Source organism: Bubalus kerabau, chromosome 2 (assembly GCF_029407905.1).
Source record: "Bubalus kerabau isolate K-KA32 ecotype Philippines breed swamp buffalo chromosome 2, PCC_UOA_SB_1v2, whole genome shotgun sequence".
NCBI lineage: Eukaryota > Metazoa > Chordata > Mammalia > Artiodactyla > Bovidae > Bubalus > Bubalus kerabau.
This window is the reverse complement of record NC_073625.1, coordinates 190774102-191004542: the sequence shown is the minus strand read 5'-3', so window position 1 is coordinate 191004542 and position 230441 is coordinate 190774102. Positions and strand designations below refer to the sequence as shown.

Here is a 230441-nt window from a genome sequence, read left to right as displayed (position 1 = left end):
CATTTAATAAAATCACTGAGGTGCTTGGATCTGTCTACAGCTTTATCTGCTTTCTGTCTGCTCCTCTGGCTGGGGTATTTGTTTCTGTTTTCCTGCCCTGTTTGGGGTTATTTGAATTTTTTTCAGTATTCCATTTAGTTTATTAGCTTTTGAAATATATGTATTGTGTGATTTGTGTAAAGATTTATGTTATCTTTTAGTGATTGCTCTAGGGGTTGTAATAGATACACCTGACTTTGTGAATCTTCATTGGAAGGACTGTTGCTGAAGCTGAAGTGTCAATACTTTGATCACCAGATATGAAAGACCCTGATGCTGGGAAAGGTTGGGGACAAGAGGAGAAGGGGATGACAGAGGATGAGATGGTTGGATGGCATCACAGATTCAATGGACATGAGTTTGAGCAAGCTCCGGGAGATAGTGAAGGACAGGGGAGCCTGGTATGCTAAAGCCCTTGGGGTCGCAAAGAGTTGGACTCGACTTGGTGACAGAACAACAACAACAAAAGTTAATATTTAAGGGACACCCAGAATCCTATAGCCATTCAAGACACCCCATTTGTCACTGAGTAACATGCCCACGGGGATCACCCAGATGATGTTCTAGCTTTCGCTTTCAGGAGTCAGTTATTTAAAGGCTTTGAAGGAGGTAGTTCAGTTCAGTTGCTCAGTTGTGTCCGACGGGGGTTTGTGTTCAAACCCCATGGACTGCGGTACGCCAGGCTTCCCTGTCCATCACCAACTCCTGGAGCTTACTCACTTCCATCCAGTCGGTGATGCCATCCAACCATCTCATCCTCTGTTGTCCCCTTCTCCTGCCTTCAATCTTTCCCAGCATCAGGGTGTTTTCCAAGAAGTCAGTTCTTCACATCAAGTGGCCAAAGTATTGGAGTTTCAGCTTCAGCATCAGTCCTTCCAATGAATATTCAGGACTGATCTCCTTTAGGATGAACTGGTTGGATCTCCGTGCAGTCCAAGGGACTCTCAAGAGTCTTCTCCAACACCACAGTTCAAAAGCATCAATTCTTCAGCGCTCAGCTTTCTTTATAGTCCAACTCTAACATCCATACGAGACTACTGAAAAAACCATAGCTTTGACTAGATGGACTTTGTTGACAAAATAATGTCTCTGCTTTTTAATATGCTGTCTAGGTTGGTCATAGCTTTTCTTCCAAGGAGCAAGCGTTTTTTTTTTTTCCCCCAATTTTTTTTTTTTATTGAAGGATAATTGCTTTACAGAATTTTGTTGTTTTCTGTCAAACTTCAACACGAACCAGCCATAGGTATACATATATCCCCTCCCTTTTGAACCGCCCTCCCATCTCCTGCCCCATCCCACCCCTCTAGGTTGATACAGAGCCCCTGTTTGAGTTTCCTGAGCCATACAGCAAATTCCTGTTGGTTATCTATTTTACATATGGTAATGTAAATTTCCATGTTACTCTTTCCACACATCTCACCCTCTCCTCCCCTCTCCCCATGTCCATAAGTCTATTCTCTATGGCTTGTTTCTCCACTGCTGCCCTGTAAATAAGTTCTTCGGTACATTCTTCTAGATTCTGTATATATGTTAGAATACGATATTTATCTTTCTCTTCTGACTGTACTCTGTATAAGAGGTTCTAGGTTCATCCACCTCAGAACTGACTCAAATGCGTACCTTTTTATGGCTGAGTAATCTTATATTGTGTGTATGTACCACAACTTCTTTATCCATTCATCTGTTGACGGACAGCTAGGTTGCTTCCATGTTCTAGCTATTGTAAATAGTGCTGCAATGAACAATGGGATACATGTGTCTTTCTAAATTTTGGTTTCCTCAGGGTATATGCCTAGGAGTGGGATTGCTGGGTCATATGGTGGTTTTATTCCTAGTTTTTTAAGGACTCTCCATACCGTCTTCATAGTGGCTGTATCAATTTACATTTCCATCAACACTGCAAGAGCATTCCCTTTTCTTCACACGCTCTCCAGCATTTACTGTTTGAAGACATTTTGATGATGGCCATTCTGACCGGTGTGAGGTGATATCTCATTATAGTTCTGATTTGCATTTCTCTAATAATGAGCGATGTTGAGCATCTTTTCATGAGTTTGTTAGCCATCTGTGTGTCTTTTTTGGAGAAATGTCTGTTTAGCTCTTTTCCCCACTTTTTGATTGGGTTGTTTGTTTTTCTGGCATTGAGTTGTATAAGCTGCTTGTATATTTTGAAAAGTAATCCTTTGTCAGTTGTTTCATTTGCTATTATTTTCTCCCATTCTAAGGGTTGTCTTTTCACCTTGCTCATAGTTTCCTTTGATGTGAAAAAGCTTTTAAGATTAATCCAGTCCCACTTGTTTACTTGTGTTTTTATTTCTGTTACTCTAGGAGGTGGGTCATAGAGGATCTTGCTTTGATTTATGTCATCGAGTGTTCTGCCTATGTTTTTCTCTAAGAGTTTTATAGTTTCTGGTCTTCCATTTAGGTCTTTAATCCATTTTGAGTTTATCTTTGTATATGGTGTTAGGAAGTGTTCTAATTTCATTCTTTTACATGTAGCTGTCCAGTTTTCCCAACACCATTTATTGAAGAGGCTGCCTTTGCCCCATTGTATATTCTTGCCTCCTTTATAGAAAATAAGGTACCCATAGTTGCATGGGTTTATTTCTGAGTATCTATCTTGTTCCATTGGTCTATATTTCTGTTTTTGTGCCAGTACCATCCTGTCTTGATGACTGTAGCTTTGTAGTATAATCTGAAGTCAGGAAGGTTGATTCCTCCAGCTCCATTCTTCTTTCTCAAGACTGCTTTGGCTATTCAGTATATTTTGTCTTTCCATATGAAATGTGAAATTTTTTGTTCTAGATCTGTGAAAAATGCCATTGGTAATTTGATAGGGATCATCTAGAATCTACAGATTGCATTTGGTAGTATAGTCATTTGGAACATGGGATATCTCTCCATATGTTTGTGTCATCTTTGATTTCTTTCATTAGTGTCTTATAATTTTCTGTATACAGTTCTTTTGTCTCCTTATGTAAGTTTATTCCTATATATTTAATTATTTTTGTTGCAATGGTGAATAGGATTGATTCCTTAATTTCTCTTTCTGATTTTTCAGTTAATATATAGAAATACAAGTGATTTCTGTGTATTGATTTTGTATCCTGCAACTTTGCTAAATTCACTGATTAGCTCTAGTAATTTTCTGATACTATCTTTAGGGTTTTCTATGTACAGTATCATGTCATCTGCAAACAGTGAGAGCTTTACTTCTTTTCTGATTTGGATTCCTTTTATTTCTTTTTCTTCTCTGATTGCTCTAGCTAGGACTTCCAAAACTATGTTGAATAATAGTGGTGAAAGTGGACACTCTTGTCTTGTTCCTGATCTTAGGGGGAATGCTTTCAGTTTTTCACCATTGAGAATGTTTGCTATAGGCTTATCATATATGACCTTTACTATGTTGAGGTAGGTTCTTTCTATGCCCATTTTTTGAAGAGTTTTAATCATAAATGGGTGCTGAATTTTGTCAAAGGCTCTTTCTGCATCTATTGCGATTATGATATGGTTTTTATCTTTCAATTTGTTAACATGGTATATCACATTGATTGATTTGCATATATTGAAGAATCCTTGCATTCCTGGAATAAACCCAACTTGATCATGGTGTATGAGCTTTTTGAAGTGTTGCTGAATTCTGTTTGCTAAAATTTTGTTGAGGAATTTTGTGTCTGTGTTCATCAGTGATATTAACCTGTAGTTTTCTTTTTTTGTGTTATCTTTGTCTAGTTTTGGTATCAGGGTGATGGTGGCCTCGTAGAATGAGTTTGGAAGTGTTCCTTCCTTTGCAATTTTTTTGAAAGAGTTTTAGAAGGATAGGCATTAACTCTTCTCTAAATGTTTGATAAAATTCTCTTGTGAAGCCATCTGGTCCTGGGCTTTTGTTTTTTGGGAGATGTTTGATCACAGCTTCAATTTTAGTGCTTGTAATTGGGTTGTTCATAATTTCTGTTTCTTTCTGGTTCAGTCTTGGAAGATTGAACTTTTCTAAGAATCTATCCATTTATTCCAGGTTATCCATTTTATTGCCATATAGTTGCTCATAATAGTCTCTTACAATCCTTTGTATTTCTGCATTATCTGTTGTAACCTCTTTTTCATTTCTAATTTTGTTGATTCGATTCTTCTCTCTTTTTTTCTTGATGAGTCTGGCTAAAGGTTTGTCAATTTTGTTTATCTTCTGAAAGAATTAGCTTTTAGTTTTATTAATCTTTACTATTGTTTCTTTTTCATTTATTTCTGCTTGGATCTTTATGATTTAATTCCTTCTACTAATTTTGTTTTTGTTTTTTTTTTTTGTTCTCCTTTTTCCAGTTGTTTTAGGTGTAAAGTTAGGTTGTCTATTCAATGCTTTTCTTGTTTCTTGAGGCAGGATTGTATTGCTATAAACTTCCCTCTTAGAACTGCTTTTGCTGTATCCCATAGGTTTTGAGTTGTTGTGTTTTCATTGTCATTTGTTTCTAGAAATTTTTTGATTTCCCTTTCGATTTCTTCAGTAACCTGTTGGTTATTTAGAAATGTGTCGTTTAATCTCCATGTGTTTGTGTTTCTTACAGTTTTTTTCTTGTAATTGGTATCTTGTCTCATAGCTTTGTGGTTGGAGAAATGCTTGATATGATTTCAATTTTCTTAAATTTACTGAGGTTTGATTTGTGACCCAAGATGTGGTCTACATCCTGGAGAATGTTCCATGTGCACTTGAGAAGAAGTTGTATTCTTCTGCATTTGGATGGAATGTCCTGAAGATATCAATGAAATCCATCTATCTAATGTATCATTTAAGACTTCTGTTTCCTTATTAATTTTCTGTTTTGATGATCTGTCCGTTGGTGTGAGTGGGGTGTTAAAGTCTCCTACTATTATTGTGTTACTGTCAATTTCTCCTTTTATGTCTGTTATTGTTTGTCTTATGTATTGAGATGCTCCTGCGTTGGGTGCATAGATATTTACAATTGTTATGTCTTCCTCTTGGCTTTATCCCTTGATCATTATGTAGTGTCCTTCCTTAGCCCTTGTAATCTTCTTTATTTTAAGGTCTGTTTTGTCTGATACGAGGATTGCTATTCCAGCTTTCTTTTGCTTCCCATTTGCATGGAGTATATTTTTCCATCCTCTCACTTTCAGTCTATATAAATCTTTAGGTCTGAAGTGGGTTTCTTGTAGACAGCATATATATGGCTCTTGTTTTTGTATCCATTCAGTCTTTTGGTTGGAGCATTTAATCCATTTACATTTAAAGTAATTATTGATATATATGTTCCTGTTACCATTTTCTTAATTGTTTGGGGTTGATTTTGTAGATCTTTTTTATTCTGTTGTATTTCTTGACTATATAAGTCCCTTTAACATTTGTTGTAAAGCTGGTTTGGTGGTACTGAATTCTCTTAACTTTTGCTTGTCTGAAAAGCTTTTTATTTCTCCATCAATTTTGAATGAGATCCTTGCCGAGTATAGTAATCTTGGTTGTAGATTTTTCCTCTTCAGTACTTTAAATATATCCTGCCATTCCCTTCTGGCCTGCAGAGTTTCTGCTGAAAGATCAACTGTTAAGGGTATGGGGTTTCCCTTGTATCTTGTTGCTTCTCCCTTGCTGCTTTTAATATTCTTTCTTTGTGATTAGTCTTTGTTAGTTTGATTAGTGTGTGTCTAGTATGTTTCTTCTGGGACTATCCTCAGTTCTTTTCATTCTTCTTACTGTATTCTACTCTTCAGAAGTTATTTCCACCATTTCATCTTCCAGCTCACTGATTCCTTCTTCTGCTTCAGATATTCTATTGATTCCTTCTAGAGTATTTTTAATTTCAGTAATTATGGTGTTTGTCTCTGTATGTTTATTCTGTAATTCTTCTATGTCTTTGTTAATTGATTCTTGCATTTTCTCCATTTTGTTTTCAAGGATTTTGATCATCTTTATTATCATTATGCTGAATTCTTTTTCAGGTAGTTTGCCTATTTCCTCTTCATTTATTTGAACTTCTGTGTTTATAGTTTTTTCCTTCATTTGTGTAGTGTTTCTCTGCCTTTTCATTATTTTTTTTTAAACTTAACGTGTTTGAGGTCTCCTTTTCCTAGGTTTCAAGGTTGAATTCTTTCTTCCTTTTGGTTTCTGTCCTCTAAGGTTGGTCCAGTGGTTTGTGTAAGCTTCTTATAGGGTGAGATCTGTGCTGAGTTTTTGTTTGTTTGTTAGTTTCTGTGTTTTTCCTCTGGGCAAGGCTGAGTGAGGTGGTAATCCTGTCTGCTGATGATTGGGTTTGTATTTTTTTTGTTTGTTTGTTGTTTAGATGAGGTGTCCCGCACAGGGTGCTACTGGTGGTTGGATGATGCCAGGTCTTGTATTCAAGTGATTTCCTTTGTGTGAGTTCTCACTATTTGATACTTTCTAGGGTTAGTTCCACCATGACCCACCTGTCTTGGGTGGCCCCACAGGGCATGGCTTAGTTTCACTGAGTTAGACAAGGCTGTGGTCCTAGTGTGATTAGATTGACTAGTTTTCTGTGAGTATGGTTTCAGTGTGCCTGCCCTCTGATGCCCTCTCGCAACACCTACCATCTTACTTGGGTTTCTCTTACCTTGGACGTGGGGTATCTCTTCACGGCTGCTCCAGTAAAGCGCAGCCGCTGCTCCTTAACTTGGACGAGGGGTATCTCCTCACTGCCGCCCTTCCTGACCTTGAACCTGGAGTAGCTCCTCTAGGCCCTCCTGCGCCCGCTCCTTGGACAGAATGTGGTCCACTGGAGAAGGGAATGGCAAACCACTTCAGTATTCTTGCCTTGAGAACCCCATGAACAGTATGATAAGGCAAAATGATAGGATACTGAAAGAGGAACTCCCCAGGTCAGTAGGTGCCCAATTTGCTACTGGAGATCAGTGGAGAAATAACTCCAGAAAGAATGAAGAGATGGAGCCAAAGCAAAAAGAATACCCAGCTGTGGATGTGACTGGTGATAGAAGCAAGGTCCAATGCTGTAAAGAGCAATATTGCATAGGAACCTGGAATGTCAGGTCCATGAATCAAGGCAAATTGGAAGTGGTCAAACAGGAGATGGCAAGAGTGAACGTCAACATTCTAGGAATCAGTGAACTGAAATGGACTGGAATGGGTGAATTTAACTCAGATGACCATTATATCTACTACTGTGGGCAGGAATCCCTTAGAAGCAATGAAGTAGCCATCATGGTCAACAAAAGAGTCCAAAATGCAGTAGTTGGATGCAATCTCAAAAACGACAGAATGATCTCTGTTCATTTCCAAGGCAAACCATTCAATATCACAGTAATCCAAGTCTATGCCCCAACCAGTAACGCTGAAGAAGCTGAAGTTGAATGGTTCTATGAAGACCTACAAGATCTTTTAGAACTAACACCCAAAAAAGATGTTCTTTTCATTATAGGGGACTGGAATGCAAAAGTAGGAAGTCAAGAAACACCTGGAGTAACAGGCAAATTTGGCCTTGGAATACAGAATGAAGCAGGGCAAAGGCTAATAGAGTTTTGCCAAGAGAACGCACTGGTCATAGCAAACACCCTTTTCCAACAACACAAGAGAAGACTCTACACATGGACATCACCAGATGGTCAACACCGAAATCAGACTGATTATATTCTTTGCAGCCAAAGATGGAGAAGCTCTATACAGTCAGTAAAAACAAGACCAGGAGATGACTGTGGCTCAGATCATGAGCTCCTTATTGCCAAATTCAGACTTAAATTGAAGAAAGAAGGGAAAACCACTAGACCATTCAGGTATGATCTAAATCAAATCCCTTATGATTATATAGTGGAAGTGAGAAATAGATTTAAGGGCCTAGATCTGATAGATAGAGTGCCTGATGAACTATGGACTGAGGTTCGTGACATTGTACAGGAGACAGGGATCAAGACCATCCCCATGGAAAAGAAATGCAAAAAAGCAAAATGGCTGTCTGGGGAGGCCTTACAAATAGCTGTGAAAAGAAGAGAAGCCAAAAGCAAAGGGGAAAAGGAAAGATATAAGTATCTGGATGCAGAGTTCCAAAGAATAGCAAGAAGAGATAAGAAAGGCTTCCTCAGCAATCAATGCAAAGAAATAGAGGAAAACAACAGAATGGGAAAGACTAGAGATCTCCTCAAGAAAATTAGAGATACCAAGGGAACATTTCATGCAAAGATGGGCTCGATAAAGGACAGAAATGGTATGGACCTAACAGCAGAAGATATTAAGAAGAGGTGGCAAGAATACACAGAAGAACTGTACAAAAAAGATCTTCATGACCCAGATAATCACGATGGTGTGATCACTCACCTAGAGCCAGATATCCTGGAATGTGAAGTCAAGTGGGCCTTGGGAAGCATCACTATGAACAAAGCTAGTGGAGGTGATGGAATTCCAGTTGAGCTCTTTCAAATCCTGAAAGATGATGCTGTGAAAGTGCTGCACTCAATATGCCAGCAAATTTGGAAAACTCAGCAGTGGCCACAGGACTGGAAAAGGTCAGTTTTCATTCCAATCCCCCCAAAAAGGCAATGCCAAAGAATGCTCAAACTACTGCACAATTGCACTCATCTCACATGCTAGTAAAGTAATGCTCAAAATTCTCCAAGCCAGGCTTTAGCAATACGTGAACCATGAACTTCCAGATGTTCAAGCTGGTTTTAGAAAAGGCAGAGGAACCAGAGATCAAATTGCCAACATCCGCTGGATCATTGAAAAAGCAAGAGAGTTCCAGAAAAACATCTATTTCTGCTTTATTGACTATACCAAAGCCTTTGACTGTGTGGATCACAATAAACTGTGGAAAATTCTGAAAGAAATGGGAATACCAGACCACCTGACCTGCCTCTTGAGAAATTTGTATGCAGGTCAGGAAGCAACAGTTAGAACTGGACATGGAACAACAGACTGGTTCCAAATAGGAAAAGGAGTACGTCAAGGCTGTATATTGTCACCCTGCTTATTTAACTTCTATGCAGAGTACATCATGAGAAACGCTGGGCTGGAAGAAGTACAAGCTGGAATCAAGATTGCTGGGAGAAATATCAATAACCTCAGATATGCAGATGACACCACCCTTATGGCAGAAAGTAAAGAGGAACTAAAAAAATCTCTTGATGAAAGTGAAAGAGGAGAGTGAAAAAGTTGGCTTAAAGCTCAACATTCAGAAAACTAAGATCATGGCATCTGGTCCCATCGCCTCATGGGAAATAGATGGGGCAACAGTGGAAACAGTGTCAGACTTTATTTTGGGGGGCTCCAAAATCACTGCAGATGGTGATTGCAGCCATGAAATTAAAAGACACTTACTCCTTGGAAGAAAAGTTATGAACAACCTAGATAGCATATTCAAAAGCAGAGACATTACTTTGCCAACAAAGGTCCGTCTAGTCAAGGCTATGGTTTTTCCAGTGGTCATGTATGGATGTGAGAGTTGGACTGTGAAGAAAACTGAGCGCCAAAGAATTGATGCTTTTGAACTGTGGTGTTGGAGAAGACTCTTGAGAGTCCCTTGGACTGCAAGGAGATCCAGCCAGTCCATTCTGAAGGCGATCAGCCCTGGGATTTCTTTGGAAGGAATGATGCTAAAGCTGAAACTCCAGTGCTTTGGCCACCTCATGTGAAGAGCTGACTCATTGGAAAAGACTCTGATGCTGGGAGGGATTGGGGGCAGGAGGAGAAGGGGACGACAGAGGATGAGATGGCTGGATGGCATCACCGACTTGATGGATGTGAGTTTGAGTGAACTCCGGGAGTTGGTGATGGACAGGGAGGCCTGGCGTGCTGTGATTCATGGGGTCGCAAAGAGTCGGACACGACTGAGCGACTGAACTGAACTGAACTGAGGGTTAGTTCTCTGGTAGTCTAAGGTCTTGGAGTCAGTGCTCCCACTCCAAAGGCTCAGGGCTTGATCTCTGGTCAGGAACAAAGATTCCATAAGTGGTTTGTTATGGCATTAAGTGAGATTAAAACAAATATCCCCAAAGTGAAAGTGAAGTCGCTCAGTCGTGTCCGACTCTTTGTGACTCCGTGGACTGTAGCCTACCAGGCTCCTCCGTCCATGAGATTCTCCAGGCAAGAATACTGGAGTGGTTGCCATTTCCTTCTTCAGGGGATCTTTCCGACCCAGGGATCAAACCCGCATCTCCCGCATTAGAGGCAGAGGTTAAAGAGGTTAAAATATCCCCAAACGAGAAACCAAAGATGAACCCTAGACAAATGACAGTTACAAAATCAGGCAAATAATAATTAAAGGAATATACACATATACATATACACCCATGAGCAAAGTCAAAACAGTCCAACAGAAATAAAGTACAGTAGATTGACCTGGAAAACAAAAGAAATCAAAGATTATATTTACCAGTTAAGAACAAAACTAACTAAAGCACAAACTGGAAAGCAAAACTAAAGCAAGGTGCCAATTGGGGAATAAAGCAATGGAAACAAAACTAACAAATATGTGCAGAGGAAAAAAAGAAAGAATAGACATGGAAAGTTAAATAGAGGTAGATGAAGAAGATTTATATACATTAAAGATTAACTGCAAGGGGAAAAGAACAGTAGGAAAGGGAAACAAAGGAATACATATAGGGAAAATATAATAGGTTTAAAAAATTAAAAATTAAAATGATAAAAACACATCTTTCAATTTCATAGCTGCAGTCACCATCTGCAGTGATTTTGAAGCCCCCCAAAATACAGTCTGTCACTGTTTCCATTGTTCCTCCATCTATTTGCCATGAAGTGATGGGACCAGATGCCATGATCTTGGTTTTCTGAATGCTGAGCTTTAAGCCAACTTTTGAAGGAGGCAAGCGGTATATTATGTGGAGTTGCTCACTGTTCGTTTTCTTCCCCCGCCTGTGGGCCTCGTCCCCCTGTTGACAATTGCCTTGAGAACTTCCTGTGGGCGCTACATCCTCTTTTCTTTCGTCCAAGCCTGTTGGTTTTGCCCGTGTCCCTGGAGACATTGCACTCCACGTGGGTACACACTAGATGCATTGTCCCACTAGCTGTTGGCCTCTGTGTCCAGTGAGGAACCCTCAAGGCTGGAATTGCTGTCCCCCGAGCTCTCCTCCTCCTGATGGCTTCCAGGCTCCAACCGCCGTCTTTGGTTCTCACACCAGGGTGTGTCCGACCTGGGCCCCCTTTGGGTTTGTCCTGTTGGGTGTCACAGTTTGTGAGTGTGTATATTAGAGCGTTTTCCTGAGCGGAGTGGTTGGCTGCCATCCTTGCTCCTGTCACTTTTCTGTGCTAACTTCTCTCTCCCCTGGACACCAGGGGGTTATTTTAATATTTAAATATTTCACATTATTTGTGGCTTTAGCATCCTCTGTGTAACCCACACTCTGTGTGGGGGCCCCGCATGGACCTTGGTGTCAGGTCCATCTGAAGATGCAGAGCAGCAAGAACGAGAACCCCAGACCCGGCAAGGCTGTCGTGCTGTGTGCAGGCCTTTGGGGCGTCGGCGTGGTGGGCCACAGACTCTGGACATGAGGGTGTCCGCTGTCTGTGGGCAGCCCCACCAGGAGTTGTGGCCGTGGGAGCAGGGCAGGGTTTCCTGCCACAATGAGGAGGGCGTGGAGAGCAAGGTGGGTGGCTATGGGGCAGCGGGGGCACCTCAGCTGCTGGAGGTTTGAGTTGATGGCGGAAAGAGCCAGCTGAAGCTGGTGCTGTCTGTGTTCCACCCGCTCCTCTGCAGCGGGAGCCCACTTCCCCCGCCCCCGCCCCCACCCCCACTTCTGGTCAGCTGGAGGGGCCAGAAATTCCAGAGTGATGGCTGAGCCAGTAGGTGGCCCAGAGTGGGGCTCTGGCCCGGGGTGAAGGTCAGGGGAGGCTGAAGTCTCAAGGGAGGGAGCCAGGAGAAGGGGCTGGATGAGGTGAGAGAAGCGTCAGCATGTTCTAAACCGGGGCTTGAAGTCCCACTGTGGGGGATACTGGGAGACTGCAGGGCTCTGCACCCCAGGGTTTTTTAGGTTGACCTTCTGGAAAGTTCTGTTGTGGGGCTAAGTGGAAAAGGGTGGTGAGATGAGGGGCCAGGACGGAGGAGCAGGGGTGGGAGCCCCACTATATGGAGATGGCTTCCAGGCTTATCATGGGAGAGGCCGCACGGCTGGACAGGCAGACAGTGCTGGAGCACACATTCACGTCTAAGTGCCTGGGCGCCCCAAGAGGGGCCCCCAGTCCCTTCATGGCAGGGCAGAGGCCCGCCCCACTCCGAGTCCCCGCCGGCTGGCATCCTCTCCATCAGATAGCGCCCGTACCCGGCAGCGCTCTGCGCTTGTGGGTTGGCTTCAAGTATTTTCATGTACCCTCGAGAGAATGATTAAAAAGTAATTAACCTAAATTTAGCCTGATTGTCATAAATAAATTAGCCACATGAATCACCTGTGATTTGCCAGCCTGCACACGCCTGTCTCCAGGTGATCGTCACCGCGGGGCAGACAGCTGCCCGATGCAGGGGAGGGGCCCCAGCCTCATCGGAGGACTTGGACCCCCCACCCCCACCCCACATCACCCACCTGCTGCCACCTTGACAACCATAGGTAGCAAAGGAAGTCCCTGAGCGCTGGCGTCATCATATCCCAGGCAGCCTCAGTGATCGAGACCAGCTCCTGCCCGCAGTCCATGGGCACTGGCTGGCCCCTCTCTCCAGCACTCCAGCCAGGGTCATCCTCTGGTGGGGACCCAGTGGGGTTGGCAGATCTGGCCTTGGTGGCCGCTCATGCTGTGCTCAGATGGCCGTGGGGCTCCAGGACGGCCAGGAGGAGTGTGCCTGCTCCTTGAGCTCTGTCCCTGTCCCCATCCATCGGCCGTGGGCTCCTCACCTGCAGGGGCCCCTCCAGGAGGGGAGGGGGCTCAGAGCCACTATGTTGTGGAGGGAGGTCTGTACCTGGAAAGAACAAAGACACAACAGCAAACTGAAATGACAGGTCTATCCCCATCTCGGTGAAGGTATCTCTGGCGGGTCCACAGCCAACAGCAAAGTATGAAAACTCGGTTGTGCCCACTTGGGTCTGGGCCTCTGTTGATGAGCCGGTGGCATCAGACATGTAACAAGGACGGATGTGTTAGTCACTCATTGTTTTACATTTATCTCGTAAAATTTATATTCCTTACCCTCATTTGAAGGAATCACTAATTACATTATATTCAATTTTCATTAAATTGGTGTCTGTTAACAGTGCTGCTCTACGATATTTTTAAAAGCTGTAATTGTATTCAAAGTTTACAAAACGTGAATACATTTCCATAAAAAAAATAAAGTTAAATAAAAAACAAGGGACTTCCCTGGTGGTCCAGTGATTAAGAATCTCCCTTGGAATACTGGAGACACAAGTCCAATCCCTGGTCAGGGAATTAAGACCCCACATGCCTTGGAGTAACTAAGCCCACACGCAGCTCCAGGAGTTGGTGATGGACAGGGAAGCCTGGCGTGCTGCAGTCCAGGGGGACTGAGTGACAGCACTGATTGAACCTGAACCACAGCGCGAGTCCGTGCACCACGATGGAAGATCCTACATGCTCCACTGAAGACCCGATGTAGCCAAATAAATAAATAAATATTTTTTAAAGTATGAGAAACAAACAAAATACTTTACTGTGTTTTCAAGAAGTGTTGTTCTAAGATACTCAAAGGTATATATTACAAGTAAAATGGCAAATTATGACTGATAATTTACAAAAAACAAAATATAATTAATGAGTATAACATGGAAACAAAAATTATTAAAATTAAGCTTTTAAAACTAATTCTTCTGGAAATACAGTTAGATCTTACTGACGGTGCTTTGAAGGAGTGGCTTGCCATCTGAGTGCTGAGTAGAAGGGGGCGCCGGGGGTTCTGCTGGACCCACATCGCTGGATTCTAGCCACGAGGCTGCAAACCCGTGCCCCCCAAGGACTCTGAGACCACCCGTCCATCAGAAGGGGAGCCGGCCTGCTCTGCTCTGCAGCCAGGACTGAACAGGTGAGCTCACCTGGTCTCCTCTTCCTCCCGTCCAACGAGGGCCCAGGCCCAGATCTGGAGCCGCGCTAGCTGCAGGTCCAGCCCTTCCCGGGTAGTGGTCCTGAGCCTGGGGCCTGGGTGGGCAGGCTGCTCTGTGCAGGGCCTGTTTCCTCTTGGGTGTCACCTCCCTGTCTTCAGTCTTCAGCAAGTGCGTTGTTCTGTGTGTGACCTGCAGGCACCTGACGTGTGGGATGCGGCCGCCCAGGGCCACCCCCGCCACCCACCTTTCTGGGATGTGGTCACCTTGCTCACCACCTGTGGGGCTGCCCCCGCCACCCACCTTTCTGGGGTGTGGTCACCTTGCTCACCACCTGCTGGCCAGAAGCAATCACACACGTGGGGCAGGACAAGGTCAGGGCCTCCCAGTCCTGGACATACTTGGGGGTGGCCGTGTCCACACAGCTTCCCAGCACAGGTCTCAGGTCAGGTCTCCCTTCTCACCTCCCTCACCTGGTGCCACTCCCTGCCCCCAAGGACTCACCTGGGGCCTGTGATATCTCCTGGGGAAGAGCCCGCCTGCCAAGATTTCCCTCAGCTATATGTTTTTAAAAAAAAAACAAAATACTTTTTACCTTTTAAGTTTTGTAAATGCACGAGTAAGTATGACTGCTCCAGCCACCTCTACGTCTGCCCAGGAAGCTGGAATGCACGCCAGGCGGACTCTCCCTGGAAGGGTGTCCATGTCTGGGGTGGAAGGGCCAGGAGCCCTCGCTGGGACCTACTGGCCCTCTGTGTCTGGTGGCATCAGGAGGTGACAGTGGCCTCCCACCTGCCAGCGCAGTTCTAACACAGCCCGCAGCTGTTCACTCCTAGGGTCTCCGGCCCCCCACCTCTGCTCTGCCGGCCTGGCCCTAGCTCACAGTGCTCCCGGCACTATAGCCCAGCATCTGCCCAGGGGAGGGTCTGCCTTTCTCCTCTAAATGCCTGCACCGCCTGGGTTTGGGTTCAGATCGCCCAGCAGCCGTTGAGATGAGGCTGCACACCGGCCATGTCTCCGCCCCTCCAGGATGGGGATCCCCGGCTCAGCTCTGTCGAGACCCACTTTCCTGGACTCCCGCAGTCAGGACTGAGGTCTCGCAGAGAGTGTATCCCCTGGGGGTGCTTCCACCTCATTTCAGGAGCCCGGATGCCACTATCTGATGTGAGGGCTCAGCCAGGCTGAAAGCCGAGGTTCACTGGCCCAGGAGGACTCGTCTAGAGGTCAGGCCCCGTGTCCTTGTCCAGGAGCCGACTGATGAGACAGCAGCCAGACCTGAGTTCGGGCCTGGATCCTACTCACTGGAGCTACAGCCTGGTGCTCAGGGGCTCATGGTAAACAGGACCAGTGACTGTTGTGTCACTTATCACCGTCGCCGCCCCCTGACCTCCTGGGGTCCTCCAGGGCGGAGCCTGGAGTAACAGGCACCTTCTACTAGGTTGCCTCCCAGCGTCCCCCTCTGCCCCCCGCTGCCCCCCGCTGCAGACAGAGCATCACCCGCACGAGAACCTCACCCTCCTTGTCTGCATGTGCACCACGTGTCCAGACGAGTTGCCAGCCCCTCATTAGCGATGGCAGCGGGCGACAGTCCCGCTCGGAACCTGTCCAGTCTCCTCCCTTCAGCCACCTGGAGATACAGTCACTCACCTGGTCGGCCCAGATCCTACTGAAGCCGCAGGCCTGCCCCCGGCATACATCACCTGCAGCAGCAGGTGACGCACAAACCTCGGAATCTCGTGAGGCCGTTGTCCCTACTGGTTAGACGGCCACACACGCGTGTGCACATGCACACACGGGCAGTTGCATACACACATGCACACACGCAGACATGCACAGAGACAGTTGGGAACAGACTTCCTCATGAGGCTGGATGGAGCAGCCCAGATGTGGCCCTGTGAGTGGTGTGTCCAGCGTGACTGTCCCTCCACAGGCAGTGGACATCGAGATTCCAGGAGCTGCCCGTGTGGAGTGGCATCTTCACAGACCTCTCCTGCTGGTGGGGAGCAGGTAGGGGACAGATAAGGAGGCCGGTCAGCTGGAAGCCGTGCTGGGGGCAGCCCTGAAGATGGTGACTGGATGCACTCAAGGTTGATTTCAGAGAAGAACCAACGGGATTTGCTGTGGGTCTGAGGAGGAGCAGAGGCGAGGGACTAAGGCCACTGGCTGAAGTCGGGCGGCCAAGAGATGGGGGTGCTGGGGCAGTGTGAGCTGAGAGATGTTTTTTTGGGACCTGGCCCCTTCTCCTCTAATTTGGCAATACCCCCACCCCAGTTCCCGGTGGCTCAGCAGAAAAGAACTGGACTGTGATGCAGGAGAAATAGGATACCCAGGTTCCATCTCTGGGTCTCATCCCTGGAGGAGGGCAAGGCAACCCAGCCCAGTGTTCTTCCCTGGAGAATCCCATGGATAGCGGAGCCTGGTGGGCTACAGTCCATGGGGTCACAGAGTCAGACATGACTTAACAACTGAGCACACACACGCCCCAGTTACCTTTGGGATTTGCTTCCCTCCATTGAGTGCAATGGGTGGGACCGGGAGCCCGTGACCCTCTCTTCAGCCACTGGGACTGTGCCTCGGGGGTGGGAGCCTGAACCAAGAGTCCTGGGACAGACACAGGACGTCCTGTGGTCTTGTGACTCCAGAACCCCCACCCACTTCCGTCCCCAAGGAGCCCACCACCAGGGCCTCTGAAACATTCACCCTGAGACACACATGTCCTATCCCAAGCTCTGGGGTCGACAGCAGGTTGGAGGCACAAACCCCAGGAATGAAATGACTGAGGTCGGAAAGGGCCAGGCTTCCAAGGGGACGTTCCTGCCTGTGCTACTTACCTGTGATTGGTCTGTGTGTTCTGCTGAATTCTGTGGGGGCACCATACCCCCTTACCCATGCCCTCACCCCTCCTGCTTGGTGGACGCAGCTTGACTGTCTGGCACACACATGTCTGGTGTTTAATTCTGCATGTTGCACACACACACCAGCCCCGAGGAGGAGGGTTAACCCTTCCAAACCCCACTCCTTCGCAGCAGGAAAGCAGCCGCTTATGTTGGTTTGTGAGCAAGAGCAGACGCTCTCCACCTGAATGGGTAGGGTGCAGAGCACGGAGAGGGCACAGCTCAGCGCCCGTGTCCACACCTGGAAATGTCAGAGTGCTGATGGGGCCCCTCTGCTGCTCAGAGGTGGTGAGAGCTGGCTAGTGCCCCGGTCTGGGGCCTGAGTCCTGGATGGGGGGTGGTGCAGGGCTGCAGCAGGCTGCAGCCAGGTCTTGTGGGGCTTAGGGGAGGCCAACCCCGCAGCAGGCGGCAGTCCACCCCGGGCACCTGCCAGGGCCTCAGTGAGCTGTCAGTGGGGCAGGGACTCGGTTCAGTTATCCATGCACTTGGTACGAACCTGTGTGCTGCTCAGTCTGGTGGTGCTGGCAATAACTAACTGTAAGGTCCCTGTGGTGTTGGAGAAGACTCTTGAGAGTCCCTTGGACTGCAAGGAGATCCAGCCAGTCCATTCTAAAGGAGATCAACCCTGGGATTTCTTTGGAAGGAATGATGCTAAAGCTGAAACTCCAGTACTTTGGCCACCTGATATGAAGAGTTGACTCATTGGAAAAGACTCTGATGCTGGGAGGGATTGGGGGCAGGAGGAGAAGGGGACGACAGAGGACGAGATGGCTGGACGGCATCACTGACTCGATGGTCGTGAGTCTGAGTGAACTCCGGGAGTTGGTGATGGACAGGGAGGCCTGGCGTGCTGCGATTCATGGGGTCGCAAAGGGTCGGACACGACTGAGCGACTGAACTGAACTGAACTGAAGGTCACCACACACATCTTGGAACGATGTGGCCAAGTGTTTCACACCATGGGCAGGGGCTGGACTGCCCATGTTATCCCTGGACACAGGCTCCGAAGGCCCAGACCCCACACCTTGGGACTGTTTCACCCGAGGATCACATGGGCTCTGATTGGTGAAGAGCCAGGTAAGCATGGACCCTGCAGGATGGAGCTGGCGGGGCCATCACGTGGAAACTGGGTGGGCAGCCATGCTACTTGTGGGGGCTCCTGGGATCCGCCAGTGAGGAGTCAGGGGTAGGCTGGGTCAGCGGTGAGTGTCCTGTGTCTGGAGACCCCTGGCCAGGTTCACCCAACTTGAAGGGGACCCAGGCACCCTGATCCCCCAAACCTGGCTAAGAACTGAGTGCTGGCGCTTGCCTTTCCTGCTCCCCATTGAGGGTGGCAGGCGGTGGCCTATACGAGACATGGGTGATAACGTTCAGTGGGTGAGGGCACCCGACGCCAGGCTTCCAAGCTAAGTGCACACCGAGTGCCCCTGGCCTCAGGGCAACCTGATGGGGACTCTGCACGCATGCCCTGTCCCAGGAGCAGGCAGCCCTCACCCCACCCAAAGCCTCAAGAGGGTCTCTGTGTCCAGCCCAGCAGCAGCACACTGCTGTGTCGGCGCTCGGCTCTGGGGCTGGCCCGGGCTCTCGGCCCGCTCACCAGCGAGGTCTTTGGTCACTCGCATGGGACAGCTATGCTGACTGAGAAGGACCTCGAACAGCTCATGACCTAAGTGACAGGAAAGGGTGGGCGGGAGACAGACAGATGGAATCAGGCTGTGGTCCCGAGTGGGTTTTTTGGGTTTTTTTAGATAAAACTCGCGACATAAAATCACTGGTTGTAAAGTGACCATCCAGCAGCATTTAGAACGTTCACATCATCATGCTGCCACCCCCTCTGCCCAGTTCCAGAACACGCCCATGACCCCACAGATGACCCCACACCCATCAGCTGTCACCGCCTTCCCTCCCTCTGCTAGCACCCAGGGATCCGCTCTTTGCCGTTCTGGGGTCTGGCTGCCTCCACGGAGCATGGGGCTTTGAGGTCTGGCCACAGTGCAGCTGCCTGGGGGGGAAGTCAGTGCCCAGCAGGGCCTCTGGGCGGGGCCGTCGGGGAACCAGGGGCTCTGCCTCATTTCTGTCCTCCGCGCCAACGTTCTGGCACCCTGATCCCTACTGCCACGCATCCCCCCGGGTCCACATCTCCCGCACTGAGGGTCTGAGGGTCCTCGGCCTTCCTGCTGCAGGTCTCAGGCCCCAGCCTTCCTCCTCCAGCCTCAGGCCCCTCCTTCCCCCTCCCCACAGCTGCTCCCAGCATCAGCACCACCCAGAGGGCTTGTTGAATCAGGACTGGGCCCTGGAGCCTGGGTGAGGCCCGAGAATTTGCCTTTCTAACGAGTACCCAGGTGATGCCCCTGGGGCTGCTCTCCCGCCCTGGGCACCAGGAGCCTCACCTGCAGGTGCTGCCCGCCTCTAACTCAGGTCTGGCCAGGCCCTGGCAGAGCGGGGCCTGTGTGAGGCACAGCCGAGAGCAGGCTTGTCTGCCCGACACCCAGAGGACAGCACAGGGCGGGGACCCGGTTTCTCGAAGGCAGGCTCCGCTGCCCATGCTTATGATGAACTGAGGTCCCATAGATTTATTGTGAAAGGCTCCTGTGGGCCATCCTATCACACTTCTCTGCAACAAATGCCAATCGAAACTAACATCTAGGGAGTTCTGTGAACATCAGGCCCTCAGTGTTCAATAGTTTCTTTTAGATTTTCCTGGATTTTCCCTTAAGTTAATCTTAGTACAAAATGCACATATTATAATTATATTTTTGAAAAATATGTAAAACCACAGTAGGCTTTTTTTTTTTTAAAAAATGCATCTCTTGCTCAGATGGATGTCTGGGATTTTCTGTGCTTCACTTATTGCTTCTCTGGTAGCTCAGTTGGTAAAGAATCCTCCTGCAATGCAGGAGACCCCAGTTAGATTCCTAGGTTGGGAAGATCCCCTGGAGGAGGGTATGGCAACCCACTCCAGTATGCTTGCCTGGAGAATCCCCATGGACAGAGTAGCCTGGCAGGCTATAGTCCACAGGGTCGCAAAGAGTTGGACATGACTGAGTGACTAACCACAGCGGCAGGATCAAACAAGGCTTGATGGGCATTAACACTGAATTGATGACATTGCCTCAGGCCTCTCAGAAGCCCAGGTAGTGTCTCATGAGAATTGGAGTTGACACTTCATTGCTGTCAGTTTGGTCGGAATCAGATCAGTACACAGTGGGGCTGGATGGATACGTGCGGTGGCGGCAGGTGACGGCAGGGGAAGCTGTGTCTGAGCAGCAAAGGACTGGCTGAGGGCCTGCTCTGTGACCCGTCACCCAAACTTAGAGGCTCTAAGACCTGTCTGTCTCTGAGGGTCAGGATCCTGCGGCCGCTCGGCCGGGTGATCCCGCTTGGTCGGGCCCTCCATGGGGCTGGTGTCAAGGTGTCCTCTGGGTTCCACCATTGGAGGGTCCATGCCCATAAGGGCTGGCCTCATCCTGCTGATCATCAGCTGGGTGCCCTGCCGTGTGGCCTCTTCAACGGGGTGGCCTGGATTATTTTACCTGGCAGCTGGGCTCTGAGAGGGAGTAGGGATAGGAAGAGAGAGGGAGAGAATGGGTCTACCCCCTGAACCTCCAGGCCTGTACCCCAGGGCCACCTGCACTGATTTGGGGATCTTGGCTGCCTCCTCCAAGGGGCCCTGCATGGCCTTGGCACACTCCTCACCTTTGCCCCGCAGACAGCTGCCCACTGGCCCCGGGGCCCACACCATGCAGGGGTTGGGCTGGGCTCTGTGAGAGGGGACAGCTTGGGTACAGGAAGGTCCTTCTTAGGGGCTGGGGGGAAGGGAGACTGGCCGGGCCTCTGGGGTCACAGGCTGGGACCTGTGGAGGGACAGGAGGCAGTGGCCAGAGGCGGCTCTGGGGCCTGGGTGACGGTGCGCTCCCTTGCCTGGTGTGCAGCTGCCAGCCTGGTGTGTGGTCCCCCGGGTGGCCTGGCACTCACCATCCTCGATCTGTCCTGGCTCCTGGGTGGCGGGCAGCTGGGGGAGACATGAAGACATGTCCTCCGTGCTCTTCCCACCGTGAGCCCCTGCCACGCTCCTGCCCACCCCACTCAAGGCTCCCCTCCGACTGATAGTCAGGACACTTCCCCACTCCACCGGGCGCTACCAAGAGCCTTGTTCTCTTTCCTTGTGCTGATGGGGAGCAAGTCTGTGAAGTGTCCCTGACGGAACTCGCTGGGTCAGAGGGGTGGCTGTTCCCATGGAAGGCAGGGGTTCCCTGGGCCAGGACGGCAGCACCGGCTGGCCCACCTTCCTGGCTGGAGCAGGTGGGCCCTACCCACCAGTGGGCATCTTTGAATGGAGCTGAGAGAAGACAGATTCAAGGAGGAGCCCGGGACGAGGGGCAGAGATGCGACCAAGAGCTTGTACTCCGCAGGACCCTGGGGGTGGAGACCCTGAACTTGATCGTGTCCTCTCCCCTCCCAGCCCACACCCCAAACTAGCAAGTACCCTGGTGATAGGATGTGGGGAGGCATCTCAAGGCGGGGTCCTCTGCAGGCCCCACCATGCTAGCTGTCCTGGGTCAGCAGAGCCAGAGCCAGGCTCAGTCCCCTGCCTTCCAGGTTACAGTGCGATCAGAGGCAGGGCCTCAGTCCAGTCAACCCTGGGAAGGGCGCTTGCCCAGCACGGACTGGATGTGGAGGGCCAGGCTGGGAGCGTGGCACTGCTGCCTGACTCCCCTTGGATGCAGCCCAATGCCTCCGGCCTCTCACACAGAGCTCCTGGGCGCCCAGGACAGGAGCACCCCACACCCCCACCCCACCCCCAGTGCACCTCTGCTCCATGGCCCGCATAGCCCTTCAGCTCTGGAGGGGCTCCTTTGCCCTTTGGTACCCGGGTCGGGGGACCCAAGGCAGGTCCTGGGCCCCTACTACTCGGAAGGGCCTGGAGAGCCGGGACCATGTGCCCACTCGGCCCAGCCAGGTCTGGGAACAGGAAGTCCGTCTGCAGGGGAGGGCCTGTCTGAGCTTAGAGAGAGGAGGCCGGGGGCTGGCCCTGGGTTGAGGAGGCAGGGACAGGACAGGGCAGGAATCCATGGGTGGCGTGGCTGCCCTTCACGTGTGGGCCATGTTTTCCGGCAAATCTCCCAGTGCGGGGAAGCACAAGGATGAAACGTGTGGGTTCTGAGGACCTGGGTCGCGCCCTACACCTGACGTGTGGGCCAGAAGCCCTCTGTTTAGACAGCAAGTCTTAAAAGATGCTTACTCCTTGGAAGGAAAGTTATGACCAACCTAGATAGCATATTAAAAAGCAGAGACATTACTTTGCTAACAAAGGCCCGTCTAGTCAAGGCTATGGTTTATCCAGTGGTCATGTGTGGATGTCAGAGTTGGACTATAAAGAAAGCTGAGTGCCGAAGAATTGATGCTTTTGAACTGTGGTGTTGGAGAAGACTCTTGAGAGTCCCTTGGACTGCAAGGAGATCCAACCAGTCCATCCTAAACGAGATCAGTCCTGGGTGTTCATTGGAAGGACTGATGTTGAAGCTGAAACTCCAATACTTTGGCCACCTGATGCAAAGAGCTGACTCATTGGAAAAGACCCTGATGCTGGGAAAGATTGAGGGCAGGAGGAGAAGGGGATGACAGAGGATGAGATGGTTGGATGGAATCACCAACTCAATGGACATGGGTTTGGGTGGACTCTGGGAGTTGGTGATGGACAAGGAGGCCTGGCGTGCTGCGGTTCATGGGGTCGCAAAGAGATGGACACAACTGAGCGACTGAACTGAACTGAACCACACAGAGAGAATCCTGGGGGGCAGAGCCGCTCCACCCTGAGGAAGGACATTGAGGTCTACCTTTTGCTAGGGAGCCAGAATGGCAGCTGGGAGGCCCCAGGCCAAGGCCTCAGAGAATTCCCTGAAGTTCAATCTCCCAGATCCATCTGTTTGTTCCTGGTAATTGCATGTCTCTGGCCCAGGGTAGGGGCTGGGCACAGACCCCCAGTTCATCTGCTTTGCACCAACTCCGGGAGGCAGGGCCGCAGCCCTGCTGGGGTACAGGCCAAGAAATGGAGCTCAGTGAAGTCAGGGGTGTGTCCCCAGCCCTCGCCCGGGAGTGCACGTCCAGAGCCCTGAAGGAGGAAGTGTCAGACAGCCTCACCCTGGGGGAGGCAGCCTTCAAGGGAGCACCCTGACCCTCTACCTCTCTGCCCTAGAGGGGGGCCGCCTGGGGCCCCGGCTCATGCAGACCCGCTGCCCCAGCATCCCAGTCACCTGAGGGGGCCCGGCCCTGGGCACGAGGGAGGCTCCTATCCTGGTCTCCTTAGGGAAGGGGTACGGGGATGGCCTCAACGATCTGGCGGCTCACGTGTCAGCTCGTTGCCCGCTGAGAGCAGACAGCAGAGAGGCTTCAGTTCACACCAGGGGTCCCAGCTGCCGTGCACAAGGTGGTCCTTGGAAAGCAGGACCGTGGAAGATGTTCGCTTCCTTCTCTTTGTCAGCAGAACGTGATGAAGCTTCAACAGTGAGCCAATCTTTACTTGTGTGATACACACAGCAGAGTTACTTTTAAAGGCTTGCGTCCAAGAGCCGTAACGTATTTACTGGGAGTGATGGACCACAACCGTCCAGACGGCTGCGGGAGGTCCCCACCAACGGCACCCTCGAAGCTGTCAGCAGGAATAAACTTGTAAAAGCTCCTCGGCCTCTGTCACTGCTATCCTAACAAATCACACAAGTAAGACGTGAGCACGTGCTTTCAAACAAGGAGGGGCTGCGTCTGCGGCACGGGAAGTACCTGTGCTTTGAACTTGGCTGTAACTTCAGAATTCCACCTGAGAAAAAGCAGCTACTCAAGTCACAATTTGACCAACATCTTTCTCGTGATGAGTTAACACGTCTGGGTGTGTGAGGACGATTAACACGGAGCCAGCATCCCCCACAGAAAGCATCGCTCCGTGGAGACAAACATCAGTTATCATGCTGCTGATTTGGTTCCTGGAACTGAGGAAAGGACTAAGGCCATCCATGCGTTTTATTTTAAATAAGGATGTAACGTGTCTCTTCTGTAATGATGGTTTTGTGGGCCGAGTTGTGTCCCTGAGACTCATCGGTTGGAGCCCTAACCCCTGGAGTATCAGAGCTTGTGGTTGTTTTGGGAGGTGGTTCTGGTTATATGTGTTAGTCGCTTCAGTCATGTCCGACTCTTTGCGACCCCATGGACTGTAGCTCACCAGGCTCCTTTGCCCATGGAATTTCCCAGGCAAGAATACTTGAGTAGGTTGCCATTTCCTCCTCCAGGGGATCTTCCTGACCCAGGGATCAAACTCAGGTCTCCTGCATTGCAGGGGAAGATTCTTTACCATCTGAGCCACCAGGGTTACAGGTCTCATCGGCCCTGATCCGATGAGACTTAGGATAAGAGATTAAGACCCAGACATACTCAAAGGAAACCCCAGGAGGACCATAGGAGGACAGCCGGGGCCCTCAGCGTTGCCATAGCCCAGCGCCTGGATGGTGGCTGAAGTGGGGTGGTCCTCCATCAGCGTTTACAGAGCACGTGAATGATGGGTGATTCAGGGGGTCATCAGGGGCTCTGCTGGAAAGCACCCCATGCTGAGGCATTTCAGGGGAAACCCAGGGGGTCTTGTGACAGGAAGTCCTCTGCCAGCCGCCAACCTCTGTGACCTCCATCACAGAGGTGCACATTCCACTTGCTGAGCCCCTCCTGGGCGCTGGGGGTGGGAGCCAAGGAGCCAGAACTTGGGGAGAAAAAGCTCAAGGTCTGTGCTGAGAGGCGGGAGCAGAAAGGGGAGAGTGAGGGGAGGGAGGGGAGAGGAAGAAGCCCATGGTGAACTCTCCAGCGGGGAGGAGGAGCCTTGCAGGAACCTGCACCCCAGATCGAGGGTTCCCAGGCACCAGCTTTGAGAACTGCTTTCCTGGAGCCTCCCTTGGCAGATAGAGTGAATGGCCCTTAGAGGGGGAGGTGGTGGGGCTAGGAGGAAGGGGACCCTTAAGAACGTGGGTGGAGGAGAGAAGGAGGGGCTGGACACCCAGGGGCTGCAGTGACCATGAATGTGACCCCAGGTGCAGTGCAAAGGGGCAGGCATGGGGTGGGGTGGACTGAGGTCGCTCAGCTGAGGGAGAAGGGGGTTGCAGAGAGCCCCTGGGAGAGCACATGATCTCTGAGCACGGGGCCCCCCACCCAGGAAAGAGGCTGAAGACAGGGTGGCGTTGGTGGTAGTAATGGTGAGACCACATGCACTCTGACGCCCCCACTGAAGCAGGCTGGGTCATGACCCTGACCATCTCGCGGACCAGGCAGAGGACATCCATGCCCATCTAGCCAAGAGGACTGAGAAAATCTTGCCAAAAAATTGCCAAAGAAAATCTCGATGCAGGGTTAAGAATCCACAAACACCACTAACTCCATTTCTACTGAAGCCAAAAAAACTGCCTTCACTGCTCATAGAACCTCACTGTCACTGCCCTAAGCCCGTTTAACCTTGAGCACACAGTGCCCCAGGGCTAGCGTCCGCACAGCCCGCTTCCTGGAGGCATGGCTTTAAAACTGTCACCAGCGGTAACACTTACATCTTCCCGAGGCCTGGGCGAGGGCAGAACCGGGCAGTCCTGCACCTCAGGACCCTCGAGGTTTCTTCTTTCTTGAAGAAACAAAACCCTCGAGATTTATGTACTGCAAGATGGAGAGGAAAGGTGGCCAACAAAGACGGTGCATTTTGTGCCTTATCAAGTGTCATCAAAATGGAGGAAAAACAAAAAAATATCATCAGGTAGCAGGGACAGGACACCAACACAGAGGCCGAAAACCCTGATCTGGGGCCAGTCTGGGGCCAACTGCCCATCAGGCAAGTGGTCAGTGGATGGTTGCCCAGAACCCCAAGCTTTCTTCTCCCTGGATAGGTCCTTCTGGAGGCCTCCCCCAAATGACTTCCCTCCCCGGGTGCCCAGATACCCCCATCCCCAGGTGCCCAGATACCCAGGTGCTCAGATCCCCAGATGGCCAGGCCCCATGGCAGGGAGGGTGGGACTCCTGCTCTTCAGGTGCCCGGGACACCCAGCCCAGGGAGGCTCTGAGCTGTACCTCTGAGGGTGGCTGGGGCCCCGACAGGCTGCAGGCTGGGGCCCAGATTGGCCCTGTCCCTGAAGATGCCCCTCCACGTGTGGGTGGCAGATCATGCCCAACTCCATCCAGCTTTGGGGTGCCCTGGCTAACGTTGATAGGGAGCAAATGAGTCTTGCTGGTCTCCCCAGAGCCTGGCCTGTTGCACCCACCCCTGAGTTTGTGTGGACCAAGCAGAGGGAGGAGGCCTGCGGGGTCCCCGGGTGCAGGGCAGGAGGTGGAGGTGCTGCCTCCCTCCAGTACTGGGGTGACTCACATCAAACAGTCGGGCCTTTGTTCCAGCCGCTCTGCGTGTGCGCGCGCGGGGCTTTCTTGCTCCTCATCGGCCGCTAATTACAGCTCTGCCTGCTCCCGCCCCCACCCTGGCCTTTGAAGTGGGCGCCGCTGCCCCCCCAAGGCCTCGCACCCCTAATTGCAGCCCCCCTCCAGGCCCTGCTGCTGGCTGCTAAGTTTTTCTTGGTCTTTTCAGCAGGTTGTTGGGAGAAATTACAGTGCAGCTCCAACCAGAAGGTAAAACCTATGCTTTTATCGGGTTTAGATTAATGTGGGTTAATCTGTAAAGAATTTTAAAAACATGCTTTGTGTGGCAAGGATGGGCTCAGCCTGGAGGTGGGGACTGATGCCCCTCGCCAGCTGGAAATGACAGACCTGGTGAACCGGGGAGAGGAAGAAGCCTGGTGCCGCGGGTCCTATATGGGCAGACATGCCGAGGTTCCCTGTGTCCCTGTCCTGTCTGGAGCACAGCAGCCCTGGAAGTGGCACAAAGCAGAAGCCCTGACTGCTTGGCCACTTTTCTGTCTGCTTCCTTTTTATATATGGTTAATAAGACTAACTCGAATGATTAAACTAATGCAGCTTGTGGTATTTGAAATGAGCCAAGAGCATGCTGGCGCGGGGAGAGGTAGGCTCATTCTCCCTTCTTACCCATCCCCAATCCCCTCCCCACATTTGGTCCCAACATAGCGAGTGGAGCCTTCAGAGATGGCTGTGTGCGTGCCGAGTCGCTTCATTCATGTCTGACTCTTTGTGACCCCATGGACTGTGACCCACCAGGCTCCTCTGCCCACCAGATTCTCCAGGCAAGACTACTGGAGTGGGCTGCCGTGCCCTTCTGCAGGGGATCTTCCCAACCCAGGGATCGAACGCAGGTCTCTCACGTCTCCCGCATTGGCAGGCAGGTTCTTTGCCACTGAGCCGCCTGGGAAGCCCCAAAGATGGCTGCTCCAGCAGGAAATATGCTGCTAGAAAAAAATTACTCGGGATTGGGGCAGCGGGTTGTGGTGTCAGAAACTCAGCAGCTGCTCTGGGCGGCCTCCTGGCGACAGCCTCCTGCCTGCCCTTCTCCTGGAAGGGTCCTCCCTTGGTTGGGCCCACATTTCCAGCAAACTTGGCCCAGAACCTTCAAAGGAAAACTGCCAGGGCCTCCTTGAACCACAGATGTGACACTGAGTGGCACTGAGCCCTTGGACAGGGTTTGTCTGGGCGGGGTCTGTACCAGAGTCTCTTAGAGGCTCATGGGGTGCTGTTAGAGCGCAGGACGGTATATGGAACAGTAAGCAGGTGCCTAAAGTGTGCTGTAACCACCTTGGGGAATAGAGGTGCCCACTGAAAAAAGACCCCACCATCTGGACACACATTAATACATCACATTGAAATTCCCTGCAATGGTGGTTTCTAGACTTAAACTGTAATGTAGGAGACTCTTCCCCCACTAAAGTGACATGACCCAGAATTCCAGGTTATAAGCATAATAAAATCAGTCCATATGCACAGAAGTCAGCATACAGTATCCTCACCTCTCAGCTCCTCTTCTTCCCTTTCCTCTCCTTCTGCTCTGCTCTCCACCCTCGGATGTGTCTTGAAGATAAGTTTAGAAGTACTCCTTTAGATGAGGTAGTCAGAGTCCTTCAGAGAAATTGAACCATGGTGGAGGACAGGCTCAAATATCTCCTTTTTGTGACTCTGACCCCAAGTCCCCAGAGGGAGAGCCCTCCTGCAGGCTCTCCTGGCACTTCTGTCGTCAGGCGGGAATCTGCGTGGGGCCGTCTGGTGTGTGGAAGAAGGGACCAGCCAGGGGGGCATCAAACTCTGTGAGCGTTGGTGGAGTGAGCTGCCGGGAGGGCTTCAGGGAACCTGGAGCGGTTGGGTTTTTTCTGTAATTTATTTATTTGTTTGGCTGTGTCTGGTCTTAGTTGTGGCACACGGGATCTTTCATTGCGGTGTGTGGCTTCTCTCTAGTTGTGGTGTGCAGGCTCTAGAGCGCAGGCTCAGCAGTTGTTTCATGGAGCTTAGTTGCTCCACCTCACGTGGGATCTTAGTTCCCAGACCAGGGACCAAACCGAGTCCTCTGCATTGGAAGGCAGATTCTTGACCACTGGACCATCAGGGCAGTCCCTGATTACGCATTTTTGAATGCTAAGATGCAAGGCTGAGCCCTACAAGGCGTGGTCTGGGTGCTGGAACTTGAGACGTCATTCAAAGGGTCGCCTGAACGAGTGACTGAACCCCAAAAAGTGGCTCCTGCAGGGGCGCTTCCCCAGAGGGGTCAGTCAGGCCAGGGAGACACAGGGGGCAAGCAGGAGTGCTGGGGAGCAGCCCACCTGGAACAGCCCCTGGGAGGAGGAGGCACCCCCTGGACATGGCATGTGTGCGGACAGGTGAAACTGCAGCTGGGTGCTGGGCAGGGCTGGACCCCTGGCCTGAAGGGCACACCCTGGATGTTCTCTTTATCCCAGGAGCCATGGAGGGAGAGCAGCCAGGCCAGGGCTGGGTTCCGCAGCGGCCATTATGGGCGGGTGCGGGGGGTCCTGAGGGGGCAGGAGACAGCTGGGCAGTGGCACTGTGGGACAAGGGTGGCTGGCCAGGAAGGCGGGGGGCGGGGGGCAGCAGTGTTTGTGGGTAAACTCAGTGGGGCTTCCTGAGGGAGGTGCCAAGGAAGAATTCCGGGGTACTGGCCTACACCCAGGATGGAGCCGGCTCTGAGTGGGCAGCATTGGAACAGTGCCTTTGAGATGCTGGTTGGGGGTGTTGGGTGGGTAAGGATTTCAGGTGAGCTACTGCAAATACAGCCTGATGCTCAGCACAGAGGTACAGGCTGTGCCTTCTGTGTCCAGGGGCTGCCTGAGAGGAGAGGGATGTGAGGAAGAAAGCAAGTGCTCCAAGTGAGCCTCTGGGTGGAACTTCCAGTGAATTAGGGGAAAACGTAGCACAAGTGTGCTTTACCCCAGGAATGCAAGGATCATTCAGCGTTAGGAGGAGATCTTGTGATTAATTCCACTGAAAATGTAAGATAGAAAATACATGAAATCACATCAATTGAGGTGCAACAGCATTTGAGAAAATGCAGCAGCCCTTCCTCCTCTAAGTAAAAGAAAAGAAAAATTCTTTAATATGATGATGTTTGCAAGCCCCGCTGAGATTCCCACTGAACTCAGGGACAAGAAAAGCCTGCTATTGTCATGGTTGCCAACATTTTCTGAAGGTTCTAGCTCATACCATAAAATAAGAAGACACGGTGCACATATTAAAACAGAAGGGCCAGCATTACTTTCATCTGGAGACAGTGTTTGTCTGAAAAACAAGAGATGCTGGAATCACTTAGTAGGGACTTCTGGGCAGTCCAGTGGTAAAGACTTTATGCCTCTAGTACACTCTCGTGCTTCTGATGCAGAGGGTGTGAGTTCAATTGCTGGCTGGGCGACAAGAATCCGCATGCCTTAGTGCACAGCCAAAAAATAAATAAAAATAAAAAATAAAACAACCTCCCCAAGTTTTCTACTTTCATAAGGAAAAAAAAAGACTTAGTTAATTTAAGGTTGCTAGATAACTGTACAAAAATGAATAAATCTTCCTAATACTAGCAATAACCAATGACAAATGATGATAAAATCATGAATAAATATAGAATATTTACAGAAATAACTTTACAGAATAAATGCAGGACCTCTACAGTCAAAACTATACTTTTAATTCAAGGTTGGAATAAACAGAGAGACATACATATCCCTGGGTGGGAAGACTTCATGTCATAAAAATGCCCTGTATTCTAAGATTAATCTATAAACTTACTGCCATTCTAATAGGTATTCCTGTAATGCTTTTTGCTCATTTGTTCAAATTTCATTTGGAAGGCAGAGGTAAGAACCAATCATTTTTAAGTTCATGGGGGAAAATACGTAAGAACTGCTAATGCATTCCTGGAAAGGGAAAACTAGTGTGTATATCCTTTTATCTGTATGTATGAACACTTACTATAAATGCTGTTGTCAAAATAATACTCTGGTAAAGGAAAGAGAGAAAGAGATTAATACAGCAGAGATCAGGGGAATGGATCCGAGTGCACAGAGAAGCCTCTGTGTGTGTGTCTATGTATGAGTTGCTCAGTTGTGTCTGACTCTTTGCAACCCCATGGACTGTAGCCCACCAGGCTCCTCTGTTAATGGAATTCTCCAGGCCAAAATACTGCAGTGGGTTGCCATTCCCTTCTCCAGGGGATCTTCCACACCCAGTGATCAAATCTGAGTCTCCTGTGTTGCAGGTGGATTCTTTACCACCTGAGTCACCAGGGAAGCCCCATAGAGAAGCCTGATCCATCATAAATGCAATGTTTCAAAATGGTGGGAAAGGAGAGGGGTTTAATACTGATGCATGTAGAACAGCTTCTTGGGAGCAGAGTTCAACTTGTAGCAGTCCAAATATTCTGGACCACAGACCAGACGGAAAAGAGAGCTACACATACACAAATCGAAAAGTCCTGTAAGACCCAAACGTCTTGAGGAAAATGTTACTAAATAAAAAATTTAAATACCTGGCAAAAGACAAAGCATCAAAAAGTATTCCCCCCAACAGCATCAAAAAAGAAGTGATAGGGAGAAAATATACGTAGTAAGCCTTTAGCAGGCCTTTAGAAGTCCTACTTTCCAAAGAATGCTTCTTGGGATGAGAAAAGCAAACTCATGGGTTTCCCTGGTGGCTCAGTGGTTAAGAGTCCACCTGCCAGTAGAGGGGACATGAGTTCGATTCCTAGTCCGGGATGATCCCACATGCTGGGCAGGGTGACTAAGTGCGTGCACCACAACTACCGAGCCTGGGCTCTGCAGCCCGTGAGCCACAGCTGCTGAAGCCCTTGTGCATTAGCGTCTGTGGTCCGCAAGAGAAGCTGCTGCAGTGAGAAGCCTGTGCACTGCAACTAGAGAAAAGCCTGGACAGCAATGGAGACCCAACACAGCCCAAAGTAAATACATAAATAAAATTACATAAAAGAACAAAAGCAAACTCTAGGACGCCCCTGGCAGTCCAGTCGTTGAGAGTCCGCCTGCCAATGCCGGGGACACAGGTTCCATCCCTGCTCTGGGAAGATCCCACATGCTGAAGAGCGGCTAAGCCCGGGTGCTACAGCCACGGAGCCTGTACTCCACATCAGCAGAAGCCATCACCGCAGTGAGAAGCTTGAGTCCCGCAACTAGGCAGTTACCCACCCACTCACCACAACTAAGGGAAAGCCCTCCCAGCAATGAAGATCCCACGCAGTCAAAAGTAAATACAATTTTAAAAATTGAAAAAAATAATAAAAGCAAACTCCTATTCAATAACCTAAAGAGACCTCTTATCAAACCACTTTTTAAATGGAATCCTACCTTGCATTTGCTGGAAACGGTGGCCTCATGTGCTTCTTTCCAGCTGAGTCCAAGATTGACGGGCGCACGGCTGGGTGTCAGGGGGGAGCCCAGCCCTGGCAGGGGGCCTGGCCCAGGAGCAGATAGTGTAGGGTCGGCTCTGCTCCCTGTGCAAGCGTACCAGATCCTCCCAAGTCCATTTAGACTCGCCATCACATGCTGAGTGTTCTCTTATGTTCTCAGAGATCTTTGCAAACATCCTTAGAACAGTGGTCATTAAATACCAAAACATGGTATATTCCTGAGGTGTGTGTGTGTCTTTAAATTATTAAAAGCCATCAAGGTTAAACAGTCTGCATAATGGACAGGTGAGTTTAATAGAAAAACCGGGGGATTTGGTGATATGCTCTTGTAACACGAAGTTGTCATTTCAAATCCCCCTTTATCTGTCACCACTCCCAGCTTTTCCTGGAGAAAGCATCAGCCATGGTTGGGATACAAGCCTCTCTTCCAAGCTGAACAGCCCCAAAGAGAAGTGGACAAGGGAGAGGGGAGGTCAGCTGGGATTAGAGTTAGGCTGGATGTGTTTGGGGACACTCTTGGGAGGTTTTATATGCTTTCACTTGGAGGCAGTTAGGCAACCCGAGTGGGCAGGCATTTCCAGGAGGGAAATTCCAATCGTGAACCATTCTGGCAGGTTTTGAACAACCGCAAAGCAGGGTCCTGCTGTTTTTTGCACATGCTTGTGTCTAGTGGGTTCTTGGGACACGTCCCTGTGACTTTAGTGCCTGTGATGTGAGAAAAAGTGATTGCCACGGCACAAGAGGCTGGGGAAACCTGGGATAGAAGACTGCGAGGCTTTTTGTGTTGCCGAAGCCTCAGAGGCTTCCACTCATGGGTGCCTGCATGTCCCCAGGGAGGGCGCTGGTCCCTCTGCACTCGCTGCGCCCCTCAAAGCTCGCGTGCTTGATACACGTTGCAGAAATGCTGCTTCCTGTGAACTAAGCCCACCACGTATCTTGGGTCCCTGCTGTGCAGGGCTGACTAGGCACCTTGGACAGAAGGAGACAATTCATTGCATCCATGTGAATTTGCTCAGGATCTCATAGGACCCAATATGGAGAAGGACCTGCTGAGCTTTCTCTGGGTTTGGGGCTCCCGGTCCTGTGACAGGGCAGGTGTAAGAGGGGGCTTGTGGGATTTCCTTAGGAGACAGGAATTCCTGTGATTAGGACGTAAACCACCTGTACGTGGACAGACAGACGGAGAAACAGACGGAGGGACAGTCTCTGGAGTCACAGGGGCTATGTTGTGGGAAGCGCCTTTGGCATGGGCTTCCCAGGTGGCACTAGTGGTAAAGAGCCCGTCTGCCAATGCAGGAGACGCAAGAGACGTGGGTTCGATCCCTGGGTTGGGAAGATCCCCTGGAGGAGTACATGGCAACACACTCCAGTATTCTTGCCTGGAGAATCCCATGAACAGATGAGCCTGGCAGGCGATAGTCCATGGGGTTGCAAAGAGTCGGACATGACTGAAGCGACTTAGCATGCCTTTGGCATATTCTTTCTCCGCTTTCCTCTTCCTCTCTCTCTTTCCCTCCCTCTCTCTGACTCTGTTTCTCTCTCTATGCCTATGTCTCTCTCTCTCTCTGTCCTTCCCGCCCCTCCCTCCAAGCCCTGAACCCAGGCTCTGTTTGCCCCCACAAGTACCTTCTGTGTCAGACTGGCAGCTGCCCACACCTCGGAGCTGGGGCTTCCCAGGGAGAGCTTGGGGTTCACAACCAGAACGCTGCCTCCTAAACAAGGAAAAGGTGCCTTTGGGGGCCTGGGAACTCTCTCCCCTCCCCAGTCTGTCCTTGCACACTCTCGGAGGGATTTCAGAAAGTATAATCACGCTTAGATCACGCTTAGTAACTGTCCCGCCTGGAGCAGGTTCGCAGGTCGACTGCGGTTCGGGGAGGTCAGAGCCCAGAGACCATGAGGAGAGGAACCACCGCCTTGCCCCTCCCCCAGGACGCTCCTGTCTCCTCATTAGCTGTTCCCTTGAATGACTGACTTCCCTCCGGAGGGAAATTCCTGAAACCCAGCAGTTGACAAACCCACACACCCTCGGAAGGCTGGGCACCAGATAAAAGCCCTCGCGGGAGCCGGCCTCCTGGACGGCCACTGCAGGCACGGGGACCGCCCGCCGGCTGCTGCCTCCTTCCAGCGGTGGCCGACCTCAGTCCTGGGCTCGGAGTCCGCACCAGGGGACACAGGTCCCGGGAGTTTTCTGGTTCGCTCTCAGCCCTCCCGGATGATCTATTTCTGTCTTTCCTTTGGGAAAAACGCGCTTTGCCAATGACTAATCGTAGGCCCACCGAGATGCTGTCGGCAGGGCAGGACCCCCGCCCGGGGCGGAAATGAGGAGATAGAGCTGTCTGCAGCCCGACGTGCCAGCAGCACCTGCGCCGGCCCCAGGGATGCGGCCGCCACAGTGACTGCCGGGCCGAGGTCGCTGCGAGGGCCGAGCCAGGTGCTCACGGAGCCAGTGGCTGCCTCCCCGACGCGGGCGTGTGCGGAGCCGCTGGATGGAGCTTGGGACCCGGGCCCCTCATGTCTGCCCTGCTGACTCTGTGTGTCGTGCTCCTGCCCCTGGCGACCCCAGGCCGCGGGGCCCGGCAATGGGAGCCCTGCACTGGTAGGTGGGGGGCGCGGGTGGGGGTGGGGCGGGCTGGGGGTCAGGAGGGGAGCGGGCAGGCCGAGTTCAGGTCACCGTGCGGAGATGGCTGTGGGAACTGCACCACTGGGACGGGAGGAGGCAGAGATTAAAGGGAGCAGCAAGCCGGCGCTCACAATAGCAACGCCAGCAGGGTGGGGACTCCTTTCAAAGACCTCGCCGCCCCCACCCGAGGCCCTTCACAGGTACCTACCTGCTGGGCTTCCCGAGAAGGCCTTACACCTGCCAGAGGAATGAAGCCCGGCAGCTGGCAGGTCCGTCACCTGCCCCGGACAGAGAACCCAAGGCTGCACTCTTAGCTCAGTGCAGTCTTGGTGGCCGCGTCCCTAGAGATGCAGAATGCGTGATGACAGCCCCTAGCGCACCGACCGCCCACCCCCACCAAGCGAGAGCGGAGTTGCAGGGGGAGATTCCACCCCTCCTCCTTAGAAAGGGCGCCTTGACCTGTCAGTGACCATGACCTCATCATGCCTTTCTGGAGTTTCTACCGAGAGACTATTGATCAAACCTAACACTGTAAAACAGAGTAACAGGGAGACGAGACCTGGAAGCCAGAAGCCAGGCTTCGGGAAGGGGAGTGAGTGATGGTGGGGGGCATTATGGAGGGTGGTGGTTTGGCCGGCTGTCGTCGAGGGCAGGATGGCACTGGGATGGCTTGTGTGAGGCTCTGGGTTTACTTTCAAGTATCTGGTCTTGGGCTCCTGGAACCCTCCCTAGTCCCTGAATGTTGTGGCACTTTGCTCTGATGGCACTTGGCTCCCAGTGATGGCACCATGGCCCATGATGTCCCCCCCCCCCAACCCCCGCAGCATCCCAGTGTTTGGAACGCTGACCGTATGGGGGGGTCCATAACGGTTCTCAGGCCCCCATTCCTCCAGGGAACAGCCAGATCGTGCAGGTGAAGAGGAGCAGCCGTGGAGTTGGGGTGTCAGGAAGGACTGAAGCCTGGGCCTCCGAGGCCCCAGGCCCCTGCACCTGCCACAGTCAAAGCCTCAGGATGCGTGATTTGCAAACCACATACAGGCCAAGCCCACCTGCAACCCTGAATCCCCGGCTTAGAGCATGGGGGACAGACTTGCATGCAGGTCTAGGGTGCAGGGATGAAGCATCCGAGCCTGTTGTCCTGAGCACTCCGTATCTCCCTGGTGGGTGAGTCACAGACGTGTGTCTTCATGTTCCCTTCAGCGCTGGGAACAGAATCAACCTGCATAGTAATAATAAAGGTTATTTATAAAGCCCGCCCCCTCTCCCCTGAAGGCATGTTGCAGATAGTTAAAAGATGACCCAGTTATAAATACCTCGAACCAGGGAGGAAAGATAAAAGTCAGGTAAATAATACTGAGCTGAATTTGGAACGCTCCCAGGACAGTCGATAATGGCCAGTCAGGACTCAAATAGTCACTTTGATGGAGTTTGGTTTGGAAAAGCACAGGAGTTTACACCGCAGGGTTTGTGTGGGGTTTGGGTTTCACTTTCCCTTGGCCTTTGTTCCTGGGTCTGTGCCTGGGAAGTGCTGGGGCCTTGACTGCAACCCTGTGACCCTGGGTTTTGAAGTCCTCTGCCCCTCCACCCCATCCAAGCCTGTGACTCGGAAAGAGCAGCCTCTTACGGGAGGTGGGGTGGCCAGATTTGCCGATGGGGAAATTGAGGTCACATCTCTGCCTAGATCCTAGTGGGCAGACCCTCTGATAAGCGCAGGGGCCTGGGGCTGGTCCTGCTGCACAGGGGCATCCGAGGACAAGTGAAGTCTTATAGAGCCTCAGTCAAGATGGAAAAAAAGACCTTAGCAGGTGGTCAGCATGACCAAGGCTGTGGAGGGCAGGGAGTAGGGGCAGGCTGGGAGACCGGCTGCAGCTGCTGGAGCAGCTTCAGGGTGGGAGGATGAGGCGGGTCTGCAGGGGCTCTGGGCGCACATGGGGTGTGTGGGACGAGCTCCCCTGGGATGAGTGGGTCAGGCAGGATTCGGGGCCTCCCTGACCCCAGAGTCAGCCTGGGTTTTCTGATGCCTAGACCCCTCCCCTGCTCCCCCAGTGGGGCCAGCTGCCCTTGGACAGAGGGTGAACCATGACTGTAAGACTCTACCAGCTCCCACACCAAGTCCACAATTCTGGGGGGCGTGATGAGTGTAGTGCCAGGAAAGTGGCTGGGTGTGTCCTGCAGGGTTAGTGGCTTGGTGGCCTGAATTCTAGACCAGTGCTCTCGGTCAAGGAGTGACCGGCAGCTGTGGCCAAAGAGCCTGCTGTCCACCTGTAACTCAGCCCATCCCCACCCAGTGTCGTCTCCACGTGGACAGGAAAGGTGGAGGGGTTCAGTGGGAGCCATAATGGGGACAGCTGGACCCCAAGGCTGGGTCACTGGTGGGTGTAGGGGGCGGAGCAGAGAGAAGGGGGTGGGAGTTGTCTAGGGGCTGTGGGATGTCAGAACAGCATCCCCTGTAATCCCGGGAGTAGTCAGAGGTGGCTCCTCGCCTAGGACTCAGGGCGGTGCTGAGGTGTGGGTACCTGGTGGATCTGGCATCCGCAGCACCCCCTCCCTCCTTCACTTGCTCGACACCCCTGCCAGGAAGATGCTGTGCCCCAGGCTGGGAGCTGGCACACCGGCACACCGCAGCCCTGCCCGGCACATGGACAAGGGTGTCGGCAGACGTGGGGGACCCCAGGGCAGGCTGTGGGTGGGATCAGACCTGGTATCTGGGGTGGGCCGCATCCCTGGGGCTAGAGGCAGTGCCCAGGAGAGGTGGGGCACAGGTTTGCGTTATAAAAGCTAGCTGGGGTGTGGAAGCTGCAGGGCAGCGGGCAGGCAGACAGCTCAGTGAAGGGCATCTGGGGGTAGCAGGAAGCCCTCCCTACCCCACCTCTGGCAGCTCCCAGGAACTCTCCCACCCTGACTTTTGAGCTCCTTTAATGAAAACGCTGCAGAAGTGAGCTGGGGAATCCTGGCACCGGGTGAGGCCCGCAGGCAGGTTCCTGGGAGTCAGTGTGGGCACAACACCCCCTGCTGGGCTCATGCGGCAAGGCCGGCTTATCAGTTGGCAGTCTGGGAGCTGCAGCTTGCTTCAGGTCAGGGGACCTCTGTCCATGTGGGTGTGGCCCCCACCCCACCCCACCCCACCCCACCCCACCCTCTGGTCCTGTGGCCACCAGGCTGCTTGGGAATAGCCCCAGCCCCAGGCCGGCGCCCGGCTCAGGAGCAGCCTTCTGAGCCCCACAGTCCAGGTGACCCCGGGAGCCGGCACGTGGGGCCACTCTGCACGTGCCACAGGGAGGGGAAGCCCCCTGGCGCAGTTGTGAGGGGACCCAGGCTGAAAGATCCACCTCACCTGCTTGACAGTGTTGCAGGGCTGTGGGGTGGCTTGCAGGTGGGGACAGACTGTCAGCCTGACACCCATTTCCTTTTAAAACATTCTCAACCATTAAGCTAGGACACTGCACAGAAATTAGAAAACAAAGCTTACTCATTTTTGCAATGGAACCTCATACACAAAGGGGCTCCCCTGATGGCTGAGTGGGTAAAGAATCTGCTTGCAATGCAGGAGACACAGGAGACACAGGTTGGCTTCCGTGGAGGAGGGCATGGCAACCCATTCCAGTATTCTTGCCTGAAAAATCCCATGGACAAGAGCCCGGTGGGCTACAGTCCATGAGGTCACAAAGAATCGGACACGGCTGAGCCACTAAGTATGAACATAGCAACAACATACACTATATGCTGCTTCTACGGTTTTGATTTTTAAGAGTAAATAACGGATTTCCAGGAGGCCTTTTTCCAGGGCAAAATCTAAGAAGCCACCATTCTGAGTTTTGGGGTCTGGGTTTTGTTTCCAGCTGGAGCCTGCCCTCCCCACCTGCCTCATCTCCCCCTCCCCCCCTGCCCTGTGCTCCTGGGTGTTCTCTGAGCTCCAGGCTTAGAGAGGACCTCTGTGTGGGTGTCGGGTAGGGTGCTCTCCCTGTCCTGAGAGTCTGGGGAGTGCCAGGCCCTCTGCGTCCTAACCCCACATTTCCGCCTGAAGGGGGCGGGGCGGAACGCGGCTCCGCCAGAGCACTCTCAGCCATGCCCACGTGCTCCTACTCCCCCAGCTCTGCTCACAAAGCCTGCAAACCGGTCCTTCCGGTGGGTCTCGGTCCTGGGAGCGGCTGGGACACGGGGTAGGGGACCCCTGTGTTAGCCGCTCACTTTTCATGCTGCCCCCAGGTCGGGGTACTGCACTTTAGGGAATTTGTGGGGGTCTCCGGCAAATCCAATATAATGAGCGTCTCTAGCAAAGTCAGGGGTACTTACTCGCCGCTGGGAGGAGTGAGAGGGAAAGGAGAATGCCCCCGCAACTCCCTCGACGGTTACCGCGGGATGGGTTTGCAGCCCAGCCAGCGAGCCCCTCCGCAGCAGCCTCGGGTAATGGAAGGGGGAGGGGAGGCGACCTCAAAGGCCAGAGCTGCCCACCTTTGGGCCCTGCGGGGCAGGGTGGGGGCCCCCGCGCCGGCCTTGGCGTCGCACCTGCAGGCCTGCCTGGACCTTAGGACATGAGTGGACCAAGGGGGTCATCCGATGTCGAGGGGAAGGCGGGTGCGCGCCTGCATGTGAGTGTGCGTAAGTGTGTGAATACATATGGGCATTAGTGTGTGAGTGTGTGTGCACCTCCGCACTGCTGGGAAGAACCCAGAGCACAGCCACCTGGAGGTGAAGTTTGGTTATGGTTTTGGCTCGCGCAGTTCCTGTGGTTTCTGCAGTGGCCTGGCAGTGCGCGAAACCAAGGGAGACTAGATGCGCTTCCAGGCCACCAACGCTGCAGCTCCACAGCCCCACCTGGCACAGGTGGGCTGGACGGGGGCGCTGGGCTGGGGCTCAGTGTCAGTGGTGTCCAGACTCAGGTGCAGACTCCTGGGGACCCGGCTCCGGGAACCCCACACTGGGCAATGATCCTCCCTGGAACAACGCGCTCTGCGTGTTGTGTCTGGGGTGTCGCACACTGAACTTGGGGTGCCCCAGGGAAAGGTCCTTGGTGACTGGCTGCTGCTGCTGTACACAGATGCTCTGTCCCTTAGGCGGGTGGCTCCATCCAGAGTTGGGGGTTGGAATTCAGCTGCCGTGAACTTGGGTGAAACTGGCTGCACTTTCCCCTTCAAAACTAACCCAGAAGCAACAGCTCCCAGTGAGGGACGTGCCCGGTGTTGGCAACACCTGGGACTGTCTCCAGCTGAGGCGCCAACTGAGGCGCCAGCATCCCTGTGCTCCGTCCAAATACGCACGAAGTTTCTGTCCCCTATCCAAATGAGGCTTGCGCTCCCTCTTCTTAATGTCTTAGTGAGAAAGCCCACATCTTAGTTTTGTTGTTGTTTAGTACCTAAGTCGTGTCCAACTCTTTTGCAACCCCATGGGCCGTAGCCTCGCCAGGCTCCTTTGAGCTTGGGATTTCCTAGGCAAGAATACTGGAGCAGGTTGTCATTTCCTTCTTCAGAGGGTCTTCCCAATCCAGGGATGGAACCCACATCTCCTGCATTGGCAGGTGGCATCTTTACCACTGAGCCACCAGGGAAGCCCCACATCTTACTGGTCAGTAGAAAAAAAAATTTTTTTTTTGGATAATTGGTAGTGATCATGGTCTCTTCTTGCAATCTGGAAGATTACATTATATGCATTTAAATGTATGTTTTTGAGAAGGGGCCTGTGGGTTTCAGTAGCTGGTCAGAGGAGTTAAGGCATACAGGAAGCTGGAGCCCCCAGTTCCCTGGTCCCTGGGCGGTTGGTAAAGCTGGCCAGGGGGAGGCTGGTGAAGGCATAGGGAGGCCCAGGTGGGCAAAGCCCCAGGGGATTTCCTATCACCGTAACAGCTGGGGAAGTTGATGTCTCACACCTTCTCCATAAGAGGGTCCTAAGAGATATGGGCAGGTCCTGTGGGGCAGGGGGTAGGGGAGGCAGGATCAGGACCCTGCAGCCCCAGAGTGCAGGCAGAGGGCATAGGGTGAGTCTGTCTGCACCCATTTCCACTACCCAGTTCTAGTTGCTGCTGCTACTGCTGCTAAGTCGCTTCAGTCGTGTCCGACTCTGTGTGACCCCATAGACGGCGGCCCACCAGGCTCCCCCGTCCCTGGGATTCTCCAGTCAAGAACACTGGAGTGGGTTGCCATTTCCTTCTCCAATGCATGAAAGGGAAAAGTGAAAGTGAAGCCGCTAAGTCATGTCCGACTCTTCGCAACCCCATGGTCTGCAGCCTACCAGGCTCCTCCGTTCATGGGATTTTCCAGGCAAGAGTACTGGAGTGGGGTGCCATTGCCTTCTAGTTGCAAGAGGGCCCTACTCCCACTGACAGGTTCCCAGAGGACTTGTTTTTTTGCGGGACAGTGGCACTAGAAAAGCCATCCCAGCCCTGGGAGTCTGGACCAGGGTCTCCAGGGGAGACCATCAGAGGTCAGGTGACCTCTCTGACCCCCTCCTCCTGTGGGATTTCATGGCCTCCTGAGGGGAGCAGTGTCATGTCACTAGCAGGGTCAGGTCAAGAGCTAGGAGGTGGCACTGGGGAAGGGGTGAGGCAGGGCAAGGCAGGTTAGAAGCGAGTGTCGGCTCTGGCAAACATGAGGGGCACTCCAGAGCGCCCCCAGAGGTAGACCTCATTCAGCAAGCCTGGGCCTCAGGACCTAGAGTGTGGGCCCTGGAAGTCACCTACCCTCTGGCTTCCTCCCTTGAGCCCCATCACACCCAGCCCAAACCAGGGGCTGGGGAGGGGGTGGGTCAGTGGTCTGTGGCACAGACAAGGCAGGCCGGGGTATTTGAAGACTGAATAAAGCACCAAGTTTGAGGGCAGGTGGAGGGGCAGGTGAGCTGGAGGTCAGCAGGAGTGCTCCACTTCAGCTGTGTCCCAGGAGGCCCCACCCCTGTGAGTCTCAGGCTGACCAGGGAGAGCCAGATGGGGGCCAGGGGGCCCTCCTGCCAAGAGGCCCGCTGCTCAGTGGTTTGCCACCACAGTCTTGGTCACGTAGCACATCCCTCCAGAGCTGCCCAGAGAGTCAGACACAGGAGTCGAGGGCTGGGGGAACGACTGCAGCGAGCCTTAGAGCTCAACCCCCTTGGAAATGCTCCAAAGACACGGCTGCTGAGGATGGGGTTACTTACGTCAGCCCGGAGGCTGGAGACAGTGACGCATATGGCTACTGGGAGAGACGACCAGCCAAGGCAAGGATGGTGAGTTTATTCACTCAGCTCAAGACCCTTGTGGGAGGAAGGTACACAGCACAGGATGGGCAGAGATAGGGCAGAGCAAGGCCCCCAAAGGCTGGGGGGAAGAGCAGTGTCCATGGCTATCAGGAGAAGCCTGTGGACCCTCGGTAACATGGGGCTGTCTCGGGTTCATCTGGGCCTGACCCAGAGGCTGCAGGTGGGCTAAGGCTTGCTTGTTGAGGTTTCAGGCCAGTGCATGTTCGTGTAGGTCTGGGTCAAATCCTGAAGGGATTTGTTGCCAGAGGCTGGCAACAGAGGGGGACGGAGTGGCCCATAGCACCTGGGTGGCCCTGAGAGGACGTGCCAAGTCAGCAGCAGGGCTCCGGGGCTGAGGCGGGGATGCAGCAGGCTGGGCGGGAGCACGTGGGCCGGCAGAGGAGGGACACGGAGGACGCTGGGCGGCAACAGCTGGGCTGGCAGGAGGAGGTGGGCACGCAACAGGCAGGGCGGCACACGGGGCGGCAGAGGAGGGACACGGAGGAGGAGGGTCTGCAGCAGGGGGAGGGGGCTGAGCAGGGGGAGGCCTCACAGCAGACAGGCCTGCAGCAGACAGGGGTGCAGCAGACAGGGGTGCAGCAGACAGGGGTGCAGTAGACGGGCTCACAGCAGGCCTGCTGGCAGGGGGAGGAGGTGCAGCAGGAGGGCTGGCAGCTAGACTGCTGGCAACATGAGGAGGTAGAACAGAGGGAGGCCTCACAGCAGACAGGTGTGCAGCAGACGGGCCTGCAGCAGACAAGTGTGCAGCAGACGGGCTCACAGCAGGCCTGCTGGCAGGGGGAGGAGGTGCAGCAGGAGGGCTGGCAGCTAGACTGCTGGCAGGACGAGGCCAGGCAGGAGCTGCTGCAGGCTGGCTGGCAGCAGGGGCGGGACTCGCAGCTCACTGGGGCGCAGAGGAGGGTCAGGCGGGGGGCCGGGGCGCAGCAGCTGGGGGCACAGCAGGGGGGCTCGCAGCAGCTCTCTGGACAGTCGTCCACCTGCCAGGAGGAGCCGGTGCGGGAGTCACAGGACCCGGGCAGGCAGACCCGGCTGCTGTAGCTCAGGTCACTGGAGCAGACAGACAGGGCAGAGGAAGCCATGGTGGAGGCGGTGGGGCTGGAGGAGGGTGAGGATGTGACTGTGTGAGTGAGTGTGAATGTGTGAGGTGCTCAGGCTGCCGGCTTTATACCCCTCTTCTGTGTGTGTGTTGTCCCTACAGAGGCTCACAACGCGCTCCTTTCCTGGTTGGTGTTTGGATCTGGCTCCAGGGAACCCTCATTAGGGCTGGGTTATTTTCCTGGTAGATGGAGGCCCAGCTCGTAAATGTCCTACCTGTATGTCGGGCCATGCTGCTCCTGACCACGTGCTGAGTGGGTGTGGGAGTACAAGGTTGGGGTGGACCCAGTGTGGGCAGTGGGGGCTCTTGGCCACTGGGCACTCATTCTGGGCACCAGGGGATTAGGGAATGTGACTTGCATTCTGGGCCCTGGAAGGGGCTCTTTACTGGGGCATGTGGCCCCTTTTCTTGTGCGTTTTTCACAAACGCCTGCAGATGGAGGGAGGGGCGTTACCTGGGTGGGTTCTGGCTGGGTGTGTCCAGCTGCCCTGTTTTGGGCAAAACTTGCGGGAAGGGCGTGGCCGAGACCAACAGACTTTGTGTCTCCAGGGGTGGGCTCATGTTTATGGGCAGTGGTCCCCTTGCTCAGCATATCTCCTTTCCACCTGCTAGGCTCCAGGCATCCCTGTGGCTCGGGCCACGGCAGGTGGCCCAGCAGAGGCTCAGCCAGGTGGGGCTGGGAGTGGCTGTCCCCTCCTCCCAAAACTGGGCACCTGCTCAGGCTCCCATGGATGGGTCACCCCTCCTTCTGCTGGACAGATTGCTGGGGCTCCTTCTGCCTCTCCTCCTGCCTCCTTCCAGACGTCCACTCAGACTCTGCCCCACCCCGCTCCTGCTGCATCTTTCCTGGGAGCTGAGCCTGGACCTCTGTCTGTGGGCTCCTGGGACACCCTGGTGGGATACTTGGTGGTCTAGGGAAGAGTCACCAAAAGCTGTTTGAGCCTGACGCTGCCAGGTGCAGCGGTCAGGGCAGCTCTGCAGGTGAAGGGTGGGGGAGGAGAGAGACAGGTGGCAGGGGTTAACGAGGCCAGCATGCAGAGCAGCTGGGATGTGACAGCCACCATGGAGGGGTGGGAGCTGGGGGTAGGGAGGCCCTGCCGAGGAACCTGGGGCTGGTCAGGAAGGCAGGCCGACCCTCGATGGTGTGTACGGGGAGCAGTTGGCTGGACAGGAAGGTTTATTTCATTATTAATTGTTTTTATATTGTCTCAATGACATCTTAAGCCACAACACTTAAAATTATGAATCTGTTTATCATGTACGTTTACACCAGTTTCCTGTGGCTGCTGTAACAAATGGTCAACATGGGATCATATGAAATATCCAGACAACAGAATTGTATTCTCTCACAGTTTTGAGGCCAGAAGTCTGAGAAGAGTTATAATGAGCTGAGATCAGGGCATCCTATGTCCAGAGAGGATGGCCCTTCCTGCCTCCTCCAGCTTCTCTGTCTCCAGGCATCCTGGGCTTGTGGCCACTTCCCTTCAGCCTCCGCCTGTCTTCACGTCCCCTCCTCCTGGTCAAGAGCGTTAATCAGCAAGTTGCAGTCAGTCTGCAAAGTTCTTTTTCCTCCCAAGGTCATGTGCACAGGTGTGGGCTGATCCAGAAAAAGCTTCCGGGCTGTGGTTGCTGGGAGGCTCTGGGTCAGAAAGGGAGCTCCAGGGGTCTGCTCTCCTCTCTTCCTGCCTCCATTCACCTCCTCTCCATCTTCCCGCACATGCTCCGGGAGCACCCAGGGCTCAGGTAAAGGCTCAGCCCTCCCCAGGCAGCCCAGGCGTCGCTCTCCTCTGCTGCCTGAAACTCTTCTGCCTGCGCTCTGGCCTTTATAATGTTTATTTACTTACTTATTTTTGCTTTTTGGCTGCCCCCTGCAGCATATAAGATGTTAGTTCCCCAACCAGGGATTGAACCCAAGCCTCCTGCTTTGGAAGCACAAGGTCTTAGTCACTGTGAAACCTATTGGTGTCATTTCAGGGGCCTCTGAAGAGCTCCAGTATCATAGTCCTTTATGTGTCAGGGCAGAGAAGCATTCAGTGAGAGCCAAGTGGTAGATAAGAAGTGGTTTATTAGAATAGGCTTCTCTGGTGGCTCAGATGGTAAAGGATCCACCTGCAGTACAGGAGACCTGGGTTTGATTCCTGGGTCAGGAAGATCCCCTGGAGAAGCGAACTGCAACTCACTCCAGTATTCTTGCCTGGAGAATCCCATGGACAGAGTAGCCTGGTGGCTACAGTCCACGGGGTCACAAAGACACACGCCTGAGCAACTAACACTTTCACTTTCACTTATTAGAATAGGACACCGTGAGGCTTACAAGCGGGTGGGTGAGAAATGCCACGCCCTGAGAACTCAGTGGACAGTTTTCTCATCAAAGGAAGAGTGGGGAAGAGAGAACTTCTGTTTCTCGAGAAGACGTCGTGTTTCCATCATCAGTTCCTCCGGGGCAGGGGAGTTTACCTGTCCCTCCCTAGACGGTCAGGCCAGGACTGTCATAACAATTCAGGAAATTCTCAGGTCTCAGTCCAATGAATGTCTTTCATTTTGCAGAGTCACCTTCCCATAAGTGATTGTTTTCTGTGTGCGCAGAGCTGTTTGGGGGTCATTGACTCGATGACACCACTGGGCAGGGTGGAAGCCCTATTTTCTACTATTGTTTTTATCGTTTTGGGGATATTGTGCAAAGAGTGTGTCTTAAAGGCCAAAGAACATGTTTTGGGGGTTACCAATTGATGGTGCTCATGGTTTTGATCCCTGGGTCGGGAAGATCTCCTGAAGGAGGAAACGGCAACCCACTCCAATATTCTTGCCTAGAGAAATCCCATGGACAGAGAAAACTGGTGGGCTATGGTCTATAGGGTCACAAAGAACTGGACACAACTGAAGTGACTCAGCACAGGGAACAGCTAACTGAACTCATTGGGCAGGATGTGGGTCTCACGTCACCACTGTTTTGTTGGTTTGGGACATGTCTTGTACTCCTGTTGCATAGTTTTGTTGCTAAGCAAGCCTTTTTGGTTTTATGGTTAAGTAAACCTGCTTTCTCGAGTAATCATTAACTAACAGGGGTCTCTCATATTTTTCACTTACAATCCCCTAGTGGGATTTACTATTTAATCACCTATTTTGTCCCTTCATTCTGTCCCTATCAACTAGACTGCCAGGGAAGTCCCTTTTTTTTTTTAAATTAAAACAATTTTTATTGATTCTTAAAAATTCAAAAACGTTTTGAAAGTTTGATTTATTTTTAGCACCTGGGTGGAGCTTTGTGCTGATATCTTGAGGGACCCTGGAAGGCAGAGTTTCCCCCAGACCTGTAAACTTTTCTCCTTTCTCCAAAATTGGCATGTTTTACTGGACAATGAAGTTTCTTCCCAGAATAAATTCTGTAGAGGAATGTGCATCACTGGGAGTCCTCCAAGCACAGCCCCTCATGCTGAGGATGGGCTGTTGGCAGCCTCAGGGGCCCTGAAGCTGGGACCCTGGCCCTGTCCACTGCCCAGGGCCATTTAGCAAACACAGGGCGTGTCAACCTGAGCTGGGGAAACAGTGGTCGTGAGAGGCAGGGACAGACCTCAAACATGTGGCCGGAGAGCCTCAGGCTCAGGCCCAGGACAGTGGGTGGGGGTGGGGGCGGAGTCCAGTTGGCCCAGCAGGGGACCGGCACCCTTGGGACGGTAGAGGCTAGTTGGGGAAAGTGCTAATTCAGCTTCGGATGGTCCACGCAGGGCTTCCACAGGTCCTGGGGTGGGGTTGTGTCTGGAGGTGCTATGAGTGGCCTGGAGGCCAGGAGAGGCCCCGAGATGCATCAGAAGGTCCAGATGCAGGAGCGAGGAGATGGACGGAGGTCAGGGTGAAGGCCCAGGAAGACAGAGGGGTAAGGAGGAGCAGAGGGACCTGTCCCCAAGTCGAGGGCTAAATTCTGCAGGGATAGGTCCACAGGACAAGGTCTAGGGGGACACTGACCTTTGCCAAGGGACCTTTGGTGACCAGGCCGGGAGTAGGGTCAGCAACATGGGGGTGGGAGTGTAGAGGGGAGGGTGTCAAGGTGGAGAAGGGACTGGGAGAACTGTGCAGAAGCTCTGGGGGTGGGGTGCAGCTGCACTGAGCTGGGAGGGATGGGGGCTGAGTCTCACTCATTGTTTATATTAGAAAAAACCTCGGGGCGTGTGGTCAGAGCAAGGACTCTGGACAGAGGGGTTGTAGGTGCCGAAGAAGGAAGGTGGGGCAGGAAAGCTCAGGTGACTGAGAGGGGCCGCTTGTCCAGGCTCCGAGTCCTCCCGCTGCAGGCAGAGGCCTCGTCCTCTCCACCTGGTGGCCTGAATCCTGTGTCCTGCCAGCACCCCAGTGCAGGGGGCCAGGAGATGCCCAGGGCAGTGAAGTTCCTGTGCCTGCGACTGGCTGCTGCTGAGGACCTGCCTGCTCGGCTGGCTTCTAGGACAGAACCTGGGTGCTAGGCCTGCGTGAGGCACGGCCCCCAGGAGTGTGGCCAGGGACAGGAGGGCAGCGAGGACCTGGGCAGTGCACGTGCCCTGGCCTCTGTGGAGACTGGCTGGCAATGCTACCAGAAATGATCGGAAGAGAGTAAAGCACCACTAAATGCAGTCAAGTTTATCATGTTTTCAAGCAGCTTCCGAGGTGAGACCACTGGGGCCTGGATTGTGAAACCTGGTCCCCAGGCCTGAGCACTGGGTCTCAGAAGGAGTGGGCAGTGGGCACGGGCATGGTCATCTGGAGTTTGAGGGGACCCCACTCCTGGGCAGAAAGGACGAGGGGGTGTCCAAGTAGCTCAGAGCAGCTCCTGGAGAAACCCTGAAGGCGGTCATGAGGCTGGTGGTGGGGGGTTGCCCTATGGTGCCTGGCTGGCCCTGGGGGGATGTGCCTGGTCAGCAGCAGGGCTCTGGGGCTGAGGCGGGGATGCAGCAGGTGGGGCGGGGGCACGCGGGCCGGCAGAGCAGGGACACAGAGGAGGCAGGGAGGCAGCAGCTGGACTGGCAGGAAGAGGTGGGCACGCAGCAGGCGGGGCGGCACACGGGCCTGCAGAGGAGGGACACGGAGGACGCTGGGCGGCAGCGGCTGGGCTGGCAGGAGGAGGCAGGGATGCACACGGGGCGGCAGAGGAGGGACACAGAGAAGGAGGAGGGTCTGCAGCAGGGGGAGGCCTCACAGCAGACAGGTGTGCAGCAGACAGGTGTGCAGCAGATGGGCTCACAGCAGGCCTGCTGGCAGGGGGAGGAGGTGCAGCAGGAGGGCTGGCAGCTGGACTGCTGGCAACATGAGGAGGTAGAACAGGGGGAGGCTTCATAGCACACAGGTGTGCAACAGACAGGTGTGCAGCAGACAGGTGTACAGCAGACAGGCCTGCAGCAGACGGGCTCATAGCAGGCCTGCTGGCAAGGGGAGGAGGTGCAGCAGGCGGGCTGGCAGCTAGACTGCTGGCAGCACGAGGCTGGGCAGGAGCTGCTGCAGGCTGGCTGGCAGCAGGGGCTGCACTCGCAGCTCACTGGGGCACAGAGGAGGGTCAGGCGGGGGGCCGGGGCGCAGCAGCTGGGGGCACAGCAGGGGGGCTCGCAGTAGCTCTCTGGACAGTCATAGCTCAAGTCGTTGGAGCAGACGGACAGGGTGGAGGCAGCCATGGTGGAGGCGATGGGGCTGGAAGAGGTGTGAGTGTGTGAGGGAGTGGATGGGTGAGGCTGTGTGATGTTCTTAGGTGGTTGGAGCTTATATACAGCTCTGGGGTGTATGTTGTTGCATCACGGGGGCTCAGCAGAGTCTGCTTCCTTGTTGGAGCAGGTCCTGAGGACGCGCGTCATAATCCCATGACAGGTCACTCAACTCGTTAAACTCCTGAGGGGTTGGAGCCCAGGGGATCCATGGAGCAGGGGTCCAGCCCCAGGGGCAGTGTCCAGTATCCTGGAGTCCATCCTGTGGGTAGACTCTAGACGGCCAGCACTCCTCACAGCCCCACCACCAAGCATCTTTCCGGGGCTTCTCGCTATTATTCCCTTACTTCTCAACACTCAGTTGAATTACTAGCATGTTTTGTTCTTTTTAAATACTCTCTTGATTGGCATGTTATTTTCTCCTGAATTCATACACCAATGAAGGGTGCGTTGAGCGTCATGTTAGCTGTGGCTTTCTCATATATTCCTTTTATGACGTTGAAGAATTTCTCTTCTATGCCTAATTTTCTGAGTAATTTTTTAAATTATGAAATTGTGTTGGCTTTCGTCAAAATCCTTTTCTGCACCAATTGAGATCATGTCTTCTAAAGATTATTTATTTTATTTGTTTTTAAATTTTTGGTTGCCCTGGCTCTTTGTTTCTGTGGGAAGACTTTCTCTTATTGTGGAGCAAGGGCTCTAGGAGCATGGGCCTCATTAGTTTTGGCACAAGAGCTCAGTAGTTGGCTCTACAGCATGGGCTCTAGAGCAAGGGCTCAGGAGCTGTGGTGCGTGGGCTTCGTTGCTGTGTGGCCCATGGGATCTTCCTGCACCAGGGATTGAACCTGTGTCCCCTGCACTGGCACGTAGGTTCTTCTTCACTGTACCACCAGGGTAGTCTGAGAACTTGTATCTTTTCTTCCTTCATTCTGTTAATGCAGTATTTTACATTGGTTGATTTTTTTAAAACAATGTTGAGCCAACCTTGCATTCCTGGTTTAAACGGCACGTGGTCATGGTATATAATCAGTTTGGTATGTTCTTGGAGTCAGGTTCCTAGTGTTTTGTTGAGCATTTTTGCATCTATGTTCATAAAGTATATTGGTGAATATTTTTCCTTACTTCTGGGAAATGCTGGCATCACAGAATGAGTTAGGAAGTGTTCTCTCGTCTGGCTTTTGGAAAAGCCTGAGAAGGTTTGGTGTTAGTTTATTATACGCTGGTAGAATTCACCAGTGAAGCCATCTGGTCCTGGGCTTTTTTCCCTGTGAGATTATCAATTAATAATTCAATATTTTGTTATAGGTCTGTTGAGATTTTTGGTTTCATTTTTAGTCAGTTTTGTTAATTTGTATATTTATAGAAAATTTTCTATTTCATCTAGGTTATAATTTGTTGGCATACAAAATTGTCCTTGGTATTCTTTTATAATGCTTTTTATTTCTCTGAGGTTCATGGTAATATCCGTACTTTCAATTCTGAATTTAGTTACTGTACCTTCTCTCTTTTTTCTTTGCTAGTCTATCTGTATATCTTTCCAAGGAGTCAAACTTGGTTTTGTTAATTCTCTGCTGTTTTTCTGTCTGTTATGCCATTTATTTTCACTCTAATTTCAGTATTTCCTTCCATCTTTAAATTTAGTTTGCTCTTTTCTAGTTCCTCAAGGTATAAAGTTAGTTTATGGATTTGTGGTCATTCTTTTTAATATTTATTTAATATTTGGCTGCATTGGGTCTTAGTTGTGGCGTGTGGGGTCTTCTTTGCAGCGTACGGGTTTCTTTCTAGTTGAGGTGTGCAGGCTCAGTAGCTGTGGCTCTCTTAGTTTCCTGACCATGAATCGAACCCACATACCCCGTATTGGAAGGCAGATTTTCAACCACTGGACCACCAGTGAAGTCCCTATTCTTTAAAGTAGGCATTTAGAGGCTTAAATTCCCCTCTGCCCAGCCTTCACTGCATCCCATAGGTTTGATACATTGTGTTTTCATTTTAATTCATTATCAGTATTTTCTAATTTCCTAACTTTTGTCTTTGACCCCCATTTAAAAAAATAATCTGTTGTTTAATTTCCACATATTGTGAATTTTCTAGTTTCTTTCTGTTATTGATGTTTAATTTCATTCCATTGTGATTGGAAAAGACCCTTTGTATGATTTCAGTTTTTTTTTTTTTTTTTTTTTTAATTCACTGAGGCTTGTTTTGTGTCCTATATTTGGCTTGTCCTGGAGAGCATTGAATGTGCTGTTGATGGGTGGTGTGTTCTGTGTGTTTGTTTTGACTAGTTGATTTGCAGTGTTGTTCAAGTCCTCTGTTTCCTTATTGATCTCCCTAGATGTTTTGTCCATTATTGAACATGGGGTTTCCAAAGCCTCAACTATTATCACAGAACTGTCTGGTTCTCACTTCAATTCTGCCAGCATTTGCTTCATATATTTTTGGGTCTCAGTTGTGTGGTGCATATATATTTTTAATCCTTATATCATCTTGATGAATTCAGTCTTTTATTAATACATAGTGTCCTTCTCTTGTGCATTTCTGTGGTTGGTATAATGTGGATGAGTAGGTCCTTGGTAAGTGTTATGTGTCAGTCTTTCAATTCTTAGTGTGTTGATGGGGACTTAAGAATTCTTGAAAATAATAAGTTTATTATAGAGGAAGACAGCTATAAGTCATGGCTAGTTCTCTGCAGCCAAAGATGGAGAGGCTCTATACAGTCACAAAAACAAGACCGGGAGCTGACTGTGGCTCAGATCATGAACTCCTCATTGCCAAATTCAGACTGAAATTGAAGAAAGTAGGGAAAACCACTAGACCATTCAGGTATGACCTAAGTCAAATCCATAACAATTATACAATGGAAGTGAGAAATAGATTAAAGGGACTAGATCTGATAGACAGAGTGCCTCATGAACTATGGATGAAGATTTGTGACACTGTATAGGAGACAGGGAACAAGACCATCCCCAAGAAAAAGAAATGCAAAAAAGCAATATGGCTGTCTGAGGAGGCCTTACAAATAGCTGTGAAAAGAAGAGAAGCAAAAAGCAAAGGAGAAAAGGAAAGATATACCCATTTGAATGCAGAGTTCCAAAGAATAGCAAGGAGAGATAAGAAACCCTTCCTCAGTGATCAGTGCAAAGAAATAGAGGAAAACAACAGAATGGGAAAGACTAGAGATCTCATCAAGAAAATTAGAGATACCAAGAGAACATTTCATGCAAAGATGGGCTCAATAAAGGGCAGAAATGGTATGGACCTAACAGAAGCAGAAGATATTAAGAAGAGGTGGCAAGAATGCACAGAAGAACGGTACAGAAAAGATCTTCACGACCCCGATAATCACGATGGTGTGATCACTTACCTAGAGCCAGACATCATGGAATGTGAAGTCAAGTGGGCCTTGGGAAGCATCACTATGAACAAAGCTAGTGGAGGTGATGGAATTCCAGCTGAGCTATTTCAAATCCTAAGAGATGATGCTGTGAAAATGCTGCATTCAATATGCCAGCAAATCTGGAAAACTCAGCAGTGGCCACAGGACTGGAAAAGGTCAGTTTTCATTCCAATCCCTAAGAAAGGTAATGCCAAAAAATGCTCAAACTACCACACAGTTGCACTCATCTCACATTAGTAAAGTAATGCTCAAAATTCTCCAAGCCAGGCACAATATGTGAACCCTGAACTTCCAGATGTTCAAGCTGGATTTAGAAAAGGCAGAGGAAACAGAGATCAAATTGCCAACATCCACTGGATCATCGAAAAAGCAAGAGAGTTCCAGAAAAACATCTATTTCTGCTTTATTGACTATGCCAAAGCCTTTGACTGTGTGGATCACAATAAACTGTGGAAAATTCTTCAAGAGATGGGAATACCAGACCACCTGACCTGCCTCTTGAGAAATCTGTCTGCAGGTCAGGAAGCAACAGTTAGAACTGGACATGGAACAACAGACTGGTTCCAAATAGGAAAAGGAGTACGTCAAGGCTGTATATTGTCACCATGCTTATTTAACTTATAGGCGGAGTACATCATGAGAAACTCTGGGCTGGCTGAAGCACAAGCTGGAATCAAGATTGCTGGGAGAAATATCAATAACCTCAGATATGCAGATGACACCACCCTTATGGCAGAAAGTGAAGAAGAACTAAAGGGCCTCTTGATGAAAGTGAAAGAGGAGAGTGAAAAAGTTGCCTTAAAGCTCAACATTCAGAAAACTAGATCATGGCATCCAGTCCCATCACTTCATGGCAAACAGATGGAGAAACAGTGGAAACAGTGACAGACTTTATTTTGGGGGACTCCAAAATCACTGCAGATGGTGACTGCAGCCATGAAATTAAAAGACGCTTACTCCTTGGAAGAAAAGTTATGACCAACCTAGATAGCATATTAAAAAGCAGAGACATTACTTTGCCAGCAAAGGTCCATCTAGCCAAGGCTATGGTTTTTCCAGTAGTCATTTATGGATGTGAGAGTTGGACTGTGAAGAAAGCTGAAGGCCGAAGAATTGATGCTTTTGAACTGTGGTGTTGGAGAAGACTCTTTCGAGTCCCTTGGACTGCAAGGAGATCCAACCAGTCCATCCTAAAGGAAATCAGTCCTGAGTATTCATTGGAAGGACTGATGTTGAAGCTGTAACTCCAATACTCTGGCCACCTGATGCGAAGAGCTGACTCATTTGAAAAGACCCTGATGCTGGGAAAGATTGAAGGCAGGAGGAGAAGGGGACGACAGAGGATGAGATGGTTGGATGGCATCACCGACTCAATGGACATGAGTTTGAGTAAACTCCGGGAGTTGGTGATGGACAGGGAGGCCTGGCGTGCTGCAGTCCATGGGGCCGCAAATAGTAGGACATGACTGAGTGACTGAACTCAACTGAATTGAGTTCATCATACTGTGTTAACAATATAAGACATTGGAGACATACAGGTGAAGGTCATTTTTTGCTGTCAGTTCTCCACCTTTATATCCAATGGTGATGTGCATGCCAACTCCATGATTCCTTAAAACTTGTAGAGAGAGAGAGAGGGACTCAAAGTGACAAGGTTTTAATACCAAGTCCTGGGGAGACACTTCAGAGGAGAGGACATGTGTCAGAGAGAGAGAAAGAGAGGAGGGGAAGAAGAAGACATAGAGGGGGATGAGGGATGGGCTGGGGGGAGGGGAGGGAAGGAAGACAAACTGACAGGTCTCTGGATTCCCCATCCCACTTCTAACTAAAGAAGCTATTTAAAAATCTGAACCATTTTGTGAAGTTTTCTAATTTTTTTCCTTTCCAAAGCTTCTTATCATTGTTTTCTTGTTGTAGCATCTTATCGAATGTCTTTGAGTTACATTTAGGGATTTTTTAAAATGTCTCTCCTCCTTCTTATATTTTCTGCCTCCCGGTCTGGTCTTTCTTTTTCATGCCACAACTTCTCCTTGTTTGCTGAGGTGAGGATGGGGGTGGTCCTCAGTGGTCCAGGTCCCTTTCCCACTGTGCGTGTCACACTGTGCTGTATTAGAGGACCCTCGTCTACATGGGGAAGGTGACACCTGGGATTGGGGTGGGGGACTGTCAGGCAGTGGACTTCATTTTGGAGTAGGAGATGGGAACCCAGATGCAGGAACAAGAGAGCTATGTGCTGAGGTTGCCAGAAGCTCCCTAGTAGCCTTACCCTGACTCCTACCATGAGGTATCCATGCTGCTGCTGGAGATACACACATCCTGGGTGGATGTGGGACAGCTGGGCACTCTTCCTGGGTCCATGTGGCCATGTTCCACCCTCCTTCCCCCAGGCCTGCCCGCAGGGAGCAGAGTGCCATGGGGCTCCCAGGCCAGGTTGGTCCCCACCTCTGCTGCCCCGCCTTGTGGTCAGCACACTCTCCTCTGCCTCCATCTCAGGTGTTCAGTCTCTCATCTGTCTGTAAGCTGATCCCCTGGGCCCCACAGTGGGTCTTGGGAAGTTTGGATGGGACGGTGGGTGGGCTGAGCCCCCACCTTGAACTGGAAGACTGGCTTTCTCACAGCCACCTGCACTTTGGACATCTGGCTGGCCTGGAGTCCACTGTTACGCCACTTGGGGGTCGGGACCTGGTTTCCTTGGGCCGCACCCCAGTTCACTTGGCTGTGACATGGAAGCTCTCGGTTTAATTCCCATCCAGAGCAGGAACCCCATATGTGGCTCCTGTTCTTTTCATGAATATTTTAATTATGATATTTTAACTATATTTTCAATTATTTATTTTCATTTTGTGGAAAATCTCAAACATACGGGAAGTTGAAAGGCTTAAACAGAGAGTATCCACACGTCCACTCTGAGAGTCCACCACGGCCCCTGTGCTTCGTCTGCTTCCCCAGGTACCTGCCCAGGAAACCCTCGTCCATGTGTCTTATTTTCTGAAGGATTCCTAGGTTACCAACAGCAGTACACACCACTTGAACATTCTAGGAGGTGGAGCATTAAGTAATGTTCAGTGGTCATGACCCAGAACCTCCCTCCCGCTCCGCCCAGCCAACTTTACCCCAGCCTCCAGAAACAGCTACTCTTCGTGTATTTTCAAGTCACACATTAGTTCAACTCATCTCAGGGCTTCACCTAAATGGAGTCACACAGCAGGCGCCCTTGTGCCTGGCTCCCTCCACCAGCATGGTGTTTCTGAGGTTCATCCCTGCTGTTGTGCTGATTTTCTTCTGTTGCCGAGTTGGGCTTCATGACCAGCTCCCCTGCTGACCTGGTGGCTCAGATGGTAAAGAATCTGCCTGTGATGCAGGAGACTTGGGTTCAGTATGGGTCAGGAAGATCCCCTGGAGGAGGGCATGGTAATTCACTCCAGTATTCTTGCCTGGAGAATCCCATGGACAGAGGAGGCTGGTGGGCTATGGTCCGTAGGGTCGCAAAGTGTCGGCCACGACTGGGCGACTAACACTTCCCCTGCTGACGGGCACATGGCTGGTGCCCGCTTCTGCCTGCTGCCTTCCAGCCTTTCAGTGCTTGAAGCCAGGACAGTAGCCAGGTAGCTTCTGTTCAGGGTGGCTCTGACTTGTAGGAAACTCTTTTCTTGAGCTTACATCCGCTCCTCTGCCACCCTGGCTCCCAGTCCAGCCTTCAGTGAACCTCGCAGTGAACCTTATTCCTGGAAAGCCCTCTGGGAAATTGCAGGCAGCTGCAAGCTGGGCTCTGCCTACCCCCGCCCCATTACTCTTTCCTTAAAGAGCCCAGGATCAAGCTTCTCAATGGAGATGCTGGGAGAACGGCCCTTTGGATTCAGCAGCCTGGGCCACCCCTCCCCACAGAGTGCCCCCACTTCAATGTCCCAGGGGGGTGGCTTTCTCAGAAGAACCCCCACCCCAGGACAGGAGTTCCATGCTGGCCTCGGCTTGTCCAGGACAGCAAATGGCAAGGAGACAGGGATTAGGGGAAAATCACAAAAAGCCAGCATTGAGGCTCAGAGATTTATTTTTTCTAGATTGCTAAGCTTTCATGGATAAAAAAGGTAAGGTGGATGTCCCACCTCTATGGGATGTGGGTCTGTCACTGATTCAGCACTGAGATGTGTGGACAGAATCCTGTTAATTAGACAAGGAGAGGCCTTTCAAGATCAACAGCAGAGAATTGATTTTCTGGATGATTTGTCAGTAACAGGAAGGGGTTCCACAGGGGAGGGGCCTGCAGATGAGGGCAGGGCAGGAGGGCTGGCAGGCGGGGGCCACACACACGGTGGGCTGGCAGCTCACGAGGACACACACGGGCCTGCAGCTCACAGGGACACACACTGCTGGCTGGCAGCTCCCGGGCACACAGCAGGATGCCTGGCAGGGGCTGGGCTTCCAGTAGAAGGCCACTGGGCAGCATGGGGATGGGCACCTGCCGGCAGGTTGGCATAGAAGAGACACACGGCGGGCACTGCAGGAGCTCCCGCAGCCCTGGGCAGGACAGGCCGGCTGGCAAGAGCTGGGCACACAGCGAATCTCCTGGCAGGAGCTGGGCACACAATAGGCTGGCTGGCAGCTCGCAGGGCAGCTGGTATCACACATGGTGGTTTGGGGCTGGGTGGGGTCGGGACGGAGGACAAGTCTGGTCTGGAAGCTCCCTCCCTAGGGTGCCCCTTATACCCAGGCCGTGGCGTCCTGGCAATGAGGCACTGGGTGTCTTCTTAGTGGCCGCCTGCTGTTTTTCCTCCTCCTCCCCCCGAGGGTCTCTTCCTGGAGCTTCTGGTTGCTGTGACTCAGTTCAGGAAGCTCCCTCAGCTGGAGGCTGACGGTGACCCAGTGGCCCTGGGATTTCTGGAATCAGAGCCTGGGTTGGATGGGGAAGGGCCGTCAGGCCAGGACTGGGTCCCCTCATGATTTTCAAGGTCCTCTCCAGTTTAACCACCCTGTCCTCTGTCCACACAAACACAGTCACACTCACTGCACCAGTGCCCCTGTTTGATTTGTCATCCAGAAGGTTCTCCCTCAGGGTCAGGCTCCTCACTGGGGGGCTGTGGCCACATTTTTGCCATAATTATAGCAACAGGGCTCCAGCTTTGTGCTAAGTCTGAGCTAAGCATTTTACATGGAGTGTCTCATAACTGATCAGTTATCAACCCTGCCACCATTCAAGGGGCTGACAACACAGATATCCAGTCATCAAGACCTGGAAGGTCCTGTAATGCATGCAGGTTCCACCCTGCGAATGGAGAAGCTCTGAAGCTGCTCAGTCTCACTGTGGAATCTGTGGTCCTTACTTGGCGTCTCAGGAAGCTGGGACTTAGGGGTTCACTGGTGACATAACCCACAGGCCAGAATCAGTTGGCACAGACAAGAGCGAGGGGCAGGCAGATGAAAATATTCATCTTGTTTGGCCCTGAAGAGCAAGGCTTAAGGGTGTGGCCCCCCCCATGAGCATCCAACTCAGGATTGCCCAACCAGGTCAGGCAGCCCCAGGTAGGTCCCAGGAGGACTGGGGTGGAGAGAGGGCTGAACCACCTCCGATTCCTCTCCCCACCCAAGGGTCTGGTCAGCCAGGCCCTGTGAGGCAGGTTGGAGCCAGTGTGGAAGCCTGGGGTCCTCCTCCAGGGCACAGGGCAGCTGCCGGAGTGTGGATTACGAGTTCCTCCCACCCCACCCCCCGCCGTGTGCTCTGTCTACACATCAGCCTTAGCACGTATTCTATGGTGGGCACTGTTCATTGGGGTGGCCATCTCTCAGGGCAGTGCTGCTCCCTCCTTGGAGGCTGTGTCCCGGAAACCCTCTGCCCCTGTGCAGCCCCCATGTGACTGCCGGTGTGGACAGAGGGGACGCCCCTGGGAAGTCCTGTGAAGAGTCAAACACCCCAGTAATGAAGGCTGAAGACCACTGTGGTCTCAGGGGCTAAAGCATGGTCAGAACTTGCAAAACTAGTGGACTGAGCTGACCGGAGACCACATAGCAAATGACCTCGTGGCCCCTAGACAAGCCCCTTGTGGCCCATGATTTCAGCCCTTCACACACTCCTCCCTGGGCTCTAACCACAAGTCAAAACCATAGCTAAAGAAAATCCAGGTGACCACATGTCCATGTGTGACCTTGTTACTGAATAGTGTCAATCCATTTGAAATTGTCAGTTGTCTTACAGGCCAGTCTCTAGAAGAGTGAAAAGCTAACCTTCTGTACTTGCCTGCTCTCTACCTCCCCTCTGTTCCTTATTCTTATCAGTACAGCCAGCGCCTACCTGAGCCCATTTCTATTCCACCTCAAGGAATATTCCACCTCGTATTTCTTCTAATGCAAGTCTGCTGGTGAGGAACGCTCTTGCTTTTGTTTTTCTGAAATTGTTTCACTTCACCCTCAGCTTTGAAGCTTTCCTTTTCTTTTCTTCTTCGCTAGATGTAGAATTCTTGACTGGCAGTTTTGGTCTTTAAGGCAATGGCACCCTACTCCAGTACTCTTGCCTGGAAAATCCATGAACAGAGGAGCCTGGTGGGCTGCAGTCCATAGGGTCGCTAAGAGTCAGACACGACTGAGCGACTTCCCTTTCACTTTTCACTTTCATGCATTGGAGAAGGAAATGGCAACCCACTCCAGTGTTCTTGCCTGGAGAATCCCAGGGACGGGGGAGCCTGGTGGGCTGCCGTCTATGGGGTCGCACAGAGTCGGACACGACTGACACGACTTAGCAGCAGCAGATGTCATCCTACTATCTTCTGTCTGTCACTCTGTTTGATGAAAAGTCAGCCGTGTTCTTTTTCTTGTACGTAGAGTGTTTTTGCTCTCATTGCTTTGAAGATACTTCTTTTATTTGGGGTTTTCATCTCTAATGATTAAGTGCCCAGATCTGGTTTTCTTTATATTTATCCTGCTTTTGGGTTTTCTAAGATTCCTGGATCTGTAAATTGTTTCAAATCAGCTTCTGAGGTTGAACGTACATTTATTTTATACTGTTTGATATAGTCTCACAGTTCTTCTCAGTTTTCTTAATTCTCCTTTCTCCTTCAGATCGGATAACTTTTATTCATATATCTTCACATCCACTCTTTCTTCTCCCACCTTCAGTTTGCTGTAAGGCCCACCCAACAGACATTTTATTTCAGCTATTGTGCTTTTCAGTTCTGGAATACCCCCTCCCTCAGCTGAGATGTCCTATTAAAAATTGCCATTCCTCAACTGAGGTTCTCTATCTGTTAACTCATGGATATAATATTTTCATTTGATTCTTTGAACACATCTTCCTTTGATTCTTTAAACATACAGCTGCTCTATGTCATCACCTGCCAGACCAATATCTGGACCATCTCAGGCTGCATCACTGTGGTTTTTTCCTTTAACCATGAATTGTATTTTCCTATCTCTTTCTTACAATTTATATTTATTATTTACTTTTGGCTGTGCTGGGTCTTCATTGCTGTGAGGGTTTCAGTAGTTGTGGCTCCTGGGCTCTAGAGCACAGGCTTAATAGTTGTGACAGGTGGGTTTAGTTGCTCCATGGCATGTGGGATCTTCCTGGATCAGGGATTGAACCCATGTCTCCTGCATTGGCAGGCAGATTCTTTACCACTGAGCCACCAGGGAAGCCCTTTCCTATATCTTTTATGTCTAGTGATTTTTTATTATAATATTAGAAATTATGAACATTCAGAGAGCCTGCATTCTCTTATCTTTTACTGATGATTCACTTTTTTGTCTAGTGAACAGTCACTTACTAACTGGTCACCTTGAGCTTGTTTATGTGGGTTTGGTTTTACACTTCGTTAGGGTGTAACAAAGTGTAAATTTGTGGAAAGTCCAAAGTGCTTCCCGAGCTCTCCATTTTGGTAAGACTTCATTTCCAGACTGTCTTCCCTGGAAATCTTGTCGTGGGTGGGCCAGGCTGTCAGGATGGATCTGGAGCAGGTCCCACTTCAGGGTGAGGGAGGGACCCCTGCTCCATAGGTACAGGCTGTGGGGTCTCAGTGGGAAGCCAGCAGAGGTCTACTCCTAATCCTGCAGCAGCTTCTCCATAGCGTCCAGTGGTCTTGTACTGAGTGTGGACAGCCCCTCCTTCTTCTGATTTCCTGGGGGTCCTTTCTGATACTCCCCTGCTCAGATGCCAGGTGCTTCCAGTGCTGACCCCTGACCCCTTCTGGCTTTGTCTCTTGCTTCTCTAACTATGAGGCTATCTCAAGATAAAGGGCCAAGGTCACCACCCACCAGAAGTTCTCCGAGACTCAGCCCTTTGTCCTCTGGACCCTCTGGGTGAGGAGTCCCCATCCTTCCCATGTCCTCTGGTGCCTCACCTTCAGCTTGATACCCTGGACACTCGGGTGTCAGACAGATGCACTCTGCTCTCCTTGCTCCACGGTAGAGCTGACATGGGAGAAGGGTGGTTTCCGTGGCTGTTTGAGGACCAGTATCACACAGGGAGGGACATCTGGAGATTCGTACAAAAGTGGGTCAAGTAAAATTTTGAGAAATGAAGCAGAATCCAGACAGAGCCAGTAAGGCACGCAGGCAGAATGCCAAGTGAACAAGAGCTTGAAGAGGGGCAATTAGTCATGAAGGTAAGTAAAAGCCAAACAAGCAACTAAAAAATCTACAACAGAAAACAATGTCCTGGGAGACAGCCTGGAAGAGGCAAAACAAGGAAGACAACAGTTGCGTCTGTGTCCAGACGCCCACGGCCTGGGTATAAAGGCTGCCCAGGGAGGCAACCTGCAGACATCACCCGCCTTCCTCCCGACACCAGCCAGCCCCACGCCACCATGTGCCACACCAGCTGCTCCTCAGGCTGCCAGGCTGCCTGTGTGCCCAGCCCCTGCCAGCCGTCCTGTCTGCCCGTGAGCTGCAGGCCAGCCGTGTGTGTGACTCCCTCCTGCCGGTCCACTGTGTGCCTGCCCGTGAGCTGCAGGCCGGCTGTGTATGTGCCTGTGAGTTTTAAGCCGGCTGTGTGTCTGCCTGTGAGCTGCAGGCCGGCAGTGTTGGTGGCCCCCTCCTGCCAGTCCTCCGGGTGCTACCAGCCCTCCCGCCCTACCCTGGTCTGCAGACCCATCTCCTGTAGCACCCCTTCCTGCTTGTGATCACGAGCCTCTTCCCAGCTGCTCCCAGTGCAGATGGGGTCACTCCTGCACCCCTCCTAGTACAAGTCCTCAGTGGGCCTCCAGCTTCTGCACGTGGCAGATGAAAAAAGCACACTAAACCGACCTCTGAACCCAGGCAAGAACATGGCAGGATGATCTGGACCCTTCTGTGAACTGCTGCATTCCCCCCAGGAAGCCCTGGTTCCCAGGGTCCTTCTCTGTCTCCAGCAGGAAACCACACCCTATGTGAGCCAAATAAACTGTGCTTTCCCCATGCAACAGTCTCTTCCTAGCTGTCTTTCATTTCTGTTTTCTGGCTAGCGAGGCTATTACCAGGGCTTCCCTGGTGGCTCTAGTGGTAGAGAATTTGCCTGCAAGGCAGGAGACCCAGGTTTGATCCCTGGGTTGGGAAGATCCCCTGGAGAAGGAAATGGCAACCCACTCCAGTATTCTTGCCTGCGAAATCCTATGGACAGAGGAGTCTGGTGGGCTTCAGTCCATGGGGTCGCAAAGAGTTGGACACAACTGAGCAACTACAGCCACCACCAGGCTGTTACCAAGAATTTAAGGCTGATCACCTCTTCATTGATCCCCGTCCCCAGCGGCTCATGGGAAGGTGGGAGGTTTTGGGTGGAGGGAGTGGCCAATGAGGCCTGGGGGCAGGAGGCTCGGGCAGTGACTTGCCTTGTTTCCCGCATCTATCACGCCCTGCCTCAGGGAGAGAGGCCGGCTTCTCATCTTGTTGGAAGACATCCCGCTTCCTGCGTCACAGAGTCAAGTCCATTGGGGCAGTTTGACTCATTTGGAGTCAGGTTCACAGAATTAGGATTGCTCTAGTTTGCGGCTTATGTCTCACTTCATATATCATCCATTTTAAATTGATCAATTAATGATCAAGTGTTGGTTCTTATAATAAACCTCATGAATGCCTTACCTAACATGGAAAGTAGAACATCAGTAATTTACCCCTAACTTCTTGGGTACGTTTCAGCTAGAAACGTACGTTTATTATTCCATTACCTTTAACATCATAGAATGGATCCACATCTCTGTATTCTTGAAAGGTAGAATTTCTGATTTGCTGGTTTCCCAAGATGTTAGAAGGGCGCTGTCCCAGATGTAATCTTCTGGAACTTACTTTTTTCACTCTGTACCATACTAGTTTTCCTCCACACAGCTGTGCCATGTGGTTTATCGGTCTAGACCCCTCCCCGCTGTCTACTCATGGGACTATTTCAGGTTAGACCTACTCCAGAGGAGGGCTGGTGTGCAGGGGCCGAGTGGGCAGTGGGCTGGAGGACGCGGCTGCGGACTATCCTTGCTCCTCCTCCTCTTGTTGGCATCTGTGACCTTTCTGTTTAGGCCAAGCCAAGCTCTACCCTGAGAAAGGTGCTCAGCAGAGAGAATTACAGCAAGGGGTAGAGGCCAGCCCTGCAGGATAGTGCCAGGCAGGGAACTGGTGTGCACGGCAGGACCAGCTTCACCTAGCTGGAGATGTAGGAAAATTGACTCCCTGCCACATGCTCTGAAGCAACCTCAAATTCCATGCCTTTTGTTTCTGGGGGTTTATTTTGTAATGGATTTTCCTGGGAGCTTTTCTAAGATGGTGAGATGGGTGTGGTTTGAGACACACAAGCACCATGGTGATTGGCTGTGGTCTGTGCTGAGCTTCCTTCCTTCACTGTTAAGGGTGGTGGCCGTCCCCGCCCACAGGCAAGAGGACACAGTCCCTCCTGGGACTTTCTCACTGCTGACAACCCGATTTCCAACCTTTTACTTTATGTCCTGGAGGCAGATGATAGAGCTGATCTGTCCAGGTGATCTGGAACGTACTCCTATTGTTTACATTTCAAGGACTTTGGGTAAAACGGAGCCAGAAATGGAACCAGTCAGCTTGGACGTATACTCTCACATGCGTGTGCACGCCCACAGGCTACACTATGCGTCACACACACAGACACACATGTAAGTGCTCCCACTCGACATACACCGACGCACGTGCCCACACGCAGCGCAAACACGTATAGGGCACGCACACACGTGCACACGCACACTCACGCACGCACCCGCAGGCAGCACAGGGCGCACGCCTCCTCCCCCCACGGTGCAGGCTTGCTGCGCGCCGCGCACCGCGGGTCTGACGGCCATCGCGGCTCCGCAGCCCGCCTTGCCTGCGGAAGCAGAACTGGTTCTCTGCTTTCAGGTTAGTCTGGGCTCTACTCTCCAGGCCGCTGGTGGAGCTCACAGCACCGCTGAGCTCTTGTGGCCTGTGGAGGTAGGCAAGTGTGGGCTTCAGTCTCAGCTGGGGCAAGTTCTTTATCGGTTCTGAACTGCCTTTCCCTCATCTCAAGAAGGGAGATCCCTTGCAGAGTTGTAGAAGAGATTAAAAATAACATATGTGAGCTTTGGGCATAATGCTTGCCACATCAGAGTCTTAGAAAATGTTAGCAAACAGGCCACATGGTAAGAACCTCATATAATGAAAAGCCAAGGTAAAGAGCTGTGAGAACATAAGAGGGATTATGATAAGGGATTCAGAACCTGTGTGACAAAGAGGGAGACTCAGAACTATGGCCCCCCGGGTTTCCTGTCTCAGGGGTGCACGCGGGGATGGAGATGTGAGCCCCAGCTTCCCCGCGAAGCCCCGTCTCGGCGCCTTCGTCTGCCGCCCTCTCCTGGCTCCAGGCTGTTACTGCAGGCAGTTCCTCGGGCCTGTCTCCATCTGGACCGCATGTGTGTGCTCCTACCACAAATGCTGTAAATTTTCACTCTTTTAATGTCTTCCTTGTGTCAGTGTCTCTTGAGCATGTCTGTCTAGAAGTGCCCTGCTCGTGTGTGCGTGCCTTCACCAACTCCAGGCACACACACGTGCACACACACACAGGTAGGCACACACACGTGCTGGACTGGCTCTGCGGTTGGTTAAGCTAGCCTATGGTAATTCCTGTGAAGCTCACGGAGAGGGTGAGGATGGTGTGGGGGGTACGGCAGGGGCCGTAGCTTTGTTGTTGGGTGGGCTGTGGGCGAGATGAAGATGCCAGCAGAGCCACAACCGGGAAATGGGTTTTACTGCCTTTGAAGCACCTTCCCTGGCTCTCCCCTCAAGAACCCCCATTTGAACTTGGGGTTTCTCTCCCCAGTGCATTTCTTCATCCAGGTTCTGAGAAAATACATTAGATCCTCCAGTTCAGTTCAGTCGCTCAGTCGTGTCCGACTCTTTGCGACCCCATGAATTGCAGCATGCCAGGCCTCCCTGTCCATCACCATCTCCTGGAGTTCACTTAAACTCGCGTCCATTGAGTCGGTGATGCCATCCAGCCATCTCATTCTCTGTTGTCCCCTTCTCCTCCTGCCCCCAATCCCTCCCAGCATCAGAGTCTTTTCTAATGAGTCAACTCTTCACATGAGGTGGCCAAAGTACTGGAGTTTCAGCTTTAGCATCATTCCTTCCAAAGAAATCTCAGGGCTGATCTCCTTCAGAATGGACTGGTTGGATCTCCTTGCAGTCTAAGGGACTCTCAAGAGTCTTCTCCAACACCACAGTTCAAAAGCATCAATTCTTAGGCGCTCAGCCTTCTTCACAGTCCAACTCTCACATCCATACATGACCACTGGAAAAACCATAGCCTTGACTAGACGGACCTTTGTTGGCAAAGTAATGTCTCTGCTTTTCAATATGCTATCTAGGTTGGTCATAACTTTTAGTATGTTTTAAAGTTCAGATGTTGTCATACACTGTGTATCTTTTTGTAACTTGCTTTCCTCCTCCACGTTACATTGGGGTAACTCATCCTTGCAGATACACCAGCTCTTGGCATCTGTTCAGGGCTATATGATATTCCACCGTCTAAATATACTGGGATCCATCGATTAAGTGTCCAGTCACAGACACTTAGGTTATTCTGACTCTGTAGTTCCTACCACAAATGCTGCAATTTTTCACTCTTAACTTCTTCCTTGTGTCAGTGTCTCTTGAGCATCTTTGTTGAGAAGTGCCCTGCTCGTGTGTCACTGTGCATGCCTTCACCAACTCCAGAGGGTGCGAATTTCACCACAAAGGGGTTGTTCCCAAACTATGCTGACAGCAGGTGTGGGACTGGCTGTTCCATATATTAAACCAAAGCCACCATCGTCGGATGTTCCAAGTGTGGACAGCCTGGTCATTGTGAAATGTCTTAGGAACTTTATTTTCTATTTTATATATTTTTTACAGGGTGATGCTCACGTAGAAAAGGACACAAAATAAGGTCAAAACTTGACGGCTTTTCGCAGAGTGGGCACTGCTGGTAACTGGCTCTAGGTCCAGGAAGTGGGGATACCCACCCCTGACACCATCTAAGGCTTCTTCCAGGGCCCCCCAGCCTCACCATCCCTGAGTAACCAGTGCCCCATCCTCTAGCAGGAATGATGTGCTCTGAGCAGTTTGAATTGCACCCGACATGGTTCCATTTGTTGACAGTCTTCACCTTTACCTTTAGGCGCTCCGGTGGGTCTCACCTCATACAGTGAGGGAGCTATCTCATCTTTGTATTCTCTGGGAGACTTTGTGTCACTTTGGAGACATTTATTCCTAGACCATCTCTGGTATGGTCTTGGCAGGTAGATTCTAAATCCTGATTCCGTTTCTTTAGGGCCTAAAGGTTATTTACGTTTCTAATAAATTCACCATCAGATCAGATCAGTCACTCAGTCGTGTCCGACTCTTTGCGACCCCATGAATCGCAGCACGCCAGGCCTCCCTGTCCATCACCAGCTCCCGGAGTTCACTCAGACTCACGTCCATCGAGTCAGTGATGCCATCCAGCCATCTCATCCTCTGTCGTCCCCTTCTCCTCCTGCCCCCAATGCCTCCCAGCATCAGAGTCTTTTCCAATGAGTCAACTCTTCACATGAGGTGGCCAAAGTACTGGAGTTTCAGCTTTAGCATCATTCTTTCCAAAGAAACCCCAGGGCTGAAAATTTTAATATCTTCAGAAAATTTATTGGGAAAAAATTGTTGAAATAGCCAATGATTATTTTAAACATCTCCCTTATTCCTGTAGTTCTGGCATAATTTTCAGTCCCAGTTTCCTCAGGGCCTTTATTGGGCCTTCCGTTTTATTCTGCCAGCCAGTTCCACAAGCCAAAGACTTGTCTTTTCAGAGAACCATCTTTTGACCTTGTCGGTCTCTGTGGATAACTGTTTCTGTTTAATTTCTGCCCCTGATTTTGCTGTGCATATATTGAAGGCTTTTAACTACTTTTCCATGATGCTTTTCATAGACAAGCTTCAGAAAACAGCACAGATATTTTCAACATGTCATACAGAGGAACAAAGTCAAAAGGGAAAGGTCAGTCCCTTGTTTCAAAGGGACAGTAAAGTCAGTTTCTGGCCTGTTGTAACGGGGTATCATCTTGTGGTAAATACCATTTTAGGGAGTATCTAGCTGAAATTCTTCTTTGATGAATGCAAAAGATTCACATGTATTTATACACTGCGTGCAATTTTTTTTTAGGCCACTGTGACATCTCCTCATGAAATTGGAAATTCTTTGAGACAAAATGTATCCCAACTATTAGTTAACAAAGTCTCATTTCAGCAAGATTCATCTAAAGCTAGAGAAAAGTAATTGAAAAATTTCAGATTTTGAATACATTACCCTTGAATGCTGTTGGTCTGCTTGCTCCACCGTGTTCTGAGAAGGGCGTGTGTCTTTTCTGTGTCGGAGCTTTGTCTTTCTTCCTTGGAATCCGCCAGGTTTTGTCACTGCTGAGAAGTCCCCTCTTCGTTGTCCTTTGTGGCCAACCTGCTCCTTTTGTGGCCAACCAGGTGCTAGGCCATCTCCGTCAGTAGGAATTGATGAGAGGTCAGGTGAGAAATTCAGGCAGGGCTTTACTGGGGCTCATGCTGCAGTGGAGCAGGGGAGAACAAGTAACACATGCCCTGCTCGCCCTCCAAGGAGGCGCGTGAGCTGGTTCCTGGGTGAGGGCGGTGACAGGTCCAGGGGTCAGGCCAGAGAGGTGTCCTGGGTGGTCTGCCCACCCTCTTCGTGGTGGTGTGTGCAGGGGGTGTGAGCAGGACCCTGCCTTTGCCCTGACACCTTGGAAGTGGCAGTTGAGTTTTTGGTCTTTTTGAATCTTTTGTCCACACTCTGTCCCAACTGCACACGCATGCAGTTATTTTTAGTCCCTCTCGTTTCTTGGTACCTGTAGCTGGAGATGACGTTTGTCCAGGTGCAGGCCCTGCAGCGAAGGCCCCAGGCCCAGCGCATCTCCCTGGTGCTGTGGATGCTCACTGACCTGAGTGTTCTCTGTTTTCACCACATGGATTTCTTTGTAATTGTGTGCTTTCTTTTCTGAAATCTGGTCTCTGTCCCTGAGTGTCACCTCTCCCCACTTCTCTCTGGAGAACCATGTGACATGTGCTGACCCTTCTCTGTCTCCCAAGTCTGCTGGCTGCTTGTCATTTTTTAAATAAATGTCTTAGTTTCTGTGTAATTTTTTTCAGGTCAGTGTCTGGTTCGTGTGCACTGGTCTCCCCAACTTGCCATCCCACCCAGGCTGTGGACTTTTATTGCAATGATTTTTATATGTTTTGGCTTTAGCAGTTGTCTTTGATTCTCTCAGGTATATCTGTTTTAAAAAATAGTATCTTATTCCTTTCTCATGTTTTTCATCCCATTTTTTAGTTCCTTGGATGTTAAAGCACGCTTGCTTACAAGTCTGTGGAAAAGAACCCACAGCATGAAGTTCTGGGGACATCTGTTGTGTCTGCCGCCCTTGGTGTGTGGACATGTGTCCACACGCACTGTGTTGGGGGTTGTGAGCTCACGCTCAGGTTCTCAGTTGTGTTGACGCTGCCCAGTAGCCTGGGGGCCTCAGGGAAGTGCGTGCTGGGGCCAGGTGCAGCTCATTGTAAGCCATGTCTCACGGAGCACTCCTGAGTCAGTAAAGACCCACCTTACAGACGGGAACACTGATGTGATAGGCATGTGGCTACCCAGGTGACAGTGTCTTGTAGATGTGGTATAACCCCTGCCAGGCACGTGATGATGGGGTGCTGAGCCCCCTAGGTATTAGGGGAATTAAATGGAAGTGGTCTTGTCCGGGCTCCAGAGACAAGAAAGGAGAGCAGGCAGGCCTCCAACCTTGCTCCTGACCTGTCTGGACACTGCCCTGACTGTGCCTGCTCACAAGTGAAAGCTGAAAGGCACTGCAGATAACTTAGCGAGCAGGTCTTGGAATTCTTGAGCCTGTGGAGGAGGTCTGGCCAACCACACTTGGGGTTTATAACATCCTAAGACTCACAAGATGAAACAAACAGCATTGTAAAAAAGATTAACATACAACCAGAGCTGCAATTTGCTCACAAACTGACGATGGTATCAGTCCGTGGCCTGGAATTATAAGCGGGAATCCCCCAAACTGCAATTTTGAAGTCTCACCCATGGAGCAGACACGCTGCCCAGGACCTTTTCCCCAGCGGGACTCCAGATTGCTGTTACATGGGACTTCCCAGCACTGTTTGAGGCTGGATGTTGGTTGGCCCAATTAGGTGATGTGTGTGGGTTGCCTTCCTCTACTGTTTCGATTGCTCTGTTCTTTTAATGTCTGTGTATTGAAAGTAAGTTAGATAATGCTCTATTAAATATTGGTAATTCTCTGCTAAATATTGTTTGTGTATAACGAGTGATTTCTTTTGTTAATGAATCCTTTGAACCTGAAACCAAAGTTAAAAGTTTAGGCGAAACATTGAATTGGTACCGTGAGCAGGATTCATGAAACAAAATGCCAGTCTTTACGAAGAAAAAGTTTAAAGTGGATGAAGCTTTTATTCCTGGATGGGACGATCCACCGTATTGCTTATTAGCTAATGAATGGGGCATATTCACTGGATTGTGTGAGAATTGGAACCTTACATTAAAGTGGACTGAACCTTTAGAAGTTATTGAATGTTCGTGGCTAGCGCCAGTTTAGAAAGGATTAGAATGTGCCGTGCTGGGTGGCGGGCTGGATCCCCCTCTCTGCCTACTGTAAGGTACATGAAGCTAAATTAAAATTGTCTGAAGAGAAGTTACAAGTGGAAAAAGGATTATGCGGTTTGTGAGGACGATTGTCCATGCCATTAAATGCAATGCCAGAATTATATTTTAGCTGACCAAGTCTTCACTTTCGAAGTCGGCTCTCTGCTGAGCTGGCCCCCCGTTTTAGCTGCGTCTCCCACTCTAATAAACTCTATTCTCCTCTCATTCTGTCTCATATCTGGGAATTCTTTTCCAGCCTGCGCACAGACCACCACACCAGGCTACACACATCAGGTGAGGGAGGGGAGGACGGCAGATTGCAGGGCCCAGCAGGTGCGCGGGCATTGCTGCGTGTTCACCCTGACCCGCGTGGTCATCTGAGGGTCACTCACTCACCATGGCCAGGACTTTACTGCAGTGACCCAAGGCTGTCTGCCTGGGCCCCCTCAGCGGGTGTGGAGGTGGACGTGAGGGGAGGGCCTACAACCCCACTCCTCTCCATCCCCGAGCATCCACGACCAGGAGCTGCCTTGGCTAGGCGTCATGGCGGCCAGCACACTGGCCGGTACCCCAGGTGCTCAGAAGACAGGTGCTGCTTCTCCCTGCTGAGGGCCAGGCAGTGGCTGGAATGGGTGGCTGGGGGAGCAGCCTGGCTGGGCTGTCACCACACCCTCTTCTGTCCTGGTGCTAGACCACCTGGTCAGGGCTCTTCACGGGAGTGGCCGAGCATCCCCTGGCTCATGACAAAGGGCAGTGTGGCACTTGGCCGGCCTTGCAGGCTGCAGGCAGGACCACGAGGGCAGGGAGGACAGAGGTGGGCACCAAGCTTGGGCTCCCCTCGAGACATTCTCACGAGGATGGGCCAGTCCCCAGCCCTGCCCCCCAGCCCCTTTGCACACACAAACTGCCCTCCTGGCCCCGGGGTGTGGGCTCCTGACCATTTCTGAGGAGAGAGCTAGGTGGATGTGTTTATTAACCAGCCAGTGGGGTGGGCTCCTGGTTCAGCAACCCAGCAGGAGTGGGTAGGGTCTTTGGTGATCAGCCAGTTGTGGGGCTTGGAGAGCTTGTTCACGCGAAGGGCAGAACCAGAGGGTGAAGACCTTTGACGGACAGCTCAGCTTCCAGGATCAGGAGCCATGGCTTCACCCACTGTAGCGTCAGCAGCAGGCGGGGATGCAGAGTGAGGCAGGCACGCAGAAGCAGATGGGGCAGAAGTGGGCCTTGCATGCCATGGTCTGGCAGGTCACAGGAATGCAACAGGCAGGGCTATACGCACAATGAGGGTTGCAGAGCGGCTGGCAGGTTGTGACCATGCAGTCACTGGGACAGCACAGCAGAGACCCGCTGGGGTCGGGGGGATCGCAGGCGCCCCCACACACCAGGGGCGGGCAGCAGATGGGGGCGCAGCCCAGGGCACCACAGCCGGCAGGCGAGCCGACACAGCACATGGTGGTGGGGCTGCAGGTCTGGTCTGCGGGTCCCTCCCCAGCAGCCTTTATTACCCGGGATGTGTGTCCTGGCAACGTGGCCCCTCCTTGTGCTCTTGATCCTGTTTGCACTTTCCTGTCCCTGTGCTGGGTGCCCCATGAAGCCCGTCAACAAGCACAGCCTGCAGTCTCTGGGGTGGGAGTGGCCATGCTCGTGCTGGGCAGGGCTCGTGCTGGGCAGGCACTGTGCCATGCTGGCCACTGGGCCCTACTGGTGGTTTGAGGTGGGCAAACTGCCCAAGGAGTCAGGGTCCCGGTGTACCTGTCCTGCCAGTCCCTGGGTGTCCCTGGTGGGCACCGACACTCACATGCCCTGGGGTGTCGGTGCATGCTGTGCATGGGGCTGGGGCATGTTGCTCGGCCCTTCCGCTCAAGTCCCCACTGGGCCTCTTGCTGTGGGGACATTTGGGTGTCCTGCCTGCCAATGTGGGGACCTGGTGTCGGGAAGGAGGGGAGAACCCTGGGGTGATGTGCCCAGACTCCTACCTGCATGGCTCTGTAGCCCCTGGGGAGGACAGACCAGCTGGACACCACTGAGAGGGAGGAAACTGAGCCCTGTGTGGGATTTCTGATAGACAGCTTAATGGTTGGGTACTGCTTTTTGATCCAATTGGAAAATCTCTGTCTTTTGATTTTGACGTTTAGACATTTTGCATTTAATGTAATTGTTACTGTTTTTAAGGGTAGAATACCATCTTGCGAGTTGTGTTCGATTTGTCCCATCTGTTCTTTTCCCTCATTTCCTTCTTTTTAATTATTCCATTTCATCTCTACTTTTAGCTCATCACTCACACATCTTTTGGAAGCTGCTTGGCCTAGAGTTTATACTATACACCTTTAACATAACACAGTCTGCTTCCAGACAGCATTCTACCATTGCATCTGTACTGTCAGGATTCCACAGCCCAGCACTTCCATCTCCTTTCATAACCTTTGTGTTATTGTCATATTTTACTTTTCCATTTATTAAGAATCCCACAGTGCACTATCACTACATTTGCTCTAGACAACTGTCTAATAATGATTGTTATATTTATCTTCTCTTTAAAATCATTTCTAGAGCCATTCTTTTCCTTGTGTAGGCCCACGTTTCTCTATGCTATCATGCTCCTTGACCTGAAGACATTTTCTTAATATTTCCGGCAGCACATATCATCTGCTGATCTCTCTCATTTTTTGTTTACCTAAGAGAGTGTTTATTTCACTTTCAATTTTGAAAGATATTTCCCAGTTTTGTGGGCTGACAGATTTTTCTTTTAGTATTTTATAGATGTCATTCCATTGTCTTTTGGATTGTAGAATGTCTAATCAGAACTCTGATGTAATTCTTATTTTTACTCTTCTGTACATGGCATGTATTTCCCAAATGAGTGCTTTCAAGATTTCCTCTTTAATTTTTTTTTGAAAGCCACTATTTTAATATGATGTGTCCAGGTCATTTTTTTGGTCAGGGGTGGGGTATGGAGAAGGTCCTTATCCCATGTGAGGTGCTCTGGTGTTTTTAGGCTTATGTCTTTCATCACTTTTGGAAAATTTCTCAGATATGATTGCTTCAAATATTTCTTCTGTGAAGAGATACGTTCTATGCCTTTTCTCTCTTTGGACTCTAGTTACGTGCATCAGTGATGGTTTGATATTGTCCCAGAGTCTGTGATGTTCTGTTCTTATGCCCACCCCCACCATCTTGCTCTTTGCTTTTGAATATGGTAGTTTCTATTTCCCCGTCTTCAAGTTCATCGATTCCGCACTTGACTGTGTCACGTCTACTCAAGAGCCCACGGACGGAATTCATCTTTGATGCTGTATTTTTATTTCTATACTTTGCATTTGACCCTTTCCTCTATTTTCCATCTCTCTGCAGCAATTCTCCATCTGTGTGGTCCCCACATGTGTGGCCCATGTTTTACACTCAACCCTTTAACATATTAGTCACGTTTATTTTTAAATTTCAGTTTCACGACTGCAGCATCTGGGTCACTTTGAGTCTAGTTGTATTGACTAGTTTGTCTCTTGACAATGAATTGATTTTTCACTGCTTTTTTGAATGTCTTCTAAGTTTTGTCAACCTCAGATGTGTTAATTTAAATGGACGTAAACTGTGTTTCTTCCTGGGAATAGGTGTCAGGTCATCAGTGTGGGGAACACTTGAATCAACCTGCTCAGATGTTGACCTTGGTTTGGGTTTTGGTGTTTCCTGGGGACCTTCCAGGTCCCAGTGGCTTCAGAGTCCTTGTGTGGCTATCAGCATCTTGTGCTTAGGACGGGGCTGTGAACACAGTGTTTTTGCTCTGTCCTGCATTCTTTAGCTGCCCCTGCATGCTTGTCACACAGAAGTGACCTCTACATCTGTCTGCCTTTCCCTGCTGGAGACTGATGCTGCTCAGGCAGCTGTGCTGGCCAGGCTGGAGCCAGGAGGAAAGTGGGGCTCTCTGGTCTTGGCCCAAGGTCAACCCTGGCAGGCCCTGTGTGCCTGGGCCTGAGGGGTGAGGCTTTCTCAGATCTGTCTCCTCTCCCTGGGATGGCCAGACTCCCCTTTGTGTGTGTGGTGGCTTTGTATGAGCCTTCTGGTCTCCCTGTGTGGTCATCCTTTAGGCACCAGATTGGACCTGGGTCTGGGCCTGTTTCCCACCTGCTGCTCAGAGGTAGGGGAAGTCCTTCCCCACCCACAATGTGAGTCTTGAGTGGCTGATGTGGGGACATACCTTCCCCACCCTCCACCCACCAAGGACCCTCCACCTTCAGCTGAGCTGTCAAGAGGGCTCTTTGAGGAGAGTCTTCTGTACTTATGATTTGTATACACTTTCAAGAAGAAAACTTCAAAATATGTGAAGATAAAACAGGGGGACAGGCTGCATTGAGTAGCATGGTTTATTTGTATTTGGCTCACATAGGGTCTGGTTTCCTGCTGGAGACAGAGAAGGACCCTGGGAACCAGGGCTTCCTCTGGGTAGGGGTGGATGCACCAGTTCACAGAAGGGTCAGATCATCCTGCCACGTTCTCACGCAGGTTCAGAGGTTGGTCGATCATGCTTTTTATCTGCCACATTCAGAACCTGGAGGCCCACTGAGGACTTGTGCTAGGAGGGGTATAGGAGTGATCTGGTCTGCACTGGGAGCATCTGCGAGGAGGCTCATGATCAAAAGCAGGAAGAGGTGCTACAGGAGATGGGTCTATAGACCAGGGTGGGGCAGGAGGGCTGGTAGCACCCAGAGGGCTGGCAGGAGGGGGCCACATACACGGCTGGCCTGTAGCTCACGGGCAGGAACAGAGAGGACTGGCAGGAAGGAGTCACACACAGGGTGGGCTTGTAGGTCACTGGCAGACGTATGACTGGCCTGTAACTCACGGGCACGCAGGTCGCCTGGAAGGTGCTGGATGTGCTGCAGGTTGGTTGGCAGGGGCTGGACGTGAAACAGGACGTGTGGCAGGGACTGGACGTGCTGCAGGATGGCTGGCAGGAGCTGGGCACGCAGGCAGCCTGGCAGCCTGAGGAGCAGCTGGTGTGGCACATGGTGGCGTGGGGCTGGGTGGTGGTGGGCGGAGAGCTGGAGATGTCTGCAGGCTGCCTCCCTCAGCAGCTTTTATACCCAGGCTGTGGGCGTCCCAGCAACATAGACACACATTGTTGACTTCCTTGTGGTTGTTGTCACTGTGTTTCCCCAACGTCTTATTATCCTGGGGCACGCTTTTCTGGGCTCTTCGCCTCCATAAATTAGTTTGGCTTTGAGGCCAGTTCCTCCCTCTAAACAGGATATTCTAGTTTGCCTTTCCATGGGGTTCATGGTGTTTCTCCAGGTTATCATTGTGCACGGGGCACCCCCAGATAGACTAAAAGTACTCTATCTTTTTACTCCTTTTAGTCTCATGCTGTCAGTGAAGACTTTGAGGCCATTGTATATGTTGAGCTTTTACTTTGCTTGTGAAAGTGAAAGTGAAGTCGCTCAGTCATGTCCAACTCTTTGTGACCCCATGGACTGTAGCCTACCAGGCTCCTCAGTCCATGGAAGTTTTCAGGCAAGAGTACTGGAGTACTCCAGTACTCTTTCCTTCTCCAGGGGATCTTCCCAACCCACGGATCGAACCCGGGTCTCCCTCATTGCAGGTAGATGCTTTACCATCTGAGCCACCAGGGAAGCCCTCAAGCTTTTTTACTTTGCATAGGAAAACATTGAAGCAGGAGCCTGCAAATTTTAGTCTCTGGGGAAAATCTGTTTTGTTGCCTGTGTGTGAATGAAGTTCTTTGGGGCACAGCCACGCACATGCATTTAGTGTATCTAAGGCTGCTTTTCCCTACAATGTTGAGTTGTTGTGAGTGAAACCACATAGCTATAAAGCCTGAGATGCTTACTCTCGGCCCTCTACAGAAAGTTTGTCAGCTCCTGCCTTATTGTAATCATGCAAGAACTGATTTGCTCAGGCAGCAGATTTTTCTGTGTGCTGGGGTAGAAACGTCCAGCTTCATGAGCCCTCCAGGGCAATGGATAAATGAGTGAATGAAAAATCAATGCATGGAATCATTCTGAGGGGCGGGGGCTGAGGCCCAGAAAAGAAAGCAGGTTCAGTGGAGAAGTGATCTGGGGGCCTCTGGGAGGACGTGATGCTGAGCTGACAGTGGGTGCAGTGTAAGGTCAGGGGTGGTGGGTGCTCAAGGCAGAGGCAGCAAGGACGGGGTGTGAGGACCTTGCTGCAGAAACAGAAATATTCCAGGAGCAGTGGGAAATCCCACTGCGTGGGGTGCCAGAGAACCAGTGTAGGGGGACAGACTCAGATCATAGAGCCTGAGGACCAGTCAGCACAACCTGGGCTATGGAAGAAGAAAGAGTCAGTGAACTTGAAGACATGTCAGTAGAAAGTATCCAATCTGAAGAAGAGGGACAAAGAGATAAGAAAAACAAAGAGGGTTTTTGAGACCATATCAGAAAGGCTAACATGCAAGTAATTTCAACCCCAGAAGGAGAAAAGAATGACACTGAAGCCTAAGGATATTCTGAAGAAATAAGGGACAAAACCCCCAAATCTGATTAGGAAAATTCCAATTTACAGATCCAAGAATCATACACCACACCTAAATCCCACTCTGTTAGGAGCAATGTAAAGACCACAGATTGCAGAGTGAGACCGAGCAGCTTCAGTGCATTACAGGACCCTCCAGGTCTTCCTGACTGGATATCTGTGTTGCCGGCCCCTTGAATGGTGGCAGGGTTGATCACTGATTGGTTATGAGACAGTCCATGTAAAATGCTTAGCTCAGCCCTGGCACGAACTGGAACCCGGTTGTTATGATTACGGCAATAACCTGGCCACAGCCCCCAGTGAGGAGCCCCACGCCGAGGGAGAACCTTCTGGATCACAAATCAAATGGAGGTACTGGTGCAACAAGTGTGATTGTGCTCATGTGGACAGAGGACAGGGTGCTTAACTTGGGGGAAGACCTTGAAAATCACCATGTGGGAGCCCAGTCCTGGCTGACGGCCCTTCCCCATCCCATCCAGGCTCCGATTCCAGAAATCCCAGGGCCACTGGGCCACCGTCAGCCTCCAGCTGAGGGAGCTTCCTGAACTGAGTCACAGCAACCAGAAGCTCCAGGAAGAGACCCTCGGGGGGAGGAGGAGGAAAAACAGCAGGCGGCCACCAGGAAGACACCCGGTGCCTCATTGCCAGGACGCCACAGCCCGGGTATAAAAGGCACCCTGGGGAGGGAGCCTCCAGACCAGACCTGTCCTCTGTCCCAACCCCTCCCAGCCCCAAACCACCATGTGTGATACCAGCTGCCCTGCGAGCTGCCAGTCAGCCTGCTGTGTGCCCAGCTCCTGCCAGGAGATTTGCTGTGTGTCCAGCTCCTGCCAGCCGGCCTGCCCTGCTGTCTGTTGCCCCACTTTGGGCTGTGGGAGCCACGTGGCTCTGCTGTGCCAGCCGACCTGCTGTGCACCCAGCCCCTGCCAGGACGTTTGCTGTGTGCCCAGCCCCTGCCAGGCACCCTGCTATGCACCCAGCCCCTGCCAGGATGTTTGCTCTGTGCTCAGCCCCTGCCAGGCATCCTGCTGTGCACCCAGCCCCTGCCAGGACATTTGCTGTGTGCCCAGCCCCTGCCAGGCATCCTGTGTGCACCCAGCCCCTGCCAGGACATTTGCTCTGTGCCCAGACCCTGCCAGGCATCCTGCTGTGTGCCTTTGAGCTGCAAGCCTGTCCTGTATGTCCCTGTGCATGGCAAGCACATCATGTATGTGGGACCCTCCTGCCAGCCTTCTGGGTGCTGCCAGCTCTCCTGCCCTGCTCTGGTCTGCAGACCCGACCCCTGCAGCTTCCCTTCCTGCTTCTGAGCCCATGACCTTCAGGACCCCTCCCCCGTGTGTGGGGTCAGAAGCAGCGGGCTCTCTAACTCCCACAAGGCAGCCCAGACATCATCCTCCTCACGCCCCCCAGACCCAATTAGATTGTGTGGCAGCAAGGCCACCTGGTCCCAACCAGCTAGGCTGAGGGACTCACCCATCAGTGTCCCCCAGCCCCTGCCCGGGTCATCCCCATGGTGCCCGTGCTGGCTGGTCCAGGCTCTGAAGCCTCCAGCATCACAGGTCTAATAAACATCAGAGTGCGATGTTCACCGAGTCATCCAGGTGGGGCTCAGCCAGGATTGTGCTTGATTAGTTTGTCTTCCATACTCACACCTCGGGGATATGTGGGGTGGCCGGACATTGGGTTGGAGCCATCCCAGAGGGCAGATGGGCCATCTCTGGAATTAGGAAGGCAGCCAGGACCGCCGCCTCTGCTGGCACACCACATGGGGAGGGGTGTTCGGCTCCATGTTCTGGAACAGCACTGAGAAGGAAGGAAGGTTCCCAGAGGTCTCAGTGATTATATGGCTGCAGTAGCTCCCTGGTTTAGGGTGAGGAGAAGGTGCTGGGTGGTCAAAGGCCACAGTGTCCCCCTTGGTGGCCCACCAGAGGGTGGACGCTGGGCCTCTTGGATGCACTGGTGTTTTGTGTCACACCGACAAAAGTTCACCAGTGAAGCTGTCCAGGCCTTTTTTTTGGTGGAATTGTTTTTTTAATATTCAATTTTGAAATAATTACAGATTTCCATGACGTTGCCAGAAAGAAAGTACAGGGAGTTCCTGTATACTTTGACCCAGTTTCCCTCAATGATAGCATCTTGGATAACAAGCACAGAGCGCGACCGGGAAGTTAACAGTCCACAGATCTCATCCAGAGCACGTCGATTTTATGTGTGTGTGTGTAGCTCCATGCAGCATCTTCATGTTTGTCATTCACACAAACACCACCACAGTGAGAGGCAGGATTGTACCATCACCACAAGGCTCCTTCCTCTACCCCATTATAGCCACACCCACCCACACTCGCGTCCCTAACCTTTGGCTGCCACTTATCTCTTCTGTATCTCTACTCTTTTGTTAAATTGAGAATGTTATTAAAGGGTATCATTTACTGCTGTTATTTAGTCACTAAGTCATGTCCAGCTCTTTGTCACCCCATGGACTGCAGCATGCCAGGCTCCTCTGTCCTCTACTATCTCCAGGAGTTTGCTCAAATTCATATGCATTGAGTCAGTGATGCTACCTAACCATCTCATCCTCTGCCACCACCTTCTCTTCTTGCTGTCAGTCTTTCCCAGCATCAGGGTCTTTTCCAGTGAGTCAGCTCTTTGCATCAGGTGGCCAAAGTATTAGAGTTTCAGCTTCAACATCAGTCCTTCCAATGAATATTCAGGACTGATTTCCTTTAGGACTGACTGGTTTGATCTCTTTGCTGTCCAAGGGACTCTCAAGAGTCTTCTCCAGCACCACAATTCAAAAGCATCAATTCTTTGGCACTCTGCCTTCTGTATGGTCCAGTTCTCACGTAGTACTTGACTACTGGGAAGATCATAGCTTTGACCATATGGACTTTTGTGGGCAAAGTGATGTCTTTGCTTTTTAATACGCTGTCTAGGTTTGTCATAGCTTTTCTCCCAAGGACCAAGTGTCTTTTAATTTTGTGTCTTCAGTCACTGTCCACAGTGATTTTGGAGCCCAAGAAAGTAAAATCTGTCACTGCTTCTACTTTTCCCCTATCTATTTGCATGGAAGTGACAGGACCAAATGCCATGATCTTCATTTTTTGAATGTTGAGTTTTAAGCCAGCTTTTCACTCTCCTTTTTCACCTTCATCAAGAGATTCTTTAGTTCCTCTTCACTTTCTGCAATTAGACTGGTATTGTATGCATATCTGAGGTTGTTGATATTTCTCCTGGCAGTCTTGATTCCAGCTTGTGATTCATCCAGCCAGGCATTTCACATGATGTACTCTGCGTATAAGTTAAATAAGCAGGGTGACAATATACAGCCTTGTGGTATTTCTTGCCCAATTTTGAACCAGTCAGGTGTTCCATGTTGGGTTCTAACTATTACTTCTTAACCTGAATACAGGTTTCTCAGGAGGCAGATAAGGTTGTCTGGTCATCTCTAAGAATTTTCTACAGTTTGTTGTGAACTACACAATCAAAGGCTTTAGCATAGTCAGTGAAGCAGAAGTAGATGTTTTTCTGGAATTTCCTTGCTTTCTCTATGATCCAATGAATGTTAGAAATTTGGTCTCTGGTTCCTCTGCCTTTTCTAAATCTACCTTGTACATCTGGAAGTTCTTGTTCAAGTACTGCTGAAGCCTAGCTTGAAGGATTTTGAGCATAACCTTACTAGCATGTGAAATGAGTGCCATTGTACGTAGTTTGAACATTTTTTGGCATCCTACAATATGTCAGTTTTTGAGACTGACTTTATTCACTCCACACAACTCCCTTGAGATCCACTCAGGCTGTGGTGTCAATAATTTGCTCCTTTTTACTGCAGAGTAAGACTCCAAGGTGTATATTTTTCTCAGTTTGCTAACTATTCACCTATCAATCGGCAGGTGGGTTATGGAAAGGCTTTTAACTATGAATCCAATTTCTCTGATTGATATAGGGCTATTCAGTTTATATATTTCTTCTTGAGTGATTTTTGATAGTTCGTGTCTTCTAAGAAATTAATCCGTTTCACTTACTTTGTCAAATTTGTGGGCATAAAGTGACTCATAATGTTCCCTTATTATACTTCCAATGTCTGTAGGCTCTGTAGTGATGTCACATCTCTCATTGTTTCCTTATTATACTTCGAATGTCTGTAGGAGCTCTGGTGATGTTGCATCTCTCATTCTGCTCCCTTATTACACTTCCAATGTCTGTAGGAGCTCCAGTGATATCACATCTCTCATTCTTGATATTGGTGATTAGGATCTTCTCTGTTTGGCTTGCTAGTCAGTATGGATAAAGATTATTCAATTTTATCCATTTTCACAAGGAAACAGCTTTTGGCCTATTTGATTTTCTCTTTTATTTTTCTGTTTTCCATTCCATTGATTTTCTACTCTGATCTTTGGTTTTGTTTTTCTCTTTTGAATTTAATTTGCTTCTAGTTTCTTAAGGTGGAAGCCAAGGTCATTTATTTGAGAGTTTTCTTCTTTTCTAATAAGGACATTCAGTGCTACAAATGTCCCACTCAGCATCACTTTAGCAACATCCCACGAATTTTGATATGTTGTATTTTCACTTTTATACACATCAAAATATTTCCCGATTTCCTTTTTTCTTCATTTCCTGATTTATGTTTTATTTAGAAGTCTATTTCATTTCTAAGTAGTTGTTGATTTTACAAGGTCTTTCTGTTCCTGGGTTTCTAATTTAATCCCAATGTGGTCAGAAAATACCTGTTTTGTGATTCAAATCTTTTCAGATTTACAGAGACTGGCTTTATAGCCCCCATATGGTCTATCTTAACAAATGTGAACTTTCTTGATACATGTTTTGCTTTGATTGAAAATGAAAGGCTTTTGTTTTGGGGTGGAGTGTTTTTTCAGTGTCAAATAGTTCACTGGTTAATATGTTCATGTTCAGTCACTAAGTCATGTCTGACTCTCTGCAATCCCATGGACTGTAGACCACCAGTCTCCTCTGTCCATGGGATTTCCCAGGCAAGAATACTGGAGTGTTTTGCCATTTCTTTCTCCAGGGGATCTTCCTAACCCAGGGATTGAACCCATGTCTACCTGTGTCTCCTGCTTTGCAGGCAGATTCTTCACCACTGAGCCACTCAATAGTCTATATCCTTCCTGACCTTCTGTCTCCATGTTTTATAAGTTATTGAGAGAGGATTATTGAAATCTCAAGCTGTAAGAGTAGATTTGTCTGTTTCTCATTGCAGGTCGATCAGTATTTGCTTCATAATTTTGAAGGTCTACTATTAGGTGCATCAATATTTAGGATTGAGTGACTATTTTATCTTCATGAAAGGATCCACTCCATCCCTGGCAATAGTCTTTGATCTGGAAACTATACTTTATGGTATTGATAAAACTGCCCCAGCTTTCTTTTGATTCTCCAGTACTCTTGCCCAGGAAATTCCATGGACGGAGAAGCCTGGTAGGCTGCAGTCCATGGGGTCGCTAGGAGTTGGAGATGACTGAGTGACTTCACTTTCACTTTTCACTTTCATGCATTGGAGAAGGAAATAGCAACCCACTCCAGTATTCTTGACTGGAGAATCCCAGGGATGGGGGAGCCTGGTGGGCTGCCATCTATGGGGTCGCAAAGAGTCGGACATGACTGAAGCAACTTAGCAGCAGCAGCAGCAACATGATATACCTCTTTCCAACTTTTTACTTTTAACACATTTTTGTTTTGTATTTAAAGTGCATTTCTCATAGTCAGCGTAAAGTTAGGTCAACCTCAGTCAACCAGTCTCCATCTTAATTGGAGCATGCAGACGACCTATGTTTAGTGTGATAATGCTATTTGTCCCATACTCTTCCTCCCCTTTTCCCATGATTTCATATTATTTCCTTTGTTGGCTTATTAGCACAAGTCTTTCTTTTGTATCTTAGTGCACTAAGATCTTTCCAGGAGCCAGGAAAAGGTGATGTCCACAAGAAATGAGTATGAATGAATTCATTATGGATTTAGACTGAGATACATGCAAATTGAGGTGAAATTTTTGCCAAAATTCCTCAGAATAGATTGAAGTAATTTAAAGGCAAACAGAGACTGGTGTGGGGCTTCAGTGGTGACTCAGTGGTAAAGACTTCATCTGCAATGCAGGAGACACAAGACATGGGTTCGATCCCTGGGTCAGAAACAAAGAGTTGGACATGACTGAAGTGACTGAGCACACATGCATGCTGAGGCTGGTGTGAATTTTTCATGTAAGGTGCAGCTCTGGTGCTGGGCCATAGCTTAATCACTCATTCCTCCATCCCTCCCTCCCCCTCCTCTTGTCTCCCTCCCTCCCTCCCCTCTTTCTGCACTGAAATGAGGCTGCAGGAGTCATTTTGGATTCTCCAAGAAGCCAATGCCAGCATGTGATAGACTTGCTATAAGTTTATTTTGGGGGAAGAGTAAGAGGGGGAGCGGAATGGGGAAGGGCTTTGACATGCCTAGGTTGACCAGACTCCCCTGCATGGGGAGCAGGAAGGAAGGAGGGCCTGGCGGGCAGCACCTTGGCCCTCCACACAGCTCTGAGAATGCCTCAGCAGGTGGTTGTATAGTTGGAGCAGGCTTCTGTCCTGCTGTCCCAATCATGTGCTGGGAGCAGCCTGGCATGGATGCTGGGGTCAAAGCAACAGTGGCAGATGGGACCCCATGGTGGGTTCTTGTGAGGGGATCTGCGTGGAGCCTTCAGGATGGACACAGTGCACCTTTGATAAGCAGCATTCAGAGCTGAGGAAACACTATTCACTGTCCTCGGGACCTCACCGGGGAGGGAGGGCTGCAAGTGCCACGGAAGAAAGGCAGAATGTGGCTGGGTTGCAGAGCGGCAGGCCTCCAAGGCCTCGTGATTGACCTCGGGGTGCGCAGCCACCCCTCGGCTTTGTGGGGGAGGCCTGGACAGCACAACCTCGGCCTGAAGCACAGGGTGGCTGCGCCCTGTCTTGCCAGGTCCTGACTCCGAGGCCTTCCTGGTTCTCTTCTCCCAGGAAGGGTCATAGGAGGTTCTGTTTGGAGTTCTGAGGGCGGTGTGTGCCCCTCCCCGGAGCCCCTGCCACCACCACACTCACATCAGGAGAGGACATGGGATGAGGAAGCATGTAGAGTGAAGAAGCCGAGTTTATCAGGCTAGGCTGGCAGGTCCTGCGGAGGAGAGTCTGGGAGCCGAGGGGGCGGGGCCTGGAGGAGGGGCGGGGCCTGGAGGAGGGGCGGGGCCCAGAGAACCGGACCCGCTGTGATGACTCAGCCTGGGTTTAGGCTCTAGGATAACCTTGGCAGCAACTGCTGAGAAGACCCTGGAGGATGAGGAGTCCCTGTCATTCCTGGTGACACAGAGGAGACGGCCTGTGGGTGTCCTTTCTGGGGTTAAAGTCCTGGGGGAGGTTAAGGGCTGATAGCTCTGAGCTGAGCCTCTCTGTTGAGGGACCCTGGAGCCTGGCTGGCCCTGAGGGGCCAAGTCAGCAGCAGGGCTCCGGGGCCGAGGCAGGGACGCAGCAGACTGGGCGGGAGCATGCGGGCCGGCAGAGCAGGGACACGGAGGAGGCCGGGCGGCAGCAGCTGGGCTGGCAGGAGGAGGTGGGCACACAGCAGGCAGGGTGGCACACGGGGCGGCAGAGGAGGGACACGGAGGAGGCTGGGCGGCAGCAGCTGGACTGGCAGGAGGAGGTGGGCACACAGCAGGTGGGGCGGCACACAGGACGGCAGAGGAGGGACACAGAGGAGCAGGAGGGTCTGCAGCAGGATGAGGGGGCTGAGCAGGGGGAGGCCTCACAGCACACTGGCCTGCAGCAAACAGGGGTGCAGCAGACAGGGGTGCAGTAGACGGGCTCACAGCAGGCCTGCTGGCAGGGGGAGGAGGTGCAGCAGGAGGGCTGGCAGCTAGACTGCTGGCAACATGAGGAGGTTGAGCAGGGGGAGGCCTTACAACAGACAGGCCTGCAGCAGACAGGTGTACAGCAGACAGATGTGCAACAGACAGGCTTGCAGCAGACGGGCTCACAGCAGGCCTGCTGGCAAAGGGAGGAGGTGCAGCAGGAGGGCTGGCAGCTAGACTGCTGGCAGCACAAGGCTGGGCAAGAGCTGCTGCAGGCTGGCTGGCAGCAGGGGCGGGACTCGCAGCTCACTGGGGCGCAGAGGAGGGTCAGGCGGGGGGCCGGGGCGCAGCAGCTGGGGGCACAGCAGGGGGGCTCGCAGCAGCTCTCTGGACAGTCGTCCACCTGCCAGGAGGAGCCTGTGCAGGAGTCACAGGACCCGGGCAGGCAGACCCGGCTGCTGTAGCTCAGGTCGCTGGAGCAGACAGACAGGGCAGAGGAAGCCATGGTGGAGCTGGAGGAGGTATGTGTGTGTGAGTGAGTATGTGTGTGTGTGAGGTGCTCAGACTCCTGGCTTATATACCCCTCCTGGGTGTGTGTGTTGTCCCAACAGAGGCTTCCACACCTGCTCTTCCTGGTTGGTATGGTGCCCTGTGAGGACTCTCATTTGGGTCAGCTCCACTGTCATGAGATGTCCTTGCTCAGCTCATAAAACTTGGGGTCACCTCTGGCAGGGTGCCAGATTCTGGCCTGAGACTGGCTCTACAGGACACCTGGAGGAAACATGCAGGCTTCCCATGGCTGACCCCTTGGCCTCTCCTAGGCAGGTCATATGCGCGGGCACCTTGTGACAGGTCCAGGCCCATGAGGACGTGCACTGTGTGGGCCCAGTCTGTGTGTAGGGCCTCACCTGGCTTAGCTGGCCTGGCCTGTGATTGGAGAGAAGCGGACAGAGGTATCCGTTTGGGGGAAAAGGCAACAGGAGAGGGCAGGGCCTTACTGGCGGGCTCTGTGAACTTCTGTGGTCCCCATGTCAGCAAGGAGGATGGCGCCCTAGAACAGGAGAGGATCCTCTCTCCTCTAAGCAGGAGATGGACTGTTCCAGTGATGCTGGGGCTCCCTGGCACATTAGGATGACCAGATCCAAGGACTGAACTTTGAGTGCTAAACCATGTCCCCCAGAGCCCATGGTCAGTTGTCCTGAGAGGCAGGTCTTGGATCAGGATTTAATCCTGAGACAGGCATGGGTGAAGGTGGTGTGGAGAACCTGGAGAACAATCTGTCACAATTTCAATAAAAATCCAAAGGGAATCTTTTTTTGTGTACAAATCGAGAATATTGAACTGCCAGAAAATACTTGCAATTTGCATGATAGGTGAAAAGTTAATATGAAAATTTTAAAGTGATTAAACTAAAACAGTATAAGATAAAATAATCGAACAAAATTAAAAACATTTGTTTTCAATAATCATATGAAAAACTACTTGATATCAATAATGAAAGTTTCCCAAATTAAAACATAAATGTCCCACCTGTAAGATGAACCAAGATTACAAAGCTGATCATTTCCAGGGCTGCTGTGCATGGGGGCTCACTCTTAGGCATGCTTTTTTTTCACATAATATGAAATTTATTATTTCCTCCATTTTGAAGTGTACAATTCAGTGACGTTTAGTACAGTCACATGTGCAGCCATGACCACCACCAAGTTCTAGAACATTTTCCATCACTCCAAAAGGATATCCTGCGTTATTAAGCAGTCCCTTCCAGCCCCGGTCAATCACTAATCTGCTTTCTGTCTCTACAACTTTGCCTATTCTGCACATTTCACGTAAGTGGAATCATACAATATGTACCTTTTGTGTTGACTTTTTTCACTCAGCATGTTTTCAAGGTTCATCCACATTGTAGCATGTGTCGGTGCTTCATTTCTTTTAGGGATAATATTCCATTATATGGATAGACCACATTTTATTTATCCATTCATCAGTTGATGGACATTTCGGTCATTTCCACCTTTTGGTTAATGTGACTAATGCTGCTTTGAACATTTTGTATAAGTTTTTGTTTGAACACTGCTTTTTAATTTCTTGGATGTATACCTAGGAGTGAAATTTCTGGGTCATGTGGTGGCTCTGTGTTTAACATTTAGAGGTACTGCCTGGCAGTTTTTCACTCAGATGCAACATATATCTTATTTGGAGAGATGTCTATTAAAATGCTTTGAAAGAAAGAAAGAAAAGAAAGTGAAGTCGCTCAGTCGTGTCTGACTCTTTGTGACCCCATGGACTGTAGCCCACCAGGCTCCTCTGTCCATGGAATTTTTCAGGCAAAAGTGCTGGAGTGGGTTGCCATTTCCTTTTCCAGGGGATTTTCCTAACCCAGGGACCATTTTTAATTGGATTGTCTTTTTGTTGTTGAGTTGTAGTTCTTTGTGTTTTCTGAATGTTAGACCCTTATCAGAATTATGATTTGCAAATATTTTCTTCCATTCTGTGGGCTGCCTTTTCACTTTCTTGATGTTATCCATCAATATACACAACTTTTTAATTTTGATGAAGTTGAATTTATTTTTTTTTATTTGTTTTTTGTGTTTTTGGTGTCATATCTAAGAAACTGTTGCCAAATCTAAGGTCATGCAGATTTATCTTTATGTTTTCTTCTAAAAGTTGTCATTTTAGCTCTTATAATTAGGTCTTCGAGGCATTTTGAGTTATTTTTTGTATACGGTGTATGATGGAGTTCAACTTCATTCTTTTGCTTGTAACTATTAGTTGTCCCAGCACCATTTATTGAAGAGACTATTCTTTCCCCATTGAATGGTGTTCATACTCTTGTTAAAAATCAGCAGACCATAGATGTATGTTTTTTTATTCCATTGATCTATTATGTCTATCCTTGTGTCAGTACCAGTATTTAGAAGACTGTAGCTCTGTGCTAAGTTTTATTTCTTTCTTTCTAATTTGGGTATCTTTTATTTCTTTTTCTTGCCTAATTTCTCTGACTAGAACTTCCAGGACAACATTGACTAGAAGTGGTGAAAGTGGACATCATTGTCTTTTTCCTGATTGTAGGGAGAAGTTTTCAGTATTTTACCATTGAGCATGTTGATGACTGTGGGTTTTTCAAAATGACCTCTGTTATACAGTTGAAGAAATTCCCTATACTCTTAGTTTTCTGAGTGTTTCTATCTTGAAAGAGTGTTGTCTTTTTTCAGATTCTTTTCCTGTATCAATTGAGATGATCATGTGGGGTCCCCCCCTTTATTTTATTAATGTAGTGCATTACATGACTGGTTTTTACATGGTGAATCACTCTCACATTCTTTGGATAAATCCCACTTGGTTGTGGTGTATAGCCACAATGTGGTATATATCCTTTTAATATGCTGCTGGATTTTGTTTGATTGTATTTTGCTGAGGATTTAAAAAATCTGTATCTATAAGGAGTTTCAGTCTGTAGTTTTCTTTTTTCCTTTACTTAGTCTTGACATCCTCATAGAATCAGTTAGAAAGTGGTTAGAAAGTGTTCCCATATCTTCTGTTTTGGAAAGAGTTGAGAAAGACTGGTAGCAATTGTTCTATAAATGCTTAGTAGAATTCAGCTTTGAGCTGGCCCTGGGCTTTTCTTTTTGATGAGGTTTTCGATTACTGATTTAATCTTGTCACTTGATTTATGTCTTGCCTATTTCTTTTTGAGTCAGTTCACTCACTTTAGAGCCAAAGATACAAATAGACTGAAAGTGAAAGGATGGGGAAATTTTCATGAAAATAATAACCAAGAGAGAGATGGATAGCAATAATAAAATTAGACAAAATTAACTTTGAGTCAAAAATTGTAGTAAGGGGCAAATAAGGAAATTAAATATTGATAAAAGTGTTACTATGTCAAGAAGATATAACAATTATAAGCCTATATGGTCCTAGCAATAGACTTAAACTATATAAAGTGAAAATAGACAGAATGAGGAGAGAATTAGCATTAAAAAATAATTAATGTTATTTCCATTATTAAACAATGAAATAGAACAACTAGATCAAAGTCCAGTGATGAAATAGAGGCCTTGAAGGACACTATAAGCCAGCCAGACTAGCATTCATACAGAACACTCAACAATAGGGTACCTGTTGTTTTTTCAGGTGCACACGGGACATTCTCCACATTAGACCATGTGTTAAGCCATAAGACAAATCTCAATACATGTTAAAAGAATGAAATCATACAGAATATCTTCTCTGACCACAATGGAAAGAAACTAGGAATCAATTAACAAAAGGAAAACTGGAAAATTCACAAATAAATGGAAATAAAAACAGTACAGTCTTAAACAACCAATGGTTTAAAAAAGAATCAAAAGGTAAGTTAGCAAATACTTTTCAGGTGAAGGTAAATGAAACACAGCAAGCCAGTACATACAGGATACAGCAAAAACAATGCTGAGGGGAAAATTTATACCTGCTAACAATTGCATTAAAAAAGAAGAAAAATCTCAAATTAAGAATCTAACTTTACTCTTCAAGGAACCAGAAGAAGAACAAACTAAACCCATAGCTAGCAGAAGGAAGGAAATAAAGATTAGAACTCAGATGAAAGAAATAGAAACTTAGAAAAATAGAGATAGTCAATGAATCTAAAAGTTAGTTCTTTGAAAAGAGCAGCGCAATCAACAAACGTTTAGTTAGACTGACTAAGAAAAAAGGAAAAGTCTCCAATTACTACAGTCAGATATAAAAATGGGGACATCACTACTGACATTTCATAAACAAAAAGGATTATACAGGAGCACTATGAACAACTATTGATAAAAAATTAGATCACCTAGAAAAATGGAAAATCTCATAAACACAAACTACCAAAACTGACAATTTTCCTAATGTTCTTTATTTCTTCATATTGTTTCAAGTTTGTGTTTGGCACCCTTTTATCTCAGTCTGAATTGTCATATCTTGTAGGGCATGTCTAACAACTATGGACTCTTTTGGTTTTTATTTACCTGGAAATGTCTTAATTTCTGTCTCATTTTTGAGGGGTAATTTTGCTGGATGTAGACTTCTTGGTTGACAGTTTTTTCTTTCAGCACTTTAAAAGTCATCCCTCTGCCTCTAGTCTCACAGTTTCTAATAATAAACTGGGTGTTAATTCTCTTCTTGCTGCTTGTAAGATCCTATCATTGTCTTTGGATAATTTAACTAGAACATGTTTCAGTGTGTAATTCTTTGAGTTTATTCTACTTGGAGATCATGCAGCTTCTTAGACATGTAGATACGCATGTTTCCTCAAATTTGGGGAGTTTTTGGCCATTATTTCTTCAAATAATTTTTTCTGCTCCTTTCTTTTCTCTCTTCCTGGACCTTCCTGTTAAGTGTATGCTGGTGGACTTGATGCCATCCCCCAGGTCTCTTGAGTTCTCTTCATTCTTTTTTCCCATCTACCCCTCAAGCTGGAGTCTTTTCAACTGACTTATTTGCACATTTACTAATTCTTCTGCTTCCTCAACTGTGCTATTGAGCCCCTTCAGTGAAATCTTCATTTCAGTTTTTATACATTTCAACTCTAGAAATTCTTTTTGGTACTTTAAAAAGAAATGTAATTTCTGTCTCCCTATTGCTGTTCTGTTTCATGAGACTTGACCTTTGTTCACGGTTTCCTTGAACTACTTGGGTACATTAAGAGTTGATTTAAGACTTTGTCTAGTAATTTCAATTCCTGGGCTCTTCAGTTACATTTTCTACTAATTGCTTTTTTTTTTTTTTTGGAGTGTCAATGAGCCATACTTTTTCTTTACATACTGCACAATTTTTGATGGAAATGGGGGATCTTGAATATGATAATGCAATAATTCTGAACATCAGGTTTTCCTCCTGTAGTTTGTGGTTGCTGGTTGTTGTGACTTATTGTTGTTGTTTTGTTTGATGACTCTTCTGAACTTGTTTTGGAATGACTGTACTCTTTCTCATGTTCCATTAGCTTAGTGGTCAGGTAGTGGTTTGACAGAAATTTCCTTAAACATTGGAGCTGGAAATATTTTTTCCAGTCTTTGTATTTGTACTCTGTTTGTGAGTCAGGGAATGCTTTCGGACCTCAGCTGGGCAGTTTACAACTCTACCTTCACCTCCACTTCCTGCTTGGTCAGACCTGGAGGTGGGGCCAGAGGTGAGTCCAAAGGGCCTTCTTGGGTGCTGTCTGAGCTTGTGTCTCCTCATGAGTATGCTCAGACTCTTCTTGCCCTCAGGAGGCTGTGGTAGATCTGAAAGTCCCGTTCCGCAAAGCATCTCACTTCACAGATCTTTGTCTTAGGCTCTTTGGGGTATCTTGTGTGTCACAACTGGTATTTTCCTCCTGGCATAGAAGCCAGTTGATTTGACAAACACTGTTCATGCAGTCACCTTTCTGCCTCCAGAGAGTTCTGAGTTATGAGAAATGAAGGCAAGTCCTTAGTGTGAGTCCTTCCAGAAGCCACCAACAACCACAGTTCTTTTGGAATTCGGTCTGCTTGCTCCCTTCAGCACCAGGAACCTCACCAGCACACAGGCTGTTGTCTTCAAGGCTGCTGCTGAGCTGGGGGACAGGGGTGGGGGAGTGGAGTGCTGGTGGTGGTGGTAGTGAGGGGGTGAGGCTCTGCTAAAGTGCCACCGGCTCTCCTACCTGCCTCAGTTGCCTTTTTCTTGGTGGAGCCTTTTCCTGGTTGTTGTAAAACTTTTACCATTTCCAGAGCTCAGATGTGGCTGATTCTGACAGTTTTGCCAGTTTCTTTGGTGTTTCTGTGGGGAGTGAGCCCTTAGAGTTCTCTAGTCCCTGTCTTTCCTGACATCACTCTTAGCGGGCACAATTTTGAAAAGTCCCTTTTAGGGTATTTGGCAATATCATCCAGAATCTAAAATTGGCAAACACTTTGGTGGGGCAATCCCATGTCTGGGAATTTAAGCACCATGGGCACTAGTGCCATAGGTATGTGCTGAGGACTCTTCTAGTGGTGATGTTTGTAATAGTCAGAAAAAGACGCTTACTCCTTGGAAGAAAAGTTATGACCAACCTAGATAGCATATTCAAAAGCAGAGACATTACTTTGCCAACTAAGGTCCGTCTAGTCAAGGCTATGGTTTTTCCAGTGGTCATGTATGGATGTGAGAGTTGGACTGTGAAGAAAGCTGAGCACCAAAGAATTGATGCTTTTGAACTGTGGTGTTGGAGAAGACTCTTGAGAGTCCCTTGGACTGCAAGATCTAACCAGTCCATTCTGAAGATCAGCCCTGAGATTTCTTTGGAAGGAGTGATGCTAAAGCTGAAACTCCAGTACTTTGGCCACCTGATGCGAAGAGCTGACTCACTAGAAAAGACCCTGATGTTGGGAGGGATTGGGGGCAGGAGGAGAAGGGGACGACAGAGGATGAGATGGCTGGATGGCATCACCGACTCGATGGACGTGAGTTTGAGTGAACTCTGGGAGTTGGTGATGGACAGGGAGGCCTGGCGTGCTGCGGTTCATGGGGTCGCAAAGAGTCGGACACAACTGAGCGACTGAACTGAACTGAGGGAGACTTTGAGGCTTCCCAGGTGGTAAAGAATCCACTTGCCAATGCAGGACACACGAGATATGTAGGTTTGGTCCCTGGGTTGGGAAGATCCCCTGGAGTAGGAAATGGCAACCCAGTCCAGTATTCTTGCCTGGAAAATTCCATGGACAGAGGAGTCTGGTGGGTTGCAGTCCATGGGGTCGCAAAGAGTCCGACACGACTGAGTGAGCACACACGGGGAGACTTTAAGTGTGTGTCCACCTAGTGCTAATAAACCAATAATGGTGGACCCACACTTTGGGATGCTCTGTGTTCAGGCAGAAGAAACCATGATAAGGTTTTCGTTTTCTTTTCATTTTTACATTTAACTACATACATGTTCCATGCTCTTTATTCTCAAAATACTACTTGCCTAAATCTTTGTTTAAATTTTTAATTGAAGAGTAATTGCTTTACAGTATTGTATTGGTTTCTTCCATACATAAACATGAATCGGCCATAGGTATACATATGTCCCCTCCCTCTTGAACCTCCCTCCCACATAAGTTTTTCTTTATCAGGTTGGCAAAGATAGAAAAGCGTGTGCCCCTGTGCTGTGAATCTACATTGTTGTTGAGGAGTAAAGACCTAGAACCCCTGTTGACAACGAGGTGATTGTCGTGTCACTGCCTGCACCTCTGCTCAGGACTTCAACTCCAGGAGTCTGTTCTCCGATGCTTGGTCGTGTGTGACACCAAATATGGCTCCACTGGACACGTGTGTTCCCATGTGTCTCCTGCCCATGATCAGACAGGCGCTCACACTGTTCAGGGCTTTGTCCCTCCTCACCGCCCGAGGTCTAGCCTTTCCCATCAGCTCTCCACCAGCCCAGCCTGGCAGGCAGCGGGCAGGGGGTGCTCCAGAGGCTGCAGTTTGTCTGCTTTTGGCTTCCCAGCAACTGGCACATGCTGGAATCCAGGGCATCCCAGCGTCTGTGAGTGTGTGAGTGAGTCCAGGACACCCACCCTCCCATGAGGGTGGGTGTCTGGATGCTGGGCCAGCCAATTGCCACAATCACCCCGTGTCCCCCTCCCAGCACTTCTGGGTCCTGGTGGTCCCTGGGATTGGAGAGGCTGCCTCTACCACAGGGAGTTGGGGGGGTCTTTGATCTGAGCCCAGGTGGTGCCCACAGGACTTGCCCAAGAGCAAAGCTTCAGGAGCACAACAGGGCTAGGGTGATGCCTGGACAGCAGAATAGCGGCACAAGGTGGACAAGTGTCAGGTTCAGAAGCCCCTCAGGTTCCCCAGATCTGATGATGTAAAGGAGGGCTAGGCCTCACACCCAACCCTCCTGTCCCAGGTGTCATCACGGAGACCCAGTGAGGGGAGCAGAAATTTTATTGGTGCTCAGAGATGCACAGCGACACTGCTCAGGCCAGGACCAGGGTCAACAGGGCCCAGGATGACCAGGGATCAAGGAAGCAGGTATGGATCAGCCAGGGCACTCACGGGCCAAGGTCAGGAGAGGAGTTCCCTGAGCAGGTCAGACCCCCAGAGCTTGGCCAAGGCTGGGGTGTGGTGGGGTCTGGACTTTTCCGTGCGCTGAGCCAGACTTGGGGAAGACAGGCCGAGCAAGCCAGGGGGCTCAGGGAGCTCAAGTGTGTCTGATGGAGGACAGGATCCCTGGAACCTACTGGCTCCAAAGGGACATGTCAGGTCAGCAGTAAGGCTCCCAGACCCAGGTGGGGACTGACTCAGCAGGCTGGGGTGGAGCATGAGGGTTGGCAGAGGAGGGACACAGAGGAGGCTGGGCGGCAGCAGCTGGGCTGGCAGAAGAACGTGGGCACGCAGCAAGTGGGGCGGCACACAGGACGGCAGAGGAGGGACACGGAGGAGGAGGGTCTGCAGCAGGATGAGGGGGCTGAGCAGGGGGAGGCCTCACAGCACACGGGCCTGCAGCAGACAGGTGTGCAACAGACAGGCCTGCAGCAGACGGGCCTGCAGCAGACAGGGGTGCAACAGACGGGCCTGCAGCAGACGGGCCTGCAGCACACAGGTACACAAGAGACGGGCCTGCAGCAGACAGGTACACAGCAGGCCTGCTGGCAGGGAGAGGACCTGCTGCAGGCTGGTTGGCAGCAGGGGCTGGACTCGCAGTTCACTGGAGCACAGAGGAGGGTCAGGCGTGGGGCCGGGGCACAGCAGCTGGGGGCACAGCAGGTGGGCTCGCAGCAGGTCTCCTGGCAATCGTCCACCTGCCAGGAGGAGCCGATGCAGGCACTGGGTGAGCTGACCTGGTTGCCACAGCTCAAGTCACTGGAGCAGACAGACAAGGTGGATGCAGCAACAACACAAGTCCTGGAACAGCAGGTGTCGGCCATGCTGGGGGTTTGTGCTGAGAGGTGTTCCAGTTGGGGGTGTGATTGGTGGGTGAGTGAGGTGCTCTGGGCATTGGGGCTTTTATATCCCTCTCTGGGATGCTCTGCCTCACCTGAGGCTCAACAGATCTTCCTTTTCCTCATTACTGCTCAGAGGATGTTCCCAGATGAAGTTATTAGTTTATTTACTGTGAGGTGTTTATCACACTGTCTTTGAGACTTCTGATGACTGGAGGTGTTTTTGTGTTTTAAAAGCAAGCATTGAGATGCAGACTCTCTGGGTGCCTGTAGAGCCTTGACTGCTCTCTCCACCTCTTCGCTTGTGTTTCTTTGATATGTATTCTGGTCCCAGGATGTTTTGTGCCCACAGACGCTCCACACATGTTGCAGACCCTCTTGTATTGAACAACAGGTATCCTGGTGGGAGGGTGCCCTCTTACCCTCTCCATCTGCAGACCTGGTGGCAGGGTGTCCATGGCTCATCCCTATATGCGTCTTTTCCAGTGTTCATCTGAAACACTGTTTTTAGTTCTTCTATTTATCTCACAATTACTTATATTCATATTATGTTATGTCTGAGTTTTCAGGTTTAGTTATGATCTGATTTCCTATTGTAGAAGGAAGCCTTTCTCTTGTTTTCCACCAGCCCCAAGAGAACTCCCTCTCTGCATAGTCAGAAGGCAGTGAAACCCCACTATTTGGTTAAACTCATGGTCAAAATCTGTATTATTATCAATATTTTAATTGAACATTGTCCATAGCCAAGTCTGTGTAGTGAAACGAGATTTAACTTCCTTATTTATACGTGTTTTGTTTTTGCTTGTGTTTTTCATTTCTTAGAGTTAACAATTGCTTCTGGTGTTTATTTGCTTATCTTTCTGTTGTTGTTCAGTTGCCAAGTCATGACCGACTCTTTGCAACCCCATGGACTTCAGCATACCAGGCTTCCCTGTTCTTCACCATCCCCTGGAGTTTGCTCAAATTCATGTCCGTTGAGTTGGTGATGCTATCCAACCATCTCGTCCTCTGCCACCCCCTTCTCCTTTTTTTGCTCTCAGTCTTTACTGTCATCAAGTTCTTTTCCAAGGAGTCAACTCTTCACATCAGGTGGCCAAAATATTGGTGTTTCAGCTTCAGCATTAGTCCTTCCAATGAATATTCAGGGTTGATTTCCTTTAGGATTGACTAGTTTGATCTTGCAGCCCAAGGGCCTCTCAAGAGTCTTCTCCAACACCACAGTTTGAAAGTGTTAATTCTTCTGTGTACCTATTAATAAACCATTCCCAGGCTCTCTGACTAATTCATCCCAAGCTCATTCAAGAGGTTCCAACATAACAAGGAATCTATTGGCTTCATTTATTTTTGGAAATCCATCTTCTGGAGCCCTCTGTATTTGTGGGTCTATATCTATTGGCTGATATATGACAAACCTAGACAGCATGTTAAAAAGCAGAGACATTACATTGCTTTGCCAACAAAGGTCCATCTAGTCAAAGCTATGGTTTTTCCAGTAGTCATGTATGGATGTGAGAGTTGGATCATAAAGAAAGCTGAGCACTAAAGAATTGATGCTTTTAAACTTTGGTGTTGGAGAAGACTCTTGAGAGTCCCTTGGACTGCAAGGAGGTCAAACCAGTCAACCCTAAAGGAAATAAGTCCTGAATCTTCATTGGAAGGACTGATGCTGAAGCTGAAACTCCAATACTTTGGCCACCTGATGGGAAGAACTGACTCATTGGAAAAGACCCTGATGCTGGGAAAGATTGAAGGCAGGAGGATAAGGGGATGACAGAGGATGGGATGGTTGGATGACATCACTGACGCAATGCACATGAGCTTGAGCAAGCTCCAGGAATTGATGATGGACAGGGAATCTTGGTATGTTGCACTCCACAGAGTCACAAAGTTGTACACAACTGAGCGACTGAACTAAACTGATCCATTGGCTCTTCTCTCAGCCAGATGTGCAGGTATCATTCAAGGATCTCTCTTCACTATTGTCTTTAGATTTTCCTTCATATCTCTCCTGTCATGGGTCTCTTGTTTCCCCAATGCTGTGTCTTTTTCTTTCTGAGTTTATGCCCTTATTTGGGTGGAGCACACCCTCAAGTGGTTTTCTGAAAAACAGGTTAATGGGAGGTTAATTTTTGAGTCTAGCATAACTAAAAATGCCTTATTCTGCCCTTATACGTGACTGATAGTTTAGCTTGGGATGGTCTTCTGGATTGGAAAAGTTTTCCTGCAGTATATTTTTTGAAGGTGGAGAACACTTCCAGAATTCTAGTTGTCCCCCTGTGCTGTTTTCAGTTAACTCACTTCCCCCTAGGAGGAGTCACATTTCCACCTTCTCCTCCCATTGATTGGTTTCATCTGTTCTCTCTACTTTTTTGTTCATTATTTTACTCAACAAACATCAGTAGTAAGCACCCATGTGGCTGCCTGAGTGACAAATCATTGTTCTGCTGTGATGAAAACCATTGCATTAAACCCCACTGTGTTTTACTTAATATTCTCTTTCCTGATGATGCAGATTTTGATTATTTCTAGATTTTGGCTAATATGAAAGATGCTACTATAAAAATTCTTATATATTTTGCTTTTGATGGGTGGATTCACTAATTTCTCTTTGGTGTATACCCAAGTGTTGAAATGCTAAGTCACATGAAAGGGATATCTGCAGTTTGGCGTGTACTGACCAACTTTTTACAGAGTTACTTCCCACAAGTGAGTTTTATGAATTTCAGTTGCTCTATAGTTTTTTAAAAGGTGTTTTTATCCCTTATGGAAAATATAGGGTTACTGTTACTGAAAGCGGGGTCCAGCTGCTTGCTCAAAAGCCAGTATAGAGGGAAGGTTGGAGGAAAGGAATGTTTGCTTTATTTTGGATGCTGGCAGGTAGGGGGAGGGCAGACTCCTGTCCAAAGGTTGGCTCCCCCTCCCCACCACTGCCTTGGCCCCCACCAGCAATAAGAGGGTACGAGGTTTTATTGCTGGAGGGAGAAGTTACCTGGAGAAACAGCACAGTCAGCTCTGACAGTCATCTGGAAATTGGTCATCGGTTGTCTGACCAGCATCATCTTGACTAAGTACAGTTAATATTCAGTTCCAGGGTCAGTTTGTTCCCATTTCTTTGGAGCCAGTTCTCAGAATTTGGCATCTTATGTCATGGCTACAGTCTGGTCCTAATGTAGGTAACTTCTTCCACCCAGTGGGGGTTTCAGTATCTATAAGCCAGTTCACAGGAGATGACTCAGAGTATATTGCCCTTGAGAAGGAACTGAAGGTCCTTGACTTTGCTTAATGACTAAACTATTATTTAGTCTTACTGGACTGTTTTCCTTTGCTTCTGTTTTCTCACTTCTCTGATTAAAATTATTCTTTGGCTAAAGTTTTCTATAGACTAAAGGTAAGCTGAAGTCATGGGGGTCAAGACCACAGGGTCCTGCTCCATTTCAGTACACAATGTTGAATTAACTTGCATCCCCGATGCAGTAAAGTTGAACATTCAGATATCTTTTCTTGGGAGGTGTCTGTTCAAGTCGTTTGATTTTTTTAGTAGGGTTAATTGCATTTCTTACTGATCTGTAGAAATTTATTATACATTCTGAATATGAGTTATCTTTGTATCTATGCAGTTTTGTGCCGGTAAATATATAATAACCGTCTGGCTATAAAACAAAAACAAGAAAGCCCTGGTGTGTTGTGTTTGTCAGTTTCCATGGTGGGGACACCCTCAGCTTTGCCACCAGTGTGATGTTACCAAATGTGCAGCGATGCACGGTCAGCCCTCGAGAGCTGGTGCAAGTGGCTGCAGCCCCCTCCCCCCACAAGACAGTCACCCGCATCCAGCTCGTCCAGGTCCAGGGCTGTGATTTCCACAAGACAGTCACCCGCATCCAGCTCGTCCAGGTCCAGGGCTGTGATTTCCACAAGACAGTCACCCGCATCCAGCTCGTCCAGGTCCAGGGCTGTGATTTCCACAAGACAGTCACCCGCATCCAGCTCGTCCAGGTCCAGGGCTGTGATTTCCACAAGACAGTCACCCGCATCCAGCTTGTCCAGGTCCAGGGCTGTGATTTCCACAAGACAGTCACCCGCATCCAGCTCGTCCAGGTCCAGGGCTGTGATTTCCACAAGACAGTCACCCGCATCCAGCTCATCCAGGTCCAGGGCTGTGATTTTCATTTTCTTGAGGGTGTCCTTTTCAAGAAGTCAACTTCATAGAGGCATGATTTACATACTACAAAATGGACTTACTCAAAGTTTCATTTGCCGAGTTTTGGGAAACATGGACACCATGAGACTACAACCACAGCAAGATCCAGAGCTTCCCGTCATCCCCAGAGTTCCCACGTGCTCCTTCAGAGTCAGTCCCACCCCCTCCTGACCCTGAACCATAGCTCTCCTCTCCCTCTAGACTACATTTGTCTTTTCTGAAGTTACGTGTAAATTCAAATATGCAGTATGGACTCTTTCCCCCGGCATGTTGAGGAATGTAAGTGTGTATATGGCCACATTCTGTCTTCACAACAGCAGATGTGTGGGAATTCTGGTTCCTCCACCTTGTTGTGACACTGGGTGTCACGGTCTTTTTTTTAGTACGAGTCATTCCAATGGATGTGTGAGTTCATGGTGTCTTTCTTTTTGAAAAACTTCATTTCTTTAATTTTGACTATGATGGTGCTTTATTGCTGCACAGGCTTTTTTTCCCTCTCGATTGTGGAGAGCAAGGGCTACTTTCTAGCTGTGGTGCATGGGCTTCACACCACAATGGTTTCTCTTCTCATGGAGCATACGCTCTAGAGCACGCAGGCTTCAGTAGCTGCGGCACACAGACTTACTTGCTCCGCGGCATGTGGGATCTTTCTGGATCAAGGGTTGAACCCATGTCTTCTGCACTGGCAGGCAGATTCTTTACCACTAGCCAACAGGAAAGCCCCATGGTGTCTCGATGAATAGTTCTTTTTATTGGAGCATAGTGATTCAGTTATACATATATACATATTCTTTTTCATGTTGTTTTCCATTATGATTTATTACAGTATATTGGATATAGTTCCCTGTGCTGTACAGGAGGTCCCTGTTGTTTATTTCATATATAGTAGTGTGTATCTCCTAATCCCCAACTCCTAAGTTATTCCTCATCCCACTTGCCCTTGGCAGCCAAAAGTCTGTCCTCTATGTCTGTGAGTTTGTTTCAGTTTCATAAATAAGTTCATTTGTGTCATATTTTAGATTTCACACATCAGTGATATTGTACACTATTTCTCTTTCTCTGATGAACTTCACTTAGTATGATAATCTCCATGTTGATTGTGTATGATTAGGTCCATGTTGCTGCAAATGGCATTATCTCATTTAAAAAATTTTTTCATTCTTTTTTATATATATCACACCTTTATCCATTCACCTATCAATGGACATGTAGGTGCCTCCGTGTCTTGGCTATAAACAGTGCTGCTATGAGCATAGAGATGCATATTTCTCTCCAAATTGCACTTTTCTCTGGATATATGCCTAGGAGTGGGATTGCTGTATCATATGGTAACTCAATTTTTAGTTTTTCAGGGAACCTCCATACTGTTCTCCATAGTGACTGAACCAATTTACATTCCTACCAACAGTGTAGGGAGGGTTCCCTTTTCTCCACACCCCCTCCAGCATTTACTATTTGTAGATTTTTAGATGATGGTCATTGTGACCAATGTGAGGTGGTACCTCATTGTAGTTTTGATTTGCATTTCTCCAATAATTAGTGATGCTGAGCATCTTTTCATATGTCTGTGGCCCACTGTATGTCTTCCTTGGAGAAATGTCTATTTAGATCTTCTGCCCTCTTGTTGTTGTTGTTGTTGTTATTGAGCTATTTGTATATTTTGGAAATTAAGTCTTTATCAGTTGCATCATTTGCAAATATTTTCTCCCAGTCTGTAGGTTGTCTTTTTGTTTGTTTATGGTTTTCTTTGCTGAGCGAAAGCTTATCAGTTTGATTAGGTCCTATTTGTTTATTTTTGCTTTTATTTCTATTGCCTTGGGAGACTGACCTAAGAAATCATTGGTACGACTTATGTCAGAGAATGTTTTGCCTATGTTCTCTTCTGGGAGTTAATGGGGTCATGTCTTACATTTGTGTTTTTAAGCCGTTTTGAGTTTATTTTGTGTAGGGTGTGACAGTCTGTTCTGACTTCACTGATTTGCATATTGCTGTCCATCTTTCCCAACATGACTGGCTGAAAAGATTGTCTTTTCTCTATTGTATAGTCTTGCATCCTTTGTTGAAGATTAACTGGCTGCAGGTGTGTGGATTTATTTCTGGGCTCTCTAGTCTGTTCTGTCGATCCATATCTGATCCATGTCTATTTCTGTGCCAACGCTGTGGTGTTTTGATTACTATAACTTTGTAGTATTGTCTGAAGTCTTGAAGGCTATGCCTCCAGTTTTGTTCTTTTTCTCCAGACTTGCTTTGACAATTCTGGGACTTTTATGGTACCATATAAATTTCAGAATTATTTGTTCTAGTTCTGTGAAAAATGTGGGTAATTTGACGGGGGTTACTTTAAATCTGTAGATTGCTTTGGGTAGCACAGACATTTTAACAATATTAATTCTTCCAAACTGAGAGCATGGAATATCTTTTCATTTCTTTGGATCATCTTCAGTTTCCTTTATTGATATTTTATAGTTCTCTGCATATAAGTCTTTCACCTCTGTGATCAGGCTTATTCCCAAGTTGTGTCTTTTGGTGGATGCAATTTTAAAAGAATGTTTTTTTCCTTTTCCTTTCTTATATGTCATTGTTAATGTAAAGAAATGCAACCGATTTCTGTGTGTTAATCTTGTGTCATGCTACCCTGATGAATTCATTTATCAGCTCAAGTGGCTTTTGTCGGAGAAGGCAATGGCACCCCGCTCCAGTACTCTTGCCTGGAAAATCCCATGGGCGGAGGAGCCTGGTAGGCTGCCGTCCATGGGGTTGCTAAGAGTCGGACACGACTGAGCAACTTCACTTTCCCTTTTCACTTTCACGCACTGGAGAAGGAAATGGCAACCCACTCCAGTGTTCTTGCCTGGAGAATCCCAGGGACGGGGGAGCCTGGTGGGCTGCCGTCTCTGGGGTCGCACAGAGTCGGACACGACTGAAGTGACTTAGCAGTAGTAGCAGTAGTGGCTTTTGTGTGGAATCTTTATGGTTTTCCATGTGTGGTATCATGTCATCAGCACATAATGACAGATTTAACTCTCTGTGAGTAGTTCTTAATTCTAATGAAGTCCAATTTATTGATTCTTTTCTTTTATGCTTAATGTTTTTTATGTCCTGCTTCAAAAGTCTTTGCCTACCACAATATCATGAAAACATTGTTCAGTGTATTATTCTCAGTTCAGTTCAGTCGCTCAGTCTTTGCAACCCCATGAACCACAGCACGCCAGGCCTCCCTGTCCATCACCAACTGCCGGAGTCCACCCAAGCCCATGTCCGTTGAGTCGGTGATGCTATCCAACCATCTCATCCTCTGTCGTCCTTCTCCTCCTGCCCTCAATCTTTCCCAGCATCATGGTCTTTTCAAATGAATCAGCTCTTTGCATGAGGTGGCCAAAGTATTGGAGCTTCAGCATCAGTCCTTCCAATGAACACCCAGGACTGATCTCCTTTAGGATGGACTGGTTGGATCTCCTTGCAGTCCAGGGGACTGTCAAGAGTCTTCTCCAACACCACAGTTCAAAAGCATCAATTCTTTGGCACTCAGCTTTCTTTATAGTACAACTCTCACACACATCCATACATGACCATTGGAAAAACCATAGCCTTGACTAGATGGACCTTTGTTGGCAAAGTAATGTCTCTGCTTTTCAATATGCTATCTAGGTTGGTCATAACTTTCTTTCCAAGGAGTAAGTGAATAATTTCATGGCTGCAATCACCATCTACAGTGATTTTGGAGCCCAGAAAAACAAAGTCAGCCACTGCTTCCACTGTTTCCCCATCTATTTGCCATGAAGTGATGGGACTGGATGCCATGATCTTAGTTTTCTGAATGTTGAGCTTTAAGCCAACCTTTTCACCCTTCTCTTTCACTTTCATCAAGAGGCTCTTTAGTTCTTCCTCACTTTCTCCCATAAGGGTGGTGTCATCTGCATATCTGAGATTACTGACATTTCTCCCAGCTCTTCAATACTTTGCCTTCCACATTCAGCTCTGTAATCGACGTCCAGTCAATGCGTGTGTGCGTGTGCTGTGAGGATAGGCAAAGCTCACTTCCTCCCATGCGGATATCTGGTTGTCCAGTACTATCACCACCTATGAAATCCCAGTGACACCCTGATTGTGAACCAAGTGTCAGCACAAGTGTGGGCAGCCACTGGACACAACTGAGTTCCATTGGTCTATTTTCTGTCATTGTTCAATGTGTGGATCTGGTACTTACTGCCCCAGAAAGCATTCCCCTATCTTCTCAAGTTCTTTTGTGATCACTGCCATTCAAGTTTTATACTTTTTCTTGCACTGATTCCCAGGTTGATATTTACCTAGAAAATTACCATCTTCACCTAAAAATGTTGATTGTGTTGATGCACAGATGTAGCTTTTTCTCATAAACTTTGTTCTTTGTCTTTAGTGTTTATTTATCTCTTTTAGGTTTGTCAACATTTAAATTCTTTTATACGTCTTTTAAAAGCAAATATTTAGCATTGTTGTTTATGTTTACTATTTCGTTCTTTGTTCTTAGTTCCTTAATTTTGCTAATTTATTTCTTTCCCCTCCTTTCTGAAGTTTTCCTAACTTTCTGACTTGAGATTTTATTTTCGATCCCACCTACTCTGTGCTATATGTCTTTAAGGGTTTCATTTACTCCCTGAGTACTACCTTACCTAAACCACATGTGTCCTGGGGTGTAGTACTTGCCTCATTTATTTTCAAAGCGTTTGTAATTAAGTTTCTGTTTCCTCAACTGGTGTGCTAAATAGCTTCAGTCATGTCCAACTCTTTGTGACCCTATGGACTGTAGCTTGACAGGCTCCTCTGTCCATGGGGATTCTCCTGGCAAGACTACTGTAGTGGGTTGCCATGCCCTCCTCCAGGGGATCTGCCCCATCCAGGGATCTAACCCTCGTCTCTTACGTCTCCTGCGTTGGTGGGCGGATTCTTTGCCACCAGTGCTACCTGGGAAGTGGAGAGACCACCTTTGAATTCTCCAGAGGAAATTTTCTTTTAATTATTGCAAGTTTATCTTATTGAATCTGGCTCAGGAATGTGGTCTGTGTAACAGCTTTTTACTTTTCTAGGTAGTTTTTTAAAATTATATTTCAGAAAGTATAGAAAATAGTATAATAAACACCTATGCATCTACAAATCAGTAACAAGTCTTTACATTTTGCCGAATTTACAGCACGTCACAGGTGCCATGCACTCTCCACATGCCCCCGCCAGGGGAGCCACTGTTCTGAGGCTGGTGTCTGTCATTCCCATGGATATTTTTGTAGTTCCATAGAGATGTTTATAGTTGTGGAGTCAAAGTAGTGTTTTGACCTGTGTATATGTATTACTCTGTATGTGTTAATCAGCAATATGATTTTCCTTTTACTCAATGTTATGTTTTGAAATTCACTCCTAGATGTGTTTCCCTGGTTCAGCTGTTTTAACCACTGTGTATCCCCCTTGTGTGTACATGCTGTGGTTTAATTGTCCATTCTCCTGCTGAGGGGCACTTAGATTATTGTCAGCATTGCTGCGAGATGACCTGTGTGGGTTTCACGTGCAGACACGTGATATCTTCTCCAGGAGGCCCCCCTGGGGGAGGGGGTCAGGTGTGCACCCGTGCAGCTTTCCCAGGTGTTACTAACCTACTCTGAAAACTGGAAACCTTGCCTGCATCTCAGAGCAGATCTTGTTTCCTATACTTCAGACCATGCTTGTTGTAATCAAACTTAGACATTTTTGCCAGTCTGATGGGCACTGGGGTCCCCAGGACCTCACCCAGGTTTGGTGATCCCCTAGATTTCACAGGACTCAACACAGAGTAAATCAGCGCAGGGACCATGGCCTGGGGAGAAGTCAAGGGGTGCTAGACACAGGCCTCCCGAGACCCTCCGGCCAGGTCACACGGGGTGCGCTTGATCCGCCAGCAGGGGGCTCCTGGGAGACGAGCACCCAGGGAGTTTATCGGGGGCTGGTCACATGGGCACCCTTTGCCTGGCACCAAGACCCCAGCCCCCGAGCGAGAGCAGGTGTGCAGCACACACCTCACAGTTGTGCAGACGGTTGAGACCCCCCCATATGAGACCCCTCCCCACATGCACATTCCCCTCCCCGCTGCCTGAGGACAGTGTCCTGGGCCTGCTGTGTGCTCTCCTGCACAGGCCCAGGGGGCTCATCTTTCTGGAGTGGGGGCTCCTGGACGCCACTGAAGGGGCAGGAACAGGGAAGCCCTTGGGAGTGATCCAGGACCACCTTACACGGGGGAGTGTCCAGCAAGGGCCTTAGTTGGAAACAACAGAAATGAACTGTAGTTAAACTGATCAGGAAAGGAATTTATTGGAAGGAACTGACAGCTCACGGGAGGAAAAATTGAAACCAGCTTAGGAATGAGTGGAGGAGCAGGGGTTGTGCTGGCACTCAGGGGGTGAGGATGAGAAACCAACTCTAAGCATTTATCTTTTCCTTCATGCCACGTGAGGCTCACACCCCTGGGAGAGCTGGGCCGCCAACCCAGGCTGTGGAGGGAAGGCTGACACAGGACAGGGAGGAAAGCTGACACAGGACAGGGTGGGCGGAGGGGAGGCAGCACTGGAAGAAGTGGGTGTGCCATTCCCAGGAGGGGTGACCTAGTGGAGTTCACGGCAGGGCCTGGGGCGGCGATGGGAAAGCTGTCTAGGCTCTCAGTAAGGAGTCAGAAGGTTCAGATGACTGTGAGCTCTCACACTTTGGGGTGACCTTGAGAGGAACACTCAGCAGCAGGGCCCCAGGGCCAAGGTGGGGACACAGCAGACCGGGCGGGAGCATGCGGGCTGACAGAGCAGGGACACAGAGGAGGCTGGGCGGCAGCAGCTGGGCTGGCAAGAGGAGGTGGGCACACAGCAGGCAGGGCGGCACACGGGGCGGCAGAGCAGGGACACGGAGGAGGAGGGTCTGCAGTAGGGGGAACCCTTACAGCAGACGGGTGTGCAGCAGACAGGTGTGCAGCAGATGGGCCTGCACCAGACGGGCCTGCAGCAGGCCTGCTGGCAGGGGGAGGAGGTGCAGCAGGAGGGCTGGCAGCTGGACTGCTGGCAACATGAGGAGGTAGAACAGGGGGAGGCCTCACAGCAGACAGGTGTGCAGCAGACAGGTGTGCAGCAGACGGGCCTGCAGCAGAGAGGTGTGCAGCAGACAGGCCTGCAGCAGACGGGCTTACAGCAGGCCTGCTGGCAGGGGGAGGAGGTGCAGCAGGAGGACTGGCAGCTAGACTGCTGGCAGCACAAGGGTGGGCAAGAGCTGCTGCAGGCTGACTGGCAGCAGGGGCTGGACTCGCAGCTCACTGGGGCACAGAGGAGGGTCAGGCGGGGAGCCGGGGCACAGCAGCTGGGGGCACAGCAGGGGGGCTCGCAGCAGCTCTCTGGACAGTCATAGCTCAGGTCGCTGGAGCAGACGGACAGGGTGGAGGCTGCCATGGTGGAGGTGGAGCTGGAGGAGAGTTTGAGTGTGTGTGAGTGTGTGTGTGTGTGTGAGGTGCTCAGGCTGTTGGCTTTATACCCCTCCTCTGTGTTGTGTGTTGTCCCTACAGAGGCTCACAACACCCTCTCTTCCTGATTGGTATTTGGAACCCCATGATCTCTCATTAGTGACAGTTTTTGTTTGGTTTTATGAGCTCTTAGAACTCTTGAGTATATCTGGAAGTCTGTTGACATATCCTGAGCACCTTTCAGTTCAGTTCAGTCGCTCAGTCATGTCTGACTCCTTGTGACCCCATGGACTGCAGCAGGCCAGGCCTCCCTCTCCATCACCAACTCCTGGAGTTTACTCAAACTCATGTCCATTGAGTTGGTGATGCCATCCAACCATCTCATCCTCTGTCATCCCCTTCTCCTCCCGCCTTCAATCTTTCCCAACATCAGGGTCTTTTCTAATGAGTCAATTCTTCGCATCAGGTGGCCAAAGGATTGGAGCTTCAGCTTCAGCATCAGTCCTTCCAATGAATATTTAGGACTGTTTTCCTTTAGGATGGACTGGTTAGATCTCTTGCAGTCCAAGGGACTCTCAAGAGTCTTTTCCAACACCACAGTTCAAAAGCATCAGTTCTTCGGCGCTCAGCTTTCTTTACAGTCCAACTCTCACATCCATATACGACTACTGGAAAAATCATAGCTCTGACTAAATAGACCTTTGTTGGCCAAGTAATGTCTCTGCTTTTTAATATGCTGTCTAGGTTGGTCATAACTTTTATGACATTTATGACAGAACATAACATCAAGGTAGGAAGGGAGTATGTCTGCGGTAATGTGGCAGGGGTCTGTACTGGCTGCATGAGAGATCCATCTAGCCTAACTCCACCTTCCCTGACTGATGCCCAGGGCCGCTGTGTGCACACCTGGGGACCTGCCTGTCTGTGCGGCAGGCTCAGAAATGCAAAGATGAACAAGCTGAGCCTTGAGCTGCCAGCCTAGGAAAGTCAAGTTCTTGGTGCCCTGTGATGCTGTTTACTAGGTCCAGCACAGTATGGTGTGCGTCGGCCTGGAGGAGTGACACCTCACCCCTGTGGGAGGACTCTGGGGGGCACTGATGCTCCTGCTAAGTCTGGGTGCTCAAATTCTCACCCTTCCTGGCTGTTCTGTGCTTCCAACAATGGGGCTCAGTCTAGGTCTCTCGACTCCTTGGAAGTCTATGAAAGGCAAGAGAGGGGTCTAGGATTTCAGTCAAATTGTGGGCTGAGTTGTCTGTCTGCATATTTTGAGTTATACAAATAAAATACATTTGAACCTGGCCTCTTATGCTCAGGTTCCTGGCCTCTCTGTAGATACAGGAACTCATCATATAGACTGGGAATGCATGAGATAGAGACAGAAACAGACAGACACACACACAGAGAGGAAGAGAGAAGGAGAGATGTCTGTTTCCATCTATGATAAGGAACCAGTGCCAGATACACTCCTGCTGAGGAGAACTTGGAAAGCTGGATAGAACTCAAACATCTGTTCAAAGCTTTGGAGGGCTGCTGATCAAACTAAGAATTGAGAGGCAAACTTGTTGAATGTTAGGGAACTTTAGGCAGACTCTGTAAGCTGCTGGTCTGTGTCTGGTTTTCCCTTTAGGGGTGAGCCAGCTTTTCCTGATGGCTTTTCCCTGAAATGTGGCTGACGAGTCTTGGCATTGGGTGCACAGAGGAGAAACGTGGCCAAAGGCTGCGACTACAATGAAGAGAAGCCAGCAGAGCTCCCGAGATCTCGAGGCTGGAGAAAATTACATGGGGTTTGTGAACATGGAGGCAGCAAGGACTCGAGGGGACAAGATCCCAGACAAATGGGAGGCAGAGCTCTAGAAATGTAGATTGAACCCTCAAGGCATCTGCCGAGTTTCATACTGTGCAGGGAAGACCCTTAGAAGGTCATCAGAAAGCCACTGAAGGCCAAGCAGAGTTTTTGTAGTCTCTACCAAGGAGACAAAACCCAGAGTTAAGACTAGCCAAAAAGAAGCAGCTCTCGGCCAGGACCCCCAAAGAGCTCAGTCCTAGGAGTGGGGAAAACCAGACATAAACCAGTGCTTACAGAGTCTGCCTCCCAGCCTCACAACAATAACAGTCCTCTGCCACACCCAAGCCATCTGCCCAGGGTGCAGTGAATCTCTTCAGAAGAAGAGAAACCTTCAGAGCTGCTAGGAGTTTGCGTATACAACCTCAGCCATTCAGTCTTGGATGACAGCCAAGGAATAGCACCAAGAGACAAAACAAACAGTGGAAACAAACCCACAGGCGACACGGCGTAGAGTCGTCAGACACGGCTTTTTGAGACAATTGTGATGCCTATGCTTAAGAAAACAGGTGTAAGGATGGACGGTTTTATCTAAAACTGAAATATGTATAAAAGAAGTAGAAATTCTGGACTCAAAAAATTGCAGAAATGTAACAATAGTATTTATGACTTGATAGGTGGATTTAATAATAGAAGAGACAGCCAGAGGGTGGATTACTGATAGAAGTTATGAAGCATTTAGGATGAGGTTAGAGCATAAAAAGGAGGGAAAGTAACTGAATAAATATGGGAGAACGTGGTGAAGCAATTTCACTTTTTTTTTCCCTCCTTGGAGCCCAAAATGAAAGCAAGAGATATAATGGGTGATATTTGAAGAGATCATGGTAAATCTTTTTCTAAAACAAAGATTCAAGCTACAAATTCAAGCAATAATATAAACCTTAAGAGAACTAAATATTAATGAAGCCACACCTAAGTGGATCATAATGAGGCTGATGAAAATCAAAGATAAAGAGTAATTGTTGAAAACAATCAGAGGAAAAATAAACATTAACTTCATAGTTGCAGCAGCAGAAGATTTATAGTAGTTTTCCCATCAGAAAAGAAGAAAGTTAGGAGGCAATGAGAGGGCATCTTTAAGGGGCTGAAAGAAAATAACTGCAAACCGGTAAGAACACCATCAGAGGTGAAGGTAAAACAAAATGATGCCAGACAAAAACTGAGCAACTTCAACACTGGAAGACCAACTTAAAATTAGCATTAAGGAGAAATTTCCAGGTAGAATGATTGAAAGGCAGACAGGCTTGCAGCAGACAGGTGTGCAATACACAGGTGTGTGACAGGTGTGTTCAGACAGATGTGTAACAAACAGGTGTTTAACAGGCTTGCAGCAGACAGGTGTGCAACAGTGCATGCTCAGCCACTCAGTCATGTCCGACTCTTTGTGACCTCATGGACTGTAGTTCACCAGGCTTCTCTGTCCATGGGAATTTTCAGGCAAGAATACTGGAATGGGGTGCCATTTCCTCATCCAAGGGATCTTCCCTGTGTAGCAGATAAGTGTGGGCCTGCAGCAGACAGGTGTGCAGCAGGCCTGCTGGCAGGGGGAGGAGGTGCAGCAGGAGGGCTGGCAGCTAGACTGCTGGCAGCACGAGGCTGGGCAGGAGCTGCTGCAGGCTGGCTGGCAGCAGGGGCTGGACTCGCAGCTCACTGGGGCGCAGAGGAGGGTCAGGCGGGGGGCCGGGGCGCAGCAGCTGGGGGCACAGCAGGGGTACTCGCAGCAGCTCTCTGGACAGTTGACCTCCTCCGTCCACCAGGAGGAGCCAGTTCAGGAGTCACAGGACCCAGGCAGACAGACCCGGCTGCCATAGCAAGGTGGAGGCAGCCGTGGTGGTGGTGGAGGGGCTGGAGGACGGTGAGGATGTGAGTGTGTGCGTGAGTGAGTGTGTGAAGTGTCCAGGCTGCTGTTTTTTGCTTCCCCTCCTGGTGTGTGTATTGTCCTGGGGGAGGTTCTACACCCTCCCTCCTGGTCGCTGTTGAGAGCAGATTCAGAGAACAAGTGGCAACTGTTTCTCTCCCAGGAGCTCAGCTCTCTGTTGAAGTCAGCTTGGAACAACTTTACTTGGTTTTGGCCTAGAAAGCAGCCCTGGGTGGAGCGTCAGCTCTCTTGTTGTTTTCACCAGTGTGACTAGGGGCAGAGGTGGACCCGTGTCTGTGGGCACTGCGTCCTGGCCCGGTCAGGGTGAGTGCTGCTGGGGTTTCCGGGCTGGCTGAACAATGTCGTGTGGCTGGAAGGCCAGTGAGGAGGTGTGTTTGGTTCTAAATAAAGATAATGTGAGTCTTGGACTGCAGGCAGCCCTGGCCCAGCGTTCAGGGCAGCAGTGACAGCCCCCCAGACCGGCCGGCTCACACAACACGAATGGGTCTTAGTCTGGACGTCAGACGTCGGAGGTTAATGCCGTCTGAGGCTCTGGGGGACAAGCTGTCCCAGGGTCTCTTAGCTCTCCCCTGGATTCTGGGACTTTTCTGGCAATTCTTGGGGTTCCCTCACTTGTAGAAGCATCACCCCGATCTCTGCTTCCATCATCACGTGGCATTTTCCACATGGGCATGTGTCTGCCTCCAAACTCCCCCTTTCTATAAGGACATGAATCTGGTGGGATTAAGAGACACCCCGAAGACCTCAGTGTACCTTGATTAATCTGCAAAGACCCTATTTCCAAATAAGGTCAAACTCACAGCTACTGGGGCTGGGGCAGCAGCATCTTCTTGGGACACAACCAGCCCCTAGTAAGTGCTGTCCCTGCCCTGAGGCTGGCGCAAGGCCAGGCTCTGCGTGGAAGGAGGAGTCGAGCAGGTGTCCTTTCTTCTTCCTTGGGTCAGTCGTGAAGGGTGGGATGCAGGCAGCAGCTGGCCTGACAGGTTCAGAGCACGCATGGGCCTTCTGCTGGTCCAGGCATGGTCTGAGCTTGTGGGGTGAGTCTTTAGTTTATTTTATGGCATAACCACACAAGGAGCACAAAGAAGTCACATATGCCCCTCTCCAGCTTTCTCTAGTGTTAACATCACATGGAGGTGTAGATCAGTTACCAAGTCTTTGAAACCAGCATTGGGACATCACTACTCACTAACCCTTCATGGATCACAGCCTTGTTGTGGCAATGGGGCTTGGGTAACTCAATGAAACTGTGAGCCATGCTATGTCGGGCCACCCAAGACAGACAAGTCATTTGTCAGAAGAGTTCTGACAAAACGTGGTCCACCAGAGAAGGAAATGGCAAACGGTTCCAGAATTCTTGCTGCGAGAACCCCACAAACAGTATGAAAAGTTTTTCTAAGAACAAGAGGCAGGTGGAGGACGTGGAGGGAGGGTCTGTCCCAGGAAGCGGCCTACTCAGTTACAGTCTCTGCCTATCAAGGAATTGGTCCATTTCATCTAAGATTTGGATATGTAGGCATAATGCTATTTGTAGAGTCTCTTCATTATCCTTTTAATTCCTCCTTTCAGAATTTTATTTTATTGAAGTATAACCGACTTACAATCTTATATCAACTTCTGCTGTACAGCAAAGTGATTCGGTTATACATATATATATATATTCATTTTCAAATTCTTTTCCTTTATGGTTTGATCACAGGATATAGTTGCCTGTGCTCTGAGTGACACCTCGCTGTTTATCCATCTTATAGATAATAGTTTGCATCTGTTAATCCCAAACTCCCAGTCCATCCCTTGGGACAGGATGCTCAGCTGCCTGCAGGGTCCTGCCCACAGAAGGCGCCGCCACTGGTCCTCTCCCCTCCCCCTTGGCAACCACAGTCTGTTCTCTATGTCTGTGAGTCTGTTTCCTTTCAGCTTTTGAAAACTGTTCAGTGATATCTCATTTTTCATTTTTTGACATTGATACATCGTTTCTTCTTATTCCACACCCCCCCCCCCATCAGTCTGATAAAAGTTTATCAGTTTTATTGATCTTGAAGACCCAGCTTTGGTTTCGGTGAATTTTCCTTTTGTTTCAGTCACACTGATTTCCATCCTTCTCCTCCCTTCCTCTCACTGTGGGTTCCGTTTGCCCTTTTAGTTTAAGTTTCTTCAATAGAAGCCTCTATGGTTGACTTGATACCATCCTCCTTTCCTCCTGGAAGCACTGGGACCACAGACCTTCCTCTCCTTCAGCTGTATCCACATGCCTCTCTGTGCTGGCCATCCTGGTCTGTAACCAGAGGCTTGGAATGGTCTGGTCTCCATGGCTCTTTTCACTCTGATTCCATCATTGCACGAGTTTTCAGGATAATAGAGTCAGGGCACTCACACGCACAGGATTTGGAAGCAGCCAAGACCCTGGTTGCTGAGTGTTTGGACTTCCACCTCCTGCAGCCCGAGGCCACTGCAGCCCCATTCATCACTGTCGTGTCTTCACTCACCAGGAGGAAGTGCGATAAGGGAACATGGAAAGCTGGCTGGATCACAGGATAATCGCACCCTGCAGGAGTGAGCTGTGTTTCTATTGCAAAGGTCCCTGGGGCGGGTGCTGCCCTTCCATCCTGGCCTCACCCACCTCTGCTCCTGGCAGGAGAAGACTGGGAGGCGGCTCTTTGGATCAGTGGCGGTGCCTTCTGTGGATGGGACCCTGCGGGCAGCTGAGCATCCTGTCCCAACCCCCTTGTCTGCGTGCCAGCCCTGCTGCCTGCATGATGCGTGTGCTTTGTCTCCTGAATATCCAGGCGCCTGGTGAGGTCAGGCAGTTGCTGGACCCTATAGAGAACATCCGAGAAAGGTGAGAACGGAAGGTTCAGGTTTGGACTGCAAGTGTGGGGCTGGGAGATGGACTGGTCCCGCTCCATGTGCGGACTTCCCTGCATCAGCTGACTGAGGGATCCTGGAAGCCCTGTTACCTGTTTACATGCCATGAACTAAAGTCAGCTGCTTGCCAGCGACGTGGCTCTTAGGGGACCTGCTTGCAGCTCCAGCAGCTATCCTTTCATAGGCAGACACAGAGCCTCTCGCAAATTCACAGGAATGTTAAAGTGTGACCTACAAAGTGGCCTGGAACGGGACTGACTGCACCGGCCTTGCGGGGTGGGCGGTCCATCTACCCGTCGCTGGGAGGCAGTCTGACTCAGGGGGCAGCTCCTGCCTACCTGACGATGTTCCAGTCCCTCCCGCAACCCCACAGGAAAGGGGGTCCAGGCCTCTGAGAGGTCAGGTTGCAGGAGAGCTTGGCGCCAAGGCCACGGTTGTCGCTGTACCCTCTGATGGGCCCTCTGGACAACTTCCTGCGTTCTGAGAGCCCTTGGCTCCCGGGCTAGCGCAGACCTTGGAGGGTGACGAGGGAGGGGATGTGTGTGAGTTTAAAAGTGTGCATGCAAGAGAAGGGCTTAGCCCGAGCTGACCCCGGGGGCTCTTCACGCCTGCTGGTCATTCATTGCTGGCATCCTGCTCTCTTGACACCTCCCCTGTAGCTTCCGCAGCCCGGTCACCATGCAGCTGTGGCTTTCCAGGCTGTGGACTTCCCAGGGACACGCCAGGCTCAAGCCAAAACAGCCCATCCCATTCGAAGCCCAGCGGCCCAGCCCAGCCTCCCTCCACATCCCTTCAGTGCCTTTTAAAAAAGTGAAGAAAAGCCGATTTAAACACAGAACAGGGTCAGGAACCATTTTCCCCTTTTGTGCTCCATCTTTTCTTTAAATTGAAAGCTGGTTGATTTACAATATTGTCAATTTCTTCTGTAGAGTGAAGCGATTCTGTTATACTATATATATATATATATATATATATATATATGCCTTCTCTTTTAGATTCTTTTCCATTATGGTTTATGATAGGATACTGAATGTGATTACCTGTGCTCTACAGTAATGCCTTGTTGTTTATCCATGCTACATGCAATAGTTTGCATCTGCCAATCCCAAACTCCCAATCCTTCCCTCCCCCACCCCACTTCTTGGCAACGGCAGGTCTGTTCTCTGTGTGCCTAAGTCTGTTTCTATTTTGCAGATAAGTTCATTTGTGTTATACACTAGGTTCCATATATAAATGACAGCATATGGTATTGTCTTTGTGTGATTTTCTCCACCTCGTATAATACTCTCTAGCTTCACCCATATTGCTGCAAATGGCATTAATTCATTCTTTTTTATGGCTGAGTAATATTCCATTGTATATATGTGCCACATCTTCTGCTCAGCTCTCAATGGATGTGTAGGTTGTTTCTGGGCTCCATCTGTATACTTTTTCCTGTTTCCTTTTTTAACCAGTGTAATAGGGGGAAAATGATACCTTGTCGCTGTTTAATTTGCTTTTGTCTGATCAGGCTGTTTGGGCTGTTTCTTTCCCAGGTTGCCTGCCTTTGGGGCAACGACTGTTCTCACGTTTTCCTTGCTGGTGTCCTGGGTGTCTTGCTCTTGCGGTGTGTTAACTCCTTGTCAGTTTTAAATCCCGCCCGGGCTCCGTTCTGTGAATATGGCATGGCCCATGGTGTCCTTTCTTGGGCAGACATTCTTGTTTTGATGTGAGCAAAGATGATCCAGCTTCCTTCTGATGGTTTGTGTCTAGTGTTGAGAAACCTTCCTTAACCTCAGGTCACAAAGACAGCCCGCAACCTCGCCCTCTAACTTGGAGGTCCCACTTCCCACCCTGCCTGGAGCTGACTCTGTGTGCCCTGTTCAGGGAGGAATGGGCCTGGGTCTTCCTCTCTGCTGAGCCCCAACTTTCCCATCACCACCCACAGGCCAACCATCCCTCCTTACTAACTATACCTCCTCGGTGCCTGAACTGCTGTCATCTTGCCCAGCGGGGTCTGAGCTCTTGGCTCACCCTATCACTGGTCCATCTGCCTCTCCTTGGGCCCAAACTGGACTCTCTGTTGCTAGGGCAGTCTGGTCAGTCTCACTGCCCTGCAGGGACCCCTAATTCTTGGAAATGAATTTGGTCCTAGTCCCTGAGCTCCCAGTGAACTCAATGAAATCCAGAGTGAAGAGGACCTTATCTCCATCCCTCCCCATCTCTAATGGAGGGGCCATCTCAGAGACCATCTGAAGCTGGCCTGTGGCTCACACCTGGGCATCCAACAAAGGCAGTTTTTCCTCGCCACCCCCAGCCAATGAATAACCTCGGTCTTCACAGTCCCCGTACAGGAGGCCTCCCTAGGGGACTATTCTCGGGCATGAGGAGCCTGGCTTCTGGACATAAATGCTTTGCATACTCTCTCGGCCAACCTCAGGCCTCCCCACAGGCCTCCCCAGGATGCTGCCCTGTCCAGGCTCGGGACACAGCCAGGTGCTGCCATCCTGGAGGGAACTCTGCGTCCCCAGCCCCGGGCCTCCTCTCAGAACTCCTGTGAAGACGCTCCACACACCAGCTCTTCCTTCCGCTCCCTCTCCAGCCCCAGGGCTCATTCTGCAGGAGGCTTTTGTCCCATGGTCCCTGGCCTGGCCCCAGTGGGCACCCTTCCAGGGGAAGATAGGGTTTTGCTTTCTGCCTTGTCTGTTGCTGTGATCAGCTCCTCCAGCCCCAGGTCACTCAGCTCTTTCTTCAGTTGCGCTGAGTACCCGACAGGGCCGGTCACCACCCTCCCATCTTACAGACGAGGCAATTGAGGCTCAGAAGGAGCAGCGAGTCAATCGTGGGCCAGGTCTTATGAGGCTGAGGTTGGGGTTAGGACCTATGTGTAGCCAGCTTCGAGTTCATCTCTCTGCGGCTGCTACATCCTCTCTGCCAAATCATGAGCACCTGGGGACAAATGTTTATTTTGGAAACTGGCATTTCAAGGAGCTTTTGTGGAATAGATGAAGACCACCCAAACAAGAACAAGACCCAAAGGAGAACAAGCCAGTCTATTCCATGCTGGCTCCAGCAGGTGGTCTGCCACCACGACCTGGGTTTGGCAGAGGCTCAGGCACAGCCTGGAGTGGACAGAAAGGCCTGGGTGTGGTCTGATGGAGGCTCTTGGTGTGGGAAGCGGGGTGGACCAGAGCTGTGCCCATGTGCCCCAGTCAAGGAGCAGGTCTGGTTTTCTCTGTGTGGCTCTGAACTGGACCTGGGGACAAATGTTAGGGAGCTGGTGGTCACTGACCATGTTCTGGGCAACAGTGCAGAGGCTGTGGGCAGGCTTCCAGGCTGGTCACTGTCGAGATTGTAGGGCAGAACCTCTCTATGGCTTGGCCATTGTCCATCTGTGTGTCCAGCCTCCCAGGAGGTGCTGGTGACCATGCCACATCTGTTAGAGTTATCTTGCTGGACTCCATCACTGTGTGTCCAAGCGTCCTTTGTGAACCCTGACCTTTATGAAATCAGTCACTCAGTGGTTCCTGCATCAGCGGGACTTCCCCAGGAAGACAAACACACCATCTCTTTAACCTGCAGAACCCTCGGCAGGGTGGGGGTGTGGATGAGGCGCAGAGAGAGAGAGCCTGTGTGGACAGAGGCCTGCCAGGGCAGAGGCTGCACGGTGGGTAGTGGAGTGGTGTGGGGGAGGGTACCAGGAAGAGGCTGTCTCGGTTAACAATGGAGGGAGAGGCTTGAGCTGGGATTAGTGGAATCCAGGTCTCCCTAATTGCCGTGCCTGGGGCTTGGCCAGGTCAAGTCATGTCCTGGCAGCTGGGCGGCCTGCCTGGTGGAGGGCCCATATGTCCTGAAGGAGGGGCTGGACCCCTGTGGGGCCACAGCTGAAACCTTGACAGTGGGCCCACAGCCAGGCAGGGCCCGTGTATCCTGTGTCTCTCATTTTGGGGGTGAATTTAGGGTGAGCAGTGTTCGCTTACAGCCCCAGGCTCTCTAGGGGCCCTGCCCAAGCACAACCTCACCCCTCACCTGGGCAGCCCAAGGCTGGGGTCAGGATCCGGCTCCCGAAACAGACTCCCCTCCGCCTCTGACCCTGGCATCTGTCTGGGAGCCCTGTCCCGACACACACAGCTAATGTTCCTGCCCTCGACGTTCGGGGACATCAGAGCCCAAGCCATGAGTAGTGTAGTTTGCAGCATGCGTGCTTTCGGAAGTGAAGCCCCCACCACGTGCCGCTTCTCATGTTCAGTGGTGGAAATGACACCTGTGACCTGCCCCCCATCACAGAGCAGCATCCATCCCTCCCTCACCACATCCCCCGGAGGCTCTCGCCTGTCTGTCCTCCCAGACCCCGCTCAGGCCGCCACATCCCTGGGTCCCCAGCGCTGCTGCCCAGCTGGCGTGAGCCTCAAACCGGTGTCCAGCCTGCCTTCAGTCCCCGCACCTTCAGGCACGTCCACACCCGGTGGGCGCCTCCAGACACATGAGGCCCTCTCCAGGAGGACGTCAGCATCCCTGGCTGTGCCCCAGGCTTGATGGCCCTTAACTCTGAAACTTGTTCGGGTGGGACAGTGTGGTCTGGTTTTAGGAGCCCGAGTTCCTTGCTTGTTGAGGCCACCCAGTTTCCCTGTTAGTAAGAATTTCCTGCCTTCTGGGTAGAATCCCTCTGTTCTCTGGACCCCGCCCCTCGCCCCGCCCACCCCGGTCTACTCCGGTCCTTTTCACTGCTGACCTTCCACGTTCGTGCTCTGACTTTGAGTGGCTGTCACCCCCAATGCAGGAGACCCCGGTTCAATTCCTGGGTCGGGAAGACCTGCTGCAGAAGGGATAGGCTACCCTCTCCAATATTCTTGGGCTTCCCTTGTGGCTCAGCTGGTAAAGAATCTGCCTGCAATGTGGGAGACCTGGGTTCGATATCTGGGTTGGGAAGATCCCCTGGAGAAGGGAAAGGCTACTCACTCCAGTATTCTGGCCTGGAGAATTCCATGGACTGTATAGTCCATGGGGTTCCAAAGAGGCAGACACAACTGAGCGACTTTCACTTCACTTCACTCCTCTCTTCTCTGGACTCAGTGTTTTTCCTCTGAACTGGTTTGGAGAGACCTTTTAATTTAATGGAGAAAACATGCTCCTTGTCTTGTGCTTCATCCACCCCATTTGTGACACCCCGCCCCTGGGAGCTTCCACAAAGCCCCCTCTGGTCACCCTCTGGGGCTGTGCAGAGGGCAGGGGCAGCCTTGGGGCGGGTGGGGCTGGACCTGAGTGTGGTGGGAGTGCACTGGGGGTGTCCTTTCCTCTTATGGCCGCAGCCCTGCTGACTTGCTGACCCATCCCCGTAGTGCCCTGACCGCTAGCTCCATGTCAGGCTCAGGCCTCCTAGGACCGCCAGGCCCCGAGGGAGACAGCTCTGGGGAGGGCTTTTCATTCACATGGGCCTGTGTCTTATCCCAGCCATGACCTGACACATGGCAGCCAAGTCTGGAAGGGTCCAAGGGGCAGCCGTGGGCTCTTCCCCGAGTGAGTCCTTCCCTCCCACTGTGGGGCCAGGGGGTGGTGGGGTTGACACGACCCCCACCACTAGTCACAGGTGCTCACCCGGCTCCCCACTGTCCTTTCCTACCATCTGGCCTTGGGTGTATTTTGTCTGATGACCTTGAACTTCAGAAAAGGAGCCTGCCTGCTCCTCTACAGCGTGTGGAGGAGGCAGTGCCCAGGCCGGAGTGAGTCCAGGTCTTGTCATGTGCCTGCTCTCCAGTAGCACAGGGAACCTCACAGACGGCTCTGTGGGGCACGGATGCAGTCCCTGCCGTGTCCAGACCTGGATGCTTCCCACGTGGGAGCCTGTCTCCTGGGCACCTGGGGCTAGGCGGGGACTTCCTTGACCTCCAGCTGACCTCCAGCAGGCCCAGCACAGCGCCTGGCAGTCAGAGGACAGGGTGGAGCTGTGGGGAGGAGAGGTCACAGCAGACCCACTGGGTTATAAGCTCTCCGTGCCTCTGTCTGCTCACTGGTTAGAGGGAAGTTGTGACACTCAGCTTGCAGGGCTCTTGTGATGATGCTGAAGTCACACCCGGGCACCCTGTAACCCACCTATGATTTCCTTGACACAGACCTGCGGCCCCTGGATGTGCTGGCAGAGGCGGTCCCTCCCGATGGCTCTGCAGTCGGGGTCAGGGTGATGCAGGTCCAAGGTGCACGAGGACTCCAGCTCTCAGCCGCCGCGCCCCGTGCCCTGAGCTTCCCTGCCTCGAGGATTTTCTTCAGATGTGACCTCTTCCCAGAGGAATTTTCCATCGTTGTGACCTTGAAAGTCCCCAGCCTCCCCGCTAAGGTCAGTGACTCCTCCTGCTCTACCTGTAGAATGACCCCTGTGCCTTTGCGTGTTCCCAGTGCCAGAGTGTGCAGAGGGCATGACTGGCCCATCAAGAGGTCAAGAGTGGCCGGCCTTGGTAGGTACTGAGGTGCCCATTGCTGTGAGTGTGCAGGCAGAGCCGGCGTGACCGTCGCCAGGGGTCTGTACAGCAACTGTAACTTTCTGGTGTGCTGAACTGTCAAAGGCGAGAGATGATGCCACAGTGTTTAGTTTGACATCCTTTGGTAGGAAATGTGAACAAAATAACAAAACATACCCTTCTGGGGTCTGCTTACCTGAGATTTGCAGGCCCATCCACCCCAGATCCAGCTAACATCCCCACCCTCTCCTGCCAGGACGGGAGTGCTCTAGAACGTTCCACAGGGTCTAGGAGAGGCACTTGCTAGGCATGCGACCCATCCCTCACATTCCAAGTCAGGATCCTTCATCTTCTCATAGCAGTGTCCATGTGGGCTCAGTTGTGTCCAACTCTTTATGACCCCATGGACTGTAGCCCACCAGGCTCCTCTGTCTATGGGATTTTCCAGGGAAGAATACTGGAGTGGGTTGCCATTTCCTCCTCCAGGAGATCTTCCTGACCCAGGGATTGAACCCATGTCTCCTGTGTCTCCTGCATTGGCAGGTGGATGCTTTACCACTGAGCCACCTGGAAAGCCCCATCCTTCCGTAACCGAGACTCTCTCTGTGGGTTTTCTGTCACCTGTGAGTCCATCCTGATACTCCCCAGGGACTTCTGCTCGCACATCCTCTCTGCTTTCATTCCATGAAATCTACCTGCAAACCCAACTGCTGAGTTTTCAGCTCCAGCCATTGTGTTTTCAGTACGGTCATTTCCATTGTCTTCTGTTTTATATAATTCCAGTTCTCAGGTAAAAGTCTTTGTCATGTCAGCTGCTTTCTTAACAAGATCCAATCCATGGGTATCCCAGAAAATTGACTCCATCTCTTTATTTCCTGTGATTCTCAGTAACTTTTTAAAAATAGGTTTGTTGATCTGTGATTCAGATATCTGAGGTGCACGTGTCAGGGGCATTGGGTGCAGTCAACCTCCAGGTGCAACCTCCTGTTGTAGCTCATGCCTGTTACCTGAGGGCTTCAGAAAGAAGCCCTTAGCCCATTGGCTCCCACCCTTCACCCCACATTCCCCACCCCCAGCCCTAGGCAGCAACCCATTGATCTTACATTATCTTTGGGTTTGCCTGGACATTTCATAGCACTGGAATCGTATAATATATGGTCTTTGTAACTGGCTTATGTAGTATGTATTCAAGGCTCACCCATGTTGTAGTATGTATCAGTGCTTCATCCCTTTTTGTGGCCACACCATAGATTACTATGAGGATATAGCACATTTTGATCACTCCATCTGTCATTGATGGACATTTGGCTTGTTGCTGTCTTCTGGATATTATGAATAATGCTACTATAAACATTCATGTATAAACATTTTTGTAGGGGCGTGGATTTTCATCTCTCTTGCGTATATACTTAAGAGTGGAGTTGATGGCTCTTACATCAATGGGTTAGCATTTTAGAAACTGCCAGACTGTCTCCCAAAGTCGCTGTACCATCTGACATCCCCACCAGCACTGGATGAAGCTTGCAGTTTCTCCACATCCTTCCCAACCCTTGTTGTTATCTGACTTCATTATTCTAGTGACCTTTGTGGGCATGAAGCAGTATCTCACTGTGGTTTTGATTTCACTCCCCTGATGGGTAGCGATGGTGTGTGTTTTTTCATGTGCATACTGGCAGTTTATGCCTCTTCTTTGGAGGAATGTCTATTCAAGTCCTCTGCCTAGTTTTTGATTGGATTATTTGCCTTTTAAATTGTTGTGAGAGTTCTTTATATATTCTAGATATAAGTTCCTTGTGTTATATAGGATTTTCAAATATTTTCTCCCATTCTATGGATTGTATTTTCCCTTTCTTGATGGTCTCCTTTGAAGTACAAAACATTTTAATTTTGATGAAGTCATATTTACCTATTTTTTTCTTGCTTATACTTTTTTTTAAATTTTATTTTATCTTTTAACTTTACAATATTGTATTGGTTTCGCCATATTTCAAAATGAATCCGCCACAGGTATACATACTTTTAAAGCCATATCTTAGAATCCAATGCAAAATCTGAGGACATGAAGATTTATCCCAAAGTTTTCTCTAAGAGCTTTATAGAATTGGCTTTTTTAAAAAAACTTAAAAAAAAAATTTCGGTTGTGCTGTCTTCATTGCTGACACAGAGGCACACAATTATGTATTGATTAGTTGATGAAAATGAGACCGGAGGCCCACAGGAACCAAAATCTTTGTTTCCCCAGAAGCAAAGGTTCAGTGTTTGTGGTGACTTTCTCAAACATAATAATGAGCATTAACTATGGTTGGCTTTACACCTGCTATTTCACTTTTTTGTTCCTTATTTCACGTCTTTTCATAATTGAGTTCCTCTTTGGGCTTCCCAGGTGGCTCAGTGGTAAAGAATCTGCCTGTCACTGCAGGAGAGACAGGTGCAATCCCTTGGTCAGGAAGATCCCCTGGAGAAGGAAATGGCAACCAACTCCAGTATTCTTGTCTGGTAAATCCCATGGACAGAGGAGCCTGGTGGTCTAAAGTCCATGGGGTTGCAAAAGAGTTGGATGCAACTTTGTGACTAAACAACAGCAACAACAAATCCTCCTTTACTGTTTTTCTTTTAGTAAATATTTTCCAATATAGTGTTCTATTTCTTTAATGATTTTTTACCCTATTTTTAAAATTTTCCCTTAGTGTTTGCTCTAGGGACTACCATATATTTATTTAAGTTATCAAAATCAACTTCTGATTTATACTGACTCAATTCCAGCAATGTATGAAAACATTGCTCTATTTTATATATAACTCTATTCCTTCCTATCTTTTCTGTGGTCTTGCTGTTAAAATATTACACCTTAAATGTTAAAATCAAATGATATGTGGTTATAATTACTACTTATTATACTTTTATGATTTTTTAAGAAGCTTAGAGAAAAAAGGAAAGCAATATATATTTAAAGCTTGTTCTGTGCTAACCTTTTTATTGTTTCTGGTTCTCTTCACTTTTTCCTGTGGATCTGAGGCATCATCTGCTGTTATTTCCTTTGCCCAATATAGCTGTGCTCCCACGTACTGCCTTTGTGCTGATGTTGTCAAATATATTACATTTCTATGAATTGTATGCCCAATGATACATTACATACATATTGTTTTATACAATGCTTTATACATATATTATTTTAAATTGTGTTAAATCAATTAAGAGAAGAAGTAAAAAAAGGGAATTTCTATTTTTTTTGGTAATTACATAGTTACCTTTACTGCTGCTCTTTGTTTTTTCCTGTGGATTAGAACTTCTGTCTGGTTACTGGCTTTTTAGTATTTTATGAGATGAATCAACTAATAACAAATTCTCTCTATTCTTATCTGGGAATATATTTTTCCTCCATGTATTAAAAATGGCTTGTTGTATATAGGATTATTGATTGACAGTTTATCAGTTCAGTTCAGTCGCTCAGTCGTGTCCGATTCTTTGCAACCCCATGAATCGCAGCACGCCAGGCCTCCCTGTCCATCACCAACTCCCAGAGTTCACTCAAACTCAAGTCCATTAGTCAGTGATGCCATCCAGCCATCTCATCCTCTGTCATCCCCTTCTCCTCCTGCCCCCAATCCCTCCCAGCATCAGAGTCTTCTTCAGTGAGTCAACTCTTCGCATGAGGTGGCCAAAGTATTGGAGTTTCAGCTTTAGCATCAGTCCTTCCAAAGAACACCCAGGACTTATCTCCTTTAGAATGGACTGGTTGGATCTCCTTGCAGTCCAAGGGAGTCTCAAGAGTCTTCCCTAACACCACAGTTTAAAAACATCAATTCTTCAGTGCTCAGCCTTCTTCACAGTCCAACTCTTACATCCATACATGACCACTGGAAAAACCATAGCCTTGACTAGACGGACCTTTGTTGGCAAAGTAATGTCTCTGCTTTTGAATATGCTATCTAGTTGGTCATAACTTTCCTTCGAAGGAGTAAGCCTCTTTTTATTTTATGGCTGCAGTCACCATCTGCAGTGATTTTGGAGTCCCAAAAAATAAAGTCTGACACTGTTTCCGCTGTTTCCCCATCTACTTCCCATGAAGTGATGGGACCAGATGCCATGATCTTTGTTTTCTGAATGTTGAGATTTAAGCCAACCTTTTCACTCTCCACTTTCACTTTCATCAAGGGGCTGTTTAGCTCCTCTTCACTTTCTGTCATAACGGTGGTGTCATCTGCATATCTGAGGTTATTGATATTTCTCCCAGCAATCTTGATTGTGCTTCTTCCAGCCCAGTGTTTCTCATGATGTTCTCTGCATATAAGTTAAATAAGCATGGTAACAATATACAGCCTTGACGTACTCCTTTTCCTATTTGGAACCAGTCTGTTGTTCCATGTCCAGTTCTAACTGTTGCTTCCTGACCTGCATACAAGTTTCTCAAGAGGCAGGTCAGGTGGTCTGGTATTCCCATTTCTTTCAGAGTTTTCCAGTTTATTGTGATCCACACAGTCAAAGGCTTTGGCATAGTTAATAAACAGAAATAGATGCTTTTCTGGAACTCTCTTGCTTTTTCCATGATCCGGAGGATGTTGGCAATTTGATCTCTGGTTCCTCTGCCTTTTCTAAAACCAGCTTGAACATCTGGAAGTTCACGGTTCACATATTGTTGAAGCCTGGCTTGGAGAATTTTGAGCATTACTTTACTAGCATGTGAGATGAGTGCAATTGTGCGGTAGTTTGAGCATTCTTTGGCATTGCCTTTCTTAGGGATAGGAATGAAAACTAACAGTTTATACTTTGAGAATACCTGGTCCCATTGACTCTCATCTCCATTGTTCCCAATGGAAAGTCAGCTGTAAGTCTTACTGGGATTCCCTTGTGAGTGACTCAGCATTTTTCTCCTTCTGCTTTTGAGATTTTCTCTAAGCTTTTGACTTTCAGTGTATTTACTAGGATGTGTCTGTTTGTGACTCTTACTTGTGTATCTTATTTGGAATTTATTCCGAAGGCAATGGAAACCCACTCCAGTACTCTCAACTGGAAAATCCCATGGGCGGAGGAGCCTGCTGGGCTGCAGTCCACGGGGTTGCAAAGAGTCGGACACAACTGAGCAACTTCACTTTCACTTTTCACTTTCATGCATTGGAGAAGGAAATGGCAACCCACTCCAGTGTTCTTGCCTGGAGAATCCCAGGGATGGGGAAGCCTGGTGGGCTGCCGTCTATGGGGTCTCACAGAGTCGGACACGACTGAAGCGACGCAGCAGCAGCAGCAACCTCCTGGATGTGTAGATTAAAGTTGTTCAATACATTTATACAGTTTTAACCTATTATTTCTTTAAAGTAATATTTCTCCATTGTTATCTGACTGCCATGCAGTCCTCCAGTAGAGTCCTCAGCCCCACCCATCAGAGGTCAGTGAAGGCTGGAACTCGGAAGCCCGCTGGCCCCTGACAAGTCCTCTATGGAATCTGGGGGCTACCTGCAGACAAGGGCATCACCAAGGTCCTGCCCTTGCCCCTTCAGAGACTTGAAAGAATACAATGGCTGAAAAATGAGGACACACAGGGTCGTGGCCAGATGCCATTGTGCTCACTAGGCCATAGCTGTGGACGGAGCACTGGAGACACAGTGTCCAGGTGTCCACGCACAAGGCTCACAGACAACCAGGCCCTCCTACTAACGTTCACTATGACAGACTCCAGGACCTCAACCTGGTGAATGCCTACCCGTGGAAGGGGTCCTTGAGGGAGGAGATGTTGTTCTAATCAGCACCCAGGGCTGCAGGAGCCCCTGACATTGTCTGGACTGTGAGGAGAGGAGGAAGGTGTGAACATTAAGACTCTTTTGTGCAGCTTCTATAAAAGCTCGGATGCAATGCAGCAAAAGGCAGTTGGTCCACTGGTCATTCTCTCTGGGCTAGCCTGCGTCTGCATCTGAGCCCTTCTCTGTGAGCCAGTCTCTGCCCCAGGAGGACGCAGCCCCTCACATCTGACCCAGGGTTCACTCCTAGTAGACACAGGTCCCCTCACCTTCCCTGATAACCAGCAGTATCAGCTCACAAAGTACAGCCTGCTCTGTCAGCTCACACCCTGCAGCCATGCCAGTGGGGAATGGCCAGACCTGTCCACTCCTGAACATACCTCCCTTCTCTCAAAGCCCTGATTCTGGGATTGGCTCTCGTCCCTTCCTTGGGACTAGAAGTTTTGTTTACAAGAGCACCTGTTGTCCCCACTGGTGCAGAGGGCCATTGTTATCAGAAAGTTACCTGACTGCTACTGTCCTCGCAAAGGCATCAAAAGCTTTGCTATTATCTTTCCTCTGGAGACAAACATGGGCAGGATATCCCTGCCTCCACTCAGGAGCCTCACCAGCCAAAAGTATTTACAGACAGTGACCAGTGCTGCCAAAACAGAGCATGATACTAAACAAAAACAAGGAAGGAAAGACTTCATCAAGCTGTTGCCAGAACAACACACAGCACAGAGGAGAGGTATAAAGCTGGGCAGCTCTGGGAACTCACACACATACTCACTCACACTCACATCCTCACCCTCCTCCAGCCCCACAAGCCCACAATGGCTTTCTCCACCCTGTCTGACTGTTCCAGTGACTTGAGCTACAACAGCCGGGTCTGCCTGCCTGGGTCATATGACTCCTGCACTGGGTCCTCCTGGCAGGTGGACGACTGCCCAGAGAGCTGCTGTGAGCCCCCCTGCTGTGCCCCCAGCTGCTGTGCTCCAGCCCCCCGCCTGACCCTCCTCTGTGCCCCAGTGAGCTGCGAGTGCAGCCCCTGCTGCCAGCCAGCCTGCAGCAGCTCCTGCCCAGCCTCATGCTGCCAGCAGTCTAGCTGCCAGCCCGCCTGCTGCACCTCCTCCCATTGTCAGCAGGCCTGCTGTGAGGCCGTCTGCTGCAGGCCTGTGTGCTGCACACCTGTCTGCTGCAGGCCTGTCTGCTGCACACCTCTCTGCTGCAGGCCCGTCTGCTGCACACCTGTCTGCTGCAGGCCCGTGTGCTGTGAGTCTTCCCCCTGCTCAGCCTCCTTGTGCTGCCAGCCCAACCCCTGCTCCTCGGTGAGTTGCAGACCTTCTTCCTCCGTGTCCCTCCTCTGCCGTCCTGTGTGCCGCCCTGCCTGCTGTGTGCCCACCTCCTCCTGCCAGCCCAGCTGCTGTCGCCCGGCCTCCAACGTGTCGCTGCTATGCCGGCCCGCGTGCCCCCGCCCTGCTTGCTGCATCCCAACCTCAGCCCCAGAGCCCTGTTGCTGACCTGGCACATTGCCAACTCCTTCCAGGGCCAACGCTGGCTTTCACGTGAAATTTCTGTAGCCTAGAGCCAAGTCTGGGGTCTCCTTCTGCCCCAGAATTTCCTGTGAGCAGCCTGGGCTGGCTCCTGGTTCCCTCCAGGCCCTGAGTGTCAGCCAGCATCCTGTTTTCCATCCTTGTTGGTCATAGATTTTGTCCTGACCTAGGTGAGGGGGCTGCTTGTTAACAAATAAAGTCATTGTCATGCCCTCTCTGTGCCTTGAGTGCATATCTTTCAAACCCTGAGAAAGACCTTTGTTGTGGAGAGTGGTCTGGGCTGGTTTAGAAACCAGACCTTGAGTTGCATTCAGGACACTAACACCATCAGGCACGGCTAACCACACCCTGCTACTCTCTGCCAGGGTGTCCTGAGGCCATAGTTCGACTGCAGCCTCCAGTCCAGAGTACCCTGCTCACCTGTACACCCCTGCATGAAGTGAGTGATGGGGTGGCAGTGGGGCATATGTTCAGGCCCCAGGCTTGCACACTGGGAACATGGGGCCTCACTAGGGACAAAGGAGATGTTGTTTAGTAAACATCTGCCTTGAATATGTAAAGCTTACTCCAGAATCAGCTTCAGACAGGCAGGTGCCAGCCGTTCCCTAGTGCCCTGGACATGAGTGTGAGTGCTTCCCTCTGTGTGCGAAGGTCTGGATGGTGAGAGCCACGTGCGGTGATGTTGGGAGCCTGTGTGAGTCAGGTTCTCCAGAGAAAGAACCCATAAGACATGTGCACGTATGCAGAGACTGATGTTGAGGAGCTGGCTCACGCAGTTTGGAGGCGGGCAAGACCCAAATCTGCAGGGTGAGCTTCCTGGGAAGAGTTGGTGTTGCAGCTACAGATGACCAGCTGGTAGAATCTCTTTCTCCTTGGGGGGCCTCAGTCTGTTCTCAAGGTCTTCAACTCTTGGGTGTAGCCCACCCACATTTTGTAGGGCAATCTGTTTTACTCCTAGTCCACTGATTTCAGTATTGATCTCACCTAAGAAGCATCTGTGTCATGACATCCAGACATGTTTACCCAAATAACTGGGCAACATGGCCTGGTCAGTTGACCCTTGAAACTATCCATCACAGGGACCGACAGCCAAAGGGGATGGGCTATTTGGAAATGGCAGCTGCTCGCTGGACGATGCCCTCAGGAATTCAAGTTCTAAGGCAGCTATCCCTTTTGGGAAATATGGGGAGGAGGGACATACCTGGCCCTTCCAACAGTGCTGGGTAGGCAGACATCTGCAGGGAAGTGTGAAGGGCCTTGGCTGGGGGCCTAAAATGTAATTGTGCCTATTATAATACGCATGCATGTGTGCTGAGTTGCCTCAAGTGTGTCTGAGTTCTGTGACCTTATGGGCTGTAAGCTGCCTGACTCTTCTGTCCATAAGCTTCTCCAGGCAAGAGTCAGGAGTGGGCCTCTGTGCCATCCTCCAGGGCTCCTCCTGACCCAGGGGTCAAATCTGTGTCTGCTGCAGTTCCTCCTGGCAGGCAATTCCTTCACTGCTGAGCCACAAGGGAAGCCCAGCTGTTATGATAGCCACATTCAAAGTGAAAAAAGACAGGTAGAGTTTATTTAATTACATTTTATTAACCCAATACATGCAAAATGTTTAAAGAGATGGGAATACCAGACCACCCTACCTGTCTCCTGAGAAACCTGAATGTGGGTCAAGAAGCAATGATTAGAACTGGATATATAACAGTGGACTGGTTCCAAATTGCTAAAGGAGTATCAAGGCTGTATATTTTCACGCTTCTTGTTTAGCTTATATGCAGAGTACATCATGCAAAATGCCAGGTGGGATGAAGTACAAGCTGGAATCAAGATGGCTAGGAGAAATATCAACAAGCTCAGTGATGCAGGTGATGCAGATAATACCATCCTTATGGCAGAAAGTGAAGAGAAACTAAAGAGCCTCTTGATGAGGAAAAGAGGAGAGTGAAAAATCTGACATGAAACTCAGCATTCAAAAAACTAAGATCATGGCATCTGGTCCCATCATTTCATGGGAAATAGATGGCGAAACAATGGAAACAGTGTCAGACTTTATTTTTTGGGCCTCCAAAAAAACTGCAGATGGCTGTGATTTCATGACTGCCGCCATGAAATTAAAAGATGCTTGCTCCTTAGAAGAAAGGCTATGACCAACCTAGACAGCATATTAAGAAGCTGAGACATTACTTTGCCAACAAAGGTTTGTCTAGTCAAAGCTGTAGTTTTTCCAGTAGTATGTATGTATGTGAGAGTTGGACTATAAAGAAGGCTGAGCACCAAAGAATTGGTGCTTTTGATCTATGGTGTTGGAGAAGACTCTTGAGAGTCCCTTGCACAGCAAGGAGATCAAGCCTGACTATTCATTGGAAGGACTGATGCTAAAGCTGAAGCTCCAGTACTGTGGCCACCTGATTTGAAGAGCTGACTCATTAGACAAGACTCTAATGTTGGGAAAGACTGACGGCAAAAGGAGAAGCGGGCGGCAGAGGGTGAGATGCTTAGATAGCATCATCGACTCAGTGGGTATGAATTTGAACAAACTCTGGGAGATAGTGGAGGACAGAGGAGCCTGGCGTGCTGAAGTCCATAAGGTCACAAAGAATTGGACTTCACTTAGTGACTGATCAGCAACAACAATCCAAAAGCTTAGCATTTCAATACATCTGATATTAATGAAGTATCAGAACCTCACCAGGGTCACTGCCTGGGAAGGATCAGACTGTGTGTACCAACAGAACCCATCTCTCTGGCCGTTTAGAATTTTCTGCCTTTTCTTCTCACCTCAGTTCAGTTCAGTCACTCAGTCATATCCAACTCTTTGCTGCCCCATGAATCACAGCATGCCAGGCCTCCCTGTCCATCACCAACTCTCGGAGTTCACTCAAACTCATGTCCATTGAGTCGCTGATGCCATCCAGCCATCTCATTCTCTGTTGTCCCCTTCTCCTCCTGCCCCCAATCCCTCCAAGCATCAGGGTCTTTTCCAGTGAGTCAACTCCTCGCATGAGGTGGCCAAAGTATTGGAGTTTCAGCTTCAGCATCAGTCCTTAAATGGACACCCAGGACTGATCTCCTTTAGGATGGATGGTGGGATCTCCTTGCAGTCCAAGGGACTCTCAAGGGTCTTCTCCAACACCACAGATCAAAAGCATCAATTCTTTGGCGTTCAGGTTTCTTCACAGCAGTGGCACCAAACTCCAGTACTCTTGCCTGGAAAATCCCATGGATGGAGGAGCCTAGTAGGCTGCAGTCCATGGGGTCTCTAAGAGTCAGACATGACTAAGCGACTTCACTTTCACTTTTCATTTTCATGCGTTGGAGAAGGAAATGGCAACCCACTCCAGTGTTCTTGCCTGGAGAATCCCAGGGATGGGGGAGCCTGGTGGGCTGCCCTCTGTGGGGTCGCACAGAGTTGGCCACGACTGAAGTGACTTAGCAGCAGCAGTAACTTCTCCCCTGGAGAAGGAAATGGCAACCCACTCCAGTATCCTTACCTGGAGAATCCCATGGACGGAGGAGCCTGATAGGCTATAGTCCATGGGGTCATAAAGAGTCGGACACAACTGAGTGACTTTTTACTTTACTTTACTTTTCTTCACAGTCCAACTGTCACATTCATAGATGACCACTGGCAAAACCATAGCCTTGACTAGACGGACCTTTGTTGGCAAAGTAATATCTCTGCTTTTCAATACACTATCTAGGTTGGTCATAACTTTCCTTCCAAGGAGTAAGCGTCTTTTATTCTTCTCACCTACACCTGCCCAATTCCCCATGTTCTCCTGTATGTTTCATTCTTGGCCGTTTGTGTTCTTTCTTCCTGGTTTATGTTCTTAAGATTTTTTTAATCTGGACCATTTTTAAAGTCTTTATTGAATTAGTTGCCACATTGTTTGTTGCCACATTGCTTCTTTTCTGTGTTTTGGTTTTTCTGGCTGAGGGGCATGTGGGATCTTGGCCTCCTGACCAGGGACTGAACCCACACCCCATGCACTGGAAGGTGGATCCTTAACCACTGGACCTCCAGGGGAGTCCCATCATTTGTCTTGTTTCTTTAAATGTTTCTCCAAGAGGGAAACATGAGTAAAGTGTTTTCCAAGCTCTTGCTTATGTGAAAATACACTGCTGTTCTCTTTACTTGAGAAAGATATAAGGGGCTTCCTAGGTGGCACTACGGGTAAAGACTTGGCCTGCCAATGCAGGGGAAAGATGTAATAATTGAAAAAAGAAAAAAAATCAGCCTTAGTCCCCAGTGTTCCCCCAGAAGCTCTGTGTCTTTCACTGTTTGGTGGGAGAGGTCCGGGGTCTGCCTGGTAATAGTTCATTTCTGGACCAGACTTTCGGCCATTTCTTCCTACCTGGAGATGGAGCTGCCCTTCATTCAGTTCATTTACAAACTGCCAATTTGGAAAACTCAGCAGTGGCCACAGGACTGGAAAGTGTTAGTTTTCATTCCAATCCCTAAGAAAGGCAATGCCAAAGAATACTCAAACTACCGCACAATTGCACTCATCTCACACGCTAGCAAAATAATGCTCAACATTCTCCAAGCCAGGCTTCAACAGTACATGAACTGTGAACTACCAGAGTTCAAGCTGGTTTTAGAAATGGCAGAGGAACCAGAGATCAAATTGCCGATATCTGATGGATCATGGAAAAAGCAAGAGAGTTCCAGAAAAACATCAATTTCTGCTTTACTGACTACGCCAAACGCTTTGACTGTGTGGATCACAATAAACTGTGGAAAATTCTGAAAGAGATGGGAATACCACACCACCTGACCTGTCTCTTGAGAAATCTATATGCAGGTCAGGAAGCAACAGTTAGGACTAGACATGGAAAAACAGACTGGTTCCAAATAGGGAAAAAAATGCATCAAGGCTGTATATTGTTACCATGCTTGTTTAACTTACGTTCAGAGTACATCATGAGAAATACTGGGCTGGCTGAAGCACAAGCTGGAATCAAGATTGCTGGGAGAAATATCAGTAACCTCAGATATGCAGATGACATCACCTTTATGGCAGAAACTGAAGAAGAACTAAGGAGCTTCTTGATGAAAGTGAAAGAGGAGAGTGAAAAGGTTGGCTTAAGCTCAACATTCAGAAAACAAAGATCATGGCATCCGGTCCCATCACTTCATGGCAAATAGATGGAGAAACAGTGGAAACAGTGGCAGACTTTATTTTTTGGGCTCCAAAATCACTGCAGATGGTGACTGCAGCCATTAAATAAAAAGACGCTTATTCCTTACAAGAAAAGTTATGACCAAGCTAGGCAGCATATTAAAAAACAGAGACATTACTTTGCCAACAAAGGTCTGTCTAGTCAAAGCTATGGTTTTTCCAGTAGTTGTGTATGGATGTGAGAGTTGGACCATAAAGAAAGCTGAGCTCAGAAGAATTGATGCTTTTGAACTGTGGTGTTGGAGAAGACTCTTGAGAGTCCCTTGGACTGCAAGAGATCTAACCAGTCCATCCTAAAGGAAATAAGTCCTGAATGTTCATTGGAAGGACTGATGCCGAAGCTGCAACTCCAATCCTTTGGCCACCTGATGCAAAGAGCTGACTCATTTGAAAAGACCCTGATGGGGGAAAGATTGAAGGCAGGTGGAGAAGGGGACGACAGAGGATGAGATGGTTTGATGGTATCACTGACTCAATGGACGTGAGTTTGAGTAAACTCCAGGAGTTGGTGATGGACAGGAAGGCCTGACGTGCTGCAGTCCATGGGGTCACAGTCGGACATGACTGAGTGACTGAACTGAACTGACTGAATGTATGTTTATGGTGGGCTCTAAAAATCCGATGCTCTTGAATTCATGAGGCCCTTCCGGTCCAAACACACCTACCTTGGTGCGCTCAGCTCAGAGTGGTTCGTGTTCAATCCTGTCTACTGTTCTATCCTAGCTCTTCCTTTTTCCTTGTTACCAACTGAGCGATCACGTTTGGTGTCAGCGAAACACATGGTCTGTTTATTACATTTTATCTCATCATATTTGGGGATTTATGCTTTACATCTTTTGGGCTCCCCTTGTGGCTAGCTGGTAAAGAATCTGCCTGCAATGTGGGAGACCTGGGTTCGATCCCTGGGTTGGGAAGATCCCCTGGAGAAGGGAAAGGCTACCCACTCCAGTATTCTGGCCTGGAGAATTCCTTGGACTGTATAATCTATGGGGTCACAAAAAGTCAGACACGACTGAGCAAATTTCACTACACTCTGTTGGAATAAGAAGTAGCACCTTACTCTAGTATTCCTGCCTGGAGAATCCCATGGACAGAGGAACCTGGCAGGCTACAGTCCATGGGGTCACAAAGAGTCAGACACGACTGAGCCCCTGAGCAAGCATGCATACTTTACCTCTGTGGAGTGGAGGAAGTAGCAGTGTTTGTGCTGAAAACCACAGAGTTGATTTTCTGTGGTGTTAATTTTGCTGTTTCCTGCCTCTGTTGTAAATTTTCAGCTCAGCTGCCTGGTGCTAAACTTCCTTGGACACATGCTTCCTTCTGCGTGTAGCACTGAAGTTGGCCTGGGGGAAGGCCTGGGTAAGAGCCTCGATCCTATATACAGATGGATGGCTTCCAGTCCCAGTCCTGATACTTTGGGCTGTGTGACCTGGAGATGGTTGCTTAACTTCTCTGTGCCTGGGCTTCCTCACCTATTTATAGAAACTTCCTTGCTCAGTGGATGTGAAAACAAGTGACTTGGCAGGTGTCGAGCATTCAGCTCACCACCTGGCCTAGAACAGGTGCTCAGACAGTGTCATCTGACCCCACAGCCATGGTCAGGGCCACCTTGATGACCACTGCCTAGATTTCACTGACTTCCCCAGAGTCAGCCCTTGCTGACTTTCTGTTCCAGGCTCCCTGGGACCACGTCTTCTTGTATCCACAAGGAAAACCAACTCTTGCCTGAGCTTTACTTCTGCATGTTGCCTTGGGTCCTCAAGTCTCCGCGGCTCACACGCGGTTCTCCAGGAGGAGACCCTCCCTCTCTCTGGGTCTTTCAGGACATTCCCCTTGAGGAAGGCAGGCCAGAGGGGCAGATTGCTCAGCTGAGAAGTGTGTGGTGCACAGGGTGTGCTGTGAGCAGTTGGGTCTGGGTGAAAGGTTGATGAACGCAGCTCCTGACTCAGATACCTGTGAGTGCTGCTCCCTGAAGAGATCTCCTAACAGACTCCAAGTATGACCACGCTCCGTTATCACTCCCTCAGACACACTGGCTGGGCTGCAGGGGACTGGATGTCCCTGTCACCATGCTTCCTGCTGGCAGAGCAGCTGCTGAGGGGGAGTGCCAGGATCTCCCAGCCCCTGCTGAACACGACTCTCACCTGGTTGCACGGTCATATCCCCTGGACCACTTGCATTTTACAGACGTGCACATGTTACTTTACACCTAAGTTTAGAAATGCGTAAAACTCAAAATATTATTAAAAGCACTGCACCTCAAAAAGAGGAGAGCTCAACATCTAAATTCACAAAATTAGAGATACTATCACCTCTAAACCTCATTCAGCATTGTTCGTGTTTTTCAGTCTCTCAGTCATGTCCCCCTCTTCTTGACCCCATGGACTACAGCACAGCAGGCTTCCCTGTCCTTCACCATCTCCCAGAGCTTGCACAAACTCATGTCCATTAAGTCAATGATACTATGTAACCAACTCGTCCTCTGTTGTCCCCTTCTCTTCCTGCTTTAATCTTGCCCAGCATCAGGGTCTTTTCTAATGAGTCAGCTCTTTGTAACAGTGGCCAAAGGATTGGAGCTTCAGCTTCAGCATCAGTCCTTCCAATGAATATTCAGGGTTCATTTCATTTAGGATCTTACCTAGATATTTTCTATATCTTTTCTGGAGCCAAACAAAGGAGAAATGGAAAAACATCCTGCAACATGGGATATTTATGCTTACAGGTTTAATGAGTGAAAACTATTGTGGAAACTATGCCAGCACTAATGAGGGGCACCTTCAGCCAGCTCTCAACCCCAACAAGGAAGGTAGGGCCTGGGAGTCTCCTGTGGGGACAACACAAGCCAAGGGCCAGGTATAAAAGCTCTGCATCCCCAAGCACCTCACACACACAGCTCATACACTCACACACACACAAACCCTCCTCCAGCCCTACCACCTCCACCATGGCAGCCTCCACCCTGTCCGTCTGCTCCAGCGACCTGAGCTATGACTGTCCAGAGAGCTGCTGCGAGCCCCCCTGCTGTGCCCCCAGCTGCTGTGCCCCGGCCCCCCGCCTGACCCTGCTCTGTGCCCCAGTGAGCTGCGAGTCCAGCCCTTGCTGCCAGCTAGCCTGCAGCAACTCCTGCCCAGCCTCATGCTGCCAGCAGTCTAGCTGCCAGTCCTCCTGCTGCACCTCCTCCCCTTGCCAGCAGGCCTGCTGTGAGTCCGTCTGCTGCAGGCCCGTCTGCTGCACACCTGTCTGCTGCAAGTATGTCTGCTGTACACCTGTCTGCTGCAGGCCGGTCTGCTGTGAGGCCTCCCCCTGTTCTACCGCCCCATGTTGCCAGCAGTCTAGCTGCCAGCCCTCCTGCTGCACCTCCTCCCCCTGCCAGCAGGCCTGCTGCATGCCTGTCTGCTGCACCCCTGTCTGCTGCAGGCCTGTGTGCTGTGAGGCCTCCCCCTGCTCAGCACCCTCATCCTGCTGCAGACCCTCTTCCTCCGTTTCCCTCCTCTGCCGCCCCGTGTGCCGCCCCGCCTGCTGTGTGCCCAAGTCTTCCTGCCAGCCCAGCTGCTGCCGCCCGGCCTCTTCCGTGTCCCTCCTCTGCAGGCCCGCGTGCTCCCGCCTGGCCTGCTGCATCCCAACCTCGGCCCCAGAGCCCTGCTGCTGACCTGGCATGTGTCCCCAGAGCCAGCCGGGCGCAGGTTCCACCTGTGACTTGGTCCTCTGTCCTGACCTGGGCTGGGTGGTTTGCCTCACTCAGGACAGGGTCCCCGATGTTTCCACAGTCCTGACTGACTGACCTCTCACTCCTGCCCCAGGAACCCCAACTTTACGGCTCCCTGGGGCTTCTGCCTCCCAGGAGTCGCCTCCAGCTGTCTCTGGGTCACCTGCCCCCCTACCCCTCCAGATCCTTTAGCTCGGTCACTTGGCCTGGACTTCCAACCAGTCAGCACCCCATCAGGCACCTGGATAAATAAACTCATGTCATCACCTGATTGCTCCCTTCATGTGATCTCTGTTGGGTGGGTGCAGGGGTGGAAGGAAGCACACGATTGTGACCTGACACTAGTCTCCTCCAGCTGAGAGCATTTCTGTTGGGAAGCGAGCGTGTTAGTCACGCAGTCATGTCTGACTCTCTGAGACCCCATAGACTGTAGCCCACCAGGTTCCTCTGTCCATGGAATTCTCCAGGCAAGAATACTGGAGTGGGTTGCTATTCCCTTCTCTAGGGGATCTTCCTTACTCAGGGGTCGAACCTGGATCTCCTACATTGCAGGCAGGTTCTTCACCGTCTGAGTCACTGGGGAAGCCACGGCAGTAAGTGACTGAGACCCCAAAGAGCATTGGCCTGACCCGTCTGGAAAGGGTCGCCAGGTGGGGCTCCTGCTTCTCCAGGAAGTCAGTGCCTGTTCAGGCCCTGGCCCGTGGCTGGTCCCCTGCAGACCTGTCATGGTCTAGGGGTTTCACAGGCTCCCTGGACTGTTCCTGCCCACTTGAAACATATGGAACTGGCCCCATCAGTCTGCTCCATGCAGGTGACCTAAGGACCCCATGTAACACAACCTGTAGGTGGCTGGGGTCACCCCTTTTGGTCCGCCAGTGGGTCTGCACTTTTAGCAGAAATGTGGTGGGAGTGGGGAGGGCTGCTCCAACCGTGTGGGGTGAGAGGGCCTGGATGACACTCCCACCCGACTGATCCAGAGAGCTAACAAGATCAGGACACAAGGAGGTTGAGATGCTGGACTTGAGGAGGACAGCACAGGCCCACCTGGGAGGGGAAAGAAACTGAGTGGGTCTCACAGCTGCCCAGCTCACCCCCTCGAGAATGTTTCCAGGACCCAGGCCAGAAACCCAGGTGGAGTGCCATGGATCCCTCAGTTTTAGAGCTGGTCTGCGAATTGGGGGCAGTGTGGGGCAGCTAGTGTCCGGGGTCAGGATGCCAGAGAGAAGAGAGCTGTTCTGAGGAACTCCCCTGTCCACGGAGGGTCTCCCTTAAGTGTCCCCTGAGAAATGATAAGCAAACAGGTGTGAGGCTGAGCCTGGGAAAATGCATAAAGTTAGCTGGACTGATTGGCAGAGATGAGAGACAGCCTTAAAAGGACCTGACCCCACCAGCCTGTTGGAAACATTCATAAGTCTCAGGACATGGGGTGGCTCTTCCGAAGAGTTGCCTCAACTCTTAGAGAAAATAGTAGAAATGGAAAAGGAGAAATTAGCACAGACCCCGCAGGTATTAAAAGGAAATGCAATAAGCAATTAAGGTGATATGGACTCATGCCTTGAAGACACAAATAACCAAAATTCACTAAAAAAAAAGCCAACAAAAAACAGAACTCCTTAATTGTACTGTATCAACTTAACATATCTTGTTTTTTAGGGCAGTTTTAGGTTCAGAGCAAAACTGAGTAGGAAGTACAGAGTTCCTATATATATAATCCATACCCTCTCACAAGTGCAGCCTACCCCACCATCAGTATCTTGTTATTTGATGCATTTGTTACAAATGGGCTACATTCGTTATAATGCATAAACCTACACTGACATGTTAATATCACCCAAATTCCATAGTTTACATTAGAGTTACTCTTGCTGTTGCTAAGTTCTATGTGGAGCATTACGGAATAGTTTTCCTGCCCTAAAAATCCTCTGTGCTCCATCCATTCATCTCTTCTTCCCTGTAACCATGGCAACCAGTGATCTTTTTACCGACTCCATAGTTTTGTCTTTTCCAGAATGTCATATCCTTGGAACCATCAGGAGTGGAAACTTTTCAGGTTGGCTTCTTTCACTTAGGAATATGCACTTACGTTTCCTTCATGTTCCTTCATGCCTTGATAGCCTTTTTCTATTTTTTTTATTGAGGGAAAATATTCATAACACAAAGTTTACAACCTTAACCACTTTAAAGTGTACAGTTCAGTGGTATTAAGTACATTCATAACCATGTGTAACCATCACCACTATCCATACTTGGAACTCTTTATCTTGCAAAACAAACTCGATGCACATTAAACAACAATACCCAAACTTCCTTTCTCACAGCTCCTGGAAAGCATCATTCTACTTTTTGTGTCTAAAGTACTTCGTGTAAGTGAAATCACAAAGTGTTTGTCTTTTTGTGACTGGCTTATTTATCTTACCATAATGTCCTCATGCTTCGTCCATAATAGTGCCAGATTTACTTCTTGTTAACAGGTGAATAATATTCCATTCTATGGGTATACCACATTTTGCTTATCCATTCATCCAGCAGTGAACACCTGAATGACTTCCACTTTTTAGCTATTGTGAAAAATGCTTCTATGAATGTGGTATTACAAATTTCTCTTCAAGATTCTGCTTTCAATTCTTTTCAGCATAGACCCAGTAGAAATACTGGATCATACAGTAATTCTACTTTTAATGTATTGAGGAACCATCATACTGATTTCCACGTAGCTGTACCAGTTCATGTTCCCACCAACAGTTACAAGTGTTCCAGTTTCTTCACAATCTCACCAATATTTATGTTGTTTTTTTAAATATATGGTCATTATTCTAAGAGGTGTAAGGTGGTACCTCACTGTAGTTTTGATTTGCATTTCTCTAATGATTAGTTCTGTTGAGTATATTTTCATGTGCTTATTGGCCATTTGTATATCTTCTTTGGAAAAATGTCTATCCGTGGCCTTTGCTCATTTTTGAGTTAGGTTTTTTGTTGTTGTTGTTACTGAGTTTTAGGAGTTCTCTATACATTCTGGATATCAATCTCTTATCAGATATATGATTTTCAAATCTTTCCTCACATTTGTTTGGGTTACCTTTGTTCTCTGTTGATACTACCTTTTGATGACAAATATTTAACATTTTCGTCAAGTCCCGTTTCTGTGTTTTCTTTTGCTGCTGTGTCATTGGTGTCATGTCCAGGAAGTGACTGCCAGATTCCAGGTTGTGAAGGTTTGTCCTATTTTTTCTTCAAAGAGTTGCATAGTTACAGGTCTTACATTTAGATGGAGGATCCACTTTGAGTTAATTTTGTGTATGATGTTAGGTATGGATCTAACTTCATTCTTATGCATGTGAATATCCGATTTCCCTAGAACCATTTGTTGAAAAGACTGTCTTTTCTCCAGTGAATGGACTTAATGCCCTTGTCAAAGATGGTTTGACCTAATGTGTGAGGGTTTGTTTCTGGATCCTGTACTCTCTTCCATTGACCTCTGTGTCTGACTTTGTGCCAGTACCACTCTATTTGATTACTGTCGCTTTGTAGTGAGCTTTGAAATCAGGGGTATGATTCCTCTGGCTTTGTCCTTTTTCAGGATTTTTTTTTTTTTTTTTGGTTATTCAAGGTCCCTTAAGATTCCATATGAGTTTTAGAATGAGTTTTTTTTTTAATTTCTGTGAAAAGTCATCAATGTTGATAGCAGCTGTATTAAATATATAGATTGGTTTGGATAGTAATGATATCTTGACAATATTAAAGCTTGAATCCATAAATATGGGGTGTCTTTCCATTTACTTATGTCTTCTTCCATTTCTTTCAACAATGATTTGTAGTTTTCACTGGATAAGTTTTTGACCTCCTTGATTAATTCCTCAGTATTTTACTTTTTTGATGATATTCTAAATGGAATCAGTTTTGTAATTTCCTTTTAGGGTTATTCATTATTAATGTATAGAAATGCAACTAATTTTTTATATATTGACTTTGTATCCTGCTGTTTTGCTGAATTCACTTATTAGTTGTAATGGTTTGGTGTGTAGGTATGGAATTTTTAGCATTTTGTACATATAAGGATTATGTATATATAACATCTGTGAATGGTGAGGATTTTACTTCTTCTTTTTCAACTTAAATGGCTTTTATTTTTCCTTTTGTCCAGCTGCTCTCCTAGAACTTCCAGGACTGATGAATAGCAGTGGCAAAAGTGGGCAACCCTGCCTTGCTCCTGATCTTCAAAGAAAAGCTTTCAGTCTTTCAACGTTGAGTGTGATGTTTGCTGTGGGTCTTTCATATACATATTTTTTTATTATGTTGAGGCAGTTTCCTTCTACTTTCAGTTTGTTGAGTGTTTTTATCATAAAAGGTGTTGAATTTTGTCAAGTGCGTTTTCTGCATGAATTGAGATGATTATGGATTTCCCCCTCCATTCCATTAATGTGGTGTGTTATATTCATTGATGTTCATATCACTCCTTCTACCCTAGCCTTCTGGCAGGAGATCCCCCTCGGTCATGGTGTACAATTCTTTTAATTTGCTGCTGAATTTGGTTTGCTAGTATTTTGATGAGGATTTTTGTAAGAGACTGAATGCTTTTCCTCTAAGACCAGGAGCAAGACACAGGTGTCTTCTCTCTGCATTCTTTCAACATCATACTTAAGATCACATCTTGGGCAACAAAATAACAAATAAAAGGGTGCATACCGAAGAAATAAAATCATCTCTACTCACAGAGGATGTGATTGTCCACATTGGAAACCCTTAAAATCTACAAAAAGAGTCGTAGAAATACATGAGGGTTTAGCAAGTTGAAGGATGAAAACCTGGAGTAGGAAAAATTAATTGTATTTCTTGGACTTCCCTGGGAACTTAGTCGATAAGAATCCACCTGCCAATGCAGGGGACATGGATTCTACCCCTGACTGGGGAAGATTGCACAGACTGCAGAGCAACGAAAGCCAGTGCACCCCAACTACAGCCTGCATGCCACAATTACTGAAGCCCACACACCTAGGGGGCTTCCCAGGTGGCTTAGTGGTAAAGAATCCACCTGCTAGTGCAGAAGACACAGGTGATGCAGGTTCGATCCCTGGGTTGGGAAAATCCCCTGGAGGAGGAAATGGCAACCCACTCCAGGATTCTTGGCTGGAAAATTCCATGGACAGTGCAGCCTGGTGGGCCACAGTCCATGGGGGTCACAAATAGTCAGACACGACTAGCAACTGAGCGTACGTGCATGTACACACTCTAGGACCTGCAAGCTACACCTACTGAGCCTACCTGCTGCAACCACAGAAGCCTGTGCACCGTGAGCCCAGACTCCACAACAAGAGAAGCCACCGCAATGAGAAAGCCCATGTACCACAACTAGAAAAAGCCCTCACACAGGAAAGAAGACCCAGCACAACCAAAAATAATAATAATAATAAATAAACAAATAATTTTAGAAACTACTTATATTTCTGTATAATAGCAATAAAAATTGAATCAAGTTTTTTGTTTAAAAGTATATTAGCATAAAAAAATAAAAACAGGTACAAATTTTACAGAATATGTACAGAATGACATCTATAAAAACACTGATGAAAGAAAAAGAAGACACAAATAAGTGTAGAACTACACCATGTCTACATGTTTGAATATTATTATGATGTCAGTTGCCTCCAAACCGGGGCCTCCCTGGTAGTTCAGCTGGTAAAGGATCTGCCTGAAATGCAGGATACCCTGGTTTGATTCCTGGGTTGGGAAGATCCCCTGGAGAAGTGACAGACTACCCACCCCAGTACTCTTGGGCTTCCCTGGTGGCTGAGATGTTAGAGAATCTGCCTGCAATGCAGGAAACATGGGTTCAATCCCTGGCTTGGGAAGATCCCCTGGAGAAATGACAGACTACCCACCCCAGTACTCTTGGGCTTCCCTGGTGGCTGAGATGTTAGAGAATCTGCCTGCAATGCAGGAAACGGGTTCAATCCCTGGCTTGGAAAGATCCCTGGAGGAGGGCTTGGCAACCCGGTCCAGGATTCTTGCCTGGAGAATCCCCATGGACAGAGGAGCCTGGCAGGATACAGTCCATGGGGTCACGAAGAGTGGGACACGACTAAGCGACTAAACACAACACATCACCTCCAAATTGATCTATAGATTCAAAGTAATTGCAATAACAAATAGGATTTCTTTGTTGGTATCAATAAGTTGACCCTAAATTTATTTGGAAAGACAAAGGAGCTCAAGGAGCCACAAAATTTGAAAATGAGGAAGAAAGTTGGAGGTTTTATCCTATCTGACTTCAGTATTTACCATAAAGCTATAATAATCAAAACAGTCCAATGCTAGCAAAGGTACAGGCCCAGATGAATGATACAGAAAAAAGAAACAGGCCCACACAAATGAAATCAATTGATTTTTTATAAAAGTGCAAAGGCAATTTGGAACAATGGATGTCTCTATGCAAAAAAAAAAGTAAACCTTGACCCGTACCTCAATTTTTACTTAATGTAAAACTTTAATCAAAGTTTACCAGAGACCTAAATATAAAATGTAAAAGTTTTAAACTTTCAGAGGAAAACATTGAAGAAAATCTTTGTGACCTTGTGGTTAGGCAGAGTTCTTAGATTCAATACCAAAAGCATGATTGCTAAAAAAAAAAAAATAATACCCTGAAAAAAAAACTGATAAAACAGTTTATCAGTATTAAACTGTTTTGTTCATCAAAAGACACTCTTTATTATTATTATTTTTTTTTTTTTTTTACTTTACAACATTGTATTGGTTTTGCAATACATCAACGTGCATCCACCACGGGTGTACACATGTTCCCCATCCTGAACCCCCCTCCCACATCCCTCCCTATACCATCCCTCTGGGTCATCCCAGTGCACCAGCCCCAAGCTTCCTGTATCCTGCATCAAACCTGGACTGGCGATTCATTTCTTATATGGTATTATACATGTTTTAATGCCATTCTCCCAAATCATCCCCCCCTACCTCTCTCCCACAGAGTCCAAAAGACTGTTCTATGCATCTGTGTCTCTTATGCTGTCTTGCATACAGGGTTGTCATTACCATCTTTCTAAATTCCATATATATGCGTTAGTATACTGTATTGGTGTTTTTCTTTCTGGCTTACTTCACTCTGTATAATAGGCTCCAGTTTCATCCACCGCATTAGAACTGATTCAAATGTATTCTTTTTAATGGCTGAGTAATACTCCATTGTGTATATGTACCACAGCTTTCTTATCCATTCATCTGCTGATGGACATCTAGGTTACTTCCATGTCCTGGCTATTATAAACAGTGCTGCAATGAACATTGGGGTACACGTGTCTCTTTCAATTCTGGTTTCTTCAGTTTGTATGCCCAGCAGTCGGATTCCTGGGTCATATGGCAGTTCTATTTCCAGTTTTTTAAGGACTCTCCACACTGTTCTCCATAGTGGCTGTACTAGTTTGCATTCCCACCAACAGTGTAAGAGTGTTCCCTTTTCTCCACATCCTCTCCAGCATTTATTGCTTGCAGACTTTTGGATCACAGCCATTCTGACTGGTGTGAAATGGTACCTCATTGTGGTTTTGATTTGCATTCTCTGATTATGAGTGATGTTGAGCATCTTTTCATGTGTTTGTTAGCCATCTGTATTTCTTCTTTGGAGAAACGTCTATTTAGTTCTTTGGCCCATTTTTTTATTGGGTCATTTATTTTTCTGGAATTGAGCTGCAGGAAGCCATATGATTATCTCAGTAGATGCAGAGAAAGCCTTTGATAAAATTCAACATCCATTTATGATAAAAACTCTCCAGAAAGCAGGAATAGAAGGAACATACCTCAACATAAGAAAAGCTATATATGACAAATCCACAGCAAACATTATCCTCAATGGTGAAAATTTTAAAGCATTTCCCCTAAAGTCAGGAACAAGACAAGGGTACCCACTCTCACCACTACTATTCAACATAGTTTTGGAAGTTTTCGCTACAGCAATCAGAGCAGAAAAAGAAATAAAAGGAATCCAAATTGGAAAAGAAGTAAAACTCTCACTGTTTGCAGATGACATGATCCTCTACATAGAAAACCCTAAAGACTCCACCAGAAAATTACTAGAGCTAATCAATGAATACAGTAAAGTTGCAGGATATAAAATCAACACACAGAAATCCCTTGCATTCCTATACACTAATAATGAGAAAATAGAGAAATTAAGGAAACAATTCCATTCAGCATTGCAACGAAAAGAATAAAATACTTAGGAATATATCTACCTAAAGAAACTAAAGACCTATATATAGAAAACTATAAAACACTGATGAAAGAAATCAAAAAGGACACTAATAGATGGAGAAATATACCATGTTCATGGATCAGAAGAATCAATATAGTGAAAATGAGTATACTACCCAAAGCAATCTATAGATTCAACACAATCCCTATCAAGCTACCAACGGTATTTTTCACAGAGCTAGAAAAAATAATTTCACAATTTGTATGGAAATACAAAAAACCTCCAATAGCCAAAGCAATCTTGAGAAAGAAGAATGGAACTGGAGGAATCAACCTGCCTGACTTCAGGCTCTACTACAAAGCCACAGTCATCAAGACAGTATGGTACTGGCACAAAGACAGAAATATAGATCAATGGAAAAAAATAGAAAGCCCAGAGATAAATCCACACACCTGTGGACACCTTATCTTTGACAAAGGAGGCAAGAATATACAATGGAGAAAAGACAATCTCTTTAACAAGCAGTGCTGGGAAAACTGGTCAACCACTTGTAAAAGAATGAAACTAGAACACTTTCTAAGACCATACACAAAAATAAACTCAAAATGGATTAAAGATCTAAACATAAGACCAGAAACTGTAAAACTCTTAGAGGAGAACATAGGCAAAACACTCTCTGACATACATCACAGCAGGACCCTCTATGACCCACCTCCCAGAATATTGGAAATAAAAGCAAAAATAAACAAATGGGATCTAACTAAAAGCTTCTGCACAACAAAAGAAACTATAAACAAGGTGAAAAGACAGCCTTCAGAATGGGAGAAAATAATAGCAAATGAAGCAACTGACAAACAACTAATCTCAAAAATATACAAGCAATTCCTGCAGCTCAAAAGACACTCTTGTCCAGGTTCGATGCACGATACTGGATGCTTGGGGCTAGTGCACTGGGACGACCCAGAGGGATGGTATGGGGAGGGAGGAGGGAGGAGGGTTCAGGATGGGGAACACATGTATACCTGTGGCGGATTCATTTTGATATTTGGCAAAACGAATACAATTTTGTAAAGTTTAAATATAAAATAAAATTTTAAAAAAAAAGAATGAAAACACAAGCCATAGACTTGGAGAAAATATTTGCAAATCACACATCTGACTAAAGTACTTGTATCCAAAATATATAAAGAACACTCAAAATTGAACATTAAGAAAAAGTAACAAAGAAAAGGGCCTAAAGATTTGAAGAAATACCAAGAAGATGCAGGGATGGCAAATAAGCCTATAAAATGATGCTCCGCATCATTACTCATTAGGGAAGTGCAAATTAAAACTGCCACAAAGTCCCCTTCATACCTACGAGAAAGGCTAGAATTGAAAACAATTACCACGCCAGTGTTGGCAAGGATGTGGAAAACTGGAGCTTTGATACATAAAATAATATCATAAATGACACAGCCACTGTGGATAAGTTTGGCAAAGAAGTACATTAGAGGACCTCAACATATCACTGGTCTTGGGGGAAATGCAAGTTTGAATTATGCTAAGGTACTGCTGCTGCTGCCAAGTCTCGTCAGTCTCGTCCGACTCTGTGGGACCCCTTAGACGACAGCCCACCAGGTTCCCCGTCCCTGGGATTCTCCAGGCAAGAACAGTGGAGTGGGTTGCCATTTCCTTCTCCATTTATGTGACCTCCTAGAAAAATCACAACTGCAGTGATTTTGAATCAGCACTTGCCTGGGGCTTTGGGCCGAGGGAGGAGCTGATTCCAGTGGGACAGGAGTTTGGGGGCCTGTATGGTCTGGTGGGGGTGTGTCTGCATTTGTGAAAACTCAGAGAACTGCACTTGGGAAAGAGTGGGTCGAAGGCCAAAGGGGCAGGGCAGCCAGCAGGCACTTGCTTCTACAGGATCAAGCCGATGGACCTCCACTGCCTCTGTCTGCTTTTTGCTGACTTTGTTGTTCTTTATTATTCTTTTTTATATTCTGCCTGCCTTTGGGCTCGCTATTTTTCTGGACCATGTACTCTCAAGGTGGTTTTTGTAGAATCTGTACAAGTGGCTTCTTTTCAGAATAGCTGTCTTACCAGAAATGCTCTAATCTCCATCCGCCTGATAATCCACTTTCCTCAGACTTTCAAGAGTTGGTTGCAGTGTCTTCAGGTATGTTGACTGGCTGAGCGAAGTCGGATGCCAAACTCTCTGGAAGTTTTTAGGCCGTTTCCTCGTATTTGGCGTCAGACATTTCACCAGTGTGTCAGATACGCACCGTTTTCCATTCATCTTGTCCTAGTTCAGTCAAAGTTCCAAATCTGAAGCACCATGTTTCTTTCCCTTCTCTCTGGAAAACGTTCTGTTTCTCCCATTGCTGCACACATTCTATCCCTGGAGACCTCGTCTGACGCAGCTGGACCTTCCCTCCATCCTGCTCTGTGCTTGAGACATGTCTTGGTTCTTCTCACTCACTCCTTCTCCCTTTGGCTGGTCTGTCCACTGTTGAGCCCTGGTGCTTGAGAGGGACGTCCTACAGCAGGTGGCAGCACCGTCCCAACTTTGAGCCCTGCGATGCCAAGTCTCTGAGACAGGGATTCACAGCCACTCCCCTGCAGAGCCATGGACAGGTGGGAGGGGAGAGCCTGCAGGCACACGGGTGGGGCTCCGGGACCCTAGAGGAGTCCTGTGTTTGCTTAGAGACCCTCACACAGCTCAGGGGTGATCCAGCCCTCAACCAGGGCATGCATTATACAAGCAGGAAACTCGTGTGTAAATAAACAAGAAGTAATAGGGGCTCAAAACACCAACAAGGAAAGGGAAGCCTCAGGGAGCCTTCAGCTGGCCCAACACACACCTGGACGGCGTATAAAAGGCCCACAGCCCTGAGCCATGCTCACACACTCACTCACTCACTCACACACACTCACATCCTCACCCTCCTCCAGCCCCACCACTTCCACCATGGCTTCCTCTGCCCTGTCTGTCTGCTCCAGTGACCTGAGCTACAGCAGCCGGGTCTGCCTGCCCGGGTCCTGTGACTCCCGCACCGGCTCCTCCTGGCAGGTGGACGACTGTCCAGAGAGCTGCTGCGAGCCCCCCTGCTGTGCCCCCAGCTGCTGCGCCCCGGCCCCCCGCCTGACCCTCCTCTGCGCCCCAGTGAGCTGCGAGTCCAGCCCCTGCTGCCAGCCAGGCTGCAGCAGCTCCTGCCTGGCCTCGTCCTGCCAGCAGTCTAGCTGCCAGCCCTCCTGCTGCACCTCCTCCCCTTGCAAGCAGGCCTGCTGTGAGCCCGTCTGCTGCAAGCCTGTCTGCTGCACACCTGTCTGCTGCAGGCCTGTCTGCTGCACACCTGTCTGCTGCAGGCCTGTCTGCTGCACACCTGTCTGCTGTGAGGCCTCCCCCTGTTCTACTTCCTCATCTTGCAAGCAGTCTAGCTGCCAGTCCTCCTGCTGCACCTCCTCCCCCTGCCAGCAAGACTGCTGTGAGCCTGTCTGCTGCAGGCCCATCTGCTGCACACCTGTCTGCTGCAGGCCTGTCTGCTGCACACCTCTCTGCTGCAGGCCCGTGTGCTGTGAGTCCTCCCCCTGCTCAGCCTCCTTGTGCTGCCAGCCCAACCCCTGCTCCTCGGTTAGTTGCAGACCCTCCTCCTCCCTGTCCCTTATCTGCCGTCCTGTGTGCCGCCCCGCCTGCTGTGTGCCCACCTCCTCCTGCCAGCCCAGCTGCTGTCGCCCGGCCTCCTGTGTATCCCTACTCTGTCGGCCCGCGTGCTCCCGCCCTGCTTGCTGTGTCCCAACCTCAGCCCCAGAGCCCTGTTGCTGACCCGGCACATTGCCAACTCCTTCCAGGGCCAACGCTGACTTTCACCTGAAATTTCTGTAGCCTTAGGCCAGTCTGGGGTCTCCTTCTGTCCCAGAGTTTCCTGTGAGCAGCCTGGGCTGGCTCCTGGTTCCCTCCAGGCCCTGAGTGTCAGCCAGCATGCGGCTCTCCATCCTTCTTGGTCATGGATTTTGTCCTGATCTAGGTGAGGGGGCTGCTTGTTAACAAATAAAGTCATTGTCAAGCCCTCTCTGTGCCTTGAGTGCATATCTTTCAAACCCTGGGAAAGACCTTTGTTGTGGACAGTGGTCTGGGCTGGTTTAGAATCCTGGCCTTGACTTGTATCCAGGACAGTAACATCATCAGGCACGGCTAACCACGCCCTGCTACTCTCTGCCAGGGTGTCCTGAGGCCATAGATCGACGGCAGCCTCCAGTCCAGAGTACCCTGCTCACCTGTACACCCCTGCATGAAGTGAGTGATGGGGTGGCAGTGGGGCATATGTCCAGGCCCCAGGTTTGCACACTGGGAACATGGGGCTTCCCTAGGGACAAAGAAAACCCCGTTTAGTAAACATCTGCCTTGAATATGTAAAACTTACTCCAGAATCAGCTTCAGACAGGCAGGTGCCAGCCGTTCCCAAGTGCCCTGGACAGGAGTGTGAGTGCTTCCCTCTGTGTGCGAAGGTCTGGATGGTGAGAGCCACATGCGGTGATGTTGGGAGCCTGTGTGAGTCAGGTTCTCCAGAGAAAGAACCCATAAGACATGTGCACGTATGCAGAGACTGATGTTGAGGAGCTAGCTCACACAGTTTGGAGGCGGGCAAGACCCAAATCTGCAGGGTGAGCTTCCTGGGAAGAGTTGGTGTTGCAGCTACAGATGACCAGCTGGTAGAATCTCTTTCTCCTTGGGGGGGGCCTCAGTCTGTTCTCAAGGTCTTCAACTCTTGGGTGTAGCCCACCCTCATTTTGTAGGGCAATCTGTTTTACTCCTAGTCCACTGATTTCAGTCTTGATCTCACCTAAAAAGCAACTATGTCATGACATCCAGCAATGTTTACCCAGACAACTGGGCACCGTGGCCTGGTCAGTTGACTCTTGAAACTATCCATCACAGGGACCGACAGCCAAGGGGGATGGGCTGTTTGGTAATGCAGGTGCTCGCTGGGCGATGCCCTCAGGAATTCAAGTTCTAAGGCAGCTATCCCTTTTGGGAAATATGGGGAGGAGGGACATACCCTGGCCCTTCAGGACAGTGCTGGACCTGCGTGGCAGTGTGAAGGGCCTTGACTTGGGGCCTCAAATATATTTGTGCCTATTATAATATGCATGCGTGTGTGCTGAGTTGCCTGAAGTGTGTCTGAGTCTTAGTGACCTTATGGGCTGTAAGCTGCCCGACTCTTCTGTCCATGAGCTTCTCCAGGCAAGAGTCAGGAGTGGGCCTCTGTGCCCTCCTCCAGGGCTCCTCCTGACCCAGGGGTCAAATCTGGGTCTGCTGCAGCTCATGCTGGTAGCGAATCCTTCACTGCTGAGCCAGACAGGAACCCAGCTGTTATAATAGCCACATTTAAAGTGAAAAAAGACAGGTAGAGTTTATTTAATTACATTTTATTAACCCAATACATGCAAAATGTTTAAAGAGATGGGAATACCAGACCACCTTACCTGTCTCCTGAGAATCCTGTACGTGGGTCAAGAAGCAATTATTACAACTAGATATGTAACAGTAGACTGGTTCCAAATTGGGAAAGGAGTATCAAGGCTGTATATTGTCATCCTGCTTATTTAGCTTATATGCAGTGTACATCATAGAAATGCCAGGCGGGATGAAGTACAAGCTGGAATCAAGATGGCTAGGAGAAATATCAACAAGCTCAGTGATGCAGATGATACCACCCTTATGGCAGAAAGTGAAGAGAAACTAAAGAGCCTCTTGATGAGGGTGAAAGAGCAGAGTGAAAAAGCTGACATGAAACTCAACATTCAAAAAACTAAGATCATAGCATCTGGTCCCATCATTTCATGGGAAATAGATGGGGAAACAATGGGAACAGTGACAGACTTTATTTTGGGGGGCTCCAAAATCACTGCAGATGGCTGTGATTTCATGACTGCAGCCATGAAATTAAAAGATGCTTGCTCCTTAGAAGAAAGGCTATGACCAACCTAAACAGCATATTAAGAAGTAGAGACATTACTTTGCCAACAAAGGTCTGTCTAGTCAAAGCTGTAGTTTTTCCAGTAGTCATGTACGTATGTGAGAGTTGGACTATAAAGAAGGCTGAGCACCAAAGAATTGATACTTTTGAACTATAGTGTTGGAGAAGACTCTTGAGAGTCCCTTGGACAGCAAGGAGATCAAGCCTGACTATTCATTGGAAGGACTGATGCTAAAGCTGAAGCTCCAATACTTTGGCCACCTGATTTGAAGAGCTGACTCATTAGACAAGACTCTAATGTTGGGAAAGACTGACGGCAAAAGGAGAAGCGGGCGGCAGAGGGTGAGATGCTTCGATAGCATCATCGACTCAGTGGGTATGAATTTGAGCAAACTCTGGGAGATAGTGGAGGACAGAGGAACCTGGCGTGCTGCAGTCCATAGGGTCACAAAGAATTGGAATTAGCTTAGCGACTGATCAACAACAATCCAAAAGCTTAGTGTTTCAATACATCTGATATTAATGAAGTATCAGAACCTCACCAGGGTCACTGGCTGGGAAGGATCAGACTTTGCGTGTATCAACAGAACCCATCTCTCTGGCTGTTTAGACTTTTCTTCCTTTTCTTCTCACCTACACCTGCCCAATTCCTCATGTGCTCCTGTATATTTCCTCACTTGGCCGTTTGTCTTCTTTCTTTCTGGTTTTTGTTCTTAAGATTTTTTTAACCTGGACCTTTTTTAAAGTCTTTATTGAATTTGTTACCACATTGCTTCTTTTTTGTGTTTCGGGTTTTCTGGCTGAGGGCTGTGTGGCATCTTGGCACCCTGACCAGGGACTGAACCCACACCCCATGCACTTGAATTTGGATCCTAAACCACTGGACCTCCAGGGGAGTCCCATCATTTGTTTTGTTTCTTTAAATGTTTCTCCAAGAGGGAAACATGAAAAGAGTGTTTTCCAAGCTCTTGCTTATGTGAAAATACACTGCTGTTCTCTTTACTTGAGGAAGATATAAGGGGCTTCCCAAGTGGCACCACTGGTAAAGACTTGGCCTGCCAATGCAGGAGAAAGATATAATAATTTGAAAAAAGGAAAAATGAGCTTTAGTCCCCAGTGTTCCCCCAGAAGCTCTGTGTCTTTCACTGTTTGGTGGGAGAGGTCCGGGGTCCGCCTGGTAATAGTTCATTTCCAGACCAGACTGTCAGCCGTTTGTTCCTGCCTGGAGATGGAGCTGCCCTTCATTCAGTTCATTTACAAACTGCCAATTTGGAAAACTCAGCAGTGGCCACAGGACTCGAGTATGTCAGTTTTCATTCCAATCCCTAAGAAAGGCAATGCCAAAGAATACTCAAACTACCACACAATTGCACTCGTCTCACATGCTAGCAAAATCATGCTCAAAATTCTCCAAGACAGGCTTCAACAACGTGAACTGTGAACTACCAGATGTCTGAGCTGGTTTTAGAAACGGCAGAGAAACCAGAGATCAAATTGCTAGCATCTGATAGATCATCAAAAAAGCAAGAGAGTTCCAGAAAAACATCTATTTCTGCTTTACTGAGTATGCCAAAGCCTTTGACTGTGTGGATCACAGTAAATGTGGAAAATTCTGAAAGAGATGGGAATACCAGACCATCTGACCTTCCTCTTGAGAAATCTGTATACAGGTCAGGAAGCAACAGTTAGAACTGGACATGGAACAACAGACTGGTTCCAAATAGGAAAAGGAATACATCAAGGCTGTTTATTGTCACCGTGCTTATTTAACTTATATGCAGAGTACATCATGTGAAATGCTGGGCTGGAAGAAGCACAAGCTGGAATCAAGATTGCCGGGAGAAATATCAGTAACCTCAGATATGCAGATGACACCACCCTTATGGCAGAAAGTGAAGAAGAACTAAAGAGCTTCTTGATGAAAGTGAAAGTGGAGACTGAAAAGGTTGGCTTAAAGCTCAACATTCAGAAAACAAAGATCATGGCATGTGGTCCCATTACTTCATGGCAAATAGATGGGGAAACAGTGGAAACGGTGTCAGACTTTATTTTGGGGGGAGCTCCAAAATCACTGCAGATGGTGACTGCAGCCATGAAATAAAAAGACACTTATTCCTTACAAGAAAAGTTTTGACCAACCAAGGCAGCATATTCAAAAGCAGAGACATTACTTTGCCAACAAAGGTCCATCTAGTCAAGGCTATGGTTTTTCCAGTAGTTGTGTATGAATGTGAGAGTTGGACTATAAAGAAAGCTGAGCACCAAAGAATTGATGCATTTGAACTGTGGTGTTGGAGAAGACTCTTGAGAGTCCCTTGGACTGCAAGAGATCTAACCAGTCCATCCTAAAGAAAATAAGTCCTGAATGTTCATTGGAAGGACTGATGCCGAAGCTGAAACTCCAATCCTTTGGCCACCTGATGCAAAGAGCTGACTCATTTGAAAAGACCCTGATGGGGGAAAGATTGAAGGAAGGAAGAGAAGGGGACGACAGAGGATGAGGTGGTTTGATGGTATCACTAACTCAATGGATATGAGTTTGAGTAAACTCCAGGAGTTGGTGATGGACAGGGAGGCCTGACCTGCTGCAGTCCATGGGGTCACAGTTGGACATGACTGAGCGACTGAACTGAACTGACTGAATGTATGTTTATGGTGGGCCCCAAAAATCCGATGCTCTTGAATTCATGAGGCCCTTCCAGTCCAAACACACCCACCTTGGTGCGCTCAGCTGAGAGTGGTTCGAGTTCATCCTGTCTTTACTGTTCTATCCTAGCTCTTCCTTCTTCCTTGTTAGCAACTGAGCAATCACGTTTGGTGTCAGCGAAACACATGGTCTGTTTATTACATTTTCTCTCATCATATTCAGGGTTTATGCTTTACCTCTGTTGGGCTTCCCTTGTGGCTCAGCTGGTAAAGAATCTGCCTGCAGTGCAGGAGACCTGGGTTCGATCCCTGGGTTGGGAAGATCCCCTGGAGAAGGGAAAGGCTACCCACTCCAGTATTCTGGCCTGGAGAATTCCTTGGACTGTATAATCTATGGGGTCACAAAAAGTCAGGCACAACTGAGCAAATTTCACTACACTCTGTTGGAATAAGAAGTGGCACCTCACTCTACTATTCCTGCCTAGAGATTTCCATGGACAGAGGAACCTGGCGGGCTACAGTCCATGGGGTCACAAAGAGTCGGACATGACTGAGCCCCTGAGCAAGCATGCATACTTTACCTCTGTGGAGTGGAGGAAGTAGCAGTGTTTGTGCTGAAAACCACAGAGTTGATTTTCTGTGGTGTTAATTTTGCTGTTTCCCGCCTCTGTTGTAAATTTTCAGCTCAGCTGCCTGGTGCTAAACTTCCTTGGACACATGCTTCCTTCTGCCTGTAACACTGAAGTTGGCCTGGAGAAAGGCCTGTGTAAGAGCCTCAATCCTATATACAGATGGCTGGCTTCCAGTCCCAGTCCTGATACTTTGGGATGTGTGACCTGGAGATGGTTGCTTAACTTCTCTGTGCCTGGGCTTCCTCACCTATTTACAGAAACTTCCTTGCTCAGTGGATGTGAAATCAAGTGACTTGGTAGGTGTAGAGCATTCAGATCACCACCTGGCCTAGAACAGGTGCTCAGACAGTGTCATCTGACTCCACAGCCATGGTAAGGGTCAACATGATGACCACTGCCCAGATGTGACCATCTTCCCCAGAGTCAGCCCTTGCTGACTTGCTGTTCCAGGCTCCCTGGGACCACGTCTTCTTGTATCCACAAGGAAAACCAACTCTTGCCTGAGCTTTACTTCTGGGTGTTGCCTCGGGTCCTCGAGTCTCCGCTGCTCACACGTGGTTCTCCAGGAGGAGACCCTCCCTCTCTCTGGGTCTTTCAGGGCATCGCCCTTGAGGAAGGCAAACTCTGGCCAGAGGGGCAGGTTGCTTGGCTGAGAAGTATGGGGTGCACAGGGTGTGCTGTGAGCAGTTGGGTCTAGGTGAAAGGTTGATGAACGCGGCCCCTGACTCAGACACCTGTGAGCGCTGCTCCCTGAAGAGATCTCCTAACAGACTCCACATATGACCGCGCTCCATTAATGCTCCTCTCAGGCACACTGGCTGGGCTGCAGGGGACTGGATGTCCCTCTCACCATGCTTCCTGCTGGCAGAGCAGCTTCTGGGGGGAGTGCCAGGATCTGCCACCAGCCCCTGCTGAACATGACCCTCACCTGGTTCCACGGTCATATCTCCTGAACCACTTGCATTTTACAGACGAGTACATGTCACATTACACCTAAGTTTAAAAATTGTAAAACTCAAAATATTATTAAAAGTACTGCACCTCAAACAGAGGAGAGCTCAACATCTAAATTCACCAATTTAGAGATATGATCACCTCTAAACCTCACTCAGCATTGTTCCTGTTGTTCAGTCGCTCAGTCATGTCCCACTCTTCGTGGCCCCATGGACTACAGCACAGCAGGCTTCCCTGTCCTTCACCATCTCCCAGAGCTTGCACAAACTCGTGTCCATTAAGTCAATGATACTATATAACCAGCTTGTCCTCTGTTGTCCCCTTCTCTTCCTGCTTTAATCTTGCCCAGCATCAGAGTCTTTTCTAATGAGTCAGCTCTTTCAATCAGTGGCCAAACGATTGGAGCTTCAGCTTCAGCATCAGTCCTTCCAGTGAATATTCAGGGTTCATTTCATGTAGGATCTTACCTAGATATTTTCTGTATCTTTTCTGGAGCCAAACAAAGGAGAAATGGAAAAACATCCTGCAACATGGGATATTTACGCTCACAGGTTTAATGAGTGAAAACAATTGTGGAAACAATGCCAGCACTAATGAGGGGCTCCTGCCGCCAGCTCTCAACCCCAACAAAGAAGGGAGGGCCTGGGAGTCTCCTATGGGGACAACACAAGCCAGGGGCCAGGTATAAAAGCCCTGCATCCCCAAGCACCTCACACACAGCTCATACAGTCACACACACTCAAACCCTCCTCCAGCCCCACCACCTCCACCATGGCAGCCTCCACCCTGTCCGTCTGCTCCAGCGACCTGAGCTATGACTGCCCAGAGAGCTGCTGCGAGCCCCCCTGCTGTGCCCCCAGCTGCTGCGCCCCGGCCCCCCGCCTGACCCTCCTCTGCGGCCCAGTGAGCTGCGAGTCCAGCCCCTGCTGCCAGCCAGGCTGCAGCAGCTCCTGCCTGGCCTCGTCCTGCCAGCAGTCTAGCTGCCAGCCCTCCTGCTGCACCTCCTCCCCCTGCCCGCAGGCCTGCTGTAAGCCCGTCTGCTGCAAGCCTGTCTGCTACAGGCCTGTCTGCTGCAGGCCTGTCTGCTGCACACCTGTCTGCTGTGAGGCCTCCCCCTGTTCTACTTCCTCATCTTGCAAGCAGTCTAGCTGCCAGTTCTCCTGCTGCACCTCCTCCCCCTGCCAGCAAGACTGCTGTGAGCCTGTCTGCTGCAAGCCTGTCTGCTGCAGGCCCGTCTGCTGCACACCTGTCTGCTGCAGGCCTGTCTGCTGCACCCCTGTCTGCTGCAGGCCCGTCTGCTGCACACCTCTCTGCTGCAGGCCCGTGTGCTGTGAGTCCTCCCCCTGCTCAGCCGCCTTGTGCTGCCAGCCCAACCCCTGCTCCTCGGTTAGTTGCAGACCCTCCTCCTCCCTTTCCCTTCTCTGCCGTCCTGTGTGCCGCCCCGCCTGCTGTGTGCCCACCTCCTCCTGCCAGCCCAGCTGCTGTCGCCCGGCCTCCTGTGTATCCCTGCTCTGTCGGCCCGCGTGCTCCCGCCCTGCTTGCTGCGTCCCAGCCTCAGCCCCAGAGCCCTGTTGCTGACCCGGCACATTGCCAACTCCTTCCAGGGCCAACGCTGACTTTCACCTGAAATTTCTGTAGCCTTAGGCCAGTCTGGGGTCTCCTTCTGTCCCAGAGTTTCCTGTGAGCAGCCTGGGCTGGCTCCTGGTTCCCTCCAGGCCCTGAGTGTCAGCCAGCATGCGGCTCTCCATCCTTCTTGGTCATGGATTTTGTCCTGATCTAGGTGAGGGGGCTGCTTGTTAACAAATAAAGTCATTGTCAAGCCCTCTCTGTGCCTTGAGTGCATATCTTTCAAACCCTGGGAAAGACCTTTGTTGTGGACAGCGGTCTGGGCTGGTTTAGAATCCTGGCCTTGAGTTGTATCCAGGACTGTAACATCATCAGGCACGGCTAACCACGCCCTGCTACTCTCGGCCAGGGTGTCCTGAGGCCATAGATCGACGGCAGCCTCCAGTCCAGAGTACCCTGCTCACCTGTACACCCCTGCATGAAGTGAGTGATGGGGTGGCAGTGGGGCATATGTCCAGGCCCCAGGTTTGCACACTGGGAACATGGGGCTTCCCTAGGGACAAAGAAAACCCCGTTTAGTAAACATCTGCCTTGAATATGTAAAGCTTACTCCAGAATCAGCTTCAGACAGGCAGGTGCCAGCCGTTCCCAAGTGCCCTGGACAGGAGTGTGAGTGCTTCCCTCTGTGTGCGAAGGTCTGGATGGTGAGAGCCACATGCGGTGATGTTGGGAGCCTGTGTGAGTCAGGTTCTCCAGAGAAAGAACCCATAAGACATGTGCACGTATGCAGAGACTGATGTTGAGGAGCTGGCTCACACAGTTTGGAGGCGGGCAAGACCCAAATCTGCAGGGTGAGCTTCCTGGGAAGAGTTGGTGTTGCAGCTACAGATGACCAGCTGGTAGAATCTCTTTCTCCTTGGGGGGCCTCAGTCTGTTCTCAAGGTCTTCAACTCTTGGGTGTAGCCCACCCACATTTTGTAGGGCAATCTGTTTTACTCCTAGTCCACTGATTTCAGTCTTGATCTCACCTAAAAAGCAACTATGTCATGACATCCAGCAATGTTTACCCAGACAACTGGGCACCGTGGCCTGGTCAGTTGACTCTTGAAACTATCCATCACAGGGACCGACAGCCAAGGGGGATGGGCTGTTTGGTAATGTAGGTGCTCGCTGGGCGATGCCCTCAGGAATTCAAGTTCTAAGGCAGCTATCCCTTTTGGGAAATATGGGGAGGAGGGACATACCCTGGCCCTTCAGGGCAGTGCTGGACCTGCGTGGCAGTGTGAAGGGCCTTGACTTGGGGCCTCAAATGTATTTGTGCCTATTATAATATGCATGCGTGTGTGCTGAGTTGCCTGAAGCGTGTCTGAGTCTTAGTGACCTTATGGGCTGTAAGCTGCCCGACTCTTCTGTCCATGAGCTTCTCCAGGCAAGAGTCAGGAGTGGGCCTCTGTGCCCTCCTCCAGGGCTCCTCCTGACCCAGGGGTCAAATCTGGGTCTGCTGCAGTTCATGCTGGTAGCGAATCCTTCACTGCTGAGCCAGACAGGAACCCAGCTGTTATAATAGCCACATTTAAAGTGAAAAAAGACAGGTAGAGTTTATTTAATTACGTTTTATTAACGCAATACATGCAAAATGTTTAAAGAGATGGGAATACCAGACCACCTTACCTGTCTCCTGAGAATCCTGTACGTGGGTCAAGAAGCAATTATTACAACTAGATATGTAACAGTAGACTGGTTCCAAATTGGGAAAGGAGTATCAAGGCTCTATATTGTCATTCTGCTGCATATTAAGAAGTAGAGACATTACTTTGCCAACAAAGGTCTGTCTAGTCAAAGCTGTAGTTTTTCCAGTAGTCATGTATGTATGTGAGAGTTGGACTATAAAGAAGGCTGAGCACCAAAGAATTGATACTTTTGAACTATAGTGTTGGAGAAGACTCTTGAGAGTCCCTTGGACAGCAAGGAGATCAAGCCTGACTATTCATTGGAAGGACTGATGCTAAAGCTGAAGCTCCAATACTTTGGCCACCTGATTTGAAGAGCTGACTCATTAGACAAGACTCTAATGTTGGGAAAGACTGACGGCAAAAGGAGAAGCGGGCGGCAGAGGGTGAGATGCTTCGATAGCATCATCGACTCAGTGGGTATGAATTTGAGCAAACTCTGGGAGATAGTGGAGGACAGAGGAACCTGGCGTGCTGCAGTCCATAGGGTCACAAAGAATTGGAATTAGCTTAGCGACTGATCAACAACAATCCAAAAGCTTAGTGTTTCAATACATCTGATATTAATGAAGTATCAGAACCTCACCAGGGTCACTGGCTGGGAAGGATCAGACTTTGCGTGTATCAACAGAGCCCATCTCTCTGGCTGTTTAGACTTTTCTTCCTTTTCTTCTCACCTACACCTGCCCAATTCCTCATGTGCTCCTGTATATTTCCTCACTTGGCCGTTTGTCTTCTTTCTTTCTGGTTTTTGTTCTTAAGATTTTTTTAACCTGGACCTTTTTTAAAGTCTTTATTGAATTTGTTACCACATTGCTTCTTTTTTGTGTTTCGGGTTTTCTGGCTGAGGGCTGTGTGGCATCTTGGCACCCTGACCAGGGACTGAACCCACACCCCATGCACTTGAATTTGGATCCTAAACCACTGGACCTCCAGGGGAGTCCCATCATTTGTTTTGTTTCTTTAAATGTTTCTCCAAGAGGGAAACATGAAAAGAGTGTTTTCCAAGCTCTTGCTTATGTGAAAATACACTGCTGTTCTCTTTACTTGAGGAAGATATAAGGGGCTTCCCAAGTGGCACCACTGGTAAAGACTTGGCCTGCCAATGCAGGAGAAAGATATAATAATTTGAAAAAAGGAAAAATGAGCTTTAGTCCCCAGTGTTCCCCCAGAAGCTCTGTGTCTTTCACTGTTTGGTGGGAGAGGTCCGGGGTCCGCCTGGTAATAGTTCATTTCCAGACCAGACTGTCAGCCGTTTGTTCCTGCCTGGAGATGGAGCTGCCCTTCATTCAGTTCATTTACAAACTGCCAATTTGGAAAACTCAGCAGTGGCCACAGGACTCGAGTATGTCAGTTTTCATTCCAATCCCTAAGAAAGGCAATGCCAAAGAATACTCAAACTACCACACAATTGCACTCGTCTCACATGCTAGCAAAATCATGCTCAAAATTCTCCAAGACAGGCTTCAACAACGTGAACTGTGAACTACCAGATGTCTGAGCTGGTTTTAGAAACGGCAGAGAAACCAGAGATCAAATTGCTAGCATCTGATAGATCATCAAAAAAGCAAGAGAGTTCCAGAAAAACATCTATTTCTGCTTTACTGAGTATGCCAAAGCCTTTGACTGTGTGGATCACAGTAAATGTGGAAAATTCTGAAAGAGATGGGAATACCAGACCATCTGACCTTCCTCTTGAGAAATCTGTATACAGGTCAGGAAGCAACAGTTAGAACTGGACATGGAACAACAGACTGGTTCCAAATAGGAAAAGGAATACATCAAGGCTGTTTATTGTCACCGTGCTTATTTAACTTATATGCAGAGTACATCATGTGAAATGCTGGGCTGGAAGAAGCACAAGCTGGAATCAAGATTGCCGGGAGAAATATCAGTAACCTCAGATATGCAGATGACACCACCCTTATGGCAGAAAGTGAAGAAGAACTAAAGAGCTTCTTGATGAAAGTGAAAGTGGAGACTGAAAAGGTTGGCTTAAAGCTCAACATTCAGAAAACAAAGATCATGGCATCTGGTCCCATCACTTCATGGCAAATAGATGGGGAAACAGTGGAAACGGTGTCAGACTTTATTTTGGGGGGAGCTCCAAAATCACTGCAGATGGTGACTGCAGCCATGAAATAAAAAGACACTTATTCCTTACAAGAAAAGTTTTGACCAACCAAGGCAGCATATTCAAAAGCAGAGACATTACTTTGCCAACAAAGGTCCATCTAGTCAAGGCTATGGTTTTTCCAGTAGTTGTGTATGGATGTGAGAGTTGGACTATAAAGAAAGCTGAGCACCGAAGAATTGATGCATTTGAACTGTGGTGTTGGAGAAGACTCTTGAGAGTCCCTTGGACTGCAAGAGATCTAACCAGTCCATCCTAAAGAAAATAAGTCCTGAATGTTCATTGGAAGGACTGATGCCGAAGCTGAAACTCCAATCCTTTGGCCACCTGATGCAAAGAGCTGACTCATTTGAAAAGACCCTGATGGGGGAAAGATTGAAGGAAGGAAGAGAAGGGGACGACAGAGGATGAGGTGGTTTGATGGTATCACTAACTCAATGGATATGAGTTTGAGTAAACTCCAGGAGTTGGTGATGGACAGGGAGGCCTGACCTGCTGCAGTCCATGGGGTCACAGTTGGACATGACTGAGCGACTGAACTGAACTGACTGAATGTATGTTTATGGTGGGCCCCAAAAATCCGATGCTCTTGAATTCATGAGGCCCTTCCAGTCCAAACACACCCACCTTGGTGCGCTCAGCTGAGAGTGGTTCGAGTTCATCCTGTCTTTACTGTTCTATCCTAGCTCTTCCTTCTTCCTTGTTAGCAACTGAGCAATCACGTTTGGTGTCAGCGAAACACATGGTCTGTTTATTACATTTTCTCTCATCATATTCAGGGTTTATGCTTTACCTCTGTTGGGCTTCCCTTGTGGCTCAGCTGGTAAAGAATCTGCCTGCAGTGCAGGAGACCTGGGTTCGATCCCTGGGTTGGGAAGATCCCCTGGAGAAGGGAAAGGCTACCCACTCCAGTATTCTGGCCTGGAGAATTCCTTGGACTGTATAATCTATGGGGTCACAAAAAGTCAGGCACAACTGAGCAAATTTCACTACACTCTGTTGGAATAAGAAGTGGCACCTCACTCTACTATTCCTGCCTAGAGATTTCCATGGACAGAGGAACCTGGCGGGCTACAGTCCATGGGGTCACAAAGAGTCGGACATGACTGAGCCCCTGAGCAAGCATGCATACTTTACCTCTGTGGAGTGGAGGAAGTAGCAGTGTTTGTGCTGAAAACCACAGAGTTGATTTTCTGTGGTGTTAATTTTGCTGTTTCCCGCCTCTGTTGTAAATTTTCAGCTCAGCTGCCTGGTGCTAAACTTCCTTGGACACATGCTTCCTTCTGCCTGTAACACTGAAGTTGGCCTGGAGAAAGGCCTGTGTAAGAGCCTCAATCCTATATACAGATGGCTGGCTTCCAGTCCCAGTCCTGATACTTTGGGATGTGTGACCTGGAGATGGTTGCTTAACTTCTCTGTGCCTGGGCTTCCTCACCTATTTACAGAAACTTCCTTGCTCAGTGGATGTGAAATCAAGTGACTTGGTAGGTGTAGAGCATTCAGATCACCACCTGGCCTAGAACAGGTGCTCAGACAGTGTCATCTGACTCCACAGCCATGGTAAGGGTCAACATGATGACCACTGCCCAGATGTGACCATCTTCCCCAGAGTCAGCCCTTGCTGACTTGCTGTTCCAGGCTCCCTGGGACCACGTCTTCTTGTATCCACAAGGAAAACCAACTCTTGCCTGAGCTTTACTTCTGGGTGTTGCCTCGGGTCCTCGAGTCTCCGCTGCTCACACGTGGTTCTCCAGGAGGAGACCCTCCCTCTCTCTGGGTCTTTCAGGGCATCGCCCTTGAGGAAGGCAAACTCTGGCCAGAGGGGCAGGTTGCTTGGCTGAGAAGTATGGGGTGCACAGGGTGTGCTGTGAGCAGTTGGGTCTAGGTGAAAGGTTGATGAACGCGGCCCCTGACTCAGACACCTGTGAGCGCTGCTCCCTGAAGAGATCTCCTAACAGACTCCACATATGACCGCGCTCCATTAATGCTCCTCTCAGGCACACTGGCTGGGCTGCAGGGGACTGGATGTCCCTCTCACCATGCTTCCTGCTGGCAGAGCAGCTTCTGGGGGGAGTGCCAGGATCTGCCACCAGCCCCTGCTGAACATGACCCTCACCTGGTTCCACGGTCATATCTCCTGAACCACTTGCATTTTACAGACGAGTACATGTCACATTACACCTAAGTTTAAAAATTGTAAAACTCAAAATATTATTAAAAGTACTGCACCTCAAACAGAGGAGAGCTCAACATCTAAATTCACCAATTTAGAGATATGATCACCTCTAAACCTCACTCAGCATTGTTCCTGTTGTTCAGTCGCTCAGTCATGTCCCACTCTTCGTGGCCCCATGGACTACAGCACAGCAGGCTTCCCTGTCCTTCACCATCTCCCAGAGCTTGCACAAACTCGTGTCCATTAAGTCAATGATACTATATAACCAGCTTGTCCTCTGTTGTCCCCTTCTCTTCCTGCTTTAATCTTGCCCAGCATCAGAGTCTTTTCTAATGAGTCAGCTCTTTCAATCAGTGGCCAAACGATTGGAGCTTCAGCTTCAGCATCAGTCCTTCCAGTGAATATTCAGGGTTCATTTCATGTAGGATCTTACCTAGATATTTTCTGTATCTTTTCTGGAGCCAAACAAAGGAGAAATGGAAAAACATCCTGCAACATGGGATATTTACGCTCACAGGTTTAATGAGTGAAAACAATTGTGGAAACAATGCCAGCACTAATGAGGGGCTCCTGCCGCCAGCTCTCAACCCCAACAAGGAAGGGAGGGCCTGGGAGTCTCCTATGGGGACAACACAAGCCAGGGGCCAGGTATAAAAGCCCTGCATCCCCAAGCACCTCACACACAGCTCATACAGTCACACACACTCAAACCCTCCTCCAGCCCCACCACCTCCACCATGGCAGCCTCCACCCTGTCCGTCTGCTCCAGCGACCTGAGCTATGACTGCCCAGAGAGCTGCTGCGAGCCCCCCTGCTGTGCCCCCAGCTGCTGCGCCCCGGCCCCCCGCCTGACCCTCCTCTGCGCCCCAGTGAGCTGCGAGTCCAGCCCCTGCTGCCAGCCAGGCTGCAGCAGCTCCTGCCTGGCCTCGTCCTGCCAGCAGTCTAGCTGCCAGCCCTCCTGCTGCACCTCCTCCCCCTGCCCGCAGGCCTGCTGTAAGCCCGTCTGCTGCAAGCCTGTCTGCTACAGGCCTGTCTGCTGCAGGCCTGTCTGCTGCACACCTGTCTGCTGTGAGGCCTCCCCCTGTTCTACTTCCTCATCTTGCAAGCAGTCTAGCTGCCAGTTCTCCTGCTGCACCTCCTCCCCCTGCCAGCAAGACTGCTGTGAGCCTGTCTGCTGCAAGCCTGTCTGCTGCAGGCCCGTCTGCTGCACACCTGTCTGCTGCAGGCCTGTCTGCTGCACCCCTGTCTGCTGCAGGCCCGTCTGCTGCACACCTCTCTGCTGCAGGCCCGTGTGCTGTGAGTCCTCCCCCTGCTCAGCCGCCTTGTGCTGCCAGCCCAACCCCTGCTCCTCGGTTAGTTGCAGACCCTCCTCCTCCCTTTCCCTTCTCTGCCGTCCTGTGTGCCGCCCCGCCTGCTGTGTGCCCACCTCCTCCTGCCAGCCCAGCTGCTGTCGCCCGGCCTCCTGTGTATCCCTGCTCTGTCGGCCCGCGTGCTCCCGCCCTGCTTGCTGCGTCCCAGCCTCAGCCCCAGAGCCCTGTTGCTGACCCGGCACATTGCCAACTCCTTCCAGGGCCAACGCTGACTTTCACCTGAAATTTCTGTAGCCTTAGGCCAGTCTGGGGTCTCCTTCTGTCCCAGAGTTTCCTGTGAGCAGCCTGGGCTGGCTCCTGGTTCCCTCCAGGCCCTGAGTGTCAGCCAGCATGCGGCTCTCCATCCTTCTTGGTCATGGATTTTGTCCTGATCTAGGTGAGGGGGCTGCTTGTTAACAAATAAAGTCATTGTCAAGCCCTCTCTGTGCCTTGAGTGCATATCTTTCAAACCCTGGGAAAGACCTTTGTTGTGGACAGCGGTCTGGGCTGGTTTAGAATCCTGGCCTTGAGTTGTATCCAGGACTGTAACATCATCAGGCACGGCTAACCACGCCCTGCTACTCTCGGCCAGGGTGTCCTGAGGCCATAGATCGACGGCAGCCTCCAGTCCAGAGTACCCTGCTCACCTGTACACCCCTGCATGAAGTGAGTGATGGGGTGGCAGTGGGGCATATGTCCAGGCCCCAGGTTTGCACACTGGGAACATGGGGCTTCCCTAGGGACAAAGAAAACCCCGTTTAGTAAACATCTGCCTTGAATATGTAAAGCTTACTCCAGAATCAGCTTCAGACAGGCAGGTGCCAGCCGTTCCCAAGTGCCCTGGACAGGAGTGTGAGTGCTTCCCTCTGTGTGCGAAGGTCTGGATGGTGAGAGCCATGTGCGGTGATGTTGGGAGCCTGTGTGAGTCAGGTTCTCCAGAGAAAGAACCCATAAGACATGTGCACGTATGCAGAGACTGATGTTGAGGAGCTGGCTCACACAGTTTGGAGGCGGGCAAGACCCAAATCTGCAGGGTGAGCTTCCTGGGAAGAGTTGGTGTTGCAGCTACAGATGACCAGCTGGTAGAATCTCTTTCTCCTTGGGGGGCCTCAGTCTGTTCTCAAGGTCTTCAACTCTTGGGTGTAGCCCACCCACATTTTGTAGGGCAATCTGTTTTACTCCTAGTCCACTGATTTCAGTATTGATCTCACCTAAAAAGCAACTATGTCATGACATCCAGCAATGTTTACCCAGACAACTGGGCACCGTGGCCTGGTCAGTTGACTCTTGAAACTATCCATCACAGGGACCGACAGCCAAGGGGGATGGGCTGTTTGGTAATGCAGGTGCTCGCTGGGCGATGCCCTCAGGAATTCAAGTTCTAAGGCAGCTATCCCTTTTGGGAAATATGGGGAGGAGGGACATACCCTGGCCCTTCAGGACAGTGCTGGACCTGCGTGGCAGTGTGAAGGGCCTTGACTTGGGGCCTCAAATGTATTTGTGCCTATTATAATATGCATGCGTGTGTGCTGAGTTGCCTGAAGCGTGTCTGAGTCTTAGTGACCTTATGGGCTGTAAGCTGCCCGACTCTTCTGTCCATGAGCTTCTCCAGGCAAGAGTCAGGAGTGGGCCTCTGTGCCCTCCTCCAGGGCTCCTCCTGACCCAGGGGTCAAATCTGGGTCTGCTGCAGTTCATGCTGGTAGCGAATCCTTCACTGCTGAGCCAGACAGGAACCCAGCTGTTATAATAGCCACATTTAAAGTGAAAAAAGACAGGTAGAGTTTATTTAATTACATTTTATTAACCCAATACATGCAAAATGTTTAAAGAGATGGGAATACCAGACCACCTTACCTGTCTCCTGAGAATCCTGTACGTGGGTCAAGAAGCAATTATTACAACTAGATATGTAACAGTAGACTGGTTCCAAATTGGGAAAGGAGTATCAAGGCTCTATATTGTCATTCTGCTGCATATTAAGAAGTAGAGACATTACTTTGCCAACAAAGGTCTGTCTAGTCAAAGCTGTAGTTTTTCCAGTAGTCATGTATGTATGTGAGAGTTGGACTATAAAGAAGGCTGAGCACCAAAGAATTGATACTTTTGAACTATAGTGTTGGAGAAGACTCTTGAGAGTCCCTTGGACAGCAAGGAGATCAAGCCTGACTATTCATTGGAAGGACTGATGCTAAAGCTGAAGCTCCAATACTTTGGCCACCTGATTTGAAGAGCTGACTCATTAGACAAGACTCTAATGTTGGGAAAGACTGACGGCAAAAGGAGAAGCGGGCGGCAGAGGGTGAGATGCTTCGATAGCATCATCGACTCAGTGGGTATGAATTTGAGCAAACTCTGGGAGATAGTGGAGGACAGAGGAACCTGGCGTGCTGCAGTCCATAGGGTCACAAAGAATTGGAATTAGCTTAGCGACTGATCAACAACAATCCAAAAGCTTAGTGTTTCAATACATCTGATATTAATGAAGTATCAGAACCTCACCAGGGTCACTGGCTGGGAAGGATCAGACTTTGCGTGTATCAACAGAACCCATCTCTCTGGCTGTTTAGACTTTTCTTCCTTTTCTTCTCACCTACACCTGCCCAATTCCTCATGTGCTCCTGTATATTTCCTCACTTGGCCGTTTGTCTTCTTTCTTTCTGGTTTTTGTTCTTAAGATTTTTTTAACCTGGACCTTTTTTAAAGTCTTTATTGAATTTGTTACCACATTGCTTCTTTTTTGTGTTTCGGGTTTTCTGGCTGAGGGCTGTGTGGCATCTTGGCACCCTGACCAGGGACTGAACCCACACCCCATGCACTTGAATTTGGATCCTAAACCACTGGACCTCCAGGGGAGTCCCATCATTTGTTTTGTTTCTTTAAATGTTTCTCCAAGAGGGAAACATGAAAAGAGTGTTTTCCAAGCTCTTGCTTGTGTGAAAATACACTGCTGTTCTCTTTACTTGAGGAAGATATAAGGGGCTTCCCAAGTGGCACCACTGGTAAGACTTGGCCGGCCAATGCAGGAGAAAGATGTAATAATTTGAAAAAAGGAAAAATGAGCTTTAGTCCCCAGTGTTCCCCCAGAAGCTCTGTGTCTTTCACTGTTTGGTGGGAGAGGTCCGGGGTCTGCCTGGTAATAGTTCATTTCCAGACCAGACTGTCAGCCGTTTGTTCCTGCCTGGAGATGGAGCTGCCCTTCATTCAGTTCATTTACAAACTGCCAATTTGGAAAACTCAGCAGTGGCCACAGGACTCGAATAAGTCAGTTTTCATTCCGATCCCTAAGAAAGGCAATGCCAAAGAATACTCAAACTACCACACAATTGCACTCGTCTCACATGCTAGCAAAATCATGCTCAAAATTCTCCAAGACAGGCTTCAACAACGTGAACTGTGAACTACCAGATGTCTGAGCTGGTTTTAGAAACGGCAGAGAAACCAGAGATCAAATTGCTAGCATCTGATAGATCACCAAAAAAGCAAGAGAGTTCCAGAAAAACATCTATTTCTGCTTTACTGAGTATGCCAAAGCCTTTGACTGTGTGGATCACAGTAAATGTGGAAAATTCTGAAAGAGATGGGAATACCAGACCATCTGACCTTCCTCTTGAGAAATCTGTATACAGGTCAGGAAGCAACAGTTAGAACTGGACATGGAACAACAGACTGGTTCCAAATAGGAAAAGGAATACATCAAGGCTGTTTATTGTCACCGTGCTTATTTAACTTATATGCAGAGTACATCATGTGAAATGCTGGGCTGGAAGAAGCACAAGCTGGAATCAAGATTGCCGGGAGAAATATCAGTAACCTCAGATATGCAGATGACACCACCCTTATGGCAGAAAGTGAAGAAGAACTAAAGAGCTTCTTGATGAAAGTGAAAGTGGAGACTGAAAAGGTTGGCTTAAAGCTCAACATTCAGAAAACAAAGATCATGGCATCTGGTCCCATCACTTCATGGCAAATAGATGGGGAAACAGTGGAAACGGTGTCAGACTTTATTTTGGGGGGAGCTCCAAAATCACTGCAGATGGTGACTGCAGCCATGAAATAAAAAGACACTTATTCCTTACAAGAAAAGTTTTGACCAACCAAGGCAGCATATTCAAAAGCAGAGACATTACTTTGCCAACAAAGGTCCATCCAGTCAAGGCTATGGTTTTTCCAGTAGTTGTGTATGGATGTGAGAGTTGGACTATAAAGAAAGCTGAGCACCGAAGAATTGATGCATTTGAACTGTGGTGTTGGAGAAGACTCTTGAGAGTCCCTTGGACTGCAAGAGATCTAACCAGTCCATCCTAAAGAAAATAAGTCCTGAATGTTCATTGGAAGGACTGATGCCGAAGCTGCAACTCCAATCCTTTGGCCACCTGATGCGAAGAGCTGACTCATTTGAAAAGACCCTGATGGGGGAAAGATTGAAGGAAGGAGGAGAAGGGGACGACAGAGGATGAGGTGGTTTGATGGTATCACTAACTCAATGGATATGAGTTTGAGTAAACTCCAGGAGTTGGTGATGGACAGGGAGGCCTGACCTGCTGCAGTCCATGGGGTCACAGTTGGACATGACTGAGCGACTGAACTGAACTGACTGAATGTATGTTTATGGTGGGCCCCAAAAATCCGATGCTCTTGAATTCATGAGGCCCTTCCAGTCCAAACACACTCACCTTGGTGCGCTCAGCTGAGAGTGGTTCGAGTTCATCCTGTCTTTACTGTTCTATCCTAGCTCTTCCTTCTTCCTTGTTAGCAACTGAGCAATCACGTTTGGTGTCAGCGAAACACATGGTCTGTTTATTACATTTTCTCTCATCATATTCAGGGATTTATGCTTTACCTCTGTTGGGCTTCCCTTGTGGCTCAGCTGGTAAAGAATCTGCCTGCAGTGCAGGAGACCTGGGTTCGATCCCTGGGTTGGGAAGATCCCCTGGAGAAGGGAAAGGCTACCCACTCCAGTATTCTGGCCTGGAGAATTCCTTGGACTGTATAATCTATGGGGTCACAAAAAGTCAGACACAACCTAGCAAATTTCACTACACTCTGTTGGAATAAGAAGTGGCACCTCACTCTACTATTCCTGCCTAGAGATTTCCATGGACAGAGGAACCTGGTGGGCTACAGTCCATGGGGTCACAAAGAGTCGGACACGACTGAGCCCCTGAGCAAGCATGCATACTTTACCTCTGTGGAGTGGAGGAAGTAGCAGTGTTTGTGCTGAAAACCACAGAGTTGATTTTCTGTGGTGTTAATTTTGCTGTTTCCCGCCTCTGTTGTAAATTTTCAGCTCAGCTGCCTGGTGCTAAACTTCCTTGGACACATGCTTCCTTCTGCCTGTAACACTGAAGTTGGCCTGGAGAAAGGCCTGTGTAAGAGCCTCAATCCTATATACAGATGGCTGGCTTCCAGTCCCAGTCCTGATACTTTGGGATGTGTGACCTGGAGATGGTTGCTTAACTTCTCTGTGCCTGGGCTTCCTCACCTATTTACAGAAACTTCCTTGCTCAGTGGATGTGAAATCAAGTGACTTGGTAGGTGTAGAGCATTCAGATCACCACCTGGCCTAGAACAGGTGCTCAGACAGTGTCATCTGACTCCACAGCCATGGTAAGGGTCAACATGATGACCACTGCCCAGATGTGACCATCTTCCCCAGAGTCAGCCCTTGCTGACTTGCTGTTCCAGGCTCCCTGGGACCACGTCTTCTTGTATCCACAAGGAAAACCAACTCTTGCCTGAGCTTTACTTCTGGGTGTTGCCTCGGGTCCTCGAGTCTCCGCTGCTCACTCGTGGTTCTCCAGGAGGAGACCCTCCCTCTCTCTGGGTCTTTCAGGGCATCGCCCTTGAGGAAGGCAAACTCTGGCCAGAGGGGCAGGTTGCTTGGCTGAGAAGTATGGGGTGCACAGGGTGTGCTGTGAGCAGTTGGGTCTGGGTGAAAGGTTGATGAACGCGGCCCCTGACTCAGACACCTGTGAGCGCTGCTCCCTGAAGAGATCTCCTAACAGACTCCACATATGACCGCGCTCCATTAATGCTCCTCTCAGGCACACTGGCTGGGCTGCAGGGGACTGGATGTCCCTCTCACCATGCTTCCTGCTGGCAGAGCAGCTTCTGGGGGGAGTGCCAGGATCTCCCACCAGCCCCTGCTGAACATGACCCTCACCTGGTTCCACGGTCATATCTCCTGAACCACTTGCATTTTACAGGCGAGTACATGTCACATTACACCTAAGTTTAAAAATTGTAAAACTCAAAATATTATTAAAAGTACTGCACCTCAAACAGAGGAGAGCTCAACATCTAAATTCACCAATTTAGAGATATGATCACCTCTAAACCTCACTCAGCATTGTTCCTGTTGTTCAGTCGCTCAGTCATGTCCCACTCTTCGTGGCCCCATGGACTACAGCACAGCAGGCTTCCCTGTCCTTCACCATCTCCCAGAGCTTGCACAAACTCGTGTCCATTAAGTCAATGATACTATATAACCAGCTTGTCCTCTGTTGTCCCCTTCTCTTCCTGCTTTAATCTTGCCCAGCATCAGAGTCTTTTCTAATGAGTCAGCTCTTTCAATCAGTGGCCAAACGATTGGAGCTTCAGCTTCAGCATCAGTCCTTCCAGTGAATATTCAGGGTTCATTTCATGTAGGATCTTACCTAGATATTTTCTGTATCTTTTCTGGAGCCAAACAAAGGAGAAATGGAAAAACATCCTGCAACATGGGATATTTACGCTCACAGGTTTAATGAGTGAAAACAATTGTGGAAACAATGCCAGCACTAATGAGGGGCTCCTGCCGCCAGCTCTCAACCCCAACAAGGAAGGGAGGGCCTGGGAGTCTCCTATGGGGACAACACAAGCCAGGGGCCAGGTATAAAAGCCCTGCATCCCCAAGCACCTCACACACAGCTCATACAGTCACACACACTCAAACCCTCCTCCAGCCCCACCACCTCCACCATGGCAGCCTCCACCCTGTCCGTCTGCTCCAGCGACCTGAGCTATGACTGCCCAGAGAGCTGCTGCGAGCCCCCCTGCTGTGCCCCCAGCTGCTGTGCTCCGGCCCCTCGCCTGACCCTCCTCTGTGCCCCAGTGAGCTGTGAGTCCAGGCCCTGCTGCCAGCCCTCCTGCTGCACCTCCTCTCCCTGCCAGCAGGCCTGCTGTGAGCCTGTCTGCTGCACACCTGTCTGCTGCACGCCTGTCTGCTGTGAGGCTTCCCCATGCTCAACGTCCCCATGTTGCCAGCTGCCTAGCTGCCAGTCCTCCTGTTGTACCTCCTCGCCCTGCCAGCAGGCCTGCTGCGAGCCCATCTGCTGCAGGCCTGTCTGCTGCACCCCTGTCTGCTGCAGGCCTGTCTGCTGCACACCTGTCTGCTGCAGGCCCGTGTGCTGTGAGGCCTCCCCCTGCTCAGCCCCCTCATCTTGCTGCAGACCCTCCACCTCTGTGTCCCTCCTCTGCCGCCCCGTGTGCCGCCCCGCCTGCTGTGTGCCCAAGTCCTCCTGCCAGCCCAGCTGCTGCCGCCCGGCCTCCTCCGTGTCCCTGCTCTGCAGGCCCACATGCTCCCGCCCGGCTTGCTGCATCCCAACCTCGGCCCCAGAGCCCTGCTGCTGACCTGGCATGTGTCCCCAGAGCCAGCCGAGCACAGGTTCCACCTGTGACTTGGTCCTCTGTCCTGATCTGGGCTGGTTGGTTTCCCTCACTCAGGACTGGGTCCCTGATGTGCCCTCTGTCCTGACTGACTGACCTCTCACTCCTGCCCCAGGAACCCCGACCTCATGGCTCCCTGGGGCTTCTGCATCCCAGGAGTCGCCTCCAGCTGTCTCTGGGTCACCTGCGCCCCTACCCCTCCAGATCCTCTAGCTGGGTCACTTGGCCTGGACTTCCAACCAGTCAGCGCCCCCTCAGGCACCTGGATAAATAAACACACGTCATTACCTAATCTGCTCCGTTCCTGTGGTTCTCTGGTGCGATGGGTGCAGGGGTGGAAGGAAGCACACGATTGTGACCTGACACTAGTCTCCTCCAGCCGAGAGCATTTCTGTTGGGAAGCGAGTGTGTTAGTCACTCAGTCATGTCCGACTCTCTGAGACCCCATAGACTGTAGCCCACCAGGTTCCTCTGTCCATGGAGTTCTCCAGGCAAGAATACTGGAGTGGGTTGCTATTCCCTTCTCCAGGGGAGCTTCCTGACTCAGGGGTCGAACCTGGATCTCCTGCATTGCAGGCAGGTTCTTTACTGTCTGAGTTACTGTGGAAGCCCCGGGAGTAGGTGACTGAGACCCCAAAGGGCATTGGCCTGACCCCTCTGGGCAGGGCCGCCAGGTGGGGCTCCTGCTTCTCCAAGAAGTCAGTGCCCGCTCAGGCCCTGGCCCGCGGCTGCTCCCCTGCAGACCTGTCATGGTCTGGGGGTTTCTCAGGGTCCCTGGACTGTTCTTGCCCACTTGAAACATATGGGCCAACTGGCCCCTTGAGTCCACTCCATGCGGGTGGCCTAAGGACCCCATGTAACACAATCTGTATGTGGCTGGGGTCACCCCTTTTGGTCCGCCAGTGGGTCTGCACTTTTAGCAGAAATGTGGTGGGAGTGGGGAGGGCTGCTCCAACCGTGTGGGGTGAGAGGGCCTGGATGACACTCCCACCCAATTGATCCAGAGAGCTAACAAGGTCAGGACACAAGGAGGTTGAGATGCTGGACTTGAGGAGGACAGCACAGGCCCACCTGGGAGGGGAAAGAAACTGAGTGGGTCTCACAGCTGCCCAGCTCACCCCCTCGAGAATGATTCTAGCACCCGGGCCAGTAACCCAGGTGAAGCGCCATGGATCCCTCAGTTTTAGAGCTGCTCTGCGAACCAGGGGCAGCTAGTGTCCGGGGTCAGGATGCCAGAGAGAAGAGAGCTGTTCTGAGGAACTCCCCTGTCCAAGGAGGGTCTCCCTTAAGTGTCCCCTGAGAAATGATAAGCAAACAGGTGTGAGGCTGAGCCTGGGAAAACCCATAAAGTTAGCTGGACTGATTCACAGAGATGACAGAGAGCCTTAAAAGGACCTGCCCCCACTGCCTGTTGGAAATATTCATAAGTCTCAGGACATGGGGTGGCTCTTCCGAAGGATGTTGCCTCAACTCTGAGAGAAAATGGGAATGAAAGTGAGAAATTAGCACAGACCCCGCAGATATTAAAAGGAAATGCAATAAGCAATTAAGGTGATATGGACTCATGCCTTGATCAGATCAGTTGCTCAGTCGTGTCCGACTCTTTGCAACCCCATGAATCCCAGCACGCCAGGCCTCCCTGTCCATCACCAACTCCCGGAATTCACTCAGACTCATGTCCATCGAGTCAGTGATGCCATCCAGCCATCTCATCCTCTGTCATCCCCTTCTCCTCTTGCCCCCAATCCCTCCCAGCATCAGAGTCTTTTCCAATGAGTCAACTCTTTGCAGGACGTGGCCAAAGTACTGGAATTTCAGCCTTAGCATCATTCCTTCCAAAGAAATCCCAGGGCTGATCTCCTTTAGAATGAACTGGTTGGATCTCCTTGCGGTCCAAGGGACTCTCAAGAGTCTTCTCCAACACCACAGTTCAAAAGCATCAATTCTTCTGTACTCAGCCTTCTTCACAGTCCAACTCTCACATCCATACATGACCATAGGAAAAACCATAGCCTTGACTAGACAGACCTTTGTTGGCAAAGTAATGTCTCTGCTTTTGAATATGCTATCTAGTTGGTCATAACTTTCCTTCCAAGGAGTAAGCGTCTTTTAATTTCACGGCTGCAGTCACCATCTGCAGTGATTTTGGAGCCCCCCAAAATCAAGTCTGACACTCTTTCCACTGTTTCCCCCTCTATTTCCCGTGAAGTGATGGGACAGGATGCCATGATCTTCATTTTCTGAATGTTGAGCTTTAAGCCAACTTTTTGACTCTCCACTTTCACCTTCATCAAGAGGCTTTTTAGTTCCTCTTCACTTTCTGCCATAAGGATGGTGTCATCTGCATATCTGAGGTTACTGATATTTCTCCCGGCAATCTTGATTCCAGCTGGTGTTTCTTCCAGTCCAGCATTTCTCATGATGTACTCTGCATATAAGTTAAATAAACAGGGTGACAATATACAGCCTTGATGTACTCCCTTTCCTATTTGGAACCAGTCTGTTGTTCCATGTCCAGTTCTAACTGTTGGGGAAGTGCAAGGTTGAATTATGCTAAGGTAGTGCTGCTGCTGCTAAGTTGCGTCAGTGACATCTGACTCAGTGTGACCCCATAAATGGCAGCCCACCAGGCTCCCCCATCCCTGGGATTCTCCAGGCAAGAACACTGGAGTGGGTTGCCATTTCCTTCTCCAATGCATGAAAGTGAAAAGTGAAAGTGAAGTCGCTCGGTCGTGTCTGACTCTTAGCGACCCCATGGATGGCAGCCTTCCAGGCTCCTCCGTCCATGGGATTTTCCGGGCAAGAGTACTGGAGTGGGCTGCCAGTGCCTTCTCTGATACTAAGGTAGTACTGCATACCTATTGTTGTTGTTTAGTCACTAAGTGAAGTGAAGTGAAGTGAAGTGAAGTGAAGCGAAAGTTGCTCAGTTGCATCTGACTCTTAATTCTCCAGGCCAGAATACTGGAATGGGTAGCCTTTCCCTTCTCCAGGGGTCTTCCCAGCCCAGGGATCGAACCCAGGTCTCCCGCGTTGCAGGCACATTCTTTACCGCTGAGCCACAAAGGAAGTCTAAGAACACTGAAATGGGTAGCCTATCCCTTCTCCAGCAGATCTTCCCGAACCAGAAATTGAACCGGGGTCTCCTGCATTGCAGGTGGATTCTTTACCAACTGAGCTGTGAGGGAAGCCCTGTTTAGTCACTAAGTTGTGTTTAACTCTTTGCGACCCCATGGACTGTAACCTGCCAGGCTCCTCTGTCCATGGGATTTCCCAGGCAAGAATACTGGAGTGGGTTGCTATTTCCCTCTGTAGAGGATTTCCCACCCAGGAGATCGAACTCACATCTCCTGCACTGGCTGATGGACTCAACCACCAGGCCATCTGGGAAGCCCTCATGCCTATTAGCATGGCCAGAATTAAAACCCTCACAATATCGACTGTTGGCCAAGGATATACAGCCACGAGAACGTTCACGCATTGCTGGTGGGAATGCAGAATGGCACGGCCACTTGGGGAAAGAGCTTAGCAGGTTCCTATCAAGCTAAACATACAGTTCCCATCCGATCCAGCTATGCCGCGCCTGGGTATTTATCCTAGAGGATGAAAACACAATCACACAGAAACCTGTGCACAAAGAACGTTGACAGCAGGTTTGTTCATAATCACCAAACACAGGAAGTCATGAATAGGTCTCCCAACTGTCCAGCGAACAAATGGTGGAGCACCCTCACCATGGACACTACGCAGCAGGAACAGGGAGGAGCCTCGGATGCACACAGCACCACGGCCACTGCATTTTGCCGAGCGAAAGAGGCCAGACCCCAAAGGCCTCCCGGTGTACGATTCCATGTATGTGACCTCCTAGAAAAGTCACAACGGCAGTGATTTTGAATCAGCACTTGCCTGGGGCTTTGGGCTGAGGGAGGAGCTGATTCCAGTGGGACAGGAGTTTGGGGGCCTGTATGGTCTGGTGGGGGTGTGTCTGCATTTGTGAAAACTCAGAGAACTGCACTTGGGAAAGAGTGTGTCGAAGGCCAGAGGGGCGGGACAGCCAGCAGGCACTTGCTTCTACAGGGCCAAGCCGATGGACCTCCTCTCCCTCTGTCTGCTTTTTGCTGACTTTGTTGTTTCTTATTATTATTTTTTATATTCTGCCTGCCTTTGGGCTCGCTCTTTTTCTGGACCATGTACTCTCAAGGTGGTTTTTGTAGATACTGTACGAGTGGCTTCTTTTCAGAATAGCTGTCTTATCAGAAATGCTCTAATCTCCATCCGCCTGATAATCCACTTTCCTCAGACCTTCAAGAGTTGGTTGCACTGTCTTCAGGTATGTTGATTGGCTGAGCGAAGTCAGATGCCAAACTCTCTGGAAGCTTTTAGGCCGTTTCCTCGTATTTGGCGTCAGACATTTCACCAGTGTGTCAGATACGCACCGTTTTCCATTCCTCTTGTGCTAGTTCAGTCAAAGTTCCAAATCTGAAGCACCGTGTTTCTTTCCCTTCTCTCTGGAAAACGTTCTGTTTCTCCCATTGCTGCACACATTCTATCCCTGGAGACCTCGTCTGACGCAGCTGGACCTTCCCTCCATCCTGCTCTGTGCTTGAGACATGTCTTGGTTCTTCTCACTCGCTCCTTCTCCCTTTGGCTGGTCTGTCCACTGTTGAGCCCTGGTGCTTGAGAGGGACGTCCTACAGCAGGTGGCAGCACCGTCCCAACTTTGAGCCCTGCGATGCCAAGTCCACTCCCCTGCAGAGCCATGGACAGGTGGGAGGGGAGAGCCTGCAGGCACACACGGGTGGGGCTCCGGGACCCTAGATGAGTCCTGTGTTTGCTTAGAGACCCTCACACAGCTCAGGGGTGATCCAGCCCTCAACCAGGACATGCATTATACAAGCAGGAAACTCTTGTGTAAATAAATAAGAAGTAATAGGGGCTCAAAACACCAACAAGGAAAGGGATGCCTCAGGGAGCCTTCAGCTGGCCCAACACACACCTGGACGGGGTATAAAAGGCCCACAGCCTTGAGCCATGCTCACACACTCACTCACTCACTCACACACACTCACATCCTCACCCTCCTCCAGCCCCACCGCCTCCACCATGGCTTCCTCTGCCTTGTCTGTCTGCTCCAGTGACCTGAGCTACGGCAGCCGGGTCTGCCTGCCCGGGTCCTGTGACTCCCGCACCGGCTCCTCCTGGCAGGTGGACGACTGTCCAGAGAGCTGCTGCGAGCCCCCCTGCTGTGCCCCCAGCTGCTGCGCCCCGGCCCCCCGCCTGACCCTCCTCTGCGCCCCAGTGAGCTGCGAGTCCAGCCCCTGCTGCCAGCCAGCCTGCAGCAGCACCTGCACGGACTTGTACTGCCAGCAGTCTAGCTGCCAGCCCTCCTGCTGCACCTCCTCCCCCTGCCAGCAGGCCTGCTGTGAGCCCGTCTGCTGCAGGCCCGTTTGCTGCACACCTGTCTGCTGCAGGCCCGTCTGCTGCACACCTGTCTGCTGCAGGCCCGTCTGCTGCACACCTGTCTGCTGCAGGCCGGTCTGCTGTGAGGCCTCCCCCTGTTCTACCTCCTCATGTTGCCAGCAGTCAAGCTGCCAGCCCTCCTGCTGCACCTCCTCTCCCTGCCAGCAGGCCTGCTGCGAGCCCATCTGCTGCAGGCCTGTCTGCTGCACCCCTGTCTGCTGCAGGCCCGTCTGCTGCAGGCCTGTCTGCTGCACACCTGTCTGCTGCAGGCCCGTGTGCTGTGAGGCCTCCCCCTGCTCAGCCCCCTCATCCTGCTGCAGACCCTCCACCTCTGTGTCCCTCCTCTGCCGCCCCGTGTGCCGCCCCGCCTGCTGTGTGCCCAAGTCCTCCTGCCAGCCCAGCTGCTGCCGCCCGGCCTCTTCCGTGTCCCTCCTCTGCAGGCCCACATGCTCCCGCCCGGCCTGCTGCATCCCAACCTCGGCCCCGGAGCCCTGCTGCTGACCTGGCATGTCATCCCAGAGCCAGCCAAGCTCAGGTTCCACCTATGACTTGGTCCTCTGTCCTGACCTGGGCTGGGTGGTTGCCCTCACTCAGGATAGGGTCCCCAATGTCTCAACTGTCCTGACTGACTGACCTCTCACGACTGGCCCAGGAGCCCCGACCTCACAGCTCCCTGGGGCTTCTGCCTCCCAGGAGTCCCTTCCACCTGTCTCTGGGTCACCTGCCCCCCTACCCCTCCAGATCCTCTAGCTGGGTCACTTGGCCTGGACTTCCAACCAGTCAGCACCCCATCAGGCACCTGGATAAATAAACTCACGTCATCACCTGATTGCTCCCTTCATGTGATCTCTGGTGGAGTGGATGCAGGGGTGGAAGGAAGCACACGATTGTGACCTGACACTAGTCTCCTCCAGCCGAGAGCATTTCTGTTGGGAAGCGAGTGTGTTAGTCACTCAGTCATGTCCGACTCTCTGAGACCCCATAGACTGTAGCCCACCAGGTTCCTCTGTCCATGGAATTCTCCAGGCAAGAATACTGGAGTGGGTTGCTATTCCCTTCTCCAGGGGAGCTTCCTGACTCAGGGGTCGAACCTGGATCTCCTGCATTGCAGGCAGGTTCTTTACTGTCTGAGTTACTGGGGAAGCCCCGGCAGTAAGTAACTGAGACCCCAAAGGGCATTGGCCTGACCTCTGTGGGCAGGGCCGCCAGGTGGGGCTCCTGCTTCTCCAGGAAGTCAGTGCCTGCTCAGGCCCTGGCCCGTGGCTGGTCCCCTGCAGACCTGTCATGGTCTAGGGGTTTCTCAGGCTCTCTGGACTGTTCCTGCCCACTTGAAACATATGGGCCAACTGGCCCCTTGAGTCTTCTCCATGCGGGTGGCCTAAGGACCCCATGTATCACAACCTGTAGGTGGCTGGGGTCACCCCTTTTGGTCCGCCAGTGGGTCTGCACTTTTAGCAGAAATGTGGTGGGAGTGGGGAGGGCTGCTCCAACCGTGTGGGGTGAGAGGGCCTGGATGACCTTCCCCCTCGACTGATCCAGAGAGCTAACAAGGTCAGGACACAAGGAGGTTGAGATGCTGGACTTGAGGAGGACAGCACAGGCCCACCTGGGAGGGGAAAGAAACTGAGTGGGTCTCACAGCTGCCCAGCTCACCCCCTCGAGAATGTTTCCAGGACCCAGGCCAGAAACCCAGGTGGAGTGCCATGGATCCCTCAGTTTTAGAGCTGGTCTGTGAATTGGGGGCAGTGTGGGGCAGCTAGTGTCCGGGGTCAGGATGCCAGAGAGAAGAGAGCTGTTCTGAGGAACTCCCCTGTCCACGGAGGGTCTCCCTCAAGTGTCCCCTGAGAAATGATAAGCAAACAGGTGTGAGGCTGAGCCTGGGAAAATGCATAAAGTTAGCTGGACTGATTGGCAGAGATGAGAGACAGCCTTAAATGGACCTACCCCCACCAGCCTGTTGGAAACATTCATAAGTCTCAGGACATGGGTTGGCTCTTCCGAAGGATGTTGCCTCAACTCTGAGAGACAATAGTAGGAATGGAAGAGGAGAAATTAGCACAGATCCCCCCAGATATTAAAAGGAAATGCAATAAGCAATTAAGGTGATATTGACTCATTCTTTGAAGGCACAAATAACCAAAATTCACTTAAAAACACCCAGATCTCCTCAATTGTCCTGTATCAACTTAACATATCTTGTTTTTTAGGGCAGTTTTAGGTTCAGAGCAAAACTGAGTGGGAGGTATAGAGTTCCTATATAGTCACACCCTCACACAGGTGCAACCTACCCCACCATCAGTATCTTGTGATTTGATACATTTGTTACAAATGGGCTACATTTGTTATAATGGATAAACCTACACTGACATGTTAATATCACCCAAATTGCATAGTTTACATAGAGTTCACCCTTGCTGTTGCTAAGTTATATGTGTCTTGATAAGTGTATTATAGCACATGTGGAGCATTACGGTATAGTTTCCCTGCCCTAAAAATCCTCTGTGCTCCATCCATTCATCTCTTCTTCCCTGCTAACCCTGGCAACCACTGATCTTTTTACCGACTCCATAGTTTTGTCTTTTCCAGAATGTCATATCCTTGGAACCAACAGGAGTGGAAACTTCTCAGATTGGCTTCTTTCACTTAGGAATGTGCACTTACGTTTCCTTCATGTTCCTTCATGCCTTGATAGCCTTTTTCTATTTTTTTTATTGAGGGAAAATATTCATAACACAAAGTTTACAACCTTAACCACTTTAAAGTGTACAGTTCAGTGGTATTAAGTACATTCATAACCATGTGTAACCATCACCACTATCCATACTTGGAACTCTTTATCTTGCAAAACAAACTCGATGCACATTAAACAAGAATTCCCATACTTCCTTTCTCACAGCCCCTGGAAAGCATCGTTCTACTTTTTGTCTCTAAAGTACTTCGTGTAAGTGAAATCACAAAGTGTTTGTCTTTTTGTGACTGGCTTATTTATCTTACCATAATGTCCTCATGCTTTGTCCATAATAGTGCCGGATTTACTTCCTGTTAACGGGTGAATAATATTCCATTCTATGGGTATACCTCATTTTGCTTATCCATTCATGCATCAGTGAACACCTGAATGGCTTCCACTTTTCAGCTATTGTGAAAAATGCTTCTATGAATGTGGTATTACAAATTTCTCTTCAAGATTCTGCTTTCAATTCTTTTCAGCATGGACCCAGTAGAAATACTGGATCATACTGTAATTTTACTTTTAATTTTGAAGAACCATCATACTGATTTCCATGTAGCTGTACTGGATCATGTTCCCACCAACAGTGTACAAGTGTTCCAGTTTCTTCACAGTCTCACCAATATTTATTTTGTTTTTTAAAATAAATGGTCATTATACTAAGAGGTATAAGCTGGTACCTCACTGTAGTTTTGATTTGCATTTCTCTAATGATTAGTTCTGTTGAGTATATTTTCATGTGCTTATTGGCCATTTGTATATCTTCTTTGGAAAAATGTCTATCCATGGCCTTTGCTCATTTTTGAGTTAGGTTTTTTGTTGTGGTTGTTATTGAGTTTTAGGAGTTCTCTATACTTTGTGGATATCAATCTCTTATCAGACATATGATTTTCAAATCTTTCCTCACATTTCTTTGGGTTACCTTTGTTCTCTGTTGATACTACATTTTGATGACAAATATTTAACATTTTCGTAAAGTCCCGTTTCTGTGTTTTCTTTTGCTGCTGTGTCATTGGTGGCATGTCCAGGAAGTGACTGCCAGATTCCAGGTTGTGAAGGTTTGTCCTATTTTTTCTTCAAAGAGTTGCATAGTTACAGGTCTTACATTTAGATGGAGGATCCACTTTGAGTTAATTTTGTGTATGATGTTAGGTATGGATCTAACTTCATTCTTATGCATGTGAATATCCAATTTCCCTAGAACCATTTGTTGAAAAGACTGTCTTTTCTCCACTGAATGGACTTAATGCCTTGTCAAAGATGGTTTGACCTAATGTGTGAGGGTTTGTTTTTGGATCCTGTACTCTCTTCCATTGACCTCTGTGTCTGACTTTGTGCCAGTACCACTCTATTTGATTACTGTCGCTTTGTAGTGAGCTTTGAAATCAGGGGTATGATTCCTCTGGCTTTGTCCTTTTTCAGGATTTTTTTTTTGTGTGTGTGGTTATTCAAGGTCCCTTAAGATTCCATATGAATTTTAGAATGAGTTTTTTTTTAATTTCTGTGAAAAGTCATCAAGATGTTGATAGCAGCTGTATTAAATATACAGATTGCTTTGGATAGTAATGATACCTTAACAATATTAAAGCTTGAATCCATAAATATGGGGTGTCTTTCCATCTACTTATGTCTTCTTGCATTTCTTTCAACAATGATTTGTAGTTTTCACTGGATAAGTTTTTGACCTCCTTGATTAATTCCTCAGTATTTTACTTTTTTGATGATATTCTAAATGGAATCAGTTTTGTAATTTCCTTTTAGGGTTATTCATTATTAATGTATAGAAATACAACTAATTTTTTTATATTGACTTTGTATCCTGCTGTTTTGCTGAATTCACATATTAGTTGTAATGGTTTTGTGTGTAGGTATGGAATTTTTCAGATTTTGTACACATAAGGATTGTGTATACATAACATCTGTGAATGGAGATGATTTTACTTCTTCTTTTTCAACTTGATGCTGCTAAGTCACTTCAGTCTTGTCTGACTCTGTGCGACCCCATAGATGGCAGCCCACCAGGCTCCCCCATCTCTGGGATTCTCCAGGCAAGAACACAGCTTTCTTATCCATTCATATACACAATGGAGTATTACTCAGCCGTTAAAAAGAATACATTTGAATCAGTTCTAATGAGATAGATGAAACTGGAGCATATTATACAGCGTGAAGTAAGCCAGAAAGAAAAACACCAATACAGTATACTAACGCATATATATGGAATTTAGAAAGATGGTAACAATAACCCTGTATCTGAGACAGCAAAAGAGACACTGATGTATAGAACAGTTCTTTTGGACTCTGTGGGAGAGGGAGAGGGTGGGATGATTTGGGAGAATGGCATTGAAACATGTATAATATCATATATGAAACGAGTCGCCAGTCCAGGTTCAATGCACGATACTGGATGCTTGGGGCTGGTGCACTGGGATGACCCAGAGGGATGGTACGGGGAGGGAGGAGGGAGGAGGGTTCAGGATGGGGAACACGTGTATACCTGTGGCGGATTCATGTTGATATATGGCAAAACCAATACAATATTGTAAAGTTAAAAAAAAAAAAAAAAAAAAACTGGAGTGAGTTGCCATTTCTTTCTCCAATGCATGAAAGTGAAAAGTGAAAGCGAAGTCGCTCTGTCGTGCCCAACTCTTAACGACCCCACGGACTGCAGCCTACCAGGCTCCTCCGTCCATGGGTGTTTCCAGGCAAGAGTACTGGAGTGGGTTACCATTGCCTTCTCTGTTTTTCAACTTAAATCCCTTTTATTTTTCCTTTTGTCAAGCTGGTAAAGGATCTGCCTGAAATGCAGGATACCCTGGTTTGATTCTTGGGTTGGGAAGATCCCCTGGAGAAGTGACAGACTACCCACACCAGGGCTTCCCTGGTGGCTGAGATGTTAGAGAATCTGCCTGCAATGCAGGAAACATGGGTTCAATCCCTGGCTTGGAAAGATCCCCTGGAGGAGGGCTTGGCAACTCAGTCCAGTATTCTTGCCTGGAAAATCCCCGTAGACAGAGGAGCCTGGTGGGCTACAGTCCATGGGGTCACGAAGAGTGGGACACGACTGAGTGACTAAACACAACACATCACCTCCAAATTGATCTATAGATTCAAAGTAATTGCAATAACAAATAGGATTTCTTTGTTGGTATCAATAAGTTAACCCTAAAATTATTTGGAAAGGCAAAGGAGCTCAAGGAGCCACAAAATTTGAAAATGAGGAAGAAAGTTGGAGGTTTTATCCTATCTGACTTCAGTATTTACCATAAAGCTATAATAATCAAAACAGTCCAATGCTAGCAAAGGTACAGGCCCAGATGAATGATACAGAAAAGAATCCCAGGGACGGGGAGCCTGGTGGGCTGCTGTCTATGGGGTCGCACAGAGTCGGACACGACTGAAGCGACTTAGCAGCAGCAGCAGCAGAAGAAGAAAACATTGGAGAAAATCTTTGTGACCTTGTGGTTAGGCAGAGTTCTTAGATTCAATACGAAAAGCATGATTGCTAAAAGAAAAAAAGGAATATCCTGGACTTTATCAGTATTAAACTGTATTGTTCATCAAAAGGCACTCTTAAAGAATGAAAACACAAGCCATAGACTTGGAGAAAATATTTGCAAATCACACATTTGACTAAAGTACTTATATCCAAAATATACAAAGAACACTCAAAATCCAACATCAAGAAAAACCAACAAAGAAAAAGGCCTAAAGATTTGAAGAAATACCAAAGAAGATGCAGGGATGGCAAATAAGCATATAAAATGATGCTCCACATCATTACTCATTAGGGAAGTGCAAATTAAAACTGCCACAAAATCCCCTTCATGTCTATGAGAAAGGCTAGAATTAAAAACAATTACCATGCCAGTGTAGGCAAGGACCTCCTAGAAAAGTCACAACGGCAGTGATTTTGAATCAGCACTTGCCTGGGGCTTTGGACCGAAGGAGAAGCTGATTCCAGTGGAACAGGAGTTTGAGGGCCTCTATGGTCTGATGGAGGTGTGTCTGCATTGGTCAAACTCAGAGGCCTGCAAACGGGAAAGAGTCTGTCAAAGGCCAGAGGGGTGGGGCAGCCATCAGGCACTTGCTTCTACAGGGTCAAGCCGATGGACCTCCTCTCCCTCTGTCTGCTTTTTGCTGACTTTGTTGTTCTTTATTATTCTTTTTTATATTCTGCCTGCCTTTGGGCTCGCTCTTTTTCTGGACCATGTACTCTCAAGGTGGTTTTTGTAGATACTGTACGAGTGGCTTCTTTTCAGAATAGCTGTCTTATCTAAAATGTTCTAATCTCCATCCGCCTGATAATCCACTTTTCTCAGACTTTCAAGAGTTGGTTGCACTGTCTTCAGGTATGTTGACTGGCTGAGCGAAGTCGGATGCCAAACTCTCTGGAAGCTTTTAGGCTGTTTCCTCGTATTTGGCGTCAGACATTTCACCAGTGTGTCAGATACGCACCGTTTTCCATTCATCTTGAACTGTGTTCGGTCAAAGATCCAAATCCGAAGCACCATGTTTCTTTCCCTTCTCTCTGGAAAACGTTCTGTTTCTCCCATTGCTGCACACATTCTATCCCTGGAGACCTCGTCTGACGCAGCTGGACCTTTCCTCCATCCTGCTCTGTGCTTGAGACATGTCTTGGTTCTTCTCACTCGCTCCTTCTCCCTTTGGCTGGTCTGTCCACTGTTGAGCCCTGGTGCTTGAGAGGGACGTCCTACAGCAGGTGGCAGCACCGTCCCAACTTTGAGCCCTGCGATGCCAAGTCTCTGAGACGGGGGTTCACAGCCAGTCCCCTGCAGAGCCATGGACAGGTGGGAGGGGAGAGCCTGCAGGCACACACGGGTGGGGCTCCGGGACCCTAGAGAAGTCCTGTGTTTGCTTAGAGACCCTCACACAGCTCAGGGGTGATCCAGCCCTCAACCAGGGCATGCATTATACAAGCAGCAAACTCTTGTGTAAATAAACAAGAAGTAATAGGGGCTCAAAACACCAACAAGGAAAGGGAAGCCTCAGGGAGCCTTCAGCTGGCCCAACACACACCTGGACGGGGTATAAAAGGCCCACAGCCCTGAGCCGTGCTCACACACTCACTCACTCACACATTCACATCCTCACCCTCCTCCAGCCCCACCGCCTCCACCATGGCTTCCTCTGCCCTGTCTGTCTGCTCCAGTGACCTGAGCTACAGCAGCCGGGTCTGCCTGCCCGGGTCCTGTGACTCCTGCACCGGCTCCTCCTGGCAGGTGGACGACTGTCCAGAGAGCTGCTGCGAGCCCCCCTGCTGTGCCCCCAGCTGCTGCGCCCCGGCCCCCCACCTGACCCTCCTCTGCACCCCAGTGAGCTGCGAGTCCAGCCCCTGCTGCCAGCCAGCCTGCAGCAGCTCCTGCCTGGCCTCGTCCTGCCAGCAGTCTAGCTGCCAGCCCTCCTGCTGCACCTCCTCCCCCTGCCAGCAGGCCTGCTGTGAGCCCGTCTGCTGCAGGCCCGTCTGCTGCACACCTGTCTGCTGCAGGCCCGTCTGCTGCACACCTGTCTGCTGCAGGCCCGTCTGCTGCACACCTCTCTGCTGCAGGCCTGTCTGCTACAGGCCTGTCTGCTGTGAGTCCTCCCCCTGCTCATCCTCCTTGTGCTGCCAGCCCAACCCCTGCTCCTCGGTCAGTTGCAAACCCTCCTCCTCCGTGTCCCTCCTCTGCCGTCCTGTGTGCCGCCCTGCCTGCTGTGTGCCCACCTCCTCCTGCCAGCCCAGCTGCTGTCGCCCGGCCTCCAGCGTGTACCTGCTCTGCCGGCCTGCGTGCCCCCGCCCTGCTTGCTGCGTCCCAACCTCGGCCCCAGAGCCCTATTGCTGACCTGGCACATTGCAACTCCTTCCAGGGCCAACGCTGACTTTCACCTGAAATTTCTGTAGCCTTATGCCAGTCTCGGGTCTCCTTCTGCCCCAGAATTTCCTGTGAGCAGCCTGGGCTGGCTCCTGGTTCCCTCCAGGCCCTGAGTGTCAGCCAGCATGCGGCTCTCCATCCTTCTTGGTCATGGATTTTGTCCTGGCCTAGGTGAGGGGTCTGTCTGTTAACAAATAAAGTCATTGTCATGCCCTCTCTGTGCCTTGAGTGCATATCTTTCAAACCCTGGGAAAGACCTTTGTTGTGGAGAGTGGTCTGGGCTGGTTTAGAAACCTGGCCTTGAGTTGCATCCAGGACAGTAACATCATCAGACACGGCTAACCACGCTCTGCTACTCTCTGCCAGGGTGTCCTGAGGCCATAGTTCGACTGCAGCCTCCAGTCCATAATATCCTGCTCACCTGTAGACCCCTGCATGAAGTGAGTGATGGGGTGGCAGTGGGGCATATGTTCAGGCCTCAGGCTTGCACACTGGGAACATGGGGCCTCACTAGGGACAAAGAAGACCCCGTTTAGTAAACATCTGCCTTGAATATGTAAAGCTTACTCCAGAAACAGCTTCAGACAGGCTGGTGCCAGCCATTCCCAAGTGCCCTGGACAGGAGTGTGAGTGCTTCCCTCTGTGTGCGAAGGTCTGGATGGTGAGAGCCACATGTGGTGATGTTGGGAGCCTGTGTGAGTCAGGTTCTCCAGAGAAAGAACCCATAAGACATGTGCACGTATGCAGAGACTGATGTTGAGGAGCTGGCTCACACAGTTTGGAGGCGGGCAAGACCCAAATCTGCAGGGTGAGCTTCCTGGGAAGAGTTGGTGTTGCAGCTACAGACGACCAGCTGGTAGAATCTCTTTCTCCTTGGGGGGCCTCAGTCTGTTCTCAAGGTCTTCAACTCTTGGGTGTAGCCCACTCACATTTTGAAGGGCAATCTGTTTTACTCCTAGTCCACTGATTTCAGTATTGTTCTCATCTAAGAAGCAACTGTGTCATGACATCCAGCAATGTTTACCCAGACAACTGGGCACCGTGGCCTGGTCAGTTGACCCTTTAAACTATCCATCACAGGGACTGACAGCCAAAGGGGATGGGCTATTTGGAAATGGCAGGTGCTCGCTGGGCGATGCCCTCAGGAATTCAAGTATTAAGGCAGCTATCCCTCTGGGGGAATACCAGGAGGAGGGACATACCCTGGCCCTTTAGGACAGTGCTGGGTAGGCACCTGCGGGGCAGTGTGAAGGGCCTTGACTGGGGGCCTCATATGTAATTGTACCTATTATAATATGCATGCATGTGTGCTGAGTTGCTTCAAGCATGTCTGATTCTTTGTGACCTTATGGGCTGTAACCTGCCCGACTCTTCTGTCCATGAGCTTCTCCAGGTGAGAGTACAGGAGTGGGTTTCTATGCCCTCCACCAGGGGCTCTTCCTGACCCAGAGGTCAAATCTGTGTCTTTTGCAGTTCCTGCTGGCAGCAAATACTTTACTGCTGAGCCACAGGGGAAGCCCAACTGTTATAATAGCCACATTTAAAAGTGAAAAAAGACAGGTAGAGTTTATTTAATTACATTTTATTAACCCAATATATGCCAAATGTTTAAAGAGACGGGAATACCAGACCACCCTACCTGTGTCCTGAGAAACATGTATGTGGGTCAAGAGCCATGATTAGAACTGGATATGTAACAGTGGACTGGTTCCAAATTGGGAAAGGAGTATCAAGGCTGTATATTGTCATCCTGCTTATTTAGCTTATATGCAGAGTACATCATGCAAAATGCCAGGCGGGAAGAAGTACAAGCTGGAATCAAGATGGCTAGGAGAAATATCAACAAGCTCAGTGATGCAGATGATACCACCTTTATGGCAGAAAGTGAAGAGAAACTAAAGAGCCTCTTGATGAGGGTGAAAGAGGAGAGTGATAAAGCTGACATGAAACTCAGCATTCAAAAAACTAAGATCATGGCATCTGGTCCCATCATTTCATGGGAAATAGATGGGGAAACAATGGAAACAGTGACAGACTTTATTTCTGGGGGCTCCAAAATCACTGCAGATGGTGACTGCAGCCATGAAATTAAAAGATGCTTGCTCCTTAGAAGAAAGGCTATGACCAACCTAGACAGCATATTAAGAAGCAGAGACATTACTTCGCCAACAAAGGTCTGTCCAGTCAAAGCTGTCGTTTTTCCAGTGGTCATGTATGGATGTGAGAGTTGGACTATAAAGAAGGCTGAGCACCAAAGAATTGATGCTTTTGAACTGTAGTGTTGGAAAAGACTCTTGAGAGTCCCTTGGACAGCAAGGAGATCAAGCCTGACTATTCATTGGAAGGACTGATGCTAAAGCTGAAGATCCAATACTTTGGCCACCTGATGGGAAGAGCTGACTCATTAGAAAAGACTCTAATGTTGGGAAAGATAGATGGCAAATGGAATAGAGAGAGGCAGAGGGTGAGATGCTTAGATAGCATCATCGACTCAGTGGGTATGAATTTGAGCAAACTCTAGGAGACAGTGGAGGACAGAGGAGCCTAGCGTGCTGCAGTCCATAGGGTCACAAAGAATTGGACTTAACTTAGCGACTGAACAACAACAACAATCCAAAAGCTTAGCGTTTCAATACACTTGATATTAATAAAGTATCAGAACCTCACCAGGGTCACTGCCTGGGAAGGATCAGACATTGTATGTACCAACAGAACCCTAAAGTCTAAACTCTGTTTAGACTTTTCTTCCTTTTCTTCTAACCTCAGTTCACTTCAGTTCAGTTCAGTCGGTCAGTCCTGTCCAACTCTTTGCGACCCCATGAATCGCAGCACACCAGGCCTTCCTGTCCATCACCAGTTCCAGGAGTTCACTCAAACTCATGTCCACTGAGTTGGTGATGCCATCCAGCCATCTCATTCTCTGTTGTCCCCTTCTCCTCCTGCCCCCAATCCCTCCCAGCATCAGAGTCTTTTCCAATGAGTCAACTCTTCACACGAGGTGGCCAAAGTATTGGAGTTTCAACTTTGGCATCAGTCCTTCCAAAGAACACCCAGGACTGATCTTTAGAATGGACTGGTTGGATCTCCTTGCAGTCCAAGGGACTCTCAAGAGTCTTCTCCAACACCACAGTTCAAAAGCATCAATTCTTCGCACTGACACCTGCCTAATTCCCCATGTGCTCCTGTATGCTACATCACTTGGGCGGTTTGTCTTCTTTGTTTCTGTTTTTGTGTTTAAGACTTTTTTAACATGGGCCATTTTAAAGTCTTTATTGAATTTGTTACCACATTGCTTCTTTTTTGTGTTTCGGTTTTTCTGGCTGAGGGCTGGGCATCTCGGCACCCTGACCAGGGACTGAACCCACACCCCATGCACTGGAAGGTGGATCCTTAACCACTGGACCTCCAGGGGAGTCCCATCATTTGTCTTGTTTCTTTAAATGTTTCTCCAAGAGAGAAACATGAGTAGAGTGTTTTCCAAGCTCTTGCTTATGTGAAAATACACTGCTGTTCTCTTTACTTGAGAAAGATATAAGGGGCTTCCCAGGTGGCACTATTGGTAAAGACTTGGCCTGCCAGTGCAGGAGAATGCTGTAATAATTTGAAAAAAGAAAAAAATCAGTCTTGGTCCCCAGTGTTCCCCCAGAGCTCTGTGTCTTTCACTGTTTGGTGAGAGAGGTATGGGGTCCGACTGGTCAGGGTTCATTTCCAGACTGTCGGCCGTTTCTTCCTGCCTGGAGATGGAGCTGCCCTTCATTCAGTTCTGCCAATGTATGACTAGGGTGGGCTCTAAAACTCCAATGCTGTTGAATTCATGAGGCCCTTCCAGTCCAAACACACGCACCTTGGTGCGCTCAGCTCAGAATGGTTCATGTTCAGTCCTGTCTTTACTGTTCTATCCTAGCTCTTCCTTCTTCCTTGTTAGCAACTGTGTGATCACATTTGTTGTCAGTGAAACACATGGTCTGTTTATTACATTTTCTCTCATCATATTTGGGGATTTATGCTTTACCTCTGTTGGAGTAAGAAGTGGCACCTCACTCCAGTATTCTTGCCTGGAGAATGCCATGGACAGAGGAACCTGGCGGGCTACTGTCCATGGGGTCACAAAGAGACGGACACGACTGTGCCCCTGAGCAAGCATGCATACTTTACCTCTGTAGTTTGGAGGAACTAGCAGTGTGCTGAAAACCACAGAGTTGATTTTCTGTGGTGTTAATTTTGCTCTTTCCCGCCTCTGTTGTAAATTTTCAGCTCAGCTGCCTGGTGCTAAATTTCCTTGGACACATGCTTCCTTCTGCGTGTAGCACTGAAGTTGGCCTGGGGGAAGGCCTGGGTAAGAGCCTCAATCCTATATACAGATGGCTGGCATCCAGTCCCAGTCCTGATGATGAAAGGTTGTTGCTGAACGAAAAGACGCCAGGATTCTTGGCCTCCAGAGGAGAAGAATTCAATCCAGGGCCAGAGACGAGGCTTGATCGCTCAGAGCTTTGCATAATAAAGTTTTATTAAAGTATAAAGGAGATAGAGAAAGTTTCTGACATAGGCATCAGAAGGGGGCAGAAAAAGTACCCCCCTGCTAGTCTTCAGCTGGATGTTATATAGTCACTAGCAGTCTGTTAATGAAAGAAAGGAATGTCTTTAAACTTAGAATGGCACCAGGCCCCTCATCCATAAGATGCATTTTGGGATAATCTTGGCACCAGATGATTCATCCCGGGCCATAAAACGATTGACCTAAATCTTGCAGAAGGGCAGATTACCATACAAATAGTTTCATTTACATAGATTAGGGGAACAATATCTGAGTATAACATACTGGTTTGTCAAGTAGGTTCTGAGCCATTAGGCAGAACCGACTTGAAGACAGAGTCTGGGGTAAATGCACAGCACATTAACATAGCTTAAGACAAACATTTCCATAAGAAAAATGCATTGGTTAACTCTAGGTTTGAGAATAGTTAACTTCAGGTGAAACCAGGTGTCATTATGGCAACACAGTATTTTAAGAGAAACCTCCTTTTAAATTTGTATAGAGAAGGAAAAAATATCACTAGTTTGTTTCCTTCTGCTGCTTAAGAGAGATAAAAATGTCTGACGCTTGCAGCCTATTTCCTCCATTTGGAGACCCCTGGCCTTCCTGCCTGTTACCGGCTCAATACTTTGGGCTGTGTGACCTGGAGATGGCTGCTTAACGTCTCTGTGCCTGGGCTTCCTCATCTATTTACAGAAACTTCCTTACTGAGGAAACTTCTTTCCTTCCTTCCTTCACTCAGCATTGTTCCTGTTTTTCAGTTGCTCAGTCGTGTCCCATTCTTCGTGGCCCCATGGACTACAGCACAACAGGCTTCCCTGTCCTTCACCATCTCCCAGAGCTTGATCAGACTCATGTCCATTGAATCAATGTTGCCATCTAACCAACTTGTCCGCTGTTGTCCCCTTCTCCTCCTGCTTTAATCTTGCCCAGCACCAGGATCTTTTCTAATGAGTCAGCTCTTTGAATCAGTGGCCAAACGATTGGAGCTTCAGCTTCAGCGTCAGTCCTTCCAGTGAATATTCAGGGTTCATTTCATGTAGGATCTTACCTCAGATATTTTCTGTATCTTTTCTGGAGCCAAACAAAGGAGAAATGGGAAAACATCCTGCAACATGGGATATTTACGCTCACGGGTTTAATGAGTGAAAACAATTGTGGAAACTACGCCAGCACTAATGAGGGGCTCCTGCCACCAGCTCTCAACCCCAACAAGGAAGGGAGGGCCTGGGAGTCTCCTATGGGGACAACACAAGCCAGGGGCCAGGTATAAAAGCCCTGCATTCCAAGCACCTCACACACACAGCTCTACACTCACACACACTCAAACCCTCCTCCAGCCCCACCGTCTCCACCATGGCAGCCTCCACCCTGTCCGTCTGCTCCAGCGACCTGATGTATGACTGTCCAGAGAGCTGCTGCGAGCCCCCCTGCTGTGCCCCCAGCTGCTGTGCCCCGGCCCCCCGCCTGACCCTCCTCTGCGCCCCAGTGAGCTGCGAGTCCAGCCCCTGCTGCCAGCCAGCCTGCAATAGCTCCTCCCCCTGCCAGCAGGCCTGCTGTGAGCCCGTCTGCTGCAGGCCTGTCTGCTGCACACCTGTCTGCTGCAGGCCCGTCTGCTGCAGGCCTGTCCGCTGCACCCCTGTCTGCTGCACCCCTGTCTGCTGCACACCTGTCTGCTGCAGGCCCGTCTGCTCCAAGCCTGTCTGCTGCAGGCCCGTGTGCTGTGAGGCCTCCCCTTGCTCAGCCCCCTCATCGTGCTGCAGACCTTCCTCCTCCGTGTCCCTTCTCTGCCGCCCTGTGTGCTGCCCCGCCTGCTACGTGCCCATTTCCTCCTGCCAGCCAAGCTGCTGCCGCCCGGCCTCCTCTGTGTCCCTCCTCTGCCAGCCTACATGCTCCCGCCCAGCCTGCTGTGTCCCCGTCTCAGCCCTAGAACCCTGCTGCTGACCTGGCACATCACTTGTGGGCCAGCCAGCCTCAGGTCCCACCTGTGACTCAGTCCTCCCAGCCTCCCTCTGTCCTGACGTGAGCTGGGTGGCTGCCCTCACTCAGGACAGGTTCCCCAATGTCTCCACTGTCCTGACTGACTGACCTCTCACTCCTGCCCCAGGAACCCCAACCTCACAGCTCCCAGGGCTCCTGCCTCCCAGGAATCGCCTCCAGCTGTCTCTGGGTCATTGTCCCCCTACCCCTCCAGGTCCTCTGTCTGGGTCACTTGGCCTCGACTTCCAACCTTGGGTGCACCCCCTTGGGCACTGGGATAAATAAACTCAGTTCATCACCTGATCTGATCCGTTCATCTCACCTTCACTGAGGGTAAACCCAGGGTTTTGACCAGACACTGGTCTTCTCCAGCTACAAGTATTTCTAGGGGGTGAGTGACAAGCCACTGGAAGGGCAGTGGCCTGACTCCTCTGGGCAGGAACACTGGGTGGGGCTCCTGCCCTCGCTGGGAAGGACCAGGTTGCTCAGGTCCTGTGGTCCTGGGAGGTGAACGTGGGGGGAGTGGAGGTACCTGTCCAGCCCAGATGTACTTGCTGTGACGTCAGCGTCTTTCCCAACCCCTGTCTTGCCCCAACCACCACTGTGAGCATTTTGTCCCACTGTGCCCTCAGGCACACACTCCTGAGAGGTGGCTTCTGGAGATCCCTTCTAGGGGAAGATAAACACAGGGGCCACAAGTGTTCCCTTGGCGCCGGAGTGGCCAGAGGCCAAGTGACCCAAACTGTTCACATGGATGTTACTAAATTAGGTGTTAAACTTGAGGACCATGAAGGCTTTCTGTTTTAGTGTAATACTTGCTTGAAATTTCACTCATACTTTCACATGGGCAAAGACTTGCTAAAAGATTATATTCTATATTTTACATATCTGCTTAGCATGCAGATTTAATCATTTTCAGTTCTTTACCTTTTTGTGATATCAGGCTAGAAATTGTTGTTCAGTCGTTAAGTTGTGTCCGACTCTTTGTGACTCCATGGACTGCAGCATGCCAGGCTTCCCTGTCCTTCACTCTTTCCCAGAGTTTGCTCAAACTCATGTCTGTTGAGTTGGTGATGCCATCCAACCATCTCATTCTCTGTCACCCCCTTCTCCTTTTGCCCTCATTCTTTCCCATCACCAGGGTCTTTTTCCAGTGAGTCAGCTCTTCGCATCAGGTGGCCAAAGTATTGGCGCTTCAGCTTCAGCATCAGTCCTTCCTGTGAATATTCAGGGCTTATTTCCTTTACGATTGACTGGTTTGATCTCCTCGCTGTCCAAGGAACTCTCAAGAGTCTTCTCCAGCACCACAATTTGAAAGCATCAAGTCTTTGGCACTCAGCCTTCTTTATTTTTAGGCTAGAAATGAACAGACTCTAAGTTGCATTAACAAACAGTCAAGTATGTATGGTCTCTCTGTGGTTCAAGCTGGAAAGTGATGCTCAGCTGGGGTTGCTGGTGTTTGGAGATGGTGATCATGCGGGTTGTGAGAGGTTTTTAAAATTGTGGGAAAACACATGTAAAGTGGCATTTCCCTTCTAGCCCTTTTTAAGTGTGTGGTTCAGTGGCAGTAAGGACAGTCACTGTTGTGCAGTGATCACCACTGCCCACCTCCAGAACCTTTTTCATCCTCCCCAAAATGGACCTCTACAGACACTGAATAATAGCTCCCCAACACCCCCCAGCCCCTGGTACCCACTCCACTTTCTGTCTCTGACTCTGACCCCTTCAGCGGTCTCATATGAGTGCATTGTACACTAGCTGTCCTTCTGTGACTGGCTTACATCACCCAGCGTAATGTCCTCAAGGTTTATCCACATTGATGTCAGAACTTCCTTTTTAAGGTTGAATAATATCTCCTTGCATGAATGCACCACATCTTACTAATCCGTTTCTTCATTGATGGACACTGGTTATTGTGACGTTTTAACTATTGAGAGTAATGCAGGTAAGAACAGGGGTGTACAATTGGCTCTTCTGGACACTGCTCTCAGTCCTTTGGGGTGTCTGCCAAAAGTGGAATTGCTAAGTCAGATGGTAATTCCACATAAATTTTTTGAGGAGTCTCCTTATTGTTTTATTTTTTAATTTCTTAATTGGACAGCATATACACTGAGAAATCCACAGTTCAAAAAGGCACATGTACCCCAACGTTCCTTTCTGTTTTTTATTAGTATTACCACTACTCCATTTTCCATCCCCACCAACAGTGCACAGGGCCTCCAATTTCCCCACATCCTCGCCAACACGCAGTTTTCTGTTTCACCGACAGTAGCTGTCCTCAGGGACTCGAGCGGTTGGTTTGGTTTTATCACAGACTCTGGTTACTGCCTCAGGCACTACAGTCTGGAGCCCCCGCTCTCACCTGCCCCCACCTGCTCCCCTCCCCTGCCCCTTCACCAGTCCTGCTCCCTTGCCTGCTCCGCCCCCTCACCTGCTCCGCCCCCGCCACCCCTCACCTGCCCCGCAGCTTCACTTGCCCCTCACCTGCCACTTCACCCACCCTGGCCCTTCGCTTGCCCGCCCCCAACCCCTCACCTGCCCTGCCCCTTCATCCGCCACGCCCCCTCACCTGCCCCGCCCCACCCCCGCCCCCTCTCTTGCAGAAGAACGAGTACCTGCTGGCGGTGGTGGCGGAGGAGCGGGACTCGCTGCTGCTGGGCCTGCGCTACTCGCCCACCCAGCTGCACTTCCTCTTCCTCAGCGAGGACGGGGTAGGCGCCTGGCAGACCCGCGTGTCCTTCCGCAGCCCGGCTCTGGTGGACGGCCAGTGGCACGTGCTGGTCTTGGCCGTATCCGAGGGCTCCTTTTCGCTCACTACGGACTGCGGCCCCGCCGTGGACATGTAGGTACTGCGACACCCTGAGAGGGTCGCGTGGGGCTGTGTGCTGCCTGGCAAGGTGGATCCACACAGCCAGCCGGTACATGTGGCCGCCCCAGGACAGCTCACAGTGCACTCGTGGACCCGGGCCTAGGGCCTGAGCCCTGGCGGATGCGGTCAGGCTGGAGGAGGAGCGCCAGGCTCAGCTGATGGACCTGGAGCTGCCCCTCTAGAAAAGCGGTGGGTGGGGGCGCACGGGTGGGAAGGGAGCCGAAGCCTGCCCGCGTCCTCGCTGTGTGGATTGGACTTGACCGAGTAAAAGCACTGCTAAAGAGTCGGTCGCATCGCTTAAAGGCCCAGGGAAGGTCAGGGTGAACTCTGGCACCAGGGGCCCAAAAGGAGCTGCCCCGGATCCAGCCCAGGGCTTTCCTTCCCCTATATGTATGTATTTTTTTTGGCTCTGTCTGGTTTCAGTTGCCCCAGCAGGTGGGATCTTTCCTCCTGGTGCAGGGCCTTCTTGTCTAGTTGTGTCCCCTAGCTCCAGAGTTCTGGGGCTCCGTAGTTGTGTTGCACAGGCTTAGTTGCCCCACAGGACTTGGGATCTTAGTTCTCAGACCAGGGATCAAACCCATGTCCCCTGCATTGAAAAGCAGGTTCTTAACCACTGGACCGCCAGGGAAGTCCTGAGGTGCAAGTCTTGCTTTGTGACTTTCAACCCATCATTTAACCTCTCTGACTCAGTTTCCTTTTCTGGGGTGAGGGAATAAATAGTCAGCAAAACTCGCAATTAAAGGTACAGAACAATCTTCATAGCTTTGACACAACCCCCGGCATGCTCCAGACTAGAAATTGTTCGGTCCTAACTCCGGCCACATCTTCCTACACCCCCTGGGTCACCAACAAGGTGAACCCCCTCTAACTCTGACACCATTTGTCCCTTCGCCCTGGGCTCAGAGGAGGAGGGCAGGCTGGGGACCCCGTGTGGACAGAAGTCACTGTAGGCCTCTGTGAGATGAAGAGGGGCCACTGAGCACTTCTGCAGCACATGCTTTTGTAGAAGACCCTGTCCTGAGGCAAAGCATGTCCCCCAAATTCACATCTGCCCGAACCAGTAATGGGGCATCATTTGGACGCAGCATCCCTACTGGGATAACTGAGCTCAGTTGGGGTCATGCTGGAGGAGGGCGGCCCTGAGTCAGTGACTGGTGACCCGAGGAAAAGAGGAGCAGAAGAGAGGCCACACGATTTGGTCAGAAGCCAGGAGCTCCGGGAGCTGAAAGAGGCTCCCATCAAGTCTTCAGAGGGGACACACCCAGATGACACCCTGATCTCAACTTCTGGCCTCCAGCACCATGAGGGAACACACTTCTGTTATTTAAGGCACCCAGTTGGTGGAGCTGGTCACAGCTGCCCCTAGACACTGGTACAGCCTCACGGTGCCGCCCGCTGTCCTTTCTGCATAAGTGGGCTTCGAGTCTGCTCTCCCATGGCCCTAAAACCACCCTCCAATGTTTTCAGAATGGCTGACATGCCCTTCCCAGCCACCCTATCTGTGCGAGGAGCCCGGTTCTTCATTGGCAGTCGGAGGAGGACCAAAGGCCGATTCACGGTAAGGATGGAGGCACTGCCCACCAGGCCCTCCCAACACCAGTGCTCCTGGGGGCTGTCACCACTGGCCTGGCACCCCGATGCTCTAATTAAACAGTTGTGTGTGCCAAATGGGAATGGGGAGCATAAGGGGTCAGAGGAGACCCCTGCTAGCCAGGCACACTCCCCTACAGGCCCTTTGCACCTGCTGTGCCCTCCTCCTGAAGTGTGAGTCCCCAGTCCTGCCATGGTGCACTCCAGTGACCTTGGGGCCTTGCCTTGTGCCCTTGTACCATGAAGGCCTTGCTCACCCCTGAGAAGATGCCCCCACACCCAGCCCTCTCATCCCCTCTCCGGATGGTCTTTGTAGCCATGACCTCCTTCAGACCAGTTATGTGTCTGGTCATTGCCTGCCTGTCTCCCTCTTAGAGTGTTGGTGGGGGGGCCTTGCTCACTGAGGATATGGGCTTTTGTTTCTTGCTGTGTCCAGTGTTGAGAACCATGCCTTGTGCATAAGAGGTGAGATCTGAATTTTTACCAATGGGATGCTTGGATGGATGGATGGATGGATGGACAGCTAGATGGATGGACAGAGTAATAGAAAGATGGATGGTGGATGGACAGATGGGAGGACAGCTAGGTGAACAGATAGATAAATGGATGTATAGATGGATGGATGGATGGATGAATGGGCATTTGGGTGGGTGGATGGATGAATGGATGACTGGACAAAGAGATGGATGGATGAACAGAGAGATGAATAGATGGACGGGCAGATAAGTGGACAGATGGATGGACAAGTGGACATACAGACAAATGACCAATGCACCCAGTCATTCTAGGTCAGTCCACAGGAAGAACCTGTTCTGTGGTGTAATCACCTTAGAACTGTGCATAGCTCTCAACCCCTGCTCCCAGTGCCCCCTAACCTACAGGCAGACTCCTCTCTCTTGGCCACCCCTCCCTCAGGGTCTGGGTAGGCTGAGCCCAGGGGTCATCAGGCCCTCCAACAGCACAGGTCTGAGTGCCATGCCCCTCCCTCTGCAGGGCCTGGTGAGGCAGCTGGTTCTGCTGCCCGGCTCGGATGCTACCCCGAGGCTCTGTCCCTGCGTGAATCCTGAGCTCGCTGTGCTGTCCATCCCTGCTATCCTGCATGGCCTCACAGGGAAGCCGGAAGACAACGAGGTGCTAAAATACCCCTATGGTTAGTAGGCCAAAGCTACCCCTCTCCACACTGACAGAAGACCCTGAGAGCCTGGTCGCCCCCAGGTTCCCCAGGCACAAGACAGGAGGGTGCTTATCATGTGGACGAATGGATAGCTGGGGCCTGATGCAGATGACCCCCTCCCTGGGGAGGCAGACAACGCTCTCAGATCCACCTGCTTAAGCCCCCCCAGACAGTGCCCCTCGATGGACCGCTCATCCTGCCTGAGACCCAGGGCTGAGCTGACACGAATTCCTTCTCTTGACTCCCACCTGCCACCTGCCATGCTCCCAGAGCAGCATCTGGGGCCCATTCTCCCCTTCCCTCTCCAACAGACACCAAACCTCAACCCCCCAGTGGGGACCCTGATCTTCATGAGGTTCGGTTCTATTTTCTGGGACCCCTCAGCCTAGAAGGTCCCCAGCACTGGCATCTTTCATTTGTGTTTGCACCTCCCCAATGTAAAGTCAGTATTGACTTTATTTAAGCTATACCCTCTGCTATGGAGAATCCAAAACTCTCTCCCCCACAACCCCAACTCCTACTGGGGAGGTGGGGAGACCCCTGACTCCTTCCAGAGCCTCACGGCCCTTGCTTCACAAGTCAGGGAAGCCCCTTGAGCAAGTCGGCTGTTAGAGCCAGTCCTGGGCCAGCATTCCCAAATTCCCAGAGTCTCATGACCTCTGGGGTGTTTTCTGGGCCTTGAGCAAGTGTCTGACTCCCAAGGCCTCTGCCGGGCACTTGGCGAGGTTGAGGATGCTCTGTTTCACCGCCTGGCCACTGGGGTCTCAGCTTGGGAGTCACTGTATGGAGGCCACGTGGCATCATTAGGACAGGGCTGGACCTGGATGAAGCCGCAATGACCAGGAATGAGGGGGTCAAGGTGCCTGAGAACCAAGCAGACAGAAGTTAGCTGAACCTGTGCCAGTGAGTCTCAGATGGAGGGAAGAGAAAGGCAGCATGATTACTGAGGGTTCTCAGAGGAGCTAGGGTCTGGGGAAGAACTTGGTGGGCAGGTGGCTGGACTTCTGGGGCATGTCCAGGTCCTGTACACAGATGCTGAGGGCAAGTCCTGGGCTTTCGGGTCTCCCTGCCTCCCAGAGGCCTCGTTACGACCTGAGTGGTTCCTGGAAGGAGTACAGGGGTCAGGGGTCACCTGACACCCTTGCCTCCGCCTCCCTCTGGGGAGCACATACCCACAGGACATTTGTCACCCCCATCAGAAACCAACATGAAGGTGACGCTGGGACCCCGGCCTCCGTGCACCAAAGCGGAGGATGCCCAGTTCTGGTTCGACGCCAGCCGCAAGGGGCTATACCTGTGCGTGGGCAGCGAGTGGGTCTCCGTGTTAGCAGGTGAGACATGCAGGTCTCCAGGGGCCTAGGGGGTCTTCTCAGAGCCAGTGTTATGTAGGAATAGGGAATGAACCTCACAGAGCAGCGAGCTTGAGTGTTTCACCTGGAAACACGCACCCTCCTGGGCCTGACTCGTGGGCTGGCAGGCTCTCATCCATCTTCCCAACTAGGGTAGACCATGGGCCTCCTCCAGGGTGCTCCATCCACTGTCCTCACCCTCTCCTCCCTCTCTGGTCAGATGGGATGTGATGGTGCCTGGAGCCCAAGAGTGGGGCTGTTGGCAGGGAGGTGAGGAGAGGAGCCATCTGAGGGTGGGGGTCCCTGGGAAATAGGAACTGACTGCAGGGGGCCTTCCAGGAGCCATGGCCTCCACTCTCTAGTTCACATTCAGGCACAGCTTTTTGTGGAAGTCTGGAGCCTTGTGAAGTGTCTAGTAAGGACCTGACACTTCCATCCAGCAAGTGTCCCTGGGGGCTCTGCAGGCCCCAAAGCCCATTTCAGGGACCAGAATCTCCTTTGCTGGGCCTCCAGGTGAGGGTGGTATAGGACTTAGGGACACTCGCCTGACCTCATGCTAAGGGTCATGGCCCAGGGCCCTGGGGTCACTCCCGGATGTCGTCCATCAGGGCTTCTGCTCTGGGAAGCCTTAACCAGTCTCCATGTCTCTATCACAAGCCAAAGAAAAGCTGGATTACGTGGAGGAGCATCAGAGACTATTCACGAACTCAGAGACGCTGGGCATCGAGGTCTTCGTCATCCCTGAGGCCGGGCTCTTTGTAGCAACCGCCAACCGGAAAACCACATCCGCCATCTACAAGTGGACTGATGGCAAGTTTGCTTCGTACCAGAACATCCCCACGCACCAGGCCCAGTCCTGGAGACACTTCACGATCGGGAAAAAGGCAAGTTCACGTGTGCGACTGTGTCAGTTTTATCTTGGAAAAATCCACAAAGTCCGAGGGTTGGGGCTCCTTAGGTAGATTTTGGGCTTCCCTGGTGGCTCAGATGTTAAAGAATCTGCCTGCAATGTGGGAGACCCGGGTTCAGTCCCTGGGTTGGGAAGATCTCCTGGAGAAGGGAATGGCAACCCACTCCAGTATCCTTGCCTGGAGAATTCCATGGACAGAGGAACCTGGTGGCTACAGTCCATGGGGGTCTCAAAGAGTTGGACATGACTGAGTGACTTTCGCTTTATGTAGATTTTATGGGAAAAAGCATTTCTACTGGTTTCAGAGCCTCATACAGGTTCTAAATGGCTTTTGAATCAGACACACCTGCATCTCTTGGTCTGGAATGTGACTGAAAAAATCTGTTCCATATCCTACAAAATGGACACAAGACCGCTGCTGAGACATTTCCCACTCCATGCAGACCTGCCACTGCCTCCTCAAAGCTCTGAGATAATCTGACCTAAGTTCAGTTCAGTTCAGCCGCTCAGTCGTGTCTGATTCTTTGCTACCCCATGGACTGCAGCACACCAAGCTTCTCTGTCCATCACCAACTCCCGGTGCTTGCTCAAACTCATGTCCATCCAGTCAGTGATGCCATCCAACTGTCTCATCCTCTGTTGTCCCCTTCTCCTCATGCCTTCAATCTTTCCTAGAATCAGGGCCTTTTCCAAGGAGTCAGTCCTTTGCTTCAGATGGCCACAGTGTTGGAGCTTCAGATTCAGCATCAGTCCTTCCAATGAATATTCGGGACTGATTTCCTTTAGGATTGACTGGTTTGATCTCCTTGCAGTCCAAGGGACTCTCAAGAGTCTTCTCCAACACCACAGTTTAAAAGCATCAGTTCTTTGGTGCTCAGCTTTCTTTATCTGACCTAAACGGGAGTGGAAATGGGGCTCCATCCTGGCCTCCCTCTATTGGCCCCATAAACATGGGGGACACATGCTGTCCTGATGGAGGGGACAGGTGAGATGGTGAGGGCTGGACCTGAGACCTTGGATGGGAGAGCCTGGCAGGCAGCCCCCTTCCTTTCACCAGGACTGTGTTGAGCAGTAGCCCAAGGGTGGGACTGAGAGGGTGGCCCCCTTGAGATAGGCATTTCCTTCCCAGCTCCTTCTAGTCCTCCACTCCAGATGGCAGGATCCCTGGGCCCCTCCCAAGCCTGCTCTCAAGTCAGTCACCAATGTGCCCAGTTCCAGCCCTGCACACCCCACCCCCAAGGCCCATGCAGTGAGGACAAATCCCTGTTTCTGGTCCCTGCTGACTGTCAGGGTCCTGAACTCCAGGGCAGCCTGGTGAAGGAGTGACTAGCTCTCTGGTCTTATGGTTGATGACATTTTAAAGATTTTTACTTTTTCCTAATAAAAAATAACTTTATATCAAAAATTTGGGAAATTCAGAAAAATAAGAAAAATCTGTCAGGTCCCTTAAGCAGACAGAGGGTCCCTGGGGCTGCTTCAGCCACAGCAAGTGAGCCCCTCACCTTAGGCTTCCGGCTTCTGTCACATCACATGACCCGCCACCTGGGCCTCTGGGTTGTGTCACATGCAGGGCGTTGCCACATGGTCCTCAAGTGTGTGATACACACGTGCTTCTTGACGGACAGCAGGGTGATAAGATCTCTCCTCCTTGTCTGAGTGATGAACATTGCTGTGCATAAGGCTTTCCCTGGGATTGGGAGATAGAAACAGAGATAATAGGCTGGTAGACACAGGCCTGGCTACGGGTCTTAGAGTAATTAAGATCTGGAGTCAGTGCCGCGTGCTGGGGCCTGCCCAGGGTGCCAGTCCTGGGCTCGGCCTCTGTCCCGGGGTTCATCCTCTGTCTCAGAGCTCAGCCTCTGTCCCAGAGCTTGGCCTCTGTTCTGGGGCTTGACCTCTGTCCCGGGGTTCAGCCTGTGTCCCGGGTTCATCCTCTGTCCTGGGGCTCATCCTCTGTCCCAGGGCTCAGCCTCTGTCCCGGGGCTCGGCCTCTACCCTGGAGTTAAGCCTCTGTCCCAGGGCTCGGCCTCTGTCCTGGGATTAAGCCTCTGTCCCGGGGCTCGGCCTCTGTCCCGGGGTTCATCCTCTGTCTCAGAGCTCAGCCTCTGTCCCGGGGCTCGGCCTCTACCTCGGGGTTAAGCCTCTGTCCCAGGGCTCGGCCTCTGTCCTGGGGTTAAGCCTCTGTCCCGGGGCTCATCCTCTGTCCCCGGGTTCTGCCTGTGTCCCAGGGCCCGGCCTCTGTCCCAAGGCTCAGCCTCTGTCCCGGGGCTCGGCCTCTGTCCCGGGGCTCATCTTCTGTCCCAGGGCTCGGCCTCTGTCCCGGGGCTTGGCCTCTGTCCCGGGGCTCATCTTCTGTCCTGGGGCTCAGCCTCTGTCCTGGGGCTCGGCCTCTGTCCCAGGGCTCATCTTCTGTCCTGGGGCTCAACCTCTGTCCCGGGGCTCGGCTCTACCCCGGGGTTAAGTCTGTGTCTCCGGGCTCAGCCTGTGTCCCAGAGCTGACTTTGAGAAACCCAGAGTGCCGGCCCCTCGCTCAGATGATGAGAACCCTGTTCTGGTCCTCTCCCCAGATCTTCCTGGCTGTGGCTAATTTTGAGCCGAATGAGAAGGGTCAGGAGTTCTCGGTCATTTACAAGTGGAGCCAGAGAAGGCTGAGGTTCACGCCATACCAGAGGGTCCCCACCCACAGTGCCCGGGACTGGGAGGCCTTCGAGGTGGCCGGCGAGCACTTCCTGGCCGTGGCCAACCACCGGGAAGGTAGGGGCCATGGCCTTGACTCTGGGCTGGGGCGTGATCGCCTGCAGCGTTCAGTGTATTTCATTAGAAATGTATAATAAACCTCACCTGGCCTGCATCCTCAGGCTCTGCTGTATGACAGTGGCGTCTGAAGGTGGACACACCTGAGCACCCTCTCACCTGTTCAGGTGGGAGGGGTCCCTGCCCCCATCCATTCTGGGCACAAACTCTGTGAGATGCAATGGGTACGTGGGGATAGGCCTAGGAGGGGCTGGGAAACATGGCTTCTGGGCCAGGTGACTGCCCCGAGTGACCGCATAAGCCCTTTTGGGTGCTATAACTTGAGGGGGACAGGACCTTGGGGGCAGCTGGCCCTGCAAAGTGTCTCCAGCCTCTGCAAGTTCCAAGGCTCAGAGTTTACCTGAGTCTACAACCTGCCAGGGGGGAGCTCTGTGGGGAGCTAGGGAGGAGACCCCACTACCACTCATGGGCAGAGGGTCCCCAGAAGCCTGCTACCAGGTACCTCTGAGGACAGTAAGTGTTCCAGGAGAGGCTGGCCCAGCGGGGTGTGTGTTGGGGAGTGGGAGGCCCTAAGGAGCACAATGTGGGGAGAAGGCTTCCAGCCCACACAGGTCTGATCTCTGGGGGGAGGGAGCATGAAGGGGAAGGCAGGCAGAGTGAAGGGTGAGGCTGAGGAGGGGATGAGGAGTCCCACCTTCAACACAGTAGATAATCACAGGGGTCTGGAGTCCCCCAAAGGCTGGGCCACCGAGGATTCTCATGGGGCACAGAGGCAGGAAGGTTACGTGACAGGTAACATGGCTGGGGACCCGGGAAGAGTGCAAGATATCAGGGTCCAGCTAGACTGGACTGGCTACAGGGCCTGGGGCAGGGTCCCGGGGGGCCTGGTCCCAGGGCACTGGCGTGAGGCTTCAGAAGCCTGTTTCCCTCCCTCAATGCCGCTCGGCTTCCAGGAGACAACCATAACATTGACAGCGTCATCTACAAGTGGAACCCGGGGACCCGGCTCTTCGAGGCCAACCAGACCATCGCCACTTCGGGCGCCTACGACTGGGAGTTCTTCACGGTGGGGCCCTATGCCTTTCTGGCCGTGGCCAACGCCTTCAACGGCACATCCACGCGGCTGCAGTCCCACCTGTACGTGCGGCTGGGCGGCTCCTTCCAGCTCTTCCAGTCCTTCCTGGTGAGGACCCTGCACTCCCCACAGCACCCCCCGACACACACACCCTTCCCACCCCCAGGCCTGTCCACACCAGGCACCTCCCCAGAGGTCAGGTGAGGGAGCCTGCAGACAAGGTGGAAGGGCTTCCCTGGCACAGAGTTCCCACCAGTACCTGTGCTCAGATGAGTCCCCTGACCCCCGGTGGGCCCCACAGTCTAACCTGCCTTTATGTGAGTGTCAGGCTCTTGTCCTGAGGCAGCCAGCAGCTGGCCCCTGACATGGCCAGCTATGGGGACAGCACTGTTCACCTTCTCTGAGATCTTGTGTCCCTTAGCTGGTTCCAGCTGTTGTGGGCTGCCTGGCAAAGCATCAGACTGAGGCAGCAAGAGGCTTTATTAGGTGGGGCAGTGCTGAACACCCCGGTGAACCATGTGTGTACTGACCAGTCCCAGGCAAGTAGGCAGTGTTGGCAGCCCCTCCTCAGGCCCCACCGTGGACTAGGATGATGATATAGGGTCCAGACCCTCCTCTGCCTTCCCTTGCCCTCCTCCTTCCAGGCTGCCTGGCTTGTCCCTCTCAGTGTCAGACCCCAGACCAAGCCCCCATGTGCTCAGTTGCTAAGTCATGTCCAACTCTTTACAACCCCATGGACTGTAGCCCACCAGGCTCCTCTGTCCATAGGATTTTCTAGGCAAGCATACAGGACCAGGTTGCCATTTCCTACTCCAGGGGATCTTTCTGACCCAGGGATCAAACCTGAGTCTCCTGCATTAGCAGGCAGATTCTTTACCACTGAGCCACCTGGGAAGCCCAAGCCCCCATGGATGACTAAAATCAACAGTCGAGGTCTGTATTTGCACCGTCCTGGCCAAGTCATAAGCTCGTTCTTGCAGAGCCAAGGGTGCGTTTTGACCACTCCCTTCTCAGTGGCGGGCTGGGACAACCTCCGGGCCAGCCCCTGGGGACAGGCCCTGCATGCAGGTCAGACTCTCCTTCCATGCCACAAGCCCACCACATGGCTTACTTCACACATGGACCCCAGGTGCTGCACAGGACACTTCCACAAGTTCCTAGTTGCTTCTTCCCATATCCCTCCCTCCCTCCCCTTTCCTTTGTGGGGGAAGAAAGCCACCATCTCTGCACATGGTAACGTCCCCCGGCTTCTTGCTGGTCCTCCCTGTCCCCAGGCTCCTGTGAGCACTGCGTCCTCAGTGCCTCCTGGGTTTCCACCGTGTGTGGCTGCGAGGTCTCTGGTCAGCATGTGTCCACGAAGAGCCCTCTTCTCCTGCAGCCCTTTCTCCTGGGCCCTTCTGCCTGTGCCATCCTGGCCAACTGTCTCTAGAGCTGACAGTGGTCCCTTTTCTGGAACTTGCCTTTACTGCCATCTTCGGCTGGAGCCACCATGTCCAATTCTGATCTCCAGTGTCCCAGTTGACCTCAGGTTTTTGGGTGACACCTCAGGGACACCCCTTCCAGGTACTCCCCCATGCTCCCCAGCGTCCCTGCAGCTGAGCTGGGTCATGTGACCAAAGTCAACCAATGGGTGTAGAGCAGAGCAAGCCCACATCAGATCTGGACTGAGAGGTCACAGCACACCCCTCACCCTCCGCAGCCACATGGGCCACATGGCCTGATGGCACAACCACAGGCTGGGGGAGCCATGACCTCGCCTCAGTGAGAACCACCATCTGTGGCAGGAAGTGTGCACGCTTGTGGTGGCCGTGTCCCTCGCCCTGCCTGATAAATGGTGTACAGGATTTTAGGGTAGAAGTCATTCCCTTGAGAACACGGAGGGCAGCCCCCAGCCTCCCAGGACCCAGGGGTGCAGTGACCCCCCCTGCCCCCCCGAGCGCCCTTCCGGTGGCCTTCTCTGCCCTCGGTGCCCACAGATCTCTCACAGTGGCTCCCTGTGCCTCCTGACTGCTTTGTCTCAGTGCCCTTTCAACTTGAAGCTGTGCTTTTCCAGGCCTGGGAGATTTCCTTGGTTTTTCTTGATCATTCCATGCCCCACCCCACCCCGGCACACTGGTTAGAGGGCTTTCAGATCTCCTGTGTTGAGTTATCTTTTCAACCTAGACTCTTTCCCTACCTTTATTCTCCAATCGTGTTGATGAGCATCGTCTCATAAAGCTAATATCTTTCTAATATCCAAGAACTCTTCCTCTTCATGCCATTCTATATTTACTCTATAAATGCAGTATCTTCTTGAATACTTTTGAAGATCATTATAGTTTTAAAATATTCTGGTTTGTTTCTAGACTCAGCTCGGTTTCTTCCAGTATGAGTGTATATATATGTTTCAGCCTGACTCTCATGTTCCAGGTCCTTTATCACACGTCTGGAGGACCCTTTGTTTTCTGTTGATATTTCCTGTCGAGCATGGCAGGGGGCAGCATTGTCACTGGTGGCTTGTGCCCCAGGGAGCTGGGGGTCTAGTTGAGGCCCTTGATGAGGTGCCATGATGACGACCTTCTAAACTGGCTTTTTGTGCAAACGTAGGAGACGTCTATGCGATTGCACAGACTCGGACACGACTGAAGTGACTTAGCAGCAGCAGAAGCAGCAGGAGAGGTCAGATAGGATAATAATCTCCAAGCTGCACTCCCCAACCGGCTGCAAGAACCCTCTTCATGTCACATGCCTGGTGTGACAGCCCAGCTGGGGACCTGTGTGGTTGACCAGAAGGCTGTGTGCTGGGCCTCTGTGCTTTCTGGACACCATGGGGAAACACTCAGCCTGACTCTCTCAGAGCAATGTTCGTTTCTGCCACTGTCTCTCATTCAGGATGTCTCAGATCCCTTCCAGGTTCTGGCCCATCTCCTTGAATGCTCCCCAGTATACTGGCTCCAGAGCTGTGAGCCCCTGAAACTCTGTATTTTCAAGCAGCATCCAGATCTGGCTCCAGTCTGTGTCCAGCCTCACCACAGGCCTCGGACACAGGGCATCCTCAGAAGGGAGACTGGGCCGAGGGGCAGAGACAGGCCCAACTGAGCCAGGATGGGGGCCATCTGAGCTCCATGCCCTAAACCAGAGCCAGCCCAGGGGTGTGACGCTGGCCGGAAGAATCAGCCAGAAGTGCAGGGCGGGGGTGGGGGTGGGCAGAACCACAGTGGCTGCGAGAGGGTGCATCTCCAGCCAGTGGGCAGAGCTGTGCCGGGATCTGACTCTGGGGGCTGCAAGGGGGCACTGCTGCTCCCTGTGCCCACACACCCGAGGACCCTGCCTTCTCCAATGAGCCGAGTCTCTTCGCACCCAGTGACTCCCTCAGTGCCCACCAGATCCCATTTTCATGTTCTGCCAGCTGTTTTTGTATGCTGTGTAAATCCTCTTAGGTCCTGAAGATACCTTCATATGTTTGCACTTGGTTTGGAGCTTTGCAGCATCTCTCATGGGCTCACATGAGTTTGAAGCAGGAGTTGAAGTTTGAAGTGTGTGTGGAGAGGTGCCAACTTCGAGGGGAGCCCTTTCTGAAGGGATGGCCAGGCAAGGGACGCAGGCTGCTGGCATTTGTGGCGCTGTGCACACGGGCAGCGCTGAGAGGGGCACCAGGTGGGTCCCTCACTGGTAGGGTGAGTTCAGCTCATGAGGAAGGCTGTGCTTATGCTGGGTCTGCAGCCCAGGGGTGCATGGGAGACTAGCTGTCTACCCTGAAGCATTCCCCGGCAACCCCTTCCAGACCTCCCCACCTCTCTCACCAGGATCCTACAATCTTCCTTCAGGTGGCAGACCACTTCAGGCTCCAACCCTTTGGCCTCACCATCTTGGACCAAAGAAGGTGGAAGCTGGGTGTATCGGAAGGATGAGACTTCCGGCCTCCAGCTGCTGGGACTTCTGCTCCCTGAGCTGTCTGGCTGTGGGATCTGTGGTTACACTCATCACGTGTAGACCTGGAGAGGAGGGGGTGGGGAAGGGGAGGGGGCAGCAGTGGGCCAAGACTAGGGGCTGTTGCTGGGAGGAGCCACTGGCAGAAATGAGAACCAAGGGCAATGGGGTATTTCTGGCAGGGTGTGGGGTGAGGGCTGACAAGGTTTCCAAGAAGAGGGCCAGTGAAGCCCCCTGGGAAACCACTTATCAGGGCAGGGGAAGGACAGGAAGAGGAGCTGCCAAGAGTCATCAGTGGGTTTGAGGAGACAGAGAATGAAGCTGGGGTTTGTCAGAAAGGCAGTCTCCACCAAGAATGTGCATGCATGCTAAGTCACTTCAGTCATGTCCAACTCTGTGCAACCCCATGGACTGTAGCCTGTCCGGCTCCTCTGTCCATGGGATTCTCCAGGCAAGAATACTGGAGTGAGTTACCATGCCCTCCTCCAGGGGATCTTCCCCATCCAGGGATCGAACCCAGTCTCCTGCATTTAGGCAGATTCTTTGCCTTTTGAGCCACCAGGGAAGCCCCAGGAATGTAAATGTCTGCAAATGAAGGAAGCAGCAGTGTGTAAGGAGAGTGTTGTGAGAGCGCCCCCAGTGGTCAGCCCTGGAAGGGACCGGCCAGTGTGCTCACCAGGGCCAGGGCACTTCCTCCTATGCTTCTGGTTAGCTCTGTGAGGCTGGAGCTGGCAGTGGACCAGGCAGCCCAGGGAAGAGCAAGGTGTGGAGGGGTCGCTATACCGGGGGAGAGCTGGAGGGCACCCCAAAGTTGTCCAGGGAGTGTGCTGCCCCCTGCAGTCTCCCAGGAGGAGGCCCCTCTCCTACCTCAGCCAACTGCCCACAATGTCAAGGGCTTAATCCCCCAGGGTCCTTTGGGACCTGCCTGCCTTCTCCTGGCGGTGAGCCTGGTCCTCCCTCCCCAGGCACTCCAAGACCTGGGTTCTTTGCTCCATCAAAGCCAGAACCCAAGAGCCTCCTGCCCAACAAGCAATCTGCTGATCACTGGGAGCCCACCCACCCTCTAGGGCACTGTCAAGGGCTCCAGGTGCTCTGGCTGCCAAGTCCCAGAAGCACCATCCTCCCTCGAGGTACTCCAGGCCCAGGCAGGCGTGATGCCAGGGGATTCCAGGGCAGGGCTCGGGGGAATTCCACTCAAAGAAGGGCGGGAAGGGTCCACCCAGCCCAGCAGGTGCCAGGCTGCCTTGCTCCGGTGCCAGGCAGGGCTTGGCAGGGCTGTTTGATGTGGGAATTTCTTCTTCTCTCCCTGACGTGTCCTTAATGCGCTCAGAATCCAGGAGTGGCCTGACAGCGGGGCCTCAGGCCAGCTCACCCCTGCCCAGGCTGGTGCAGCCCTGGGCTGGGATTCTCCCCGTTTTACTTCCGAATGGGAGGAGCCCAGCCTCTGGCTGAGGGCGCAGGTGCGGGCCCCAGGCTTCCAGGGAAGCTCACTGCCAGCCAATGACTGGCAGTCAGGCGGGCCCCTGCTGGACTCTGCCAGCCCCCGGCGAATAAAATACAGGACGCCTATTTCAATGTGAAGAAGAAAGCAATGGCAACCTACTCCAGTACTCTTGCCTGGAAAATCCCATGGATGGAGGAGCCTGGTAGGCTGCAGTCCATGGGGTCTTGAAGAGTCGGACAAGACTGAGCGACTTCACTTTCACTTTTCACTTTTCACTTTCATGCATTGGAGAAGGAAATGGCAACCCACTCCAGTATTCTTGCCTGGAGAATCCCAGGGACAGAGGAGCCTGGTGGGCTGCTGTCTATGGGGTCGCACAGAGTGGGATAGGACTGAAGAGACTTCGCAGAAGCAGCAGCATTTCAGTGTGAAAACCAGATATACAACAAATCAGTTTTTAGTAAAAGCGTGCCCATACACACAGACTGAAACATCATTTTAATCTGAAACTCAAACTGAATGAGGCACCCTGCACTTGCGGGCGCCCCCACCCCACTGGGCACACAGAGCAAAGAGGCGAGAGCCCCTCTAAGCCACGCCCACCTGGATGCTCCTCCCCTCCCCAGCCGCTGACCACGCTCCCGTCCTTCCCCCTGGGCTCGGGCCCTCTTCTCCCATTTCCCAGGCCCAGACATCCCCTTTTACCGACCCTTGTCTGCAGGCCAACCCCTTCTTGCTGGGGCTCAAGACCAGTGAGCTGAGGGTGGAGTGGCTCGGGGCTGAAAGGAAGCTCTGGTAATCTGGGGGAGACCCCCTTCTCAGACCAGCCCTGGCCGCTTGTTCTGTGTGGGTGTGTACATGTGGAGGTGTGTGCATGTGGGTGCTTGCAGTTATGTGCACATGTATACAGATGCATGCGTGCAGGATTGTGTGTAAAATCGCATCCATGCAGGTGTGTGCACGTGTATACACAGGTGCGTGCAGGTATGTACTGCGGTGGTCTCATCAGCAAAGGATGGGGCAGAACCGGCGATTCACAGTCTGGCCACTCCCGTGGTTTCTGCGACCTGGTTGGGCTGGCACGTATGTGTCACTCTGCACACTCTTGTGGGTCTCTAACGTCGGTCCTCTGATAAGGCTGGAGGCCCCACGGGCCCGAGTGTCCCCCCAGCTCGGAAGTTGCGGCGTGGCCCCAGGGGACAGAAATAGTGCCACCTCCGAGCCGCGGTGAGGAGAGGGTGCTAACCCAGGAAGGCTTCAGCGCAGCTCCTGGTCCGGCAGGGTCGGCGACGCCAGGTGCCCTGGTCCCTGTCCTTGTCCTGTGAGTCACTCTTTTAGCTTGAGCTCGCTTGTTTCCGACCCTCGGACGGGCCCAAGAGTGTTTCTCTGCCCACCCTCGCCCGCGGGGCGGGGGTGGGGTGGGGTGGGGGAGGCGGTGGTGTCCCGAGCTCCGCACACCGGGCGGTAGAACGGGCAGCCGCGCCCTCTGCTGGACGTGGAGAGAACACCAGGCGAGCGGCTGAGCGGGTACCGGACCCGCGGGGACCAGAGGCCGCCGCTAGGCGGATTGCTCAAGCCGGAAAGGGACCTCCGAGGAGGGGTAGTCCGCAGACCCGTCCCCCGCCGTTCGGAGTAAAGGAAAAGAGAGCACCTTCCCACGTGGACTGGGCATGCAATTGTCCCTCCAGCGTCGCTGGGCATCGCGGTGACCAGCTCTGGCCGGCCAGGACTACCTACCTCGGGGTAGGCACGGTGTCCCCAGGAAGCAGCCGGGTCCAGAAATTGATTGCTGTGTGGCTTCTAGGCTCAATTCTTTGTACGACCTGAGCTGTTTCCAGATTTTCACTATTATGAATAATTCTACAAAAGCATCTCATACATGGTTTTCTGTGGGCAAATTGTTTTTACTTTTCTTGAGTAAAAACCCAGGAGTGGAATTCTAGGCCATGAGGTAGGCGGATGTTTAACTTCTGAAGAAATTGCCAAGCAGTTTTCCAAAACAGTTCTACCATTTCATACATTCCCCAAAACAGCGTGAGTGCCAGTCATCCCACACTCTAGCCAACACCCGGTTTCGTCTGTATTTTTAGTCTTACTTACAAGGTGTGAAGCAGCACCGCAGTGGTTTTTAAGTCACAGTCCCCTGGTAACTAACAATGGCACACTTCCACCCACCTGCTGGTTTGCCAGAGTCCCTTTTGCAAAATGCATATTCAAGTCTTTGCCCATACTTTAATTTTTTTGCCTTTCAGTATTGATATGTAGGAGTTCCTTATACATCAGGTATAAAACAAGTTCTTTGTCACATACATAGCCTTCGATCCCATCTTTTTTGTATTAATTCAGTTTGTTGTGTAATTGTGTGCTTCAGCAATCGCAATATACATGTTCAACTTACTGCAATCTATTTTTTATTGGAGTATAGTTGCTTTACAATGTTATTTTCTGCCGTACAAGGAAGTCGATCAGCTGTGGTACACATATATCCCTTCCCTCTTAGACCGCCCACCCCATCCCACTGAACTAGGTCATCACGGAGCATTGAGCTGAGTTCCATGTGCTATACAGTAGCTTCCCACTAGGTATCTTTTTTCATGCATGGTGGTGTATATATATATCAATTCTAATCTCCCAGCTCATCTCACACTCCTCTGCCCCATCCCATATCTACACTACAATCTATTTTTTATTTTTTAATTAACTGTGTGTGTGTCAGTTGCTCCGGAGAAGGCAATGGCACCCCACTCCAGTACTTTTGCCTGGAAAATCCCATGGACAGAGGAGCCTGGTGGGCTGCAGTCCATGGAGTCGCTAGAGTCGGACACGACTGAGTGACTTCACTTTCACTTTTCACTTTCATGCATTGGAGAAGGAAATGGCAACCCACTCCAGTGTTCTTGCTTGGAGAATCCCAGGGATGGTGGAGCCTGGTGGGCTGCCTTCTGTGGGGTCGCACAGAGTCGGACACGACTGAAGCAACTTAGCAGCAGCAGCAGCAGTGTGTGTCAGTTGCTCAGTCGTATCTGACTCTTTGTGATTCCATGGACTGTAGCCCGCCAGGTTCCTCTGTCCATGGAATTCTCCAGACAAGAACACTGAAGTGGGTTGCCATTTCCGTCTCCAGGGAATCTTCCCAACCCAGGGATTGAACTCAGGTCTCCTGTACTGCAGGCAGATGTGTTACTGTCTGAGCTACTAGGGAAGGCCTTGCGTTAATATGTTCAATTCAAATTTAAACATTTTTTAAATTTATATTGGAGTATAGTTGACTAACAATGTTGTGTTAGTTTCGGGTGTACAATCTATCTTTGAATATAACCTTACAACTACATGATCTCATTTATCCTTACCTGTCCATTGGGCTATTGGGAGCATGTATAAACTCACATGTCTACTTAAGGTACGAGCTCCACAGCTTGTCCTCTTGTTTGCTGTAAACAGTGAGTTGTCCTGACACCCAGCTCACCACTGCCAGCGCCCTCTGCATGCTTCTTGCAGACTCTGCTTCTTGTGGAGTTTCACCCTCTCTAGCTTCCTCCAGGACTGCTTGCAAAGCAGGTCTGCTGGCAGTTCATTCTACCACTTTTATCTGAAAGTGACTTTACAGTGAAGGATGTTTTCACTGGTTGTAGAATTCTGGGTTCATGGTTTTCTTTCATTTCCTTTAAAGAAGTTTTTCCATTGACATCGAGCTTCAACTGTTTCTGATGAGAGGTTGGGTACCATTGGCACCACTGTTTCCCTATAGCAAATGTCTTTTTCCTCTGGCTGCTTCTGAAATCTTCTCTATCCTCAGATATTCAATATGATGTGTGGAGGTTATGGGGGGGTTGTATTTATTCTGCTTGGGGTCTCTGATCTTGGGTCTGTGGTTTGGTGGTTTTAATCATATTTGGGGAAATTTTAGCCAACATTTAACTTACATTTTTTTCTGCCTTATTCTCCTTTCCTTTCCTTCTGTGATCCAATTACACGCACATTGTTGTTGCTGTTCAGTCACTAAGTCATGTCCAACTCTTTGTGACCCCATGAACGGCAGCACGCCAGGCTTCCCTGTTCATCACCATCTCCCAGAGCTTGCTCAAACTCATGTCCATTGAGTCAGTGATGTCATCCAACCATCTCATCCTCTGTCGCCCCCTTCTCCTCCTGCCTTCCATCTTTCCCAGCATCAAGGTCTTTTCCAAAGAGTTGGCTCTTCTCATCAGGTGGCCAAAGTATTGAAACTTCAACTTCAGCATCAGTCCTTACAATAAATATTCAGGGTTGATTTCCTTTAGGATTGACGGGTTTGATCTCCTTGCAGTCCAAGGGACTCTCAAGACTCTTCTCCAACACCACAGCTCAGAAGCATCATTTCTTCAGTGCTCAGCCTTCTTTATGGTCCAAGTCTCACATCCATACATGACTACTGGAAAAAACATAACTTTTATTATATAAACCTCTGTCAGCAAAGTAATGTCTCTGTTTTTTAGTAAGCTGTCTAGGTTTGTCCTAGCTTCATGCACTAGACTGCATTATATTATCATTGAGGCTCTGTTTACTTTCATTGTAAACATCCCCCCCTCTTCTGTGCTTCAAATCAGATAATTTCTATTGGTGTATCTTCTAGTTCACAGATTCTTTCTTCTGGATTGTCTAGGTAGCTTTTGATCCCATGCAATAGATTTGTGAATACAGGCATTTTGCTTTTCAGGTACAGGATTTCTATTTGCCTCCTTTTAGAGTTTTCATAACTCTCCAAATCTCCCCACCTTATTGTTGATTACATACATATTTGCCTATAGATTCTGATCACAGTTACTATAAAGTTTGTATCTGTTCACTCCAGTATTTGTGCTGTGTCAACCTATTTCTACTTGCTGTTTCTTCTCCTGATCATAGGTCACATTTACCTGCTGGTTCCCCTGCTGTCTAACTCTCTGATCAGTTCCACCAGCCGCTCAGCTGTTGTTTGTCCCTGGGTCCCTGGGGTCCTGTCCCCTGTGTGTGCACTTCAGGAGCTAAAATGGACTTGAGAGAAGTTAATAAGGAGATACTGGGGCCTCCCCCTACTGGGAGTCCCTCCTTCCTAGGCTAGTCTCCTTTGGTTTCTAGACATTCTGCAAGCCCCAAACGCTAAGCTTGGGTCTGGACTTGTCTGGTTCTCCCCTTCCCCATGTACTCCCACCCCAGCGTCCCAGAGATGCTGGTCATAAACCTCCTTTTATTTACATGTGGGCCCGTGTGTACGTCAGCTCATACAGTTCAAGGTCTGTGCCCTGCAAGTCCGCTGCCTCCACTTGAGTGCCAAGCCCATATGGCACAGGACCAGGAATGTCCTCAGAGGGAGAGTCAGACAAACGTGTTCAAGGGCCATCATCTCCCCTCCACTTTCTGCCTGCCCTTGGCCCTTCTCCAGAACCTTCAAGCAATTGTGTACATTTTTAAGTACTGTATCCAGTGCTTAGTCACTTCAGTCGTGTCCGACTCTTTGTGACCCCATGGACTATAGCCCACCAGATTCCTCTGTCCGTGGAATTTTCCCAGCAAGAATACTGGAGTAGGTTGCCATTTCCTTCTCCTATTGTATCCAGAGTTTATGATTATTATCAACAGGAAGGTCAGTCTTTCCACAAGTATCACAAGTCAAAAGTCAAGAGGCAAAACATTTAAAGACAATTTCAATGCCAAGTGTCCATCAGAGCTTCCGCAGCCCTCACCTGCTTGTGGGAACAGACAGAGTCAACCCCTTTCTGCTGACACAGGAACTCAGACCCCAGCAGCCTCATCAGGCTGTGGTTTGGAGTCCTCAGGAGCTTTTGCACACTGTTCCACCAGCCACAGGCCCCTGTTTCGGGGAGCTGCTGTGTTATCCCCCCTCCACTGAAGCTGCCGTCCGGTGTGGTCACTCCTTTATTTCTCAGAACAGGGATGGATCTGGACTGGTCTGGTCCTCCCCTTCCCCATGCACTCCCAGCCCAGCATCCCAGAGATGTTGGTCATAAACCTCCTGGTGGGCCCACGTGTAAATCAGCTCATGCAGTTCGAGGTCTGCAGCCAAGGCTTGGCAGCCGGCCATTCGTGTAAGTCCAGCCCCATGGGCCCATGCACACCTCACCCTCCAGGTTGATGAGTGATTTTGGAGGAATAGCCTACACAGGATGCGGCTGTCCAGAGAGCCAAAGGAGAGCCTCGGGCCAGGGAGAGTATGTAGTAAGTAACTCTGGAGGTACCTAGATGTTGCTTCTGAGTTCATAACTGGAGCGAGCAGAGAGGGCTCCCTGGAAGAGGTGTTAAAGCAGTTGGACCTCCTCCAGGGCACACTGGGGCCTGGGAAGGGGCAGCACAGGCGCTAAGAAGCTCTCTAGGCAGATGGTCCTTTGGCCTTGGAGGAGGCTGGGAAAGGGAAGCGCCCTCAGGAGGGGCGCCTGCTTCACGCCGGGAGTGCAGGGGCTGGAGCCGCGTGGGTGGCCATCCTGAGGGTCTCTGCCCACAGCGTGCTCTCGGCTTCCCTCTCACGGTCCCAGACGTTTGGCGCCGCAGACTGGGAGGTTTTCCACATTGGGGAGAGGGTCTTCCTCGCCGTGGCGAACAGTCACCGCTACGACGTGGAGATGCGAGTGCAGAACGACTCCTACGTCATCAACTCAGTCATATACGAGCTGAACGTCACCGCGCAGACGTTCGTCCGCTTCCAGGAGATCCGCACTTGCAGGTATGCGGGCGGCGGGCGGCCGGGGCGGGGATCCAGGGGCCCGGGTCCTACGACCTCTGAGGCCGCCCGGACCGCACAGCGCGCACCTGAGCATCTGTGGGGCCGCGGTGCCCACCCCCAGCCCACAGGTGTGAAGCGGCCTCGCTGTGCACCCCGCAGACCTTCCACACGACCAACTGAGTGACCGCGGCTCCTACTGTAGCCTTGACTCTAACTGCTTTTAAAAGCTATGGCTTGTGTGCTTGTTTTTCAGAATCCAGTGTTTTTATTTTTTTAATGAAATTTGCATATGTGTACAACCATTTCCATGGTGACTTTAGAACATTTTCATTACCTTGAAAAGAAACCCCACCCCTCAGCTGTTACTGCCCTCCACAGCCCCTGGGGCCCACCAGCCTGCCCTCTGCCCCTCTGGGTTTCCCCACCTGGACATTGCATTCAGATGTGTCTGGCTTCTTTTACTTGTCATTTTTTCAAGGTTCATCCACGTTGTACCTTAGTGCCTCACTCTTCTAATGACTGAGTAATATTCCACTGTGTTTATTTATCACACTTTGTTTACTCTTCATCAGTTGATGGATATTTGTCTATTTCCACCATTTGACCAAATGGTGTGGTTCTGAAGGATTAAAAATATGCTTCACATTATTATCAGCAGACTTACTGCCCTGATGCTTTGGAAGTCATGCCAGACCTTGATTTCCTACTGGATTAAGCCCCAGCAGCTTCTGATGCAAGCCGTGGAGGCAGATGGTGCAGTCAACATTTTGCTGCAAAAGCAAGGCTGTGGGCCTTGGTTCCAGAACCAGTTACAGTTGGCAGAATGCTGCGTGTGGGACCACACGGCTGTGCTACCGGCCCCACCCATGCCACACTGCATGAAACCCCTCAGTGGGCATGGCCACAGTCACCACTTTTTCTTAATGATGAGTCACAACTGGCCATGGCTGGAAGTGGCGGAGACAGGATTCCAGATAACAGAAGAAGGAAGAGTCAGGAGCCCCAGGGCCCCCACTGGCCTTGCCCCCCTGCACATCCCCAGGTACCTCTGTGGCCATCTCATGCCCAGGGTTCTGTTGGAGCTCTAGGCCAGCGCCCTCAGTGCCCCACTGAGAAGGAACCCAGGGTGAGTATCACCCAAGAGAGTGCGACTGTGCTGTCTGAACAGGCTATAACCTTGAGGCCTCTGGATGCAGAGGCACTGGCCTGGCCTTGGGCATCTGAGTGACTCCTGCAAGGCTGCAGCCTCAGTTTCCTCATCTGGAAAGTAGGCCCGCAGTAATTAGAGCAGTGGCTGGGGACCACGGCTGATGCCCAGGTTGGCCTCCTGGGATAGACAAGGCTCCAGGATGTCCTTCCCAGAAGCCCTCTGTCAGATCCCTGAGAACTAAGATGTCTCTGAGCACAGACTCACCCTTAGCAAGTTCAGGGGCGTTTGTTTAAAACAGGATGCAGTGGTCTGTTTGCAGTAAGAACCACAGCTTCCAAATTTAGGGGGACGTCTCTACGTTAGCAGACCCTGCTGGTACCTGAACTGGAGTCAGGGAAGAAGCATGTGACCTCACAGCCAGTGTCCTCAAGTTTTCGCCTCCAGGGGGCGCTGCAGACTTTTAGGGAGTGGCCACGAGTTTAGGGCTGTTCCTCTATTTCAACCTCTTCCAAGTGAACGACTTTTGCACCCATGTTCACAACTTCACTGTTTGCTCTTGTTGCCCAGGTGTCCATAGACAGATGAGTGTGGTCCATTCTTACAGTAGAATATTGTTCAGCCTCAAAAAAGGACATCCTGACACCTGACCGCACGGATGAACCTTGAGGACATTATGCTCATGACATAAGCCAGACACAGAAGGACAAATACTTAGTGATCCACTTACCCGAGGTCCCTGGAGGAGTCAGATCAATAGGGAGAGGAAGTAGATGGTGGGGGCCAGAGGCTGGGGGAGGGGATGGGGAGTGAGTGTTTCCTGGGGACCGAGGTTCAGTTTGGAAGATGGAGAAATTCTGGAGGTGGATGTGGTGATGGTTGCATGTCAATGTGAAGGTACCCAATGCCACTAAGCTTAAAGGTCCATTTAAAAATGAATACAATAGAAATCTTTGTGTTATGTGTATTTTATTACAATTAAATGTTTTAAGTTTAAAAAGTGAACACTAATTTGCATTTCCCTGGAATAGACCAACCGGTTGTATGACTGAGGAAACTGCTCCTCCTTCTGTGGATTTTGGAGGTGGGACCTAGCCCCCTGAATCCTGAGATTAGGGGGAGAACCAGCCGGACACCAACCCCCAAGTCCCCAGGCAGCATCTCCAGGTCCTAATTCTGCTCACTTGCTCCCACAGTGCTCTGGACTGGGAGTTCTTCTCGGTGGGAGAAGATTATTTCCTGGTGGTTGCAAACTCCTTCGATGGAAATACCTTCTCGGTAAACAGTATTATTTACAGGTAAAGGCCATGCCCCTGCTAGACACCTCGGTTCAGCTGGGTGGGCCCACCTTCCCCTTGAATGACCACAGGCTCAGAGCAAGTCACAGGTCATGGAGCCCTGTGGGTCGCCTGGCACTGGGAGCACCTGAGCACGGGCTGAGTCTGGGTCAGGCCCCCAGGCCAGCTAGGTGACCACTAGCCCTGCTGGCACTCACAACTTTGGGTTCTGGCTGGAGATGCAGTGAGGGGCTACACTAATGTGAGAGTTATTAGTGTGTTATCCTATTAAATGTTTCCATCCAAGGCTGTGGTAGATCTCTCTATTTTTCACGTGTCCTTCAGTAAAATTGTACACTTCATCTTAGAGGCACCATGGCATTCTCACGACCTTCCCTTCCAGGAGTTTTCCGAGTATTGTAAGCATATGTCCATTTTCATCTGTGTATCACAATTAACTGTTGTATCTGGTCATGCAACCACAGTATCTTATTAGTTTTAATAGTTTTCTAAAGAAATGTCTCATGGGAGTTCAAGAAATATAACTATGTCTGCAAATAAAAGCGCCTTTGCCCCTGTATTTCTAATGTTTTTACTGCTGATCTAAGTTTCTCAGTTATCTAGAAATTCCAGGATGATCTTGAATCGTCTTGTACAGGGCAGGTACCCCCCTCCAGGCCTCAGTTTCCCTCTCTACAGGCTAAGGCCCCTCCTGGCCCAGCTCCTCGCGATTAGAGCCTGGGGAGGTTTTGGGGCTGGGATGCATGGCCCCTCATGCTGTGATGGTGGGAGAGGCAGGTGGGACCCTGGTGAGGGTCAGGGAGGGGTGGGGTGGGAGCCCCGGGAAGAGGGAGCAGCCCAGACACTCACTCCTCTCGCTGGGGCTGGTGTCCCAGCCTGGAAACTGACAGCATCTCTCCCCGCAGGTGGCAGGGGTATGAAGGCTTCGTGGCTGTGCACAGCCTCCCAACCTTCGGCTGCAGGGACTGGGAGGCCTTCCGCACAGCGGCCGGCTCCTTCCTGGTCTACTCCAGCGCCAAGGAACCGCTGTCCCGGGTGCTGAAGCTGAGGACGGGGTGATGGGCTCAGAGCCCCAGGAGCTAGACCTGCGTGGCCACACCCCAGAACCTCACCAGGAACCCCCAAAACCTCTGGGGAGTAGGACAAGCCTGGGAGAAGCTGTGGCTTCCAGAGCCACCAACTCGCTTTCTCTGGCCTTTGTCCAGCCACGACATCGTCACCTAGACAACCATGGTGGCCAGATGGGTGGCTCTGTGAGCATCCAAGCTGAAGACCAGAGCTGCTCCTGCAACTCTGCTGTCCTGCAGGGATTTTGCTTTAAAGGAAAAGCTCATACAAAGTTTTACCTCAAAAACAGCAGGGCCTGGTCACCTTCCCACAGCGTCCACCATGTGACCAGACACTCAGCTCTGGCTGAGGAGCCCCGACGCAGGGACCGGCTTCGTGCTGCCTCACATATTTGTACCAGCTATTTATTGTGTTCTGTCTATTTATGATGCTTCTTACAGAAAGTACTGCTGTGTCTGTGTGTTTCTGATGGGAACTAGACCCCAGCGAGCGCAGCCCAGGGCCACTGCACTCACTTGGCCATCTTGGCCTGACGTGCCCTCATGTCCCTGGTCACCAGCACGCCTCTCCTCTGTAGGAGCTTCTTCCTCCAGCCTCAGGTTTCCCACAAATGTGGTGGGGTAGGGTCAGGTCAGGAATCCCAAGCATGCGTGGCGTGGGTCCAGTCTCCTCCCTGAGGCCACACCCATGGGAGATGCCTGGCAGATGGACCCTCATGCCTCTGCCTCCAGGCAGGCCTTCCTGGTTTCCACACGGCCTTATGGGTGTGCCAGATGGACTTGGAACGCCTCCTTGGGGCCTGCACTTGCCCAGCTCCTCCCCTGTCCAACTCCTGACCCTCCACTGGGCGAGGGCTTCCAGCCTCCTGGAGATGGATGGCAGGTGTGACATGGCAACACCCTGCAAACCTGGGGAGGAGGATGGAGGTGCCATCACCACCGGGAAGTCCCCTGGGTGGAAGGGAGATCCTGCATGCCAGGAGATTTGCTGGGAAGGCCCTTGGGGTCCAGACCACAGGGCGGTAGCCAAGCCAGGCCTCTTCCATCAGCCAGGCCCACATGCTCTAGGATGGGTTGTGAGAGCCAGGACCTCAGCGGCAGCAAGGCCCCTGCTTGGTTTAATGCTCTGCTATTTCCATCTCAAATTCTCATTGGTTCTTGCACAGGATCACACAGCCAATGGGAGTCCTGGCTGTCTGTAGTCAGCTGCAGGTAAGAACTGGGCCGGCCCAACTACCCAGGAAGGAATCTGTGTGCATCTGCTCCCCCTCCATCCAGGCCAGATTTGGAGTCTCAGGACCATAACTGGGACCCTCTTCATTTCCCAAAGCAGGGATTTTTCTAGAGACTCCTCCAGGCCAGCAGGTGAACCACATGCCTTGGGGAGGCGGAGGCTGACCTTGGTCAAGGATGTCTCCTGCCTGGGAGAATGGCAGAGTGGAGGGTGAGAAGGGGTGCAGGCCAGGGGCCCTGTGTGAGAGAGAAGTCCTGGGGCTAGGATGCCCCCAGGGTAATACCACGGGCAAAGAACCCCCACCCCTTATATACACTCAGTGCTTGGAGAAAGGATGTGCCCGCATGCAAGTCAGGCCCTCCTCCTGCAGCCCCCGGGTCTCTGCTAGACCCACATCCCCTTGCTGTCACTGTCCCTAAGACCTGGCTTGGTCCCTGCCCCGGGCAGCTGGGGGCCTCATGGGCTAGGTGGGAGGGCTATGGATCTGCTGGTGCACGTAGGTTGGGCCAAGGGTACCAGAGGAAAATGTAGGCTCCCCAGTTAGCTTGAATTGCAGATAAACATGAGGAAAACAACAGAATGGGAAAGACTAGAGATCTCTTCAAGAAAATTAGAAATCAGTTCCGTTGCTCAGTCGTGTCCAACATTTTGCGACCCCATGAATCGCAGCACACCAGGCCTCCTTGTCCATCACCAACTCCCGGAGTTCACTCAGATTCATGTGTATCGAGTCAGTGATGCCATCAGCCATCTCATCCTCTGTTGTCCCCTTCTCCTCCTGCCCCTAATCCCTCCCAGCATCAGAGTCTTTTCCAATGAGTCAACTCTTTGCATGAAGTATTGGAGTTTCAGCTTTAGCATCAGTCCTTTCAAAGAAATCCCAGGGCTGATCTCCTTCAGAATGGACTGGTTGGATCTCCTTTCAGTCCAAGGGACTCTCAAGAGTCTTCTCCAACACCACAGTTCAAAAGCATCAATTCTTCGGCGCTCAGCCTTCTTCACAGTCCAACTCTCACATCCATACATGACCACTGGAAAAAGCATAGCCTTGACTAGACAGACCTTTGTTGGCAAAGCAATGTCTCTGCTTTTCAATATGCTATCTAGGTTGGTCATAACTTTTCTTCCAAGGAGTAAGTGAATTTTAATTTCATGGCTGCAATCACCATCTGCAGTGATTTTGGAGCCCCCCACCCCCCAAAAAAAGTCTGACACGGTTTCCACTGTTTCCCCTGTTTCCCCATCTATTTCCCATGAAGTGATGGGACCAGATGCCATGGTCTTCGTTTTCTGAATGTTGAGCTTTAAGCCAACTTTTTCACTCTCCACTTTCACCTTCATCAAGAGGCTTTTTAGTTCCTCTTCACTTTCTGCCATAATGGTGGTGTCATCTGCATATCTGAGGTTATTGATATTTCTCCTGGCAATCTTGATCCCAGCTTGTGCTTCTTGCAGCCCAGCGTTTCTCATGATGTACTCTGCGTATAAGTTAAATAAGCAGGGTGACAATATACAGCCTTGACGTACTCCTTTTCCTATTTGGAACCAGTCTGTTGTTCCATGTCCAGTTCTAACTGTTGCTTCCTGACCTGCATATAGGTTTCTCAAGAGGCAGGTCAGGTGGTCTGGTATTCCCATCTCTTTCAGAATTTCCCACAGTTTATTGTGATCCACACAGTCAAAGGCTTTGGCATAGTCAATAAAGCAGAAATAGATGTTTTTCTGGCACTCTCTTGCTTTTTCCGTGATCCAGCAGATGTTGGCAATTTGGTCTCTGGTTCCTCTGCCTTTTTTAAAACCAGCTTGAACAACTGGAAGTTCACGGTTCACGTATTGCTGAAGCCTGGCTTGGAGAATTTTGAGCATTACTTTATTAGCGTGTGAGATGAGTGCAATTGTGCAGTAGTTTGAGCATTCTTTGGCATTGCCTTTCTTTGGGATTGGAATGAAAACTGACCTTTTGCAGTCCTGTGGCCACTGCTGAGTTTTCCAAATGTGCTGGCATATTGACTGCAGCACTTTCACAGCATCATCTTTCAGGATTTGAAATAGCTCAACTGAAATTCCATCACCTCCACTAGCTTTGTTCGTAGTGATGCTTCCTAAGGCCCACTTGACTTCACATTCCAGGATGTCTGGCTCTAGGTCAGTGATCACACCATCGTGATTCTCTTGGTTGTGAAGCTCTTTTTTGTACAGTTCTTCCGTGTATTCTTGCCACGTCTTCTTAATATCTTCTGCTTTTGTTAGGTCCATACCATTTCTGTCCTTTATCGAGCCCATCTTTGCATGAGATGTTCCCTTGGTATCTCTAATTTTCTCTAGTCTTTCCCATTCTGTTGTTTTCCTCTATTTCTTTGCATTGACCTCTGAGGAAGGCTCTCTTATTTCTTCTTGCTATTCTTTGGAACTCTGCATTCAGATGCTTATATCTTTGCTTTTCTCCTTTGCTTTTCACTTCTCTTCTTTTCACAGCTATTTGTAAGGCCTCCCCAGACAGCCATTTTGCTTTTTTGCATTTCTTTTCCATGGGGATGGTCTTGATCCCCGTCTCCTGTACAATGTCACGAACCTCAGTCCATAATTCATCAGGCACTCTATCTATCAGATCTAGTCCCTTAAATCTATTTCTCACTTCCACTGTATAATCATAAGGGATTTGATTTAGGTCATACCTGAATGGTCTAGTGGTTTTCCCTACTTTCTTCAATTTAAGTTTGAATTTGGCAATAAGGAGTTCATAATCTGAGCAATAGTCAGCTCCTCGTCTTGTTTTTGTTGACTGTATAGAGCTTCTCAATCTTTGGCTACAAAGAATATAATCAATCTGATTTCAGTGTTGACGATCTGGTGATGTCCATGTGTAGAGTCTTCTCTTGTGTTGTTGGAAGAGGGTGTTTGCTATGACCAGTGCATCTTTGCCCTGCTTCATTCCATATTACAAGGCCAAATTTGCCTGTTACTCCACATGTTTCTTGACTTCCTACTTTTGCATTCCAGTCCCCTATAATGAAAAGGACATCTTTTTTGGGTGTTAGTTCTAAAAGGTCTTGTAGGTCTTCATAAAACCGTTCAACTTCAGCTTCTTCAGCGTTACTGGTTGGGGCATAGACTTGGATTACTGTAGTATTGAATGGTTTGCCTTGGAAACGAACAGAGATCATTCTGTTGTTTTTGAGATTGCATCCAAGTACTGCGTTTCGAACTTTTTTGTTGACCATGATGGCTACTCCATTTCTTCTGAGGGATTCCTGCCCACAGTAGTAGATATAATGATCATCTGAGTTAAATTCACCCATTCCAGTCCATTTTAGTTCGCTGATTCCTAGAATGTCAACGTTCACTCTTGCCATCTCTTGTTTGACCACTTCCAATTTGCCTTGATTCATGGACCTGACATTCCAGGTTCCTATGCAATATTGCTCTTTACGGCATCAGACCTTGCTTCTATCACCAGTCACATCCACAGCTGGGTATTGTTTTTGCTTTGGCTCCATCCCTTCATTCTTTCTGGAGTTATTTCTCCACTGATCTCCAGTAGCATATGGGGCACCTACTGACCTGGGGAGTTCCTCTTTCAGTATCCTATCATTTTGCCTTTTCATACTGTTCATGGGGTTCTCAAGGCAAGAATACTGAAGTGGTTTGCCATTCCCTTCTCCAGTGGACCACATTATGTCAGACCTCTCCACCATGACCCGCCCGTCTTGGGTGGCCCCATGGGCATGGCTTAGTTTCATTGAGTTAGACAAGGCTGTGGTCCTAGTGTGATTAGATTGACTAGTTTTCTATGAGTATGGTTTCAGTGTGTCTGCCCTCTGATGCCCTCTTGCAACACCTACCGTCTTACTTGGGTTTCTCTTACCTTGGATGTGGGGTATCTCTTCATGGCTGCTCCAGCAAATCTCTTCAAGAAAATTAGAGATACCAAGGGAACATTTCATGCAAAGATGGGCTCAATAAAGGACAGAAATGGTATGGGCCTAACAAAAGCAGAAGATATTAAGAAGACGTGGCAAGAATACACGGAAGAACTGTACAAAAAAGAGCTTCACAACCAAGAGAATCACGATGGTGTGATCACTGACCTAGAGCCAGACATCCTGGAATGTGAAGTCAAGTGGGCCTTAGGAAGCATCACTACGAACAAAGCTAGTGGAGGTGATGGAATTTCAGTTGAGCTATTTCAAATCCTGAAAGATGATGCTGTGAAAGTGCTGCAGTCAATATGCCAGCACATTTGGAAAACTCAGCAGTGGCCACAGGACTGCAAAAGGTCAGTTTTCACTCCAATCCCAAAGAAAGGCAATGCCAAAGAATGCTCAAACTACTGCACAATTGCACTCATCTCACACGCTAATAAAGTAATGCTCAAAATTCTCCAAGCCAGGCTTCAGCAATACGTGAACCGTGAACTTCCAGTTGTTCAAGCTGGTTTTAAAAAAGGCAGAGGAACCAGAGACCAAATTGCCAACATCTGCTGGATCACGGAAAAAGCAAGAGAGTGCCAGAAAAACATCTATTTCTGCTTTATTGACTATGCCAAAGCCTTTGACTGTGTGGATCACAATAAACTGTGGGAAATTCTGAAAGAGATGGGAATACCAGACCACCTGACCTGCCTCTTGAGAAACCTATATGCAGGTCAGGAAGCAACAGTTAGAACTGGACATGGAACAACAGACTGGTTCCAAATAGGAAAAGGAGTACGTCAAGGCTGTATATTGTCACCCTGCTTATTTAACTTATACGCAGAGTACATCATGAGAAACGCTGGGCTGCAAGAAGCACAAGCTGGGATCAAGATTGCCAGGAGAAATATCAATAACCTCAGATATGCAGATGACACCACCATTATGGCAGAAAGTGAAGAGGAACTAAAAAGCCTCTTGATGAAGGTGAAAGTGGAGAGTGAAAAAGTTGGCTTAAAGCTCAACATTCAGAAAACGAAGACCATGGCATCTGGTCCCATCACTTCATGGGAAATAGATGGGGAAACAGGGGAAACAGTGGAAACCGTGTCAGACTTTTTTTGGGGGGTGGGGGGCTCCAAAATCACTGCAGATGGTGATTGCAGCCATGAAATTAAAATTCACTTACTCCTTGGAAGAAAAGTTATGACCAACCTAGATAGCATATTGAAAAGCAGAGACATTGCTTTGCCAACAAAGGTCTGTCTAGTCAAGGCTATACTTTTTCCAGTGGTCATGTATGGATGTGAGAGTTGGACTGTGAAGAAGGCTGAGGGCCAAAGAATTGATGCTTTTGAACTGTGGTGTTGGAGAAGATTCTTGAGAGTTCCTTGGACTGCAAGGAGATCCAACCAGTCCAGCCTAAAGGAGACCAGCCCTGGGATTTCTTTGAAAGGACTGATGCTAAAGCTGAAACTCCAATACTTTGGCCACTTCATGCAAAGAGTTGACTCATTGGAAAAGACCCTGATGCTGGGAGGGATTAGGGGCAGGAGGAAAAGTGGACGACAGAGGGTGAGATGGCTGGATGGCATCACTGACTTGATGCACATGAGTCTGAGTGAACTCCGGGAGTTGGTGATGGACAGGGAGGCCTGGTGTGCTGCGATTCATGGGGTCGCAAAGAGTCGGACACCACTGAGCAACTGAACTGAACTGAACTGAATCAATGTTTTTTTTTAAATTATGTAACCCTAATATGGCATAGAACATAGAGTAAAGGGGTATTTGGTGTTTATCTGAGGTTCAGATTTAAGTGGGCATCCTGTTTTGATTCTGACACTCAGTCGCCCACCCTCCCTGAGAGTGGTGTGGGGTCTGCTGAGGGTTCTGATTTTAACTGGATCTGAGGCCAGGCCTGAGCAGCTGTGAGAGGGAAGAGCAGGGTCCAGGGCTTGGAGGCATGCAGCCACAGGCAGGGTTGGCTGGGAGCTGGGGTCCATAGCATGTCATGTCAAATACTCCTTCTGCAGGTGTGCCCCAGAAGTGCCCCCAGAGGCAGGCAACCCTCAAGGAGAGGGGAGGCCATCTGGGCCAAGAGCACAGCGGGCCTCTGAGACCCATCTCCATGCCTGGGATGGTTGGCTTTTGTGTGTCTGGTGACATGAACATTAAATCCATGGGCTCTGGGTAAAGGGATCACCCTCTGTGGTGTGGGGGCCTCCCTAAGCACAGGGTCTCCCCAGGAGGCCACATTAGACCTGGCACTGCCCATCAGCTACCTGGGTTTCCACCAGGCAGATCTGGGGCTCAGCAGCCTCCACAATCCCCTGAACCAACCCTGCCAGGATCTCTCTCTACACACGGTTTCCCTGGAGAGCCCCCTACCCGCCCCCCAAGAACAGAATGCCCAAATGGGCCAAGGTGCCCGGGAGTCAGGACAGCTGTGTTCGCTCCCATTCCCGGGTTTGTCCATAGGAGAGGGGCCCACTGGGCACTGTCCACACTCCCCAAGCACCCACCTACGCAGCTCCTCTCCCCCTGGGGTGATCCAGATGTCCAGCTGGCGCCCGGGGAGGAAGGAGGCAGACGACAGACACTGATGTCACCAGCACGCCAGCAACACGCAGGGAGCAACCACCTCCCGTCCCTGCTCGGGGCTTTGTCCTGGCCAAGCAGTGCCTCTGTGGCTCCGACAATATCCTATCTCTGCTCTGGTGGGTGGAAAGAGAACGCACCAATCAAGATCTGTTTGAGTTATAAGTGCAAACCACAGGGGGAGTGACTGCAGAGAGCATGCCAGTATTTATATCTTTTCAAGTCAGCTCTTGAGTGTCTGTCCCGTTGATAAACATTCCCAAGGCGCGTGCGGCTCCCAGGAGTTAGCACGCTCTGTGATGTGGCCACATCCTTGTCATTTTGACAACCATGTTGCTTTCTTCGCAGGAACATCCAGGAATTTGCTGGCTGATCATCTTTTGTTAAACCACAAAGATCAACAGCCTTTTCTGTGATAAACACAACATCTTTGCACAAATTGCTTTTCTTTGAAGTTCCTTCCTCAGGGTCATGATTTCCTGGAGAAGTACCATCTATGGTAGTTTTTGCACCTTCTCCTTACCTTCAGGGCCCCCCTCCCTGAAACCCGATCCAGCAGAAGGGTGACCAGATATGTGACACGCACCTCTTCCATCAGCCCCATCAGACCGGACTTTACCTACTTCTCAGTCTGTCAGGGCAGAATTGCTGGCAAAACCATCTTGTGGCAAATTGCTGGCAAAACTTCACCATGGTCAGCAGACCTGCCTTGGGGTTGCTGTACGATTCCTGTAGGCATTAACGTCCTTAATCTCACCACCACCAACAAAGCCCCAGCCTCTGCCACACACACACACACACACACACACACACACACACACATATCCCCACACATGCTGACACACTCACAAGCTCCTACACAAGTGCACACACATGCACATCCCTTCTGGATGGGAGCCGTGTCTGGGCAATTCAGGCTCAGAGCTGAAGCTTGGTGCTGCCCGAGGGTCTGGGCAGCCATGGCATCTGCTCACACTCGAAGTGTCCAGTGTGCACCAGTTGCCCAGGCTGTAGCCGCACACATGACCACACAGTCCCGGCCACACTTAAACCCTCCAGTGGCTAGAACCCAGAGTCCCAGGTGACCTCCAGGCGCTGCACGACCGCCTGGCTGCCTCCCCTGTCCCACCCAGCCCATTCCTTCCTCAGGCTGACCTGCCTGTCCTTAGCTCCCTCACCCCTCAGAGAGACCTCCCAGGCTCATGACCAGAGCCGGTCCACCACACCCTACGCAGTGCACAGAACACTCCCTTCACTCTCCACCTGTATACCTCACTGAGCAGCATCTGCAGAAATCCAGATGCTCATGTTTGTTAACTCATTCACATCCACTCCTCCTCTGGAACTTCAGAGCAGGTGCTCCAGGGGTTCCCAGGCCCCTCCCCTCTCCATGGAGGAGGGGCTCCCAGCTCCCTCCCTACTCCACAGAGCAAGGGCTCTGAGCCCCTCCCCCCTCCAAGGAGCAGGTGCTCCAGGGGCTCCCACCCCACACTCCAGAGCAGGGCTCCAGGTGTGCACTGCTGAAAAGACCCAGTCCAACAGGATTATGAAGAGAATGGCTTTCCTATCAGACTGAGAGGAGTTACCACCTCAGTTCTTTCACTCACTGTTTTAACTTAGCCAGTTACTGAATCCCCTCAACCTTGGTCCCTGGAGGACCCACCTCCCTCAGGCGATGCCTGGGCAATGTGACGTGGGTGTCCTGTGGCCCCAGCACAGCTCCTGGACCCATGAGTGGACAACAGCAACCCCTCATCCTGCCCACCGGTTTTCCTGAACAAAGTTGGACTTAAAATCCCATTGGAAATAAAATGTTGAGCCTGTCTCATTTTTGATGGTAGATTTACTGGTTTAAACCACATGCTAGTGAATCAAAGTCGTCAGTAACACCTAATACCCAAAGATGGTTTCTCCTCTGACAGAAAGATGGTCAATATTAGGAGAGCCCTTGAAACCATCCGCTATGCCAGCAACATGAGAGCAAACGCAGAGGAAGAAAAAGGGCATCTCAGAGAGTCTGTGGCTCTTTTCATGACTCGAATGTTATTTTTAAGTTTGTGAAAGGCCCTTATCTTTGCTTAATTTTATTTTGACTTATTTAATTTTATTAAAAATGCACCAACCTTAAGGGCTCTATTCAGTGAGTTTTGCTAAGTGTACACATATGTGGAACCACCCTCAACAAAGCCAGGAGCATTTCCACCCCCCCTGGAGTCTCCTGTGCCCCTTCCGGTCACCCCCTCACACACATACACACAATCTGCTTTCTGTCTCCAGAAGCCCTGCCCGCCTCCGACATCCTTCCCGTGGCACCATGAAGGGCACTGTCTGTGTCCCTCTCTCAGCTTAGCGTTTCTGACACTCATCCGAGCTGTCGCACCTGCAGGCTTTCTGCTTTCATTGCTGCTTTTTGCCATTTGCTCCTGGCTTCAGTATGTCCTATCAGTAGCCCATTGCCCTTCCTATTTATCTGCTCTGGGGTTGTTTCTATTTGGGGCTGCTATAAACATCACTGGATAATTGTGTGCACAGGTGTTTATTTCCCTTGGTAAACATCTGGGAGCAGGGGCCATTGGGTAAGTCATGGCTGCACTTCGTAACATACCTCCAAGTGGTTCTCCAGCTTAGGGACCCGCTTCCAGGTCTATAATTCCCATAATAACAAAGAAGCTCTCAGACCAGCTGCCAGCGGGGTATTTACCACGGGACCCTCGTGCCCTCAGATGATAATCATGGATGTGCCAGCAGCCTGGTGGCACCACTGTGGATCAAAGTCCAGCCAGTCCTGGCCTCTGTGGTGAGAGCAAAGGGCAGAGAGACAGGACGTGAGAAAGACAAAGGGTGATGCCCCGTGGACAGTCTCTCTGTTGATAGAACCTACTAGAATCAGCATGAGAACTTTGTCAGCTCATGTGACCATTAAAGGCGCATAAGAATCTGAGCCCACCCTACCTGTCTTACTTCATTTCCGTGGAGAGAGGACAGCAGACCAGCGCCACTTGTGTGTTTACAAAACCACAGAAGCCCCCGCCTTAGACTTGTGTCTCTGGGACAGAATTATCACGCACTCAGTGGCTTAAAACAACAGGGACTGCACTGCCTCGCAGTCCTGGAGTCCGGGGTCCCTCCCAGGTGTCACTGGCACAAAGTCAAGGTGAGGGCAGGGCTGGTTCCTTCTGGGGCTCCAGGAGTGAATGTTCCCTCCTTTTCCAGCTTCTAGAAGCGCCCACATCCTGGGGTCTCAGTACTTCTTCCACCTCCAAGACCGCAGTGGGCAGTGGGGTCTTCTTCACCTGCCCTCTCTCTGAATTGCTCCCTGTGCCTTCCCTTCCACCAAACGGTGCAAAACAGACTTAAATTGGTGAGTCGCACCCACAGTGCCTCTAGCCAACATCACAGCCACAGGCACTCCAGGGCCGGCTGCGGTGACCAGGACCTGCACGGGTCCTTCTCCTTCTCCTGGGGCTGCTAAACAGTTAAAATCTGAGTGAGGCAGTTCTGTTTACAAGTTACTGGTGTGGAAAACCTCACTCTTGACATCCTGATCACTGTGACACCCAGACTGACTGGCTCTGATTCCAAGGTGACTTCTCAGCCCGGGGCAAGGACGGGAGGTTGGTGCTTGATCCAGTGGTCCCTGGGAGAACGCTATGCCCCGGGAGCCTGGCGGGGAACTGGACCCGTCTGACCGTATGCAAGGCTGCCCTCTGGCAGCACCGCTCTCCACGGCTGGTGACCATCTTGCAGGGACAGCAGGACCCAGGCCTTCCAGGCCAGCTGAGCTGAGCAGCAGGGTCCTAAGTGCTCTGGGAAGCAGAATGGTGGGTGCCCACCCAAGGGGACCCCCTCCAGCTCACCCATGTGAGTGAAAGGGCTGCCCTGGTGGGGCCTGGCAGGGGCAGCAGCTCGGAGCTGTGCCGAGCGGCCTGAGTGCCCACCCTGCACACCATTTCAGAAGACAGGCCCCTGAGAGAATTCCAGCACGGAGGTTACCCTGCCCAGAGAAGTCTCCGGGCCTCATTGCTGACCTGCTGAGGGTCTGAGTGAGTTGGGGGTGGGGCAGCGTGAAGCAGGGAGGGTACAAAGACAGGGTGAGCATTCTCATGGGCTCTCTGCCCCAGGCTGACAGGGTGCTGGGAGCCAGTGTGACTTGATGAGATAAGGGACTTTCAACAGGTGACAGACAGTTCAGCGTCCTCTGTTCTGAGAGCTACATACCTGCTACAACCATAAGTCTGGCGACTATGGTCATCGAGTCTTGACATAAATGCATTCTTCCTTCAGGGTTTTCTCAGCATCTTAACTGCTCCCATGTCACTGCCCGGCTGTGGAGGCCTCATAGGCGTCTCCTGGACGTCTCTCTGCCATCCACTGCTGCCCGGCAACCTGGTCACAGCCCCACTGAGCATTCAGCAGCTCAACAGCCTTGGGAAAGTCCTTTCAGTGCTCCAGGCCTTGGCTGCCCCGTCCGTTAGGGAGGGTCGGCTGCTAACGTGGGCTCCCGAGTCAGCTCCCAGCCCAGGGGCCCCTCTCCCTGCATCTCTCTGCAAAGCCTGCTTCCGCAGCCCTTCCTCCGAAGGCCCCTCTCCTCTGACAGCTGCTGTTCTCACAGGGAAGGTCAGCCACGGGCTTGTGTCTCTGGGGAACTGTCTCCCAGTCTCCCTTTGCACAGAACCCCAGGTGGGCACAGGGCTGCTTCTGACTGCAAAGCCAGCCCCGCAGCGCCCTCTGTGGCCAGTGCTGTCGCCACGGGCACAGATGTAGACCCTGGCAGGCCTGGGTCCCGGCAGGGGCTTCCGCTGTCCTGGCCAGCAGAGCTGCCGGCAGGGAGGGGACCCGCGAGGCCGCTGACTCTGGCCCTTCTCCAAACCAGGGCGAAACCCAGGACTCGCTTCTTTGTTTTGACAACACTCCAGGGCCCAAGTGAGAACTTCCAGGCCTGGGTGTCAGAAGGCCTGGATTCCAGCTCCACTCTGCCCACAAGCCAACTCCTGTGTCTGTCATTTCTTCCCCTGGACCTTGGAATCTTGGGTTTCTTGTCTGAAAATAGAAGTATTACCGACCGTGCCAGGGCCTGGTGGGAATTCCCTGAGGCGCCCTGCCTGGCAGTACCCGCCGCCCACATGCCTTCGCAGCCACTGCCCCCTCCCAGCAGGCAGCCTGCCCAGGGTGCCCTCTGGGGCCTGAGTGCTGATTTCCACACACGGTTCCTACAAGGCTGTGTGGCTTGGCCACTGCTGAGACTGGACCTCACCCCGTCAGTCAGCACGTCCTCCGTAGTGGCCCCCCATGTACAGCACCCCCATGCCCGGCATACCTTCACACACTCTGGACTGGGCGCCTACCCAGAGGCCCTTCCTCCAAGCTGGGTCCAAGCTGCTGCCCCCTGAAGAGCCTTCCCTCCTGACACATGGCCTCCTCCTCTTGACCCCGCCCCTACCCCCAGCCTGCACTCGGGAAGCCCCCACATCTGCCCCCAGGGCCCCAGGTTAGGGGCTGACAAGTCCTCCCCTCCCTCCCCAGCATGTGTTCAGGAGTGTGTGTGCATGTTTGCACAGTGTAGGTGCATGGTGGGCACGTGTGTGGTGTTGGGGGAGGGGCATGGAGGCTGGCAGACTCTGACTTCCCGTCCGCTGGAGCCCCCACACTTAGGCCCTTCATCTGGAGGGTGTCTTCTGGCCGACGTGTGAGGTGAGTTCCTGAAGTCACTCCTGGCCACTTGGGTAAGGCAGGGAGCACGCACCGACCCCATGGACCAGGGCTCAGTGAGGATGAGCAGGGTGGCCACAGGGCGAGGCTGGTTATATGCTCTGGTCACGCTGGCCACTCTCAAACTGGGGAGACTGTTTGAGAAGCTGCTGTAACAAAGGACCCACATTCAGCAGCCTAAACAGCACGAATTTGCTTTCTCAAAATTCTGGAGGTCAGAGGCTGACATGGGTCTTCCTGGGCTAAACCAAGGTACGTGGGGCCACTTCCTCCCAAAGGCTCCAGAGAACACCCCGTCCCGGCCTCTCCCAGCTTCCTGGG

General features: G+C 50.1%; 17 protein-coding genes across 23 annotated transcripts; 11 read left to right on the top strand and 6 right to left on the bottom strand.

Annotated features, from left to right (window-relative positions):
• The first annotated feature begins 34227 nt into the window (after positions 1-34227).
• On the top strand, positions 34228-216660 carry TSPEAR (thrombospondin type laminin G domain and EAR repeats). Its single transcript, XM_055569798.1, has 12 exons — positions 34228-34312; positions 117325-117545; positions 191989-192227; positions 193722-193812; positions 194838-194994; positions 196218-196349; positions 197025-197251; positions 199845-200031; positions 200985-201214; positions 212969-213156; positions 215500-215601; positions 216507-216660. The coding sequence occupies exons 1-12, from the start codon at positions 34228-34230 to the stop codon at positions 216658-216660; spliced, it is 2013 nt and encodes a 670-aa protein (XP_055425773.1).
• LOC129644260 (keratin-associated protein 10-12-like) lies at positions 41594-42636 on the bottom strand. Its single transcript, XM_055569808.1, has one exon. It carries the CDS (start codon positions 42634-42636, stop codon positions 41869-41871), a length of 768 nt encoding a protein of 255 aa, XP_055425783.1. The 3' UTR covers positions 41594-41868.
• On the bottom strand, positions 47537-48286 carry LOC129644262 (keratin-associated protein 10-1-like). Its single transcript, XM_055569809.1, has one exon. It carries the CDS (start codon positions 48284-48286, stop codon positions 47537-47539), a length of 750 nt encoding a protein of 249 aa, XP_055425784.1.
• On the top strand, positions 60497-60811 carry LOC129642917 (keratin-associated protein 12-1-like). Its single transcript, XM_055566877.1, has one exon. The coding sequence runs from the start codon at positions 60497-60499 to the stop codon at positions 60809-60811; it is 315 nt and encodes a 104-aa protein (XP_055422852.1).
• Positions 73439-73813, bottom strand: LOC129644272 (keratin-associated protein 12-2). Its single transcript, XM_055569819.1, has one exon. The coding sequence runs from the start codon at positions 73811-73813 to the stop codon at positions 73439-73441; it is 375 nt and encodes a 124-aa protein (XP_055425794.1).
• LOC129644256 (keratin-associated protein 10-12-like) lies at positions 82770-83630 on the bottom strand. Of its 3 annotated transcripts, none has more exons than XM_055569800.1 (3): positions 83591-83630; positions 83028-83542; positions 82770-82964 (listed from the first exon to the last, which is right to left on the bottom strand). In XM_055569800.1, the coding sequence occupies exons 1-3, from the start codon at positions 83628-83630 to the stop codon at positions 82770-82772; spliced, it is 750 nt and encodes a 249-aa protein (XP_055425775.1). The 3 variants fall into 3 exon arrangements, with proteins under 3 accessions (XP_055425775.1, XP_055425776.1, XP_055425774.1); XM_055569801.1 differs by having other exon boundaries at positions 82770-83059; positions 83171-83542; XM_055569799.1 differs by having other exon boundaries at positions 83028-83630.
• Positions 92371-92997, bottom strand: LOC129644269 (keratin-associated protein 10-8). Its single transcript, XM_055569817.1, has one exon. It carries the CDS (start codon positions 92995-92997, stop codon positions 92371-92373), a length of 627 nt encoding a protein of 208 aa, XP_055425792.1.
• LOC129644266 (keratin-associated protein 10-3-like) lies at positions 103936-104637 on the bottom strand. Its single transcript, XM_055569814.1, has 2 exons — positions 104195-104637; positions 103936-104116 (listed from the first exon to the last, which is right to left on the bottom strand). The coding sequence occupies exons 1-2, from the start codon at positions 104635-104637 to the stop codon at positions 103936-103938; spliced, it is 624 nt and encodes a 207-aa protein (XP_055425789.1).
• On the top strand, positions 124214-125140 carry LOC129644267 (keratin-associated protein 10-8-like). Its single transcript, XM_055569815.1, has one exon. The coding sequence runs from the start codon at positions 124214-124216 to the stop codon at positions 124898-124900; it is 687 nt and encodes a 228-aa protein (XP_055425790.1). The 3' UTR covers positions 124901-125140.
• Positions 133055-133759, top strand: LOC129644264 (keratin-associated protein 10-11-like). The gene has a single exon (XM_055569812.1). The coding sequence runs from the start codon at positions 133055-133057 to the stop codon at positions 133757-133759; it is 705 nt and encodes a 234-aa protein (XP_055425787.1).
• Positions 144967-145932, top strand: LOC129644258 (keratin-associated protein 10-12-like). Of its 3 annotated transcripts, XM_055569804.1 has the most exons (3): positions 144967-145353; positions 145396-145536; positions 145579-145932. In XM_055569804.1, the coding sequence occupies exons 1-3, from the start codon at positions 144967-144969 to the stop codon at positions 145819-145821; spliced, it is 771 nt and encodes a 256-aa protein (XP_055425779.1). In that variant the 3' UTR covers positions 145822-145932. The 3 variants fall into 3 exon arrangements, with proteins under 3 accessions (XP_055425779.1, XP_055425780.1, XP_055425778.1); XM_055569805.1 differs by having other exon boundaries at positions 144967-145472; positions 145641-145932; XM_055569803.1 differs by having other exon boundaries at positions 144967-145536.
• On the top strand, positions 152980-153819 carry LOC129644263 (keratin-associated protein 10-3-like). Of its 2 annotated transcripts, XM_055569811.1 has the most exons (3): positions 152980-153362; positions 153438-153467; positions 153606-153819. In XM_055569811.1, the coding sequence occupies exons 1-3, from the start codon at positions 152980-152982 to the stop codon at positions 153784-153786; spliced, it is 594 nt and encodes a 197-aa protein (XP_055425786.1). In that variant the 3' UTR covers positions 153787-153819. The 2 variants fall into 2 exon arrangements, with proteins under 2 accessions (XP_055425786.1, XP_055425785.1); XM_055569810.1 differs by having other exon boundaries at positions 152980-153527.
• On the top strand, positions 160552-161391 carry LOC129644259 (keratin-associated protein 10-3-like). 2 transcript variants are annotated; one of them, XM_055569807.1, is made up of 3 exons: positions 160552-160934; positions 161010-161039; positions 161178-161391. In XM_055569807.1, exons 1-3 carry the CDS (start codon positions 160552-160554, stop codon positions 161356-161358), a joined length of 594 nt encoding a protein of 197 aa, XP_055425782.1. In that variant the 3' UTR covers positions 161359-161391. The 2 variants fall into 2 exon arrangements, with proteins under 2 accessions (XP_055425782.1, XP_055425781.1); XM_055569806.1 differs by having other exon boundaries at positions 160552-161099.
• Positions 168124-168774, top strand: LOC129644268 (keratin-associated protein 10-8-like). Its single transcript, XM_055569816.1, has one exon. It carries the CDS (start codon positions 168124-168126, stop codon positions 168772-168774), a length of 651 nt encoding a protein of 216 aa, XP_055425791.1.
• LOC129644257 (keratin-associated protein 10-7-like) lies at positions 173911-174768 on the top strand. The gene has a single exon (XM_055569802.1). It carries the CDS (start codon positions 173911-173913, stop codon positions 174766-174768), a length of 858 nt encoding a protein of 285 aa, XP_055425777.1.
• LOC129644265 (keratin-associated protein 10-8-like) lies at positions 182140-182841 on the top strand. The gene has a single exon (XM_055569813.1). The coding sequence runs from the start codon at positions 182140-182142 to the stop codon at positions 182839-182841; it is 702 nt and encodes a 233-aa protein (XP_055425788.1).
• LOC129644270 (keratin-associated protein 10-8-like) lies at positions 188762-189349 on the top strand. The gene has a single exon (XM_055569818.1). The coding sequence runs from the start codon at positions 188762-188764 to the stop codon at positions 189347-189349; it is 588 nt and encodes a 195-aa protein (XP_055425793.1).
• Positions 216661-230441: the final 13781 nt, after the last annotated feature.

Coding starts and splice junctions, on each gene's coding strand:
- TSPEAR (XM_055569798.1), top strand. CDS start 34,228: ATGTCTGCCCTGCTGACTCTGTGTGTCGTGCTCCTGCCCCTGGCGACC. Junction 194,995..196,217: donor GGTGCTAAAATACCCCTATG/GTTAGTAGGCCA, acceptor CACCCCCATCAG/AAACCAACATGAAGGTGACG. Junction 201,215..212,968: donor AGCTCTTCCAGTCCTTCCTG/GTGAGGACCCTG, acceptor TCACGGTCCCAG/ACGTTTGGCGCCGCAGACTG.
- LOC129644260 (XM_055569808.1), bottom strand. CDS start 42,636: ATGGCTTCCTCTGCCCTGTCTGTCTGCTCCAGTGACCTGAGCTACAGC.
- LOC129644262 (XM_055569809.1), bottom strand. CDS start 48,286: ATGGCTGCCTCCACCCTGTCCGTCTGCTCCAACGACTTGAGCTATGAC.
- LOC129642917 (XM_055566877.1), top strand. CDS start 60,497: ATGTGCCACACCAGCTGCTCCTCAGGCTGCCAGGCTGCCTGTGTGCCC.
- LOC129644272 (XM_055569819.1), bottom strand. CDS start 73,813: ATGTGCCACACCAGCTGCTCCTCAGGCTGCCAGGCTGCCTGCGTGCCC.
- LOC129644256 (XM_055569799.1), bottom strand. CDS start 83,630: ATGGCTTCCTCTGCCCTGTCTGTCTGCTCCAGCGACCTGAGCTACAGC. Junction 82,965..83,027: donor GCAGACCCTCCTGCTCCTCT/GTGTCCCTCCTC, acceptor TCCTCCTGCCAG/TCCAGCTGCTGCCGCCCAGC.
- LOC129644269 (XM_055569817.1), bottom strand. CDS start 92,997: ATGGCCGACACCTGCTGTTCCAGGACTTGTGTTGTTGCTGCATCCACC.
- LOC129644266 (XM_055569814.1), bottom strand. CDS start 104,637: ATGGCAGCCTCCACCCTGTCCGTCTGCTCCAGCGACCTGAGCTATGAC. Junction 104,117..104,194: donor TGCCAGCAGGCCTGCTGCAG/GCCCGTCTGGTG, acceptor CCCCTACTGCAG/ACCCTCCTCCTCCGTGTCCC.
- LOC129644267 (XM_055569815.1), top strand. CDS start 124,214: ATGGCTTTCTCCACCCTGTCTGACTGTTCCAGTGACTTGAGCTACAAC.
- LOC129644264 (XM_055569812.1), top strand. CDS start 133,055: ATGGCAGCCTCCACCCTGTCCGTCTGCTCCAGCGACCTGAGCTATGAC.
- LOC129644258 (XM_055569803.1), top strand. CDS start 144,967: ATGGCTTCCTCTGCCCTGTCTGTCTGCTCCAGTGACCTGAGCTACAGC. Junction 145,537..145,578: donor CACCTGTCTGCTGCAGGCCT/GTCTGCTGCACA, acceptor GTGTGCTGTGAG/TCCTCCCCCTGCTCAGCCTC.
- LOC129644263 (XM_055569810.1), top strand. CDS start 152,980: ATGGCAGCCTCCACCCTGTCCGTCTGCTCCAGCGACCTGAGCTATGAC. Junction 153,528..153,605: donor TGCACACCTCTCTGCTGCAG/GCCCGTGTGCTG, acceptor GGTTAGTTGCAG/ACCCTCCTCCTCCCTTTCCC.
- LOC129644259 (XM_055569806.1), top strand. CDS start 160,552: ATGGCAGCCTCCACCCTGTCCGTCTGCTCCAGCGACCTGAGCTATGAC. Junction 161,100..161,177: donor TGCACACCTCTCTGCTGCAG/GCCCGTGTGCTG, acceptor GGTTAGTTGCAG/ACCCTCCTCCTCCCTTTCCC.
- LOC129644268 (XM_055569816.1), top strand. CDS start 168,124: ATGGCAGCCTCCACCCTGTCCGTCTGCTCCAGCGACCTGAGCTATGAC.
- LOC129644257 (XM_055569802.1), top strand. CDS start 173,911: ATGGCTTCCTCTGCCTTGTCTGTCTGCTCCAGTGACCTGAGCTACGGC.
- LOC129644265 (XM_055569813.1), top strand. CDS start 182,140: ATGGCTTCCTCTGCCCTGTCTGTCTGCTCCAGTGACCTGAGCTACAGC.
- LOC129644270 (XM_055569818.1), top strand. CDS start 188,762: ATGGCAGCCTCCACCCTGTCCGTCTGCTCCAGCGACCTGATGTATGAC.